The sequence below is a fragment of the Vidua macroura genome, chromosome 6 (genome assembly GCF_024509145.1).
Source record: "Vidua macroura isolate BioBank_ID:100142 chromosome 6, ASM2450914v1, whole genome shotgun sequence".
Taxonomy (NCBI): Eukaryota; Metazoa; Chordata; class Aves; order Passeriformes; family Viduidae; genus Vidua; species Vidua macroura.
The window spans coordinates 40,390,893-40,678,498 of record NC_071576.1 but is presented as its reverse complement, the minus strand read 5'-3'; the positions used below and the strand labels follow the sequence as shown (position 1 = coordinate 40,678,498).

The 287,606-nt window shown below is 43.9% G+C and overlaps 3 protein-coding genes across 8 annotated transcripts; 2 read left to right on the top strand and 1 right to left on the bottom strand.

The window, feature by feature from the left end:
• Window positions 1-23,483: 23,483 nt before the first annotated feature.
• On the top strand, window positions 23,484-62,761 carry CD82 (CD82 molecule). Of its 4 annotated transcripts, none has more exons than XM_053981442.1 (9): window positions 23,484-23,502; window positions 43,177-43,258; window positions 48,397-48,469; window positions 51,781-51,905; window positions 53,076-53,150; window positions 57,766-57,873; window positions 59,546-59,737; window positions 60,044-60,127; window positions 60,629-62,761. In XM_053981442.1, the coding sequence occupies exons 2-9, from the start codon at window positions 43,196-43,198 to the stop codon at window positions 60,704-60,706; spliced, it is 798 nt and encodes a 265-aa protein (XP_053837417.1). In that variant the 5' UTR covers window positions 23,484-23,502; window positions 43,177-43,195; the 3' UTR covers window positions 60,707-62,761. The 4 variants fall into 4 exon arrangements, with proteins under 4 accessions (XP_053837417.1, XP_053837416.1, XP_053837415.1 ...); XM_053981441.1 differs by lacking the exon at window positions 23,484-23,502 and adding an exon at window positions 23,759-23,792; XM_053981440.1 differs by lacking the exon at window positions 23,484-23,502 and adding an exon at window positions 23,999-24,077.
• A 71,520-nt stretch (window positions 62,762-134,281) lies between these two features.
• Window positions 134,282-255,949, top strand: TSPAN18 (tetraspanin 18). Of its 3 annotated transcripts, XM_053981050.1 has the most exons (11): window positions 134,314-134,366; window positions 185,247-185,431; window positions 196,665-196,795; window positions 229,714-229,803; window positions 235,024-235,116; window positions 235,876-236,070; window positions 241,598-241,672; window positions 247,366-247,464; window positions 248,701-248,880; window positions 251,322-251,405; window positions 252,361-255,949. In XM_053981050.1, exons 5-11 carry the CDS (start codon window positions 235,054-235,056, stop codon window positions 252,406-252,408), a joined length of 744 nt encoding a protein of 247 aa, XP_053837025.1. In that variant the 5' UTR covers window positions 134,314-134,366; window positions 185,247-185,431; window positions 196,665-196,795; window positions 229,714-229,803; window positions 235,024-235,053; the 3' UTR covers window positions 252,409-255,949. The 3 variants fall into 3 exon arrangements, with proteins under 3 accessions (XP_053837026.1, XP_053837025.1, XP_053837027.1); XM_053981051.1 differs by lacking the exon at window positions 185,247-185,431 and having other exon boundaries at window positions 134,282-134,366; XM_053981052.1 differs by lacking the exons at window positions 134,314-134,366; window positions 185,247-185,431 and adding an exon at window positions 134,764-134,907.
• A 3,500-nt stretch (window positions 255,950-259,449) lies between these two features.
• Window positions 259,450-280,053, bottom strand: TP53I11 (tumor protein p53 inducible protein 11). Its single transcript, XM_053981053.1, has 7 exons — window positions 279,950-280,053; window positions 262,960-263,309; window positions 262,348-262,406; window positions 261,759-261,807; window positions 261,231-261,327; window positions 260,602-260,703; window positions 259,450-259,682 (listed from the first exon to the last, which is right to left on the bottom strand). Exons 2-7 carry the CDS (start codon window positions 263,086-263,088, stop codon window positions 259,549-259,551), a joined length of 570 nt encoding a protein of 189 aa, XP_053837028.1. The 5' UTR covers window positions 263,089-263,309; window positions 279,950-280,053; the 3' UTR covers window positions 259,450-259,548.
• Window positions 280,054-287,606: the final 7,553 nt, after the last annotated feature.

The window sequence follows — 287,606 nt, the reverse complement described above, 5'->3', positions numbered from 1 at the left end:
TCCTAGCTGCCTCCTAGAGCCTCATGAATGGCAGTCATGGAGAATGAACATCACACCACATCCCCTCCTTGCTGGTGAGGAGGAGCTCAGGCCCAGCTCATGGGAAGGTGTTCCCAAACTAGTGCTTACAAGCCCTGCCAGGGTCCTGAATCCAGACATACAAAGATAAGGGCTGCCATCCTTCTAGTGAGGACAGAAACATAGCAAAACAAAACAAAGGCCGTAGGATCACTAGCATAATGTGTTTTCTAGATAGGTTCCTCTAGGCTGACTTGCACAAATTTAGTCATCCCTTGAAGGACAGTATCTACTTCTTGTGAGCTTGTGCTTCTTTTGGGAACCATAGCAACACGGGCACTCAAGTATTTCAAGTCTGGCAAAGCCAATCTGTGCCTAAATTTCACCACATCATTTACAGTTCAGGATATAGCTGCTGGGCATTACCAGAAAGAAGTAGCCACAAAATCTGAACTCTACCCAAGTTTGGGAGTACTCAGATCCCTGCATTCACTTCAGTTTCCTCCCTGGCTTTGTCTGGGAATGTTTGTGCCAGCAACCTACAGAAGAAAATGAAGTCCATTGCACACAGATGCTTGGCCAGCTCTCAGTAATGAAACACGTCTTTATCGTCCACAATTTTTGATTTAAGGAAGGGGCAAAACTGCCCACAGTTTGCAGAGAAAATAAAATATATAAAAAAAGAAGCAAGCCTCATTGCTTAGGTTGTGAAATGCAGCTTCCTCGGGACAATAAAGACGTGTTTCATTATGGAAAGTGGCCGACCATCTGTGTGTTTTTGCCTCGTATCCCTCAGATCTGGGAAGTAACAAGGGCAGTTTTGCACTCACTTCGCTGACTGTAACTGTGCTGACGTGTCTGACTTTGCAAACATTGCCAGCATTTTCGGAGTGAAGACCACATGGCTCCTGCTCCTCTGGGCACACTCCTCCCGAGGGGCGCGGGGAGCCCTGCCGCTTCCCCTCCTGCAGGCAGAGACTTTTGGCATGTCATCTGTGTGTTATGAGTTGCCCTGAAAGACTCTTCCCTGTGTGACTGGCAGTCTCTGGCCTGGCTGAAATAATTTCAGAGCAGTAACACTCATTCTGTTTGCAGGGTGAGGTGTGACACCCCTACCTTGGGACAAAGTGATGCTAGACAGACAGTGCTTTGCTGCTGAAATCCTGCTGTGCCTCCACACATGCTGCTCCACTGTTTGCTCTGCTCAGACTGGTTTTCAAGCAAGGGCTTGTTGGATAGATGCATGTGGAGCTGGATGCTTCCTGTCTGTACACAGTGTATGGCAATGGCAGTAAAGGTGCCTTTGTTGCCCCTCATCCCCTAGCACTGGCCAAAAGCTGCCCAGTCATTGCCTGGCCCTTGCCTCACTTGCTGACACTTCCCAGCAAGACTTCTGCTTGAAGTGAGACTTTCTGGGCTGTGGATGCTTCTGCCTGCTTCCCTGTGCTTGGCTGCTTTTGCTGTGGAATAGAGCAAAAGGTCTCCAACATGGGAAAATATGGTACTGCCCTCTCAGAGGCTGTTTTTTTCATATCAGCCACTGCATCTGACCTGTGGGGACTTGCTGGAAAAGAAACAGTGCCCCCACCATGATCTCCAGCCAGAGCCATGGCTTCTTAACTAGACAGAATTTGTGTGGTTGCAGCAATGGGCAGGGTATTGATAAGAGTAGGCTGCTGTGGGAAGGCATGGGAAGGCTGTTTTTTTGTGTGAAGAGTGGGATGGAATGGAGGGTGAGATGTCCCGGGGCTGGCTCCATTTTGGGATCAGGTTATGCTTGACAGGTAAGGTTCCATCACTCATATCTCACCTGTTGAAGGCCAAACCATCAGGCAGATCATTGGCTTTTTATATTTTTAAACATATTATTTTATGTTTCTGGCTCACTGTGCAGTCTGTATGTCCATCTATCTCTGATGCTTCCTACATCTATCCAAGTGGCCAAGGCTGCCACTTGTTAGGAAAAAAACAGCTCCAGTTTCAGAAGAGACAGAACTCTGTGAAGAGTAACAGTTTATACCTACCCAACATGATTGAAGATGTACCAAAATCTACTCATGCTGCTCCAAAAGCCATCAAAGACAGCATAATGACTCCAGCTGTGACCACCAGCCTTCAGATCAGGTCCTAAATCAAGCCATGTGAACCATATGTGGCCAGAAGAAACAGAGCTCTAAGTGCATAATGCGGCAAAGATATGACATTTTCCAAACAGCGGGGAGAAAAAAGAGAAGAGAAGAGAAGAGAAGAGAAGAGAAGAGAAGAGAAGAGAAGAGAAGAGAAGAGAAGAGAGAAGAGAAGAGAAGAGAAGAGAAGAGAAGAGAAGAGAAGAGAAGAGAAGAGAAGAGAAGAGAAGAGAAGAGAAGAGAAGAGAAGAGAAGAGAAGAGAAGAGAAGAGAAGAGAAGAGAAGAGAAGAGAAGAGAAGAGAAGAGAAGAGAAGAGGTTTCCTCTGTGTCTGTTCTGAATGGCTCAAAAAGGGTCATACAGCACCAGAAGCCCTCATTTCTAAACATGATACAAGGAGCTGATATTGGTGTTTACATGTCATTTTAGGGAAGAAAGAGAGTTTAATTTCAACAGCACCTCACCTACAAGTGTGCCTGGATATCATTATTATCAGGTGCCTGTAATCATAAAAACACCAATCAAATAATAGAAACATTAAGTTTCAGCTCAAGATCAAAAGATAGAACCAAAACTTCTACCTTGGCTCAGCCTGATGTGTCAGCCACATGCCTCAATACCTGTAGCTTCAAAATCACTTCTTCCTCCAAGGCACATATGTTCAGCTCTCTAGGAAAGCTAAGGAACTTCTTGTCCTGGGCCCCCACCTGTAAAATCAGTCAGCAGCAGCATTCATGAGAGCAATGCAATGAAACCAAGCTGGGGGAAATTTCTGGATGGTGAGGTCTTGTAAAGCAAGCCTTATACAAAACCCCAGGAGCAGCACAGCTCAGGTAACCAATACTGGTGAGCAGATGTCCAGCCATGCCTGCAGAGGGCTTGCAATCCCCCTGTGGGGTTGGAGAGGGTTGAGCAGGAAAGTCAGGGACAGATGGGTGACAAGGCAGCATTATTAAAAGTGGGAGAGATGATAGAATGACTGATAAAACAATAAATGTCTTTCCAAGGCTGGGGTCACCTGCCCATCATTTAGATAATTCTAAAACTACATTATATAAGGAGTTGAAGAAGACATGGCCTAGATCAGTCCTTCAATGGGCTCCCAGAGGAAAGCTTGAGATAGGATTTAATTGCTATTTTCCCCCAGTTCTAATTTCCATTAAGTGGAAGCATGTTTTTTTTGTGCCAAAACCAGAACATAAGGTTTCTTTGAAATTCTTGGCTAAATGTTCCTCTCTTTGCACCAGGAGAAATACGGATTTAATTCCACAGCAATCACTGGATCACACCCAGGGCTTCGTGTTCAGGCCTGTCCGATGTCCCTGCCCTGTCCCCTGTTCCAGCCTTCACACAGACACTGCTCATGTCTGTCCGAGGCACTGAGCAGCTGCCCTGTTGCCTGGCAAAAGTTGATCCCTGTCTCCATCAGGCTACAGTGTAGTGTTTTATTCCTTCTAAACCAACTAGTTGCTGGACCACTAAAACTGGCATTTTAGAGTCACTAAATTGCAGCTGCTTGGCATAGTGCACCCAGACAAGCAAGGAAAAAAGCAAAGAGAGTGAAGGATTTGTGCACACAGTGTCCAGGTCAACAGTGGTTTATTACGTCCCATTAACCATATGGTCACGATTATAATAAAAGTCTGAGTTATGGCCAGTGACATGTGCAAACCACTCCCCCTCCTCAAAAGCCAATATATATATATGATGGGTGTAGATTCAATGTGAACACAGACCTGTATCACAGGAGTTTTTTAACCCTTTCTGGTCCCTAGGGGAAAGGAAGAAAGACATGAACACAGCCAGGCTATATCTGATAACTCCAGGTCAGCAAAGCCTCTCAAAAATAGAAGCTGTTACTGCTCTCCTTTCCTTCAAAGGTTTGCTGTAGCTTCTTGGGCTGGAAGGACATTCTTATACCATCAGGTCCAGAAATTAGGATACTCTTCCTTTTTGAGTGGGCCCAGCTCCTGCTCCCCCTCCATCTGCCTTGTGAAGAACCTGAGTGGTTCTTCTGATCAGTGTGACTGTAACACTGAGCAGAATTTGCCCCTGCATATTCCTGAGCAGTTTTGTAATGGCATAGCTCTGGATTGAAACACCTGCATGCTGGCCCTTGAAAGTGAGAAAATATTCTTGGTGCTGTGAAGACATCTCAGTTCTTTAGTACCACTCATGTGGAGTGCTCACAGTACTCCGCTGGCATTGGCACTCCGCAATGATTGGACATGTGAGGTGCAAAGGCTCTTCAACTATTTCATGGGCCAAAGAGCCAAGGTAAAAACAGGCACTGGCTAACATAACTGATAACACTGGTGACAAGAAAAAGAAAATTCAGAGATCATGAGTAGGAAGAAGCAGAAAAAAATTCAGAGTTATTTTCCTGGCTAGGAAACAATGAAAAAGAATTTAAAATTTTAAAAATTATTTCCACTTTAATCATTATGGAAGTAATTATCCCTGGAATGAAATTTAAATGTGTGACTTTTTGCTTAGGTGATGTGCCTTTGAAACAGAAAGACTGAACTGGCTGCAAAGGGCAGTGGCTCCTCCCGGGCTGCCTCCTCCACTGTGCTACATGGCAGCCAGCAGCAGGTCTGCGGCTCCATCTCCTGCAGCTCTGGGAGGCTGGGACAAGGCCCGTTTGCCCTCAGCCTCCCACAGCTACAGACAAGGGATACAGAGGCTTGGAGGCCCACACAGAGCCCATGGCCATCCCTCCAGCCACTGCTGCTTCCAAGCCCTCTAGAGAGGTGATGGTACCGGCAGCTCTGCCATGTTGAGTCTGACTCTTTGCCTCAAGGTCTCAGAGTTTGTGAGACAGCTCCAATGAAATCCTCACTTTGCCCTGTGTTTCCAAGTGATTAATTTGCTGAAGGAGTTATCTTCTCTCAGTGCTCCTTCCTTAGCCTGCGTATTAGCATCTTGTCCTCCTGTGTGAACACACAGCAGGTAGATCTCCGGCTCTTGTAAACAGGGACATATCTGGTGACACTCCATCCTAGTTATGTCCTTTGACCATAAACAATGATATTATAAAAGATATTTCCATTACCTGGCTCTGGGGAGAATCCAAATCTAGCTCTTCATGGTTTGGATACATCATCACTAAGGCATGGAAGAACTCCTCTGCCTATATGTCACTGTTACAGGGCTCATCTGAAAAGCAACAGAGTTTGTGCCCTGATCACAGCTTGGAGTGAGGCTGGGGGCAAAGAGCAGGCAGCAAGGCACAGAAGGTCATTGCAGGCATAGGAACAGTGGCTGTGGTAACTGTTAAGGAGGACCTGGAATTTGAGAAATATAACTACATGCAGCAGTGGTCAACATGTGAAGCCCACTGGGAACAGGTCTGTTCTCTCCTCAGGCATCTACGCAGTCTGCAAAGCAAACACTACAGCCAAACAATTCCCAAAGTGCCTCCATCATGCTTAAACCATGTACTTATCCATCCTCTCTCCCAGCATGGCTGCATGTTCGGCCTCAGCCCAAAGTCACGCAAAACTCAGCTGTTAGCACTTATCCGAGCACCTCCTCCTGACACACAACCCACCCATCCCCTCCCTTCAGCAGCTTCCTAAATCTCTGTCCAGAGGAGCGATTTCCCTCAGGGACTTCACTTCTTTTGGAGAAAAAGCCCCAGTCAGGAGCTCAGCTCACCTTTCCATCACTGGGAGCTGGAGAGTTTCAGACAGCAAATCCTAGGACATAAATAAAAGTTTGGTTGAAACTTGGAAAGTGCCGGACATGCAAAGAAATGACCTAAAAGGTAAAAGTCAAAGATAAATAAGAACAGTTCATGTAAACTGTGTGCTCATCTTAACAATAAACAGAGAGGCTGCTGCACAGAAACTTGAAAGGACTCCACTCTGCAAAGATGAATGGTTTGCTGAGCCTGCTCTGGGCTCTGTTTGAGGGGCTTCAGCATGAGTAATTGGGTGTGAGAAGCACTGGCTCACCAGGGCTGGAGCAGGCAAGCTCCTAGGAGGGGAGTGTAATGATCACTGGGGTTATTTATTGTTTCGTTTGCTCATTAGCTTGGCATCACCTAAAGTCTCCAGCCGCAGCACGTGACAGCTTTGAACTGGCGCCCCGGGTGTTGCGGACACTGTGACATGCGGTTTGATGTGTGCCCCACAGCTCCCGTAGGATTTCCGCTCTCCGCTCTGCTCAGCCCAGCCATCCAGCTGGGGATAAATCACCCTTCCCTCCCCAGAACAGCTCAGGGCTTTATTGGTATTATCTATCATTGTATAGTCCTCCTCTGGACGCGTGCAACTTACTGTCTCTCAACAGTGAGGGCAGGATTTCAGAGCGCTGGGACAGCTAAAACATGGGGAGCTAAAGCCTTGTGGGTTTCCCTAGGCTCACTATTCATCACAGGCAGTGTGCGGAACTGGAGACAGGCCTGGGATGTAGCACGGTTGGTTCTGGCTGAAGGCTCTTGCCTGCAGAGGGGCAAGCTCTGCAGAAAGCCCATGCACAGCCCCAGGCACGTGGCAGAGTCAGTTCTGCTCTCTGTGGCTCTTGGCTGGAGGCTGGCTGAACTTGCACTCCCCTTGCCTTCTTGGCAAGGGCAAATCTTCCTTGCTGGCATTTAGCAGTGTTGGAGAAGATGCAACGTTAAAAGACAAGCCCAAGGAGAAAGGAGGAACTTACAGAGAAATTGTCAGTCCAATACAGCTGCAGAAACACCAGCTGATTGCTTTTAAATATAACATTAAACTGAGGCTCTGGTCCAACACATTATGGACTTCAGCAGGCCATCTGCACAAAGGGAGACTGCCAGTATCAGCATCTTGTACCATTAGCCATCTTCATGCCTTTTATTTGGCACCAATTTTTCCCTAAGCTAAAGAAAGCCTGTGTTACAAACAACAGACAGAGACCACAGGTTTCCTTAAACCACTCTGATGTGACTTGTGATCATGACAAGGTGTCATGTGACTACCATGATAAAATATAAGCTCAGTCAAACTACAATGGCAGGAGAATGCCAAGAAAACTCCTCTGTGGCTTGAGTAAGGTGAATAAGATACCAAACTGCCAAATTGCAGTAGCATTTACACTGTCCTTGTTCCCTAGCAGATCTGAGATCCGGTCCACTTGGCTTTCCCTCACTTTTTATTAAGAGGGTTTGACCACATTCTGTTAGTGGCTTGCTAGACCAAATTGCTTAGGGTGAGCATTAGGAAAGTACTTATGATCAAAAATGGGCACATCATCAAATGTGGGTGGGCAGATCCATTGCCCAACCTCCTATAACCTAGTGATGAATATCAATTAACGGACTGAGAACTCAGTGGTAAAGGAAACATGGGAACTCCTCTCTTCCTCCTTTCAGAAAAGGCATCTAGTTAGCAAAAACTGATGTAAACAGATAAATGCTTCAAGATGTAGCAAAAGTCATCAGGTTTTAAGTTCTGCTGTGGGAAAACTCAGAAGTCCTCTGTCAAGAAATTTTTGTACTCAGACAAGGAAAACTGGAGACTACAGGCAAGAGCCTCTTAGAAGCTCCTAGTTGCTGGTAAAGAGCTCAAGAGATCTAATTCAGAGAACGGCAATAAGCACATGGCTTGGCCATAAGGGCAAACTCAAAGTTAGTAATATGTCCAGGGGGATGGATGTGAGAGGCATTAGAAGGCAAAAAGGTGTTTTTGATGCTGTGGAGCCACTCACAAACATAAAGTGGTTTTTCTGTGAGTTCCCACCCAGGAGACATCCCCTTAACTTCTCTGGAGACAGAACTGCAATGCTTCTATGTGTTGTTCTGAGCATCCATCTTGGCACAACCATCCTGCAAACATCTCTATAGTCTCACCAACAGTTTTCAAACTTTAGATAATGCTGACAGCTCTTACCCTGATTTCTCCCTAACCCCCTTCCCACCTTCCCATCCCAGCTTGATGCAAGGAAAGCAGCAGATCTCCCTTTTCAGAGCTGTTTTCCCATTTTTTCCTGTGATGCACTGTTCTGACATGTGCCCCACATATGGGCCAGTGTTTGGCCCCCTGGGGTTGCAGGCAGGAGGGCAACTGCATGGCATGGATGATACCCTTATTAACACACTTCCTCTCCACATTCTTGAACTGGATGTCTCTAAAATGCTTTGGATGACAGTCCCAGTTATCTGCCACCCCTCCTGCACCAGCACAGAGGATTGCTAAGAAGGGCAAAGACAGGTTTTGCAACAGTGGCTCAATTCCCTCCTTTTTAGCTGTGAATGCACAGTGGCTCTGTCTGGCTTCTTCCACTGTCCTACCTGGAGCCATCCAGGTGAGTGTGGATGCAGTTACCAGGTAAGTGGACCCCAAAGAAGCCCTGGAAGGCTGCAGCAAAAGAGTGCTCCAGCTGAAAAGCTCAAGTGCACCTCTGTGATGCTGGCTGACAGACATATTAAAGGCATCTATTTCAGCTTCTTGGAGCCAGATGCCTCCTCCTTCCTCTGCTGGGCAGAGAGCCGGCTCAGCATGGAGTTTTCTCTCCCATTTCCTAGGGATGTCAGTCAAAACCAGCTCTTGGAAGTTCAAGCGTGGCCAAAAGGAAGCAGATTTCAAAACACACCCCTCCCTCCATTCCCCCCTTCCTAGGCCTTTTGTTTCCAGTTCCCCCTCCTCCCATCAAAGAAAGAAACAAGAAAAGATTCTGGAGTCACCAAGCCATGATCTATCATTCTTTCTTCTAATATTAATCAACACAAGACTCTCTCCCTGCCTCCCCTGCCCCAAGGGAACAGTGGGCTTGGAAACTCAAGTGGGTTTCGAATGGATCTTGCGGCAAAATTCCTTAGTTCTCAGTTGGAGTGAGATGGTGTCGGTGCAGTTGCCAGGCTTTCTGAAAGTCTTGGAAGATAAATGAGATTCACTGCCTATTGCCTAGTGCCATGAAGGAACAGGACACCCAGAAACTCCTCTGGTTTTGGCAAAATAGGGCCAGAGTCCCTGCTTTGCTGTAATTGTCCCCAGCGAAGAAGGTAAGGCTCCAGCTGGGAGCTGATGACACCTTCTATATTTTGCTTTTCAACCCTAAACTGGATTGCAGAAGCATAAAGATTATCCTACATATGTCAGCTGCTGACAGACCTCCAGGGGTAGCTTCAAAGTGACACAGAGTGAAAGTAAAATTTCTCGGGCCACTTTTTCCCCTTCAGATCCATTCCCTTGGTTTCTCAGGGGGTTCCAGCAGATCAGCACAGGAGCGAGCTGTTTTCCTCCCTGTGCCCCGTGGTGACAGGTTTGCACTAGGACATGAGGCAAGTTTGGGCTGTTTGGAGGGCTCAAAGGGACTGAGAAGATGCAGAGAAATTGCCTTGTCTTGCAGTCTCTGGCCCAAGTACAGCATGAATGCCTCTGGTGTTAAGCTCTGCAGATGAGCCAAGGAATGTCCTCCGTGGCTGCCAAGTGGGACACTCCTGTTTGTGCAGTTCAGGATGCTGGCTGGGGCTGATGCTGCCAGGCCAGAGCTTGGGCTAATAGATGGCAGGAGGCACACAAAGACCTTCCAGCTCATACTTTCCTGGAGGTAAAGCAGGTGTCTAGTCAGTGGAAATTAAAACTATGACTCTGTCACTGCTGATCTGGCTGTTTTGCAGAACATCATTTGCAAAACTATGCAACCAGGCTGTTGAAAGAATATTGTCACTAGATTTACTCCAGTTTATTAAAACCACAGTGGTGGTTCTCTAATCTTTCATGAACCCTTGCCAGCTCTGGTGACTTAATGGATTTTGGCATGATCTCTGCCCTCGCATCCCTTTGACTTTTTCTTTCTTTTATTATTTATTTCATTTAAGCATTAAGGACCACTAAGCAACTGTGTTACTAGTCCTCCTGATCTCTAAAAACACAATAGATGAAGATGAGGGAGACCACAGGGGAATCTTCCAAAATCCTGCATGAGAACCTGGGTGTTGAAGCATAAGTGGACTGCACCACCCATGAAACATCTCCTGAGAGTGTCAAACCAAGTCACAGCAGAAGAATTTTCTGATGAAATAGTGTGACCTCCTGAATACTTTGTTTAAGACAGCTAATTAATCTGACATATAAAGATGGCAACATGAACCTCCTCCACTACCAAAAGCAGGGACTGAGTCTAAACTTACAGAAGTCTGATGACAGATAATCTGGTAACAATCCCTTCAGTATATGCTACCAGCAACAAAGGCATCCTCTTTAGATCATGATCTCCAGAACACTCTAGCCACATTTTATTCACTTTTTATCTCAGTCTAAAGGGAGATGATTTCACACTCCCTGATTTTTGATTTTCATTTCCACAGAAAAATACTTCATATTAGACTTTTTCCAGCTATAATAGTAATTGTACTGGAGTTTCAGAAATACTCTTTGATTTGATTTGTTTTTTAATTTCATTTATTTTTATGTTCTTCTTGCTTCCACTATTTCATTGCACTTCACCATAAACACATGCTGGACACATACTTGGAAGTAGTGTAAAAAGGATAGCAAATATAATGTAGAAATGAAGGAAGACAAAATGGTATTTGGAAATTTGACTCATTTCTAAAACCAGAAGCAGTATTTTTCTGAAATAAAAACTTTTATAAATGTCTGAAATTGTCTTTAAATTCTGCTTCACTGAAAATTGTAAGCATATTAGTTTTCATTTTTAGTTTAGACTGAAAGGAAACTCATGGGTGACGACATCTCCTGTACAAGCAGCATTTGGAGGCTGAAGCAGCCCTCAGTCTGTGTCTTTAAGAAGGAGGGATGACAAGGGGCTGGCGTGCAGTGGCTGTTAGCATTTCCAAGATGCTTTGTATTATGGCAGGGCTGAAGAGTTGACAGTCTCTTCTCAGTTCTGTGGTTAGCTGGCTACAGGCATAAAGTCATTACTTTATATTAATGTGAGATGTGAACATTGTTTTGCTGGTTGTAATTATTCTCCAAGTGGTACAACCTTAAAAATTACAGCTTTGGTGGATCTCCTCTTCTGTAGTTCTTCCTGGGAGTTGCTGCTTGGGTCGGTTCCCAATAATGAGATTTTCTAAGGAGGCTGGGAATGTATTGATTGATTTATTTGCTTTTGGATGCTAATTAACTTTGATGTTCGGCAGCCACACTCGTGGCTGCCATACTGTGTGGAGGGGAACAGCAGAGCTGGGCATCTGCTTAGGAACAAGACCACTGTGGGGTTCAGATGGGAATAAGTGTCACTGGTTTGTGAAGCATTTACTTCTTCAGCCAGAAGCAGAAACTCTTTTGAAGGGTCTTTCTTTTCACAGGACTTGCCAAACAACAGGAGCAGGGGAGTCCCTGCACACCAGGCTTTTCTAGAATGGGCAAGACAGATGGAGATGCCCCAGTGTGAGGCTGCCTTCCAGGGAACTGGGAGTGAGAACTGTCCACCCCCATCCAGGTAGCTGTACCTTCTGGCAAAGGTTGTCCTGCAGCCACTAGAGCCTCTAATTTCCATCCTGACCAGAAGAAAAGCAAGGCAAAGACATCGGAAACAATTGCTTAAGCAGTGATGAAAGGGACCAGCCTCCCTTTATCTCCACAAAAGACTCTGTGTCATCAGTCCTTGCACCATATTTCAGCACTATTCTCTCCACCGAGCCTGCCAGTGAGGGGCTGTGCAGCTGTTCAAGCAGATGTGGTGATGGGTTCAGTGTTGTTGAGTCTAAGGTTTGGATGAAACCCAAGTGGCTTCTCTCGCACACACAAGAGCCATCAGCAGTGATGACCTCTGGTAACACTCTGCTCTCAACGGGGTCATAACCAGAGCCTTCCCCTCCATCACCATAGCCACTCAGTATGCATTGAAATGAGGTGCTGGAAAGCCAAGAAGCACATATGAGCCCTGCTAGGCTTTGGGATCATGTTGCTGTGGCACACTAATCCTCAGGCCAGCAGAGGGAATTTAGAAAGGAATATAGTTGGCTAATGCCACACACTGATGCTTCCTCCTCAGCCCAACACTGACAAACACACCAAAGGTGTCTGGCCTTCACCTAGTGTGCTTTGAAGTCTAAGCAAAACTGCAATGTTCAAACTCTTTGCATGCTGGAAGTGCAAACACATTTTTCCTCTTTACTGCTTCCCTCTCCACTCTCTTCTAGTTTTATCTTAGCGTGCAACAGGGCAAAGTGAAATGGGAGTGGAGGTGCACTTATTTCTTCTGGTACTGCAAAAAGAGATGGCCTCTTTTACAGGGGAAAAAACCCTGTGCTTACAGAATACCATTTTAAGAGCTGTAACTCTTAAATGTTTGCATGATGCTGCATCTACTACAGCAACACATGTGATACCCACATTTTTGGTAGCAGCCTCCTCAGCTATCATTTTGCCACACACATAAGTCAGCAAGACCTCCTGTGTGCTGCTTTTGGAGCTCTGTCTTTGTGCCTCTCCTCTAACCAATTTATACCACGCTCATAGTATTTCGCAGCTTGCCACCATGCCAGAGCCAAGCCATAAATCCCTTATGGGGAGTTGTGCTATAAATGTCCACTTGGACCTCTGCACTGCCAGGATGAATCAGGCTATCCCCTGGGGCCAGCAGGAAGTGTCCCCTTCCCTTCTCCTAGTCATGCAGTCACCCTTAGGGTGGAAAGGGCCAGGTACCTACTGCTGCTGCTTAGGAAGGATCCCAACCTGTCTGGAGCATGGTGCTGTTGTTCAACCACAGGCTACTCCACGCTGCCTGTCCTTCCAGTTGTGTACAACTCTGGGCAGTGGCCCCAGCTACCAATAGGTGACATAAGGGTTTGAGATCTGGACACAGCTTGGTAGCTGCCTTTTTATGTCATCTCTTAAAAGCCAGTCTACAAATAATGCTACAGAAAAGGTGAGCGAGAAGACCCCCAGTTAAACTGGACAATTCACTCTTGAGCAGGATGCAGAGACCCTCACTGAACTTAAAGTGAGACAACTGAAGCTCTGCTCTCTGGGGAGGGATTTAGCACAGATAGATGGCCCAACAGAGCAAAGTCAAACAGTTTTCACATTGCAGCAAGAGATGGCAAGATGAGAACAGGCAAGAAAAGCTGTGGCCACAACTGCTCTTGCTCATGACATGGAAGCAGCAGAGAACTGATGCTGCTCATCAGCAGGGTGGGTGCAATTATCCCTCTAGAGAGTAGGCAAATAGTAAGGTGTAATCATTCATTCACAGTAAACTGATCTCTGGTCTCCTGCTTCCTCTCTCTAATCCTGCCCTGATCCCCCATGATTTTTCAGGTATCAAACTCCTCTGTAGCTGCCATGATGTGCACTAGAAATCCAGCCATGGGCCAACAGTCTGAGCTTAGGAACAGATCAGTGGGTGCTATGGGATCATTTGTTGAGCTCTCAGACAATGGAAGGACAGTTTTTTCCCAAACCTTCTTACTGACTGCCAAATTTAATGAAGATACATATCGGAACAGTCAGCACTTTGGGTGGTGAGACCATCAGTTGTCTTCTGCAATGAAAAGGGCATTTTTTTCACCCCTCTAGTTACTGAAGTTTATTGAGGGAGACTGCAAGAGATTAATTACCCCAGCTGAAAACTCTGGGCCTGCAAAATCTTGTAGGGTGGCTAGCTGGGCAGCACTATTGCAACATGAAGATGACTCAGCCACATAGCATCTTTGTTGGCATCCCATTAACTGCTGTGGAGACGATTATTTCTTTATTGCTAAACCAAGTCTGTCAGTGGCTTGGGGCATTTCTATGAAAAATGTAACAGAGGAATAATAATTCAAAACATGTCAGACCAGAAAGCCATGGCTCATCATATCAGACTCCTTCTGCCTGAAAATCAACCAATTCAGATGGTTCAGAGTGGGTGAACCAATGCCACAGATGCTCATGACTTCACCGAAGGCAGTGCATCCTTCCAGGAAAGCAGGATCCTCTTCTCACACAAGCTCCCTTACAAGTATAGAAACAGAGAAGAGCAGAGTAATTCAGAGTAGAAGCTACGTCAGCAGAACTGACTCAGAAGCGAAATTTGCTTTTCAAATTTTTCCAAAAGGCGTCAGCTGCTCCTGGGTGAAGTGATGCTAGCAGGCAGCATCCAAGCTACTTTCCCACTGTGGGAACCAAACCCTTTTAAAACTGTTTTGACTGTAACCAAGGAATTAGAGAGATGGATGAAGCCAGCCGAAAGTGTGACAATCTCCTAAAGGCACACAGATGGTGAGCAGACACTGCAAACTGATTCACTTTGAGCAATCACTTTCCTGAAGCACATTTTGGACTGTTTTCAACCTCTCTGAGGACCCGAGGAAACCCGTAATTTCTCCAAGGCAAAATGAGAGGCGGGAAGGGAGAAGGAAAAAAACCACGTTTTTTCCTTGAAACGCACATTCACACATAGTTAGTTATTTATTTGCCCTTTGACATTGAGAGAAGCTCATCTCCAAGAATGATCACCCATGGCTTAGCCCAGATGGAGGTGGGCTACAAATTTCATTGTTAGTGCTAACCATGAAAAGATTTTCTCATTTTACTCGAGACCACAATCTCCCAGTGTTCCCATACTGTTCAAGTGATGTATAGCTTCGTAATTGTCCTGAAAGATAAGGGAAAACCTCCTCTGTGGTTGCATTTGATATTGGCCTGATGTATGGGATTGCTCAGTGGAGGGTGTCTAGAGAGAGTGTGGAATATGTTTCTCTGCCTCTTCTTGCTCGGGAAACTCTGCTGGTGGCAAGCAGGATCCTGAGGGTTGAAAATTGCTTTCCCACATCTAACACCCCTTTCATAGCAGCCTTAGTCAGTTTTTGGCATGAAGACTAGAATTAAAGAGTTGTTTATAGCTGCTCCAGAGCCTCCTCTGCAGTGCTACCACCCCTGTGGCACCCCTGCACCAGGGATTAAGTGGAGCTGCTGAGACAGCTCAAAAGTGTAGGAGTGAAATGGGGCATGGCAGGCTAAGTCCTGCAACTGGAAGAGGGCAAAATCTTCTGGAGAGGGAAACCTCGACCCACAGCAAGTGAACAGAAGCCCCTCTTCTCGTGTCAGAGGAACGGACAGTGGACAAACCCCTGATTGACTATTAGAAACACTGGTTGCTGAAAATCCAGCTAACCAGATAAAAGCTGATAAAGAAATCTTCAGCTCGGTGCTATAGGGAAGAGATGGACCAGTCAAGATTTTCAGATAAAGCTCTGTGATGTCTATTTTTTCACTTTCCAGAGACAAATGGGGGATCCTGTTAATAGTTTGTGATAAGATTGTCCAAGCGGTCGGGACAAGCAGCCGCTAGATGGCATGTGCATGTCCATCCTCATCCAAACTCGGTATCTCACAGCTGTGAAAGTCCAGGGTACCCCGCTCATCCCACACAAGCACAGCAAAAGGATGACACATTATCTCAGATCTGCTCTAAGAAAATACTGGCACAATTTGCAGTTATTTTGCATCGGGGATCTGCAATCTGATGAACATTCCTCTGTGATTTTAAAAGGATTTAAAAATAAGCTGCACACAGATTTTGCCAACTTGCTCTCACTGGTTTCAGTGAAGATGTACTAGGCCTGCAAAGAGCATTTATGTGCAAAACAGCTCGTAAAAAGAAATATACAGTGCTTTGTTCTCCCACAGGAGGGCTAGTGAATTATTTGGATAGAACCCACATGAAGTAAGACATTATTGGTCGATACTATTTTCCAGATCCTCAGCTGCTGTTATGTGGTATACTTCCCTCATTTATACTAGCTGAGAGTCTAGTCTCTAGGTCTCCAGATCAGAATTAAGCAAGACACCAAGCAGTTTTTGGAGAAAGGAGCTTTTATTTGAGGGGACTGCCAAACACTTTAGATTTGGACAACTTTCTCTCAGAGATTTAATCTCAGAGGAACTGGCAGAACAGAAAAGGCCCAGAAACAGGAGTGAATCAAGCACATTAGCACATATATGCCATGAGCCACAGTGCTTTCCATGTAGCTGCAAATATCTGAAGTCTTTAAAGCAGAAACTTCCAGTGTAGCTTTAGTCACTAAAAAACTGTCTCCCACTATATGTAAATTGAAAAGGAATACAAACTTACAGGTTTCCCTACCAAGTAATTCTTATATACCATAAAAAAAAAAAAAAAAAACAAAAAAAAAAAAAAAAAAAAAAAAAGGGCTCCAGTACAGAAAGGCTTAAATCACCTCCCCTCTCCCTGCTTTTTTTCCACGCCATATGAAGAAAATTTAGAAGAACCCCTTGCCTTTTCTGTTTCTGCACAAGGGCAAAGAGTGTGCTCTTATTCAGTGCTATTTTGAAACCATCCCTTTAATAAATACTACTTAATTCAGTGAAGTTACACTTTACATTTCTCTTGCATACCTGTGAACTTCTCTAGCATTTATTAAAGGGTGAGTCAAACCAGTCCTAGCTCTTTGTATCAGAAATTAGACCAAATTAAACAGTTTCTTTCTCAAAGACAAACAGTAACCAAAAATAAATATTTGAATTTCCTAAACACATTTAAAACTGATGGGAAGCATATAGCAAAGCTATACACCTGCGAGGGGAGTCTCACATTTTGTGAGTTCTCTGTGTTGCTAATCACGGGAGAGTCGTGCACCACTGAAACTCTGGGGTGCTTTATATGGGGCAAATAACAAATATTTGTCCCCAGGAGAGCACTACTGGAGATCCAGCCCCAGATTTGAGACTAAAGGGAGACACCAAGTGGAAGAAAGACTCATGACTAATTGCAAGATGCCAGCAGCCCTCAAGGATTTAATTCCTCTGTGTGGTTTGCTGCAGCTTTATGTGTCTGGGTAGGTGATGCAGGGATGCATTTGGGCACTTCACTGGCCATGTGGACATTGAAACATGCATCTGCATGAGAAAAGAGAGAGAGGCAAAGGCTGAAAAGAGATTCTTTCCAATGCATGATTTGAAATGGCTTAACATAGCAAGAAGGAACTTGGATGCCTTAATAAATGAAATTGAAGGGAATTAAGTCTCTAAATACTTTTGTGGATCTGAGCTTATGTAAGAGGTATTAGTGTCATAGGATTGTTTGTTCCACTTGCCTTGCTCCTTCAGGTAAATTGTGCCAGTGCTGCACACAATTCCCTGGGAAAATACCCAGTCTGCCAGTACCAGCTCCCAAATGCTCTCATTTATTTCGGCAGACCTTGAACTGGGTTCTCCTTCCTCGGGTTTTCTGAGGTGTTTACGTTAATTGGACTCAAAGGGATGACTTCTCACCAATCTCTGGAGCTGTGGAGTGTGGAAATAATACTGCCTAGGCAAGAGCATCATCTTTCCTGGCACACACCTCTCTCAGATCAATGGGGATCAGCAATGATTGTTCCTCTCAATCCAATGTAAAAGAAAGTTAAAAGAAATTTAAAGATATAGATGAGTTTTTAAAAACATTTATTCAGTCTTGTATCAGATGAAGCTGGTCCAGGTCAACATGGGTGCCAGAAATGAATGATCTATGAGATCTGCCCAGACATGCCCACGTTTTTCTAGCGCCAATTCTCTTCTTCATATTTTGAAAGACAAGGGCAGATGCATTCAACTCTGCATTCATGCTATGAACTTAGGAGGAGAGCAATCTTATCAGTACTCTGGCTCCTTCTTCCTACCATGTAGAAAAATGCATACACTTAGCCAGGCAGCCCAGCCTCAGAAATACTGTTATGGAAAGATATTAAGCAAAACAGCTCAAATCTTGTGGGAGGGTACTAATCTCATAGTGCTTTGGCATTTTGTAACCTCACAGTGCAAACCTGCACATAAAATCCAGAATATCACTTCAGTCTGTAAATATTAGATCAAAAGAAGTTTATAGGTGAAACTTATTGTGCTCTAGCAATCTGCTTTTAGAAACAAGATTGTACTTGGTTCCTGGAAGAGCAGTGGACATTCTTGTTGCTCTCGGAACAGGAGGTTGATATTCAAAGTAACCCCAGCAAGCAATGAAGCCCTGCACAGCTGCTTGCTCACTCCCCACCAACGGGATCGGGAGGAGAATTGGAAAGGTAAAAGCTGGAAAACTCAGGGATTTAGATAAAGACAGTTTAATTAAACAAAACAAAACAAAACAAAACACACACAAAACAAAAACAAACAACCAAACAAAGAAAAAAACCCATAAAAAAAAAACCCCCAAAAAAACCCCCCCAAAAAAACCACAAAAACAAAGCCAGGCACACAAACAAATCAAAACAAGGAATTAATTAAGTTCTTCCCATAGGCAGGCAGGTGTTCAGCTACCTCCAGGACAGCAGGGCCTCCTCACATGAAATGATTACTAGGGAAGACAAATGACATCACTCTAAATGTCCCCTCCTCTTCCTTTCCCCCTACAGTTTATATACTGAGCATGATGCCATATGGTCTGGAATATCCCTTTGGTCACTTGGGGTCGCCTGTCCTGGCTGTGTCTCCTCCCAACCTCCCATGCACCCCCAGCTTCCTCACCACCATGGCAGCATGGAAAACAGAAAAGGCCTTGGCTCTGTGTGAGCTCTGCTCAACAATAACAAAAACATCTCTGTGTTATCAGCCCTGTGCTCAGCACAAATCCAAAACACAGCCCTATACCAGTCACTGTGAAGGAAATTACCTCTACCCCAGCCAAAATCAGCATGCCTGCAAAAGACACAAACAAAACACCTTGTTTCTCCAAGGAAAGAGAGCACACCTGAGAAAGTAGGATACTGGTGTGTAAGAGGAAGGAAAAAATTTTGGTGTCTACTATAGAAGCCTCAGGAATACAGTCAAATTCTTCAGATATTCATCCATATCTACATGTGTTTAAAAGGACTGAGCCTGAATGCTACCTCTTTGAAATTAAAATCTGGTTGCCAAAGATGACCGCAAAAGGCACAAGGAGGATTGTAAAATTGGGTTAACTCCTAGATTCACCTAGTTTCCCAAAGTCTCACTTCGTGGATATTGTTAGCCCAGGCATGCCCATGAGCTCAGCAAAACTAGCAAGACATCCTTAGTGAGTGGGATGCATTTCTGAAACCCTTCTGGTCATTTTCTGTCTTATCTGCCTCAAATGAGCAAGCCCGTGGCAACAGTCATGGACTCTTTTCAATCCAGAGACATCTGTGACCTGCTCACAGACCTTTTGAGATTTGCTTCTATGAGGATATTTTTTAAAGGGGAAAAATATGGAAAGCACAGGATGGTAAATCTTGATGATTTGTTCCAGCAAATTTCCCATCTCAAGGGTTAGATAGTTCTCCAACATGTATGGAGGCACAGGCTTCCACACTTGCTACTGCTTAACAGATCACAAAAATGTAGAGTTCAATAGCCCCAAATCTAGTGCCTAGGAAGAAACATCCCTGTGTGTTGGATTTTCCAGCACTTATTGAGGGGATCAACATTTTCTCGCAAAATACCAACTTTGGGAGTGCAGTCACCTCTGTAATAGTCAGCTGTGAGGGACCCATACCAGAATCCAAAATAACCCAACTATGAACAAATCTGCTTCCTAGTTATATGGTGCCTCTGTTTACTTTTTACTTTTATGGTGCCCCAGTTTACTTTTTAGCTTATCCAAGTCCAACTTCTGGAAAACTCCAATTGCCTGCATTTCTCATTTCAGCCAGGGGAGGGCAACTTGTCATCAGGAAAATAAGTTCAGTTTACTAAAGCCGCCGTGCACTTTGAAGTCCTAAACCACAGAATATTAAAAATATTTTAGTCCTGAAAACATACCTTTCGATAAACATGTCTTTCTCTAATATAAATTAATCCCCTCTTGTGCCACAAGCTTCAGGAACCACTGCACTTTTATGGCTGTTCACTCTAACCATTATTCTTTCTATATAATTTATCTGATACTAAATCACAGCTTGGGGCAAATAAAAGAGGATTCCACTTACAGTGCTATGAACATACTTCAAATTAGACTTGAAAAAGTTTTTTTTTAGATTGTGCTTTGCATTCTTTCTATTTTATACTGTGCTATCAAACAGACACTAACCATGAACTCTACGATGTTTGGTCATTTTGTTTTTAACTTGTAGTTTAAACAGAAACACATTCCCCCCTACCCCTCACCAATTCTTTGCTCTATTTTTGAAGTCTCGTCTCCTTGTCAAAGCAACTTTGAAAGAACTTTTTTGAGTTAGGCAGCTTGTACAGATAATTACAATCCCCGTCACTATATCACCTGGACCACTCAATGTTTTGGCCCTATCAGCAAAGAAATCCTTCCTCTCTTAGAGTCACATTAATGTGAGGCCAATTCAAAGACCTTTAAAGGGAAATATCTATGCAAACACTAGAAATCCACGTGTCTTCCTGTTTCTCTGTTCTCCCTAATGCCAAAGACTAATTTCCTCCTTCTACTGCATACAGCACAGGACAGCAATCTGTGCCAGCTGCAGCTCAAACCCTTTATTCTCATAGATCCTCTGAGACTAAAGAAAAGAAGTTTGGTCCTTTTCACTCTGTAGCCTGCAGCCAAACAACCCTGAGACCTCTCATCCCATCTTCAGGGAGATATGAAGAACTGCCTATACATAAAATGGTGGAAAGTTTCTTGCTTGCATCCAGATGTTCCAGGATGGCCCCTACACATCCAGACATGGGTTTACTAACAGAGAATGAGGGGGCTGTAGCTCTCTCCAAAGAGAGAGCCACCCAAAATTAGCAGCAACCCATGCCATATTTGTGTTTTACATTGCAAAGCAGTGGGGACTGTGCAGCTTCTCACAACCCTGGGCAAGGCTACAAGCAGCCATAAAAGCACAGCCAGCAAGCTCTGTGCAGAGCATTAGTATTCCCCTGTGCCTGAGGAAACAGACCTTGTGTACAAATGAATCAGAACCTGTATGAAGCTACATCCCAGGGACTTGGACTACTGTGCAGACTTCCCTTGTTTACCCGCAGAATAGGCCATGACTTGATTTGGTACAGAGATTAATTCCTCCTAAAAAGAAAGTATTCATTTGACAGGGAATGGTTGTTGTGTTTGAAATGAAGATGGCCCAAGGCAAAAACAGATTGCTTGGCTCAACGACCCATTGGCTGGTCTCTGGCTGCCTTTGAAATGGTATTCAGTTGTCGGCCTTACATGCCACATAATGGTGGGTTTCTCCAGCCTGGGTGTTTTCTTACAAGCACTTTTGTCTAATCACTAGCTGAGAATCCAGCCTGATGTGTACATTGTAAAAGATGCTGTTTATACTTGGGCTTTTAGTCTGCCATCTGTGCACAGCTTAGCTACATCTCAGTAGATCTGTTTCTCCTCTGCTGCCAAGTCCCTGTTGCAAGCCTTCTGAAGAACATAATTCACGTCAGACTTTCTAATAAAATTCAGGCACTTTGGAAGCTCTTTTTTAAAACCTATTCCCTTCTCTCAGCAAATGCAGTGGTATAGACTTAATGCTTTTTCTGGACTCACTGGTTCATAGCCGAGTGGCACTCGAGCATAACCAGTTATGCATGCAGTCACTGATGCATATGTACTCCCACACTGCCCTTGCTGACATGGATCCCGTTCTCAAAGCCTCTGACACAAATGAATTCAGGCACAGAGCTGCTGGCACTATCCATTTGCACTGCACCTTGTAATCACTTTTTATTTAAAACCCATTTTCTTTAAGAAACAGCCTTTGCACTAATCCTCAGGGAAAATATTTTGAGCCCAGGCTTCCTTCCTCAAAGTAGGACAATTTTTGTAAGAATCAGAAACAAGCTACATGCTCAGTACCTGTAGGCTTGGATAATCTGTTGGCACAGAATGAGGAAGACTAAATATAAGAACAGGCAGATGCTATTTCACCTGCCCCACTGACCCTTGTGTCTTTATAGGTAAGCATTCTGCCTTACAGAGTACAGGCAAAAGCCCGAGTAGATGTTTGAATTAAAGACAAAGATTATTACAGAGAGAGAAGAGGTAAAGAAAAAGTACTCAATATTTTGTTTGAGACTAGAAGTGTTTTTAATGAAGGTTAATTCTACTTGAAAAGAGATGCTAGAGTGCTGCTGATTTCCAGAAAGACACAATCCCCAAGACTGGTTGTAAATGAGTTTTCAGATATTGCCCCAAATAATTTTCAAGCACAATTTGTCCTTGTCTTAGACACTAACAACCGGCCTTACAAATTTTTTTTGTATGAGGAAGGAGTCTGAGCAAAATTAGACAGCTTGCAGGCCATGGATAGCCTGGTATTGCTGTGAGCAGCTGCAGAAATAGGGGTGTGAGACCACACCCACAAAAACCCCTTTGCAGAGCGAGTCATTTCACTTCTACCTTAATGTCCCTCTTCTGCCTCAGCACCTGCATTTCTATGCCCTCTCCCCAGCCAAGCCCTCATGCCAGCTGACGAGCCTGCAGCTACCTGCTGGTGGCACGAAGGAGGATGTGGAGCCCAGGGTGCTGCACGCAATGTGCGTGGTACTCAGCAAGTGACACCTGCTCTCCAGGTGCAGCCTCCTGCCATGGCCCCTCCTGCCTCATGTTACCCATGCATGAAGGAGGACTTGTTTTGTGGCCTGGCTTTGCCCATTATGTGGCCACATGCTTATCCTGACGGAAAATATGTCCACAGGATAAAATACGGGCTAGTGGGAAGGCTGCTGAGTGCCACTGCTGAAAAAGGGAAGAAGGATGTGTTTAATCCTGGTTACCAGAGGAAATGGTTGGGAGCTGTAGGGAAAGGTTTGGACTTGGGGCTCTAAATGCCAGAATGAAAGTCAAGTAAATGCAATGAATAAAGCACAGGCCAGAAAAGGACCGGTTAAAATTTTTTCTTTGAAGCCTGGAGGCATAGTAAGGAGTCAGCCTTCAGACACAGAAAGATGACCAAGAGGCATCTTGTTAGGAGAGAGTAAGGTGGCCATTGTACACCTGTCTCAGTACAAAAGCCAAACTGTTTTTAGCTGCCCCCAGGAATGAGGACTGGGACCTTGAGCTGCATGAGTTGGCTGGTCCTTCTCCTGTCAGGACAGCAGAATACATGAACGTGAAGAATGTTGCTTCCCAGAAGGGTGAGGGATCTCCTGATCTTCCTTCATTTTAGGATTGGCTTGATGGGTTTGGTTTCAGCATCTCTGAAATGAGGATTTACAGAGGATCACGTTGTTGCCGTTAGACTGCCTTATGACTTTTATTTTTATTTGCGTTCTGCCAGTAGAGGAGCGGCAGGATCCCATTGGGCTAATTATGCCACGTGCCAAGAACAAAGAGCTGGTAGTTTGAGCTTGCTGCCTGTTGCGCAGAGTGGATACACTACACAAAACAGAGAAGCCCATGGAAACAATGCAGTGGCACCCGTCAGCAGAGCAAACAGCAGCCACAGCATGCAAACACCTCACGATCTTCACGGTGCTGGAGGCACTGGGGCAAACAAGAGCTTAACGGGGTTTGGAGGGGAAACAATGCGCAGCCCGGGTGATGCTTACAGGATTCACTGGAAAAATCTTTCGGTGGGTCATCAGGCTTACTTTCACTGGGCAGGGAGTCACAGCGTACGTCTCGCAGCACCAGATAAACTGCGAGTGGCCTTAAAGGGGTTTAAGGGGTGTTTGTGTGTGCGCGCTTGTTGCACCTACTTGACGGGCTAGACAGGGGGCTCACGGGAGGAGACGCGCTCACGGCAAGTGCGGCGAGCAGGGTAAAGGGCCCCAGCGCGCTGCCTGGCCACCTGCCCGAGCGGAGCGCGCTGATTTGGGCTCAGGTGGAGAGGAGGAGGCAGCGGCCGACGCCTCACACACAGGTGGGTAGTGGAAAACTCGAGGCTCGGTGTGAGTAGAGAGCAGCACGGGCTCGGAGCGGGCAGTGCCGGGCCCTGCGCGGAGCCCCGGGCGGCGCAGGAGCCCACGGCCGCGGGCACGGCGGGGCCCGGGCGAGGCACCCGCTCTACGCAGCGCCCGGCGGGGCTGGGCAGAGCCCGCCCTGGGGCCGGCTCAGCGCAGCCGCCGGCTCCGCCCCGGGGGCCACATCGGCGGAGGGGGGAGCGCTCCGCCGAGCTTAGCCGTGCCCAGCGCGCCGAGCGGAGCAGGTAGGCACGCTGCGGCCGCCCGCCCCAGAGGGGCCGGGGAGCGGAGCGGGGCGGGGCGGGCGGGGGAGGCGCGGGCCGGGACTCCTTCCACCGCGCCCGGACACGCCGCTCCCCTCGACCCGGGGGTCTCGGCGTGGCGGGACGGGGGTGCCCAGCGGGGACTTCCTGGGGGTTTTCTGCGGGGCTTTCTGGTGGCCGGGGCGGGAGCCCGCGCTGCGGTTCGGCAACCCCGGCGGGGGCTGGCAGCCCCGGGGAGCCCCGGCGCCCCTCCCGGCGGGGCTGCGTGCGGGGCCGGGGGAGCCGCTCGGGGCGCCAGGCCCCGCTGCTGGGTGCTCCCAGGTGCGCCCCTCCGCGCTGGAGTCGGAGGCTGAGCTGTGATCCCCTCAGCTGGTGTGCCACCTGAGACCGCGGCCAGGTGCAGCGGACGCGGTGCCCGAAGGAGCGGGTCCTGCTGGCCCAGCGGGTTGCTGCTGTGCGGGGATACTGGCCGAGTGCCTCTGCTGACAGCTGGCTTCAGTCGGCTCTGTCTTGATTGATTTCCAAGATGTGGATTAGATGCTTCCGTAGCGATCTTACCCTATTACGACTAGAGAAATCTAGTGCTGGCCCAGCCTGCTGTGTCCCTTTTCTCTCCCTTCCTTTTTAAGATCCCTGTGAGCAGTTCAGAGTGGCGCTTGCAGTTCAACAGCTGGATAGATGTTGTAAATGCCAATTGCATTTGCAATGTGACTGGTAACAAATCTGTTGATAAGGGGATAGCGGCTCGTTGCACCCCAAGCGTGCTGATTCTGCCCCAGAGCATTAAAGCTCTGCTGTGTATGCTTTCATGTGAAGTGGGGTGTTTGGCACAAAAAAAAAAAAAAAAAAAAGAAACCTAAAACCCAAACCCAGCCATCCTGGGATCTAAATGTTGGATTCAGTAAACTGTAAAGCTAGTTTAGGATAAAGTGTTCCTATGTCTTGGACAAGCTCTGGCATATTGTGTATAAGATGAGAGCTTGAAACTTACTAGCTGTGCAAGGGAGGGACAGCATTCTATTGCAGTGCTCCCAGAGGTAGTGGCTGGGGAGAAGAGGTGTTTGAGGTGTTTGAGCTGCTGTTGAGGGTAGAGGTTCCCAGGGATGTAACAGATCCCACCAATTGTGAGACCTCTGGGTTGTTATCTTCTGACAACACCCGTGTGCTTCTGTGCAAGCAAGGGTGAACAGCTGGACAGTGCTGTCTTGAAATCTGCCATCAGTGATACTTCCTCTCCATGTTTTGTGGTTTTGTTTTGGTTTTTTTTTTTTTTCTTTTTTTTTTTGTTTGTTTTTTTTCTTTACTTTCTCAGACATCTTGGGCTTAAGAAAAATCCCCTTCAATGCCTGAGATGTGAGCCTGCTGCTGTGAAGCTTGCTCGCTGCATGAGAGCCAGCAAGCAGAAGCCTGTGGTTAGAATAACTTTGGTGGACCACAAGGTCAAAGTGTAAAAACACTGATCTGAAAATCTAGATGGAGATATCTAGTGAGAGTAGCAGTCTCAGTAGTGTGCTGCTGTATGCTGATGGCAAGCATATGACAAACTGTAAAAATGACAAATTACTCAGCTCTTACTAAATACTTCATGAACACTAAGTGGGAAGAAAGTGTTAATGAGGCAGAAGGGCACTGGGTGGTACAGTCAGTGACCTGTTCTGTAGTGTCACTGCAAGGGCATCAGAAGACTTGACAGGGTTCCATAGCAGAACTTCTTGCAACAATGAGGTGGATTTTAACATTTAAATTTGGTTTTGGCCCTTTGGTCAGAACAGGAACTCCTAGAGCTGCAGTTGTGCTTCTTTACAAAAAAATAAAATCCACGGGTGCTTGCTCATGCTGGGCAGCCTACAGAGGTGAGAAGAACTTTTGCCAAGTGCTCTGCAAGCCTTTGTGTGGATTTGGAGTGGCTCAGAGAAGTGAGTAGCCTCTCCTCACTCCTAACATTGTGTCATTTAGCACCCCTTTCAGAGAAGGACCTTGCTGCCAGAATATCTTCACTTGCTATAGCCTCTTTGGACCTAAACCCCTCTTTGGCTGGGTTTCTCCATCCTTGTCAAGGGCTCTGGGGACCACTGAGATGACATTCTCATCCCTGTGCTGCAGGGCTGGGTGAGTGTTTGTTCAGTGTTCACAGTGTTTGTTCAGCTTCCTACCTGCATGTGACAAAAATAGAGCACGACACAAGCTGAGTGCCTGCAGAAAGCCCTCCCTGTGGGCAATCTCTGTCCTGCTGCATGGAAGCTCCTCCCTTAAGAGGATTTAGCAGCTTTAATGATGTGGCTCATCTGGACTCTCTACATTACTGTTATTGTCTCTATTTTAGTTCTCAGGTGACAGGCAGGTGTAGTGCGACCTACAACTGTAAGCTGCTGCAGGAAATGCTCTAACTAGGCCTTCCTGCAGCTCCATGGAGGTTTTCTTGTCCCTGCTACTCAAACCACTCTGCTTCAAGCTCTTTGAAGTGCAAGGCAGGGTTTCACATGAAATTTCTCATCTGACTGTAACCAAGGAAAGGTTTTACCACTCTTCTGTTACTCCGTGTCCTGGTGTCACAGCTGTAAGGCAGGAAGGGTCTATTCAGGATTGCAGGTGTTCATCCAGTAGATGTGTAAGTCAGAGGGATGCAGGTGGGAGTTTTGAGACCTCTGGTAACCACAGGCCTCAGGGCACTTTTCAAACCGTAGCTGTGGTTCTTGGTGCCTGCTGGCATTGCTACAGCAGGAAGCACACAGCACAGGCAAAAGGCATTGCCACCAAGACCTTTGGGCACTGTTGGGATAGGGTCTGTTATGGGAATGCCAGGGGGATGCTGGGACTTGGATCATGCCCCATGCTATCTGAAGCAGTAATTACTGCTCCACTTTAATGGTGCCTGTGGCATGGCAGCCACCTTTTTCCGGGTTTGATTTCTCTTGGCCAGTGAGTGGGAGGTGCTAGAGGGGGTGGGTTCTGTCGGGGTTCAGGCTCTGTTTGAATAGCTTGGAAGGCTGGAGGAGGTAGCAGTTATTTCCACTGGGTCTGTGTAACAAGGAGTGGTTGGAGTCACAGCCTTCTTGCACTTACTCCTCAGTTTCCGTTGTGGAAAAACTTATGTGCCCCAAAGCTAACTTATTACTGCCAATAATTATGGCATTCACCCTAGAGCGCCTTAACTTCACTTCTCTAAAATAGGAGCATGACATCTGTATCCCCTTCTTCTCCTTCTCTGCCTTCATTTGTCTCTGCACACGGATCATGCCATCCAGAGTCCTTTTGTGCAGCAAAGGGGTAGCTGGGCCCGCTAGCCTGCCCACTACCATGTGCCTGTAAGCTTTAATTGGCAAAGAAATAAACTGTGTCCTTGCACTAATGCATCTGTTGGAGGAATGTGGGACTGGAACTTTCTACAGGCTACTGATTAATGACATACGTGTGAAGGGCTGGCTGAGTGAGCCACCTTTCCTTTAGCAACTGTGTAATGGGATGCAGTCATTACCTAACCACCTCTGTGTCTTTTTGGCTCTTCTGTATTCTTAGAGGGAATGAAATGGAGGAAAGGCTAAAAATTACAGGCTGTCTTGGCATGGTAAAAGGAATAATACAGGAGGCACAGTCAGCGCCAGCAGTTCCTTGACGGCTGGTTGGCTGTGGCACAGCCTGTTTGCTGAAAGCTCTCTGGGCTATCAGGGCCTGGAAACACTGAGGCAGTTAATGGCTGACTTCAGTCTAGATGGGGTGATAAGTGAAGCAAAGGAACTGTGTAGTGGAGATTGCTTAAATCACTTCTTGTGTGCGCTGTCAGATTCAGAGCTAGCTAATTTTCTGGAAGAGGCGTTACTGTGAGCAGCTCTTCGGAAGGGACTGTCTGGCTGATCAAAGAAAAAGGGAATAAAACAGTATCCTCTGGGGATGGGAACAGGCATTGGAGACTGCCGATTCTGAAACCAAGCATGTGTCTTTTTGAACACCAGAGAGCCGGGGAAGCTGGGTGGTTTGTGGCTCATCCAAAGTAAATACAGGGGAGAAAGGGAAGGAGACTAAGCTGGGGACAGGCTTTGTCCTGTGGGAAGAGGTGCGTGCACAGGCTGTCTGGCTGACTGCTCTAGTTCTTTGTCTCCTTGATGGAGCTTCAGAACTGGGACACCACCATTTAAAAGCAAGTCAAACCAAAGTCCAGTGCATGTACTTAATTTCTGAAAGTTGCTGGTGTGGTAAGTGCCCTGACTTTCTTTAAGGAGCTCAGGAGTTGAGAAGGACCAGAGGAAGACCCTTGCACATAAGTGAAGTACTGGTGGAATTTGTTCAAGATGCTGCTGGGCTGCTGATTTTAGTTGCTTTGCAGTACAGCCTTGAGGCAGGTGCATCATGAAAGTGCTTTACCCTTTACTACAGAATTGTTACTGAGCTGTAAGCAGATTGCTGGTCTCTTCCAGTATGATGATAATCCCTTGGCCATGTGTACTGGAGAAATACTGATCTGGGACGAGCTGTATACATTAGGATATCCAGCAGCCTGAAGATTTGAAGTTATATAATGAAGAGTTCCTTTGTAGGCAAAACAAATCTGCTTCAGTCTCTCATACGCAAGTAAAAGAACAGATGAGCTGTCAGAGATACAGCCATGCACCTTAAGCTGAGCTGATTTTCCCACAGCTGGAGTTGGGAACTGCCCTTGGTCCCTCCTGTTCCCATTGCCAAGGAGGTAGTTTGGGAAAGGAAAAGAATTATTTTAGAGGGGTTTGCACAGCAGGGACTGAACATGCTGTAAAGTAGCTATACCTGTTGGTATAAAGAGGCTGTTTCCCAGAGTTATTCTGGAAAAGGGGTTACAGTCACTGGATCTAACCATATTCTTCTCCAGCACCTTGCTTTGGTCACTGCCTCTGTGATCCATGAGGTTTCTGTGCCCTTGCCAGGATGGGTTCACGGGATTACACAGGAATGTGATGCCCTCAGCTCCTGCCTCTACAGGAGAGGCTTCATGCAGCATCTTGTCTGTCTAGTTTTAAAAGTGAGCTGCTCCAGGATGCTGGTTTTGCTTCGGCTGGTGCACCAGACTGGCACAGGTTCGAGTGAGCTGCCTCTGGGGTTTTGTTCATCGGGTTGCTGTGGGGCCACGACCTGAGCTGTACTGGTGCAGGGCTTCTGGAACAGCATGCAGGGCAGATGTGGAAAGGACATCTTGGCATTTGACTAGGATTTTAAGGGCTGCTACTATCACCCCATAATATAAGAATATGCAAATCCTAAACACCTGGTATGTCTCCTGTGATAGATGGTTAGCAGTTTTGTTGGAAATCAATTGCAAAGTCTAAATTAAATAGATTATGTGTACTTACATAGTCCAGTTAGACCTTTCCAGGGAAGCTTCTATACCTTTTGTGGCATTTCAGTTTCTAGGTGTTCTAGTAATAGAGGAAAAAATATTTATGTTGGGAGTCTTATTCCCTTCCTATATGATTTTTTTCTGATTTCTGTTTGGTCATGCAAATGGCTTACTTAGCATTACTTGGAATGTGTGTGGAAAGAAATTGAAAAGAAGTTATGTATTCAGTGGTGACAGTGTCAAAGGGTTTTTTGGACTTTGGTCCCCAGAGCTATGGCTGCTTTCAAAAGTCACAATGAAGACTGCTCTGCTCCTCTCCTCTCCTCTCTGCTTACGATCAATTAATTTGTAGAGTACTCTTTGCATAAAAGGGTGCTTTTTTCTGGCTGGTGTGGTAACAGGACACTGTCTCTAGGGCTGCACTGGTTCTGGGGCTTCTTTCATGTAGTACTGTGGCACAAAGTGTCCTCTTGCCTGCTGTGGAATTGGTCATGTGTCTGTCATGGATTGAAGTTGATGGTGATGAGTCAGTCTTGAGTGGCTTTGCTGGAATGTCCTCAACTTCCCAGTGTGCTTCCTCGGTCTCTTGGTCCCCTCACTCCCTTCATTGTGTCATGGAGCTAGGCTCCCTGTAAAATGCAGAAGCAGACCAGGACTCAGATTAAGGAGACAGACTGCTGACCTGCAGGTTAGCAAGGCTGTTTGCCCTTGCTGCTGCCTTGTGTTTTGCACTGACCAAACAGATAGGGGAACTATTCTGCAGCATCTGTGCTGCATGATTGAAGAAACTGGGGCTTAAAAGACAGGCAGAAGATCTAATTATGCTCATCTCTGAAGTCTTTTCAGGGGAGGGAGGACCAGATAAAACTCCAGCTGCCTAAATGTACTTTCCCAACAGTCTAAGAAGCTGCTGGACTCTTCTTTGCATTCAGGTCCCTTTCTAATGCTGGCTTGCAGCTATGCACTTGGAATAGCTAAAGAGCGCTCTGAGTTGTGCAGTAAGTCTGCCTATTCCCAAAGGAGGCTCTTTTAATTAGAGAGGACTTCTGCTCGGCAGCTGCTGGTGGAACAGTGCTAGACCACAGCTGTGTGGAGAAGCCCTGGTGAGCTGTGTGAAAAAAGGTAAAGGCACAGCCCTTCCCTGGTTCTCGAGGAGTCTGCTGCAGTTCTCTGAGGAGACTGCACAGGAACGGGGGGAGAGGCTTCAGGCACAAGAGAATTCCTGCAGGCTGGTGGTGTGGGGGAGTGGAGCCCTGTGTGATAGATCAGCCTTGCAAGTGAGCCCCAACCCCTCCCTCCAAGTGGGTCTTGCTGCAGGGGTGGCTGCTCCCTGTGCATGGAGCTCAGCAGCTCCTTTGCACCAGATCCTCCAAGGGTGAGAACACCTTGTGCAAGTGCAGCTATAATTGGGGTGGTTCTGGCTGCTCCTGAGGGGTTGGTGATGCCCACAGCTGCTGGTGCTTCTCCTGCCTGATGTGAGAGGACCTGAAATGTCAGAGTTTCCTCTTGCCCTTTCTCTCTGGGGGAGGTGTTCTGACTCAGGGCTTCCTGGAATGAAACTGAGGTGAGAAAAAGGCAGTTGCCAAAACTTCTTGGGAATTTTTTAATGTCAGAAACTGCATCAAACTGTCTGCTGCCTTGGCAGAGGAGACTGTTTCAAGGAAGGGCTATTTTAAGGAATGGCAAGCTACTTTAATTCCCAAGTCCAAGACCTCAAAGGCTTCTTTGATTTGGTGCTGCAGTCCTGCTAGTGGCCTCAGAGCCTGAGTGTTTCTGCATTCATTACCAGTCCATCATGTTGCAGCTTTGAAGGCTGTTGTGGCAGCGATTTAGACTTGATCCTGTAGTAAAACACTAGGTTCCTTCTTTGTGTAGCTTCAGGCAGATAGGAAACTTCTTCCTATCCCAGCTATCAGCCACTGGCAAGACCCACCGCTGTGTCTACAAGCAGGTGGCCGTGCACCTGGTGCTGCCCCATGGGAACTTAAACAGTTGCTCCTTGTTTGCCCAGAAGAGAGACAGTCTTTGCCACAGGGTGTTTGCTGTCAGGAAGAACAGCCTGTGCAGCCATGTGTGAGCTGAGGCTGGTCAGCAGCTGTGTTACTGTGGTGCTGTCTGATGGCTATTCCTGTGCCCAGGATCTCAGCCCTGGTGCCCTGTGATGGGTGGGAAGAGGAGCAGGCTTTGCTGGGCTGAGTTTCAAGCTGCTGCACTAGCAAGGGGTGGATGTGTGTGCTGGGGGCAGAAGGAGCCATGTATGACAACCATAACCTGCCCAGGTAGCATGCATGAGACCCTTTGCTGTAGTTCTAGGCGATTGGTGAATTTGCTTTGATTAAAAATTGTGGCACTGATGTGAAGTAAAACCAGGTGGGTTGTGGGGGGAGAGACAACAATGTGGTGGGACAGAGGCAAGCAAGAAAAAATTGTGTCTGCAATCCTATTATAAAGTAGTCTTAGCCTCAATCATGATTTACTGATTAAAGATGGAACAGCCTGCATTTTTCCCCCCTGAAATGGGAGCATTTATGCCTGCACTGAGGCTCATCAGATTATTTGTAAATTAGTTATTCTGGGCTCTCTCTTATTTTAAAGTAAATACCCCATAACTATTATTTTCCATCTTATTCTTCTAGCATTTCTCCATCAAATAGTCTTCTGAAATATTTGTGCTCTAAATATAGAAAAGGAGACCTTTTCAGGAAAGAAAAGGCCACCCAGCCTCTCTTGGTTCAGGTTCAGCTGAACCCGTTTTCCAGACTATTGTGCATAGGTCTGCAGACTCCAAGGAGGCCCCTCTTTTTCCCAAAACAGACCCAGCTTTTCAAAGTCTTGCTGTCTTTTTTAACTGCCAAATTCCTAGGGAACCTATCCCATATGTCTGTTCTTCTTGGCTTGAAACAGTTCCGTCCAGAACCTACACATGTATTGCTTAGAAGGATTGATTATTTACTTATTTGGGATGGTGTTGGAGGAGTGATCTTGACTGCAGGTGGCAGATCTGTCACTAATCAGTGTTTTTGTATTGCTCCAATTAACTCTGCTGGGATTACCTGCATGATAATGTAGCAATCATCAGGCTAGCAAAACACCTCTGTGTATTGCAGCCTGCCTTGGAGTTCAGGACCATATTCATAGAAGGGCAACCAAAAGTTTTTGGGTATCTCTTCCAGCTGGCTAAGTGTTTTCTAGAGGACCCCTTTGTTTTCCAGCCTTGTCTTGCTGAGATTTCTTATTGTGGCATTTCACTTCCTAAAATGCTTAGACTGGGAGCAAAGCAGCTTTGCTGCAGCTTCTGTAACAGCTCATGCTGTGTTATTCTTGCTCCTCACAACGTTGCTTTTTACTGCTGTACAATGTTGCTTTCTTTTCCATTTTCTGTCTCCTGTCAGAAGAGCTTGGCATGAGGAGACTGTTCTCTAAAGGTGAAAGGAAAAAGTGCTAGACAATGCTGCTGTACATCTGAGAGACTGTACAGCAGCCCCTGTTGGGACTGACTGTTCCAGAGCAAAGTTTGAAATAGCTTCTAAGTTGTATCCTCAGAGTGATCAAGGCAGCAAGGGGTTTTGGCTATTGTGGCCAGGTGCTCCCAGTTACAAATATGAAACTATTTGTATTATTTACCATGATGTTGGAGAGGGAAAATGTGGTTGTGGTGAACGTTTTTGAGTAGCCGGAAGTGACTCAAAAGATCTGTGATTTAAAGTCCTGCACTTTAGGGCTTTTCTTGCCCTCCTACCCTCTGTATGTCATCATTTGGGAAACAGGGGCTGCTTGAGACAGAATCCCTTCCTCAAGAGCTTTTTATAGTTCCAGCTTTCTCTTTTCATTCGTACCCTTTGGTGGTGTCAGGTGGCATCTGTGGCATGAAACTCAGGATGTTGTGAAATGTTCATCCTCAGACTGTCTGTGACAAGGCTTCCCATGTCAGCAGGGCTTACCATGCTCCAACAGGGCACAAGGTCTCCTGTGACCCTGGGATGGTCTGGTGGAAGTACAGCTTTTTCTGGGGCAGAGGCTGGGTCCGGGAGTAATGTTCTGTGGCTGTGTGTGTGATTCTGTACCGCTGAGGTTGGAGACCCCAGGCTCAGCTGGCCCTGCCTGCTTGTAACAAATGGTTTGGCTGAGTTGCCTCCCTTGTCTTCCCTGGTATGCAAATCTGGGAGAGATCACGAGGTACTTTGTGTGAGAATCCAGCAGGAATCCTGTACTTCTGATTCCTGTACTGTCAGCCTGCAGTGGGGGCCTTCAGATTGGAGGCTCATGGTGATGGTCGGGCAGACCATGCTGAAGAGGAGCGATTGTTACAGCTGCTGATCTGTGCTCTTCTGCTCTGGAATCCCACGTAGCAGTGCCAATGTACTAGCAGGGGCACAGGAGTGGTTCAGGTAGCTACATGTTAGCAAAAGGTCTATTTGGCAAAACCAAAATTGCCTAAAATTAAAAATAGTGAAAGGACTGTTTCTGGTAACAAGTCAAAAGATGTATGCCCTTGTGGCCTGAGGCACTTTCCTGTGCCAGTAGGACTTCTTTTCACTTTCCAGTCATGATGGGTTTGCAGTACTCTTCCAGCTCTACTTAATCTGTGGGCTAAAGGGTTAAAGCCTCAGCTTCTTTAGATCGGTGCCTTGCTATCAGCAAAGAGTCTGATACAAAGCATGTGATATGATTAGACTATTTGCCTGTCTCTTCTGTTGTTCAAGGAAGATTACTTAATTCCAAAGCTTCACAGACAGTCATTTGGAATAACAAGCCAGAGAGCACTTCGGTTTGTTTTGTGGTGGGTATTTGGGTTTTGTGGGTTTTTTTGGGGGTTTTTGTTTGGGTTTGTTTTTGGGTTTGTTTTTTTGTTTGTTTGTTTTTGTGTTTTTGTGAGTTTTTTGTTTTTGTTTTTTTTTGTTTTTGTTTTTTTTTTGTTTTGTTTTTGTTGTTGGTTTTGTTTGTTTGTTTTTTTGCTTTCTGCCACTTGAGAGCATGTGGATGTACTCTAGGGGGAGAGGTCTTGGGGAGAATCCTGGTGGCAGAGGACACTTCCATTCTTCAGTGGACTGTCAGCTGCAAGGGACTTCATTGCTCTGGTGAGTCAGATAGTTTGGCAGGGTGTCTGAGCTCCTCCAGAGGTTTGATCTGAGAAGGACAAGGGAGTGCTCATTGCCCTATGCCCTTCTGAATAGGCAATCTCTAGTACTTTAACTTCTAGAAGTGTCTGGCTTCAGCTATGAAATGAACTCCAGGAGAGCCTGCAATTACTGGCAGTGGTGCTGGATAAGCTCAGCTTCCTTCCTATGCCGGATGCTGGTGCCCAGGCTCTGCTGAGTCCCATCCACCTGTCTCTGGAGGTGTGGGGTCTGAAGACTCAATAAGCAGAGGGGAGGTGGAGAGAGAAGTTGTTTGTTTAAGTGTTGTGCAAGTTGCTAAGCTGTGGAAAATTTCCTGCCCTTGAAATATAACTACTTTCTCTGCTAATTTCTGAAAAGAACCAAGAGAATAGGAAACCTCATTTCCCAGGTCAAGCTGATGCTGCAGCTTCTCAGAAATGTGTTTGTCATGGGTGTGCTGGATCTAATCACCCACTAGTTATTTGCCCTAGCATCTGAGAAAATGGAAGTAACTGAAAACCAGTTTGTTTGGAAAGGGAACTTTACAATAAAAAGTCCTTGACCTTGACCTCTTGCATTTTATGGGAGGAGGAGGCAGGAAAAATAAAAATCAGTTATATTACCTAAGTCTCACAGTCTCTGTTGCTTTTTCATAAAATAGAAAAAAAGGCTTTCTTCCTGCCTTGACTGTGGTAGCTTTTGCAATCTCTGGCAGGGGGAAAAAGCTGCTGAATCTCAGTAAGGTGTCTCCAAGCCAAGTGGCATTGGGAGAGATATTGTGCAACTCCTTGGAGGAGATTTGTCGACCTCCAAGGCGTTGCTTGCATGAGAAGGGAGGTAGGGTAGCCTGTCCTGTGCATGTAATTGCACCTGGGATTTCCATGCTGACGACTGGCACAGGGAAACACTTTGAAGCATCCTCTGTGCTGCAGAACTGTGCTGGGGAGAGGCTTACCTGAGCACAAGCAGAATACTCCTTCTCTGTGCTGGTCTCCCTTCTGCAGTTTGGAGTGCAGATCCTGCTCACAGGTTTGGCTCCTCTGTGGGGCAGGCCAGAGCAGGGGGACTCTGTGTTTTTGACACACTGGTGCTGCTGACAGATGGCAGTGGGAGCTGGTGGGCACATCCATTTCAGAGGTTAGGTTTGCAGCCTGGCAGCTCCAAGTGCAGAAAACAAAGCTGAGCTGGTCTTGTTGTTGAAGCGATTAAAGAGCCAATGTAGTCAAGTGACAGAGTTGCCCAACCAGTTTTGTGAAAACTCTGCATTTTTACTGCATTGTGTGCTGGCTTTAGTCAGTGTGGAGACCTCTTTCTGGACCTGACCTGCAGAGCTTGTTGCACAACTAACATTCTAATACGTGATAATTAAAAAGAGAAAGTCCACTAAACTGTACTTTTTCTGTGGCTATTTATTCTGTCTTCTATTTTTGGTAAGTTGATTAATTTCTTCTACTTTTTTGTTGTTTTGGGGTTTTTTTTGGTTTTGTTTTTTTGGGTTTTTTTTTTTTTTTTTGGTTTTTTTTGGTTTTTTTTTTTTTTTTGTAGGAGGAGAGGAGACTCAAATTACTTCTGGGACAGTTTGTTGGGTTTGGAATTGGTTTTTTCCTCCCTTTTTTGGCAGAGTTCTATCTCTGGTCTTGATGTATGGAAAGTTTTGCTTAAATCAGAGATGTCCTGCAAATACTTTTATGCTGTGCAAGCATGAGTGTGTAGACTGAAAATAGCAAAGAACTTTCTCAATTTGCCAGTTGTAGGGACTGAAGACCTACTTAAAATGTTGGCTTTCAAACTGAAGTGTGAAGGCCATTTGTTCTCAAAACGTGTTACACTGCTTGTAAACAGAGATAAAAACAATCGCTTCTAAAACCTCTGCTGCTCTTTGATACTGAACTGTGGGGTTGGTTTCTTTTTAACGATATGATAGTGGTTTATAAATATCTGATCACTTCCCATCGAGCATCAGAGGTACATTTCTATAATACACATTTCCTTTTTACAAAATGCACAACACATGCTTGCTGTGATAAAATATATTGAAAAATCTGTGCCATCATAGGAAATCCTACCGGTGCTTTCTAACCCAGGGTCTTGCTGGGGAATGTAGTTGCTAGTCAGATAATTTGGTATATGAACTATAGAAGTCAGACAGAAAAGCTGCATGTCTTACCAGGTGTACCAGGAGCAAGTCTACCTTTGCACTGTGAGCTGATAAGTTCCCTCAGAAGCTATTCCTGAGAAATCTGTTCTTTCCAGTGGTATTTCTGCAGTACTTGCAGCCAACTGTTGCCTTGCTCTAGTCTGCTCCCTTTGCCCCAGAAGTAGCAATTGCGGAGGGACTGCATGCACGTTTGAGTCTCTGTCCTGCAGATGTCTATTAGGGTCTCAGTGTACATGTCTGTGGTGGTAGTTCAAAGTTTGCAGATGATTGTGATGCTGCAGTTTGCAGGCTGATGTAGCTGTGCTGGCCCCTCTGTGCTTAGCCCTCAGACCATCTCCTCTACAATTGAAAACAATTACTTCTACTTAAGAAGAAACTCTCTAGTAGTAGATGGAATAAGAGAGGGTCTGGTTTGTTCTGTTTTCAAAATTTGTAATATGAAGAAATACTTTTCTACCTTGTACTGACACTTTCCTTCAAAAAGAACCTGTATCTGTATCACTGAGATACACACACACGCACACAGAGATATATATATATATATATATAAAATATATATATATGTACATATATAATATGTAATATATGTACCTTAATTTTTAAGATCCAGCTTCTCCCTCAATCCTTCCATTATAACTTGTGAAGAGATGCTATTTGGAAAATCTCCACGACAAACATAATCTTGTTTATGTTTTCAAGGTCATTACACAGCTGGTATTATCTCAGTGAAGCTTAAAGGAAAGTTCAGTGAATTCAGACTTGGGTCATTCATCAGCTCTGTGGTTATTTGCTTGCCAGAGACAAGATGTACTTCCCAGGTGTACTGAAAGTCCAAGGCCTTTGTATATTAACGTCAACAAGATGAACTCCTTAGGATATTCTTTGTATGTTAATGGGGCTGTAACTTACAGTCCCTGCCCTGAGGGCAGTGATGTACCTGGTTAACAGGAGAATTAGTAACTCTGTCATTGTTCATTAACTGGTACTGTTGTGTGAACCTGTCCTGTCTCATCAGTCATGATCAGGAAACTTTGATTGCCAAATGTCTGTTCTGCATGTGCATGGATAGAGAAGCAGCTGGACTTCGGGGTGCGAGGGTTCAGAATCCTGCAAAGAATAACCTGTTTCCTCCTCAGCCCCAGGGCTTTGTGAGCTGCCCCTTCCCCAGTCTCTCCTGCATGGGGATGTCTGCTTTGGAGCTGGGAAGTGGCCATTTAATGAGCAACTCTAGTGTGCTGGCTTTTCTGGGTCTCAATCCAGCTACTCGTCTAATCTTCTTCTGGATTGGCATCATACTTTAAAGAGTAACTGCACTGGCCTTCAAAATGGCCTCATCCTCAAGCAAATTACTGTGCAGATAAACATCTTTTTTTAAACATCAGATAAACCAGCAGCATGCATTATCCCTTCCTAGGGATACCTGCTAGTTGCTTTGGGCAGAGGGATCCAGTTGTGCAACCTGAGTACAGCAGTGGGAGTTCCATCTCCAGGATTTCTAGGTCAATCTGTCTGCAAATGAATCCAGCTAACTTTGGCCAGTGTTGTGGTGTGAAAAAGAAAAGACAGGTGAGACTGGATCAGGGACAGCTTTAGGTGTTTTAAGTGTCCAGCCTTGTAATATCTTGAGGGAAATAACCTGTTGCAATGTGTAAGACTTAACCTAAGTGAGGAAGGTTGTTGCTTGCTTGTTGTGTCAAGAAGCACCTGCAATGCTTGAGATCAGCTGAGGCTGCTTTGGAGGTTGCTTCAGTGGATCAGCTGGACTTTCACCCAAAAATCCCCCTCCTTCCACATCAGATGCAAGATGTGAAAGAGGATCAGGTGCAGAACCTTAGTTCATAGTGCTGGCTGCTGCATCTCTGCATCTGTCAAACTGGAAGTTTCACCTTGAGCAGACAGGGGGAATAGCAGATCTGAGCCATCATGCCAACCTTAAAGGGCATTCAAGGTGTTTGTGGGGGCAATGGAAATAGCAACTTGTCAAATCCAAATCTGGTGCTGGCTTGACCTCATCCTAGCCTGGTAGAAGTTGGTAGTAGTGTGTCCTGTAGGGTCTACCTTTGTTTTATGTCCCCTGACGTTAGAGCCTGAGGGGTGCTGGTGGGGAGTGACTTGTCAGAGTACACAGAAACAACCTGCAGCTTCTTTGTAACCAATCATTTCCTGTCCTTAAGCAATAGGATGTGGAGAAGAGGGGACAGCATCCTCAGGCTATCTAGGTACAGTAAAATGTGAACACTCTTTACCTGAGCTGGAGTATTGGGACTGACTGTCAGAGCTGTCAGAGTTCATGTGTGCTGTCCTTAAGGGTTTGCATGATTTTGCACTTTTTGTAAATCTACTGAGACAGTGATTTCCACAGCTGTTCTGCTCTGGTTTGTTTTGTGGTTCTTTTCTTTCATTGCACTTGTAAATGAGCCCCTTATTTGTGCTGTACAGTAACTTGGCAGCTGAGGTGTTTCAGCTGCTGGAGCTCATCAGGGAGAAACCTGCAGAGTGAGCGTGAGGGTGGTGCTGCAGAGGAGGGCTGAGCCCTTCCCAGCAGAGCTGTGTGGCCCAGGCATGTACAGAACTAGGCTGGGCCAAATATCATAAACTTCACTGAGCACCAAGCGTGCAGTGCTTGCTGGGTGAGGCAGTACAGGATCTAATTGGATAGAGCAAAATTGCAATTAAAAATTAACTTAGCCTCTCTGCCCCTTGACTGATGTGGTTATAATGTCTGTACATGAATTTTCCCCTTCCTGCCTCTGTGGCCAATGGTGGGATCAGGAGGCAGAGGTACTCAACTCTCCCTATATCACCTGTCCTTCTCTGGGGTCACCTTTTACAGGAGGGGGACAGGGAGTTTCACAGGCTCCTGTGACAAAAATAAGTTAATCTCTGAGCTGTGATGGGACTCCTCTGCCATTGCTAAAAAAGCAGGCCTCTATCTGCATCTCATCAGGCACACATGTCCTGGATTTTATGTTCCTGCTCCACATACAGGTCTTGTTGTCATTGTTGTTGCTGGGAGAATGATGGGTCTGAGACCTGGAGGTCATGGAGGGGACAGGAAATCATCCCCTGATGCCAGTCTAGCCTGTGAAGACTTGTTCCATTCCTTCCTGCTAGGAAACCCCTGAGTTCTGGATCAATTGATGCCTTCCTGGTATTAGTTCTCCCTTCAGGTCCGTGGTCTGAACCTTGGTCTAAGAAATACCCTGGATCAACTTCACAGCAGCTGACCAGGCTGTGTCGGCAACCAAGTTTTTATGGCAGTAGTACCTCAAAGCAACATGCTGCATAAATAATCCTGCATATCTTTACAAAATGGAGAATGAGAGGCTGGAAGAAATGCCATTCTGCAAGCTGATGGTGTCTTGTGAAATCCTCTACAGAGCTGGCATCAATCTGGAGAACGACAGGGAAAATCTGGATGTGTACAAGATTGTTGAAAAAAGTGGGTGTTGCTGCTTGGGGATGAAAATTAAATGGTCAAAGCAGTAGGAGTAGAGAGGGACAGGAAAAAAACAAGTAATTGTGGACAGTCAGTGGAATTTGAAAGTTGCATACTTCATGTATTTAACCTTGCATGCATTGCTGCAAGACATTAAGGCTCAAAATTTGACCAACTTCAGAAGGCAAACTTCAGCTTTTTATTGCAGCACTAGCTATGGTACTTAAGTTTTCTTTTTGCTGCCGAGTGGCATTTGGATATGCCTGGTTGTGCTAACTCCTAGCTCATCTGCTTCCAAACCTGACTTATCTGAAATTTTCTTGAGCTTCTGCTTCTACTGTGTGATAGTGTTGCTGGTTTTATGACTCTGCAATTTCAGAAGATGGAGTTTTGAGGAGTTTCATTGATGTAGTGGACAAAAGTAAGTTAATTTGCAAAGAATGGAAAACTGAAAAATCTGTAATATTTCAGTGGAGCTCTAAAGTATCTTAAAAGCTCAAAGCAAAACCTTAAGACCCTTTTTCTCATCTGACATGAAAACTGTACTTTGAATTACTTTATGGGTAGGAGCTATGAAAGAGATACATTGCCCTGTGGCAAGAAGAGAATGGTGCGTAATGCTGTAATGCACAGTTGGGGTTTGATGTTTGTTTTGGGGTTGTATTTGGAATAAACATTGAAGATGGTATGCCTTTAACAAATAGATAGGAGTAGAAGAGCCCTGAAAGCAGTATTTTACTCTTGTTACCTCAGGCATATCTTCTTCCCCAGTAAACTTGCTTTGCTGCTTAATTAGCTGAAATAACTTTTATAAAGATCTTAACAGCTTTGCAAATCTGTTTTCCTGACAAATCAAAACAATGTGGGCAGAGTTTAAATAGGCAGCATGTGGCTTTTAGTGCTAGGAAGCAAGTTAGCGAGTTCTGAGACTTGCCCCTCCCGTTTGAAATTTAGGGGAATTGCACCTGGGATCAGATGTCTTAAGGTAAGAAGTCCAGTGCATTGTGCAGGAAGTTGTTACCTTAGCTTACTTCTTGGCTAGGTTACAGGAGAGAAAAACATTTGTAACTCCCACAAGAGAAATCCATCATCACCTAGGGATCTGGCTGCCTTTGAGTTCTGGTTAGACTGCCAGGCTCCGATTTGTGATCCTATTAAGAGATGTGTTCATGGTGAAGCCAGGAAGCAAGCCAGCTGGATGGGAAAATTCACATCTTAGTTATCCTCTCCAAGTGCAGCCTTAGGTGTTGGTACTTTCCAGGACTAGTGGCCTGAGAGAACATTTCTCCTGCAGAGGAAAGGAGGAATTCTGCTAACAGAGAGCCTTCATTCACTTTTCCTAGGTTGGTAGTGATGCAGCTGTTGTATAGTGCATCTGTGCTGGAACAGAACCAACTCATGGTGATGACTGCACTGAAGAACCTTGAAAATGGGAATACTGTGTGTTTGATATTTGGTGTACATATGGACTAGAAACTATTACAGGACTTTTCCATGGCTTGTTTGAAGGACCTACTTTTGAGTGCAGCTGTCTTTATGGCCTCTGACCTGAGGAGTTAACTGAAGAAAAACTGACTGGGATGTTGCTAACCTGGCTGAGCAGTAAGAGCTCCTTAGGTGCAATGACTGCTATACAGATGAGATTTGAGACCAGCCTGTAGCACAGCTGGCTGACATTTCATATCTCTGCTGCTTCTCATCTCAATAACATCTTGCTAGGTGCTGTGCAGTGATGAGCTTAGCACAGTCTCTAGCCATGGCATTCCTTGAAGTTAGAGCAGCAGCTTGAGCCTCAGAGTTCAGTCTTGTGGTCTCTCCTGATAGTTTGAGGGTGACCATTGCCTGTTGGGAAGGCTACCCAGTTATAACAAGGCCCACATACCAGTTTAGCTCCAGAGTTAACCTAAATATTTAATAGGATTAAGCGAAAGCCTTTGATTGAAACAAAAGAACGGACTGGGCTCTGGTGATCCTTGGTACAGCGAGGCTGACAGCAGAGAACCTTGCTGACTTTACTCTCTCTTAGGGCTGTTTCTTCCCAGGCCAGGCTGGTGACCCCAGCCTATTATTGCTCTTCCTCTGGCTGGTGATTCTTAAACTGGCATGGTATGTTTGGAGCAAGGAACTTGATAGAGCAAATTTTAAGGAACTTAAAAGTTCTCTGTTGTTTATATAGGAAGCAACTGAATCTGGGCTGGGAAGGAGAAGCAGACAGAGCCACAGAATGGTTGGAAGGGACCACTGTGGTCATCTGGTCCAACCTCCCTGTTCAAGCAGGGTCATCCAAGAGCACATGACACAGGACTGCATCCAGATGGTTCTTGAATATCTCCAGTGATGGAGACTCCATACCCTCTCTGGGCAATCTGTTCTGGTGTGTGGTCGCATGCACAGCAAAATTGTTCTTCCTCATGTTCAAGTGGAACTTCCTGTGCATCAGTTTCTGCCTGTTGCCTCTTGTCCTGTTGCTTGGCACCACCGAGCAGAGCCTGGTTCATCCTCTAACACCTTCTCTTCAGACACTGACAGACACTGATGAGGTCCCCTCTCAGTCATCTCTTCTCTAGGCTGAAGAGATTTTACTCTCACAGCCTGTCCTTATAAGAGAGGTGCTCCATCCCCTTAATAATCTCTGTTGCCTTTAATAATCTGTGTTGCTCCAGAAGCTACATTCTTTTTCTGCTACATTCTTTTACTGCTGTCAGGGAATTGAAGTAGCTTGCATCACTTTTTACCACCAGGAGTAGTAGCTAGGGTTGGTGTTTTGATTGATGCTACTATTGCAAAGTCCATATAAATAGTGATGAAATTAGCAGTGTATTTGTGATTAAATTTCTTCTGTAACTGCCGATAGCTCTGTGTCACTCTCCAGAAGATCTTGGCAGCAGTGACTGTAGTGTGGTGCTGGTGTCCTGTTTTACTGTCCTGAAAAGGCAACTCTGGTATTCTGTGCTGTCTGTGCATGTGCTCTGAGGTCCACCAGATGACCCAGAGCTGTGCACAGGGTAAGGGTGTTGCTCTGAAGCTGCCCAGAGGACCTGTGTGTAACATAACTCCTTGTCTCTCTGCTTTCCCCTTAGGTCCCATAAGTGAAAGAAGATGGGGTCTGGCTGCCTAAAAGTCACCAAGTACTTCCTCTTCCTTTTCAATCTCCTGTTCCTTGTAAGTATTTTGAGCATCTGTGGAGTAAAAAGGAAGGCCTAGACCAAAGTTAGCTAGAAGATTTTTTTTTTTCTGGATGTTAGCCTAATATGTTCATTAAATAAAATGGGCACAGTTTTGGAAGGAAGGAGGGGACCCCTGAATTTGGGGGATGTCAAAGCTGCTGTGTTTGTCTCAGGTATGCCAAGCAGCTCCACTCCCAGTTGCCACCTGCTGCCTCCAGTGCATACAGCTCCATTCCTGCATTGGGAAGGGAAAGCAGGAGTTACGGGTTCTTTCTGGAAGGACAGTAGTTGTAACTACTTTCTCTGACACATCTGGAGCAGCAGCTGAACTGTCCCTGAGCAGCAGAGCTACAAAACCTGCCAAGTAATGGCAGTGCCCTCCTAAATAGGCCAGCCAGGCTTCAAAGAGCAACTCTAATTTTGTTTGAGTCCCAACGGCTGGTTTTGATTTGTGACAAGATGAATTAGTCCAAGTCTCCTGTTTGAAATGGAGTTGGGGAGGTGGGGGGGACTGGGACAGGCTTGTCTGGGGAAATAAAACAGCCCACTGGGTGCAGTTATTTTCAAGCGTGAGGCTTAGCAGAAGACTAACTCCTTTTCGAACAGATAGGGTCTGGGAGGGCCACATACATTCTTGCATGCATCTTTCTGATGCCTAGATGTTTTGTGTCCTGTGGGCAGCGATGGTACTGCTGGTGATGCCTTCTTGCAGTGGAATGGTGTGGTGGGGAAGTGCAAGGTTTTGGCTTTCCACATGTCAGCAAGAAAATAGCCTATCTCATATCAGTATCCTTTGTGCAGTGTGTAAGGAAAAGGAGGGGTCAGGCTGGGAGAGAAGGGAGGGAAGTGAATCATGATAAGGAGAGCACTGCTTTCTGGTCTCTGTCCCTGCACACAGCTTCACTCCTGCTTCCTGCATGGCTGCACTGTGCTGGTAGCACACAGGATGAACTTGAGGCACATCTGGATCTGGTTTTCCTTGGCTTACTGTGCTCACTTTTTGCTCTCTGTGTTTCCTTCCATCCTAAGAGTAGGTAACTGCAGTGTAATGGTCTGAAGTCAGGGGTGCACAGACCATCCATGGGGAAGGTTCTTGGGAAGGAGAGGAGAGGTATTTCAAGTGCCACTAGGTCTTTCTGAGTCCGATTTAGTTCACTTTAAAGATAGGAAAAATCATCTGAGTCCAGGCCTGTCCTCCTACTAGTGCAGGACTCCTCTGCAGATACCAGCATCCAGTCTCTCTCCTCTCTTGAAGAAGTGCTAAATTTTAAGCGGCATATAACAACCAGTCTACCCTGGGAAGCTGACCTGTGTTTGTTAAGACAGTGTTTGAGTCTGCTGAAATCCAGTATATGGCCACTGTCTTGTTTTCCTTAATGCTCAAACCTCAGTCTGAGTTCATTAGCTAATCTTTGTGTAGAGAAAGCTCTCGTCAAGAAAGCCAGCCTAGCATATAGGAAAGGAGGAAGATGACTGCCTGAAATACTGCTGTACCTTAAAACACTTGTCACTGTTTTTGCTGTATGCTGTCTGTGGTCATTGTGGCATCTTTATTCCACATTGCCTTTCTCTCCCTGCTCTGCTGAGCCAGGCACGGTTGCAGGCAGCCTGTGGGGAGAGATATGCTCTCAGGAGGCAGAGTTGAACTGCTTTGTTGGGCTGACCTACATCCACACTGCACTTTCCTATATTTTGCAAGATTGTGAGGATGGCAGGCGCTGAATCCCTCTCTGGGTCCTGGAGAACTCCAGTTTGAGTACTCCTGTCTGGGTGGCAAGTGATTGGATGTAGCTGTTCTTTGTCTTGTGCACACCCTGCTCCGAGTCAACTCCTCTGGTGTAGCATCCAGCCCCCTTCCTCTTGTGGAAGGCTGGTCTGATTCACTGAGCTGGACTTGGAGAGTAAGAACTTTAGGGTAGGATGTATTGTGAGAAGGTCTGTGCTGACTAAAGGGAGAAGCTGCTTTAAATGAGCTCTTTAACCCTGCTGTGCAGCACAGGCATTGTCTTCTCCTTGGACTGCTCTGTCAAAGTGAGGTATCCAAAGCCACTGTGTTCTAGCTGAGCTTGATACTCCTCTGGAGTGAAGATTTTGAGTGTGCTTCTGTCTTGACTTTTTGCACGTGCCAGATGTTGAGGAAGGTGGCATAGATTACTCTCTCTGTCTCATAGGAAGTAGGTGACCAGAGATGTTTTTCCGTTATTGTTATTCAAGGTCTGAATTGGGGAGAGTGAGTTGTTGTTCAAGGTCTGAGTTGGTGATTCTTGAGCTTATACAGTGTGGTAGAGCTATATTAATCTAGCAGAGAAACTGCTTGTATTGAGTTACTGTGAGCTGTCAGCACAGACAGGTTTTGAATGCCTTGTGCTGATTTCCTGAAGCTGCTGTGAGGAGAGTGCTTGAGCAAAGGTGAGCATCAATGCTGCTGACAGAGCCCTATGTCTGCTCTGGACCTTGAGCTGAGCCTATGTGATTGCACCCCATGCAGGCCAGCCCTTGCTGGCTAAAGTGTGTTCTTCAGCCTTGCAGATGGCTGAAGCCGTTAGAGGCATGCTGGTGACTCCTTTTAGAAATTAGTCATTGAAATAGCTTTTCTCTACAGCTCGAGATCTGTGAGAAGGTCGCTTGCTACAGCTGAAGTAGTTCAGGGACTTAGTGGTATTTTGCAGTCTTGGAGCTTTACTTCAAGGAGGGGTTTGACCTGCTTTGGTTGAAGGGAAGAAGGTTACTTGGACTGCTTGTTAGAAAAGATACCAGATAAACTTGGAGTATAATCTTAGTTTCCTAATCAGAATTTAACACGTCTGCCTTCCTGGCTAGCAGGCACGTGCTGCAGCACATGCTTCTCCTTAAAGGGAAGACAGCTCTGCAAGACAAGTTTAACAGTCTCTGGAAACTATTTGTTTGGAATATAGAATTGTCTGTCCTACTTCTAACCCTTCAGTAAATGCAGCAGAAGGCTGCTACCTAAAGCAAAGCCTGGAGTTTTAGAGCCTTTCTGTTGACCCCTGTGCCAGGTTCAGTGTTACATCACACAATCTGAGCGTGAAGGAAAGCAGTGCTGGGGAAAGAAAGCTGGGAACCCCCAGCTGCTCTTCCAACAAGATGAGTCAGCTTCATCACATCTTAGTTTTTCCAAACCCCTCTTGACTACCTCTCTGTGGGAAACTGCTGACCATGTAGTGAGAGATCTGCATTCTTCTGGCTTGGTGTAGAAGGACATTTTGCTGAAACTGGGGCTGAAACCTCCACCCCTTAGGGAGGAGGGGAGACATCTGTTCCCCACTTCAGGAGTTTACAGCAGTGGAACAGAGGAATTAAACTCCATGGAAAGCAGATGTGATTTCTTCTATGGAGGGTCTGAAGTCAAGCCAGTGGCAGAAGCAGCCTTGCTATGCAATGCAAACTCCTGAAGATGCTAAGCAGAGATATTATCCTGCTAGGAAGTAAATACACTCTTGTTAATGGGACAGTGTTTTCTCCCTGCCTGTAGTTATTGTCTCCCTGCCTTCCCCTTGTAGTGTTTTCCATAGCAGCTCTTGGCAAATGCACAAGTTGTGGACTGGAGCAAAGATCAGAGTGAAAACAAGCCTTGGATAGTCTGAGCACCTCATAACAAATTACTTCCCAGGAACTCTGCTCAGCAGCCCTTCTGTATTTTGTCAGCAACAGCAAAACTTAGGTGACATATCAGGGTCAGTGAACCAAAAGGGATGTCACATACAGCCAGGTTAGCATCTTTGTTAAACAAATGTTTATTAAAACTATAGTTGAAATGTGAGACTGCCTTAAACTGTCAATTCAACAGGTCTTGATTCTACCAAGTTTGAGAGGAATTTTTTAGGTGTCCCAGCTGTTGCATGTTCAAGGGGCCTTCCTAGCTTGATCAGCAGACTGAGCATTGTGGGCAGCATGTTGGGACATAAGGCAAAGGGGAATTCCTTTTTTCTGGGATACAGCAGCTACATGCTTTCTGTAGCTGAGTCAGTATGCTTCATAGGTGGGAACTTGCTTGATGACTTTCTAATGCTTTCCCCAGAGCTAACTACATGATGCACCTTCTGCCAAGACAGGAAAGCTTGAAAGCAGCTTATTTCAGACTGTAGCTTTATTTTTGTTCAGAAAAGCTTCTTTGTATGAGCAGCTGAAGCCGAGTGTAAACTTTCAAAGTGTGGAGCCAATGCCTGTCCATACAACCCTCTCTGCCAGCTTGCTTTGGGTGGTGGATTGGCATTTTCCATGTCTTCCAAGTATTAAAACATTATGTAATGAAGCACAGAATTGCCATCTCTCTTTAGGCCTGTTAGTTTATTTCACTTCATCCTATCTTGAAATCCTGCTGATGTGAGAACAGCTGCTTGCAGTTCACTTATAATTCTTGTCCACTCCTTGTTTCTTCAAAGCCTATTTTGGACCTTTGCACAAGTGTTTTCCAGTCCTAGTTGGCTGAACAGCACAAGTTTCAGCTTCTTATCAAACCTGAAGACTTGCTGATACACAAAGGCTAAAACAGAGCATGCTTCCCCACACCTTTCAAAGTGAGATGGGAAAACGTATGCATTTCTTGGCTACTGAATTCAGGTCTGGATTCAGCTGAGTCCTCACAGGGACATATTGCTCTACTAATCCTTGCCCTACATAAGAGTGTGTGGTGAGCAAGGCAGAGGCCATGGCTAATGTTTCATAGCTCTGCTGAGGCTCAGGTATTCTGCCAGAAAGTAGGGGCCAAGCCTCTTGGGTTTCTCTATTTAAAAAAATATTTTAAATCATGTGTTTGTCTTTCCTTGGTTCTTCACAGAAGCAATGCACATACCTTTCTCTTCTGACAACAATGTTCTAGCAGCAGGGTGTCTCTTCCTCAGACTGTTTTGAATGGTCCTCCTATACAACATTATGTACTATTAAAATACTGTGTGAAAAACTGCCAAGCAGATTTTGGGGCTCCTGTGCAGTTGGCTGAGGCATTCTTCCTAGAGTTGTGCTAATCCTGTTTACCCTGGGAGGAGTACCATAGGGGAGATGGGTGGGAACAGCAAAGGAATGATTGTTTTTAAACTGGAAGTATGAATAATAGTGACTGCCTCCTCTTATTTATCTAAGCTTATAACTTACACAAAACCATGTATGTTTCAGATTCTGGGTGCTGTGATCCTGGGATTTGGAATATGGATTCTGGCCGACAAAACGAGTTTCATTGCAGTTCTACGTAAGACTGTGTTTCATCTTCCTTCTTTTTCTAAATTGGCTCTGTTCTGGGGCTGTGTTTGACTGTGGTGTTGTCTAGGAATAGCAATACTTTTGTGCATGGTCTGTAGCCTGAGCAGTAACATGGTGTTTAGCAAGATGGGATTGTTATCAGGGACACAGTGAAAAGGAGCAGCCCTGGAGACATAGCATTCCTTAGTCTTGTTGATTGAAACACCAGGGTCAGACTGAGTGAGACTACTGCCTGTTCAACCAACAATTCAAATATTTTGTCTTAAACACAGGGGCTAGTATTTCATCCTGTTTTCACTGCATGCTCTGTGTTTTCACAATGATTTCCTTATTACCATAATGTGCAAATGCCCCCAATGCCTTAATGCAGTTTTGCTGTGTGAGTCCTTCGCTGCTTTCCTTCTGTAATGATCTATTTCAATTTAAATGTTTTAAATGCCAAAGAAAGTAAGTACCTGGTTTTATTGATGCTTCATGTACATTGAATGGAGATGGTATGTTTGTTGCTAAGCTAGTAGAGGATGCAGATTTGGTGGGGGCGGGAGGGAGGGTGTGTGAAGTGCTTTGACTACTAAAACATTCTCTTGATTATGCTTGATGAGACTTACCCTGGGCATCAGAAGTGTTCTGTTTTGTGCAAGGGGCTTAACTTTCTTTCCATAAAGTCGGCCACAAACTTTGACTTGAGTCTTAACAGAGGGTCTGCTTTCTGCAAAAACCAAAACTGACCTGGCTTAGCAGAGTCTGGGCTTCAGAGGACTGTAAGTGGACTTTCAGTAAATGAGTGTCTCAGCTCTATCTTTCACAGTCTCTATGTCCTTTGAGCTCTTTCCTAGAAACATTTCAAACTTTTCTGCTTCGTGGCTCTGGTTACTTGTTTTCACTACCTTCAGAATTGCTGAGTTGGACACCAGCCTCAGACAGTACAGGAGGGCTGCCTGCATGTGGGGAATGAACACTAAAGGCATTCATAAGCCCTGTTCTCAGCTACACTGATTCTGCAAAGGGCTTTATCTCCCAAGTCCTGCTGAGCACTCTGACCTGGTTTGAAAAGTGCTAGATGGAGAAGACACCCCTGCTAATACCACACATGCAGATGCTGCTCCTTACTCTGCTTTTGTGCTGTGGCACCTGGCTTGCTACGGCAGTACTAGAAGGTCAAGAAGCACAGCAAGGGGTGTTGGTTAATAAAGTGGGGGGCTTGAGTAGAAGCAGTACATGCAGCCTAAATTGAGCCTATCATGGCCTGGCTGTTTGCAGTACCCCTCACAGTCTGAGGTGTGCTTAGTACCAGTGGGTCAGCAGCTGATTCCCTCAGGTTGATGGGTTTTACAGCCACTTGTGGAGGGAGAAGTCCCTGAACTTGTCTCTGTTTCTTCCCAAGTATTTGGAATCTCTGCTAACAGAGCATTTAAGAATTTAGTTTCCTTCCTGGAGATTTCCAGTATCAGCTCTCTCCCTGCCCCCTCACTTCCTTTCCCATGCCTTGTCCCTCTTTCCCTCTGCTTTAGTAACCTAGGCATCAGGGAGGGCACCCAGCTGCTGCCAAAGGAGCCTGTTGTACTTGCTTGGCTGCCTGCCCAGTGCAGGGAAAAACATGGAGTGATGGCAAACAAGCTGCAGTTGAATGCCCTCAGAGCCTTCTCCTGCAAGACAAGACTATTGCAGATGAGAACTGCAAGTGTGGCTCTTGTCCCCTGACACTATCAATTCTCCAAGGGGCTTTTGAGTTGGAAGTACCTTCTCCTAATGGGAACTTAATGAAGCAAGTGCTTTCTAGCACAGTGGAGGTGCTGCAACCTGGGCGCTTGAACGCTGACTTGCATGATAGCATAGCTGATTTTGAGGGAGGGAATAGGGTAGATTTGTGAAAGCCACTCCTGTAAGGCTGCTGCTTCAGTAAATGCTTTGCAGTATCAGCATGTAACCTGCACCGCAAGAGTCACAGGACTGGTGAGGAAGCAGGATCCTGGGGTTTGTGGCATATGTCCAGCCAGGGAGAGCTGGCTGAAGTGACCTGTGTGGCAAATGGATCTGTTTCACTTCTTGATAACTGAACTTTCTTCTGTTCAGCATGTTTTAGGGAAAAAAAGTTTGGAAGCTGGTGGCTTGTGCCAGGTATCAGAAGCAGGGGGAAGTATATATTAGGGAGCAGAGTATCAGTCTGGGCTTGATTATTCTCCTTTAACATATTTCAGGAAGAGCTCAGAGGAAGTTTGCCTCCTGAGACTTCCTTAGTTCAGGAAACTAAATGCTGAGCTCTAAAAATGTTATTTTCATTAATTACTGGACATCCAGAATTCCCCTACACTCTGTAGCTTGCAGATATAGGAATGTCTCTTAGTGATAAATGAGGTTTCTAGTTCTATTGTTTCTAGACAGAGTATCTCTTCAACTTTTGTGCTGTAATGCAAGAACTTGTCAGCTGACCAACTCAAATGTAAGAGTTTTTCTTCTGTTGCTTGCAGTACTAAATACTGAGGGGAGGGGGCTGACATCACAGCATGTCTGAAATAATCTGACCTAAACTTGGTTGAAAAACTGTTGAGCATTCAAAAGTGCAGACATTAGAAACAATAGCAAGGGATATCTAGGAGGATTTGTAAAAGTAGCTAATTTGGGTATTATATGTGTTTTAATCCTGGAATAGCATCTGTTTGCAGGGTGTCGTGCCCAGGTGCTGCAACAGCCTGTGGTAAGAGCCTGGCCACAAGCCATTCAACCCAGATTTGCTAAGTAACCTGTCACATGATCTGTGCTCAACACTAGCTGTAGCTTGTTGCATGTTTCACTCCACAGAGTTAGTTTGTCCCAGTGTTGACCGCAAGTGGATAAGTGAAAACGGAATGGCTACAAGAAGAAATAGTGCTTCAAAGTAAAAAGGCTATCCGAAAAGGGGGTTTAGGACTTGGAAGAAAGCTTCCCTGAAGACAGCAAAGGGAATTGAAGTAAATAGACAGTAGTTATAGAGTAGATCATCTTTTATAGTACTGTTACTTGAAGTACATTCATGAGGGAGTAAAATTCCAGTAAGGAGATAACTTTCTCCAAACAAAATTCATTTGTTTGGCATGACCTTGAGTCTTCCAGACTCTGGAGACCTGCAGGATGGCTTTTAAGTCTACTTTCATCAAAAGACAACCAGAAGCATCTATCTGTCACTGTGTTAGGCACACACCTATGCAGTCCATTTGGAGCAGACAAAGACAATCATAGTAGATATGGAGACAGTTCTATAACTGGTGATGGCAGACATTTTTTGTCAGTAGCTAATGTTGTTCCCTCTCCTGGCTCCTACAGAGATGTCATCTCCTTCCCTGAAGACTGGTGCATACATCCTCATCGGTGTTGGGGCACTTACCATGCTGATGGGGTTCCTGGGCTGTCTTGGAGCTGTCAATGAAATCCGATGTCTCTTGGGTCTGGTGAGAGTATTCATGCCTGTTTTAGAGCCAACCTTTAATACATCTCTAATACATTTAATGCATCATTAATGCAAAATATCTGTTGGATTGTAGATGGGGCTTTGGTCTCCTGGGGATGTTATTTCTGCTAGGTCAACTTAGATCTAGTTCTTCATTTGCACACATTAAATTCTTCAGCAGTCAGCAGACTGCAGCAGAACTCCTCAGACATTACTGACAGTGAACTCAGAACTGTGAATGAGAGAGGATATCACTGACACTTTCTGCACACAGTGGGTTGAGGAGTACCAGTTGAGAAGTGTACTCTGTCCCCCTCACCCTGACTTCTCAGTTGGTACTGTGCTCTACAGTGGTGGAAGAGCAAGTTCCAAGGGCAGTGAAAAAAAAGAGGAAGAGTGACAGTGTCCCGTTATGTCACATCTATGGAAAGTGCAAGAGTTGAGAGAGACCCAACTAAGAATGTCCTGTATGTCAGGACCTCTCTTCAAGCAGTTCATCTATAGGAAGCTTTCTATCCATGATAGATGAGAGGATAACAGCTTCATACACCTCAGCCTGCTACACGACTCTATCTTATTCAGAGCACATATGTATTGGAAACAAAGTATGGTACACACTGTGTGTCCTGGTATTAGCAGCATCTCCTTGTCTAGCAATAGCAGCTGCCACCATTTAAAGGTAACCTCAGCAGTTTGCTGGTGAATCTTAAATTTAGGTCCTCAAACAAATTAAATAGCATGTTTTAAAAGGTTAATTGATTAAAATAAAAAAAAAAACACATTAAAAATTAGTTTTGTGAAATTGACTCTGTTTTCTGTTGTGGCTTGAGGTAGGCAGAGTCCAGCTGATTGATTGAGGCCAGAATGGTCTGTGAATGGAGTTGGATGTGGAGAGAGAGTCCCAGTTGAGATGACACAAGCAGAGAGGGCGTGTGAACCCTTTCCTTCCTGAGGGCTTTCTGTTGGCCTAATGGGAGAAGTGCTGAAGTGCACTGGTCTGACATTGGTCCCAGCCTTTTCCTGGGAAAGCATTGTTGGTAGCAGAGTTTGTCTGTGGGCAAAAAGATGTTAGCTCATGTTGTGAATTCTTTTGTATATGAAATTTTATTAACTTCTATATGCAGACCTTTCTAAAGACTGACAGTGATCACCTATTGTTTTTTGTTTCCAGTACTTCACCTGCCTGATGATAATCCTCTTAGCTCAGATTGCTGCTGCACTGGTCATCTACTTCCAGAAAGAAAAGGTAAGTCTTTGTTACTGTGCATCTTTTCCTTGGTCTTGGCTTGGGAGAAGGGTGATACCTAGAAATTCTTCCAAACTGGGCTATCCTATTGCAGGCATAACAGGATTCTCTTTCCTCTACCCCAGGTCAATAGCTTTGCTGTTTGATTTTTCTATATCTGCCTCCATAGTGCTGCTTTCTCAAGGATTATGAAGCTTTATTTGGTATGCAGGCTTTATTTTTGGGTAGTGGGAACAGTGAAAAAAAAAAAAGTCCTAAAATGCTTTAGACCACACCTTCTCTTGATTCTGCTGTAGACAGCTATTTGGGCATGTAGTAGCAGTGGTTACTACCATGTTGCCATCCCTGGTGCCTTGAGGAATTACCAACCTGAGCGCTTTTTTGACTGGTCTTCCTCCTTGTGCCATCTTGTTCTGTCCTTTCAGTCTTTCTGCATCTGTGGGTAGAACTCTTCTTGGAAGAGCTGTCCTCTTTCCCCAGGAGCAAACCCAAATATCTGATGATTCCTGTTCTACAGCTGGAGTTTAAAGCCAAGTGGTTTAATGTTTTGAAGTGGATCCCTTTGTCAGGAAGTTTCACAGTGTGTGTTCTAGAGCTCCAGTATGCTTCCTAGTGTAAAAGGGCGCTACCTGTTTTTGAGCTACCTAAGTGCATTGCAACAGTCCATCATGGGTATAGGTTCCCTGACCAAGGCAGTGCCTGATCAGGCCTTCAGCTACTTAAGAGCTAAAATGGGAGCCACATTTATGCAGTGGAAACAAGTTATAGCTGTGGGGTTCTGGCTGGCTTCTGGTACAAGTTGTGGGTAACTCGTATGGCTGTGCTTGCCTCTCCGAAGCCAACTCTTTAACTAGATGGTTACAGAAAGCAGAGCAGTTGAGGGAGTTATGAATGGGGCCTGGTGGAGAAGTCTGGGGCAGGGGGAGGGTGCCTGCTACCAGCATAACTGATGTAAGCTTTGCACTGTGGTGTCTGGGGTCCTTGCCAAATGTGGTGTGACTGTAGCTTGCTCTTGGGCTGGCAGAAGCTAAAGGAGAAACTAAAATAGTGACTAAAACTGGTGTGTAAAGATAATTCTCAACAAACAGCTCTGACGAATGCAGATATGGAGGTGTGGGAATGGGCATTCCCCTGCAATGGGGAAATGTGACTTCAAACCAGGAAATTCTTTACCTCTGTTAGCATTTCTCCTCCAGCTGCCAATCTACTCTAGCAAACTCTGGCCTTTAAGCTGTAGCTCTTCATTTCAACCTCATCAGACCAGGGAGGGTTTAAAAGTGCTGGGGGTTGTTTTGCTGGTTGTTGTTGGAGCTGGCATGACTGACATCATCACTTTTAGAGATCTGGGAGAATGGTCAGGGAAGCTGGGCTTTGAACACATGCTCCAGTTCAATCTCTAATGAATAAAATTAATGGAAAAGCTCTTCTAGAGCCATTCTCTTTTCAGGGATCCTCCAAAGTACCTGCCTAGAGCACTAAGAAAAACTGTTTGAGGAAGGTCTTGGCTGAAACCTCCAGCACAGTGGTTTGGGGCTGCGCTTCAGTGCTGCTGTGCAAGTCGCTCTGCTTCGCTGGCTGTACGTCATCCCAGGACAGCTTGGAGTGCAGTGAGGCACACTGAAACTGCTCAACAGGCAGTCCCTAGATATCTATTGTGTTCTTTGTGTTTATTTCTTTCTGACTTCAGGAACTTGATTAGATATAAAAAAAGGAGTAACAAGAGAGAAGGAAAATATTTTGGATCCAGAATGTAGCAAGGTGATACTCACTCCTTCACTTGTAACTGAAGTATTTATTTCTATGGATTCAGTTGAAGTTATTGTTGGCATATCTGTTCCTTTTTGGTGTCAAAATCTCCCCCCCCCCCCCCCCCGACAAATGAAAGTATACTGAAATAGAGTTAGTGTAACTGTAAAAGGCTGAGCCTCTGACAGGAAGGCTACTGCTTTGCCTCTCCCATGGGCATTGTTAGAGGAATGCCCCTTCAGACTGGAATTGCCCAGTACTTCTGGGAGGATGTTGATGCAAGATTCGTTTCCCAACATTTGTTGGTGACTGAAACTGTGGGGTGGGGTTTTTTTATGGACAACACATAGTAACATCACAAATGCTGCAAATTATGTTTTGCTTTGTGAACTGAATGTTGCTACTTACCTACATCTAGTGGATCACAAGCCCCTAAGCGTGTGAGAGCCTGGACAAGTTATCTCTTGGCCTAGTTCACACAGCTCTGTGCAGTTTGGCTCTAAGTGCCTTGAGTAAAGGAGAATGGTGGTGTTTTGGGAATAGCCCTACTTGCTAGCTATTGTTTGCAGCAAACAGGCCTGTGTGATTGCGTGCAGCAACTTGTCTGGGGCTATGGAGTATGCATGAGTTTCAGAATCTGAAGTGACAAGGCAGAGGAGAGCACCTTCCTGTTTTTTGAGCCTGCTTTTGTGTGCAGGCTAGATGCTAATAAGTGCTGAGGGAAGGATCTAGCTTGCATTTGACAGGGACAGGATAGATGACTGACAGTGTCTGATAGTGGAAGAAGCCTGCACAATCCATTGTGTGATCAAAGACCTGGTCTTGCCTCTGGCATTCAGTTTTCCCCATCTCCCTCTTCAGTAGCCCATGTGGTAGGAGACTGATAGCCTTGCTGCTTTCTGGCAGTGAGCTGTGGCTTTGGTGCCTAGGATCTAAGTGCCCTGCTTTTGAGGTGGTGGGATTGTGCCTTCTGACACTGGGCTTGCTAGAGCTGGGAAGTGGCAAGAAGCCCTGAAAGCAAGGGTAGCCATTTCCTGAAGCATTCATGTCTCACACAGTGCTAAGTCCTGATAACTTTAAATGGGTGGAGATGGTTAGGATGTTGAAAGACTGTGTGTTCCAGGTGCCTTTCTAGCTTGTTGCTCTTTCGGTTTTCCTCTGCCAGGTGCTTAAGGGTGAACAGCTGCAGATGCCTGTGTTTTCCCTTTGGCCTTCTCTATGGGTTAAACCCCCAAGCAAGCTGCCTGTGTGGCTCCAGAACTGTCATTGTTTGCATAATATTCCCCCTCTCTCAGATTGCTTGCTAAAACACCTAGGAATGCCTGATTTTTTTTTTTCTTTAATTTGAAACAAGAGCTGTTTGCAAGACTTCTTGCCTGTTCATTTTGTAAGAGTAAAAGCAGACATACAGCTTCCCTATGTACCTGTGGTTGGGGACATCAAGTTCAAGTGTGGTGGGGTCCTGGGATTCTTGCAGAAGTGGCACTAGGCTCCATCTGACCCAATAGCTAAGGGGCTAGATGGGCCCAGGGTAGGAAAACAAACCCAGCTCTCCTTGTCTCCCTCCGCATGTGGAGCAGCAGTGTGCAGGAGGGGTCAGTGTGGGAGCTCAGAGGTTCAGTAACTGATAAGGCTTATGGCAGCAGCCAAGGCCAATCTCATTAGTGAGAACCAGGTCAGGTTGCCTTGATTTGAAACGAAGGAAAAGGGGAAGTGAAGTAATTAAAAGGGGAAGAGATAGACATCATGAGAAGAAAGCTCATGCTGCTCCCATCCATCTGGCCTGACATAGCTGATCCCAGTGAACTGAGCTGCAGTTTTCCTAGGAAAAAGAGTTGCTGATGTAGAGAAGCTTCTCTCAACAGTAGGCAGTGCTTCCTCTTGCTGAGTGTCCTGGTATTTGCCATGGTCATTGAAAATGCTTGATAGTAGAAGAGAAAACCCATTTCCACTGATTTGAAATATGCTGTAGCACCACAGTCAAAAACATCATATGTGGGATAGGAACATCCTGGTGCTTAGGCTGATGTAACTCTATCCTATCCCTCAGGCAGTCTAATGGCACTTTTCTCCAACCTCTTGTGCATCTGGGTCTGTCCTTAGCAGTCCTCATGTATAGGCTGGTTAAGAAGAGCTTTGGAAGGAGGTGGGAGGAAGAAAGTGAAAGAGTCTGCCAGGTGGTAGCTTGCCTCTCTCATCAAACTGAAGGGTGTTGTAAATATCTCTGGAAAAGGAATGGTGATGAAGGGATGGTTTGATACACCTGAACTTTGTGATAAGACTGTTAATGAGCAGTTTAGGTAGTTGTAATACTTCCTGTCTTAATACAGAAATAGCACTTGTGGGAGTTTGGGGAGAGGTAGATCAACACCTTGTGAAAAAGGCAAGTTTCCATCAGTTGTGTATCAGAAAACCCATCTGCATTCATGAGCAGAGTGGCTTACACCTTCCCTGAGCAGTGGAGATGAACTGCAGTGGCAGAGATCCTGGACCAGGGTCTCGCCTGCAGTATGAAGTTAGAAACGCATAACCTGTGAGTCCTTCAGGCAGTGTTGTCCTTCAGCTTGCACTTACCTTGCACATCTGTCTTGTCTGGGGCAGACAGTTGTTCAGCCTGTGTCTTAGCAGGATAACCATACCTGATCTGTTTCCTTACTGCTCATCTGGTTTGTTGGCTTTCCCCTACAAACCGGGCAAGGACTTGCTGGTGCTTTGGCTGTTGCAGCAGCAACAGCCTTATCTGTACTTGTTAACTATTTGCAGTCAGCTTTTATGAGTGACTGTAGCTTTATATATGTATCTGAAACACCAAAGTAAAGGCTACAAGAATTGATAAATCTAACTTTCTTGCCTCTTTTTTTCTCACCAGTTGAAAGTTGAGTTGTCCGACATAGTTGTAGATCTGATTGAGAATTACGATCCTTCGGATGAAGATAAGAGGAACTTGCAAGATGCGTGGGACTATGTGCAGACACAGGTGAGTCCTGGGGGACAACAAGGGGTAGATGATGCTATTTGTCAGTACAGGCTGACCTTTAAAGCTAGGCTGAGGACAGAGAAACAACTATTGCACATTGATCTGGCTGATCTACAAACCTCAAAGTGGCCTGTGAGGTTTGGTGCCTGCAGACTAGAAAATGGTCTTGCTTGCTGCTTCTGTGTCAGATGCTGAACAATTCCTGCATGCTGGGTGTTAGAGCTAGCTAGTGTTGGCCGTGTGGCCTAATGTATCCAGCCTATCAAATGGCACTCCAACACTTCTCTTTCTGTTTGGCCTCCTGAATACTAACATGTGTGAAAAACATTTTGCACATGATTTTTGTAGCAAGAAGTCCCTAGTTTATTGCCAGGCAAGTCAGCAGTACCACCTGCCTTACTACTTGGTACATGTTGCTTGCTTATTGTGATGGTTCTTCTGCAAGTATCAGCGTGCTTGGGAGCCATCCAACTGCCCATGGTTTCTGTTTTAGCATCAGGGTCAGCACTTGAGCAGATAGAGGGTTTTCAAGCACACTGGAGTCCTGACAACTGTTTACTGCCAAACCACAAGCTTGAGAGCTGGCTGGCTGTTGTAGTTAAATACACACCCAGCATGGTACTGATGTGTAGTAAGTACAAGTACCAGCATTTGTCTTCTATCTGTTCTTTGGTCTGCAAAACATTGTCCTGCAGTATTTTTCCTCCTTGGAGAATGGTTTATGTATATTTTTTCACTGTAGTTGCAACTCCTTGGTAGTGAACTCAAGAGAAGCCTGATTCTACTGTGGAGAGAGGCTACTGCTTGAAGCCCTTCTTTTATGTAGGAGCAGAAGAAAAAGGTTTTGCAGAGATGGAGAAGTCGAGCGAGCGTGAAGAGTCTACTTTGTCTCACATACTGGAGTTAACATTTGAAAGAGGGTGGGGTTCTGTAAAGGAGTCTCTGGAGTTAAAAGTCCAAACCTCTTGTGAGGGAGGTGTAGTTCCATCTGGAGGCTGTGTCTTCACAGCACTCTTTTGGACACCAAATGCTTGTCCTGATGTGGATGTTCAGCTGTTTGTATCTTATGTTTATTATAGCAGAAACATTACTTTTCCTTTCCAAGCAGAGAAGGATTTTCCCTAAACTTCTACCTTGACATAGACAGCCTTTCTGCTCTGTACCACTGAGCAAACACTGGAATCCATGCTTAGGACCTTACTCCTTGCTAGACTTCCCGATGTGCTTTTCCCTTCAGCAAAAACGGTTTTATCACGTGGCTCTATGGGAATGTAAATGTTTCTTTGGATGGAAAATTTTCCCTATCCCATGTTCCAGCTGATCCGTACTGCACCCAGGTGGACACTGGTGCGCAGTGGTGTGCTGGGGCTTGGCGGCATGGGGACGCCACCGTGTGGTGGCTGCTGCTGCCCCGGGGCCACAGCTGAGACCCGGGGCCCTTGAACTCTTCTGCTAGCAGAGTGGCTCTTTAGTAGGTAATAATGTGTTCTGGACAGCTCTATACATAAGTAACCAGGGTGGTGTTTAGTGCAGCTAATCCATGCAAACTGTGTGGCCTGACTGTTGTTGCACTGAGAGCTCCTGAGTGCTTCTATCTGCTTATATTCATGTGCAGTTATCTTGCCAGTGCAAAGTGTAAGACTGTAATCATCTCTCTCCCATTTTTAATTAGATTGCCTGCTGTGGCTGGACTGGAGCAAAGGAATGGGAAAATAATGAGATTCTTAGAAACAAAAGCAATACTGAGTATCCATGCTCCTGCTCCAATAGATCTAAGGACTTAGTGGAAGGAAGAGGTTTCTGTAATCTGGAAGACCCTCTCAATGGCACTGCAACTTCTGCTGACTGGCCTGTTCATGAGCAGGTGAGTGGGTATGTCTGGGCCCTGTGAAGCTTCCACTGAGGCTGCCTTGTCTTTGTTCCCCTGAAAATTTAGAACACTTCTTTCACATCCTTATTGCTTGAAGTACCTGTGGAATGTGGGGCAGGGGGGGACAGGGTGACAGGGATCCTGCCCTTTTCTGCAAAAGTTTCCATAAAACATGTTGTAGCATGTAATTGGGATAATTCCTGTGTACAAAAATATGTTATGGATTATATGTTACGGATTTTCAGTTTTGAGATATTTAGATCCATGCTTCTTTTCTTTGTGGCTGTGTTTTCTCTATAGGGATGCATGGATGGTGTAGAGGAGTGGCTGAAGGACAACCTTGGTATCATTCTTGGGGTTTGCACTGGTGTTGCTGTTATAGAGGTAAGTCATTTCCTGACGTGAACCTATTATGTCTCATCATGGAGTCTTTTTAAAAGGCAAAGCTGTTTTCTCAATTAATAGACACCTGGTTTAATGGCAGTGCAGTTCTAACTCTTGGTTGTGTCTGCCTGAACTGTGGCTTTTGTTGATTGGATTAAGAATCAAACAAAGCCTTGTCTACTTGTGGTTCTGCCTGCTGTATCTGACTTCCGGCAATTCTGTAACCAGAATACTGAGGCAAGCAAAATCCCATTTTAGTGAAATCCCATTTGTTGCTTTAAAAAGCCCATAACATAGTTTCCAGATGAAGTCACATCTTTATGAAGCCCAGTTTTTTGTCACTTCAGTTATTGCATGTGCCTTGCATTGCAGACTAACTCTTTTCACCTGTATGGTGTCATTAACAGATGTTCACTGTATTCTGCTCCCCTGTATCACCCGTTCTTCCCACCTTATCTGTCTGGTTGCTGATTTTGTTCCCATTCTTCATACTTATTCCAGCTGCTGGGGATGATACTCTCCATTTCGCTTTGCAAGAACATACACAGTGAAGACTACACCAAAGTGCCCAAGTCTTGAGTGGCTGACTCCAGAGCTACGGCACCACAGAGAAAGGAGTAAACAGAACATTCCTGCCTCATACCCAGACTGTCCAACCATTGACCATTATTCCTGTGACATCCCATTTCTGATACCACTCTGCTAAGAACTGTTAGAGCTGCAACAAAGCCTGATCGTCTGGCAATAGGGCCCTTGGGCCACCTGCATCCTGCCTCTGGATTATTTCTACTTCAAGAAGCAGAACTTAAACTGTCTCATGCCACATGAGACACTGATTAACCTGAGGGGACAATGCTTTTGCTGCCTGCTCCATGTTAAGCAGTACTATTTGTATTTTCATTCTACAACCCACTGGACCTAACATACAATAACTTTTCTCTCCCTTGCTCTTCTGCACATCTTTTCACCTTCCTTCTGAAGTCCCATGAGCCAGGAATTCTGTTGAGATTCCAGTGCTTTGGTAGCTTCACTTGCTTCACTGACTTGTGGTGGTAACTAGTCATGCTTTATAGGCCTTCTCATCCCTTGCAGTTAACCTGATTCTGCTCCTACTATACATCTTCCAGCCTAGGTTCTCATCTGAAACACAGAGTGCTGCTGTCATACCTGCTTCTCCTGTTTCTGGAGTCAGCTATGCCTTGCATTCAGTGGAGCTCTTCCCTTTGAGCGTGATGAGAAGCCACCGGGAGGGAGCCAAGCCTACCTATTTATTCCTAGTGTGACCTGGCAGATTGTGGTGGTGGTGCTCAGCTACTTCTGGAATGGATCCCTTGGGTTTTGGATTTGACACTTACATGTTTCTCCCATTTGCCTCTTTATGTCTTCCTCTCTCGCTAACTCTGCTTTGCTGGCTCCTGTCAGCTTGGAGGTTACTTCAGAGACTGCTGCATACTGTGGACTCAGCCCCAGGCTGTCTCTGCTGTTTGCATTCTTGGGTTGCCAACTTTATAGAGATTACAATTAATTGGTTTCTTCCCCTGCTCCTTTATGAACATAAAATTTGTTAGCTGTGGATTTAGATATGGATATGGAGGGATCTGACTGGATTGCTGATGGTGTGTATTGGGAATATCACTGGTATCAGTGCCCAGTATAGGTTCTGTAGCTGGGATGCAAAGATAAGTTGTTTTTATTTCAGTTGTCCATTCTTCTGACTCCACTGTGGTCTGGAGCCATGGCTGCATCCTGAGTTCTGCCTCAAGTGCCAGCACTGCAGCAGATAAGTAGCAGGTTCTGCAGTTGTGCAGGCTGCAGGTTTCTGTGCTAATGGCTGGGCTGTTTATTCTGTTGAGCCAGTGGTCAGCAGCAAGGAGTGGTGTAGACCAGATGAAGGTAGGAAATGCACAAGAAGCGCTGCCCCAACAGCTTACATAAGAAAGCTGGGTACAAATCCTCACTTTTAGAGGTGTCTTGGGCACAGCAGATTTCCTGCTGTTACACATGGTACAATGACTGTGACATCAGGAAGCTGGATGGAAGATAAGTGGATGGTCCTTGCCAGGGACCTGTTACAAGGTACTTGGTGAGTGAGCCTTTGCCTTACAGAGGTGGTTCCAGGACTGTCTCCTGTCAGGGGTAGGGCAGGTAGTAATAACCCTACTTGGTAAAACCTACTTGGCGTTCCTTCTGGGAAGAAAGGCTGGTGCAGGGGATCAGGGCCCCAGCAGTGGGTCCCTGCTCTGTCCTCATCTTTGGACAGAGCAATGACTGGGGAGAATGACTGGCAACTGGTTTTTATGGAGGTCTGATAAGGCTTTGCAATTTTGAGGTATCTGCCCCTTCCTGCACAGATCCTTCAAGCTGATCTTTTCTATAGCAGAAGGCACTCTTAGCAGTAAAGCTTGCTAGCTTTTGTAACACAAAGTCTATTCTCTAATGTGTTCTTATTTGTAAGATTCTTGTTCAGTTACAGATGCCAATGCTGAGCAGCAAGTAAAAAGGAGCCCATTCTGGATTTCCTTTTTTGTTTTTGTCTGTTTTTAGCAACATCTTCCTACTGGAAGAAATGCATGTACAGATATAAAAGTCTAGAGGGTGAATATTTCTGTAATAAAGACTTTGCTAAAAAATATATATCTCTGCCTGTGACTTGTGTATGGAAGTGTTTTCCCCTTGCTTCCTCTCCACCCCTTTCTGCCTTACATGCAGATCACTGACATCTTGCTTGTTCAAAGTATCAAAAGGTCTGATGTGCATGTGTGAGATCAGTGTGGACTGTAAAGATCCTGCCCAGTGGGGGGAGGTGACAATTTTCCTGGGCTGTATTTTAAAGTAAACTTTGTCTTGTTTTATGAAGTATATTTGTCTTAGGGTGAGCTGACTGAGTGATGGTTCCTTGAATTACCTGCTATCTCCTAAGCTAAATATTTGAAGGTGTTGCTTCAGATCTGCACAGTCTGCACAGTTTGAAGTCATAAGCCTTGGGGACTAATTCTGATGAAGCTTGCTGCTATGCCCACAGTGCATACAGCTCTTGCAAGCTTAACTATATCATTTTTTCCTACTCACTTTCAGTAGGATTCCTCAGCCCCTGCCCTGCCACTGTGAGAAGGAAGAAAGCTAGATGGCCGTTTTTCATAGTTCATGTCACCACATGCTGTCCTTGACTGAAAAGCTCTTCAGCAGTAGATAGACCAGCTATATAAATCCTCTTGCTTTTCTCAGCTAAGAGAAAGTGGATATAAGCTAGATCTCAAAATTCCTTCAGATCCTGCACCATATTGATGCATCTGGACATATGAAATGGCTTAGAAGGACCGAAGGTAGTGTGCTAATGAATTTTACAGCTGTTGCTTTAGGAAGTAACAAGCATGACCTAAGTCCTTGTACATGTTTGAAGAAACAGAGTGAAGTTTGCAGAGAAGGTACTGGGGTGCTTTCAGCAAACACTGGTGGCAACTGGTCTAAGTCAAGATTTCAGGAGCCCTGACCAGATGAGTGCAGAGCAAGAGGGGCTTAAATGGATCCTGAAGCCACAGTAGGATGCAGTGATCTGTCCTACCTGTTAGTACAGCTTGTTCCTTTAGGCTTTCCCGGGCTGTGCTTGAGGAGTGCTTGGTTCTTGGTCATACGGAGTCTCCCCTTTCTGGTTGGTTTCCCAGAGCACCCTGCTTTAATCAGGTGGTAATGCTTTCCCAGGGCTCCACGATTTAGAGGGCTACACTTCCTGGCAAAACTGCCAACCCTGACCAGATGGCTCCTAGGTGGGGAAGGGCGCTGCTGGTTTCCATTCAACCTGTTGTGGAGCTGGAAGGAGAAAGTAGGGCACTCGAGGACAATTACTTGTCCCCAGCTACCCGAGCTCTGTGGAAACCACTTGCCTTTGGCCACTGGAGGGAGGTGTTCCACCAAGAAAATTCAGCCCGGGCTGGTCCCAGGGGAATGAGAAGATGATGCTGATCATTTCCTTCTGCTCCTAGTTACTCCTGGCAGCAGGGTAGCTAAATTAACTTGTAATTATAGATGTATTCTCCTCGTAAATGATTTGTGCTATATGCTTGGCATTTTTAGGGGTAATTTTCCCTTCCATTTCTTGGAGAAGCACACAGTTGGATATTTTGTTGCATGTCTTCCACTACTGTGAGAGTAGTGTTTCCTTCTTGTGTTTCTGCTCTGCCTAGCTCTGGAAGTTCAGCATGAGAAAATTCCCATGATGCTTCTTGTCCCCATTTTTTCCTGTTTCCTTACAACTCAGTTCCTTTGAGTTGTCAGTCTGCGGGGAAGGAGAGGGCATTGAATGCTTATAAATTTTATCTAAAAAAGATTCCAGGAAGAAAGTCCTCAGACCTTCAGAGATTAAGAAATCTGCTGCTGCTCCTTGGGCCAGGCTCCCAGCTCCTCTCCAGAGGTGAAGGTTTGCTGCTGGAACTAGAAATCAGCCTAGCACTCAGACTTCTTGGGAGCTGCAGTGTTTGTCTAGCAAAGTCCACAGCACCAGCCTCTGCAGAAGCTCAGCACATGGAAGCACTTTGTGCACAGCCAATAAGCTGCTCTGTAGCTGTCCCAGGCCAATAATTAATATTGCAAGAGCAGAGTTGTGACCACCCTGTGGCCTGAAGCTAGGCCCCTAGTAATGAACTGGTGATGTTTGTTCTGTGTGATCATGAAGCACTCACGAGCTGCTATAATTCTTTCCATGAGGTGTGTTTTTTTTTTTTTTTCTGGAGTGGGAAGAGGAATTGCATTAGTTAGAGTGGCTAAGGGTAAGTCTGTAGGTCGCAATGCATCTTGTTTTCTGTATGGAACATATTCAAATTTAACATGTAGCAGCTGTTCTTTTCCTTATATTTCTCCCATGTGTGGTAGTGTGGCTGGTCCCTGCCAGCTTTGTTCAGGATTTAGGCTGAATGTGGTAGACTTCAGAAAAGCTTGGTTTCTGACTGCCAAAGGACAGACTGCAAGTGGTGGTGTCAGGCTCTGTGACATTGTTGAGGAAAGTGAGGAATGGGCAGCCACAGGGGCTCACTGCTGAAAAGCCAAAGCACCCTGGGATTCCCACAAATGCTACCATTCAATGCCATAAATGGAGAACATACCCTCAGTTATTCATGGGCTGGCTCTACCCCATTAGCCTCTGAGACCCTGCTCTAGCCTTGGCCTTTTATTACATATAAACCTCAGTTAGCAGCCAGGATTTCTGAATGACATCTTAAACCAGGTTGATACTAAAAGCTTGTCAGTGTAAAAATCTACTAGCATGGAAGTCTTCAAACACTTGTAAACTGGCAAAAGGCCCTTAGCAAAAAATAAGCAATTAGTGAACCAAAGCTATTAGTAAAATGTTGCTAGTAAAGCTACTAGGTATGCTTTAGCCATTATAAACAATTTCTAGCAGGTGTGTGCTGGCAGAGTTCATGCAATTTTTTTGCCTTGTGGCGGGAATCTTCTCTGCCAAACATGGGAAATTACCTTCTCCTAAGTAAATTCTGTAACCCTGGCCATGAATTCTTTCTTCTCAGAGGTATAAATTGTCTGGTTTCTCTCCTCCAAGCTCCTAGTAATGCAATTGACTGGGGTTTGTGTGCTCTTTGGCTTTTGTGGGGAGGGATTAGGGGAATATTGGATGCTGTGTACCAGGAGAAAAATTACTCTCAGGTCTCTGGGCAAAAATATTACTTCCATTTAAAATAGGGGCTTAAGAGAAGGGTAATGCTCTAAGTAGTACATAAATGCTCTATGAGGTATGGAATCTGAGGGGGAAAATCCTGCTTTAGTGTATGGCATTTTCATACACTTCAATTAAATGTCTCTCTGGTATCTTCTTTCCTATAATTCTCTCACTGATGAATGACATCATGGAGTAATTCCTCTGCCCTCAACAATGGAGAGTTTAGCAGAAAGTATGGAAACCTACTTCTGTAACTACAAAAGGAAGCAAGAGAGCATTTTCCTTCCCACCTATAGGGTCCAGATGTTAGTAATTCCCATTCCTTCACAATGTTTCTTTGAACAATGGCAGCAGCTCAGGGATTATCCTGATATTGCTCTTCATTCTTTGAGTGTTCACCAGGTTAGGAACTATACTGACATCAGACCTAGGCCTCCCATACAGGACCCCAGATCCTCACTGTGTCACCAGAATGCCAGACCTTTTCCATCATGTGTCTCTGGCCAGCGTTAGCTACTGTTCATAAGGTTCATAAGTTTAAATCTTCTCCATCTTGTCTCTTCTTGCCCAAACAATTTTTCTGGAGGCTGTCAGTCTGCAGTTCTTCTGGAATCTGTCTGCCACCCTCAGGTAACCAGCTCCAAAGTAACAGCTGTGACAGTACAGGAGATCAGAGCATTGTGCACCAGACTAAGTTTTTCCTTCTTTTTGCCCTCCTTAGAGTTATATACTGGACATATGGAAGTTCTTCAGAGACAGCAAGAATCCCAGAGCATGTGATCATCTGAATGGCTTACCCAGAATGTTTCCTGGGTATTTTCTGCATAGCACTTCTGGAAACTATTTGGGGTTTACTAGGGTGGAAATGTGAGGTCCTGTCATGTTATAGTATAGGCATGTGCTTTGTGCACTGAACTTGCAAAATGATGTCAGAATAGTATAACTCATGCAGTGATGTCTGCAGACAGCCTGGAACAATAACCCAGTACAGTGCAGACCTTTAATTTTGGCAGAGGTTTTTTTCATAATACTCTCAAGTATTCAAAAAGAAGTTGTTCTTTTAATATGATGTTGTAATTAACTCTGGTAAGCACTGATTGGGATTTCTTTTTTTTGGCAAAACCATTTTTTCCCTAGAGGATGTAAGTTCCTATAAAACAAAATGTGGTTTTGTTTTGTTTTTTTTTCCTTCTGCATAAACAGACTGAAAATAGTTGAATAACTTCTGATTGAGGGATTTCTTCTGCTTTCTCAGTGGTTACCTCATAGCAAAAATTATGTAAAAGACTTGGGATTGAGCAAAATAGGATTATAAAGCTATATTCCAACTTGTGACCTAAAACCAGGGTGTACTGGTCTTCTGAGGTGGGATAGACTGAGGAATGTTTGCCAACCCTTTCAGTGAAGAATTTTTTCTAGTATTCAATCTAATCTCCCTTCTTCCCCACTCTCCGGTGCTACTTGAGGCTGTTTCCTCTCATCCTGCCACTTTTTACTTGGGCAAAGACCCTGACACCTGAGCAATTTGTATTTTGGAGAGGCTTTTCTAGACTGCTGTGGGCAATTCTTCAGAGCTGCAGAATAAAGTAGGGCAGAGCAGAAGTGAGGTGGGCTCCATGTGGTGTATAAGGGAAGCTGCCTGGAGAAAGCAGTGGATGCCTTTCCTCAAGACCAGTGCATTCCCAGTCACCTGGGAACTGAGTACAATTTTGCACAGGATTTGACTTCAGCGCCTACATGGCAGCAGGTGTGTCACTGGTGTCACATTGGTGCTTGGTGGGAGCTAATGTCTCCTTGTGTGCTGTGAGGCTGGGGGGAGATGATGGAGAAACTGAAATGATGCAGCCACTGCTACTGTTGTGTGTGGTTTGGTGGGTGTTTTTGAAGGGCTTTGTTCTTGCTTGGTTTTTATGTGGAAATGCACGAGTACCAGGTCAGTATGAACCTGTAGAAGTGAGGTGGTGTGGAAGGTGGGCTGAGGCAGTGTGGGAGCCTCTGGAAGGTGAGGTGTACTCATAGGAAGGAACTGCCTAAGGAGGAGGCTTTGGCACATGGGAGGGAGGTGTCTGGGACAGAGAGTGGTGGTGTGGGGTTTGGCCTGATAAGACAGTGACAGAGCAGCGTCCTGCCCTGAGGAGCCAGCCAGCATGGCCAGGTAGGTTGGTTTGCTGAGCAAATGCCAAGCTGTGGTCTGGCCATGAAGGGTAGCAGGATGAGTTGCAAGCAGCCATGGGGGGGATGTAGGAAGATAATTTCTCTGAAAGAGTTTTTCTCAGGAGACTGGGACTTACAAGACAGGTAGGCTGTATTTCACCTGCTGTCAGGTGTCAAAACCACTTGACAGTGAAGTTTGCCATGCTAGTTCTTGCCAGCAGTGAGAGATGGATGAACAGAACCTCTGCACCTGAGTGTGAGCACTGCAGTGTAGGGCTGCTATTGTGGAAGTAGTCAGCAGGGAATGCAGAAACCACAGCACCTTTATCCTTAAGTGACTCTGTTGCCTTTCCCATTAACTTCAGGATCAGTTTGAAACCAATTGTTTATAAAACAATCTGTGAGGTTGCCAGAATTGCCTTTTGAGTAGTTCCAAGTATTGGCAGTCTGTCTATTGCTTTATACACTCTCATCACAGATGTTATGAAAACAACCTCCTGTAACACCGAGATTGAACATTGGTTCTCACGCTTGCTGGCTCTTGCTGGAGTCCCCAGCAGTTCCTGCTTTGGCTAATGAATACCAAAACTTGATGAGAAGGTTTGGCTCCAGAATGCTGTGGGGTCCAGGCTCTTGACTGTAAGGAATCTCCTCACACTGGTGAGCTGTGAGCAGAAGTGGGAAGATGTTCTTCCAGGGACCAAGGCTCCAGAACAGAGGTATGTCTGGAATTTGGGAACCTTCCCTTGTTTTCTCTTAGATTTCCCTCAGTATCCCTGTGGTCATTAGTGAGGAGCTTGCACTTTGTTACAGTAGTGAAGCTGGTTACATGAGCTTTTATGTGATGAGAAGATGCAGAGAGCACATGACAGTTCAGATGGCTATCATAAAATAAAGTTGGCAATTTCATGCCTGGCTATAGTGGAAGCTAATTAGCTCAAGTCTCTCTCATCTGAGCAAGGCAACAGCAGGATTATATTGTCTTCCTATTAGGCAATAGTCTTGCCTGACATGAAATGAGATGTCTGGCGATTCTCATAATTGCATACAGCTATTTACTTTTTACCGCTGCTCGATTGTCTCACTCTTTAATAGGCAGCAAAATGGTAATGAGATCTTCTCCTCTCCTCTTGAATTCCTCACAAGCCATGCTGAGGACTCTGGTGCTCCAGTAGCAAAGGGGAGGGTAAAGCAGAAGCAGAGGAGAAAGCAGTCTCCTTGTCTCTACCCTGAAATCAGCTTGGTGGGAAAGATTAGTGTGCTAGCTTCTGACATAATGATGGAATCTCCTGAGCAACTGTTTCATGCTCAACCCTTTTTTCTCCCAGACTAAGAGAACTTCTGTCATATCCTTCTGTTACTGACAGCAGGACCTTATAAGAGCTTTGCTAACTGTTTGCAGGAAGAGGACTGCAGAGGCCATGTAATTGTTTTATAATATGCAGAGATGTTTCCTGTAAGGATAAAAGCTGAGCATCAGAAGGTTGAGAGTATGATATAATTCAGTATACTGGAAGCCTTGTAGTGCTTACAGCTGCTGTCAGATTCCATCAATAAAAAAAAAGCCTGCCTCACTGACAGTGGAAGACTATGGTTAGGATCCTTGCAAGGACAAATTAAAGTTTATTAAAACTGTAAAGCTCACTGGTTTATAGCAGATGGGTTGGTAACAGAAGCAGAGAATGTCTTGATAGTCTGGTTAGGGGGTTAGGAGGAGTATATTTCATAGAATCATCATAGAGTAGTTTAGATTGGTGGTCCACTACCTCCAACCCCCTTCAATGAGCAGGGACATCTTCAAAAAGATCAAGTTGCTCAGAGCCCCATCCAACCTGGCCTTGAATGTTTCTAGTAAAGGTATATCTACCACCCCACTGGCCAACCTGTTCCAGTGTTTCAACACTAGAATTGTAAAAACATTTCTTCCTTGTATGTGATCTGAATCTGCCCTCATTAATTTTAAAGCCATTACCCCAGTTCTATTGCAACAGGTCCTAGTAGAAGGTGTGTTCCCATTTTTCTATAAGAACCTGTATTTGTGCTGTTGAGGCTAAGCCTGCCCAGATAGCAGGGCTGCTCTCAGGTGTGCCAAGAGGACCAGCCTGACATGCTGCTTCAGGTTTAGGGTTATCCAGAATTTTGGAGAGCACTGTGTATGGTAATGAATATAAAGTGTGAATGCAATTCTAACAGCCCTGGGTTTTTTTTCTGCAGAGTTACTTACAAGGATAGTGAGGGCTGGAACAAGAAATGCTGAAGCTGGTGTTTGCCCTTTCCTCAGGAATTAATAAAGGCTAGTGTTGATAAAACTCTTTGGCTTCAATAACATCTTGCTCATTGGAATAAATGAAACATGAGTTAAAAATGAAGGGTGAATAGCTATGCAAGAAGGTTCTAGTTTAGGAAAACTTATGGCACTGGAAATTCTTATTAATACATAGCTAAATTTGTTAGCTGTGGGATAGAACAGATTTAAGAACACCTCTTACTGCTGTATTTTGAAAAACTAACACTGGAAAAAGAAACAATGATTGTGGGGTGAAATGAGTTGAAAAGGTCAACCTATTGGCTGGTTTAGGTTTAGACAGTAAATAAACTATAAATAAAACATTCTGGTGCCAGTTGGGTAGAAGGTTCTAGAACAGTCTTTATGATGTTAGCACTCATGGCACAGCAATGTTCCAGGGCCTGGAAAACCAGCAGCTCTGGTCAGCCTGCTACCAGTACTTTGTTGCTTGGTCAGGGAGGAGAGAAGTTGAGCCTGATTCCTTCCTAAGCCTAGGCTTTATCACAGCATGCTGTCAGTGGAATACCTACAAACTGTAGGATCCTACTGAACATAGTTCTGTCCACAATCCATGGAAGTCTTTTATTATGTAAAAACAACTTGCATTTTCCTCATTTTTCTTATACACCCTGATGCTACGTCATAACTGCTGAGAGCTTCTGTCATCTAAATAATGCCCTTGAATGTTGCTGTTTTCTTGTTCTGCTGCAAGCTTTGAGGGCATGAAAAGAACTGGTCATGGCCTGTACTTATTTTCCAAAAATAAAGTCCAACCCCAGCTATACATCCAGTGTTCAAAAGAGTTTGATGTTGTAGGCTCAAATAAAGCACGAGTCTGAGAGCCTATTTGCCTGCTTGTGCAAATTTCTGGGCTTCATGAACAGAAGGACCTCCAGTTAGTTCCTATTCATAATCCTAATTTTAGCTGAAGGCTGTTGAGGCACTGCATCCCTGAAAGTAATCATGGCTTGGGAGGAGCTTTCTGGCATGCTTACACTTACTTTTGGAGACGTACATGTAGGATGAAATGTTTTGATGCCTATATTTTGTAACAAGAATTATAAATCCAACCTGAACCCTGGAGTTCACTTAGCTCTGCAATAGGTCTCTGTGCAAGTTCAGCTGGAGCCACCAGCTCACAACAGGCTCATTATTTTTGCAAGACCTCTGGCATTGCAGTAAAAACTGTTCTTTGCAGCCTCCTAATGCTGGTCTTACCTGTGGTCTGCTAAAGTCCAGAGGTCTCAGAGTAGGGGTAGTTTCTAGGCTGTTACTGATGGCTGCCCATTGAAACAGGTCTATGAATACAAGTCAGTGTGGAGCAAGTTTATTCCTAACTCCAGTGTTTAGAGGGAACACAGAGTTGTAAGGCTGCTTTGAATTTTGGCACTGGTGACAGAACTGCTTAGTGTCTTTCCACCAGAGAGGCAGCCAGGATTTGGGCTGGGACAAAGATTTATCATTCTGTTCTGCCTTTCCTTGCCTTCAGGGCAAGAATAAAGGCTGGTTCCAAGAAGGGCCATGGATATTTAGGTGGCAGTCAGGACAGCCTTAGGTGAGGCTAGGCTTGGGAAGCATTCAGGAGAGCCTGAGGACTAAAAGGAGTTTTGGGGATTTATTCAGGATTTGTAGTTTTAAGAGAAAGGTTGGTGAAGGTTTTGGTAAATCCATGAGGCTCGATGTGGCAAGTGGTTGGTGGACTGGATTTAAAACTAAGATCAGGAAAAAAAAGTTTGGCATGATATAAGGCTTCACCTCATCCACAAGCTGTTCTGATCTTGATGTTGAAATCACACCCCAAAAGCTCATATGGGGTGCTGCAGAGTCGTCAGCTGTTGATCTTGTCGCCATTATCCTGCAGTTCAAAGTTGAAACTGTTTTTCTATGAGTCACACAAGATATCAGAATGCTGATTCTACTCCTTGGAAATCAAGAGTCAAGCTATGTAATAAATCAGAAATATTTGATCCTGCCTTCCTCCAGTTATACAATTATATTTGATTTCAGTTTTCCATTGTGTAAAATGTCATTACTTTGTCTTTTAGCAGTTTTTCTCCTTTCAGTACTTTTTCTCCCTCCCTCACTTCCCAGTGCTCTAATCCTTAAACTAGAGACTTGAAGAAAAAGGAACATGTAGGTAGTGTTGTTAATGGGATAAAATATCCCATTTTATCCCATATTTAGTTGCAGACCTAGCAGCTTGAAACATTTTGATCTCTTAAAAATACAGGGAGTGGGGCTCTTTGGCAGAAATTTATCTTTTCTCATTCCATGAAGGTTTCCAACTCCATTAGGCCTTGGAATGAAGAATGCACTTTGAAGTCCCCTGAGCAAGTTGCTTTGATATGAAAAGGGCTCAAGTTCCTGTGATCTGTGTATGAGAATTTCTTTCTTGGAAGCAGTCCCTCAGTCCCATGTTGCAGAATGCCTTGTCATCCTAGTGCACTACTCCTCCTTTCCAAAATGCTCTGAGGGGGGTTGTTCTGTTTAAGGGAAAGAGGAAGCAGAGAAGGGAATTTCCCTTGTGCTTGCCAAGGTAACAGACAAACCTCTTCTGAAGCTACTGCCAGCCCCAATTACCCTCGTCACCTGCTATTACCAGAGAGTTTATGAACTTCCTCAATGGCTCATTTCAAACTAAAGTGTCCATGTTCTTTCTAGAGCCTGCTACTAACCAGCTCCATCCCAAATTCGCAGGTATTGGAGAGATTCTCAGAGCTTCTAACTTTTAGCCATAAGCTCTCAGCATACTACATTAAATGCTGCCACCAGCTTCAATCAGAGAATGCAGGGTGCCTCTCAGCAAGAGAAGATGAGGAGCTGGTTTAATTGGGACATTCAAAGATGTGGACTTAATTAGGCAATTTTATTCATCTTGCCTGGGAATAGGAGGATTCACTGCAAATAGCCAATGGAAAGTTTTATGAGAACAGTTAAATATCTGCTGCATCTTCTTGTTCTTTCCCGTGCAGGCTGGAGTTCCTCAGACTGCTTTCAACTGATGTCAGGATTTTTTATCATTCACAAATGCTACTCCCATCATCCTTTCAGCAGCCTTGTTCTACTTGGCTATTTCCCCATTGGGACTGTGCATTCCTCATCTTGATCCATAGTGGAGAGTAGCAAACCATTGTTTGGGTCAGATACTTCATCTAAGGGTGAGATGATTCTCAAACTCTTCTCATCCCAGAAAAACTCTGGTTATATCATCTTCCAAAGAGATAGAGAGGTTTCCTTTCTTTTGTGAAAGAAAGCAAACTTTTTTTTTCTTCAAACTTTCTTTTTCTTTTCTCTTTCTGGCAAAAATCTGCAATCACTTTTTTTTGTGTAAAAGAAACTATAGGTTTTTTATTTGTGCTGAAATGCCTACAGATTTTTCAGTGAAAATTAATAAAACCTGGAATTAAAAGAGCAAAGAGGATGTGCAATGAATATTTTTTCTATTTTCAGTAAATGAAAATCTTCAAAAGAAATCTGTTGCACATTGCTCTTTTTGTTGCACATTGCTCTAATTGTGTCTAGAAAAAACAATTTCTTGTCTAGCCCCTGTATGTATGTAAAACACCTTGCCCTTTCCCCTCTCTAATGTTAAGATTTATAGGCTTCCTTTCCAACTGCTAGTCTTTCTTCCACCGAAGGAAAATAAAGACAGCAATAAATTTCCAAATTCAGTTGCCAAAACTAATTCATCATTTGAACATAGGCACCAGCTCTGATAAGATATGGACCTGCATCTTTCAGCCTATTCAATGAATTTTTATTTAGTTATTGCTCTTACTCCATTGGGAAAAAAGTTCTGCTGAAGCCAAAAACTGGTGGGTCATTTTCCATCTAACAATTCCATATGTTACCTGCCAGGCCCCTATGTGACAGAGTTGTGGCTATTTGGGAACACTGTTCTATTACTCTGTATTTAGCCCCAGTCTCAGTACCGGGTATATAAAATTGAAATGTGTTTCTCCTTTCTTCTCCCTTTTCATTTATAGCTTTATAAAAATCCCCAGCCGATATCCTAAGGCCCACTAAATCTTTAGCTGTCTTTTAAATCAAGTACACAAACATTTGTGATAAATAAAATAACACATTTATATAGACTATCTCATTTTCCTAATAGATCTCCCTAAATTAACTTATGTCACCAGTAATGTGTTAGTACATACATCTGTATTCCTGATTTTCTGTAATATCTTCTCAGGAATTTTAAAGATATAAATCTCCAAGTCTATCGAACTTCCAAACTTATTTTTCCTAAATCTCTCTATGAAACATAGATGTATAAGTTTAATTTTTAGAAGAATTGTATGAGAATGAAAATTGTGTCCCATGGTAACCCACTTGCTGTATTTAATTTTTTTCTTTTTGCTAAAAAAATTTAGCTTCCTTATTTCTGATCTGACATGACCTGACATGGCATTCATTCTTCAGCAACTATCTATCTTGGCACACTTTGGATTTAGCTAAGTGAAGAGACATTGTCTTTCATGCTCAGAATGTTTCTGTGAAAATTGGTAAACCAATCCAGTGGTAGTAGGGAGAGAGACAGAAGAAGAGGTAAGAAAGGAAAGAGCCATAAAATTCAAAGAACCTCCTTTCAAAGCCAAGTGCTCCCCAAAGCACGCTTCATCTCCCTAACTTTGGGGGCACACCTGGGGTGCCTAAATTGACAGCCTAGTCGCAGTTGAAAACCTAATCTGAGCTGGGAGGTGAGCCCTTCAATGGCTGCTGAAGAGAGCCTCAGACTACAGATCAGAGTCATTACTGCAGGGCCACTGGTACCTCTCTGTCCCTTGTCTGTGGAATCTAAGCATGGGTGACTCCATTACACTCAACACACACCATTAACCTGCCCTTTGATTAATCTCAAACTTGGCAGGTTCTTCCAGGTTTCAGCTCTTGAGTAAGATCTGCAATATCTCTTGGGCTACGCTTGTGGCAAACATATGTTGGGGTGTAGACCACATGTGTGGTGGTGATGGGGGGAAAAAATTGTGTGTGGAAATCTCTCTCTCTCCTCTCCACCCTCTTTGTCACCAATCCATTTCCATGGTTTAGCATTTGTGATCTGAAGAATCTGTTCCACAGGCCCTATTTCTGACTCACTCTGCAAGTTATTCCGTTTAACAGGCCTTGCCAAAGTGGTTGATGATAGCATGAGGGAGAAGTCTAATGGCTTTCAGCTACACTATTCACATGAAACCCCTGCTACAGAGCTGACATTAAGTGAAATTACTGCTGAAACAGAACCTTCTCATCTCATTCAGTGGAACCTGTTGTTACTGAGGTGTGATATCCTTCCCTCAATGGCAGTGCATGCCATTGAACTGTTGAAGATCTGCAGATCTTCCCCATTTATGGGATTCTCTGGGAAATGTTTTTGCTTTGTGGAGTATACTGGAGATGTGCTCTTTTTACTTCACTGAACTAACTTCACTGAACTAACTAACTTCACTGAACTTCAGTGATCCCAGGCTTCTAGTGTGGTGGGTTTGGGGTTTTTTTGTTGGGTTTTGGATCTAGGAACCTCAGGTAAAGTGTTGCTCATATTGTCTGTGATGCCTAACATGAGGTGGAAAAGGCTGTTTCCAGCACTATCAAAAAATGATTGTAAGGAGACTCTAGAATTTCTTGAGGAAAGCAGGCTGCTGGCAATGCTGGTTAAAACTGGGGAAATCTGTGAGACTGTCATGAGAATTCATTGCTGGGAAGTAGAAAGGTAGGAATGGGGAAAAAGCTTGGGTGCTCCTTTTGGAACTCCAAAAATGCAGCTGCAGTGCCAATACCTGAGGTGGGAGTGGGCAAGCCTATGTCCAGGGAGAGCAATTCTGCTGGTCTGGTAGGGTCTAGATCTAATCTCCTCACTGCTGACCCAGGAAAGGGCAGAAAACTGGAGTTTTTCTTCTGAGATCCTTACCAGACTGCAATTCTGATTAGTTGTGGCTGGGCAAGAATGCCAAGCTTCATTAGAAATGTCATCCTTTTGAAATTCCCCAGGAGCCAAGCAAGGATAAAAAGAACATCTACCAAACAGGGACAATAATGAGCATGTAGGCTGCTGGCAGCATCAGGCTGAGTGAGGTACATCCTGGTGCTGCTCCCTAATATTCTCCATTAACAGCCCACAGGCATCCTGGGGAAGGAAATATAGCAGACCAAAGGCCAGGGAACAGACAAAACAGGAAAGGTACAAGCATTCAAGACCCCTTGCAAATGAATCTGATTTATTAAAATGTATCCCACCTTCAGTCAGAAGCTTTATCATGTGCCCTCCTGACCCTTTGTACTTCTGTCTCTCTGTTTTAAGCCTGTTGCCTAGCTGGGGGCTCTGCCTTGGCATTTGTAACCACCTCATTTTATCAAAATTGGTTGTTCTTTGACTAGATCTTTTTCTCATGCCCCTTCAATTTGAGCCAGCTGAATTTTGCTCGGTCTCCAGTAACTATTTCTTTTTCTGCTGTCAGTGAGTGTGGGAATGGAGGCATTTGCCTTCTTTTTGTCATTTCTGTAACTCCTTCCAAGCAGCTGGAATTTATTTTAATAAAGTTCATTTCAATGGAGCCTGGAGCCATAATACATGAGGCTGTGATCTCAGACGAGCTCATAAATTAAGTAGGGTCAGCTCTGGTCGCTGCATGCATAGGAGACCTCCAAGGACACCCTGTGTGCTGCTCAGCCTGTGCCAAGGCTGCAGCGACTGCCAGACTGTGCCTGCCCAGGAGGCTGTCTCCTTTGGTATGCTGTCTCTGGTCACTGCCAAATGCTTCAGAGAGAGATACATGATCCCTGCATTGGGTGAGCTGTTCTGATGTGATCTTAAGAGCCTTCTAGACCTTTGAGGCATGAAGCTGATGGTCTGCTGTCTCCTGTATGCAAGGGTAGCTGGGGGCTGCTCACACAATGCCTAGGCCACTTGCTGACAGTCCTACAAAAGGTGCTCCTGCAGGCTGCTCTGCTGCCAGGCCCATCCCAGACTTCTCTGTCTGTCTTGAAGGGTGAATGCAGCACAGAGGTATCTTGACTTTGTGAGGGAAGGAGCCAACTTGAACGTGCCCTTTGCAGTTTCCCCCTGAAGCTAGGTAATAAGCATGTGTTTTTACAAGAGATATAGTCCTGTCATAAAGACTCCAAAGGACGGTGACCTCCACTGTTATGCTGTAGTAGTTCTGACTTCCCAGAAATTACAACTTATTTAAATAAGAAAGAACTTTTCTTGTTGAACTTGCAATTGTTGGTTGACATTATGTCTCTGACAGAAAGACTGAAACGCCTGTCTGCTTGCCTCCTCAGCTTATTAAATGCTTTTCTGTGTGTAAATCCCTATATTCAGCAATTATGTCACCTCTAAAACTTCCCTTCTGTAGGCTGAATTAATTGGATAGAATAAGCCTTACATTTGAAGTCTTGTTTTTCAATTCTTGTGGTCCCTACTACAGATAGCCCTGCTCAGTGATAAAGCCTGTGTGCTTTGATATCCAGCTGTGTATTTTTAATTCAGATTACAATAAAATCCACTGATTAGCAGTAAAATAATCCTTTAGGCTATGTTTGACAGTGTTTTTTCTTCATCAGTGAACCTACTAATTTAACCTTTCCCCTCCCAAGTTGAGGAAACTCCCAAAAATACTAAGCATTTTTTCCTGTTAACATTTAACAGCTTTTCTAATACCCTGATCTTGACTTAGGGTTTAAAGCAACTATGAGACGTGCTCTCTGTTTTCTGGAATAGCACAATGTGGAAAGAGAGGCCCTCAAAGAGCAGGAAGGCCTCCAGGTCAGGAACTTTCAAAAGCTGTCCTGTGACCTTCTCACTACAGAGGGATGTACCAAGCTCAGGAGAACCCTCTTCCCTTTTTTTATAGTCTCTGGTGGTGTTGAGTGAGATAGGACTATTTGTTTTCCTTCTCTTGTTTTTCCAGTCCCGTTTCCTCTTGCCAAAGTATGCTACTTCACCAGCCATGGAGTCAGAGTTTGCATAGAGATATTATTCACTAAAAGATTAAATTTGTAGCACTGCTCTGCTTCCCACTTCTCTTTCTTGATGCCTTTTCTTTTGCATAGTTTCAAGATTATCTCAAAATTTTGGAAGAAACAAGCTGCAGTCAAATGCTGTTTGAGCAGGCCTTAGGTGGGTTTTTCCACTGACAAAATTGATAACATTTCTCATTTCTGACAAGAGATTAATTTTGTGACCCCCTTCAGGTTTTATTTCTCAGCCTAGAAATCTGCTATCTGTCTGGAGTGCTGAGTGTTTCAGTTTTTATTAGTTTGAATGTGAAACACATCAATAAAAGCTTCAATATAACAGACAGGCAGATCCTAATCTCCAAGTCTCACTCGACTTTGAGTTTGTTTGGTATCTGAATCTAAGTCTGAAAAGGGACTGTGACGAAACAATGTTAATGCTTGTCACTAATTAGCTTCCTCACCTTCTCAGTGTCTGTCTGTGCCATCACCTGAGAAATATTGCTTGCATGGTATCACAGGAGTGGCAAATATTCTGAATCTGGATAGCAGTGCTGATGTACACTCCTGAGGTCCTGTTTGGACAATGACAAGGTTTCAGCTGGATGGTTTTGTTTGAGAATGACTGGATATACTCTGGGACTGTGTTTTATTTTCTTCCTGCAGCAAAGAAGATACTCTTCAGCATCCAGCCTGCATTTAGTTATAATTTTTCCCAGGGTTACTGTCCAGGGTGTATTGCAATATCTCTTGTATTTTGTGGTGTTGGTATCAGGAGGCTGTCCCTGATTTCAGGTTTGCTACAGGAGTTTTCTTAGTAGCTCTTAGGTGTCCTGGATGAGTGTGCTGAAGTGGCAGAGACTGTTATGCTACTTAAATGGTTGATGCAGGAGAAAGGTAGAGTGAGTTGAGTCAAACCAAATGCAGAGTGGGAAGAAGTTGAGTCAGAGATCCTAAACATGCATCAAGAAGGAAACTTCACACATTTTTCTTTCTCCTTTGAAGAAACAAATAGGGTTCTGTAATGGCCTCAAATGTGTTGTGTGAATGGGTGTGGATGCGGGTGACTCTGTGAGTGTCTCCATAGCATACTACAGATGTTTTTCTGTTTGCTTACTTGTTCTGGACATTTTGTTCAGTTCAGTTTTGTATTGTTTTCAGACTATTATAAAATAGCTCACCCAGGCACTGGATACTAGTTGGTGGAGGTACAGCATCCACTGATTTCACATTTACCACCTCCTGAGATTAGGAAGAGCTGCCTTCCTATGCCAGAGTGCACCAACTGGCTCTGCAACACTCCCTGCCCCTAAGCAAGGGTTTTGGCTGCCTGTGCCCAGGAGCAGGTCTGCTGTGTGCAGCTGTAAGCTGGGGTGAGATGCTGTGAAACAAGCTGTGTGAGATCTGTGTTGGAGCCTTGGCAGGGTCCCCCCCAGAGAGGCCTGGGAGAGTGGTGAGAGGCACTGTGAAGCTCAGGCCCTTTGTCCTCATTGCAGCTAGGTTGCAGATATGCCTGACCATGTTCCTACCCCCTAGTCCCTGACCCAGTGACTGGAATTCATAGCCTGACTTGAGAGCTGCCTTGCCTCTGGACTTGTCTGGCAACTGCTGGCCTGAGTCCAGCCCTGATTAGAGGCACTGGACATGCTCTGCTTCCCTGCTGCTGCACTGCAGCCCTGCACTCGTGGGTGGGAGCACTGCCCTGCTGTCACCCTCAGCCCTTGCAGAGTAGCCCTCTCCTGCTGCTCTGACACCTTGCATCTGGCAGAGCTACAACTGAGATATGCAGGGCATCCCAAGCTTGCACTAATAAAAACAACATCCCTCACCAAATGTATTTTTGAAATGCATCCAAGAGGTTAAAGGCTTGATTTGGAATACTAATCACCTCCTTTCCACGAAGGCAAGCTTTTTTGGTGGTGTTCAAGCTTCCAGGGAAAGGAAAACGCTACATCAGAGATGGAGGGAGACATTTGAAAGACAAGATCAGCTTTTCATACATAATATCACAACTTCAAAGTCCACTAGCTAGAACCAGTAGCACATGATGTTTTTCAAAATAGTTCCATGTGATAAAGTATTTTGAGAGGTCATATGTGCCTTTTGTGAGATTGTTTAAATGTTTTAGGTTTATGAAAAGTCAGTTAACAACAGTCCCAACTCAATGCATTAAATGAGTGATGCAAAATGTACAATAGGTACAGTATCTCACCGTGTTCTGCACATGTATTCACAGGGTTCTACACATAGAGTGTTTTAAAATAGAACCTCCTTATAGATTTTATTTCCAAATAACACTGACAGTACTTCAGATATCTTGCAGTTCACATGAGAGAAGTCTTCCAGCAAAAAGTAGGAATTGCTCTGGTTGCCTTCCACGTGGGCTGGGCTGAACTTACTTTACCACAGCCTTTAAAAAAGTATTTTCCAGCTGCTCCTCTTTTCTGACCAAAGAGACTGAAAACAGAGGTTGAAACAAAAGCATCTTTACAGGCCACTGGAGGAGATAGAAGGAGGCCATGTGAGGAGGGATTTTCTGGCTGTGATTCCCTTTTTTGCTTCCAAAGCCCTTGTCATATTCTGCATTCCACCTAATCCCCCAGATTTCGATGCTAGCACCACTGGGCAATCTGTGTGTCCTTTTCCAATCAGCAAATGGAGTAGCTTGCTACCTGGGGATGACTGACTCCTACTGCTCAGAGATTCTCTTGACTGCCAAGAGTTCCCACCACACTGATTGAATGGACTTTGCTTGGAGTAACAGGCCCTGACTTCTAAGACAAAGCAGGTAAGGGGGGAAGCAACTGAACTGATTCCTGACTTTCCAACATGTAAGTATCCTAAACTGTGGGAAAAACTCATCCATGCTTCTTGAAGTCTCCACAATCTCTTCTTTGTTTCTTCTTTCAGGGCAGAACTGACAGGAACTGAGTCAACAATCAGCCTGTATACTTAATTAGTGCAATTTCCCTCGAGTGGCCTGCTGCTTTTAGGCATAGATATTATCTGCTGTGCATGACATCCATATCATAGATATTTGGAATAAAAGGTGGGAAAAGATCTCCTTTTTCTGTGTGCTATCTTATCCATTCTTCTTTGGTCACTGGGGATGTCCTCTACAGTCAAAACAGGACTGGGGGAGAGTACTGATGGAAGCTCAAAGGCACAGCCTATGTATCTTGCCAAAATAAGTATTTGGGGAAAGGCACAAGACTTCTTCTGTCTCTATAGCCCCCCTTCCATGCAGCAGAATCTTGGTGAGTGGTTCTGTGTGACTGCAATTATAAGGTCCATGCCTGTATCTACAAGGAAGTTCTAAATACCAAGAACATGAACCTGGGAGAAGCTTGAAGTTCCATACAGATGTGGCAGGACCAGCAACTCAAGAAGCAGTTAGAAGTGCATCACTGAAGAAAAAAGTTTATTATGTAGTGAGTATTGCATTTGTTAAACACTGCAAACAGACACATAGTATGAATTCAGGCACTTGAGATGCCTCCCAGTTCACCAAACCCACTGGCTTTACTGTATCCACACTGCTACGGACCTCCAGCTGTCCCCCTGGGCAGCAGTAGAAGTCACAAGAGTGTGGACATGGATGTTCCCTGCCTGGTGCCTCCTTGCTGTGGCCTTGCAACATAGGACTACATATCAAAGGCCTTGGGTATTTCCTTGCTTTTTCCTAGTTCCTCTTGAAAAGCTGGCACCCACTGAGCTTTGCCCAATGACTGCAGTACACAGCTAGAATTTGTTTTCCGATAATCTCCTTAGCCACTGGGACAATTTAAGAGTGGAGTTATCTATCTATGGTCCATTATTATACACATCTCAAGAGTGAACTTGTTTGGATAAGGCCTTGAGTCTTATCCACAGCCTGGGAGGTGTGTCCCAGCCCATGGCAAGGCAGGTGAGACTAGATGATCTTTAAGGTCAATTCCAGCCTCTTAACACTATGATTCTATGATTGTTAAAATTATTTTTTTCCATGCCATATTCTGGTTCCTTTCTACAAGACAATCACACCAAGCTTTGTCATCTTTGAGTCTAGGGGTCTGGGATCAAAGCAGCTGAGATTGATCCTGCTCCTATAAATTATCTCTTTTGACCAATGCTCAGGAGAGCCTAGTTCATACAGTTTAGCTGCATTTGGACATGGGGAGGTGAGGAAGTAGCTCAGCTCATCCTGACTCAAACGTGAGTGTAGTTTGTTATGGTTGTACACTTCCAACTATTACTGTCAGAAGTGGCAAATTCTATAATATGGTGTCAATTGCTCCACTTCTTTTCTTATCTAGTTCCTTTGTTCCTAGCCACATTTCAAAAACATAGTTTCTTAAACTCCACTCCCATTTCTCAATTACTGCCATTCCTGTTTCAGGGAGTAACCTGCATTGTCATAAGGAGCTGTTGAAAACTCCAGGGGAAGATTAATCACAACATTAATTTAGAAACCAGTAAAATATGAGTGATAGTATTGCTTCCCCTGGGGATGAGGAAGAGTTAACAGTTTGAAGACAGTCAAACACTGACTCTAAATGGGGCTGCAGCCCTTTCGGTATCAACTGTTCTTTTTTGATGGGTTTTTGAATGGGAGGACTTAAAGAGGCTTCTAAGTAGCAATTTGGAGGGTAAGTATTAACTAATGCTTGATACTTTATTACAGTGCTAGAGGGCACTGTACTGTTGAAGGTACTGTTTATGGATCAAATATAATAGCTAGGAGCTAGACAGTTTAATGGCTTGAGATTCCTTTGCACGTTTTGTTAAAAAGACATGTTAATCCTGACAGTGTTGTAACTCGTAATAATTGCACTCTCCCTGTCACAGACAATCTCTCTGCTAAATTCTTTGTTGTCCTGACCCTGTGGACTCCTTTCTTCTGAAATTGTGCAAGAAAATGTAAATTGCTGCCATTCTGGATAGAAAAACATTCTGCATGCTGTTTGCACTGTTGCAAATGTCTGTATCTGAAGTATGCTTTGCTCGTCTGAGTACAACTGCGGGCAGCAGCCCCCCATGAAAATGGTCTCCTCTCCAGTTAAATCAGCTTTAGAGTTGATAGATAAGGATGAAATGTACTTCTAACTGCTGTCAGTTCAGATAAACACAACTTAAAGCCCTTTTTACAGAATGCCACCAGTTGTCTTAGAACACTATCAGAAAGCTGGTGTCCATCACTGTGATTCTAAACAATTCTCACCTTGTGCACTCCAGCGTTAAGTGTTTCTCTGGGGAAAATTGTTTCATCTCTGCTGCTGGACTTTTAAATTAAAAATAGGAAATAGTGACACTATCTGAAAATTCATACCTTGTCTACAAAGTTCTTTTTGAAAGTTTTGTTCACACTTCTTTCCCCCTAAGATGTGGTTTCATAAACAAAACATTCATACATTTGTCTAAAATATTAAAATAGTTTTGTTTTGGATAGAGTTCAATTTCAAAGTTAAACATGAATTTTCACTTTTTAAAGTTTGTCTGTTTTTTTCTCTTATTCTCACTTTCATACTTTCTTACTAAAAAGAGAATTAAAAGGAAGTTGGGGATTTTACCTGCTTCTTAGAAATATTTGTAATTATCAAATTTCCTACAAGTATTTATTTTCTTTATAAAGTTTTGAAAACCTGATTTCTAAGTTTTCATTTAGAAATTTATTTTAAAGTAACTTGACTAGTTCTTTTTCTGAACTTTAATCAGTGTTATCATGTAAGTTCTTCCTGTATAAGCAAAACATGAGAAAAGTATGTTTTGCTGTTTCTGGCCATCACCAAAAATATCAGTCCCAGACAGTAATATCATGACAGCAAAGCAAAGCCTTGAATGATGAACAGTCTGTGCTTTTACATGGTCCCAAACAGAAATACACACAGTTAGCAGACCCATGAAATCTACTGTCGGGAAGATTTGTTGCAATGGGTGGGAGTGCCTCAGGAAAGAGTTTTCTGGCGGCAAGTGTGTTGTGGGTTTGGTCTTGGGTCACTGCCCCAGTGCACTGAAGGGGCAGCATGCAACTGAAGGTCAGGGAGACCTAAAACTGTGAGGGTAAGCACCAACAGGGTAGATGTTCCTTTAAAAATAAGAACTTTTATTGCCATTTTCTTTTACTGCGATTTTCCTTTTCTTTTCCAAACTGTGTGTATTAACTCAGAAGAAAGAAGATCACACTGAACACCTGAACTGTCTTCAGTGGCCTTTCCTACCTTTCATAATATGACTTCTTTCTTCACCTTGTACAGCTGTGTCTGCAAATCCCATCTTGCACATTCCCATGAGCCTGTTTACAGTGCAATTTCTGTTTGGCAATAAACTGCTATTTTTTCTGCTTCCCCTCCCATCCCCCAGGTCATGTTCTAAGCAGCTGTGAGGTGGGCTGATCCTTCTCAGGAAAAAATCTAGCTGTTGGCCTGTCAAAGGAAGAGAATGAGCTCTCCACACTGCTATGCATCTCATGGTCCTTTCTTCTTCTTTCTTTTTCCCTTTCCCTTTTCCCTTTCATCTCAGCTTACCTTTTTATTTCCTTGCTGCTGCCTTAGAAACTATGGTGCTCTCTCATTTTTTTCTCTCCTCACCCATCTTCATGGAATGAAGACATCAGAATCATGAAGGAAATTTTTCCAAGTCAAAATAATTGTTTTGAGAAGTGGCTGGTAATTTTTTACATATTGGGTTTTTCTAGGGAGATACTTTACAAATATGCTGAGTTTAATTAAAATGGCAGCTCATATCAGAAAAGTGAGAAATACACCAGCACTGTCTGAAATTCACCTGGAAGGTAGGCAAGGAACTTGAGGGTGGATTTACAACATTTCAGGAAGTTTCTTCCAAGTCGTATGCATCTCCCTCTCTAAAATACAAGAAATGGCAATGAAATACAAGAAATGCCAATGATTCCCACATACTAGCAAATGGTTTCCTTACTAGCTGTTGCACATCTGTGATTAGTTTATAAGGGTTTTATTTTGGTCTTAACTCCTTATCCTACAGTACACTGAAGTATTTGAGTTGGTTTGTTTTGTGACACTGCCAGTGGCTACAATCTTTATCCACAAAATCTTTCTTGTAGGAGTTCTCACCATTCTGTTTTGCAGCAGATGGCACAGTCTTGGGTGCTACAAGAACTTGCAAAACTAATGGACTAAGACAAAGAAGATGAACATTGGTGCTCATTAGAAAGCCTCAGGTAACAGTGACTGCAAATTCTCCTCATATGTTCCTGGTTTTCCAGCTTACCCTTACAGCACAGTTGTGTGCTCCTGGGTGCCATTTCAGTCCTGTGATTTACTCTTTTCTCAAAATGTAGATTAATAATGGGACGCTGGCCATCACACAGGGAAGCAGGCTAATGGCTAAGAGCGGGAAATAGCCAATTAAAGGATCAAAGTCAGGGAAATTAAGCCTTAAGAGGAAAGGGCACAAATAGGGTGGGGTTGGGAAGAGCAGGGTAGTAGTGGCCCTCAGGGGACGAAACAGAGTAGGAAATGGACCAAAATCAAAGCAGCTGAGGGCAAAATGCAACTGCTATCCCTTGTAGGAATCGTCTTGGAAGGGAGAGAAGCAGCACAGGAAGAGAGAAACGGAAAAGCCGTAATATCTACACTGATTTTGAGAATTGTTTAGCTACTGCACCCTCAGGGGCACTCCTGGTGAGCTGGGCTGTGCACACAGAGCTTCCCATGTGGTTCAGCACCTGCATTAGGTGCCTGCAAGCTCCTGCTTCCCCTTCTTGGCACCACTCCACTTCCCTTACTCTCCTTCCTCGCTGCTGGTGCCTGGATCCCTCCCTCACATGGCTCCTCCCTGTCATCTCACCTCTGCTTTTGAAGTAATGATTACTAACATCCTTACTGATATTCCCCTGCTTTTGACAAGCTAGATCTTTCATTTTAAAGCCTTAACTATATGTAGATGTGACCCTGCTTAACTAAACCAGCTATTTTCAACTTGGTTTAGCGTGGCAGTGAGAGCATTCCTACTTTGGAGTAGAGGGAGCCTATACTTACCCTGCTGAAGCCAACATGAGGTGGCTTGAACAGCACTGAAATAGGATATTCCAAAGAATGTGCTCGTATGGTGCACAGAGTGAAGTTACCCGAGAGACACTTCTAAAAACTCTTGTAAAAGGGTTTTTGTGGAAAATTAGATGTTTACAAAACAGGGAAAGTACTCAAATATTTGTTTGGGTTGGTTTCCCCCCCTGAATCATTTAAATGGCAATATGCAAAGCAAAGTAATTTTTCTTGTATGTCACACTGTTTCATTAAGGCACTAACGGAAGACACTTGATCTAGAAATTAAGATAAGTTGCTTCAATCAGTACTAAGTAGCAGGTGCCCTTAGTGATTAAATGTAATAGAGTATTTCCATTATTCTATTAAGCTTTATGTCAGCAGTTGTCATAGTTCCTCTCATATACTGAAATACTGTGAAAACACATTTTGGGATCTTGGAATTAATGCTTTCTGGGAGTGTAGATGAATAGGATTTTCTTTGCATGGAAAATTTACAAAATTTGTGTTGGGTCTATAGCAGATTAAAAACCAGGAACTGAACTATTTTCTTTTCCTATGGAGGATGAAGTATTAGGTTTAATAATACAGTATATTTCTGACATGGTGTAGGAGTTGTTTTGCTTCCTTATTTGCTATATTATTTGTGAAGAGCACAGAAGTACCTTTATCTGAGGAATGTGCTCTTTCCCTGCTGTTTGGTGCTTCTCACAGGTATTGAGGGTGTTGGGGATAAAACTAAACCTATTACATAGGAAGGCAGTTCATTATTTAGGTGGAAAGACACCTCTAAGACTACCAAGTCCAACCCAGTCCTGCCAAATCCACCACTAAGCCATATCCTTTAGTGCCACACCTGCAAATGCCTCCAGGGATGGAAACTCAGCCGCTCCACTGGGCAGCCTGTTCCAATGCTCGATAACCCATCAGGGAAGACATTTTTCTTGTTATCCAATCTAATCCAAGTTCATGGGGACAATCACTGCCCTGGTCCTGCTGGCCACACTATTGCTGATGCAGGCCTGGATGCCATTGGCCTTCTTGGCCACCTGGGCACTGCTGGCTCATGTTCAGCTGCTGTCAACCAACCTTCCTAGGTCCTACTCTGCTGTGCAGCTTTCCAGCCCCGCTTCCCCCAGCCTGTAGCGCTGCATGGGGTTGTTGTGACCCAAGTGCAGGGCCTGGCACTGGGCCTTGTTGAGCTGTGCACAGCTGGCCTCAGTCCGTGGATCCAGCCTAGCCTGATCTCTCTGCAGAGCTTTCCTATCCTCTGGCAGATCAACACTCCCACATGGCTTGGTGTGATTTGTGAACTGAGGGTATGCTCAATGCCCTTATCCAGGTTGTTGATAAAGACATTAAACAGGACTGGTCTCACCACTGAGCCCTGGGAGCACCACTGTGACTGGCTACCAGATGGATGTAACTCCAGTCACCACCTCTCTATGGGCCTGGCCATCCAAAGAGATTTGTACCCAGTGAACAGTGCACCCGTGCAAGCCATGAGCAGCCCATTTCTCCAGGAGAATGCTGTGGGAAATGGTGGCAAAGGCTTTACTGAAGTCCAGGTAGACAACATCCACAGCCTTTCCCTCTCCTTTTGGAGAGTCATCTTAGAAGACCAAGTAAGTCAAGCAGGACTTGCCTTAGAGCAGCAGATACAGAAAAAGAAAAGCAACAGAAAAAAATACTTGAACGATGATTAGGTCAGTACCCTGGGCTTTTAGCTGCCATTTAAATTTAAATATGCACTGCAATTAAGTACATAGCCCAAATGAGTCTACAGAGTGCTTTGGTGATGTGCAGTCTGAGACATTCATAGCAACATGTCTTTGCAAATGACTATGGTCTGGCTTCCTGTGGTCAGCTACTGGGAGTGAGCAGCCTCCCTCACACACTCCTCTATAATGCATTGTATGGAACAAAATACAACTGTCAACATTACCTTGAGCTGGGCTGTTGAGGCAACACCAAGGGGGCTCATACCTGGTGCACTGATCTCCCTCAGCCCTCTGAGTCACATAATGTCTATATTTAGTATTGACAATGTCTTTTCAGGAGATATATTATATTACAGAACCTGACAACTGTAGAATTCCAAGTCTGAACATCTTGTGAGTTAATAATGGACATTTTTTTCTCAAAGTAACAGGAAGGGAGGCATAGACAATAACTTATCTACCTAATTGAAATCTGAGGAGTTCTGGTTTTATTTCTGTCAGCACAATCCCAGGGAAGTCAATCATATGGAACCAAGCATGCAATTTAATTCCTAAGTGTTTGTTATATTCAAGATGCCTATGTCCACATGGGGTGGGATTCTACCAATTCAATCTGAAACAATTCAATTTATTTCTCAGCTGAACTTTTACTGATTAAAAAAAAACCCACGTATTTTTTCAGACAACTGGAACAAGACAGGTAAGGTAGCAATTGTGTGGGAAACAGGGGCAGGATACATACACTCTCCCACAGCCTCCTTGAGAAGTGGGAGAGAAGGGGGAAAAGCTTGTGATAAGACATGAAACTCCTTTTGATTCATCTGCTATCAAAACAGTAATGTGATTCTGTTAATTTAGATAAATATCTAAGGTCCTGGTTCTATTCTGGCTTACATCAACTGTTTATTATACTAATGTGTAATATATATATGTGGCCAATTCTGAGATAACAGCTGTAGTTCAGTGTCCATTCTGGCTGCATTACTGTTTAGAGAAACATGCTATTTTCTCAGAAATGTTACTGGAAGGAAGAAATCCATGGGCCAGGAAAAATGGGTTTTTTTTTGAAAATGTTTCTCATATCTCCAGCTAGGCTGATGCTGACTGAATTCAAGTGGACTGATGGGATCTTAACTGCTGTTCCACATATTCAAAACAAAAAGGGAAGTTCAGCAGTCATTTGATCGCAGGAATGATTTCAGCTCCTTCCATACTCCCTCTCAGAAGGCTGGTCCACTGTCAAGAAGTGCCTGACTCTGTTAAACAATTCCCTGGCAGTGAATCAGGACTGATATCATTGACTGAAATATAGATACCTAAACTGCTGGTTTTGCATGGAATTATCTTGTGTCAGCTGAAGGACTTTGAATTTGTCTTTCTTGAAACTCCAACAAGTTCTTCTCAATTCATTTTAGTGGCTTGCCAATGTACCTTTGAATAATAACCCTGTCCTGTAACACTGAAATTTGGTACCGTCCATGATCTTGCTGAGGTGCACTCTGTCCCAAAGACCATCTTATTAACACAGACAACACCTGACGTCAAAAAACATTGTCCCCCTTATTGATCCCTAGGGACAACCACTCACCAGGCACAACCTTTTGAGCCCAGACATTCCTTCTGTTTTTCTCTTCATAGTCTACCTATTCAAACAAAATGTCATCTGTTTGACTATGAGGATACCACGTCAAAGATACTTCTGTACTTAAACTAAAACAATATTCACCACTCTCATCTCATCCACAAGTAAAGCATACAATTTGCTAAAATAGTGGTCCTTTCATGACAAAATCCAGTCCTTGGGGAGAAGCAGTACTGAGCATGTTCCCAGTGTTCCCTGGCTTCTGCTTTCCCTCCAGAAATCTTCCATGTATGAGATCAGTTCCAGCACATAACTTCATTCTTCCAGTGCCCAAAGCTATACACAAGTTTCCCATGCAGAACTCAGCTTCCACATGCTTTCCTTCTCTTAATAGCAGGAAGGAAGGATGCTAAGAACATGGGAACGTGTGTCCCAAACCACAGTCACACGTAAGAAATCTGCTTTCGGCCTCACTTGATAGCATTTGTTTCCGTCAAGTCTCTGTGCATAAAGTGAAGAGGTTAATGTTTCAGTAAGCAAAGCATAAATGCTCTGTGTCAACCTGATAATCCCATCTTATTTTGCACACTCAGCTAGGGATGTTTCCCTCTCTCCCTCCCTTTGTCTCCTAGCATCCTGCTTAGTGTCTCTCCCATTTTTCTCTAATGTACTAATCAGTGTGATCTTTACAGAACACATTCAATTATCATTATTGCTAAGGTGTCTGGATGTGCTGATTAAGCTCATGATGCTGCTATAGCAGGTTGTATCCAAGCCTGCTTTACCCAAAGGTTTTTTAGCTAAGTAAGACAAAGGCAAGACAAAATCAGAGCAGTGAAGCAATTTGTACAATATTGTTTAAATCAGGAGCAGAACCAGGACCCACAGATTTAAAATCTGTTTGATCACCTGCTAGACCACAGTTTCTGTAAATCCACTGTCATGGTTGACCACATGCCTGGGTTGCTAGTCCAGGTGACAGAATGTTTTTTTATATTCCTTTAATCCTCTGTCTGTGCCCAAAGTTATTCAGCTCTTCCCAACATCTTCCAAACATAAGGTTATATAATTCACCTCAGAAGAACACAGGACTGGTGTATATAAATCTTAATCCCTGTTCTTCTAGCAATTTCTAGAACCCAGGTCCTATGCATACCAAGTTTTACCTCAGAGTCCTTTTGTTTGCCTTCTCAGGCTTCTGTCTTGTGATTCAATACCATGAATCTCCATGCTATAAATACCATATTCATCCTCTGGTCTCAGGAAAAGCTGATGCTAAAAATGTGTGGAGCCTCTGGTGTTTGGCAGACCAATTCCTCCACCACCTGCAGAAGAATGATTTCTCTTGTTGGTCTTGCCAGTACATTTTTATTCCCTTCCAAAATTTAAATTACTATATTCTGCCAAAATTTCCTTCAAGGAAATTTGAAAATATTCCTGGTACAGTGTGATGAATCACTGGAGCTTTTTGCTAAGGTGTGCCCTCTGGATATCTTCTTATTATCCCTACAAAATCACCCTGGATGTAGCAATAAATGCAGCCACTGAATTAGTGTCCATGGAACCCTGAGTAAGGGGAGCTGGAGTGGTGGTGCTGTATGTTTACCCTGAGTTGTGGGTTTGGCTTCTGTAGGACCTGGAAGTGGATCCTGGCTGAAGAAAAAACGACCCAAGAACATGCCTCTGCTGCTACCACAACCTTAATGGGCAGGAAAACAAAAGCAAGCAGGAGAGACCAGGCTGGCCTTGAAATGCTGAGCGGGGCTTTTGGAAGGAAAGGAGAGGATAAGGTGCTCAGATTGTTTAAACAGCTGCAATGAATCAGCAGCTCTCTTTCCCCAGTCCTCCCCTTGCTGCACAGCAGCCCCCGCTATGCCAAGGAAAACAAAGCAATCCCAAAAAGTGCAATCTACCACAGCACAGCCAAATCACACTGCAGGACAGAACCAGCCCTTAAACTACAGAGTAAGAAAAGAGATGTTTTCAGATGAGGCCTAACAAGAACTGCAAAGACCTGTTGCAGGAGCAAAGGAGAACAGGAGGAAGTGTGGGAGAGGAAAACACTGAAAAGGAAAGGACCACACTTGGCTTTGCTGTAAGCAGAGCCAGCTGGGCTAATCACAATGAAAGTTCCTTTTAGCTGTGACAGGATGAGATGTGCTGCTGCTGCCACCTGTAATTTGTGGTTCCTGCCATAGCTGGTCAGCACTGCCAGCTAATAAAGCTGGTGCTAACCAACAGGGCAGCTCTCTGGGAACTTAGAGCCTATGGAACTATATCCAGGCCACAGCCAAAAAGTCTGAGACCTTGTAAGAACCACATTTGTTCTGGAGAGAGCTCGGGGGCTGCTGTCACATGTGGATCAAAGCAGCGTTTTGAGGACAACACCAAATATGAGGGTCCATAGGAAATCTGCACAAGAAGCAGGTGAGTGAAAATTGCTAACACTCAACATGCAGCAGGACTCAGGTTATTGCTACAAGGCATCCAATCCTCACCCTGCCTGCCCTGCAGGCTCAGCTCTTTGCCTGGCTGCCGCTGGAGCTGTTCGGCCAGTGCCCATTTAAGGATAGTTACGGCAGGGAGTGCAGTTCCAGACTTTGTAATTGCTCAGCTGATGGTGTAATGGTCTCTCTGAGGATTCAGCCCAGCAACGGTAATGATACAGCTGGCCTGTCTCGCCTGATGGGATCATTTCCACTTTATTATAACTGTGATTTTCAGCTCAATAATTCCAGAGTATTTTTAGACCCTTTGAAAAAAAAAAAAAAAAAAGTGCTGAATTTACAATGTTGGCTTTTTTTTTTTGTTTGTTTATTTTGCTTTGTTTTTTGTTTCCTCTTAACTAGTGGCCAGAAGAAAAATAATTTTCCAAGGAAAGTCAGGCAGGAGCTGCCACTTGAGCTTTCTTCCTGCTCCTTTTCCCGAAAAGAAGGGAAATCTTAGTAAGCTGTGGAAAGAGGTCAGTGCAAGGGGTCAGTATGCTTTTTGAGATGAACTGGGGGCCAAGGTATAAAATGAAGAGGAATCTCAGCCAAGACTACCTTCCATTCTGTCGTCTTATGGAAAAAGTCTTCCAAGAGAAGTAAGGTGAACTTCACTTGTTCACTTCACATTTAAAATTAGACTATAAGAATCTTGACCAGAAAACCTCAGCAGACAACAGAGTTCTAATTGTCAGCACCGGCACCCATCCTTGCCAGCCTCCAGTTGCTAGAATCCCAATAGCTGTGTCCTTCCTCCAGGCCATTTGTGTCCCATGAGCCCCCAAAAGAAAAAATGAACTGTTGTCCTTTGGTGGCCCCCAGGCGACACTTCCTTCTGGCATACATCAGTGCACCACAGCTCTAAATTGTTTTTATTGCACCTGCTTGATGTGGGATTAAGCCATGCCCTGTTATATCTTGGGGAGGGGGATACAACTGTGAAAGCGGCTTCTCCTTTGTTATGTATAGATCGGCAAGGGATATCCTGTCAATTGTCATTTCTGTGTACGGCTGCTTCATGTTCTGGTACTAAAGCCCAGAGCCTCAGGCATTTATTGGATTTTATTTAAATGCTTTATTGGATTTTATGAACCTCAGATACACCAGACAGACCATAGGAGACATGTCGTGGTGATATCCAAAATAACCAATTAAAATCCCAGCCATGTTTTAACTCCATTTTCAGTAAACTATGGAGACACAACCCTCTTCTCTATAGGGTGAACAGAGATCTCATTAACTACATTTAATTGAGAGTGGCAGGTAGTGGATTTTATACATTAGGGAGCACTTCTGTAGACATTGCATCTTTCAAATGCATACACTGAAAAATTATAATGAATCCCATGATCGATAAAGAATCGTCTTTCTTGTTTCCAGTGTGGTTTCAGTTCCAAGGTTACTTGAATAGATGAGTTTCAGTTAATAAAATTCACATTTTCTTCACCTTACAAAATTTTTTTACAAACTGACTCCTATTCCTTTCTTTTGGCATCATCTTTATCAGCTGAGCCTTCAAAATAACTGAAAAAAAAATTCCTTTTTTTTTCATCTGCTTCATTTTGAGGATTTCAAAGCTCTCAGGACCTGCAGACAAGATTCTTTTTAAGTGTCTGATATGTATGATATTGTGTCTATGTTAAAGAAAGATTAAGGGAAAGTGAGGTTAGATGTTTCCAGCGTGGCACACACAAGGGCAGTGGTTAAGCTGTAAACTGAGCTCTGAAGCCCCAGGACTTGAGTTTAGCACTAATAACGACACGTCTTTCCTACATAATTCATTAGAGATTCCAGAGAAGGTGTGTGAGCTTCTTCACCTTATTGAGTGAGAGAACACAGCAAGAATGTCATTTGAGGTCTATGATGCACAGAATGCAATGAAAAAGTCGCAGGAAGACCAGCCATATGGCATGTGTGCTCATATGCAGACATGCACACACACCCCATACACCCACTGATGTGCTTGCCCCTACCTTTCCGTGACTCAGTCACAGGAATTCCTTGTTTCGCCTTCCCTTGAAAACTGTGAGAGTGGGAAACGATGTAAGAAGAGAGTATATTAGAGACTATTTGAGACGGTGGCAGCCTTTCTTCAATGGACTGTGCCGACCCATTTAATTCTGTGAGAGGCAATCATTGCTTCGGTCATTTCACACATGGTCTTTAGAGAATCATTCATCACTGTAGGTCAGCTTCACCCTGTGGATTATCTCTTCTTATGGATGTTAATTCCCTTTTGAGTGTGATAGCTTTGTAAAGGTAGTTACACACTTCCTTCAGGAATTTCTAAGCCCCATTTTCATGTATGTGCAGAGCTTTTTAAACATCTGCTTTTTGACTGAAATGCTTCAGGCTTGGTGTCTGTTTGAAGCTTAATTGTTTTGGAAAGTTTGAAGAAATTATTTTCTTCTGGTCTTTTTTGTTGTTGTTTTTGGTTTTGGGTTTTTTTAGGTCATGGGAAAATGAGTGTCTGCTTGAGAGTCTAGTAATAACAGTATCCCACTGGGGACGTGCAGGTAGCAGATTCCCCCTAACAGGGAAAGGATTGAGAGCAGGAGAGCCAAGTTGCCCCTTCTGCCTCTCTTCCTCTTCTTCTGTGTCCTCACTGACTTCCCACCTCAGAGCAGTGACGGAAGGTGCATTTTGTGCTTAGGAAAGAGGGGCTCCCTGGCAGGAGAGAGGTGTGAAGTAGCTGCCAGGGTTTTATGCCGTCAGCTCAGTGGCTAATTGTGTGCGTAGCTTTGCCTTTCCCAGTGATCTTCCCCGTGTCCTGTGTTCCTCATGTGGTTTCCATTAAGGTCAGGGTGTGGGGGAAGGGAAGCATGTGAATTACTTCAGTATTTACTCTCACTTATCGTTCCAAAGCTCGGAGTGCTCTGTGCTACAGAGGCTGCACGGAGCTACAGGCAATGCACAGAGGCATTTGGGTGTGAACTGCACCAATTGAAAGGCAGGAATCTCCCTCTTCATCTCTTCAAAAGGCCCTGACCATCTCCTTTTCTTACTGCAAGCTGCACAACAATGACTTTAAAGTGCTTGAAGGCTAGATCCTCCATCCACCTGAAAGGAACATGACAATCTGAACAAATAATCCATTAAGAAAGGCTACAATTTCCAGATGGGAGAAATCGAGACTGCCAGCAGAACTGGCAGGAGCTCATCCACAACAGCTCTGATCTCCCTGTCTCCCTTTTGTATGTGCTCTGGGGTTGGCCTAAGGACCGAGCTGCTCAGTGGATTTCTTCCTGACAGATGAATTTTCTGGTAATCGGGGAACCTCTCAGAGTGTCTCAGTTGTCACAGTTGCCCCATCTTTTACATAATATTAACAATGTCTTTCAAGCCTTCCCACATAAAATTACTTTCAGGTAGCTCCAGTAGGTTTTCTTTTCCCTCGTTTTCCCTTTCTCCTTCCCATGGGTGAGTATTCCTTGCCTTTAATGCCAGTGGCATGGGTCACTGGCAAAGCAAATTGACAACTGGCACTTTGGGCCTGCCAATTGGTCACTGCCTTTTTGCTAGAGGTGCTGCAATTGCTGGAGGTGTGAGGATAGTCCTCTCTTGGGATGGGGTCTGATGATCCTCTTCTTATATGTGGCTCCCAACCGTGTGCCTCTCCAGATATTTTGAATACTCTTTTGCTAAGCAGAGCTCAGATTGGAAAGGATACTGGATATAGGTCAGAGACACAGAGCAGCTTGATACTGATAGATGTTAAGAACACAAAAGCTTGAAAAGGAGATGGTTTCAGCCTGGCAGATCCTGGTTGGGTTTGCCCAGACAAACTCCCCGTCCTCCTCATGTTTAGTCTTTACTTTGATGGAAGAAAAGGCAACGTTACATCTATGAAGCAATTTTCTTTCTGTTATGTGGATAAGTTTCTTTTTGGGGGAGGTTCAACAACTTGCAAGAAAGAAAAAACTGCCCAGTGTAAAGATGGCAACAAGGAGGGGAATGTAGATCAAGTGGGAGCTCTTCCCTTTGCCAGAGACACCTGAAGAAGTGGTCCAGTCTCTGTGTATGTTACAAGCCTCTGTAAGACAGAGGGGTTGTTCCTAAAGAGGAGGCATTATGTCTCCCTCCAGCCTTCTTGGGCAATGGTTACAATGGAGAAATTAATAAACTGGACTATCTCTGCCCAGGCCAGGAAGAGGGAACAAAAATTAAGGAGTGGAAGGCAGAAAAGTTCAATTTCTAGTATCTGTACAGACTAGAAATGAATCATGAGGCAGACACAGCTCCAGCAATAGCCTATGTATTGGCTTCTTTATATCATGAACTTCACCTAGTGGTGGCAGGAATATCCTGACATTTCCTTTGGAATAGCTATGGAAGTCTTCACACTCTAGGGCTAGAGTGATGCAGTGCTCTTTGTACAAAGATTAACATAGAAGCTAGTTACAAAAATGGCAGCAAGCCCAGAGCAAATAGGTGCTCTGGGTCTAGAGTGCATCTGGAACTTGGCACATCAGTGCTTGTATCTGTGGAGCGGCTGTGTGCCAGGGTGCCACGAATGGTGGGGTCGCAAGTGGGTGCATCACTGGGACTAGATTGTACCTGTAGGTGACAAAGCTGGCTGGAAGCTGAAACAAACTGTCAGGGTTTTCAGCCTATTCATGGTGGTGTTTTCCAACTGCACTGATTTCATGTTCTTAACATTTTCAGCAGAACTGTGATCCTCAGTGCAATAGCACCCACATGTCCTTTTATGTTCTGTGAAAATGACTGTATGTGTAAAAAACAATCAGCTGTCAATAACTTCAGCTGTGAAGGAATGCAGCTGGGTTTCTGTCAGGCAGAAAGGACAGTACAAGGTACTGGAGGGATAGAAGCCGGGATGTATAGGTCCCAGTTTCAGATCTGATTGTGCTATTTCTCTGTTTTTTCAAATAAAGATGCCTACATGCTTCTCTAATAATCTAAGAACATCACTCATACAAAAAAAAAAAAAAATTGCTAAAAATATTGTTGTTCAGTGAAAACCTGTTTTTAGTTAACATTATAGCTCTGAAAAAAACAAACAAACAAAAAAAACCTAATAGCCACATTGGGCTAGTGATGCCTGGCTTTCTGCAATTCTCTCAAAATTGACAAGGTTCTCTGATGTGTGATAACAGGTAAGTAGCTTTCAAAGGTCTTCTCATGGTGGGAGCATTTATAACAGTGTTCTCTCCCAGGGGGTCTCTGGTATCTCCTAAGTCCCAAGCTCACACTGCAGTTTTATTCAGCACAGGACAGATGCACTTGGCAGGGTTTCTCTCCTACACCCAGCCACTGATCTTTTTTTTTTTTTTCCTGAACTTCCATAAGCTGCATAGTATGGGGACAAAACCCCCTCTTCAATTTGGCTTAAACTGGCCAGCAGAATCAAAGTTTTACTGGGATAGTAAATGGACAAAAGGATAACTGTGTTTCTTAATCCTTGTTTCCTTAGTAAACCAGGCTAAAAACAACTTTGAATGAAAAATTCCAACTAGCTCCAGTCACTACTTGGCATATCATCAAAAGTTGTTCTGCTGTAAAGAAACAGGACTTCACGGTTTCATGAAGCTTAAAGAATACACTGAAGCCATTACTATTGTATAGACTATATTGTCTCAGATTCATATTTTTCGGGGTCACCAACAGTAGAATAAAAAGGTCTTTTTCTGGGAATATTTCTGAGTCTTTATTAGTGTGCTGGGATAAAGGTGGGAGGGGATGAAGGGTGCAATTTTATGGTTTTTAATATTCCTGGATACATAGAAAAATACCTGCAATTTGTTAGCAAGTCAGTAGACTAGAAGTTTTGACCTTTTCAGTAAGGTTAGGAATGAAACCCATAACTAACCACAGCTTATGGGGAGGATGTGGTGATGGTTTGTCAGGAACTGGGCCTGTGCCTTTCAGTATGAGATTCTGCAGCAACCCCAAATTCCAGCAGCAAAGCCTTGTGTGTGTCTCACGCATGATGCATTTTCTTCTCCCATCTCCCGATGAAGATTTGCTTGGTAAAGGAGAATCTCAAGGATGAGATGTTTGCTTGCAGGTCCAAGCTTTTGTAGGAAAGAACTGCTTGCACATCATTAGTTTGTGGTGAGCTGAGTGAGCTAAGCCTCATGGTATCCCAATCCTTGTCCAGGAACCACTTGATACAAAGATGGGATCATTTTGTTATTCACCAAAGTTTTTTGTATGTCTTCAGTGCCCTTTAAGGGACAGTCTGGCACTACCCCAAGACTAGGCACCCTGACTAAATACTGATTCGGCCAGCAGGGGCCCTGGGGAGGAGGTGGCTGTTTCAGAGAGTGTGTTGCAGCCTCTTCCCAGCACCTCTGAGCAGCACCAGGCAGGCAGACTGCAGGCAAACAGGGGCTCTAAGAGGGATGGAAGATCGGCGGCTTGCAGAGAGTCAATTACATGCACTCATAGTTACTGTTTGCAGGGGGTAGGCACCCTTGGAAAGATCCTACACCATATTCCTACTTAAGAAGAATAGAAAGGCTTTATACTTAGGTGATTCCGTGGCAGACCTTTGATTTCTGAAGGAAACACTTCACTAAGTCTCTTGTCTGTTGTGGGTGCTAGAATTTTCAAGGATAGTGAACCTTTAAGTGAATTTAGAGATCATTATTATAATACATAGATCTGTATAGCGTACTTTGCTATACAAAATATATACAATCTGCAAGCAGATGCAAGGCAAGTTTCTCACAACCCGACCTTCACCACCACATGCTGTATGGGATTTTGTGTGACTCTTGTCAGGTGTTGAAAGTTGCATCAAGTGTTCTGGGTCACTCAAAATTTGAGAGATTTTTCAGCCCGTTTTAGTGGTAGTTTTATAAGCTTTTAAGTTTTTTAAAGCTTTTTTATAGAATTGGGAAATCTATCCACATTTTTTGTTTAAGGGACTCCTACCTGCCTATTTCATCCAGTAGGACTAGTGCTTCAATTATCCTAAGAGGAAATGCTAACTAATGCTAATTCATTCTTTATTTGGAAGAAATGCAATCTCACTGGAATTCAGTCTATATGCAATTTCTCTGAATCATGACTTCAGAATTTTCTTGTGTGAGGTTCCTGTATTATAAGTTTGATTCAAAAAGAAATGTGGATTAAATATAGCCAGGGAGAATTAAAGACTTTGGACAGAGATAAATATCATGTTTTTCTGAATTTCCAAAGTGTTCCTGAAAGTATTTGAAGCCTTTCAAATGCAACTTTAATATGTCAGTCCAGGAGAAATACAGTAGTTTGGTCATAAGCTGCCTTATGCATTGTTCAAAGCAAAGGAAAGGTGTCTTTGTGTTTTAGAGACACTGCATATGGGCTGAAGCAGAGTCAGAATTCACCAACCATCAGGAACTGAAGTTTTAAGCCTCCTGTTTCCAAACCTAAGATGTCATGAAAATTCAGCAGACAGGGAGGTAGTGGAAGTGGGAAATAGCATTTCACCTCTGCAGCTTTGGGAGTAGGCTTTGACAAGTTCATGGCAGAAGAGTTTGTTTATCTGATCCTCTCAAAGTGTCCTGCTGGTGCAGACTCCCCCACAGACTTATTCACACTGTTTTGCTACAGTCAGTAACTTTCAGTCCACTGAGACTTTGGACTGGGACAGAAACAAAAGAGCTCAGGACTGAATCTGTAACAAGATGAGACAGGTCTCGGGTAGCAGGAAGTCCAGTCCAAGGACAGGGTCAGTCTGTGTGCAGTGGCTCAGCTGAGGCACAGGGTGCAGTGGGCTCTGAACTAGAGCAGTGAAAGTTTTAAGGACCTAAGCTGAGCTGCAGAACAGAACCAGTATCTGTTTCAGCTGGGCACCGCATCGAAACCACCCTTTCATTCATTTGCAATGGATGCAAGGTTTTAAATGTGAGTGCAGGGTGCCCCAGCTCCTGGATAGACTTACAGCAGACAGTGGCTCAACCTCTGCATGTGATTTACAGTATTCTGGGCCAAGAAACATAGCTGGTTTGCTGTTTGGATGTTAATCTGATGTCTTGGTCATCTGAGGGTTTCATGTGCAGTTGCCTGCAAGGCTCAGTCTTTAAACTGTGGCCACAACTTGTGCAGCCACTGCCATCTTTCCTTAGTTCAGTTCCCTGCTCTTCCTCCAAGCCTCTCTCAGCAATCCTGTGGTGGATACCACAGGCAAATCTTATTGCTCCCGACCTTTTTTGCTCCATTAGAATAAATATTCCTCTAAAGGCACTTCCTTCAGAGGAGCCTTCTCTCTGCAGTTGCCCTCAGCACTTGCAAAGTCTTCCCTCCTCACGCTTACTCACAGGACTTCCTTTTCTATCATTTCCTTTATTTGGGGGAACTCTAGCTGTTTCCCTCCAGGAGCACTCTGGGAAATGAGATGATAACCTCAGCCCTTCTTGAACCTTGAGCTTAGCTGGGGGAGGGTTGCAGGTTAAATTAACAGTCTGCAAAATATTTGAGGTTAAGGGCAGAGAGGCTGAGAACCAGTGAAATTTTCCTTCTCACCTGGGCTGTGTCCCTTTCCCCCATGCTGCTTGTAAAGCTTCAAGGGACCACAGCTTGCCTACTTTTTTCCAATTATTTTAATCCTTCGGTAGTGTTAAAAGGGGAAGCTTCTAATTAAAACTGGGGGTTTGCACCTGAGTTATCTTTCAAGGGCCAGCAGGATGCATTGTCAGAGAGGCAGCACATTCTGGGGGGAAGGCATTGCTGAGAAATGGTCTTACACAAGTGCAAGGCCTCTGGATTTCTCTTAGAGCACCAGTACTAAGGAAAGCTCTGCAGGATTACCAGCTGGTTAGGACATGCAAGTTAAAAGAAGTTTCTTTCCCTGCATGTGATCCACACTTAGAAAAGACAAAGAGCAGTCAACAGCCCATATTAGGGCATTGGGCCTTCTGCCTTGACTCTTTTGTATGCTAAGAGGTAGCGATTAGCACAATTCAAAGACAATCATGATGAAGGTGAAATAAGTAGTTTTGGAATATATCTTTTATATATCTAAGATGTCACCAAAAGCAGAGGAAGAGGGTGACTTATTGTGTGTTTTGTAGTTTCTGACAGCTGTCAGAAATGTATTTCATCTTCTGGAGGTGTAAGGGATAGCATTGTCTGTCTGGTGATACCCTGCAGCTCTTCGATATGCAATGTCATTTCTGGAGTGGTGTGAGGTCTGGAAGGAGTCTGGTATGACCTGACCTAATACTCTGCCCCCTTTTAAGGTCATGACCACAGTGCCACTGCTCTCAGGGGGCAGATACTGTGTCAGCATTTTATGATCCTTGATGCCCTGAGCAGTAGCCACCCCATCTGTCCAGGCTGTTCTTCTTTTGGGAGGCAGCCTCCACATGACTAATGCTGTCAAGAATCTGCCTGGAACAACATCAGACAAGCTGGAAGTGGCCTGATTTCTCCATGACTAAGGGTATATGTGAGGGAAGACTGCTCTGGTTACTTACTTGGCAGAAAAAGGCTTAACAGGTGGCGGTATCCAAATGTCCTTTATGACCACAGTGAATGACACGACAGTAGTTTTCTTGTGGCCTGTCTATCAATGGATTGTCACTTTTAAATGGTCAGTGAAAGGTAACTAAGAAAACAAACCACCTGACTGACACTTGCTATGTAGGGAAATTAGATAGCAGGCTGCAAATTAAAATTTCCTTTTCTTTGGCTTTCTGGATTGTTTCTTAATAAAGATTAAGGGGAGAATAAGTCTGTCATGTCATCCCTCTTACTCAGTTTTTTGAGAATATGGGGTAAGTATTTGTGTTCATAAAACAGAAGGATGATGGTTTAGGAGTGGTGCCAGCCGTGATCATGTGGAACTGCAACACACTACTGCTGAATGTCCCCCACAAGAATCTGAAATAGTTTATGAGAGTATGAGTTGTTAATGGCCCTATGATTAGGAGCCTGCCTTTGAGTTCAAGCACCACTTGTTTATTTGCAGCTGGAAGTTCCCAAGGTGTTGGTTGCCGCAGACATGAGAGAAGAAAGACACAGGCTGGTGAATCCAGGCCCACAAAAAATGGGAGCAGAGAGGGTTTTACTGAATCATTGAGAAACATCCTGCCTTAATTGATGACTCTCCTTCTTTCAGGCCACCACTATCATTATGTGAATACAGTCTAGTTCATATTTTTGCCATTAATATAAGAATTTGCTAATGAGGGTGATCAGCAGGAGGCAGGACAGCAGAGGAGATGGGGAAGTTTTTATCTGTAACTTGCCATTTCAAATCCAGTTCAGCTCAGCAGTGACTGGTGGTTGTTAGTGTCTTATATTTCTTGACAGGCCCTGCATGAAATAAATTAGCAAATCCTTCATTCAGTTGCCCCTCCGAAAAACTTCATCCATAACTGACACTAATTAGATGCCTTATAGTAGTCTTGCAGGGAGAGCAAAAACTGATCGAGTCTATGCTCTCATTTTCCCTCGAGTTAGCAACACCTTCAGACATAGGGTCCTTGCAGGTCAGGTTGGGTGTAGAATGGTGACCTGAGCAGTAGTCTGGAAGAGCTTATCCTGATGTAGAGTTAAATGAGATTTAGTTTTCCTGAGCGGCAGTGAGACTAGCATTGCTTGTAACACACCAAGGGTTTTGTTTGGGTAGACAGCTGGCAAGAGGTGCAGCCACCTACTACCGGTGCCAGCTCTCTGGGAGTCTGTTAATCCAAGAGTAAGTATGTAGATGGTGAGCCTCTCTCTCTTCTCCAGGAACCCATCTGGCTCAAAGTCTCAGCCAGACCAAAGGACCACTAAATATTTGTTCCATGGATGACGGTTACATGATTTCCAAAGGAGATGGGGATTTCCTATCAGGCCACATGAGTACAGACTCAGAGGCTGATAAGAATGCTGCCAGCTTTTGGTTCTTGGAGATTACTCAATGAAGTGTGGGGGAGTCCATCACCTTATAACTGAAAAGGTGGAAGTTTGGAGTTAGCTACCAGCATGTGAAGACCATCCTTTTTTTCCTTACAGACACATTTTTCCTCCTGCTTTAGCTTGGTGGTTTGCTTATTTCTTTAGTGTCTTTACAGTGCAACTGTAGGATCCCTTGGAAAGTGTCCCACTTACACACCTTTTCCCTAGGATATGAGTCCCTGGGGAGGCTTCCTGTAGACTGTTTGCTTAGACACCTGTGCACTATAATGTATGTCTAATTGAAATTGCATTAATGGTATGATTCCATTACAGCCGAGCAAGATGCTTGCTGCAAAAACACTCCCAGTGGGCCTTGAATCAGCTGCAATAGATAATTCATAAAGTACTGTGGATCTGCTCAAAGCTCCAGTGTTAAGTACAGGAGACGCAGGGCTATTCATTATTAACACGACATTATGCTTTTTGCTCAGCAAAAAGTGTAGGGCTGGGTTGAGCTAGGCTCTGTCGAAGGTGAGATTTGGGACTGTCAGTTTGACCAAGCTATTCCTCAGACACTGCCTCTAAGTCTGTGACAGCTTTTGAATTCTCTTTGAAAGGTAACACATCTCTGTTCTGCCATGGTATTCTAAATATTTTGTAGGTGCTCTTTAGATTTTCTTGCTTCACATCGTAACTTTTATGAAAAAACTGGGGGTGAAAAGAGCCAACAACTGCTTTGAGGTAGGCCTGATGCACGGCAGCATGTCAGGCTGCTCTGAATGCAGCCTCCAGTTAGTGCATACCTGATTCCTCTACTCACTTCCACATTTCTGCATGTATTTCCTAGTCTGCATCCTCCAGAAGCTTTTGCTATCACGAACATAGACTATCACTGTTCTTACAGCAAGAAAAGGGTGGAGAGAGGAATGGGTTTTTTTGCTATGACAGTAGGGTAGTGAAAGGATATTTACCTTAGCAGTGGCCATCTGGATTGGACTACAGTCCCACACTATCAAAGTGTCCAAGTGGGAGGAGGGGAAAAAGAACAGGTGGAAGAAAGAGGACATCATCTGCTTCTGAATCTTCAGCTTCCTGTTCCTCTTGCTGTCATTCTTTCTCCCCAGAGCCTGATGTCATCCATGCCTGGTCAACACTGCTCTCTTTGGCAGCTCCCCTCTCTGAAGCGGAGCCCCAGCTTCCCTTTGCGGGAAGTTCAAAAACACAGACACAGGCAGCACTTGCTAAAGAGTCAGAGAAAGGGAGAGAGATGAAAAAAAAAAGCACTAGAGGCAAATTTGCCCTCAAATCTCTTCTCTCCAGAACTCTGTAAGTGTGCCTGTTCTCCCGGCATTTTCTGTCATTATTCATTCTAGTGTCCTGTTCTTCAAGACAGCACTGGCAGGAGCTCTGCAAGTGAGTGTACTTTATTGAAGTGTATAAAGGTATATTAGCAACAAGAGCTGCTTCAGTTTGGAAATTAAAGCAAAATTCTCTGAAAAAATGACTTTCCAAAAAAGCTTTGCATGCCTTTGTGAGGATGTTCTGGGTTATTAACCCACTTCTCGATAGACTGTAGAAAACATTACATGTTTTAATCTTCCTAAGACAAGAACATTCTTTGCAAATTTCTCACCCTCTTGACCTCTTTGTAATTAGCTGTACTAGCAAGTCATTAGCAATTATTTTTACAACAAAACTTGAAGTCAGAAGTGGAGATTCAACATGACCTTCTGATTCTCCATTCATCTCTCTCCACTCCACATGTGTAGTTAGAGCTACCACCAATGTTTTTAGTAATGTTTTAATTTTAACTGTGCGTTTGTGAGGAGAAGAAGGGAGGGTTTTTGGCACTGAATCTTCCAAGTCTACGCAGAGCTTTGGGTATCTTGGCAGGAAGATGTGCATTTTTAAGGGGTCACAGATTGAAATTGTCAGCAGACAATTTGCCCTCTAAAAGAAGAAACTTAGAAAAAAGTTTTGAGGCTTTTAAAATGACTTTTTCTTTATAAATAGAATGAAAGTACAGGCTTCAGAACTTGAGAACTGTGATCAGACACACACCAGGAAGCATGGCCTTTTCAGTTATTTATTGAGTTGCATTTTTCATTTGTAGTGCTTGAGAATTGCTCTTTATGAACTTCTTCCTCCCACTGTCTCTTCTTCATCTGCCCTTTACACAGCTTGAATACTTGTGGGAGCAGCTGGATTAACAGCTCTAGAAACTTGTAGAGAGAAGGGAACATGTGCATTTGATGGCTCTAGCAGCTGAGAGTCGGATGCAAACTCCACTAGAAGTCATGGAAAAGAAGAAAGAATCAAAGTAGGGTCATAGGAACTGCAGTTAAGCACAGGGTTATCAAGACATACACCTGCATCTGCAGAACCCTCTCTGCTGGCCTCCTGACTCCCTCGGGGGATCACTAGGGAGCATGGCTCTATCTCTATTATATTGGCTATCTGATGTTGTCTGCTGCTTAGCTGGTCAGTTGGCAGCTTATCACTTTGGATTTTTTTTTAAGGTAATTGGTGGCTTTTGACATTCTGCATTGGTTCTTCACATAATCTATCAACACCAGTGGACTGAGCAGTAAAAAAATCTCTAAGAAGATCAATGTGGCTCTCCCTTACCACCTGTCCTTGAAAAAAGCCCAGATGGGCTACTATCAGCACAAATATGTTCAGAGGCATGTTCACTCCTCCTGCTGAATTGGTCATGTTTCCTCTCTCCCATTAAGGTGTGAACATGAACCAACAGGGAAAGAAAGCTTGACTGAGGGTCTGCCTGCAGCCCAGAATCCCACCCTGGGAAAATGTCAAACCACAGAACAGTTTGTCTTCCATTAGATCAAAAGCTGTAACTTCCAGAGGCTCACCTTGAAAAATGCCATCCAAATGCCTTTCTTTAAGTTTTTTGTTTTGTCTTGTTTGTTTGTTTTGTTTACAAAGCAGACTTGTCCAAGCAGCTCAAAGTTGCCATGAGATTCCTGTCAGGCCTGCTGCTACACAGCTGGGATCCTAGCAGTTCTGGTTGCTCTAGCTCCATCAGGGCTCCTTGGCTTCCAGGCTTTCTGCCAGGAAAATCTTTAGCATCCCAGCTGGAGCTAGGTTTGCCAGGCTCTCAATTCTGCCCATTGATCAGGTAGGCAGGAGAACCTGTGAGGAAACAGGCAGATTTCTGCCAGAAAATTCAATTAAGCAAGTACATTCCCATGAAATAGTTTGAGTCTGTTAAACTGGCATTTTTAAAATGGAAAACTCTTCTATCTGAACGCTTATGTCCAGCTTTGCTCATTAGTGCATCCATCCACGATCAAAAGGTAGGTTGTGATGGAGACCAGTAATTGAAATGCTTAAATCCCTTCCATCAAGAGCAGAACAGAGTAACACTTCAGTGTCTGGTTGCATTTTACCAGATTAATTTTTTCTGCAGATATTAAATCTTCCTGTTAGACAGGGATTACTGTTCCCATTAGCAGACAGAGACAGGACTGAGATAGGGCATGGAATAATGTGGTCTTTATAGAGAGTCAATGGAACCTCCACAGAAGCATGCAGTCCTGACAGTGCTTTTAGAAAAAAAGTCCCTTTCCTTTAAAGGTTCTTTGGGAAGACTTGTCAGGGCACTTAGATTTTTGAGGATTGTTTTGATGTGGTATTCAGAAAGAGTCTTGCCTCATGCCCTTTACTCAGGGCTGAAATTGCTTGTAACACACTTTCCATGTGAATCACATTTCCATAGTGACTCTCCTGTCTGATTCTCTCAGCTGTCTCTGTCATTGTTTGCTGTCTTTACTCCCTCCAGTGGAACTGGATCACACACTTTTTTGTGATAGGCCCAGGGCAAGAATTTGAATGGGAAACAGAAAAGATTGAGCAGGTAGTCCGTGTTGACAACCCACTCAGCACTTCTATCACTGGCTGATTTAAGTGCTTCTTGTGGCAACTACTGCTTTCCAGATTACAACTTTGAGAGATTTCTTAATCCATTTCATCCCGATAGATGGAACATTACATATGAAGTGGATGTAAGACATGGGAGGAAGGGCCTCAAACTAAATTGTATGTGTATAATGAAACTGGCTTTATTCTACTACTCAGATTTTGTGCTGCACCAGTTAACAGTGACATATTGATTCCTCATTGGTGCAGAGAACTGAGAGATTTTAGTGTTAAAAGCATCAAGACCCAGAACGTTGAAGATATATTTTAACAGGCTCAAAGGTAAAAGGCAAACTCTTCTCTGGGATTGCAAGCAGAGATGAAGAGTGGGACACCTTCATGATTTAACACCTTATGATTTTTACATCGATGCAAGCTGCTACCATTCTTACTTAGTATTATCTTACAGTCACTTTGTACTTGATGTAAATGACTGCTGACAACTGATAGGCACACCAGCTATCCAAGTATGAGGTTAGTAAGAGTGTGTAGGCAAGTAACAAAAGGTTCCCTTTGTTTTCTCCTGTCTGGAGGAGAGTAGAAGATGAATAGGGACAATTGATCTGCAAATAAAATCAGCCTCACTGAACATTTGCTATTGCTCCGTGAGGACAAAAATCAAAATGGGTTCTGTTGAGAATGAGGTTGATTATTTCTAATGGAGATTTATTGGCTAGTTACAAACACACAACTAGAAATCAAGGCATTTAGTTTAGTACAATTGCATTTTAATTTTGCCTTGCTGCATTTTAAGTGGTCTTTAAGTGGTGCATACATTCTGAGTTAGGTTGAATTTCCTAAATAGGACATATCACTCAATGCTTTTTAGCAACAAAGCAAAGTTCCTGTTTTGGGAACAGGACTCAGCAACATGTTCATAAAGCTTTATTATTCCTTCTAGAGAGAAGGGATAACCTTCCTTCCCACTTGCTGCTGTTCTTGTACCAAACGCTGAACAAAAATATTTTGCCACAATCTTTTTTTTTTTTTTTGCTTTTCCCTTTTTCCTGCTTACCTTCTAGGAGACTTGCTTTATAAACAATAATATAATAGGGCTGTGAGGCCTCATACACACAGAGATTGGTCCCAGTGAAGACTATCTCCTCCATATGGCAGCATATGTTTCTCTGCATTTCCTGATAGAGCAGCCCTCTCCCTGTGGCATTTAAGCTTGGTATAATTAGCTGTGTACAGAAGTAGAGTGTTGATAACATTTTGCTGGAAGAGTGCCATCAGCGTGACTGTTCTTGGTTGCCGTAAGTAACTCTGTCTGCAGAGAGCAGTCACTGCAGATCTGTGGGCTGCTCTTGCACACCCTGAGCTCTTCCATGATTTTATCATTACTGGTGCCTAGAGAGCAGTCCTTTGAGTTTTGAATGTTTAACAGGAGAGAGGTTCTGGCCTGTTTGTTTAGCTATGTATCTTCTTGACTGCAGTTTGACAGGATTAAGCCCAGCTGCAGATTGGCATCACAACTGGTCTGCTCCCTGTTCCAGCATACTTGCTCCCTGCTCTCTCCCAGCTTCTCTTGGCAGTACAAGAGTTGGGAAAAAAGGAAAAGTGAAAAAAAATCCATGAATATTTCTCCTTAAAAAGTTCAGTCCCTTGCAGCTCCCTGCTTTCCCTATAATCAAATTTCCTGTCTTTTTGTCATTCAATGCAGACAGAAACAGGGATTACAGAGGACCATGCAATAACTACCCAAAGTGAGATACGAAAATTAGATATATGCATGTGAAAATAAGCCTCTCGCAGAGAGTACCCACAAGCAGAGATTCAAAGAAGAATGCAGAAAATGTAGAGTCACCAATTATGTCTAGGGCAGGGCAATTTCCATTTTCCTGTAAGCAATTATAGGTTGGTTTATAGGATTATAGCATCTTTATCCATTTTATGCTGCTTACAATAACCTTGCATGTCCCATTATCTATGCAAGCATCCTGTAGACTTCTGTGATAATTATAGAAGTCAATCCCAACAGCTAATAATATGATGGTCAAAATATTTTCTGATCATAAATGTGCTGCTTTTGGCTTCCTATTTCTCAGTCTGTAAAATTTCCTTCTGTGCTTACACATTGCTCAGCTTTCAGCAAAGCTGCTGAGGCATGTCTGTAGCAGCTGTGGGGAAGGAGGGGAAGAGTCAGTCCTGAGTTCTGAACCCACAGGTCTCTGCAGCAGAGCACTGTGATGGTTTCCCTGATTATTCCCTTGCCAGTAGCCCTGAGTGCTGTGGCTGTGCTCCTCCTGAACCCAAGCTAATTCACAGCTTTGATGCCTCAGCATGCTGTGCTCTCATTTTTTCAGCTCCAAGGACATCATCCAAGGTGTGGGCTGGGTGTCACCATGCCCATGGTGCATTGATATCCTGCTTGTGGTCATGACAGACAGCCAAACAGCACCAGCTGAATGTTCTTTAGCAACAGAAGTAACGTCAGTTCTTCTATTCTGCAGATAGTAGGGCTGTATTATTTCACACACAGCCACAGCAGGCACCCTGCTCAACAGACAATCTTGTGCACTACGTTGTCATTGAATAATGCAGATGGATTTTCACAAGTAACAAAGGAGCCAGAACTTGAGACTGGGAAAGGAGTTCTCTCTATTCCCCTGCCTTCACTTGAAATATGTCAGGGCCTCCAAAAGAAAGCTAAAGACCCACACTGGTGGTTTCAACTCAGAAGGGCTCACTGAGGCTGAAGAAAGGAAGATTGCGTCCTTGAGGACCATGTAAAATCTATGCAAAATGTGTTTCATTATGCAAAGTGATACAGATTTTAGAACAGAGTCCTTAAATGTATTTTGCTGAGGTACTAGTGACAAAGACAACAGCAGCTCTTGTGTCTGTATGTGTACTGTCTGTACTGGAAGAGGCTTTTTTTGTGCTATGAGTTTTCTTGTGAGTTTAAAACAACCTGTGCATCACCCAAAATAATCTAGATAGTGTGTGGAAAGAGTGGCAGGGAGCATATGCTTACTTTTCTGTGTTTTATTTGAAGTCTAATCCTGGGGGAAGCATTTATTTTGGCACCTTGCTTGTCTTGAATTTGGAGAAGCTATTGGGTCAAATTTAAGTTTGTTCTCTGTTTGTTAACATCTTCTGAATAAATCAGCACCCAGGAAGAGCAAGTCTTATCGAATATTTTGTCTGTAGATGTAGATAAATTTGGCCTGACCTTCTGTGGTTTTGTAGTATTAATAATGGTTTCTTCTTTGCTGTGTGTGCAAATGTGAGTCTGACTGCCTCTGTTCTCTGTGGTAGGTACATTTGCTGGTGTTGTGTGTTAATCCTAGAGTTTCTGCAATTTTTTTTCCACTTTATTCCCCAGCCCTTTTGTAACTCTAGAAGCTGAGAAAATTAACTTTTAGAGAAAGTATGGCTGCAACCTCTATAACAACAGAACAGAAAAAATAGTTGAAAAGTATAAAATACTTCATTTTCTCAGAGGTTGTCAGTTCCTCAGAAAACCCTGGGGGTGCATAGAATTCTGCCATTTGTTAGCAAAATCACTAAAGAGATGCCGGGGATTTATGAAGCCAGAATAAAAAACCAATGTTTTGGGGGTGTGACGTTGTCTGGAAAGCTCAGGAAAGGCAAGGTCAAGTCCTCCATGTGTTCTGTGGCTGTGAAGCAGGAATGCTGGCTTTTCTGAAGCAAATTGGAAAAGCAGTCTGTGCCCCAGCTCCCACCCTCACTTGTGTTAATCTGGGCTGCTGGTGTCAAACAGCCACGAGTGCCCAGCCACACTTCCCTTCACTCTCCACTTCACTTCTCCAGCACTCTCTTCCCCACACAGCCTTGCCCCAGAGTGCAGGGGCAGTTGGGTTCCATCTGAGGCACATTCCTTGGTTACACCATGGCAGTCACAAAGAGATTTCCTGCTTTTCTGACCTGCAGTCTTGACAGGAAATACAGTGGAGGGAAAGATAAAAACAACAAGAGAGCAAGTGAGGTTTTCTCAAGCCAGGGCTTCTCTGCCTTGAATTGGTGCAGATAGAAGAATGGGAGGAAGCAGCCTTTGAGGGCTGCTGGAGAGGCAAGCTTCTATTAATAACCTTGTTTATGTGATCCCGAGGCATTGTTAGAGGAATTTCTGTAGGCTGCAAGTTTCTTCTCTTGTTGCTTAGGATTTACTCACCTCAGTTTTTTACTTTACTCCAAGCAGAGAAATTTTAGAGAGCACTTCTTTGGAAGAGACTTTATCCCCCCTTTCCCGTACAACCTTTGGTGTCCTCTAAATAGGCATGAAAATCCTCACATTGCCTCATACTTAAACCTAAAAGAGCTTCCCTTTTTAGCCACAGTCCCAGCTGAGAAGATTCCCTCCTTTCCGCTGCCGAGCGAAGAATGTTGGCATGTAATTGCAAAAGCCTTTCCGTGCCAGCTCTTCCCTCACCTGTGCTATTTGCTACCAGGGTTTCCTTTAAGCCCTCCCTATTTGTTCCCACCATAGCAAGCATTCAGACAGGAATTGTGGTTGTTTGTTCCACATCCTTGTGAACTGCCATTGTTTGAAGCAGCGTTTGGACAAAGGCTTGGAGAGTTAAAAAAGAGCATTCTGCCAAGTAACTTCTGGCAGTGCAGTAGAGCTGGAAAGAGCTGCTTTTAGATAGTGATACATACTGTTTAGTGGGATAGATTGTAAAGTAATGAGTCTGGGGCCTCTTTAGCCCTCTCAAAACAAGGCATCTGTGATAAACTACCCTGCTATCACTTTATTTCCCTTTTTCTGCTCTTTCCCCTTCTCAGAACAGTGATATATTCTACTGTTCAGATATATTCCACTGGGGATTACTCTGTATGCAAAAAAAAAAAAAAAAAAAAAAATTCAATTATACCCCATGGGGATGTTCTAAGCAAGTAACAGGGTGTCTCCAAATCACAGTTCCTGAGGAGTCTGTGAGTATCCCTTATATCTGCTGCTATCAGACCAATCCTTTCACACCAGAGAAAGAGGAGTTTTAACCCTTCCCAGCAAGTGACGGAGGGGATGCAGAGGTGCACAGCTGTACTTGAAATGAGCATCTGAGTTTGGTAAGAGGTCTGCAATCTTCAAACTGCTGCTGAAGAACTTTGAACACAGTTGAATGAGATGAAAAAGACATTTGTGCTGCTAGGATGGGAGAGCTCTTCTGCAGGGCTTGGATTTTTTGTTTTTAATCTTTGCTTTATATTTTATTGAGATATTTTCTGTATTAAATTAAATGGGCATCTGCATTAATTCAGATATGCAGCTTCCAGGAGAGGTCCCTCAGTCACAGGAGTTTCTGTCTGCATTAACATAGCTATGTTTAAAGTTAGGCCATCTCAGCAACTTTTAGAGAAATATACTGTATAATTTAACAGAGAACAGAAATGTCACAAAACAAAGAACTACAGTATGAGAGAGAAAGGAAGGAGAGAATTTTAAGAAAATCCTTTAAAATAATACATTTTCCCCAGAGTGAAATAGAGGAAAAACCCCACAGTATGCTCATAGCCCCAGCAAATATGTGAATTTGTGTCACTTTGAGGTCTGCTGGCAGCAGCTTCTCTTCAGTTTTGAAAAACTCAGAGATCCAAAGGCTGACACAGCTGTTTGAGAATGGAGGCAGGAGCATGTTTATAAGGACAAACATGTTATATTAAGTGCATCTGTTGTCTGGTGACCAGGCTTGTACCTGTGGTTTGGTGTAGTGGGAACAGTGAAATCCATGCAATGTGAACTGAAACCAGACCTACAAAGTTAGAATCATCTGCTAAAGCAATTTTTTTTTCTTTTTACCATGTGCCTTCAGCTGCAGCCAATGTGAAAGATTTCCAAAGGAAGACAAACATGTCTGAGTGCTGCCCTTGACTCAATGTAGTGGGTGGTTGGCAGATATCTCAGGAATTCTTCCATGATGATGCTTAAGATTATTTTAGAGTGCACCTGTAAAGATCTTGGATATCAGAAGTTTCATGTGTGCCCTCTCATGTGCCTCCTAGGAATCCCCCACATCCTAAAGGAATTGACTTTCTGAAAGGTTTACAAAAGAGCCCTTCCCATACAGCCTCTGCAGACCTCACCCAGAGCAACTATTCTGCTGGGGGGCGTGCTCTGTGCCTGGGCCCACAGGGAACCTCTAGGAAAATCCTGCCTTCCCCTGCTAGTAATGAGTAAGTGCTGGAGGCACTTTCCTGTATGTATTGATGCTATGTCCTTTGAAGCTGCAGTTCCCACAGTGTATAAAGGCTGTATCCCTCCCTTTGATGCCAAATGAAGGCTAGGGTCACTGTATTTGACCTCAGTAACTCAAGGTTTGAAATGGAACAAAAAAGAGTCAGTAACCACTCAAAGTAGCCCATAAGGTTTGATCTTGTGTAATGTAATACTCCATGACAAGAGCTTTGACTGTTGCCAGAGGAAAGAGTGTGACACAACATGGGCAATCTCAGTTCTTCACAACAGAGAACAGGGGCAAGCATAACTGTAGAGAGACTCAGTGATAAACATTTCCTCTTATCCCATCTGTAAATCCCTTCAATGTGATGAAATTGCCACTACAGGTCCAGTAGCAGAATGTGCAAAGCCATCTGGCAAAATTATAATGAGTAGGATTTTCTCCTTTGTGCAAAGAAAATGCCAATGCACCAAACTCCACAGTGTTTCCAAATTGTTTTACATGGGAGAGGGCTGTAAAGGGCTCCTTCTCCAGCTGCTGGTCTACTAACTAGCAGTGCTGACTTTCATTTCTTGAATAAATCATTCTCATCTGGGTGATGATGCTTCCCTGGACTGTGGCATGATGCCATCTCATTTTCCACAAGCCAGCCTGCAAACACAAAGGCTCTGGATTGCTGGCCAAGTGTTGAACAAGGAGAAAATCAGCAGGTCTAATGTTGAAATTATTGATATTATTTTAAAGCAGTCTTGTAAATACAGTGGAATTAGTCCTGTCATCTCAGTCAGAGCAATCAAAAGAATCATTAAAGTTTGATAAAGTTGAGTGATTAATCTTTTGCTGTAATATTTTCAAATAATTATCCTACTTAAGGTTTAAACTCCTTGATAGCGTAGAATCTAGGCAGATGTGAGAAGGGTGTAAGAGCCTGTCTGAAGCCCCTCATTTTCCATTCTGCCTTCCGATTGCCACGAGAAAGAATCCCTTCCCCCACTGCAGTTCCGGCTTAGAACAGGACACAGCGCAGGTGGAACCACTGAACCGTCATGCTGGCTGTTCCGAACAAGGCCTGGCAAGAACTTGGCAAGGACTTGGCAAAGACCTGACATGGAGCCAGCACGGGACAGCCTGATGCGCGGCCTGCTTCTCTTCTAATCTCCGTTCTTAAGCCGAATGAATTTTTGGGGTGACTCCCGTGGTCCTTCATTGAAGACCCCTCATCTGCCTCATTACCACTGTGACAAACAAAGAATGAGAACCCTCCTCCCAAGGACTGAGGCTGAGATCCCTACTATATGGAGGAGGGGAAATTGGTGGTCTGACCACTAATGACATGACCTGTTTCCCTTCAGTAATTTTAATGGACTTATTCTTCATTGTATTCGTCTTGCTTTGGTGGTTTCTGTGGACTCACCTGTTCCCGCGTGGCGATTACAATGGACTTTCATTGTTACACTTGTTCCCCCCTCTTTCCTCTGTGGACTATAACTGGATCCCCGAGTCAACCAGAACTTCAGAGACTCCCCCGACACGACAGACGGATCCCCATCGTCCGGACCACTGAGGATCTCGCCTGTGTTGGTAGCTATTCCCATACCCCTCTTCTCTCTCTCTCTCTCTATTCTTTTATCTCCTTTCTGATCCCCTCTATCGCATTTACTGTTTTGGCCCCTAATAAAGGTGCATTTGTTGTGATTAGCTGATAGTCCCTTGTTGTTTGCCTTTTTTGCACTTTTGGGATCGGTGAAAAGAACCATCACGACACCCCGCAATAAGCGGATCGTGACAAAGGGCTGAGAAACTCTGAATGCAGTGTTACTTTCTGCTACCTACTCTCTTCTAAACTTTGTACCTTTTATTCCTACTAATACTGTTTTGCTGTACTGAGAGTTACAGGCTCATTCTTGGTGAACGTGTTCAAGAAGCTGCAAAACCCAGATGAGTGCTTGGCCTAGATAGTCTAGTTGCTTGTCTCTGACAACCCCCCATCACACCATGCCTCCTTGTACCCTTCTGGTGGCAAACATCCAGTACTCAGGATTCCTGGGGGACACAGCAGCCCGGTCACATGCACAGTGATGCAAGGCACGGTGCTGCCCAGAGCCCTGCAGGTGTGGAAGCCAGCCCAGGGACACCTACCGCCTGGGAGAGGATATAGCTGTGCACCTCAGCTCTCTGGCACAGCACATGGTAACAGCCATTGTTGTAGTATATTCAATGGTTAGATGTTTCCAGAGCCTCAGGCTGCTGCTTTGCTTGGCTGAATTTCTCTTTGTGAATGTTTGCTTTTGAAAGAGATTTATTTAGAAGGGGGAAAATATGGCACAGATAACTGTGGTCACCAGAAGAAAGGAGTTTAAAGGCAGGTCCTTATTTCCATCAACATTAAAAAGACTCAGCAGGTTAGCTATTATATCTGTGTATTAAATAAAGGCATTCACTGTGAGCAGTGTGCACACTTACTTCAGTTCAGCTGATAGACACTCATTAAGCTGTAGCGACCATTTTACTTACAATTGTTTCTCCAAGCCCGAAATAAGAGTCTTGCAAACTGTGCTAATGCCACACCTTCCTTTCCCTGGCCTAGAAGGAAGGGCTAAGACACCAATTTATCAGAGACAGGACAAACAGCCTTGGCTAAAACCTGAGTTTAAAAAGTATGCCTTAAATCACAACTAGGCTTTTCAGCTTTTTCTCGACCCAAACAGGAATTGAGTTCATATGAAATTTTGCTCATGGGGTCAAAATGTACTTTCCAAGTTTTTCTCTCTGTGTTATACATAATCCTTGGTGATGAATCACTGGAAAATGTCCCCATGTCTATTTTCCTCTAATGGAGGCTTCCTCCAGAAGGAATCCCATGTACTTTTTCTGTGCCCAGGCTGAAATTACATTTGTTGTAAGATGAGCTTTTTAACGGTGGAAATTTTTACTGTTTACTAAGAAATGGCACCAGGCATCTTGATAAAGACTGAACAGTTTATCTTGTTCCTCAGCACCCAGAGTGAGCAAGAGACAGGCATATGCCCAGACCCTGGAGTACAAATCAGCATTGCAGTAATGACTCCAGCTACTTTGATAATGATTATAACACACAAGGGCTAAGAAGTGACTGAAGAGCAGGTGGAGTGGCTTGTTCAGACCCCATCTCAGCCATTCTGCTGTCTGCTGTCACTGAGGCACCAGCCTGGCTGGGTGTGATTAACCACTTATAGCTCTTTCTTCGCACTGATGGGAAGTGATTCAGAACTGCATTTCTCCCCTTTGAGTGAAATAGAGAAAGTGTGTGGAGAAAACAGGCACCGCCTTGTTTTATTTCCTGATGGCTCCACAAAAACTGAACTGCCTGTGAAAAATGTTCTACCAAGAATGAGGGAGGGAGGATTTGGCTTCAAATCATGCTGGAAAGGTGCTTTAAATCCTTAAACTAGATGGTCAGATATCTCTGTCTTAACCATGGCAGTAGAGACTCAAATATGAGGTATCTTTCTTTGAGAGCTGTGTATCCACTCTGCTATTCCATTATTGTCTAGTGTTGTATTGGACTGATAATGCAGGAAAAACACCATTCTCTTACATGGACCATGTGCTTGACCCTTAGCACCAGGCATCTTTCCAGTAGAATGGAAAATCCCTTTCTGGGGAAAACTCGTTCCTCAAATGTCAGACCTTTGTGTTAAGACAGAACTAAGAAACATCCATGCAGCTCACACAGAAATTAAGCAGCACTGAATTGCAGTTATCTAGCTTTCCAATGGTGAATTGCATCTGGTTTTGGAAAGCACTGCGTTCAGTGAAAATGGAAGTCTGTTAAGGCAGCCTCTGGATGCATGCATTTTTGTATTCCCAGTGCCTTAATGTTTGCCATTTCCCACATGGGGATGCTGACATGGCATTAACTTTCTGCAAACATTCCCTGAAATGGCAGTCTGGGGATGTTCAGCAAAAGGCTTAGTCTGGGTTATGGAACTGAGTGTGCTGTGCTCTGCTGCTTGAATCAGCAAGAGAAAGGTTTAGGTCCATTGTCCCCCCACAATTTTTTTTTTCACTTTGTGCAACATGTGACTCTGGCAACTATATGCAAAGTAAAAGCTTTCCAGAGCAGGTTTAGTGTTTTCTCTTTATTTTCAACTGTAGAAAAAAATCAGCAACAAGCAGCTGAATATGGTAGTCCAAGATTAAAACTTAGGATCAGCTTTTCAGTTCTTATTCTGTAAAGGGATTTGCTGGGTAGCTTGTACCCTTGTACCTTGATTTTCTCCTAGCAGCTCCCATAGTTCTGACATTGATGCTGTCCCAGCGTATTTTGCTTTCTTTTCTCTCACCAGGAGGCAGAACATTTTGTCAAATTGAGTTTTTTTTTTTTTTTACCTCAGTTGAGGAATAGGTAGAAAATGCAGAGTTGGAAGATTCAGCAGGAACAGCAGGCACCAAGCCTTTTCCTCCCTGATAAGCACGGTGAAAAGGAAGTAATCTTGACCCCATAGAAGAATGGTTCCATCATGAAAAGTGCCTGGAAATCCTTGGCCAAGCAGCAGCAGAAAGGTAACATAGAAACATTCCTGCTGTTCACTCAGAACTCCTTCCGGTGTGTTTGACTGGCTTTTTCAAAAAGCAGAGACAGCTCTGTGTGATGCTTGAGAATTTACTCGTACAATTCTACAAGAACAGAGCCAATTGTACTAGGAATTGCAGGCCTAATATTTATGTTCCAGGAATAGATGAGAAAAGAGAGTGCTTAGCAGCGCTCCCCATCCCTGCCTCTTCCTGTATCCTTAGCTTCCATATAGCATTGTCTGTTTATTTGACACAATCCAGAAAATGTAAACAGCTGGTTTAAAATTAGATAGAAAACCTCTAGGGGAATGATGAAATAGAAACATCATAGATGGCTGCACTTATGATGTATGTTCACTTAGTAAAAGAGGCACAAAGTTGAATGCAGTGGCTTGTTTATCACTCACTGATATGTGAATGTGAACAACTTGATGAAGTGACATGAGCATGATGTGCCACTTGCCAGCAATCTGCAGACTGCACCCTCCAGTGCCTCTGCCCAACAGAATGGAGTTTGGAGGTAGATGATCTTCTTTAAGGTCCAGCCCCACCCAAATAGTTGCGTGATTCTATAACTTTGGGAAAATAATTTATTGACAATTAAAATTTAAATTTAAATATTAATTTGGGTAGTGGAAAACAAAAAAAATACCAAACATTAAAGTAACACCTTCATCTGCTCTTGCTCAGGCTCATCTTCACTCTTTCAGTGAAGAAACTGAAGAAGCTGGTCCTGGGACTGAAGTGAAGTCTTGGTCATGAGGTTTTTGTGTGGGTTTTTTTCTTCATCCACTAACACTACCAGAGGCACCCTCACTGGTTGCTAGGTGATATTTTCATTATGTGGAGACATAATTTTTTGTGAGAAGTGGTCTGAGCACTGAACCTTTGAGAGAAAAAGCACGGGAACCTGTGTGCAGGAGATGATGAATCCAAGCAAAATAGGGTGGAGACAAGAGGAATAAGCCAGTATTATGAAGGGAATGATGACTGGCAAACTTTTCCCAAATTGCCTGTTAGCAAATGTGTAGGATGAACACGGGTGTTTGGATCTACTGAAGAAGAAGAAGATTGAAGATTTACTGACATCTGAACCTTGGATCCCTGGTGAGTACAGTTATCCTCTTACCCTTCTTCAATATCACTTCCTTTTAGCCTATTTTCAATCCACTCCTCCAAACCTATCACATCCCTGTAACCACCATGATTTCCTTGTCACGCCATGTCCTTGTCACTCTTATCTCTTAGATGGTGCTTCAGCTATAAGATAAGATCTCTGGGGTAAGAGGACATTGCTTTTATCAGTGTAATGCAGGGAAGGGTGGTACAATCCACAACTTAAAACTTCCAGAGGATGCAATGCTATAAAGACAAGACTGAATCCAAACTTCCTGGCATTCTGCATCTCCATATCCACTCACTGAGATCTACCACTCTAGTCCCAAAACACTTGTCATCTTCAACGGGAAATTAATAAAATCCAAATGTAGTTTCTAAATTCAAAGCTTATGGAAGAACAACACTAAGAAAGCAGCCTGCCAAGCTGTGACTGCGCAGATTATGAGGGAAGTGAACCTGGCCCCTTTGTAACTCCCTTATGCTTTTCTCTCCATCCAAACCCCAAAAATTTAATAGCACGTTTGTGGCAAGGAAATAGTAAATTACTTTTTTTTTCCACCCTGAGCTACAAGCTGCAGCAATCAGACCCCTGGGAATTCAGATTTCTTCTCCAACTCAACTGGAAGGATTAATGTAGCAGACTTGAGGGGGTTCCGCTTCAAATCCCAGCTCCCTTGCCTGCCTAATTACTTCCATGTGTATTTGTGCAAGGCTGCATGTTGTCTGGGGTCTGCAGGTGGCACAGTGACCTTTGGGCTAAAGGTGTGCTTTCCATACCTCACCATATGTTTCACGAATGAGCCAAGCAGTGAGAAAGCAATTGTAAGCATCCACAGCCAGGCAATCTCTCTCTGTACAGTGACTGATGGATCCTGTTCCTCTAGCCTCACTTCTCCTTTATGCTTTTACCAGCTGTGAAAGAAGAAGGAATTTCTGGCCTTAGTTTATAATGTTTAATTAAAAAGAAAACTTTCATGCAAAGATAGCTTGTTTCCAGAGCTTTGATGTTGGTGCCTGTGGGAAATGCATGAGTTGGAATTGCATTCTGGGAAACAAAATGCAAATGAGCAGCTTCAAGCATTCCTGTGAGTTTTTCAAATCTCAGAATCAGAAGAGACAGATCAATATATTTTTCCAGCAAATTCTGTTTGCTGGTGCACTTGTACTACTGATAGTACTGCTTTCTTCAGCTTTCTTAAAGGCCTTTCCAGAGGTCTCCTCAGCTATATATTAGTTTGTTCTCAGTGAAGCACCGTTGTGGGAGTGCTCTGTAGGGAATGTTGTGTTTGCAGGGAAAAAGAAGCAGCAGTGGGTGGAATTCTGCCGTAAGTGCTCCTAGGGATTACCCTGTCCCTGGGGAAGCATCTAGCTTTGCAATAATTTCCAGTTGTTCCTTACTTCTGGTGGGATTGGGTAGTGCAACAGAAATTCCTCTGGTTTTTGCCCTTTTTCATCTTTGGGAAGTCTTTTGGAAGGAAAAAAAAAAAAAAAAGAAAAAAAATGTGAGCATGTATTTTAGAGAATACGGAAAACCTGTCAAGGGCTTTTGGGGCAAAGGAAGTGGTTCAAAAGAATGGCTCATCTCAGAAGTTTGGAGTGCTGGCTACTGATTCCAGTGGGACAATTCACATCTACCACACAGGGATATGTATGTTATGCCTTTTAGGCAGCCTGGAATAGAAAACGTGATAACTTCTAATTTATGTTTTTCAGCAGTTTCTTCAAATGTATTCTGCTAAGATTTCTGGTCTAGCTTCACAGGATTTCTCTTTTCACAGTTTTGTTAAACTCACCTAAGGCATGTGTTATACATGAAAACAGATGTATAAAGGCTGTATAAAGGGAATATGTTCACTGCCTTTGACTCTTCCTGGAATTAATAGTGGCCCCTGGCTTGCCTCCTCCCTGCTGTTAGATTGCCTCCAAGAGGGATAAGGCTGAATGAGAAGGACTGCCCAGTAGGTCAGAGAGACTGCCCTCAGTGGGCATTGCCACAGGACATGGCTCAAGTGTCCTGCTCTCTGAATGACTGCATGGAGGAAGTCTTTTGAGACGGGCTGTACTAAAAAAGATTTTTTTTTTTCTTTCTTAGTGCCTTTGCAGCCCCAATGGCTACCTAGTTGCACAGCCCTGATTTGGAACTCCTGTGTGTGTCACTGGTCCTACAGCCTATCTCTAGAACATGTCCTCAGTGTACGACACAAGAGCTTGTCTTCAGGCAAATCACCATTCCTCCAGATCTGATGGCAGTGCTGTTTGAGCCCTCTCACACTTGCACTGTCTCTGATCCTCTTCTACCAGGCTTTCCCTGGGAACCACCCAAGGGAGTCTGCCTAAGATGTGCTGCCTGACTTAAGCCGTTCTCCATCTCTGTCCCAAAGAAAAAGGGCATTTCTGCTGGGGACTGCTGGGCACAGACAGCCCCTGGCTTCCCTCTGTGTCCATGTCCTGTGAGCTAGCAGGAATTGTGCCTGGTCTCTTCTGGCTAAAAGAAGGTGAGGCATGGGAGATGTGTCTGAATAGGTGTCAGGGGTGCCCAGGAATTTCTGACAACCTCGACTCAATGCTTGGTGTTAGAGGAGGGTTCCCAAACAAGTCTGTGCTGTTTATGATGGCAGTAATATGGGCAGCACCTGTGTCTGTGCCAATCTGCTAGCAAAGAAAACTCCCTTCTCCTCATCATAGCTGAGTTCTTCTTCTGGACAAGTCAGATGGGGAATCCCACTTTGATATGGGATTTCTTGTTGCTAGCATGCATCCTAGGACAGATATAGCTGACCAGTGGGCCCCAGAAATGGGAGCACTGGCAACTTTCCTGTGGTATAAAGGAAAAGTCTTCACATATAGAGTGGCTGAAGTGATTCAGAGCCTTCCAGTCAAGGGGCTGTGCTTTTTGCTCTGGTGATTTATATAAGTGCTTTAGGTAGTGGGGTTTGTCCATTCTGCATATGACAGTGTACTGCATCACCACTGTGCATGGGAAAAATTGAATGAGTCAAGGTTACACAAGCTTTCTTCCTAGGATTTCAGCTGAGGCATTCTTCCCCTTTCCTTTAGGGCTCACTGGTGGGGCCAGTGAGAAAACTGGCCCCAAAAGCACTGTGGAGGCACTGTAATGGTCTGTTTGATACAGGCCCAAATCAGTGATACTCTCTGCTCTGCAGGGTGTCAGGCTCCCCACTCCCCTTGCAGACCAGATGGGATCCTGATGATGCCCTGATTGTGTTTGTGGGTAGGCTGAACTGGAGGGAACATGAGCAGAGGACAGGGTCTGACGAGATTAGGGCTGTTTCAATCCATTTGTTTTCAAATGCACCTTGTTTGGTTTGGGCCATGTGGGGTTTGTTTGATAAAGGAAGAACCATACTAATTGAATTTGCTGGGTCAGTGGCAGTTCACCCGAGAGGGAGGGCAAGGACTCTGCTGAGGGATCTGCTACTAGACAGGAAACTGCACGAGCTTCGCTTTTCATCCTGGCAAAACTCATGGGTCTTATCCCCCAGTGAGCCTCACATAACACTGGGAAGCCCAAGACCTCAGAAACTCGCTGCATTATAAAGGCCTTTGCCTGATGCAGGAGTCTAAAATGAGCTCAGGTTGTGCCTCTGAACTGCTAGTCCAGTTTTGGTCATGAGAAAAGGACCAAAGCTGGCTGAAGAAAAGCTCCTTAGGCATTTCAGGGCCAGTCCCCTTCCCCTTGCAAACCTTAACAAAAGGAGTCTGGTGAGCAGCAGCAGCTCCCCTTCCAGACTCCCTTAGCACAAAGGCTCTGTATGCCTGCACTAGTTGTGAAGCAAGTGAGGAAGTGAATGGAAAAATCAGGCAAATAGGGAAGAAAAAAATAATTTGTCTCTACCACAGACTGGAGATTACTATGACTAAAAGCAACAAGTGATGCAAATCATTATTTAAAAAACCCAAACAAATGAGAATAGCATTTTTCATTTATCTGCTGGAAATTGCCACAGGCTATGTTCAAAGGCAAAATCTATAGCTCTGCGTGTGCATTCTAGTGGGGAATATTCCATCTGCCCCAGTAACCTTTCTTAATAGTCTCTACTGGCTTCAGGGGAGGCTGGCAGTGTTCACTGAGCACGGCTCTTGTCTGATGTGATTGCCCTACAAATGGGAGGCGAGTGGAGAAGCAACGGGGAGTCCCTAATTACTTCCACAGAATATAAATCCACGATGGTTTTGACAGCTTCTGGAGCTGAGGGCAGTATCCCACTGCCTGGCACACTTCCTGTCAGAGAACAGCTGGCTGTAGTCCCACCTTCATCAACAGCACCATCAACACCCCAGGAGGAAAGGGCAAAGCAGGAACATGTGAACAGCATGACACTTGATGGAGAAATTGCCTATTAGCTATAGCACTTCTGGCCTTATGGATTCTGAGGCTCTGACACTACCTGAGTTGCAGTGAATAGCTCTGCCTTTCCTACTTGGCCTGTGATTTGTGCTCAGTACCTAATGCTCCTGTGAAAGGCATGGCCTCACATGTGTTGAGAGGCTGTCTTGTTATTGTGCTATCACACCAGAACGTGAAGATGTCGGTCACCCATTTGTGAGGACTCAGCCTCATTAAAGCAGTGGATAAAATTAATCTTCAGGACAAATCCTGGAAAATGGCGTGTCATAAGCCTGTACTCCTTTTCCTCCTCCATAACTGCCCTTTATAGTCATCCTGCTAAAGGAAACAGGCTTTAATGAACATGCCTGATTGATGAGGAAACCCATTGTGAACAGAAAAACAACATTTCCTCCTGCCTGCTTCAGGAGCTGTTCCTCAGGTACACTGACATATTCCAGTGCAAATATACAGGTAGCAATAAATTGCTTTGCTGTAGTTTTATCTCGAGTTCAAGTAATACGTTATCACAAAGCATTTGTGTCACCTAATGGTGTCTGCAAGGCATTGTTGAGGCAAAACTGCAGAGTTATAAAATCATATAATAGTTTGGGTTGGAAGGGACATTAAAGATCATCTCATTCCAACCTCGCTGCCATGGGCAGAGATACCACCCACTAGACCAGGTTGCTCAAAGCCCCATCCCACCCATTGAACACTTCAATATGTGCAGCAAATGTAGCTGTATGTAATAGGCCAGTATCTATCACAGAATCATAGAATTGTTTAAAATGGAAAAGACTTTTAAAATCATCAAGTCCAAACAAGGCAGTGGAATCAGGCTGGTACCTCCAGTTTGGAGGGCACTTCAGTGCTGTCTCTAGGAGCTGTTTCCAGGTGATAGGATTAATGTTGCTGGAATGTGAAATCAGGGTGCTACAGAAAGAGGGTCTTGCCATTGTTCTGAAAAAATTATTTTAATGACATGTGCTCTCCAGTTACAAACAAGAATGCTCATGTCATCCATGTATGTAACTGATTTGTTGCCTTTTTTCCCTGTAATAAAGGATTATTGCTAAATTCACTGACCAAAATTAAACTGAACTACTGAATCCATGTAGCTTCTTGAATATGTACATAAATCTCATTCAGAATCACAGAGTGTGGGCACATCTCTAATGTAGTGAAGTTACTTTAGTCTTCTTCTAGTTACACAGAAATGCAGCTTTCTTCGAGCAAATCACAGTAGAACAGCAAAGCAGTGTTAAATGACACTCTGGCAGGAAGTAAAGAGGGTAATATTTCAGTGAAGGAAAATTGCAGGAAGTCAGTAGAATGTCTGTTATCTTAGCTGGAGCTGGCATTTGGCCTGGTTACTAAAGATAACACCTTTTTTTCCTCCAAGACTTGTCACTTGCTGCTTTATGACCAAGTATCTTGATTTACATCTCACTCAGAACACCTCCAGCTGCAGAGCATCACCAGTTCCTGGGGGTGACTCCAAGCTTCTCCACAGCAAACAGAAAGTTGAATTTTTCAGCCCCCAAGATGAGGGACTGGTGCGAGTCTGTTGTTTCCAGAGGCAAGAGAAGAGTAGCAGGAAGGAGTGCAACCATAATTGCAGGCTGAAGAGGTGAGCACAGGGAGCTGGGATTGCTTCAACCACTACTCCCAGACACCTGAGAGAGATCAGGTAGGTGAAGGCTGCATCTGTTCTGAATAACCTTGACTTCTGTCTGAGCAGCCACAGCCACAACCAGCCTGCCTTTGCAGAGTTCCCACAGAGACTAAGGAGGCATCATGGTGTCCCTGAGTACATTGCTGTCCTAGGCAGCTCTCTGTTTTCTTATTTCTGTGACTGGCATCATGCTCAAGTTGTGAATTCTCATCTGGCATAAAAGAAGACTCATCTGACTCATAGCAGTTGTTGAGATCTGGATTTATTTTCCAAGGCCTAGTCAATGCTAGAAACTCCTTGATTTCCAGGATCTAATGGGACTGCTATCCCCAAAGGACAAGTACAAAATGTGCACAATGATCAGTTGGATGCTTCTGATAATTTTAAACAAGAATAGTAAATAGTTAATTTTCTAAATTGTCGATTATAGAAGGAGGTGTATTTTGTGAAATGTACACTGCCTGTCATGCTGAGCACTAAGCAAATACCACTCTTGCTTCATAAATGGTTGATGCGGTTACCAGGAAAAGTTACTTGTCAAGGGACATGCATTTACTCTACAGCTTGGAAAGTAAAAAGGTTATATCTCCAGTTGATGTTCTTGTAAATCAATTTGTGACCAAGTCCCTGCTGACTTTGACAGGCTGTGATGTGAACCTGCAGCTTCCATTGGTTGCTGAGGGAAGTTGCCTCATTTCTAGCACAAAAATCTCTACTGACCTTGACAGCAACTGATCTTGGATGACTGATAACAAAGAGTTTAGAACTAGATGTTTTTTTATTTGTGTAGTTTTGTTCACACTCCTCTTCTGAACTCTTTTCCTAGTTTCCTTGAACTTCTCTCTCTCTCTCTGTTGCCAAAACGTCACGTGTGCATCTGGGAGGCTTTCCAGTTTTCAATTGCAGAAGTGGGTCAGTCCTCATCTGTGCACATTTACAGTCTTTAGCAGATGCCCAGGCACTCAGCACAGCACTGGGAGAACTTAAGCAGTGCTGTCACAGCCTGTTGCTCTCAGAGGTTCAGAGTATTGCCAGCCAGTATTAACTCTTACATTTGTTCTCTCTGACTGTCTGTCTACAGAAAGAGATCTTGTAATGATCGCCGAACTAAGAATGAATTATTAATTTGAGATGCTGAAGAAGATTTGTGTCAGAGCCCAGCTTTGGTTGGGTGACTTGCACAGAGCTTAAAAACGTCTCTAGCTCATCCCCCGGCCTCATTCTGCATTCTGTGCCATTTCTCTCACTGCCTCAGGGCAGAATGCTTCAGAAAGTTGTAGTGGGAATATTTTTATTCATCCTGTTACATGAAGTTAATCTCGTGTAGCAAAGCAGCTGTGTAATGTTTTGTATTAAATCTCATGTCTTCCCTTGGGTATGATTAAAATTCAGGTGAAGGGTTTCTTTAATTTTATTTTACTTCCCCCCTCCCAGGGCTCTCAAGGGGCCATTAGGCTTCATTCTTAATAGCTTGCCATCCCCTTGCCTCTGCTCATCCTGCTGCACACACAACTGCACTTGTCTGACTGATGAAGGGTGAAGGCTCTTTAGTGGCTTGTGCACATGCTGCACATTAGTGAAGACATTTCTAGCTCAGGTGAAGAGATGGCTGCTCCCTGGCACATGGAATAAAGCCTTGGTTGGCAAATTCTCTATTTGCTTGACTATAGCCCTGAAACACAGCAAATCCTACTTGGAAGGGGACCAGCTGCTCTACCAATACCCTGGGCTTCCCAAAACTATTGCTTCATTTCAGTGGCTGTTTCCAAGAAAGGCAGAATTTCCATGCTCATGGAAATTCTTCATGCATTTCTAACATGCATTTTTCTTGCAACAGAGGGATTTGCCCCCTTTTGTCAGTTTAGAGAGGAAAACCTCCTCTGACTTTTTGTGACCCCCATTCCTCTACTCATTCTCTGCTTTGTGTCTTTATCTGTAGAACCAAAACAAGACTGTCTGGAAGACAACATAGAGACCTGATTGTGAGGGAGGGTTATCACAGGGAAAGTAAAGAATTAAAGGGCTTCAGAGAACACAACAGGGCTGGAGATACTGAAAGAAAATGAGCCTAGAGAAGTGGAGATGAAAGCAGGAGAGTGAGATGTACAGAAAAGGAGGAAGATAGAAGTGTACAGGCTGGGTTGTATACTGCACAGAAGGAGCTAACCTGAGGGCTTGCACCAGGTTTCTTCCACTCTGCACCTCTTCTAGAGCAACTGGAATCATCTTAAAAGCAGTGCTGCAGAAGTGGTTTGGGCAAACTCTTGTTTGCCTCTAAATTCCCTAGTCTTGACTCTGCTGTACAGGATTTCAGGAAAATCCGGTTAACAATTTCTTCTTATAGCCTTTAACTTTCACAACCATGTCTGCAATTTGGCATCACAGCCAGGAGGATCAGAAAGTGCCAAAACAAGGATGAAAGGTTGCACAGAGGGCCTGGTTACAACAAGAGGGAAGTGCAGGAAACTTTAGAGCCTTTGCCAGACTTTCCACAATTTTCTGGTTTCAGGAGCTTGATGGATTCAACCGTTTAGTGGACTGTAAGTCTACAGGAACAGTCTTGGTGATCTTTCAAACAGAATCTGGATTCTGGGTCCTTCACTGAGGGTAGCTCAGAATACAGGAATCAAGAAGGTGGTTCTTTCCTCTTGCTTTGTAAGCTTTTGTGATGTATGTACAATAAGTTAAATGCAGTAGGTGGCTAAGGGCTACTTAGTTAAGACAATGTGTCCTTGGCATTTTTTCATTGAAATCAGTCCAGTAAAACCAGGGGTGAAATTAGCTCCAACATTTAATAAATCCAGAGTTTATCTCTTCCTGATAGGAAACAGCAGCTAATAACTCACAATGTTGTTTAAAACATTCAGAGCAGGAATCAGTCAGATAAGTGACTCCCATAGTTCCAACCTGTGTTCCATGGTGGTCTACAAAAATCCATATTTTTAAGCTGCAAAATAACATTATTTGTATAGCAGTTGTTCTGACTAATGAACGTCTAGCCAATGAAAGGATTTGCATCTTCAGATAAAGAAAATTCACATTTGAAGTAAATGACAGAGGTGCAATCAAGTTTTGATCACAGGTTAGGAGCCCTAAATTCTAATACATCTAATCCTACTGCCCACTTGGCAAAATCACTGCATATTCCTGGCATTCATTTGCTCTCACTTGTAAAAACGGAAGGCTCATTAATTAGTGCCTGGTGAAGGGTTCACAAGGACCATTAATTTTATGACTACATTTTTAAAAATAACTAAGCTTGCCCTAGTACTGAGCCAGCCTCAATCCCACTATACAGCATTCAGGAATTTCACAGCTCCCATGGCTGCTCTGTTCACTTACCAGTTCCCTTTTGTTGACAGAAGACCAGGGCTGCCTTACACACCAATGCACAAAAGGACTCTTGAGCTCAAGGGAAAAAGAAGCAAAACTTGTGCAGTTTTGTTCCTGCCTTCACTGTGTGTATGCTTGGAAGGGGTGTGAATGACAAGTGAAAAGAGGTCTGCAGAGAAGTACTATCTTTTATTACAGAAAGTAGCATATCTGAGAACAACAACGGAATCCTCAGGAAACAAAAGAAAGCTGTGTAGTTTTTGACAACTATCCCAATGAGGTTATAGTAGCATCACCATCCAATCATTGCTTTGTGGACTTGTCAGGATATGTCATCTCCATTTGTCACTAGAGATTGGTTCAGATCTGGAAAGCTACATCCCACTTCGGGCACTGAATTTGATAATGAAAAATTCTGGGATCATGAGTGATGTCCAGCAACCTTCACACCAGGAAAATTATCTGTCACCACTCCAAGTCATGTATTTTACAGCCTTTCTGAAGTCATTTTACACGGCCATGAATGTTCATCCCAGTGTTTAGGCATTGGACAGTTCAATTTTCTGGATGTAATAACATTCTATTTTTTGTGATACTGGGAAAAACATTAGGTCCTCCCATGCCCAAGGTCATTATTTCAGCAGTCTCTCAGCTAACCTGGTAGTGCCCATGTAAACTGAATTCTGCAGAATGGGGATTAGTTGCTAACAGAACCCCATGCTACCTCCTTCCACCTAAGGAGGGGGATGCCTGCTTTGGAGTTCTGATGATGTGCCGTTTCATTTTTCTCCTTAACCACATTACATGTGCTTTAGCAGAATTTACTGAGATAAGACCTTCTCCCAGTTCCAAGGGGAGCTATCACCACTTTTCTAGCTAGGGATCCCTTTCTACATATAGGCATTGGAATCCTTTTCTTCAGTTGGCTCTCTGGAGGGAGTCATTTGGGGAGAAGGGAAGCAGTGAAATAGTTTGATGAATGGCATTGTCTTACATCCCCCAGGAGGATTCCATATGTTTTTAGCAGATGTTTAACATGTTATGGCAACCCAACTGGCTGTGTTGAAACAAATTGCAGGGTGACCATCTAACTGTTGTCAGAAGTGAAGTTTTCAACACTTCCAGCTCCCCCCTGGCAGTTTCTGTTTTTTTCTGTAGATACCTGTGAACTACATACCACATTTTTGACAGAAAAATTGTGAAGAACTTTAACTGTCCAGTAAGGTATTATTTAATTGGAACATCTCAAGGAACAATAAACCCTGAAGCTATGTTTGTTAGTTTTCCTATATTTTCTTCTTTTTTAAAGGAGAAAGGTGCTTTGCAAAATCTTATGAGAATAAAAATAGCTTCACGAGTTTAGTGTCATCTGGAGTTTTAAAAATGCATTTGAGCCTCCTCCCTTTGTGTTATAAGAGATATGCAAATGCCAAGAAGAGTCAAAACATTTGAGGATAGATATTTGTATGAGTAAGGCATTTGTCTGTGATCCAGGATCTCCTAGCTCATGTCCTGGAGCTGACACAGACCTCTAATACTTCTTCAGCATTCATTCTTCATGCTTCAATTTCCCTTTTGTAAATGGGCATAACTGTTCCTCTGTATTTGTCTCTCGTCATATTTATACATGTAAAGAACTGCAAGGGTCCTGGTACAAAGGGGATCTCCATTTTGCTTTTTCTTTCTTAGTGAAAATTACTAAAAAGTCTGTGAGAAACAGAGTTAGTTTCCATAAAGGTTTCAAGGAGTACAGAAAAATCTCAGCTGTAGATTTCAGAGGAAATGTGAATGCTGAGAATTTTCTCAAAATATATGTAGTTGGAAATCTTGATGTTTTGGTTTAATCTCCATTTCAGAAAACTTCTGGGGGGAAAAAACAAACATGCAAGAGGATATTTTCTGTTTGTTTGTTTTGTTTTTTGTTGGTTTTTTTTTTTTTTTTTCCCCAGTAATATACAGCTTACCTGCTAGCTGTGGAAATGGCTGTCATCTTAAATATGTTCATTTTGCCTTTAAAGGCCTTCAATGCTACATATTAAAATTATTACAAAGAATTCTCTTAATTGAGATTTTTCTGGGCAGAGTCCAAGGGTTTGTTCAGTCATTGCTGCTACAGTTTTGGGTTTAGGCACTGCTGCAAGTTCCTTTGTGTAGTCTTACAACTTCAAAGACAAGGAAAGAGGGAGGTGAGCATGAAAGCTTTTAGGAAAATTATGTCTACCTATTTGAGTATCTCAGTGAGCATAAAGTGTTGTTCATGGGTTGGATAATCTTAAGAATAGCATGTCTCTTGCCCTGGAAGCCTGCTTCCAATCTTGTGGTCTGTGGGTCAGAAAGACATGAGGAGGTGATATATGAAATAATGACAAAACATGCCTTTTCACTTCAGGAAAACATGCATGTATGTTACCATGTGATCAAGTGAATATGAAAACAAAGCTGGGAAAAATAAATCTGTAAATGAATATTCAAAATGCAGCTTAGTTCTTGATTTAAGAAACAAAAACAACATGGCAAAGGGAGGGCCTGTGATTTTTTTTTTCTCCAAAATGTTAGCTGTTGCTTGGATGAAAATGATTGGGAAATGCTGATATTGACAAAGAAACCAACTCATAAACAATTTAGCTTCAGTTTTCCCAGCTGGGAAAGCAAAAGCTGGGTTGAAAAATACACTAGCAAGGTTTTAATTATGATTTTAATACTGAAGCTTGAACAAACCTCTCTCTACCAGTACATCAACTGCCCCCTCATGCTGTTTTCCCAAGCCTGGTGGAGGGGTCCTGGAAAAGCAGTCTGATAGCAGATGAGAGAACATACTGATCAGTGTAACTTCAGTCAGCACTATAAATGCTTGACATTTCGGAAAAACAAGATCTCTTTGCTGTCTTCTTCATCTGGGAGCAGGTGATCAGGTTCAGTCAGTCAATTTGTCATCCTAAGCTCTTTGTGGCTGAGACCTTGTTTGTTTTGTGCTTTCAAAAGTGCCATTCAGTTTCATGGCAGAGTTAATAACACTGTGTGATTTCTACTGAGCACAGATTGCTTCTGGAATGTGCTATGGTTATCTGGAAATAGATTGCTATTCAGGTTCCAGCATGCAGATGCCAGAGAGTTTCCTTCTGCCCATCTGTCTAGGCAATGAGCTGGGCTGTTTGTCAGTCCAGCTCTAGGAATCACAGCCAAGCTGGACTGGGATTGTATTCCTGCTTTATCTGCCTTCACAGCAAATTGAGAAAGGCATTAGTAGAAATACTGAGAGAGAATAATAGGAAAAGAAAGATAGCAGTCTGAAGGCAAAGAAAGCAGGAGGAAAGCTGGGGAGGCCAGGGAAGGAAGGAACAGGGAAACTGTGAAGTTGAGAATCAGATATGAAGTGTAGGCAAGAAAACTTCCATAAGTAATGGGTGAATTCTGTGGAGTGAAATTTTTCTCAAAATCCGTACAGTTACACCTATGAGGAACCTACCATTTGTTCATGGTTTCCCAATATTGCAGTTTCTGCTTCTGAAAACTCAAGCCTATCAGATGTGTAACAAGAGGCTATTTGGATTGTGATACATATGATGTAATATTCAAGAGACAGACTCTTCAGACAGTGAGAGGGCTGCAGCTCTAGGCCTTTCTGAAATGGGAGAAAGTGGCTTTAGTGTTCTGGGCTAAATCATGGAACTCTTTTCTTGTTCTGATTTCAAGTAAATAACCTATTTATAAGAAAACAAGTAAAATAGCCCTCTCACATGTTGATCTGTCATAAAATTGGCTTTATTCAAGGTTGCTGTTATGCTTTAAGTTCACAGAGGATATACTATATTCTTTACACATAACAAAGAATGTAAACCTCAGCTTTAAATGCAAAACTCAATTCAGTGCTGGCTGGGATTCACAAAGCAATTCCTTCATGATGGTGAAAGCACTATGAACTTGGGAAGCTAATTTTCAATAGTGGCCCCTTAAATTGCACAGTTGAGCATGTAAGAGCACTATTGTGTCTATGCTAGCATGTGGAAGATTTGAAAGCTGGGGTCACATATAGTTGACTTTTGTTCATTTACAAAACAGTTTCATAGAATCAGGATGGAAAACAGAAAACACATACAAGTCTTTGGATACATTACCCTGCACTTTTTTTCCCCAAAATATCAGAATAATGATGTCACTGGAGGGGAAAGGGGTGGCAGTTGTTGGAAAAAATGCCAAGAGTGTCCCTGATGAGGAGGGGATCTTGTCTGTAGAATCTGGGGCTGTTTAAAATGGTGGTGTTTCCATCAGGACTAAGCCCAGTCAGTTTATTGGAAACCCTCCACCTGAGATCTGTGCATTAGGCCCTAAAACAAGGGTAAGTGTTGGGCAGCCAGACAGATACACACACTCTTTCATGGTTTATTCACTGGTAAGGCAAAATTGCTTGGCATGTGGGGTCCTGCAACAGTCCTGGACAATGCAGGGGTACACATGTGAGATTGTTACTGAGGGTGCAGGGGGAGGACCAATGCACCCAGTTTGGCAGGTCTGTAGAGCAAAAATGTAATCTTTGCCTGAAAGAGCTATGATCCGCTGCTTAAAGGGCATGACAAGCCAGCCTCCTGGAAAATAGCACTGTGAGTCCTTTGCAAAGGAATCAAATAAGGAACAAGGCTATTACCTCGTGTCAAACTGTGTCTAATAAAGAAATGGAAATCCCCTACTCTGCCACAAAGACCAAGCAGAGCTAGGATCATGCTGTGTGACACAAATAAATGAATAGCAAAACAGAAATGTAAAAACATGGGCCCGAACATTACCAGAAAATATCAGACCCTGAAATGATTGCCTGTCTTAAGCAATAGACTATAACAAAACATATGCTTCAAATACAGTCTGGTTGTGTAATCTAGTTTTGCTATTACACAGAAATAGATTTGGGACCGTAACTGTTAAATTCTATGTGTATCTCCTTATTTTTATTTCACAGCAGGAAATAAAAGAAAGCCACCGCCAACAAATATCTGCACCTGGGGAGCCTTGTAACTGTTCATTACCAGATATATGGGGCATTAGCAGAGATTATACAGAGATGCTGGCACATGCATTTTTCCTTTTCTTTGCACTGTTAGACATTCCTGTTCTTGTCTCTTGTTCTTCTACTAAGCTTTGAGGGTCCAAATCTGCATCCCCTGTCTTGCAAAGCAGCATGAAATAAGCAGGACTTCTTATCAGCACCAGGACACATCTGTGTATCACTTGCATGATCTGGCCCTTGTGGGATTGATCTCTCTGTTTTTATATAAGGACGTAATGTCCAATTTACTAAAGCCCAGTTTACTAATCCTGTGCTATTGATTGTTACTGAGAGTAACAGGGTTACTTCTGCACTCTTTTTACTCTCTCCGTTTCTTTTGCTCCAACCCAGTAAGGACTTTCTAAGTATTAGGAACAGTGAAGAGTAGTTTTCCTAGGAGTAATTGAAATGAACCCCCTTGTGGATTCCCTTGTCAGATGCTGTTGGGCTTGAAATACAGTCACTCTATGTGCAAGAACAGTAAAAAAGATGACCTCTTCTAGAGAGTTATCTATTTCTATAGAATTTGTAGCTGTCAAATGCTATTGAAATTTTTAAACAGGCTCAGAAGTTATTGGTATGCACACTCCACACAACGGCACAAGCCTTATTTCCCTAGGCTTTTCCCATGTTGCAAACATGGGCTCTTCCTTTGGTTTGGTATGCATTTTGGAAAGGCTTCCCAGTTCCTCAGTGTCATCCTTTGAAGTTTTTCCATCAGATGTTCGAAGGCACTTCAGCAGCTCTCACTGAGGTACCGGTCAACGAGTGGCCTCTCTCCCACTTCCCTATCTCCTCCTTTTGCGTCCCAAGGATCCCTCCGTTGCATCAGAAGCCAATTGGGTGTTACCGGGGTCACCCTGCAGACGAGGAGTAGGCAGCTCTCCTTCCCACCGGTGCCTGCTGCGAGCTCAGCGGACTCAGGGCTGCTCTCGGGTCCCAGGTTAAGCTGCCCCTGGGCCGCCCTTGCTGGGCTGCAATTCCCGCACCCCGAACGGCCGAGGCACGGTACGGGAGAGACGAGTCACCCCGGGCTGCCCTTGGCGGCTCCTGCCGAGGGCACCCGGGTAGTTTTCTGGCGAAGGAGAAGGCAGACGAGAGGCACCGGCAGCGAGGCGAGAGCGGCGGAGCGCGGGCAGAGGCGCGCCCAGCCGGAGGGGCCGGGGGGCCGGGGCCGGGCCGAGCCGGGCCGGGCCGGGCGGGGGCGGAGGAGGGGGCACGGCCGGGAGGTGGAGCCGGCTGCTCTGGCGGCTCCGGCGCTCCGCGGCTGCCGGGCACGGGGCGCGCACGGCAGTGGGAATCCAGCGCCGCCGGGAGCCGCCGCCGCTCGGTCCTCCCGGTCCGTGCCCGGGAGCCGCCGCCGCGGGAGCTGCCGCAGGAGCCGCCAGGTAACGGGCGGGGCTCCCCCCTCGCTGTCCGGCTGGGCGCGCAGCCCTTCCGTGGCCGGCGCTGCTGCTCCGGCTCGGCACCCAGCGCCCTGCCGCTGCCCCGGGACGCTCGGGGGTGCCGGCAGGGACATCGCGGGGGCTGCTCGCCCACCGCGCCGCTGCGCTGTTCCCTCAGGGAGGGGAGGGTGTGCGGGAGGGCCGTGACTCCCCGGGCTGCTGGGCGTGCAAGTTTGTGGGGCTGAGAAGCCAGCCCGCCCGCCAGCACGGGAACTGGGGGAGGGCGCCCCGGCTGCCTCAGCCAGCTGAACTGGCCCCGCTGGTAGCACCTCTCCGGAGTCGGGCCTCGGGAGCGTCTTCGGGAGCCTCAGAGCCTGTCCTCGGTATTTCTGTATTCCGTTACCTCCGGCCGACACCCCTCCCGCCGGGATCCCTCTTACCGTAAAGACGAGCGGAGGAGCCGGGAGGCTGTGCCCGGAGCGCCCTGCACTGCGTCTGTCGCGTGTTGGGGTGTGCCACCACCCCTGAAATTCAGATGAGGAAGGTCGGACAGTTACCCGTGTTTTTTACTTCAGCCCGGGCTGGGAGGAATTTTCTCTTTCACACTTTGCTCATCTTCCATCCCGCTACCCTGGGTCAATGCCCGCTCTTTAGTAGAGATTTGTAGCTGCAGCAACATGTTAGCGAGGTACCACATGGGGATTTTGTAAGCTGAACTGGGCACTTCAAGATTCATCGTAGCTTTTCTATTTAAAGGTTATAGTGACTGAGTAAATAGAATTTTCTTGTGTGTTGTACTTGGGTGGTTTTCTGTGAAGTATGTTTGATAAATAATATTTTTTTTTTCTAGCATTTCTCTCAGCAATTAGTAAGCTCGGCCTGATTACTGCTTTTATTTCTATAATAAGAGCAAATTTGGACACAGTTAACAGACTCTAGGCACATAATTCACTGAATCGCCAGTGGCTACCAAAGCTGGTTGGGCAAAAGTGTGCTGGAGATGGTTGCGTGCCTGACAGGGTATATGTTAATTCTGACCATCGGCTCGCCTTGGACTTTTGCTAGTGGGTAAAAAGTTGGAGTTGTTAAAGAGTTGTCTTAATTCAATAGGATATATGCAAGTGTTTGATGGATTCTACCAGCAAAATGCTTATTTTGATATTCAGTGGTTTTTGTAAGGAGCAGTAGTTGTTCTGTCACAAAAGTATAGAAACGGAGCAAATGGTAAGGATGTCACTTGGAGAAATTGGTACATTCTTTATTTTTTTCATAGTTTGGGGGGAATCTTTCAAATTCGACTGTATAGCATAATGTACAGACGCGCTTCTTTATAATCTGCTTTCACTGAAGTATTTTTATGGTATGTTAAAATGATTCGAATGTCTGGTCCTCCTTGGAAGGCAGTTAATGTTTCTGTATTTGTTGTGGCCGAGGTACAGCTTTTGTTGGCGCAAGCTGAAATACCATGTGATACAGTTGCCACGAATTCAAGTGTAACGGGTGAGGAGAAAGGAAGAGCCTTAACTTCTCTGAGATGTTGCAGACTGCCAGCAAAATCCACACAAAATTTCCACCCTTTCTGCAAGGCAGACCAGTCCCACAATCGCTCGGCTCCCCGCGTTGTGTGTTTAACCCTGTGAGACGCGCAGGTGAACGAGGAGTTACTCCTTGCGAAAGGGGCGGATGGCAGAGCCCGCGGGGGACGGGGCCGCGGTGGGAGCCGGGGCTCAGCGGCGCCCCGGGCAGCCGCGGCTTGCCGGGCTGGGGCCGGGGCCAGGGCTGGGGCGGCTCCAGCGGAGGGCTCGGGTGGGTGATGCTGGTGCTTTCCACGAGAGGGCTTTCTCTCTGTGCCGTGTCAGCGCCGGAGCGCCGGCCGCCCCTCCGCTCGCTCCTCGATACGGAGGAGCAGGATGGGCTTGGGGGTGGTTTGCGCTCACGGGGTGTTTCAGATTTCCTTTGTAAATTATGGGGAAATCCCTTTATTGCCCCTGAGGTGTAAGGATAAGGCATCCTGGGAAGAGCACCAGTCTTCAGTTTCCAGGCTTCCTTAAAACTCAGAACGATCCCAACAACTTAATTTCCCCACAGTGGAAACCGAGAAGAGGCTGAATGTGTGTCTCACAAAAGAGGAGAGGGGATAGAGTGATTGCATCCTCGCCGCAGATGATGGCAACGAAGTACTCTATCCTGGCGTGATCTCATTTTTGGCTGCTTTAACATGTATTATACTTCTCAGGGTGGGGCTGGGCGAAAGGGAAACGGGAATCATTGTGCGAGTATGAAAATGCTATCTGTAAGTCCTTTGCCAAGCTGTCTGTGTGTTATTTCAAATAATTTCACACGCACAGCGTTGCAGGTCTGTTTTAAAAGGCAGAAACTGTGTCTGTAACTGGTAATAATATTGCAGTTCATAAAACATGAGAAACATCTGTTACTGTGACTTCAATTTGTTTCTCTCTCCTTGGAATAACCGAGTTGACAGCTCAGTCAGGTTTAATGTCCTGTGCTAAACCTTTGGTCGTGTGTCCCACGGCTAATTGTGACTCACAGAATCAATAAACCCAGCTCCTGCTTCTCTGCAGCGACTCAGCAGGAGAGTGGGAAGGGCTTCAAATCACAACAGCAGATGATGGGGGAAATATTTGGGTTTTTGCAAAGCTAGGCCTATCTTGTGCCCTTGCCTCTTTCAGTGCAGCAGAACCGGCTGGGGTCTCACTATTAGGGCTGAGTAAGTGAGGGAGATGGTCTGCACTGCTGTAGGGGCAGTATTTTCCCTCATAGCACCTTTTGTCTTGCCTTAATCTATCCCAGGTTGAATATTGTAGGCAGTTGAAGCAGAGCCATCTCATGCTTTGATGTGTGTTTATTTGCTTTAGCATCTCATTGCCTTGCCATTTTTTTTTTTTAAAGTTGGGTTGCTCTCTTTCCACCCCACCTCCCCAAACAAAAAGAATTAGAACAGAGGCAAAATGTGAATGAAGTGACTTTGTAGTTTTTGTGAATGGGTTTTCTTGCATTGCCCCTGCCTTCCTTACTGCCTTCTGTAAGATCATTTCATAATTGAAATATTATGACTGTGCTTGTGGTAGCCCTTCACTCGTGGCAAGGATCCTAATTTGACGTCAATGAAAAAAATAGAAGTTTCTGGCATAAGGGCAGATGACATTTCATCAGCTAGTGCATGCCCATTTTTTTTAAACCACAGTGCTAAGACCATATGGACAGATAATGAGTTTAAGCTGATAAACAGCTTACAGATTTGCCCAGCTAAAGGACTTTCCTCCTAGAAAACACATTTTCCTTTAAAATAAATAATGAAGTTCCTGTGTTTTTATTTAATTATCTTGAATCCTGTCTGTTCTCACCAGGCTGCAGGAAAACAGGCACAACTGCTCTGGGGACAGAAGCTACTGGATTTATGGGTCTGTAGGTCCTAGAGGAGAGGAAGGACTTGAAAAGAAAAGTTCAGATGCTACAAAATTGAGGCTTAAGGGGCCTAAGGTATCTAAAAAAAGCAGATGGTGGTTCAGGTTGTATTTAGAGAGTTTCCTGAGGTAGTGCATAGTTCTTAACATCTTGAAGATGAGTCATTGCGTGAGGTGGTAGTAGGTCTGAGGTCTGTTGGGAGTTATAATTAAAACAGATGGACATCTATACTCCTTGCTAACCCTGTGAGGCTGCTGAAGCAGTCCTTTTCTGGGAATACTGTTGTGAGATAATCTCTGTTTTTACTTTCTCAAGAATTTTTGACTAATTTCAGTATTATTTGTTTGTTTGTTTAATTTAAATGACATCAATAAAATGGACCCATTTTTCTTGGTTTTTATGCAGGGAAAAAACCCAGAAGTGGTACAGTGAGAGTTGAAAAGTAACTTGTTTTGGGAAGGAGTGGTTTTTAGTTGTCACTTTAAAATAATGACTCAAAACCCAGCAGTGTATTTGCATGAGAGGGCAAAGCCTGTGTGTTTCTCCCTCAAGTTGCATAGAAATGAGCTGTTTCAGATGTGAAAGTGCTCATTCTCTTTTAAGCTGTTTCTTCCTTTTCTTCTTCTTCTTTTTTTTTTTTTTTTTTTTTTTTCCCCGGGAAATAATTATTAATTTCAATTGGAGGTGGCAAATGAAGGAAGAAAATAGTTGCACAGCAAAATCAGAAATCAGTACAGACAATCCCATTCTTTCTTATGCTTCTTATTCCTTCTAAAAGTTTAGTGTTTTGTTGTCCCTTCCCTTCATACTATCCTCTTCTCAGCACTGGGAAGATGATTGGACTTTAATTGTGTTTCATTTGAGGATATATTCCAGATGGCCAGAGCTTAGCTTTCTGATGGTCACTGCTGCCTCACTGGTAACTGATATGGCAGCCAGGTTGCATTTGGTCCTACCTTAGCTCATGACTGCACAGTTCAGCATTCCTCTTGTGTCCATTCCTTCACCTACACCTATATTTCTTATTTTCTTTTCACTGTTCTTTCAGTCTTGAGCTTCCAAACTGGTGAATGAGTTAACCCATCCCCTGGGAGTTTCAGGGGATTTGGGTGAATTCAGTACCCACCAAATAGTCCATGGGTCTTCTCCCCATCCAATCTCTTGTCTTGGAGCATTTAACAGCTGCTTTGCTGTTTATAATTTCTACATTGATAAAGATCTGTCATGGGCTAATGTAGTGTAAATTTTCTGAGACTGAAAGAAGTGGCTATAGGAAGGCAGTTGATCTTTTTCTGTTAACCACACCATCTGCTAAACCAGTTTGTCAGCATGTTTTTATTTATTTTTGCACAGATAAAATTTAAAGAAACAAGCTATTATAATGATGTTTTGCTCTTACAATAGGATTTGCTTCTGCACCTCTTCTACCTTCTGCTCTTTACCAATGGGCTCCCCTTCATTGGTCTTCCTCAGAGCTAGAGGCAGAGGGTCTCACCATCTGGTGAGTTGTGTATGAGTGGGGTGTTTTGGATTTGAATTGCCTCTGCAGATGTCTTGATACAGGAAGCTCTAGATGACCACATGCCTAATCTGAATGCTTCTTTTTGGGTGGACTGATATGCAGCAAATATTGCATGACAATTGAGAGTAGTCATGTGTTGTCAATTTATCCACACCAAATTAATTTCAAAGAAAGCCATAACCAATATCTTGTCATTGTCCTCAGAGATATTGGAAGTGGGGCTCTGTCTGTCGCGGGTTTTTAGTAAGGATCTTTTTTCTGCACAGGAGTCTTCCTGACTGTGTAGTCCTTCCAATAAGGACTCCAATGACTGATAAGTCTCTGGGGGTTGTTGTGTTTTAGGCTTTATTTATTTATTTATTTATTTATTGCCATCAAGATCTTCCCTTTGCTATGTATTTACTAAATAAACCTGGTCTAAAATGGAAGTTTCCTGTTTCTTGAGAAATAAATTAAAAATCACTGTAGAAGAGTCAATTTTTAAACTCAAATGGAGTTCAGATTTTTTTAGACCAGTCTAACTTCAGGCAGAAAGAGAGGATGCTTTTGATGAAATAAGTAGTGCTGAAACTGAATTTCATCTATGTGCTTGATATTGCTTGATTATCAAAATGCTGCATTATTATGTGAATTAGGGTTTAGGTCTGAGTTTGCTTAGTAGCACAGCTTCTGATTGACTGTGTTTAGTTAATTTCTATTCCTACTTTTCTTGCCCTCATTTAGTTGGTGCATGGCTGTGTTAGAGAAGGACTTTGTTGGGTCATTTGTGGTGCCTAGTGTGATCTGAGTTTGCCCTGATTACTCTTCTGGAAGCCATATAACCAGTACGCTCCTTACTCCTGTTGCTGTGGTGTTACTGTCAGGAAAAAACTTTAGAGTGGTTGTTGATTCCAAGGAAGTGGAACTAAACCAAACTACTAATGTGAAAAGTCGTGTATAGTACAGCAGAGTTAATAACAGCTCTTATATTTTCTCAGACTCCTTACTTGAGCTGTAAACAGCTTTAAATACATCTTATGCCATCCCAGATGTCTGGAAAGCCCACAAGACAGAGGACTGGAATAGGGTAGGGGACTGTAGGGTGACTTGTTGACTGTAGGTCAGTGGCACAGCTTGGCAGGCGCTCAGGAGCTTAGAGGCCCTGGCTGCAGCTCGGCTTATGAATATTGTGCATGATTACTGTACTGACTGTTTGTGCAGCTCTGTGCTGCTCCTAAGGCTCAACACTGAAATTGTAATGCTAGCAGCTTTCTTTTCATGGCCCAATGCCCAGTTTGGAGAAGGGTGATTTTGGTCATGTTGCTAGACATACGTATTTATGGCCCTTTTTCATCTGTTGAATTTAATCTGTTGGGGTATTTTTAACATTATTATGGAAACAGTTACTATATTTACTCCTTACAGAAAGCTCAGTGTAAGATAGTCTGTGAGGAGAGAGTTCTAGAGTAATAAATATTGTACTAAATTATGGTGTCTACACTTCTTCAGGAGAAATGGCCCAAATGAACTGACTGGCAGTTTGCCTGTTCCTGAGACATGGACCTCACAGGGCACTGAACTGGAACACTCTATGATGGGAAAGCAATGATAGAGTTTGTTCTTGGCTCACTTGATGGCACATCTCATTTTCTTGTGGAGTGAAAATAAACCAGATCTTCTTGTACAGAGGGATCTTGTGCCTCTACTGGACTGCTTTCTCAGGCCTGCTGAGAACCTGTTTCCCATGGACATCTTTGGGACCTGTGAGCATCTTTCATATGAAGTCCTCAAAATCTGTTGCCAGTATAAGTGAGACAATGGGATTTCCACTGAATGGAAATTCAGTAGATTTTGGAATGGGAGTCACTGTCACTGTTGATGTGTTTATTTTTGTAGTCATTTGAAACCAGAATGTGTTTTAATGTTAGTCATGATGATAAAAATTGATGGAGCTTAATGGTGATAATTATGTGGTGGATACAATGTGAACGTGTATGAGAAATAATGGCAAATAAAGGATTGGCTGTCTCAGAATGTCATTGAGAGGGGTGAACTTTAGATGTGATATATTTTTGAACTACTGACTGACCTTTTTTTTTCTTAATGTAAGAGGGGTTTCTAAAGGCTGCTATGGATGAGGTGCTTATTTTGTGTTGATCAACAAAACTTTTCCTTCCGATGGGAATATGGCATCTAACAGGCATCTTCTAGAGCGATACCAAGCTGTTTTTCAGAATAAGATACAGGAAAAACTGAGAGATAATTCTGGGAGTGCTTGAGGCACAATGCTGGAAGCACCAGCTTTAACAGTCTGAGAATTGACAATGTAATACCTTGCTGATGTGACAAATCACTCTGGGTTCATAGGATTGAAAAAAAACCTCCAAAACTGATAAGGATTTCAGCTTACAGTGATGCTTTGTTAATAAAGAACTGTTTTTCTTCTTTTAAATGTTAAGGGAAACATCAGTCAGGAACAGCATTCTGATGTGATTAAGAAAGAAAAAACAAAGAAGACACAAAACAAAAGAAAAAAAATCTACTTAATCCAGCCGGTCTCTTGGAAGCCTTATTCTATCTTCTCACTGTGCTGAAGGGAGCAGAAGATTTCAGGCTTTGCATTTTGTGTGTTCATATTTTGATACTGCAGTGGGGAAGGTTTGGCAGGAGAAGAGTCGGAGTTAGTTTAAAAACATTAATTTTCTTTGTTAATGCTGCTGCAGATAGTTCCAAGTTTCAGTTTGTAGTGGATTTCTTACAGTATTTCTGTAATATGATGCTCTTTGGGAAGTGCTTTGAAGCTCTGCACTAGCCTTGGGGAGCAGAGGGCTTTGGGAGGGGGGTTGGACTCTCACTCCCAAGCACTATCACGGATTTTACTGCTCAGAACTGAGGTGGGTGAATGCCAGCATTCCTAAAATCAGCCTGCTGTAGACACTCCTTAGCTGTGGGAAAGTTGTGTTGCTTTTCTGAGCATCTGTTTCACCAGCTGTGAAAATGAAGACAGTACTCTCAGCATGTGGGCATGATGAACGTTCTTGTTAGCTAATCTTGCTAAAGTGCATTGGAGCTGTGAAGCGTTGTGGGTTGTTGTTTGAAAGTGTGAAGTTTTAAAATGGTGTAAGCCATGAGCTTGCATCTTTGTTGGGGAGGAGAAGTATCAACTGGGAGACCTTTGGCAACAGGCACAAAGCGTTTGTGGGAAAGAGGAGAAATTTGTCTGTAATGGAGGGACATGAGCGAGAATTATGTCTTATTCTAACCCATTACACAAAATCTAAATGGATTTATTTGGAGCTTTTTAAAGCACCTGTCCAGGGCTGGATTTTTCCCTAACACCAGTTGCATTTCCTTTTGCTGTTTTTCCAGCCCCCCTCTCCTCCACACACTTGCTTTTTATGATCAAAGCTCCATTCTTTAAAGATATGCCAATGCCATGTAATAATACTCAGAAGGTCCCCTATGGACAGTAGTTCTGATTAGACACTGAAGAATGCTTTAATTCTCTTCATACTTATTAATGCTAGGAGCATTGTGCTGGTAAAAGGTGTGCCTTTTTTTCCCATTGCTGTTACTACTTTTTCTTTGGCTCCCCTCCTCCCCAGACACTGCACTTTAAGCTTTCACATTTTCTTGTGTTGTATAAACTTGGTTCCTTGGTTCTTGCTTTCAGTTCATTCTTTTATCTTCTGCAGCACTCATTGAATGCTTAAAAATAATAAATATTAATAATAGGGCCCTTTGAACCAGCAGGTTCTTTGCAGCTTAAACTCACCTTTCCCTGCTGCTTATCCCCTATTAGAAGTTGCTATAATCTGCAGATTGTAGCTGTAATAAGTTCTGAAGCAGTGGCTGGGCTTGTGACAAGCATAGGATTATAGCTCCAGGTGGGGAAGTGGCAGCAGGAGCAGAGAACCTCAAAGGCACAAATATGTTGTTCCAGTTGAAATATTCTTAGTAATAAAGGAAGAGAAGCCAACAAAATTTAGTGTGGGAATAGAGCTATTTATCTAGGTTTCCATGGAGTGTCAGTGACCTATATAGGGTAATCCTGTACTGCACATAAAAAAATGCTGTGTTTAGAGACAGAAAAACATTCTTTCTGGAGAACACAGTTTAAGAAGACTGTACCTTTGGCTATTCTTTCAAGCCGTTTCATAGGAAGTGTCTTAAATCAGCAAGGCAAACTATGGCATACATCTGTGGTATTGCTGTGTTTGCTTTGAATTCCTTGTAGAGACAGGTTTACTACTCCTCAGAGCTACAGAAGAAAAAGATGCTGCCTGCCCCTGTGAGTAAAATTGACCACATCATGTCAGCCCAGGCTCCAAAGCTTTTGCCACACACACACACACACGCACATGCTCCTTTGGATATCAGCAACATTTTTACTGTCCCAGACTAAGGAATGAATAAAGTAAACATGAAAGAAGAGCGTGAGGTTTTCCCACCATACCTCCTTCCCTCTGTTTAACAATGCGAGCTACTGGAGCAGGAGAAAGCGACAGAATCCTGAGTTGGCAGGGCAAATTTTATGAAGCTTTATTTGCTTCTTCTGCACTGTGTTGCAGTGGCCCAACTTGGGGGAGACAAGATGTTCCTAAGCAGAACCTCTGTTGGGTGGGTTGCTTCCAGGCTTATGTCTTCAGCAGAAACCACACTGGTTGCTACTTGAGGCTAGGACTGGCTGGGAGTCTTCAAGGAAACAATTTGCCGGCAGAAGATGCTGATTTATTGAAACCATTACTGCTTTGTGGGAAAGGATTGGTCTCCACTCGGTTCTCCTTGGGTGAATTTCTTGCATATATGATAGAATTTCTTAGTTAAAACAGATAGGAGCCAAGTGGTTTGGCTTTTTCACCTATGCTGTCATGAATCCAAAACAGGGTCCTGAAAGCAGGTTTGCTACATGCCAGAAATACCAGTCCTTACCACAGAACTGCTGTTCTAGAGCACACGTGTTTATGTATGAAGGATTTCTAGGTGTATTCCAAATTTTCATCCCTATGTGAAGTAAAAAAATATTTCAAGTCTCAAAAAATATGGTTGCCTCCAAAAACTGAGTTCCTATCCAGGTATCCTTGTGTCTTCTTCAATGGTCTTAACTGTCTTTCCTCACTGGTGTCTTCCCTAGATGTGCTCGTATGGAGTGGAGCAAAGAATCCCTGGAGACCCTGGCAAAGCAATCAGCTTGTCAGTGACAGGAGGGGAAAGACTGACCCTGAAGCACTGCTGGTGTATTTTGACAGGGTCAAGGCTGTATGAGGATATATAACTCCTAAACCACTTCTGCCTCTGAGGAATATTATTAGAAAATCACCTTAAGCAGCCAAGGAAAATATAGCTGAACACTGCTATATTTGTGCCTGGGCCATTGTTATTGGACAGGGTAGGAAAAATAATGGTTAGGGCAAGAGAGGAGCTGCTTGGAACAGCATGAAACACTCTTGTGCTGGTTTGGTTGCAGTGAGCTTAGCAAAGGAAGGCTAGTACACAGCTTCAGTAATAGGCCTCTTTCTTCCAATTTCTTCTTTCCTTGTGTTTTATAGAGAGGAGGAGAAACTAGTCCTGTCTTGATCCTTTCTTAATTCTCCTAGGAGAGTAAGGAGCTAACAAGAAGAAAGTCAAGAGGGGGTCACAGCTAAGCTGGGTGTGTGCTTAGCGAGGGTGTGGTGTTTGCTCTCTGTGGGTGTGCTCTGTACCACCAAAGACCCTGACTCTGGTTATTCCAGTGCAGCTCAGCTGAACTGTGATGTGCTCTGTGCTGCTTGGCTGCCAAGGGGACCTTTCAGGGGATCCCACTGTTATAAAAGGTGGGATTGCAAAATTGAGATACATGCTCCAGTTCTGATTATATGGGAACTCCACTCTGTCTTGACTTTGTATTTTGTTCTTGCCATTTTTAGGAAAGGGGAGGAAAAAAGGCTCAGGGTTGAACCTTCATCAAAGGCAAAACACTCCTCTTAAAGGCAAAAAATTCCAAGCCCTTGCTGTGTATTTGAGGTTTAAATAAAGGGAGTTTCCTGTTTCAGGGAAGCCAAATTCATCCTCAGATGGCTTCCACTAACCTGTTTTAAGAAGACTTGTGTTCATCTTGCGGTAGACAAGGACTCTGAGCTTCCCCTTTTGGCTTCACCTCTTCTTTTCCTTCAAGTTAAATTAGGAGGCCTAAGGTGTGTTTATAGGACACAGAAACAGCAGTGGAAGGCCTGACTTAGTGGAAATCAAAACCAGAATTACCATACAGCTTTTTTTTGGAAGCAGCATAGCATTTGGATCCACAACAGTCAGCTCTGGAAATCATATAATGTCAAAGCAGTCCTGGATGTGAGATGAGCTCCACTGTGTCTGTCTGTAGAGATGCAGACTCCAGATACAGAGTGTTTGAAAGAACAAATTAAAACACCATAAGCCTTCCTTTTATGGTCTGTTTTTGTTTCTGTTTTGCTTTTTTTTTTTTTTTTTTTTTTGGTTATAAACAGGCAATACTTATCTTAAAATATAAGATGACAATAATATCTTAATATGTTTTCACAAAAAATTGACCTAAGAAAATATTTTTCTTAAATTAATCAATTCTAAGACCTCTAGGACTGAAATGACAGCAGATTTCTAGTCTTGCTTATGGCTGCAGTCATCAAAAGAACCTTTAGAGGAACCTCTAGGAGGCTGATTGCCAAGACTCTGTAGATCCCCAGGAAGACAAAGATAAGCTGCTACCTTTCTTCAGAGTCTTCAACTGTGTTCTCAATGATAGCTGTAATTTGGGAGTTATATGAGGCCTTTTTAAGGACTGCACCTTTTGCCCTATAAAGTCAGTTTGCATCTTCTAATCACAGAATGACCTGACTGCTTTGCATCCATTTCATGTCTAAATTCTGCCCATTTTTTAAGTATACCTAAATTATTGGGAAAAGCAAGCTATTGATGTAAGATTTCACTCTTTTTCTTCTGAATCAGGGATGGTGAATTAAAAAAAAAAAAAAAAAAAAAAGGTTAGTCTGAAAATAGTTCCAGGAAGCTGAGGTCTTAGATGTATGATTGAGCCACACTCTACATTTGTCCTGTTGAAATAAAGTCAGGCTCGAATACACTAGGATAGTGTTGTAAAGGGTTTGCCATAACACAGAGCAGGGCTGTATTCTCCAGCTGTTCCCTGAGACTGGCTTGCAAAATCCTTTTCATGGCTGGAGCTGTATTCTTGTGGACTTCAATGTCATTGTCTAGGACTTATCATTGAAAGCTGAAGCAGCCCAAAAGAAGCCATGTAGTGGATCTGTTTCCCTTAACATCCTACAAGATTACATCTGTAGACTGCTTTAACAAGAAGCTGCAATCTTCACCTGTAATCCTTGATTCTTTATGGAGTGCAACAGTCTGGAGTAGGACCAAACACTGATTTTTTAAAATGGAATATGATTAAATGTAAGACTGCTTGAATCTGTCTTGTAGCTTCATAAGTAACTCTTCATAGACAAGATTTGTTTCTTCCTTTCCCCTTTCTGTTCTACTATCCCTAAGCATTATTCCTTGTGATGAATTCTGCCTAAGCGAAGCAGGGATTTGTCCAGATACGCTATTGTCTAGCAAGGAGGCGGTGAAACAGATGCAGTTGCTGGAACAGATGATAAGGTAATTTTCTCACCCTTGCAATGACTGCAAATGCATTTGAAAGAGGATTCACAGTACTGGTAGCATTTGCTGTTGTGTGTACACCCTGAGATAGAGATCAGAGATTGGCTGGTGGATAATGAACAGAGCACTGTGCCTGAAGGAACAGATTGGGCAGGCATCTGAACTATCCTGGACTGGCCCACCAGAATGAGTCAGTTGCTCAGAAATTTTCTGGCAGATGCAGCCTCTCTGTTTCATGTCACAGCAATTATCTACCACTTGTTTATTGAGTGTCTGTGTGGTCCACATTATCTGAACCTCTCACAGTTGCAAATGGATTGTATCTTTGTATCACCTTTTTGAGGCAGAGAATTCCCATTTTACTGATGTAAGTGAAATCTAAATAACTTGCTGAGGGTATCATGGGAAACTTATAACACACTAGAAAATAACCGAATAACACCTATCGAAATTTTGCTCCTAGGAAAGATAGCTCAGGTTTAAAAAATGCGGAGGGAGTATTTCCTGTGTCATAAGAAGATTTTCCCCAGCTAGATTTATCCCTAAAAAATAACTTGCTTTGCTGTGCTCTTGGAGTCAAATGTCCCAAGGACATGTCCCATGTCCCCTCGATGATATGTTTCTAAGGCCTTTTCTTTTTGCTGTGTTAATTGTGCATTTACTAAATTTGGATAGGACAACTTTTTCTCTGTAAATGAAGCCCTATTTGTGAGGTGGTTGGACTTTTTTACAGGGGGAGGTTAGGAGCAAGGCTTGGTTGATTGGTTTTTTCTCATAGCAAATAAAGATCTCCTAAAGTTTTGGAAGGAAGGGGGTTGGGGGTGGGTAAATTTTTACCTCAGCCAAAATAGTCTATATTTAATGGTTTGGGATATGCATTAGAGTGTGGGAGACTACAGGTGGTGGCCCTGAGATCTGAACCTTCTTTTCCTCATAGTACTGCAGTGCATTCACTGCTACTCTTTCTTTCTTTGGAATGTCAACTTCTTGCCTATTAAATTTCCTTAGAAGTGTGCAGAGGTTCATAACAAGCATTTTCCTTTGAACAGATTGGTTTTTCAGACTGTTTTCCCCCAAAAATAGTGTTTGGGAAGAGCATATTATCAGGCCTAATAGCCCTTAACAAGTTAGTGGCTCCTTGAGTCCTATGCTTTAGTGGTATCTGAGGAATGATGTGGTCCTGAAGCATCTGCCTGTTTTCACTGCAACAAACCTAATCAGTGTCTCTTTCCCTGCCCTGAGGCACTCCCGGGTGCTTCCTTGAGAAAGCAATTTGCTTTGGAGTTATTAAAACAGCACATGCTGAAAAAAAAACCAAAAAAACCATCCCAGGCACAGGTGGGGAGCTGCTGAGTATTAATGCCAGTTGTGCAGTTCAAAATCACAGCTTTGTTCTCAAGATTGTAATAGTGTTAAAAAATTCAGCCTTGATCTTGATGAGAGCTCGAGTCCCTGAGCTTGAGTGGAATCAGGGTCAAGGTTTTTAATTTGTTCATTCTTCAGAGATGCTGAGCACCTTCTGTGGCAGCTGAAATTAGTGGGAGCTCTGTGTGCTCAGCATTTTGGAAGGAAAACAGCGTGTGCATGTGTTGTGAGCTGTGATGTACGGAAGCCAGGATCTCTAGGGGTTTGCAGTATCTAATAAGATGCCCCCTATAGTTGTTTCTTAATTAAGCCCCAGACACCTTACATGGCTTCTCTTGAACTTCAGGACTCTGCTTTTCTTGAGCATATATGAGACTTCTAGCCTGGCAACTCCTTGGAGCTTTCTATTAAGGTATTAAGGGGAGGAAAACCAGTTGGTTGCCTCAAGCTGAGGAGGAAATGCTAGACTTGAAGGATTATCTCAGTGCAATGAATTTTAAAGACTTTTTGCTATACATATGTGGAAAGCTATCAAAATGCTAATGGTTCTGCTGTCCTTTTTAACCCTTTCAATATATGGAAAGGGTTCTATTCAATACATGGAGCTGATGGAGGGGAAGTGAGAATGATGCTATTCAACTGTAAAAGGATGATTTGGTAAGAAATTAAGTTTTAAGTAGCTCTTCATCTGTTAGCCACTTCTCCCAGTTATAAGGAGGACTGATGCATCCATCATTTGGGTAGACCAAATTCTGTATGAACAGTTGAGCCCATCTGCAGGTGTGGTGTGGGCCAGGTACTCCCTGCAACCAGCATCCTACAGGAAAGGCTGAAGAGCTCACATTGGTGCCCCTCCTAGTCCCCACCCACTTTGTGGGATATGCCCACAGTGCCAAGGATGCCTCTCTGTGGGGGAGGTCTGTCCCTGACACAGCAACTCATCCAGTCATGCACATTCCTGAGGGCCCTGGGATGGGATGGACCTTCCTCCCTGCACAGATGGGACACAAGTGTCCTACAGTAGCACAGGATACCTGTGTTTCACCAAGGAGACTCTGATTCTCCTGGGTGCCTTGCCTCACCATCCTAAGCTAGGAAGGATGGGCTCCAGGTGGACACACATTTGGGAATGCTTTCTCCATGGCTGCCGTGAGCTGGGCAGCAAGGCTTGTCTAAGACACTGAGCAGGTACTGTGTTTGCAGTGGCTCTGCAGTGCTGTGGCTGCTCTGCTGCTGCTGCCCTAAGTGGCTGGGCTGGTTAAGTCTGTTAATGGAACTGCTGTTCCATTTATTTAAGTTTTTGGCTGAAGTTTTTGACCTGTTAGGAATATCTCATTCAACTCTACAGAGATTCTGTTAATGTTCTGCTTTGGAACCAGGTAAATACCTGGCTAGCCAATGATATAAATGACTGAAATTGTGCATTATTAGACTCATGAGACTCAGTCATTCCTTTAGCTGTCTCAGAAATATTTTAGAGCAATGGATCTGTCTGCGCTTATCTTTTTAATCAGGACTAGCCAGGCAATTTTAGCCCTCAGGAGAGCCCAAATCACTGAGCTGCAGGGCTATCTAGGCCATTAAGCTTATGGCTTTCAGGTTTCTGTGAACCTGTAATGTTGTTTATTTATTATTTTTAAGGCATATTTACTGTTAAATAAGAGCTGCCAGCTTATTTCAAATCTTCAAAGCATCAGTCTTTTCCATTTTGCAGCTGAAGTGTTTGGTTGCCAACATGTATCACCTGGGGGCAGGAACAAGGGCAGGCAGTATGGAAAGGATTGCTGCAGGGATTTGTTTGGGCTTGGGACTAAGGAGACACTGGATGGAGCAAGGTAAAGAGACTGGATGGCAGTGAGACATTATGGAATAGGCTTTTCCTTTCTCATTTGACATGAGTTTGTTGAGGTGTTGAGTTGTTTGTTGCAGTATCCTAAGGTAGATTGGATAGGACATTCGGGAAGCCAGCTCTAGGGAAAGCTGTTTTAACATGGATTGTTCTAAATAACATGGAGATATGGCTGGTGCATAGAGCACTAAGCATCATGTTGACCATGATTTCCTGTCTGTCTTTCAGCAAATGTATTACTTTAGTCAGTGTGTGTGTGAGAAGAAATAGCTATTCAGCCCATCCCCTTGTATTTTTCCCCATCACAGACAGTTACAATTCACTTGCCAATCTCATGTATATTAAAAGACTGTTTTCAGTGGACTCTTTTCTCTCTAACATTTTACAATTCTTACATTTCTCAGTGGGTGGCTTTAGAAATTGCAAACAATATTTTTTATGAGAAATGATTCCCCCTGAAATTTTTGTGATCACTGGGAAAAAAAATCTCTACCTTTTCCTAATTCTTATTTCTCACAAAAAGTGCTTTTTGCTTAATCTTGAAAATTTAAGGTTGCATGAATAAACAGGTGTCTCTTAATGTGTCCATAGTTGGTTTGCAGACATGAATTTTAAACTTTGCATTTTCCATTTGGGTTTTTGTGTGTGTGAAGAGAAGGGAGCTTGAGCTGTATTCTTCTACCACAATCCCTCCTTCCATGCTACAAGATGATGGTGTTGGCAGTGAGAAAAGTAGGATTTACAGTGGAGTGTAAGTACATGACGTGTCAACATCACATTCTGATTAAGTATGCAGGTAATCTCTGCAGATTAAATGCTAAGTACAAATGCAAAACAAAATCCTCTACTATGTCTGAAGAAATGTGCCATGCAGAGTCAGGCTTCTGGATGAGCCTGTGAAGCAGGTTGCTGGACTAGCCAAAGGAGCTGTGAGATAAGCAGGCATGGTCTGTAAAGGGTATTTATTGGAAGGGAATGGGTCACCCTCTTTGATAGATGGCTTCTGCCTTTTTTTTTTTTTTTTTTTTTCTTTTACATGCCTGCATAGTTCTAAAACCATAATTCTCCTTTCTTTTGACTTCATGAGCAAAGAAGGGGTGTGGAAGTGCTGCTTAGCAGCAACCACAGTCTTGATCTTGCAAGTTGCCATCTTTCAGAAGCTGGCTGTGGATTCTCTGCACCTACTAGTCTATGTTTCTGAGGGGAGAAGAGTTGTAGGAGATGCAGCCATGACAGTAAACAGGCAAAGTTCCCTATATGCTCATACTGGACATATCTGTGCTCTCCTCTCAGAAAAACTGAGGTGGTTTAAAACATTGGAGTTGTGCTTTGAAAGATTTCAATCTTCAGTGTAGCAATAATTATTTCCACCAAGAGTCTTTGTGTTTCTAGATTCCCAAGACTGAAGATACTTTACCCCAGGACATGTAGCAGCATGATGGGTTGAACACCTTCGGGGAAAGAGAAAGTTCTCAGTTCAAATACTGGCTTGAACTTTGGGCAAAAAGACTGTATGAACCAGTTTGCAGTATTCCAGAAGCCAGGCACTCAGTCAAATTGTTGGATGAGCTGTGTTTGTTGTCCGTGTGTGGTCTCAGCCCATGGCAAATGGAAGTTAATGCAATTTAACTAAGCTCTATCACTGCTAAATTAAATTACCTCACACCATCTTCAGAGGATGAGCATGCACATGGAGAGTTACCACAGCTCGGGTGATGCTCAGCCTACTGTTACTGCAGTGCACCACAACTTTATTGGGATCTCCACTGGAGAGTCCCAGTGAGAAAGCAACAAATAACAGCCAGATGCAAGGAGAAGGAATTATAGCTGTGCCTCCATTTAGAGAATGTATTCCCTAAATCTCATCACATTTTTAGTTTGGGAAGTTCAGGTGGCTGATTTTGAAGTTGATGGAAAGAGAGGTTTTCAGCACTTACTGTACTTACTAATAAAAAAAAAATTGCCATTTCCAGCAGTTGTTGGCTCCCTTGCCTGTAGGGAGGTCCTTTTGCTTGTAATAGGCAGTGGTGCCAAATACATTTTTGTTCTCTTGGGAATGTGTTTCCTGAAAAATTCCTTTCATCTGCAATGAATTCTTGTGCTTTAAACACAGGAAATATTTTTTTTTTCCAAATATCTGTGAGAACGTCTTTGTAAAGGAATTGAAATCATTCCATTTGATAGCAAATCAAGCAGCAGTCTGTCCTCACTTTCAGTTGCTTTGTCTCTGAGCTCAGTATTCCTTGTCTAGGAATACCAAGAGGCACTGAATGATCTGACCTTGCCATGGGTGATCTGGCAAGCTTGGCAGCCTGGAGATGTGTCCAATTTGACTGCCAAAATGGGATTTGAAAAGGAATTGCTGTAAAGTGATGTTAGAAAGGACACAGGAATATCTGCTTTGGCTCCTTGGCCTTTACACTAGTGTCCTGGTTTAGGGCAAATTTGGGAGGAAACATCCAAAGGGGTTCCTCTAGAAAGCAGATTTAAGCAGCCCTTCCCCCAGCCAGTTAGGGAAAAGATTTCCTTGGAGAAAAGTGGGGGAAAAACTGTTTATTTAACAGGCAAAGCATTCAGCAGCACAAAAAAAGAGAGAACAATATTAAAAAATAAAACCTCTTGCCAATCTGAAGAGATGACAAACTCAGAAAGTCCTCTCTGTGGGCTCTAGCTCGGCTCACTCAGTCTCTTATCAGTCCCTCTGGCACTGGAAATGCCACGGCCCAGGCCCAGCCCGCTGGGCCACAGGTGTGAGCTGCCGGTGCTCCTCTGGTGCTCAGTCCAGAGCAGGCTTAAACAGGTCCAAGAAAAAAGAAAACCATAGTCCAGGAAACTTCTCTGCCTCAGCTAGCTAAAAACTAACTAAAAACAAAGGAGAGCTCTGTCCTATTGTCTGTCTGTCCACAGACAACGCAGTCCAGGAGCAGGATGCAGGGGAGCAAGTGCAGTTTCTGATAATGAACTCCATGCTTCTTCTCTCCCTGCTTTGCTCTCAGAACCAGTCTCAAAGGTACAAAACTTATTTCTGGGCTGAACAGACGAATGGGGATACAAGCATCATAAAGTCACCCCAGGACAACTAGGAAGAGACAACTTTAGCAAAAGCCCCTGTAGCCAGTCTGTCAGCTCAGCCTCAGGAAACCAAGAATGGCAGGCGATGCCTTTGTTTGGGTGGGCTTCTCCTTGGTCTGACCTGACCCCCTGGGGCTCATAGTGTGAGGGTGGCAAGGTGGGCCGTGCCAGCTGCAGAACCTCCAAGAGGAGAGGGGAACAAGGGCTTGCTCAGAGGAAAAGCTGAGTCTCTTGTACCCCGAAACTTACCCTGGCAGTGACCATGATGATGGTGATGATGGGCAGTGCTTTCTGCAGTCCCAATGGTTGTTATGTGATGGTTTGATACTGGTGGGGTGATGCTGGCAGCACCACTGCACCATGATTATGGAGTCAGAGTCACAGGTGCTTCTGTGTCCTTGTGACCTGGTTATTCATCCTGTTTTCTTCCAAGCCAGGACTGAAATCTCCTGTTATTGACTGAAAGAAGTTTTGTGCTGAAAATTTCCCATTCGTGGAATCTCTCAGAAATCATCCCAGAGTGACAAACTATTTCTAGCTCCAGTCTTTCTTTTGCTGTGATTTTCTGTAAACCAGGTTTGGAATGTGTTTCTTAAACATACATGCAGCTTAGCATCTGTTGTTGGTGACACAGATCATTGCACATGGACGAATGAACGTGCAAGTTCATGTACAGCCTGCTTTCGCTGGACAATGAGGATGGGGTTAAATGGGAATTAGGATTAATACTGGATTTAAGATTCTCATAGTTGAGAATCTTAAAAAAGCGCCTAATCTCCTCAAAGGCTGCAGGCAGGCTGGCAGCATTCAGCTCAAGGCCAATGTTGTTTGCAAGACCTGAAAGAAATTGAATTTTGATTCTTAGAGCACTTTAATCATAGCCTTTCAAGATAGGGATGGGAAGAGCATATACTATCTCAAATGCAGCCTTTTAATTTCTTTAATGTATGACAGTCACCTAGGCTTCTAGGTCTGATGGACGTTTGACAGTAATATTTTTCGTTTCCTTTTGTAAAAGCTTAGGGATTCTGATTGATTTTAGAAATGTATAAATTGCATTCTGAAAGTTGATATACCAGAGTCTCTGTATAGGCAGAGTGAGATAAATCCAAGCAGGGCAAACACTTCCCAGTTTAAAGTGTTGAGAGTTCTATATGTCTTTCAGGTAGGCATGCTCTTGAGAGTGCTAAAGGTCTTTCAGGTAAGCACACTTCAGGCCAGGAGGCCATAGAAGTGTGGAGCTCCTGGGTGTGATGTGGTCAGCTCAGTCCAGCCTTGTTCGTTTTTTGCTGTGGTAGAGACGACTGGTGAGAAATGCATTGCTGAGTCTGTGCAAGTTCTAAAATTAATTACTACATTTGATATTAAGACCCATGTTTTAACACGAAGTGTTGATGCTTCTCCTATTTATTGTGGCTGCAATTTTTCTGTGTACCTAGTTTTTTTCTGAAAGTTGGACATTTAGTTATCTAAATAATTTGTTTTTAAATCTCAAGATAGAGTTTATGTAGGCTTAGTCCTGCATTGTCAAACAGGACAGAGGTGTGTAAAGTTTGCCTGTATAGTTACTTCTGATTCTTTGTTTCTAGCTTTCTCTTTGATAGCAGTTTTGATTGGCTCTGCTAGTGATAGCCTGGCAAAGTGTGTCTGCTTTTCCTTTGCTTGAAATCAACAGCCCGTCCTGTGGATGGGTGCCCTTTATGGGGAGTATCAAAGATCTCTACAGTATGATCATGGATGCCACTGTCAGTCAACAGGGCTCTGAGCCACTGAGGATGGAAGGAGCAGAGACACATTGACTAGATTTGAGTGGAAAGCTTGTGGAATGCTGCTGATAACAATTCAGTATCCACATTGCTAACAAGAATGACTTTTCTGCAGAGGTGGTGATGAAGTGCCTTTAACTGGACCTGAATCCAGTCTTATCAACTTGTTTTTTCTCAAGCCTACTTATTCAAACTCCACCTAGATAGATTTCTTTGGATTGTTTCTCTTTCCTTCTGTGCTGGTCTTCCTTGCTTAGGTTGCTTTTCCTCTCGCTGTTGCCTTGTGTAGAACCTGTTATCAAATAATCCTATTAATCTTTTTAGTAATCTCTAAAACACTTACCATCAAGCAGGAAATATTTTCTGAGGAATGAAGTTTCCTTGCATACCTTAAGTCACCTGGCTCTCAGCATGTGAAATTGAGAAATGCACTGAAGGTTGTCCTTTCCAAGGCTCAGGGCCCACATGATGACCTGTTTAAAATTTGAAAGACAGTGACTTTATTTAATTTAATAATGTGTGTCTCTGCCCCCGTTGTTCTCAGAGTTAAAGGGAGCATCTCAACCATTAGGCCAGCTGGAATTCAGGTCTCTACTGGGGCTCTCAAGTCCCTTAAAGCACAAGCTGGTTGAGGTCATGTTGATGGGAAAATTTCTGTTCCAACAGCCATAAAGCAGGAAAGGCTTTGGTCTCTCAGCTCTATTTCCTTTACTCTTCAACAGAGATTAATGGTAAGGAGCAGTGGATAGAGAGGGAACCTAGACAAGTCTGGCATCCAGCAGCAAAGGTTAGTAGAGATGCATGAGTTGTAGCAGCACAAGAAGGTTTATTTTGGTTGGCAAAAAGCATCCAGCTTTCACTGACTGTAAGAGACCTTATCCCTCTGCAGCAGTCAAACAGCTTGGTTTAAAGCAGGCGACAATTCATGAAGTGCCTTGTGAGCATCTTAAAACTGTTGTTTTGTTCAGTATTATGACTGGTTGGAAGGTTTGGTCTGTGGTTTTCCTGGTGTGTGGTGGGAGGTGGCAAAGACTGCTTAGAACAGCAGTGTATAACGAGACGGTGTCATGCTGGGTGAAGCCCAGGGATTTTTAAGGCTTAAAATTCAGGAGAACATGCATTAATGCTATTGCTTGTTGTTGTAGCCTCTAGCAAGCAGATACGGAGCCATTAAACCCCTCTGAATAGAAATAGGGGTGAGGGGGAATATCTGATAACTTCAGCTTGTATCGGTTGTACAAGTTACTTGGAGGAGAGCAAGCACAGGCATAGTGTTTAAGAAAAGAAACAAAAACAATCAAACCGAACAAAAAAGCCAAGCTAACAGGAACAACAAAAACCTCTTGACATGTGTCAGTATGTGTCTACCAAGAGGATACAGGTTTTCATGCTGGCTGAACTATGCAAGGGGGAAAAAAGTGCCATGCTGCCCTGTAGTTGCATCCTGCCATGTAGGTTAAGCACTATTTGAAGTCAAGGAATTTTTGATTGCTGTTTTGGCCAAAGCCTTCGCATTATAAAAAAGCAATTGTGCTGGTAGAGATGAATGGGTGTGAATAAACTTGTGTCTTGCCCCTGGTACCTTAAAGGGCCCAACGATAGAAATGCACCTTATGACTCCACAGCGGCAATTTCTTATTATTCCACCAATGAGTCCACTCTGTGCTCAGCTGACAGAGACTGACAGAGGCCCTTTACCAGCACTGCAGCTGCACCTCTAAGTGAAATCTGCTCGGAACAGATCTCACTGGTGATACTGTGCTTTTCAGAGCATTTGCAGCCTTGCCTCTGGAAGGCCAGCCAACATCACCACGGCTAGTGCTGCTCCACCACTTTTTCTTTCAAATTCCCCAGCTGTGGCCAGGAATGCACAGCCCCTGCGCTCTGCCAGCCCGGTGTTTTGTTGCAGATGAATGTGGTGGGACGATCTGTAAACACTGCTGTGTGTTCTGATGGTGAATGTTTGCAAGCTGTTTGCACAGCGTTAGTCATTTATCCCCCCAGCCCCTCCAAGATCAGCGCCTGCTTTATCACTCCCGATAAGCTGGTGTGTGATCTGAGGCAGAGCCATCAGCCAGAACCGAAGGCAGGCAGGAGTCCCGAGTGCATAATTTGGGGGCAGCTCGGTTTCTTTCCTGATAAGCCTGTGCCTCTTGCGGCAGTACAGTGCACACTCCTTTTAAACTGTAATCATAATCCTCTTTGCAGCCGGCGCTGCTATCCCCACAGGAAGCATTAGCAATATCACAAAGTGCGGAGACTTCATTGTTTTCCCCTAATCTGCAAAGGGAACTGAGACAAGACAGAGGAAACTTTAACCTATTCCATGCCTCAGTGGCAAATAATTAGTTTCGTACTGAGTGAGAAAACGGGGGAAGCCTCTTAGTTAAGATAAAGTAAGCACAGGGCTCGCAGGCTTATCTTGCTCTGTGGAATTCGGGAAAGGACATGTCCTTGAATTCGTCTGTCTGGCGTGCCCAGATTTTGTATTTGGGAGTAATGAGTCTATTAGAGCTGCCCTAAGTGATTGCCGGGTATGAGACACCTCTTGCCAGGAAATGCAGTAGCCATGCTTTTGTTTAAGGACCTGAACAAAAGGCTCTGGATGCTTAATAATGTGCAAATTTGGGTGGGTTGGGTATGGAGAAGGTTAATAGGGCAGGCTAACAGAGGAGGAGCTGAGTTTGAGAGAGGAGGAGAGGAACGCCGAAGACATGGCAGCAGACAGAGAGAAGCAAAACAGAAAAGGCAGCCCCTTTTTGCCATGTTAAAGTTAACTTAGTCCCCACTGAGATTTTTGGGGTAAGTGTAAGCTGTGTCTGATGAAATAATATTTTCAGCCATGGCTGTGTGAGAGGTCACAGTGCAGTTCCGAGGGCTGTCAGCATGCAAGTCTGAGTGCTGTGTAAGTGCTGTCCAGACAGGGACCCATCACAAGGTGTGACTGGCTGTGAGAGTGCTTTTGTGGGTGGGAATTCACTTTGGGTCAATGCTTAACCTTTGCAGAACTCATCTTAGCAAGCAGCCTGTCATTAAATTTTTTTTTTGTCATGCTTGAGTCTGAGGCTGGGCTGTGCTTTTCTTGAAAAGGAAAAGCTGAAGCGAGAGGAGTTGCCCTGGCCTGGCATGGAGGGCACAGATCTGGAATAGTGAATCGTTTGCTTGCACACGTGCTGCTTCTGTGAAAGTCCTTTAATCCAAAAGATGACAAGAGCAAAGGAATAAAAGAAAACACTCTGAAAAATAACATGAGATAAGAATCTGGAGAATTTGCTTTTTATTTTGCTCACGAGTCCCTGGAGACTTCTTCTTTTAAGGGAAGAAATGCAGCTTTCAAGGTCGAGCATTTTTTTTTTTTTTTTTTAATATGCTCCCCCAACCCCTCCCACCCCTCCCTTTTTCTTCAGACTTCAAAGGCAGTCAGCTGAGAGCTTCTTAGGAATGTTACATCTGTTCAGAGTAAATGTGGATTGGTGGAAATCTTCCTCCAAAGTGTCTGAAATTTGTACACAAATTTTCTTGAGACTGTGGTAAACAAAATACAACCTCGGTGGGGTCAGGGCTGAGTGATGCACAGTAGTGAAGGGTGGAAATAATCCAGCAAGTGAGAGTAGTGTTCTGCAGAGGCATTTAATTTAGACACAAGTAGTTTTTTTTTCCTTGATGCCTTAATAGACAACACTTTAATGTGTGTTCCTTTTAGCAAAACTGTTTCCGAAATTGAAACTGAACAAATGGACTGAAATGCGAATGAATGCTTGGCCACTCCTCCTCAAACTCCTAGCTTGTGCTGGCTGTGTACCTGCTGGCATACCTGCCTTGTCATTTTGCTTTCAGTCTTCATCTATGTATTAAAGAGTGAAAGGAAAATTTTGCTTTTTGTGTCTAGTGCTTGGTCCTTCACCAGCTGATCGAAAACCTATTGGTAGTGGAGGTGCCTTGGATCAGGGATTTGATATGACACAGAAAAATGTCACTAAGCTTGGAGGTACAGCAGGTGGGCGTAGGAATTGGACTTAGTTTAACACTGCTTTGCCTGTTATGTATGGGAATTTACTGCTGATTTTGATGAAAGCTGATGAGTGGCATTGCTGGGAACATTTGGAAATCCTCTCCACAGTAGGACTTATGGACATGATCAGGTCCCAGACAGCTTTGTGCATAACTGCCTCTTCACATCACAAAAGTGTAACTGAACTGTAAATGGTTTTCACACCAATTATTTCCCTCTGGTTTTTGAATAGAACCGGGAGGGGGGTTGTTTATCCCATTTCCCTGGTGCAGCTGAAACCTGGAGCAGCAGGCTTGTGCTGAAGCTGTTGTTCCCTATGCATGTTTCCCATAAGGAGGCCAAGGAGTGTGAGATTTGTGATTCAGTGTGTGGCTTTGTCACATGCCTACCCAGGCTGAAGATGATAGAAATCTTGCTGCTATCTCACTTCAGGTTGGGTAAGTATATTATGTTTGTTACTTTTGTAGGATTTTCTTTTAAATTAGGCTTCTTAAATGAAGAGCAGCAATATTTAAGCTTGTGTGTAAATAAGCAGAGAACCCTGGCTTCATCTTGTCTAATCTGTTTAACCTTCATCAACGCAAATATTTACTCTAGGCATTGAATATCCAGGCAGTGTAACTCTGATGCTAAAATTCATGCCCTGAGAATGCTGTAGATTGACTAATCCTGCAGAATTCCCCAAATCCCTTTCTGTATAAATAAACTTCCTATATGAAGGATTATAACTAAATGCAGTGAATTCAGATTAGCAAAGCAGAAGTACAGCAGTCGGCCCATTTCTTCTGCTGCTTACTTATGTATTTTTATGAGGTTATTCATCTTAGTCTAAATAGATGTGTAAAGAAAACTGCAAATACTGAAGCACGATGCTGTCATATACTGCATGAGGAAAGTTTAACCCTCTGCCTTTTATCAGTTTTCAAATCACCATCAGCTTGATTTACCCAGACTGTTGAAATAAATTGTTATTCCTTTTGGGTATGGCATTTCTGGTGAATTTGTGGTTTTGTTTTTTTTTTTTTTTTTTTTGGTCTTTGACCTGTTCCTGCAATTGTGCAATGTAAAGAGTTCATTAAACAGCACCAGAGACACATTTGTAGCTCCATTGCTGGAGACATCCCCACCCCCTCCACAGGCACACTCCCACAGCTGCAGAGCAGAACCTGCAGCATCTGGATTTATCAGCATTAAAGCTGACATTTCAAGACTGTTGTGAGGTGCCCACTGCAGGCTATACTGACAAGATCTCTGTGTAAACCTGTTGGTATAGGCATGGTGCAAGCAACCTCCTGAGCAGCTAGGCTTCTCTCCTGTTACTGTATTAATTATCTGTCTCTGCGAGATTAAAGTGCAGACTTATTTGGGATCCTTATCTTGGAGAAGTTCTGCCATGATGCCCTGTCTGTTACTGTTCATTGTTTCAGACATGTGAAGACAATAAACTCTGGGGACAGGAGTTGATTTGGCTATTTTAGATAGAATAACGAAAAACAATGAGATCAAGTTACAGAAGTACAATCAAAACTGTTTATGGAGGACTTCACAACAGCATTGGTCATTAGGTTCATGAGAAGCTAATTTGTACTTTCTGAGAATTTTGAGAGTAGACTTGAAAACATTAAATAACAGAAGAGCCAGCAGGATGGAATTGTTCCCTATTGGCAGGGAAGGGTCCCAGCCAATTCCAGTCTGTTTTTTGCTTGCAAGATTCTAACAGTTGGAAACTAGAGGGAACAAATAGCTCAGCTGCTGCAGTATCAGGAACATGTCTAGCCTGGAACCTATGCTGTTCATGGCCACTGGGTCCTAACAGATAATTCCCTTTGCTGGAAAAGGACTAGTAGGGGAAGAATTTCACCTCACTTTACTTGCCAACAGTCCCAATAGGGAAATTCCTTCCCCGTCCCATGCTGGTTTAGTCAGAATTTAACAGTGTATCTGGGTAAGAATCACTGCAGTTAGGCCACTAATCTCATTTCTGTCCTCAGATAAGATTGTTATCAGAGTAATTGTCTGTTTGCTCCCCCTTCTGAGTCTAATCAGAATGGATTGTGCCAGTACCTCCTGGGGCAGAGGAACTTGGATGTTGATTGCTCTCAAAAGAAAGAGAAAATCCTCAGTGTATATTTAATGTAAACTTCAGTTTTGTTAGATGTTCACAGGAAAATCATCTGGAAATAACTTGCTCAGACATGTCTTGGGCTTTTCACACCAATATATTTGTTCTGGGTTAAAGTCCAAGTTTAGTCAGGCAAGTGCATGTAGTGCATGATGTGGTGAGTTTTTCAATAGATAATGCTATGCACCAGCAAAACTGGTATTTTCTCAAGCCCTGAGACAGAACAAGTTCATGTCTGCAGAGAATGCATACTCTTAGGTGCTCCTGCCAGCAAATAAATCTGAACAATTAGTGCTTTTCCCCTTATTTCAAAGCAAATTGTGGGAGTGGGTGGATTTTGCTGGTGGGTATAAGGGAGACTCAAAGATATTAACTTTTCATATATCCTTCAAGTTTGGACTAGAACTTATCTCTTGATGTGCTTACCTGAGGAAATGTACTTTTTGGTCTCTTTGAAGGAGTGAGCAAACCACAGGTAATGCAGCACTCCTGTGAGATACAGAAATGATGTGTGCTGCCCATGTTATAGGGGTGAGAAAACAGACACAGATGGGCCATGGGCTGCTATGGGCGTTGCCAAAGCAGAGCTCTGTAAATAAGGTCTGTGCCAGAGCCGGCATTGCTAGTGAGTACTCCTGATTTCTGGTCTGGATTACCATCTCCCAGCTCCAGTCACCAGCACTGCAGGGAAAACAAGACGTGGACCTGCCCTTAGTGGTGTTGCTGCTGTAGAGATGATGTCTGGCTTGATCAGACCTGTATCCCGGGATTGTCTGAAGAATCTCTAGAGCTTTTGAGTGTGATACCTAAAGCAAGCTCAAAGGGCAAGGGCATACAACTGCAGAGAGTGCTCAGAGCTGCTGAACTTGCATGGCTTGTGTGTGAGAACCACTGAAACTGTCTGATTCAATCAGGTTTAAAGGATTTTTAATGAAGCAGGTTCTTTCAGGCACAGGCAAATGTCATTTTGGGGACCTTGAATTTGGTATGGCCACAGCTGCTTCTAGCCTAATGTGTGCTTAGTGTGGATATTCTCTGAAAGTTTTATTGCATACTTTGCTGCTTCCTGCTCCATTAGACTTCAAATCACTAATTGTAGTGGTAGTTTCATGGCTACAGTGTCCCTTTCAGCAGAAACTGTAACCACTTTTCATTTGCTGGATGACTTAACTGATGTTGCACTCCTTTGTACAAAGAGAGAAACAGACTTGCAGAAAGAGAGGAAGAGAGATAGAAAGAGATGGAAAAGCTGTTTTTACCTTTGCCTATATTGCGCTGAAGAGATGCCAGAGATAGTGCTTAGAAAAGTGCTTCTGGAAGTGGAAGTAACATAATGACATCAGGACAACCAGTAAACAGAGCCTTAGATGTGTAAGCTGGTGTGGGCATCCTACTGCCTCCAGAAATCGAGTTTGCATCTCCACACAAAGCTGAAATATTGACTTACTTGGACCTAGCTGTGGTGTGTTTGACTTGGCTCTGCTGAACATGCCATGATATCAGTGCCCAGTAGTAGAGCTTGTGGTCTTTAAGGCCCCTTTGTGTGGTTTGTGGCCTCATGCTAAGGAATGATTTTTTTTTTTTACCCTTTTTCCATTACATGTATTGCTTCTTACATTTTTTTTTTTGGGGTTTTTGTTGTTGTTTTTTGTTTTGTGGTTATGTTTTGTTTTTTCACTTGAAGCATATTTTTGGCACCCCTTGGTCCTTTAATGGGCTCTCATGTTATCAGACACCACAGCTCTACATACATTAACTGTGCTTTGTTATCTGGATTTCTTTGTGAACCATTCATATTCCAGGATCTTGTCTCCAGCTGTTCTTTGTCTGTAATGATCCTGAGGAGAGCAGTTGTAATTTACTCAGCTACTTCTGCTGGCAGAGCACTCCGGAGCCATCCCTGATTGGATGCATATCTGCCCGTGTTGCGGTGTTGAGGGTGAAGTTGCACATTAAGGAGCTGTTGGCTGATTTATGAAAAGCATGCTTTTGGAGGCTGGGAGCAGATTTCTCTGGAGGGGCGAGTGAGCTGCAGCCCCTGCCTGCTCCCTTTCTCCAGCATTAGCCCTGTGCAGTGCCCACAGTACAGGATATAACCCTGTGTCTGCTCCCTCCCCTCCCTCGGCTCATGGCTCCATCTACCCTCTTTAATGCTACCCTCCCATCTGGCACCCACGGTTCTGTTTATTCAGTCCATAGTAATGATTTTTGGACACCATAACTTTAAATATCTGTCTATATCCCCTTCATGCTGGACCTTGGACTGACCCAGCAGTTTTCAGAGTGGTGAGTCACAGTTACTCTTTAGCAGAATCACAAAGCTGGTCTTTGAATCCTTTAAGGTACCTGTCTCTGTCTAATCTGGGCATTCTCTGCTAAGTGGGGTCTACCCTGAAAATTTATGGAAGTACTTCATTAAACCAAACACTAGCAAAGTAAGTGGAGCAAGAACCTATCTTAAGTTACTACTATGGCTTCTGCAGCTACCATAAAAAGCTTTTCTAGATTCTATTAACACGTGAACACAAGAGATGTCACCAAGCTGTCAGGCCCAGACTGTCAGCCTGGTCTTGCCATGCTCAGGAGTACATGATGTGTCTGAGGAGTTCCTCTATCAGAGTTGATCTGAGGACAAATTTCTCCCTTGATGTCTCCAACTGCTATGCTGCCTTTCAGTAGCAGTTGGAGATGTTGAGATAGTTGAGAATTCACCATAAACTAGTTCTACTTAGCAATAAGAACAGGCATGCAGAGTGTGAATAGGGGTAACAAGTCTTCATAAGCAGTAGTTTTAAGAGAGATTACATAGAGGGATTTATTGTTTAGGCCAACAACAAATCCATGTGGGAAGCATAGTATGAAAAAGCAGAAAATAAAAGGATAAGAAGAAATATTTTACTTGTAACTTCTTAGATGTCTTGCAGAGAGATTTATCTCATTTTTTATGAGTCTTTGATTATCTATGATAATGATCTTTATTTGGTTGGATTAATCCTCAGAGGATCTGTGTGAACTATGGACAAACGTTACATACATACACACACACACACACCATTTCAGTTAAGATGGCTCCAGCTTGGTAGAAGAACTACAGCTGGTTTCAGTGAGAGCCGCAGAAGGCACTAGCCTGCTTCTGAAAGAACTTCAGAAGAAATTATTTTGTGTAGGTGGGCACTTGAGTCCTACAGCACACTTCCATCACAGAAGTTGCCTTTTCCCCTTAAAGCATAAAGGTCAGGAGAGAGGAAATAAGTTTTTAACTAATTACAGGGAGGCATCAACAGCACGTGGGAATATACAAGGAACAGAAAATGGTTCAGGTGATCTGGGAAGTCAGGATTCCTTTGAAGAGAAGCCAAATGTAAACTTTCTGGATACAACGTGTCATGGTGTTTCCAGGGCAGAGTTTCTAGCCTTGCTTCCTATTAAGCACATCATGTTGTGAATATTTAAAGCTGGCTTGCGCCTTTGGGTGTTTCTCAAATGACAGATGCTAAAGAACCCTCCTTTCTTCTGGTGAATACAAGAAATGGGCCCAGTTTATCTTGTTTTTCTAGATTTATTTCTCTTCCATTGCTTGCAGCAGTTTAGATCTGTTAGTATCACACCAGTGGTGAACCACAGCACTGGCAATATTTGAAGCCCCACAGTTCACAGTTTGTTCCTAGTGAATGTCTTGTCCACTTGAGCTCTGTTCCAAGAAAATTGTGGCAGAGAAAGTCTAGATGGAGCCCTGTCTTCCTACTGTATCCTTCTGCAGGTGGGATCATGATTGCTGCCATTATAATTAGTATGAAGTCTCCATAGGTTAAACAACATACCTAGAAGTTCAAAGTGAAGCTCTGGCTTCCCAGAGATAGAAGTGCTGGTAAAATGTGGCTGTGGGTCCCAAAAGCATCCAGCTCTGCCTTGGACACAATTTGTAGGAGAATTCTTCAGTAGTAGGGAGGAAGGGAGAAGACTGATGCTCTGCCAGACTTCTGGGGGACTAGAAGTTCCCCAAGAACCTTTCAGCAAGGTCCCTGATCCCTCCAGTAATTTTTTGTGCTCTGTTTTCAGCTCTCACTACCTTTGAGAGCTGTACCTGAGCAAAGACTTTGGTCACTCCATTCAATAGTAAAAATTGGCAGCTAGGTTCCTGATGGCTTTTTGCTTTATATTTGCTGCTGCTTCCCATCATCAACAGCAGTAAAGTGCCATGGGGTGAAAATCAGCATTAATTTGGGAGTTAGATTGCCTGTGTAATAAGCTTCTCTGTTATTCTTTGGCAGGAGCAACAGCTAATATAAATTTTTTACTGTCACTTCTGCATGGGCCATGTACCAGCGTCAAAGTTAATCCCTCAAAATTATGTTCCATTATAAATCTCTCTTCACAGATGAAGTGAGTGCAATTAGGCAGAGAGGTCCAGAACCATTACCAAACAAAAAAAAGCTCTGAAGGACAAAAACCAGCCTCCCTGTGCATCACAAAATGATGTAACACCTTGCCAGTGACCTCCAGAAAACAGAAGCTCCTTGGCCACAGTGTTCTTAGGGCTTGTTTGGCAGTGAAAATATGTTCTGAGTTGACCAGAACTGAGTTCCACCTTTCTGTAAATAGAAGGTGTAAGATCTTACGAGGAATTTGAAGCAAATTGTGTCAGTTCTTTTTTATTTCTTTTCTTCCAATAACACACAGAATGTTTAATGTCATTATTCCTGCCTGAGCCCTGAGAATTCAGAAAAGATCATCAAGACCTGAGTAATAGGCTGAAAAAATCCCCAGCATATTTAATTAGATATTATTCTTTTGATGTTTGGGTTGATTTTGAGGTTTGTTTTTTATCAGGTTATTCTTGGGTAACCCTCTGTATACAGAACGACTTCTCTGCTTTCATGAATGTCAAAGACCCTCAAGGTTTAAATGTACTGGTGCAGTTAAACCACTCTCATTTTTTGTTTCATGTTGAATTCTTTTTCATTAGAGAAAATGAAATACCCCTTTACTGTCACATTCTGAATACTGTGGGTAGTGATGTACAATGAAGGACTTCTTACACCCAACTTAGAAACCCAGCTTAAAATTCGTGTCTGCTGAAAGATCTTTCTTCCCCCTTTGTATAAGAAGATGATAGGGATAGATCCTGGGGATGAGGTTTGGTGGGTTTTTTTTGGTTTTGTTTTTGTTTTTCACTCTTTTTTCTCTCTTTTTTTCTCTCTTTTTTTCTCTCTTTTTTTCTCTCTTTTTTTCTCTCTTTTTTTCTCTCTTTTTTTCTCTCTTTTTTTCTCTCTTTTTTTCTCTCTTTTTTTCTCTCTTTTTTTCTCTCTTTTTTCTCTTTTTTTCCCTCTCTTTTTTTCTCTCTTTTTTCTCTCTTTTTTCTCTCTTTTTCTCTCTTTTTTCTTGCTTTTTTCTCTCTTTCCTTTCTATTTCCTCTTTCTTTCCTCTATTTCCTCTTTCTTCCCTCTTTCTCTCTCTCCTTTTCTCTCTCTCCTTTTCTCTCCACTTTTTTTTGTTTGGTTTTGAGGGGATTTTTTGTTTGTTTGGTTTGGTTTTTGTTTGTTTGGGGTTTTGTTATTTTTGTTTGGTTTGTTTTGTTTTCCCTTCTGGAATAATCCTTAAATATATTAAATTAAGGTGCATTTCTATTCTTAGGGAGCATAAGCTCTCTTAGTTCCTGATTGTTTTTTCTGGAGTGCTGAGCAAATGCTATCAAGTTTACATTGAGAATGGCACTGGCTATGCAGAGAAGTGAGACGTTTGTTCCAAGCTACAGTAGAGAGAGTGCCCTATTAAAAGTCCCACATGTGTGTGGCTACATGTATTGAGTATTATCTGCCCTTTTCTAAGCGTGAAGCTTTAGAGATGTTGCATATCTACTATAAAGTCATTCAACTTAACTTTACTCAAACTTTTAAAATCAAAGACGATGGTCATATTTTGTTTTACTTTCTGTTCACTGCAAACATTCTGAAAGGTTTTACTTCGAGCAATATTTAGTATTTCAGTTTGAATTTGATAGAATTCATTTCAGAAAATCTGCAAAAATGTCTCTGCTTACATGGCAGTCAAACATGAGTTACAGTGCCGAGACAAGGATGAGGTAGACATGAGAAGCTGCATCCAGTTTTTGTCATAAAAATCTCAACACAGTAATCCGGTTTGCCAGAGAAAGCCCTTTTATTTTGTTCATATCTGGCCTGTTGAGCAAAGGTAGGAAATAAATTTATAAATGAGAGCGGCTTGCACACAAAGTACTTACTATTCTGCACATCAGTCATCTGTCATCTTGTTAAATTCAAGTGTTCTAAAGGTCTGCTTGGCATGCTCTTGGCTCTGTTCTATCCTCTTCCATGGCAAGAGGATATGGCCTCCTTTTAACTTACATAACCTTCAGTGGGCTCAAGTTTCCTTCAGGCTGCTGTGTTCTCTGAACTGGGCAAGCAATCATCACTGATCCTTGAGAATCCAGAGGCTTCTCACTCCAAAAAAGCCTCCTTGACTCCTCCCGCTGTGTTTTGTCAAGTACCAGGGGGAGCTTGCAGCATACGATTACAGCCTGCATGTGCCGTTCTTCTCCATTTTGCCCATGAGTTTTCTCAAAGTGTTTTCTCCAAGCATTCTAAAATGTCTAAAGAAAGGGTCAAAGTTCTTTATATATTAGAGTAAAATTGGGTTGAAGTTCTTTTTCTGTTAGAGTAAAACAGGGCTGAGGTCACCACCCAGTTCTTACTGTTGTCAATTATGACTTACTGCATCTTTTGTCAGCTACATGTGAGAAAAGTGTAGGGAAACTAACTGGGATTTTTGTAGTTGATAGAATCTCCAACTGTGGCACTGAACTGCAGAGTAAAAAGCCGACTAACAATGCACTGACGTCAGACTGCCTTGATGTGACTGAGAGAGTTTTTATCTGCGAAGACAAATACTGGAATAAATCACTAACTGGGTTTTAACAACTGTTTTGGCCTGGTTTCTGAACTTGGAGATAGGTAAAGAATTGCAACACAGCATCTCATTTTCAATCTGTTTTGACCAACCAGCAACAGGGTCCTGTATGTGCTGGAGTCTACCAAGACACAAATCTTGACAAGGTCCAAACCAATTAATTACAGTTGATAGCTGATGCTGGAATATGGGCCACCTCAATTACAGGAATGGTTTCCTCCTGCTATTGTACCAGAACAACTCCAGGCTGCTATTTGGGGTGGCAGAGTTCAGCTGCCTTCCACACCAGACAGCTTGAGTGGTGAATAGCTTTTGTATACAGAATCCATCATCTCTCATGAGGGATGTGTCTGTGAAGTAGCTGACTTCTGAAAACTGACTTCTGAAAAGCTCTCTGTAGATACTTTTTTTCCACCCAACAACAAAGGTCTTGTTTGGGAATGCTTTTTGGCTGCAGTCTTTGCGACCCCCCTGGGAAATGCACTGTGCATTTGACTTGCACTCACCAAAGGAAAAAGTGAAAGTAACACAGCTGTAGTGATTTACTATGAAGTTTTGAGGCTAATTGCCTCATATGTTTAATTAATAACTGACACATTCTGTCCCTCAAAGAGCTTGGAGAACTTCCATCTGGACCCCTAGTGATTACAGCCTGGAAGCCATCCCTGTAATTAAGGAGTAGGCTACAGGAGGCCTGTTCCCATTATGGGTAATTATTGTGCTTGCTACTTTTCCCCTCCTTTCTTACAAAAGGACTGAGAAAATAGGGCTCAAAGACTAATCTGACATAAAACCCTGACTAAAGAGGTGCTTTGTGCTACCCCATGGTAGAATGATAGGTTATGTTTTGGTGCCAGCACTCTTTTTTCCAACAGGCTGTCAGGGGACAGGTTCCCCAAAGAGCAAAATGTGCCTTACACCAAACTGAAGGACATCTTGGTCAATATTAACTGTCAATGCAAGAAGAGGATTTTTGCAAAGAACTGGGCAACTGAGTATTTCAACTGTTACTTCTCTATCTCTCCCTCCCAACTTTAGACTTCCACTAGATTTGACAGCTGCTCATCTGCAGACTCTGGCTAGCTCAGGAGCCCTCAGAGTAGAGGATGCTGTGTCTTTAAGCCTTCCATACAGTGCTGAAATGTTATGACAGAGCATCTCACAGGGGGATGCGGTTTCCATGGCAACCCCACACTGTAAGATAAGCAAACTGGATTAGTTTTTTTCCTGAGAGGTTCAAGAGCAAGGAAGGAATGAGGCGATCTGTCAGCAGGCAAGACTTGAAAAGAGGAAACCATGTTCATTAATCCTGTAGCCCTGGCTGCTTTGTGTTTTAATTAGAGAATGTTATTATGGCAGAAAGCATGGGCACCTCACCTCGTTATGGGTTTTTGAGGACTTTTTTGTTTGTTTCTCTTTTTATATCTCCAATTAATAAAGGGGAGGGGGGGCAGCTGGGGGGAAGGAGGAGGAAAAAAGATTTACTAAGGCGTAAAATGAAGGTCTGAAATAAAGAGCCTCAGGATCCCTGTTCCAGAGCTTGTATCCCAAACCAGATATAGGAGGTAGTGGGAATGAATCTGCCATTCTCAAACTGAGAGTACATCTTAATTTTTTTTTTTCTGTCTTGCTGCTGTGTTTAGCAAAAATGGAAATCCCCCACACCTTTGCATCCTGCACATGTAGCCATGTGAGTGTGGAGTAGAGTAGTGGAGTTGTGACTTGCTGTCTTCCACAGTCTGCCCAGAGGCTTTATACATCAGAGTTATACTGCCTTCTCCTGACTTGGTTTTGGGGTAGTTGATAACTTTGGGATCACTGGCTACCCCTACATGAGAAATCCTCCACTTCCCAAATGCCGCCATTTGTGAGAATGCAGGATACTGTGCATGCTAAGAGATGGAAGGACAAGGAGGGGCAATGCTTCAGCCCATCCTGAGAAGGCAAGCTCCCACACAAGCTGCAATGGCATCTTAGTAATCAGATAATATCTTGGTAGCAGCTAGTGCACCAGCTGGGTAGGAAACTGTGCTGGTCATGTGCATGTGCTGTGCGTAGGAGTTTATTATGGAAAATATTTTGACAACCTTTATTATTTTCAAACACTTGTATGTGTCACTATAAAATTAGAGTTAAAGTAAATGTTAACCCAACAGCAGTCTTGTCTGCATAGTTTCCATGTCCATCCCTTATGGAGTACTCTCTGCTCCTTTGCAGGGAATAAGAGCCCACTATAAATCTTCATGTGTAATGAAAAAAAAGTTATTCCAATCCTTTGAGAAAGAAATATACCAAGAGCATTCATTTCTACTTTCCTATAAGCAGCAGTATCCCAGTCTGGTTTTCAAGGGCTGGTGCTTAAGAGGAATTCTTGTAAATGTTGTTCTCCCTACTTTCCTGTCATTGTCTTCTTCAATGTCCTTGAAGAGTTCAGCAAAACAAGGTGCAGAATCAAGAGGGCCTAAGAGCCTCAGAATTATTGTTCTGGATTTGAGTACCTCCTACCCAAAATAATTTTCTCCTATGGGTATGATCCATGTATCAGGAAGAGTTGTTAGCAAAGTCTAAAGTTGTGGGCCAAGCAAATATGTTATCTTGAGTGGGAATTTAGGGCTAGGGCAGAATGATACTTAGACCTTTGTTGAATGAGCCATCAAATGCTCTAACTGACAATAAGCATGGTTAGAGGCAGCTTAATTTCTTTGGAGACTGCTCTCTTTATTCCTTTTTTTCTGGCTGCATAGACAAATTCAACACTTTGGTGTTGATATCAGCTTTATTTGAGGTTTTGAGCTAAGCTGCCCAGAGATGACTTTTTGGTTGTACTAATAAAGAAACTGCTTTTGGCAACTTAGATCAGTCGTACTTCACTGCCAGCCAGCACCAAGTGGACATGTGGCAGGCTGGGTTTGTGATCCTGGTGGCCGAGGCAGAGTTGGCCAGCACAGCTTTCTCTGCCCTCCTCACCCCTCCTCTCAGGATCTGCTGTGTCTGCCTGTGCCCCACCAGAAGAACCCCTACACATCTGCTGCCGAATGGGGGCTTCTCAATTCATGCCACTCTGTGGTCTTCATAATTTGCCTTGGACTGAGTGTTGTTAAACCCTTGAACATTGCTTGGGTTTGTTGTCCCTTGAGGCACTGCCAGATCTGAATCACTGCCAAACAAAATTATTCCACCTGCTTCTTGGCTCTAAGCATTTAATCACCCAAGCCCAGCAGAGTTTTGTTTAGAGAACAGAAATAATTGCGGTGCTGCACTGGTTCCAGCAGAGCTAGTGGTGTCCGTGTCACCTGGTGAACTGGGGAATGAAGGAGTAGCTGCATGCCCTGCTCCGCTTGTTTCTCATGGGAATATTTCTAGAACTGACTCTCCTGGGTCTGCCCCAGTTTTTTTGGCCAAAATTAGTGCCCCTGAGTTTATGGTGGAAAGGAGCAGCTGGAGAGTATTAGGCTCTGCTCCAAGTATGATTTTGAGCAGGCCAGTGCCTCACAGCTAAAGCTAGAGGTTTTAACCGATTATTTGCTGACTCATCACTTCTCCTGGTTTCTTTCCCACACCATTTTAACGCCACATCCCTCTTCCTGGAGATAATGCATTACTTGTGCATCTCAGTAGTTCATTCTTGGATAATTGTTCTAGCTAGTTCTGTTTCACGCCCATATCTTCTCTCAGTTTTGCCCAGCACACCAGAAGTAGCCAGAAACTGGACTTTTGATGATCCAGATATATCCCTTCCAACTCAGTATATTCTGTGATTCTATAATAGATAGATTTCTGATCATGATTGAAATACAATATCTTTTAAATCAACTAATGTTATCCATCCAGGCTTTTTCTTCCTTGACCTGCTTGCCAGCCAAAATTCATTAAACAAACTCTTCAGAAAAAATGAAGGTCTTTAAATTCTTAAGCCCTTCTTTCCTACCTTCTGCTGGTGGTCCTGAATTAAGTCTGTGTACCTGAACACACTAAGGAGCATAGTGCTGTTTTAGGGTCTATCATAGCTGACTTGGAGAAATTTTGCTACTACTATTTGCATGCTATCTTAGCCTGGAAGTAATTTAGACTTAGAAACACAGAGTTCTGCTTCTACTAATAAAGAACTGTCTCCAAGAGGCTTGTTAGTGGGGCTGCTGGCAGGCCCTACCCCGGGTACACAGAGACCAAGCATGTGGTTGTAGAGTGGAAGTGCAGGGATTTCTGGGCAGCCAGACCTCTGAGCTCTGTTCAAATGCTCTCTGTACCGTCTTCAGTTTCCCTGGCTTGCAAAAGCATTGCTAAGAGAGAATACACGTAAGATATTGTAATCCTGGTGCAGTAAGGGAATGCACAGTCTTGAATCAAACTTTTGTTTTGTATATTTTGTATTTAATTTCAACACATGCCATACTGGTGCATCCTATTTACATTCAGGTCTGTTTTAGACATCCGGCATAATTCAAGAACACTGAGCTCTGAATGCATGCAATGAAAATATTTTCATATGCTTTTCTACAAAATAATCCTTAGGTCTGCAGTTTGCCAGTTTGTGGTAGCTTCAAGGCTTTTCCTAGAGTACAGAAGTTTTTGAAAAAGGAAAAATGTGTGGGAGTTGTATTTATGTTCTATGAGTCCTTATAATAAAAGAGCACTAATTTATTTTAAACATCTCCAAGCAATTTCCCCAAAATCTTCCCTGTCCACAATAGTTTGTTGAAGCTCATGTAAAGGTATCTCTGCTCTTTAACAACACTCTGAAGAAATATTCTGGTGCTAGGACAAGCCAGGACCACAAATTAAATTAGATTAAAACAACTAGGTTGATATGTTTCATGACATAAATGAAAGATGCTTTGGAAAAAACAAGAGAGGCAGTATTCCTTCTGGATAAGGCCTCAGCATGAAAACATGAACAGCAAATGAGTTTATTATTAAAGACATGTACATCAAAGCTAATTTGACTGAGAAACTTTTTGGCCTAACCTACAGTTGTTGTCTTTGCTATTAGTAAATGTCACGTGTTGGTGAGCAGCTAAGAGACCAGGATATTTTTCCCATATAGAGTTTTTAAAATCTGATGTAAATGGTCTTGGTTTCAAACCCCCCTTGATCTTTGCATTAAGCCTGTATGACTTAAGTGAACCCCAGACCTCTGTCTGGGGTGACTTTCACTCTTATAGGGTGATGGTGCACAGCCACAGCCACCAGAAAATGGGGAGGCACCAGCTGGAGGAGAGAATGGCCTCGGGGTCTTTGGATTGTAGGTTAGAGAAAAAGAAATAGAACATTTTCCTAAGACAAATATTTTCTTTTGACTATTCCAGCTGATGGCATTTGTAGGGGGAAAAGGCTTTCTTCAGACAGAGCGGAGACCAAGTGTTTGTCTCTATTGGCCTCTTACTAACATCAGACTGTGGAAGTCTTTGAGACAAGTTTATTTTCTGCAATTAAAAATAATTAAATAAAACCAGGAACTGATCTTGATTTCCCTGCTGCTAGAGCTTGTCTATGACCTGAACGGAGTCTTTAGATTTAGAAAAGTTCTGAGGCCTTTTTTTCTCAAAAACTCTTCAACCTGAATTTCTATGTCTTTGGGAGGTGGAGTGAGGAAGGGAGCCTGCCCAGTTTCACGCACATTCATTGATTACAATGCTGTAGTGCTCAGCTCTTCCCAGACATCTAAAATCATTGTAAGTAATTGGGTTAAAGTCAGAATTTATCATACTTAGTTAGCCCAGATCTAATTGTTCTTTCCAGAATTGTTTGCTGAATCGCTTGGCATGTCTAACCTTATCGGCCCCGTTAACTTCTTATCCCCATTTGACAAATCTAATCTGTCTTTACTTCTGCAAGGAGAGAGACAGGAATCATTAGAGACTTCTGTGGCTTGCTGTGCAGCCTGCCAACAGGCATCCCAGAAACTGTTGGGAAGATGCTTGCAGCTGCCAGAGAAGATTTGGAAGGGTTTAAAGTTTAATGGGCATGGAAAGTAGGGTTTCTTGTCAAGATGGTTTACTCATTTACTCATTTTTATCTGTTTTAAAAACAGAAAGTCTGCTAAAGTTAACAGATGTCAGCAGTCAGAGATTGCTACACCGAGCCTAGGGCGAAGGGTAGAGATGGTGTTTTGTGCCTTTCGCAACCCACGCCATTGTATCTTGCTTGAGACAATTTCCTCTAAGCTTATAAAATCACTCTTGGCTCTAGTTATTTTCTGAGAGTGTGACTGAACCACTTTACAGGAAAACACTTAGTGTTGTGCCTGAGTTGCACACTAGGGACATGAGATTTCCCTCCCTCACAAAGCAGAAGTGACACCACCAAAGCAAACGGAGCCACAGGGTTGTGAAACTGAAGTCAGCAAGCAGAAATCCAGCCGGTATTCTGTAGTGTATGCTCATTGCTGGCTATTTTTGCTATGTAAATTTTTTGTGAAAAGCAGAGTAAAGAATATGCAAGACCAGAAAGATGTTCTTTGAGGATTTTAAGGAGTTTGCAAGCACATGCTTAAGAGCTAATGTCTGCCACAACTGGGAGAAGAAGTTGAATGTCCTTCTCCCCTGTGTGTTTGTGTGCATAATTTTACATAATTCATGTTCTGATGCATAATGCTGTCATTTGCCACCCTGGCTTCTGGTGTGCTTGGCTCAGCTCAGTGAGTTGGAGGATGTTGTTATCCTCAAATGGAAAGGAGGCACACCTTCTGCACACACCCGGTTCAAGGCACTTTAGAGGGTAGCTGTCCATGCATTGGGCATGATGATCAGTAAGTGCTTGATTTGCTACACTGCCAGTTGGGACTCTAACTTTCTGTGTGCTTCAGCCTGCTCAGAAAGGCAAGGGCTTAATAACTGGTTTGGATTTTCAAAAGGGATGTTTGCCCGGATGCAAGCATTTCCCCCGAGATCGCTCATTCACAATGGAGCTCTGCGTCAGAGCCGGGGCTGGAGGCCCCAGGGATGGAGGCTGGCCAGCAGCGCTCGGCCCTTCCCTGCGCCGCCTCCCTGCATGACTTGGCATCCAGAGACAGTGCGTGGACCCAGACATAAACCTGAAATCACAATCTGAATGTAGCCTTAAATTCAGCTTTGTCCTGGGCTGGTGACTCTGCTGATGCCTGTCCTCTCTCAGGGGGCTGCGGCTGGGCTCAGGGAGCACCCTCTGGTATTTCCCCTGCAGAGACATGGGTGGGGCAGAGGCCCAGGAGTCTCTTCTTTTGCTGCCTAGAGGAGGGTAAGAATAGGGAATACGGTGTGTACCTGCTCAGCTACTGCTTATCTCCCCCTTGAATGCACTTATGGAGCGTGCCAGGGCGGGGCTATGTCTCTTAACTTTTAAATTGACAGTTTCACACTGGTGAGATATCACATTGATGTGGCTGCCCACAGGCTCCAAAGGGCATACTCCCCTTCCAGAAGATGCTGATGGGGATAACAGCCACTCTCCCCACCCTCTCCAAAGTGCCTGGCAGCACCCATGGTGCTTGTGCTAGGAGAGCAGGCAGCAAACTCAACTCAGCTCTGCCTAAGCTGGCTATGGTGAAGTGGCCTAAAGCTACAGGAGGGATAGGGCAGTCTTTCAAATTCAGAGGCAACATATGGGATGAAAGAGAGAAGGGAAAGAAGGAATTGCCCATGGAGTAAACCCAGTGAGAGAGTAAAAACTTCAGGCTTTCCAGCGAACTTCATCCAGACCTACATCTCTCTCTTTTCTTTGATCTGGGCTCTCCTTTATGCTACATATTTTAACAAAGACCAAAGGGGGATATAAATGACCTTGCATTGCAGGATACTTTCTTTTTAGTTACTCTGCTATCCCTTTCTGTTCTCCATGAAGTAAAGTCATTAGGTGTTTTGCCTCAGAAATGGAGGAATTTCAATATGTGGGGTTTACAGCCATGTTGATTCAGCATAGCTGTTAGCTACACCTGAATGATTCCCACAGAATGGGAAAAACTGCTGGTGAAAAGAGACTTTGTGTTCAGGGGCAACAGGAGGTTGTTTGCATTCTGACAGCACCATACTGATGGATGTTTGTAGCTGTGGTCTGGGCATCCAAAAATTATATCCATAAAGAATAGATCTGATTGTTAGAACCAAGGAAGCTCTGGAGAAGATTGTAGCAATGTAGTCAGCTGCTGTGGCTGCATACATGGATGGATCTCTGTTTCCTCCAGATCCCTTAAGTGGGAATTGAGACAGGTTTCCTTTCAGCAATGTTTAAAGCACTTCCCTTGGGGTAGATTTCCCCTTGCGTTCATTCTTGTGTACACATTATCACAAACTTAACATCTTGGAGAAAAAAACCAGGTCTGTTTATTCCTATCTACCCTATGAGACGAAGGCTTTAGCTCATCCTCATCTGTGGCCAAGAAGCTTGAAGTTTGCTTTTGCACCATGGCTTGGCACTGGTGTGGCCCACAAAGTGGAGCAAGTCACTGCAATTGCTGGCTGCCATGGGGGAGTGACCTGGCACGTGGGTGTCAGTCAGGTATGCAGCTCAGCTTCCACAGGCTTGGCACATCAAGGTGTGAGAAATGCTACTCACTTCCAAAAATTTAGAAAGGTTTATTAAAACCTTATCAAAAGCACAACAGAAGACTGAATAGAGAAAATATTATGGTGCCGGGAGCAAACAATCTTTCTCACCATGTGTTCACCCACACAATGGAGGTTTCACCTTTTAACTCTTTAGCTCCTCCCAAAGTTCTGTCCGTTGACTCCTTCTTCTCTGTCCAGTGGTGGAGTTTACTTCCTTAAATCTCGATTGGAGGTCAGATGTTGCCATAGTAGCAAGCCGACCCTCCCAAATGTCCCAAACCCAGGCTGTCCCTGATAACAACGCAACGGGGGGTGAAATATAAGTCTATAAAACTTCTCTTAACATACACACATGATATCTGCCTTTTAATTGTGAGAGTCAATCATCATATTACTCATCTATCACAAAGGTCACTACCTTGGCTAAGTCAGCACAAAGTTTCTTTCCATTTACCTTATCCTATCCCCATAAATTAAGATACATTTGCAAATTAATCTACCAAGTTTGGAGTGCCTCATGGCAGCCCTGCAGAGGGGTTCCTATCTCTGCTTTTGTAGCAATCACATTAAAACCTGCACCTCCTTACCAAGTGAGAATCAGAATGCTTCGAGCTCTGCTGGCTCCTCATAAGCTGTGCTCTGTTAGCTCCAAATATTCTTTGAACACTATCTTCTTCAAAGCTGCTTTTCAGGTAGAGTGAGTTGAAAACCAGGAGAGATTACCACGGGGTGTTTTTTTCCTCTCTGATTTTGAGAGGAAGTATGAATTCAAAATGTTTTGACCAGCTTTGTTTTCATAAAAGAGTCCCCAAATGTAGCTGTGTTCTCTTTAGTATAAGAAAGGTAAAAAGGATGCAGTACATTGACAGTTATCTATCTGCTGATTGCCACATGTACCAAATGTCAGGGTGAGATTGATGGCCTTAGAAAATAAATCCACTGAGGCAGGAGGAGTACCTTCCTTTGCTTTTTTACAATGCTAAGTGTGTGCATTGTCTGTGCTGAGCCAGTGCTGAATAATAATGAGTGACTACAGTTAGTGTCTAAGCTAAGGGAAGCCAGACCTCCAGCCAGCCTGGGGTTAGGAACTCTGCTGATTATTCAGTTTAGTTTGAGCCAGGGATACACATTTTGCCTAAATGCCTGAGTTTTTTCTTCCCAATTATTTTGAGGTCTAGGAGGATACACTCTTTTCTGTAGAATTTCTATGAAATCAAAATGTAAAAATCTAAAACCTGTAAGATTAGAGATTTAATGCTTTGAGCATGTTTGTTTGCTTGTTTGTTTGTTTTTATTCTGAGAAGAACTTTTGTCTAGAAAATATCAGTTAGACCTGTGACTGGAAAAAAAGGCAATCACTAAAACAAACAAATAACCTCTCCTCCTTCTAACTTGCTTTATTTTGAAGGGGGTGGAGTGTGACAGGATTTTGAGTCTGTTCAACATCTAAGAAAATCACACATCAGAAAGTGAAGTTTTCTTGCAAAGTCTTCTTTCCTGTCTACCTAGGCCTCTGTTTTTCTAGCCTGCACAAGTCCTCCTGTTGTGTCTCACAACAGTGCTCATCTGGTCCAGTGAATTTGCATCCTTGTCATCTAAGGAGGTGGCTAAGATAAGGAAGTTGTAATTCCACCTCTCAGATCTCTTTTTAGACATCCTTGAAAATGGATCTCTGGAAGTCCAGTATCTGACTGGAGTGGATGGAGGAAAAGGACAAGGGGTTCTGCCTAATCCAGCTCAAAACTCCTGAGAGCACCCAATAAAAATTATACCCTGGCTGCTTTTGAAGTCTATTTCCTACTCAAAGCAGGGATTTGTCCTTGGTGGCCACTGTCAAGTAGACAGCTGGAAGTCTGGCTCTGTATCCCTGAGTGACTCTGTGTTTCATGGCTATTTGGGGTGTTGTTAGTTTTCAGCTATTTATTATCAGTGTTTCATTTTGGAAACAGGATTGACTCCCTGAGATACAAGGCTCCTGTTTCCTTTGGGGAAGAGTGCTTGGTAGCTCTACATGTGGTGGCAGGTGGGTTTTGACAGCATATTTTCCATTCAGATGTTTATGATTTTGGGCAGGTTCATATCTGCTATTTGTAAAATCCTCTTCTCATTAGGTTAAAGCACTTCAGAGTTTCAGGACCTGCTGCCTTCTTCTCTTAGACCTCATTTCTTTTTCTCCCAAGCCACCTTCTGGTGTCTCTGCATTGTGCTGAGTGAGCCCTGTTGCTCTTGCCTGCATGTGGGTGTTGCACATGTTATCAACACAATAGCCTCTGGACAGAACAGCCCTGCGGAGAGAACAAGCTGGAGCAAAGATGCGATGGGAATGTTTTGCTGGATGACCCAGCTGGGTCACTTGGCTTATCCTTGCTTGCGGAAGTGAGGTGGCTGCTTTTATTCCTTACCTTGTTGATACCTAATGAGAATTTTTACTGCTTTGGTTCAAAGGGGAGGCCACTGCTCTGAGGGATTCCTGAATTGGGCAGAACAAGCTGTGCTTGCACGTCTCCTGGGTGCTGTTTCAGGATGAAGAAACAGGAGAGGAAAAACACATACCTTTTGTTAAGAATGCAATGTAATATTTAGAATTTTCTCTTCCATCTTATATTGAGGATTTTATTAGCTTATAGGAGTTCTGGTGCCTGTTGAAGTTTGGAAATAGGGTGTTATGTTTAAAAATATCGTATTTTTCTCTAAAGTCAGTGTGGATAAAACACAGAACTTAGAAATAAATTTTTGAGAGCTGAATTTCCAGTGGGAAAGGAATTATTTTTGCTTGCTTGCTAGCTGTTTCTGCTGGACTAGAAAGACAAATTAAGGTGAGACTAGACCAGCAGAGCTGCAGTGGGAGGAAATGAGAAGACCCTCTTTGATCCCAAATGCTCAATCAAGAAGCATTTGCCAGCAATGTCAAATGAGATTTGTCAAGTCCTAGGTAGAGGCAAGTGGGGCCTAGAACTGAAGAAAAGGAGGAGGTTTCATACTATAAATTTGGTTTCAACATATTCAGAGTTAATCTTCCTTTACCTACATAATGTGGAGGTTATTAACCTGACTGCAAATGGACATACTGGGGAGTTAAGTGTCACGTGGACAGGATTACTACGTTTTGAAAATAATTTGTGCTGGTGACTGCAACACAATAAATGTAATAAGTGCCTCTTTAGATCTTCTATAAGTGGTAAAGAATCATTGATCACCCTGTGGGATGGGGGCTGGGGAGCTTGTTTTTGATGTTTTAGTTCCAAGTCAGAAATGAGAGCTCAGAGTTGTTGATGAAAAGAGCACATAAATTTGTTATGATTATCATTATTATTATTCATTTTTCTGTCTTAAAGAGACCGAGAGGGAGTTGGTGCCGAGGGATGAGAAATAAATCAATAGCATCTTCACATTTGCACTGCAGATTAATCTGGGGAAATGAGGGTGGTAGTTTTTGAGCCTCTTGCATATTTTCCAGGTGAACTATTTAACTTCATCTTTCTTTTTACTTTTTTTCTAATCAGAGAGTTTTCCACGTACAAATTTAAAAGGTCACAAGGTTAAGCAGAAATCAGAAGCTGATTTATTGCATAAGTACCCTTACCAGGCATTTTGGCCGATGCTGTATTAAAGTTTGTTTTAAATTATGCTATTTCTTTTCCTTCCACTGAAAGATGTGATTGGGTTTTTTTGTATTCCTGCTCCACTTGCCTTGTGCTCGCTTTGCTGAACCTTACAATGTTCTCAGTGCAAGAATGATTTTCTGATTGTTTCCAGCTCAGAGGGCTGGTGGTGGCAATTCTGACATTATTTTGTGCTGCCCTCAGTATTCACACTTGATTTCTCCTGCTGGTCAGTATGTAACAGGTAAATCTTGGAGTTGCTAGGAGTAAGGCTGTGCTGTGCGAGGCAAAGGAAAGTGATGGCTGTAACAATACAACACAGAGTGAAAGCGCTGGCTGAGGGAGCTGTGTTAGGTATTTAGAAATGCATCTTTAGTGGAGACAAGAAAAAAGGGTTCTGACTGCTTGTGAGCACTAGAGATCCTCTAACACGTGTTCCAACAGCAAGCGTCTTAGCCAGAGTACTGGAGGTAATTACTCAGTCTGCCTGCATTCCTTCTGCAGCCTCAATTAATTATGAGGCTCTTGCTAACTTCTGGATCAAACCATTCTGTAGTGGTGTTAGAGGATGTTAACCAGCTGCCACCTTCAATTTCCATTGATACTTTATAAATACTGTACAAAGGACTTGAAACAAGGCCTCTTGCTTGTGAGTGCAAGCTCAGCTCCTGCTGAGCACTTCCTTCTTCCTCCCTGAGCACTTGGCCTAAGAGGAGGAAGATGCAATCCTACCTGTACTGATAGCAAATACAAATGCTACAGTAAGAAAATGGTTTGGTATGCTTTAAGATGGAAGCTGTTGCTTTTAGTGTTTCATCCTTTATTGACTGAAATATGAACACAAGCCGGCAGAGACATGTAAGCAGATTCAATGGGAAGAGCTGTACTGCAACACAACTACCAGTGTCTTTCTTGGATAAGGTTGACAGGGAAAGTAGGTTGGATCTTTTATTAGGTCTATTGATACTGTTGGGGGAGGTGGCCTTTTAAACATGAAAATGTGGTTTCTCATATCTGAAAAAGAAGCATCAGCCTTTGAAGCTAAATAAATACATGTTGAGAACACTTTCCCCAAGTTTAGCAAAGTTATGTTAATCACTTAGACCATCTGTTGGAGAAAATGTAGTTGTGAAGCCAGGATAGGTTAGTGGCACATTAGTGAGAGAGGAGATAATAAAACTGTTTGTTTCTCTACGACAGAGTAAAGTTTTTGATAATTACTTGCTTTTCCTGGTGGTTCCTTTTTAGAAGTAAGAAAGATGTTTTATTCGTTTTTAAAAGATACATTTTCTGTGAGGCTCCAAAATCGTGGTGTATTGGCTTGGTGTTCTCATGACAGCAAAGTTCCTCAGTTTAGCAGGAGGATGAGGTTAGGATCTTCATTGCCTGTAGCCCTGCCTGGGCTGGGAGACCTCCAAGGGTTCCTGGGCAAACTCTGTCCAGCCTCTGTAGCTGGGGAGCACAAAACAGCTACACTGCTACTTTATCCTGAGAGGTAGGAGGGCAAGAACTGTACAGGAACGAGTTAAAGTCGGTCACCTCAAGAAGTGTGGCTGGTTCCTAATGGCCTGCTGCCTGAGCTTTTCAGCCTGACAGCATCTCTCCTCCTTAAACACATTGTGAAATGTTGAAAAATGATTTGGATGTCTTTATGACAGTGGCATTTGCTCAGGAGGAGCTGTCTGTTTATTTAAATACAGCCCCAAAGGAGGTGCTTGTTTTCCTAGGATTTCCTCTAACTGCTGACTCAAGCAGGAGTGTGTCACTCAAGAGAGTGTCCAGGAAAGGGACATCACTGAAGCCTGGCTGAGTGCTGGCAGAAGTGTGATTAATCTTGACTAGACAACTGTGCCAGAGCCACTTCCAAAATGCTGGACTGCAAACCAAACACAGAGTATACTTGTGACTACTCTCATGTCCTTTTCAATTACTTTGTCTCACTCTCAATTCCAAATACATCAGTCTTGTTTGAAGGCTTCCTTATACCCCACTGATGTGCTAATGCAAGTTGTAATCTATCCTTGTTACAACATTTACTGCCAGTAAAGCTCACGTGGACAAGGAGAGGTACAATTGTAGGGGAAAGCAGTATTTAGCAAGAAGTAACCATTTACTTAAGTTGCCCTCCTACTTTTTGGGAGATATCAAGATATACCTGAGAGCAAGTTCTTCATCTGGTCTATTACTTGACTTGAAGGGAACAGTATGAGTGTTTGAGACCCCTTGTAAAGCATACAGGAAATGCAACAAAGTCTCATGGTTGTTAACATTTCCCCAAATGTGTAATTCACGGAAGCCTGTGGAGATATGTTGCACTGCTGAGCTGTAACAAGTAGGAATCTAAACTTTTTAGGAGGGGCAGGTGGTAGAACCCCAAATGAATGAAGATATGTGACACAATGTAGAATCCCAAAACCCTCAAATTGTGTGGGAGGGAGGTTGCTTCTGCCCTTCTGCTGCTCTGGTTTCTGTGATTTGGCAAACTGGGTTATTTAGTCGATGTGATTAATTCCTCTCAGACCATCCACTGCAGTGCTCCTAATTTCAGGTCAAGAGGAAGGAAGCAAAGGCTTCTGTGTGAAACAAAGGATGTCACGTACTGATCTCCATTGTTACAGCAGTAGAGGAACTGGTGTAATAACCAAATGAAGATCAAATGAAATGCAAAATTGATGAGAGAAGCAGAATGATAAAATAATTTTAAAATGTTGCAAAATCTCTGCAGCAATGTTGGCTCCTGCCATTTTATTACTGAGGTTAAGGAAACCTAGTGTTTTTACAAGATATGTGGCTGCAGGACCCTTCTAAAAATGTATTTCCTTTTTCTCCTGGAGTAGATCTCATTAAGTTGAACAGGGCCAGCTTTCCTTGTAGTCCATAACCTGCTGTTTTCCTCATGAACTGGGAGGCTCATGAATTTTCCATCCAAAACTGCTGCCATGAACCTGGGGGACTGAGGCTTGGTGGTGACTGCTTGCTGCCTCTCCGTGCAGTATTGGTAAATTCAACAAATAATTGATTTAACAGTGCAAGAAGGTCACCAATCTTCTTTTTATAGCTGTCATGTACAGCTTGAGATCCCTGTCCTACAGCTCTTAGCTCTTGGAAAATACATCACTAGGAGGGCTTGTAGTCTTCTTTTTTTCCCACCTGCACAATGGTGGCAAATCAGGTGTTTTAAATTTTTAAAGGATTAAAGAGGGCTGTGCTGTGTATTAAATCACAGGCCACTGCTCTTCTCCAAATCAAGAGAATGAAATTGTTATCTGGTATGGTCACCTGCAGGAATGAAATTGAATAATGGCATTAGGACATTCAAGTACAGATTCATTGACGTCAGATTTTGCTCAAATTTGGTGAGAGCGAATCAGATTACTCAGCCATCAAGTTTCATCATCGTGTCTCCATCACACACTAAGGGCTTATGCCTTGGGGATCAGTAGAATTACGAGTAAAGGTATTATTCTAATGCACCTGATTGGTTATAGAATGTAATACAAGAAAGAAAATGCCTTTTCAACTCCTAGTATAATTTCTTATGTCTTTTCATGATGAATCATAAATGCTCTTTTGATATCTACACAATAATTTGTAGAAATTTTTAAATATATTTTTATGTTAGTTCTTCTATTGACAAATTGTCTACAAATAACTTACTGGCTTTTCAACTGCACAAGTTATTTGAAATTATTCATAGATTGCTTCTTGGTTTGCTGATTGTTTACAGGCAATTCCTTTTTAGTATTCAGTGGCTGGTATTCAAGTGTTCAGCTTCCAGCTGCACGATTCAGTTCGTATTTTGACATATAGGTCACACAGTAGTATTTCTGCTCCCTGACTAAATGCGTATAATTCATAGGATCTAGCTTCTTGCACGAATATTTGCATTGAATTACAAAATTCTTATTCTGCAGCCATTCTTTAACACTTGATTATCAGCAGAAACAGAAACAATCCTTTTTAATCTTATTTACAGAGTATTTATGGGAATGCTAATGCACAGTGGACATTACCATAAATGAACAAATTTGCTGTAAAGCTTCAGTTATGCACTCAGCTGCATTTTTATTAATTTCACTGTCTTTGCCCATCTTCTTGCTATGATATCAAAATATTAATAATTTGAATATTTATTTTTTGGCATATGTGAAATTAAGTAATTTTATGAAAAATTTATACATATATATTGTGGAGTTATAAGCAGTTCCTGTGGAAACTGCATATAGTGACCTCCACCCTCAGTGATGGTTGCAGAGTGCCTTATATGTATCCTTCCATCTGATTTTGCAAGACTTTTCCTGTTCTATGTTGCTAGAACTCCATAGTTCTGTTTAAAACCACAATACCATGAATATAAAATCAACAGACAAAATCCAACACTAACTGGACAAGCCAGAGCCATTAAATGAGCAATAGCCAGCTGCTCTTATGGGTGCCAGTCTTTGGTTTGTGTTCTCACAATCCCTTTTTCCCCTGCTGCCCCCAACTGCCCCTTGCTCTGTAGAGATAAAATGATTGCAAATGTGGAGACATTTCAGTCCAAGGATTGCGCTGGAAAACAGAGAGCATGTTTGAAATTCTTGTACACATTTCTAAAATAACATTGAGAAACATTCCCTTCTGCTGTTCAGATAAGGGAAAACTGCCCTCGAAGAACTAAGGTGTCCAAAAAAAAAATATCATTGGTATTTCTTAGTATGGTCCATGGATCATTCTGAAAACACTTCTATTATTTTTCTTCACATATTCAAATAACCACAGTGCAAGGCATCTGGTCTCTCTGGATTCTGTTTGCTGTATTTCCCTACACCTCTCACTGGTCCCTGGGGGTCAGCAGGGTGTTTATTACAAATGAATGTTTAATGTCTGCCTTGGAAAGCTTCTTGTCTGGCTTGGAATTTCTGATTGCAGTGCTGTGGAAAGACCTGCATGTGGAGAAGGGCCCCATGGAGCATTGTCTGGTCCCTGAGAGTAGTTCCTGCATCTTGTGATTTCTGTTAGTGAAGGTTTCCTTGTCTTACTGCTTGGCAGCTTATTTGGCAGAGCTGACACTGATTATTTTGTTTGACCTTCTTTGTTTCCAGTTGACCCCTGGTACAGGAGTCCACTGCAGTGAGAGTGAGCTGGGGAGACAGGACAGTCAAAGGAGATCCCTGACTCAGCTGGCCCTGGGTTCCAGCAGGACACTATGGCAGCTGTTCAGAGGAGACACTGAGAAAGCAAAGCCCAAAGTGATCCAAAATCTTCCTCCACCTGTCTTGCTTCTGAGGTGAGGACCAAGGAAAGAAGGCTTTAGTTGTAGACATTTGTGCTTCAGCATTACTGACTGCTTTTACCTGGGATGGCAGCTGGTGCCTGAACCTTAGTTTTCTTTCCCACCTGTCTTTAATTTAAATGTAGCTGGTTTCTGCTGTAGCTAGGAGATGGAGTGCTCTGAATGCTTTAACAGCATGTAAAAACTCTGGTAAGCTCATTCTGAGGTGTACTTAGGTGAGGGATATGCACACTACACCTCTCCTCACTGTCTTGAGACTGACAGGATTGTGCCTTGGAGGAGTTGTCTGGTAATTTGCCTGGATGCACTGGAGCTGTGGAAGTGCTGAGAAACCTTTCAAAGGCTGTAAATCTTGATTGCACCATCCATCGGTGTGAAAGAGCAAGGTTTCACAGCCTCCCAAGGCTTTGTCCTTTCTCCCAGTTGCTGCACTCACTTTCCATGGCCAGAAAGCATTTCTCTGATAGAAAAGCTCCTCCATGGTCCTAGCTGGAGCTCTGTGCAGACAGCTGTACCTTGTCAGCTGGTAGCTAGAGTTTTCTGAGGGCCTTTAAACACCTAACTCCACCCAAAATGAAATGCAACTGTCTGTCCAGAGCAGCTGTCTTAGGAGCTATGCCACAGCTCATCTGGAAGCCTTTTGTGTGCTTGTGTGGCCCGAGAGACCAAGACAAATAATGCAGAGGAGACTGTTTGTGTAGCTGTTTCCTTGTCATGTTTTCCTGATGGTAATGCCTACCTAACTAGTTGGGATGTTGCCTCCTCTAGATTCTTGTGGAATGCTGCAGTTAAAAGCTAAGTACTAGTAAAAACTCTTGTTGCCAATTGTAAGGCCAATAGACTTATATTAGTTCACAATGTCTTTGCCAAACTGTTTTACAAGTTGTGTTGGTCTTTTTCCCAGTCTCTCAGTTTCACTGTTTCTAGGCTGGTACAAAACACTGAATTGCAGATGTGCCCTTTATTGAAATGCTGAAAAAAATTGAAGCTGAAATTATAGAAAAGCACACAGGGGAAGGTCAGGCAAAAGATAAGGCCATGGTTATTTTCAGTACATACCTTTGCAAGCAGCTCTGTAATAAAAAAACAGAATGCAGAGTCTTGGTTGGAAGGAATAGCCTTGGGTCCCACTTTGTCTGGAGGAAAACTGGGAGTCAGACCCTCTCTATTGTTCAGGCTGGTAAAAAAAGTTTGGCTTCTACAGACTTCTACATGACCAGGCTTGGAAAGACAGGCATATCAGCACGTGCAGCATTTTGTGAATACTTCTAAAACTGTGGGCTAATGAACAAGGCAGAAGTCCAACCATTTATGTTAGTGACATGCAAAGTTTTGAGAGTGGGACAGATAATTTCGGTTTCATTTGAAACACTTCCAGAGGCCAGGTTTTTCAGAAACAGCTAAGTATTTCTTGCCTCAGGAGCTTGAACTCCCAGACTGAGACATTTGTACTGATGTATCCCCAAACCACTGACCACTTCTAAAACTTTGCGAAGCTAGCCTCAATACATCTGTTTGGGATATGTTTATGGTCCTATTGCAGAAAGAGTGTTTTGCCCTCAATTTCAATGGAATTGTAGTTTCCCTTGGCATCCCTCCTTCTCTTGTATTCAAGGCTCAAAATTGCTCCTTCTCTAATTGCCTGAGTCCTCCAAAGGGGTATTCTCTGACAATACAGTGTTTTTACAACAGAAAACATTGTCTCGCATTTTAATAAGTGTATTAATAACTGGGAAAGCTAGGAAGAGACCTTTATTTTCTGACACACTGTGACAGTGAGCCAAAGAGCTTGATTTCTGCAGCTTTCAGAGGGATGGCATCCCATTTCTCCAGTTCTGGGAGATCCTTTGGGATTCATCCAGTGTTGTTGCAGAATCTCCAGAGTATTGTACCATATAATAACAACAATTGTCCTTGATCTAAACTGCATAAGCATCTCCACACTTGCAAGTTCCATTATGCTTCACTGTTCTTGATTACTAGCTCTTTAAACAGCTGAATGAGAGGGCAGAAGAGGAAAACAGTGGGATGGGTTGGGGGGAAAGCTGCTGATGAAAAGCATTTGCAAATAGGGAAGATGCCCTTGTAATGAAAGCTGGTATGAGTCCTTAAAAGCACCATCACCAGAACATACCAGCAAGAAATTAATATCTGCCTTCTCCCTAGTCAGTCCATTCTGATGTGCTGTAATTCTGCTGAATGCCACACAACACAAAATGGCTGTAAGGTGCTCAAACAATTGAGCCTTAGCTAAAGAAACAATTACCTCATCCCTATGTTTCTAACACATGCTGGAGTTCCTAATACATTTACTGATAGTCACGTTTCTTTTGGACCATTGAAAAGTTTTGAAGTTTTGACCATTTTTAACACTGAATTCCAGGAAAAAAAATTCTGTCAAATTTGTTCTTTCCTGAAAGATTGGTGGTCAGAAAGATTTTTGTATTTGTTTGGGTTTTTTTGTGGTTTTTTTTTCTTTGTTTGTTTTTTGGGGATTTTTTTTGTTTTTTGTTTAATGTACAGAGAATGGAAGGGAAAAAAAAAAAAACACAGCTCTTATGACAACTTTTTATTTTTGTTTTCTGGGAGAAAAATAGAATGGATGTATGTCTATGCCTGGCGTTAACTTAGAGTTCTTCTTTATCTTGCACTGCTCTTTGTTTTTCTGATTCTGTATGTTCTTAATTCCTTCCAGTTACAGGCTTTCTTTCATTAATAGGTGCCTTTCTGTTGTGCAGACAGAGCAAACCCTTATGAGGCCTTTAAGATTTACATTGTTAATAGTATTTACATTTTGGCATCTGATTCTTGGTACTTGAAAATCTAGTAGCTATTTCTATAGGGCTCAGCTCTGCCTTTACTCAGTTTTCTGTCATGGACAGCCCTATTGCTCAATGACAGCGTGATTTCCATCCAAGCCAGTTAAACTGTACTTCCATGTGTGGTGTGTGACTTTGCTGGCTTCCATGTTCCAAGGAAGTTTATTCACTGTTAATTTTAAAAGTTGCTCTAATTTGACTTAGATAGGTGGTGTATTTGCACTATACCCTTCCATGATAGCCTTTATTCAGAACTAAAGTTCAATAATTTGAAGAAATCGAAGCTTTATTGTGGCTTGCTTGTACCTGTGCACAGCCAGAGCTACCCCAGACTCTAGGAAGAACTCTAGTTAAGAACAGCACAAGTTTGGGCACTGAAGTGATGCAGAAATGATGTAACGTGGGCAAGGAGACCTGACCTGCTCAGTGGGGAATATAGAGAAGGATTTGAGGGGAGAGGATGGTTTCCTCCATGTCTTGGAAAAGCAACTTTTCTCTTTGTGCTTAGCAATTTGATTTCATGTGCTCATTACTTTGAAGGACCAAAACCTTTGAACCATGAGCTAGGTGCTGGGAACACGATGAAAATGCCAAGACGTGCTACAGAATGGCTTTGTTGCTGTGGTCAGGATTTAGGTGGAGTAGCAGGCACTGGAATGGAATTTTGCAAGATTTAACTCTTCATTTCAAGAGGATAATGGAACAACATTGCATGTCCTTTTCCATAACTGACTGTGGCTTTCTCTTTGGCCTTTATCACTTGATTATTGGGTTTTGTATACTTTTTCCTCTTGAAATACTCCTGCTAAGCCCTTTAAAATTATTATGTGTTTCAAGAAAAACAATCGGGACTTAAGAGACATTTTTTTGAGAGTGGGGGAATCTGGAGTTTGTTTAAAGAAAGGGGATCTGAAGAAGATAAAACAGAGATATCAGTTATGCAGAACTAGTGACGCATTCCAAAGGAGAGTTGAAGAGCTATACAACTCCATGAAGTGCTCCATTCTGTATTAGCTTTTTCACTGGGAAATCTTTTGAAGGACCAGAATCACACACACATGTATTATACATAAAACTCTATAATAAATGAAAGTATATTTGAATCTAACACTGCATGAGGAAGCCCATGGCATTCTCATGGAGCAAGCAAGCTACACTAAATTCCCTAGGCAGGAATCAAAGCCTTTCCAAACTAACCTCATTACCAGCAGATGTTTGAATTGCTATAATAGACATGCACCCTTGCTGCACATACTGTGTGTGCTGCCTTGAATGTCTGTTTTTTTCTTCCCCTTAAGTGCTCCTGTAATTCTGGGTACATCCTGCCCAAAATTTTCAACATTCCTTCTCAGGTGAATCTGAGGCAAAAGCTACAAGAGATAGATGAGAGCCTTTAAAAAGTAGGATAGAAAACTGCCAGATTGTCAGAGCTAATGGAGTGACAGCTTGAGTGTGAAAACCCAAGTGCTGTGCTGCAGTATCCCAGGGATCAGCCTGCCCTTTATTCAAGGAAAGAGGAGAGAGCAGCAATAGCAAACCTAAATTAACATTTCAGGCTGACAGAAAGCATCATTTCTGAGTCAATCAAGAAAAAAATAACTTGAAAAACAGATCAACTGTTGTTTATGCACTACAGATATTTCAAACTCAAGAAAAACTGAGGAAGTACTGATGGTTGTTAAATGATGATTCAAAATTATTTGAAGTAGCTATTAATATTTCAAATGCTTCTGTTAGGCAACCTACTTCCTTGGGGTAAGTAATTTAATCCTATTGCTCAGAAGTGCAGTTGGTTTCTTCTTCCAATAGGTTTAGGGCACAGAGGGCATTTGAATTAATGAGAGGCAGACATAGTAGGGAAATACTCCATTATCCTTAGCCTTTGGTAAGTCTGGCTAATTAATGAAACACTTGAAAGAGATCTCTTTCATTTCCATGCAATTTCAAAACAATTTTGTCATCTGATAGGGTTGTGATGTGTATTGACTGATAACACATGGGTAATATATGAAACATCTATTTTGGAAGTACCTACACTAGAGTGGTTCTGAGTTGGTGAGTTTATGGTCCCATGATTAAGTATATTAAAAAGCTTCACGAAATAACACCTGCCAGCGCTTATTCATTAAAATGGGGGGGGGGGGGGGAGTGGGCATTTGGCCTCTTTGGGGCAATATTCGGGTGCAAGTTAAGAATTCCTTGTGTTTATTTACATCAGAATCCCTAAATCTCCTCCCCATGAAAATGAGTAGCCTATCAACTCTGTTTGTAAGGATGAACTTTACAAGCTGTAAAAGGAACAAATTTGAGTGAAAAACAGGAGAACAGGAAAGGAAGAAACAGTGATCTCCACACTGAAGCAATAAGCTTCAAGACTGAAGATGTTTCCTTCCCAGTTTATTCACTGGCTTCTTGCCCGATCTTCACTGCTAATATCTCTCTGGATTTCTGTTTCCCATCTATAACAAGGGAAATGTTATTTTTTTTCCCCTTCTTTTTATATGTTTAGTCAGATAGCTTTTTGGTCAGGGAGCTCTTTTATGCTGCACACAGTAAGAAGCTTGGTCATGTTGGACCTCAAGGGACTCTTCTGACATGAACAGTAACAAAGGGGCAGGAAGATGTGCAAAGGTATGTTTGGGAAAGATGGCCAGTAGTTCTCTTTTATTTTTTCCCTTTCTTTTTTGGGGGAGGGGACAAATTCCTTTGCCTTAGTTGTCAGGGAAGTTAAAGTATTTCTGAAATGTAGCTTTGAATAGTTTGCCACAGTTCATTGTGGTGCTCAGTAGGCCCAGTAGGCTTCTTTGTGGTAGGATCCCCTATTGCAGTGGTTACCATGAATATGATTGCCATTCTTGTCATTGGTCCCAGATCAGGTAGTTTTCCATTTAGGTATAGGATATAGGGTATAGGAAAAAAAAAATCTGTATTATTTTGTTAGCATTAAATAGTAATTGTGAGTGTTAACAGTTGAGCAGCCGGCAGTGTTGGTGGAGAAACTTCTGGAGGACAGCACAGTCCCTGGTCACAGCCAGCACGGTTTCATGAGGGGAAAGTGGTGCTTCTCAAACATCATTTCCTTTTACAGTACAGTAACCAACCCAGCTGATCTAGTAAAGCCAGTAGATGTAATCTTTTTTTGGACTTCAGCAAAGCTTTTGGTACTCATAGTATCCTTTTGGACAAAACATCCAGCACACAACTGGATAAACACATCCCATAATGGGTGAGCAACTGGTTCTCACAGGTCAGGCACAAAGACTTACAGGGAATAGGGTAACATCAGCCTGGCATTTGGTCACTGGTGGGGTTCCACAGGGCTCAATCCCTGGCCCAGCTCTCATCAACACCTTCATTAACAACTGGAATGCAGGACTTGAAGGAATACTGAGTGAGTCTACTGACAACATTAAACTGGGAGGAACTGTCAACTCCCTTGGACAGAGAGGCCCTGCAGAGAGACGTGAGAGATTGGAGAGATGGGCATTCTCCAACCACATGAAGTTTAACAAGGGCAAGTGCCAGTTTCTGCACCTGGGATGGGGCAACCCTGGTTGTGTGCATAGATTAGGAAATGAGAGGCTGTACAGCAGTGCCACAGGAAAGGGACATGGGGGTCCTGGTTGACAGTGGATTATGAGTCAGCAGTGCCCTGGCAGCCAGGAAGGCCAAGCATGTCCTGGGGTGCATCAGGCCCAGCAGCACCAGCTGGGCAAGGGAAGGGATTGTCCCGCTCTGCTCTGCACTGGGGCAGCCTCAGTTTGAGTGCTGGGGGCAGTTTTGGGTGCCACAATATAAGAGAGTGTCACATTATTAGAGAGTGTCCAAAGCCATGAGGGTGATGAAGGGTCTGGGCAGGAAGTTGTATGAGGAGCAGCTGAGGTCACTTGGTCTGTTCAGCCTGGAGAGGAGATTGAGGGGAAACCTCATTCCTTGCAAGGGGAAGTAGAGGTGCAGGCACTGATCTCTTTTCTCTTGTAGCCAGAGGCCAGACCTGAGGACACAGCATGAAGCTGAGTGAGGGGAGGTTTAGGTTGGATATTAGGAAAGGTTTCTTCACCCAGAGGGTGTTTGGGCACTAGTACAGGCTCCTCAGGGAAGTGGTCACAGCACAAACCTGACAGAGTTCGAGAAGCATTTGGACAATACTCTCAGGCACACAATTTGTCTCCTGAGATGTCCTGGGTGGGGTCAGGACTTGAACTCCATGAGCCTGATGAGTCCCTGCCAACTCAGCATATTCTATGATTCTATGAATTCAGTAGGGTAGAGGTGGTGGATTTGGCCAATGTCTGATCATGTAATTTGATGTGCACCCAGATGTGTGCTGGCTGTTCCCCACAGCATGTTGAAGAACTCTCACACACACTTGATATACCTAAAAGGTTTCAGAGGTGAGTCAGATCAACCTGACGCATTGGATGTTGTGACCCACATTCTACCTGGGCATAATTTCTGTGGGAAAAAAAATACTGTGTAGGTAGATATGTACCTTTAATTTTCTGACATTGTAACAAGGCTGTTTTCAGCAGGGTAAAATGCATTTTGCCCATAGTCTGGTCTGTAACTGGAGTTGCATCTGGTGCTCCTGGGAATGCCAAATCTCACATCTGATCTGAAATGCCAATGAGCCCATATGAAGCTGTTAATGTTTGTGTGAGGTTTTTTAGTCCTCATTACCAACCTGATAGAAAGATAATTCCTCAGCTGTTGTTCCAACCTGTGGGATTTTATCCACTTAATTAATTTTCTTTCTTGTTAAAAAAGATCTCTTTTTATGCAACAAGGAACTGCATTTGACTAGCTTTACAGAGACTCTTCTCATGACTGTAGCAAAGGCACAGAGGCCCCAGAAATTGGAGGGTGAGCCCTAGGGGCAACATGCTTGTGGAGGCTGATCTTGGAAATGCTGCCTTGTCTTCTAAGGGTGAGCTCCTGGAGGGGAGTTAAGTCTGCACAGTGGAGGGGATCCTGGCTCCTTCCCTGCTCCCCTCTTTTGCTACCACTCAGCAATAAAATGGAAACTGGTGACATGACCAAAGGATAACAAACCACTTGCTGAATGCCTGCTAAGAGTTTAAAATGCCAGCCTATACCACCCTCCCCAACTTTTCAGCATGTCATCAAGCTGTCTATGTAAATAAATACACATATCAAACAATAAGCAGACGCCTTTTTAACATGCGCTGTTTCAGGCTGAGATATTCAGTTCTGGTGCAGCTCATCTCAACATCTGTCAAGCTAATGCCAACTCCACAGCTCCCTTTCACTTGTATTTAATGCACAGAGATTTGTGTTGTGTTAAGTAATGAGGAACTGGCTTGCTTTACATCTGTTTTGGTGTTATTTCTGATGCATAAAATGTTAAACGGGAATGCTTTGTGTTCCTCCTGATGTCTGTGTCAGTATGTAGTGCAAACTCTTGTTGCTTATGCTTGATTAAGTGGCTTTAGACAACTATGTGTGTGGTTGTACAAGTATGCAAGGAAGAAAAAAATGTAATTTGCAAAATATACAACCACTGGGGCCCCAAAGCATAGAAACATTGAGGTGGGGAGAAATCTATGATGAGGGTTGGATTTAAAAGAAAACTTTTTTAGAAACTAAATTCCAGTAGAGTCAGTTGTTCTCCTTAAATCAAACTCAGGAGCCGCAGAGTCTAAAGCCTCAAGGGTGTGGGGCTCAGAGCAGTGCTGTGGGAACAGCAGCCATGAGCTGCCAGTCCAGGTCAGGTCATGTCTAATCCAGGGTCTTGTCTCTGATAGCAGCCAGCACTGATTAGAGAGAATGTAAGACTGGGGCAACAACTGGGAGAAATTCCACACTAAGCTTTTGTTTATTTTTGTTTTCATATTAAAAATGTATTGAGCCCAGATGATCCGCAGACCACTGGGCCTACTCCTCTATTGAAAATTCACCTGCCTGCTAGAGAAGTGTTGGATCCTCTAGTGCTGCTGTCCATCTCTGTCCCTCTGCATCAGCCTTGGAGAAGCCTGCTTTTTATTTCCTTAATTCACATTTCTCACATGCTACTGCTTTTGCTCTGGTGAGATACTAAGGAATCACATTTTTTGAAAAACAAACCAGACTGACTCTTTATGCATGCAACAAGTGTTTAAGACGGCTGTCTATCAGACTTTTTTGGAGTCTGCTGAGAGAAAGGAGAATATTCCTGCTGCCCAAGACACTTTCAATTGGATTACATATAAACAAAGCAGAGGGGAGAGGAGGGGCATGATCCTCCACTGGAGAGGAGGATTTATATGACCTAATATATCTTGTATTTCTTAATGTTCCTTGAATAGAGATGATTGAAATCTCTCATCTGAGCAAGCACACACAGAAGACAAAATACATTATTAGTGACCCTACCTATATTAGAGCCCTCTGCTTCTGATCACGGTGGTGCATCAGCTGGAATAGTAATAGGGGATGAATGGATGAAGGGGCTTGCCTACATGGACAGGACTGTTCTTCCATAATGGAAAGGGAAAATTGCTACTAAAGATGCCATTGAATCAAAATTTTGATGATTCTTGGTATGCCTGCCTGGGCCACTTTCCGTGTTGTGGTTTCAGATCACTTTACTAACTTGAATAAACTTTTCCCCTCACTGTCTTCAAAAGCTGGGAATTAATATTCAATACCTTATGTCTGAAAGAACTAGGACTGTGTGCAATAGGATATGTTTTTGTTAGGAAGCAGGCACTTTGTCCTGTGCAGAAGTGTATGGATGTGCATTTTCTGCATACAAGCACTTGCACCTCTCAAATATTTGCCCTTCCCCTTCAAAGAAACTAGGATGTGGCTGGTATGTGTGTATTTGAAATGCCAGATTGTACGGAGCAGAGAAGAGTTTTGTAAACAAACACCCATGAGAGGATGAGCCACAGCTGAAAGCACTGAGAGTCCACTGGAGACACAGGCATGGAGAACATCTGCCCAAGTACCATTTGGTGGGCTCTTGCTCTGCTCACTAGACCATACTCCCCCTCTATTGCATGTAAGATGAATGTCCAGGGTGCAGAGCACTCCTCACCAATGTTCCTGTGTTCCCACTAAAGCCTCTCTCTCATCCTGGGGAAGTGTGAAATAACACCTCTGCACTGGGGAGCAGGGAGCTGCTGACAGAGGGCTGATACCCTGTGCGTGGGAGGAATTTCCTTTCATGTGGTCTGGTGTGACATTAGCACTTTCCAGCTGGCTTGTAGGTGGCTTTGTAATCCCTGGATTGACAAATGGCAGTTCAGCTTAGTATGGCTGTCATCTTCAGACAGCATGACAGAGATGGGGAGCTTGACATGTCCTGCTGCAGCCCTGTCTCAGTGAGGAGTTGCTGTGACAAGACCCTCTCTCCCAGCTTTTCATCTTGATCCTGAAGGAGGTGCTAAGCACTGTGTCATGCAAAGGGGTCAGAGATGCTACCTGATGTTTCATATGGATAGTTGGTGTTGGCCCTGAGATCTGGAGAGGCTGGGCAGGGCAGAGGATTTGCACTTCAAAAGAAAGCAAATCAACAAGGTAGACTAGAGAGGAGAGAATTATTATTGTGAAATGGATTTACATGGCGCCATCTTCATATCTGAACTGGAGCTGTCAGGGAGAATGAGATCCAGACTCACTGCTGTTCTCCAGAGAGGAGCTCTCATGGAACGATTGCTCAGTTAAAGTGATGGCCCCACCTCTGTGCCCCGTGTCTGGCTGATTTCTGCAAGTAGAAAACAGACACAATCTGGCATGATCCCTTCTCTCCCACTGGCTTTTTGTGTCATTCTGCAGGCTCTAATTTACCTTCTTTTGCTTGCCTTATTGCTTTCAACCCTTGAGCACCTGTTGGTATCTTCCTCCCACCCTTACCTGCCTCTTAACTCCATCACCTTCTTTTTGATCATCACTCATTTCTGGCTCCCTCCATTCAGAATAAGTGGTACTTTAACATCTATCCACTAGGTGAACAGATGTGTGCATGTTTGTTGCCTACAAAGAGAAAGGGTGTGTGTGTTAAACACTTAACTACCTATGTTTTATCACACACCACTCCATCCTCTGTTCTGGAACTTGTCTTCTGGGGACTCACAGCACCTCTTCCTGGGCATGACTCTTGTCTGCTGCGTAGAGGAGCAAGAGGGGAAGATGTGGAATAACTCTGTTGCTTCCTTCTTATTCTGCTAGAAATAGTCCTGTCCAGTCCAAGCTCTTTTCTGGTCAGCCTAATGAACTGGAAAGTAAGGAAGAAGATTTTGCCTTTAGTCCTGACCTTGACAGGGTCTTCAGGGTCACTGGGAGACGCTTCCCCTCATTTCCTTCAGGTGTACAAGAAAGAGTTGGTCTTTACCCAAGCAGGAGGAAGTAAAACAAGGTGGCAGTCCAGTATGTGTCTTATGTATTTTCCTTGCTGTTTCTGACAGGTTGATCAGCCTCAATCACAGTGTTAGAGACCTGAAGCAAGGATCCTGACAGATGCATATTCAGTACAGCCTGACTTTGTGAGGAGAACAAGTATTTCCCTGAAAGTCTGTCCCCTCAAAGCAGCACACAGGTAAGGCAGACAGTGCTTCTGATGCTCAGGTTCACTTGCACTGGATTGAGCAAATTACTTTTCCCATTCATTTGGCTCAAGAAGGGCTTTGTCACCACTGCCTGCCATGTCTGTAGGGATGAAACCTTACAATGTATTTATAGCATGAGGAACATTTCTCAGCAAAAATATACTTTCAGAGGATCAAGACTGCCCATATGGTTGAGATAAATATAGGTTAAAAGCGTGGGAGGAATATGCTGAAAAAAGAAAAATGTTATATATGAGGTATTAATAAAGTAGTACTTAGATTTTGTGTTCTAAAATAATTTTGTATTGAAAATACTTTAATTTAAACAGAAAACTTTTTAAGAAAAAGGAATAAAGGATTGTATGTTGTGGAGAAAGGGGTTAGTAAGAAATTAATTTAATAATGTTGTTTTCAACTCAGAAAGATGTATCAGGTCATCCATAAGTGGGAAAAAACAAACACAAAAGCCTTGCAGTTCTAATTGCTATGACTCATGGAAACCAGATCTAGAAAAAATGAGGCCCTTTAGTCCAAACTCTTAATCCCCTACTGGTATGTAACATCGTTCCCAGCAGCATCTACCAGTCCTGATTTAAAGGATGGGATTTTCCCTTGTCCCCTTGGGATACTATTGCACAGGCTAATAGAATTAATCTGCTTACTTCTCTTTCAACCCCTGACCGCTGCAGATGCAATTAGTAGTAGGTGAAGGGAGGATTCTGTTTCCTAGGCTGTATTATGAAGGCTTAGGGCTGTATTGTGTTAAACCAGACATCAGTTGCAAGCATGTTTGCATGAGCGTGGCTTATCTGTCAGTACTCATTACAGCCCCATAAACGTCTCTGAACTACATTTCTCAGAGTTAGGAGCTTGTCTACAATCGTAATTCAGGATCTGATAAGGTACAGACTAATGTATTCGAATGCCTGTGAGAAAGATAGTATGATTGGGAACTAAAGTGAAATGCAAAGTCCTATGCTGCCAGTGCTAGAGACTCAAAAAGGCAATTTACTTCTGTGCTTCTGGAGCATTCTGGTCTCTTTGGCTTTTCTTCCAGACAATTTGGTAGGATGAAGTACCTTTTTGCTGTGTGTGGTGCTGCTGGAGGTACCACTGCACCTTTCAATCTGTGAATTTCAGGCTTGTCTTATTGGAATGATGTGGGCTTCTTCTAATGTTTACTGAAAGGCTCCAGTTAAACAATCAGATAAAGTCAAATAAATTTGAGCTGGAAAACCATAGCTGGATGTATTTAGTTAATACAAAGTAGAGCATCTTTCTGAGGCATTTCACCAGTTTTTTTTTTTTTTTTTTTTTTTTTGTTTTTTTTTTTCCCTCAAATTTGGAGAAGTTTTATTAGAAGGAACAGTTAGTTTCTAAAGCAGATGAATGTCAGAATGCAGATGACCGGGTTAAACCTGGAGAGTACAGCAACAGCTGAGCTGTACAAATTCCTTGTGTGGATTAATCCACTTCCAAAGTGAATTAAAAACAACATCCTAATATAAAAAGCAACTGCAATATAATTGCCATTGGATGTTTGAATGAGGCTTCAATGTGAGATGGAGCCTGGGGTCCTGAAAAACTGGGCATGTGCCAGCCTTCCACATGGGCCCTGTCCTCTGGCACTAAAGGAGGAAGTTATAGTCCTGTTCCTCCTCCCTCTCAATAAATCCTGGCTCTAACATGTCATAACTCCATTTTCTGGAGTATTTCTTCAAACAGAAAGCCTAAATATAATCTTAGCCACTTAGCCACTGGTCCAGTCTTTCATTATTGAGATAATTTAATTAAGCTTATTAATATCTAAGTTGCTTGTGTTTGTCAGATACAAAATTCTTAAACACTGAAGACTGCAAAGCTTTGGTATGCTTAATGAGTCCTGTGCTAATTTTCCCATTGTTTTTAATTACTTGAAACTCTTTTCCAGTTTGGTGCTTGGCTGCTTCATATGGTTTCATAATGTACTTTAAAGCATGGGGAGGTGGAGACTAAAGCCAGGGGTAATGATCCATAGCACTCTGGATCATCTGCAGCTTATGTTCCCTGTCCCTGATTTGCCAGTCAAGTTTTATTCCAGTGAAAGTGTCAGTAAGCCCAAGGCAGATAGGAACTGTTCCTCCTCTCCCCTTGGCTTTTTCTTTACCCTGGAAGTTTATCTTGCCGCTTGCTTTTTAAAAGCTTTGCATTAGCTGGGGGGCCGCTTTTTAAAAGCTTTGCATTAGCTGGGGGGGGCATGAAGTAAAAGGCATGCTTTAAATACAGATGCTGGTGATAGACCTTTCAAAAGCTGCATTTCTCAAGCTGGGAGCTATTGACCCCTTTCAGTGCAGTCACAAAGAAAGTCAAGAGGAAACGGAGGGTGAGGGCCAGCAGGGAATATATATATATATATATATATATATATATATAATTTTTTTCCCCCAAGTCTGCTTCTTACTCCACCCCCTGCCAAGCTGGCTATTGTTTGTGCCTCCATATGGGATACCAGTGGCCATATAAGGAAAATGGCATAATGTTACATTCTTTCTAAAAATTGATTTCTTACAGTTACTTTTTCTTCCCCCCTTTGCTGAAAGTTATTCTGTTTTGATGCAAGCTCTAGGCAAAAGGAAAGCGGTAGCCCATTGTACGCATGGTACAACATCTTGGGCTGTGCAAAAGACTTACTTTGTCTCTATTATCTCAGTTCAGGTGATGAGGCAAAGCAGGAAAATGGCAAATTATGATGTCCAGCTACTATGACAGGAGGAGAGGATGTTGCATTTTCCTGCATCTTGAACTCAGTAATAATGAGTAATAACGATTGCTTTCTTGCCTTTTTTTCCTTGCTTAAGAGGATGCTCAGGCCATGGGACAGAGTCAGAGAGCACTCCTCTGTGTCCCTTTTCATTCACAATCTACCTTCATATTCATATATGTTTGCAGCTGAAGTGCTGAGTGAGTGGCATGCACCAGTTTGGGCCAGCAGTTTCCTCTCTGTTGGATGGGCAAGCCCACTGCTGGGGATGAGCACAGCCCGACTATCCCAGCAGGCAGATGAAATGCTCGGGCCAGCAGGAAGAGAGGCTGCCAGCAGCACTATTCCGGGGGTGAAGTTCTGCGGGTAGCAGGGGTCAGTCTAAACATGCACCAGCTCAGGAAAAGGACTCCTGAAGTTTGGGAATTTTTCCTGGGGCAACTGTCACTTATTGATGAACAGAAAGTGCCTGCTCTTTTGAAAAAGTCTGAACTTCAAACACATCCACTTAGCAACTCCTACAAAGGAACAGCTGGAGCAACATGAGCACAAAAAAGGCTAACTCCAGAAAGCAGAAGCAGAGCCTGGAGTGGGAAAAGCATAGGTTTGGGAGCTGGGAAAAAGATAACTCTTGGAGAGGAATGAGCATGTGCTTGTGCATGTGAGCATAAGATTTGGGCACTCTTGCTTTTGTATCCTCTTGAATTGGGATGCAGTTTTTAGTTGTGCTTTCTGTGGTTGCTGTCAGTTCTGGTTCCTTCAGCAGTGATGCTCTGCTGATTGTGCTGATTTATTTTTGATAAAAATCTGATCAACAACTGATAATGTTGCAAACTTGTTAAAAATTAAAGTAGAAAAAACCCAACTCCTTCTTAGAAAGAAGAAGCGACAAATTTTGAGGTCGATTTACCACAATTATGTCACAATACTCAATCTGTGTTTCGCTGAGGTGTGATTACAGAAGTGGGAAAAGGGAAAGTACTTTCTATAAACACATTTTTGGGCAGAATATTAATGGTTCAATATTATTATGATGATTATCTCTGTGTGCAGTGACAATATACAGTTTTTTTCTTATTAAAATGTTGAACAGTTTGACAGCTTTTAAAGAAACTGCGATATTGTGAGAATGGAGTAAGGACTTTTTAAAGGTTCATTGTTTTTTATATAAGCCTGTAAATGGAGGCTGCATTGACCAAAAGAATTGGATATTCCCGAGAAAGATCTAATTTTCTTTGTTTTTTTCTTTTGACTGTGAATTAAATTGTTTGGAGAAGCTGTGCTACTCTCCAATACCTACAAAATTAGTCTCCAAGAGAATCTTCTTCTATGATAAACTGTACTTGTACTGGGGAAGCCTTCTGGGCTTTACTTTACTCTGGGCTTGGAACAGCAGAGGAATGAGCTCACATAGCTTTTTCTTCACATAAGGCAATTTGGGGCCTCCTAAATGCTGTCCACTGTGGTATCAAGAGGAGATATCACAGCGAGTGGTGTGGAATGATGCGATGGCCCATGTGCTTGGTTCTCAAATTACCAGTGAAGCGGCAAATAGCTTCTGGCATGTACATAGCTGGCATGGGACGTCTGAGTTAGCACTGCACAGATAAATGGGATGCTCCTGGCCCGGCAGCCGTTGTTCCAAGCTCCCTGCAAACTCCCAGGCCACGTGTTTTGGTGGCAGCCTGCTCGTATTATAACTGTGCCAGGAGCTGCAGTAGCCGACGTTCACTGTGCGCACGCTAACCGGGGAGAGAGGAGCGTCGAGGGCGAGTGCCAGGTCAGCCATGCATCCTGAGGGCCTTCTCTGAGGAGCAGAGCTTGTGATCTCAGCTGGGATAGAGGGAGCTTTCAGCTCTTCTGCTGCAGGAGGTGCTCATCAGGCTGTAAGTGACTGCTGACAACGTGGCACGGGTTAGCCCCTTCTGTCTCTAATGACTCTAGGACTCGAATGTCGCTAGAGCTGATTCTGCCAGCAGTGGGTTGACCTTTTGGGAGGTATTGCCCCAGAGCCATGGAGCTAATCCTTCTGATGCTAACCGTGGTGCAAGTGGGGACTGGTTTGGGCTGTGCCTGTATCCCTGTGAAGTTGGGAGCTTGTGTAACATGGAAACAATCATGATGGAGGAGGAAAGAAATTGTCATTAGAAATATATCTCTAACAGCTCCTGTCACTTAGATCTAATGCTACAGAGTAATTTAAAGCTTTTTTTACTAACTCTATCATGGGTAAAATGCTTTGTCAAGGGAAAATGAGGTTTACCCAATGTGACAGGACAGGAAAGCAGAGCTGCCTTTCATTGCTGTGCCATGTCCTGGGTGGAGTGGCTGAGATAGGGTGTCCCTGAGAATGGCAGTGAAGGCTTTGCATTGCTTATTTTGAGACCTACAAAAGTACATTCACTTTTGATTTGTGCATTTTGAAAATTATTGTGTAAAGCTGGGGGCTTAGTTTAAAAGCTGCTAGAACTATTCTCTCACTGTAGAGATTTCTCAGGAAATAGATACATAAGAGGGGTATATGTGCATGTATTTGAAGCTTTTATTCTTGGACTTATGAGTAAGAGCAGGGATCAGTGAAAGGTGATAACTACTAAAATCAGTAATAAGGATAGTATTACCCTCTAAGCAGTGAAGTGGGTTTGGGGAATTTTGCATTCAATTACTAGCTCTGTGCCTAGACTGCATACTGACAGTGGGAAGTAGCTGATTTCTCTCTGCCTTCCTTCCTCATCTATATAAAGATGCTAAAACAGCTGATAAGATTTTTCTTGTAGGAAATGTATTTTATTTTATGTAGAAACTAGCTTTGTGGATCTTTGCATTCTTTTTCAGAGAAATCTGATGATGAAAAAGTTTTAACTCTGGAGAGTTTATCTTCATATTTTTCCCCATTGTTCCTCCTTTCTGTGACAAAACAGGAACAGGAAGAAAAAAATGAAGAAGTAATCCAGAAATTCCCTTTCCTCTCTTGTAAAACTGCATATAAAAAAAAAAATTCTATTGAGCTTACATTAAAAAAAAATAAAATAAAAACTAGTTGATTTTTAAACTTGCAGACCATGAAAAAGGTTATTATTACTATCGAGTGCCTTGACCTGTTTTAAAGCTGAGGGTTTTTTCTTGCTTGCATTGATGCATCTATTTAGTTAAAATCTTGAGAGATCTTTTGAGAGAGGAGCATACACATAGGTCAGCTGCTGGCCAGGCTTGTGCACAGTAAAGATAATGATAATCTAATGTCTGGTTTGTCCTTTGTTAGATGACTCATGCTCCCGTTACCTTCTAATGGATGGGAGTTGCATCCTTGGCAGACATTACATTTGTTGACAGCTGTTGGCAGATAAGAAAGTAGGAGCAGCCTTGGACATGCTTGTGCTGGACATTCACGGCTGTTCTCCTCAGAAGCAAGGGTCAGGAGAGCGGAGGTAGAGAGGACATGCAGGCATTTTGTGACTGGGTGAGATGGAGGGGGTTATAAAGGCAGTGCTCTGCTTGTATTGTAGCTTCCAGTGCCCAGCACATGGAGGTCTTAAGCTGAACATATCTGCAGCTGTTCCTGTCCCAAAAACGTGGAGTAGAGCACATGTATGAGTGGACCAACACCCCCAGCAGCATGTGCAAATACAAATCTATTTCAAAGAAGTATGTTTAAGCAACATAAAATTCTTTTTTTAATCACCTGTGAAAGATTTATTTTCAAATGCCCAATCACTAACGAGGTACTAATTTCAGATGGACTTGTCTTGACATTTTAAAGTATCTAGGAGCATTAACAGGCTTAGTCCCTACCTGCAGCATGGCAGGAGCAAGCCCCTGAGCCCAGGAGGGTAGGAGGAAGCTTTTCCTGTGAACTGACTTTGTGTAATTGCCACCTTGAACTGTTTCTGGCACTTTTCCCTGGTGACTGCTAACGACAGGATATTAGAGTTCGTGGCTATCCAACCCACTGGTTTGCAACAGGGTTCTCAGGCTTGGGCATTTTTGCTGCTGTCTGGGTAGCCCTTGCTGGTGCTAGAGAGAGAAAGATGGACACCCAGTGCAGTACACAGGACATGTTTGGCAAGGCAGAATTTGTCACTGACTCCTCAAACTGACCTGGACCATTTATAACGTTCCTGGCTGCAAAATGTATCCAAGAGTACATTCCAAGAAAGCTAAAAATAATATCCTCAACCTTAACTTATTTCTCCCACAAGGATTCGGTTAACAAGAAGGAAAGAGCTTTTTCTTTCCCCCCCCCTCCCCTATGCTAAAGCTCCCAGCTCTCAGAATGGAGCAATAAGTTTATCGCAAGTTATTGGCCTGAGAGTTGGATTCATGTATGGATCACGTTACTGGAAAGTGTAATTATTTGCCAGGACTGCCTTTGCTTTTCCATTTCCCTTTCCATCTCTCAGTTCTGTATGTTATCTGGTACAGCACTGAAGGCCAAAGTCTCTCTGAACTGATTGGAACCAGGAGTTGGCATTCGGCTATTCTGGGTCCTTCTGCCAAAAGCCAGTGTTCAAAGTAAAGACTGTAAGTACAGACTACTCACATTAACACAATTTATGGTTGTTAAATATACCTGAAGATCAGTACAGCAAAGCTCTGATTCTCCCGGAGACTTAGTGTGACCACACGGTGGATAGAGTTGTGTATATTCCACAAGTCATCTCAGGAAATGTGGATAAGTGATGGTGACTTCTAAAAAGCAGTGATGAAATGTTTTGTGGTTTTTTGTGGTTTATATTCAAGATGTAGCTGGAAAGAACTCATTTGGAAAACTCCAAACTAGCTAAATGTAAATCCAGATGTTTAGGACTAGCAATATAAATCCCCAGTGGTACTCAGTAGTCCTGAATGTTAAGTGTACAAAGCTAATCCCAAAGTGCTGCCTGAGCTCCTTGGGATCTTGGTCTTTTGCTATGTTTTTTTTTTTTTTTTTCCTGTTGATCAGTAGTAATGACAATTGATGAAAAGTCTAGTGTTCTAATGGTTCTTTTCCTGTGAATAGAAAATCAGCTGTGCATATCAGGTGTGTGAATCACATCTCTGTAGTAGATAATTTTTATGAAAGACAAAAATTACACTAACTTTTATATCCAAGAATCTTCACAAAGCCGTACATCTTCATAAAATCAAGTTAAAATTAAGTAAATAGATTCAATCAATAATAGGGCTACACATCTATATATGAAATATATATATATAAACATAAAATATTTACTTCAAGATTTTTAATGCAATATATTTTTTGTTTAGAAATGCTGAAGCTGATATTTTTAATATCAAAAAATGAAACCTACATTTTCATATTAAAATTAGATCCAAACATTTTATAAAAAGAGGTTTTGTGCTGTTTTGTGTGGTGTTTTGTTTGGGGTAGTTGTTGGGTTTTAAGTTAGAAATTGTAAAAAAATAAAATTTCATCCTAGAGTCAACAAAGCTTGGGGAATTAATGTGAAGTAATACCTTTGGGTTTTTTTGGGTTTTTTTTGGGTTTTTTTTTTTGGTTTTTTTTTTTTTTTTTTTTTTTTTAAGAAATCTTTACCAGTTCAAACTGAAGCAATTCTTCCCATCTGGTTTGGTCTTTTAATTTTTTTCTTTTTGTCATCCAAACAGCAGAATCTTTTGGTCATGCTATGTTCTTTCTGAGTATACTGATGCAGAGTAACTTTTGTTTGGTTGCTTTTTTTTAAATATAAAATTTCTTTATGTGCCCCATTTCTGAAAGACTTTGGGGCTTGTCTGGCAGGAAAATGATGATTAGGGCATTACTCTTCCTGCTGATGAGTTGCTTTTGCCACTCTTAGTGGCAAGGAGACTGCTCTAGGTTTTCCTGTTCCTATTTTCTCTTCCACCTCTTAATTACTGAGTACTCTCAGCTGCAAGTCAAGGAATAAGACATGAATGCTCATTGTTATCATTAAATGTTTTCTTTGCTAATTCTCTTTTATTGTGTCCCAGTGACTTGCAGCTGAGGATTAAAATAATTGCCTTCAGCACCAGCAGTAAGGCTCTGTTTGAAACCTCCAAAGGGCATTGTTTATCTTCCCTGTACCCCTTGTACTGTGCCGGCCCAGGATGAGCAGCACTCTCCTCCCCATTCCAAGTGGTTCTGTTACTGAGGAATGTTGGGCAGATACCATTATACACATAGTAGAGGTGCCCCCAGATTTGGGGTTTGAGGTTGATTTAAAGGGGAGGAGGATGGAAGGGAAGGGAATGTCTGGTTTTTTTCAGGAGAGACCCTGGCTGTAGTGCTTTGCAGAACTGTTTTAAATACGCTCCTCAGGCAGGGAGGTCTGTGGGTGAAGGCGAACTGTTCAAATGTTTCCATGCAGCGCTCAGGGCTTCCGTCCCAGGCACGTATTTCATTATTGCTTTGGGGAAGGGCATTCTGGGAGTCATCAATCAGCATCGCTCTGGGTTTCTTCTCAATCAGAGCTCCTCTGATGTGTCTCTCAATGCTGCTCATTTTGTTTTTAATTTCTGAATGATGGATCAATTTGCACAAAATAGCACCAGGCAGAAGGGTTGGTTTTGCAGTGGGTGACAGCATCTGGCCTATTTTCTCCAAAGCACTTAAATGGGTATTTTAAGTTGTAGGTCCTGAAGAAGACAGTGGTGGCAGTGCTTTGCTGAAGTGTGCTCTGAAGATCTCAGTAGTTTCCTAAAAAAAGATTAAGCTGTCCCCTTGGATTTTTGCTGTCACCTCTGATCTGGAGCACATCTTGTCTCAGAAAGGACCCCTGTGCTTCAGCTTTACAGTGGTGCCATATCACTGTCCTGTCCCTTTATTTATCCTTCTGTCCTTCCACTTACCATACCTCCAGATTTTTTTGCTGCAACTCTTCTTGCTTTTGCTGAGGCAGTATGCAATGGCAGTTTGCAATGTCCATTGCAAAATGGACATGTTGGGAAGGGAAAAGCTGTAAAAAAGATTTATGTGATTCAATATAGTCTTTATGTGCATAAGAATTTGGGGGGGGAAAGCTGGTCTGATTTAAGTGATAGAATGCTTTGCTCTTCCTCTGTCAGTGGGTGAACTCAGACTGAAATCCAGGACACCTACCTGGTACACAGGTCCCACCTTGCCCTTCTGACTTCAGCAAATTGTTGTAAAATTGGTGTAGCTGGCTGGGAAGACACACCCTGTACTGCAAAGGATGGGAATTGCATGCCCTGAGTTTATCTCCTCGAGGACATCTGTACAATGTTCACTTAGGCCAGTATTTTCTGATGTTCCATGCCATCTCTCACAAAGGAGAAAAGGAGGACTGTACTTATTTTTTCCCAAAGTTCAACTGGAGTTGAAGGGAGGTGGTTCTTTACCTACTCTAATGAGTAACTTTATACTGTGCTGTCTCCTACAATAACAGCTGTCAGTGCTAGAAATAAAATAAGCTATTTGCCAAGACAGTGAGGCTGTAAAAGTTGGTAAGAGAGAAGGAAAGGTATGGGCAGGGAGCTGAAATTGCAGCAGAAGTCATAAGAATTCCCAGGCTCTGAAGAGTGCTTCTGATTTTATCTTTTCAAACAGCTCTAGGGGTAGGGTTTGTTTAATGTTTCTAGTCATGGTGCATGAAAGTAAAAATCCTGACAGGATAGTGTATTAGGACTGTGATGATGAGGAAGGTTAGGCTACCTGTTGTGTTTGCTGTGCAGCGTTGTTGTATCACAAATTATGTTTATGGCTAAGAATCTCAGATGCTGACACAGGATCAAGTAAGGTAGGAAAGGGCCATTGTGACCCCTTTTTCATCCTAGACATAAGGTTTCTTTGAATTAAGCCTGGTTTAGATCAGAGCATCTTCATGCAGCAATTTGTCATACCTTTTTTTATTCATGGCCGTTCTTCCCTGTATATCTTGCAATTACATAATGTCCATATGGTAGGTGTGTGTTCTTCCATATGAAGAATTGTTTGAAAGGCAGCTGAATGCTACAGAAGCTCTCTGAGCATATTTCCAATTCTTTGTCAAATAACTTCATCCTCTGCAGTTTGTGTTTTGAATATCAGTGGCCTGTAGATTATCTGAGAATTGAAGATGCTTGGGGACCAGGTTTGTGTCTATAACTTTCTTAGCTCATGATGTTCTTTGGTCTTTCCTCAAATATGAAATCTTCATCAGACTGTCCCAGTCTCCGTCAACATCAGCTGAAGCTGGAAACTGAGTCGAACAGTGCATCATGAGTAAACCTGCCCAAGGCACTGTGTATGAAATCTGAATGCCACTGGAGTCAGTGTACATCCTCCCACACATCTCTCTGGCCCAGAAGTTTATCCTTTTACTGATGAAGAACTTCTTGTAAATATAAAGATTGATGAATCATCTGTTCTCATCTGATCTTTTCCTCCCACAAGACATCTCTGAAGCCTGGTAATGTGGGTGCATGTCCATTAATCATGACACTACTAGGTTTTGCCTGGTCAAAACCTGGCTCCAAGAATTGAGACTGGTGGCTATTGAGAATGCTGATTAGTAAATCTGGAAAATTCCTGCAGTAGGTAGAGGTGTAGAGGTGTACCTAGGTGAGAACATACAGAGCTCTGAGAAAGAAAAGAGATGGTCACAGTAAGTTTTGCCCCTTCCCAGGGAGCAGTGCTGGGAAAGCAGGCAGCCCCAGGGAGACCTTGGACTTTCATTGACAGAAAGTAGTTTGGCAGCTTGTTTTACTCTCTGTCTTTATTTTTTAAAACTGGAAAAGCTCCTTCTATCCCACGCTCCATGAAGTCTGGGGAGGTACCTGTCCCAGCTTCTCCTGTTGTGCTCTGCAGATGTTTGCAGAGCCTCAGGGTTGCCTGTTGCCTGGATACAGGGCAGTCCTGCATCTCAGCCCCCCAGCCAGCCCTGTGAAAGCGGAGGCTGTGGGGGGGACAGGTGGGTGAAGTAATCCCTGTGCACTTGGAAGTAGGAGTACAAAGTCCACCTGGTGCAATCTGTAAGCACAGAGCTTCCTTTTCCTTCGCTGCTGTTATTATTATTTATCATTATTATTGATAGGAGAAAAGTGCAACCCAGCTGCTCGGCACAGAGATCTGAGGGCTCCCGCAGGGTGAAGCGCTTGGTGCCACTTAGCAAACCAGCCAATGTGCAGTCTCTGGCGTGTGCACTTTATTTCACATGCGTGTTCTGAGCCTCCTGCTGTTGCTCACAGTACAACTGCTGACAAGTATCCTTCCTGGCCACATGGAATCACAGCCTGTGACTTGAGACCCTGTGAGTACAATACAAAGAGGGCACTGACTGCTGAATATTTAAAAATAAATTATTTCATCTTAAACATGAAAATGCTCTTTGCAGTTCATACACATCACTGCTTGGTGACAGTGACTGGCCAAGCCATGCATTATTCTTGTGTTCAGAGAGGACTCTGCTGACTGTAGGGCAAAAACCTTCTCTTCTCTCCTTTGCTGAGCACATGAAAGCTTATTGTTAGGAGGATGCCCTGTTGTATGGCACATGTGTAAATGTCTATAAACTTTGCTGAGAGTAGTCAGATATAATTTTTAAACTCATCTAGTTTAAATTTGGTCTCTTTCATATTGCAAGGGGTTTTGCTGTATATATCTGTAGAGTATTGTGCTATTTCAAACAGCACTTAGGAACTGTGTCAGTAGTGGTAATTAACCTTTAGACTGAGAGAGCATGAAAGATCTGGAATAATGGATCAGGGTCCTCTTACTCAAAGCACAGTCAATTTTCATGACAGGAATACTACCTGATCTATGAATATGTACATTCAACTTTAATATGTGAAAACAAATTAGTATAATCAAGTATATGTGGCAAGAAGATGAACACCTGAGCAAAGTCACGTGAAAGATTGGCTCGTCTTCATATCCTCCTTCAAGGAGGATAGCACCAAACTTTGAAGTAATATTAGAAACAAAACAGTTAGAAGTCTGAAAACCTGAAGGGTTTCAAGACAAACAGTAGAAGGTCAGGAAATGTGGAGTAGTTTTTCCTAGGTCTTTAGAAAAATCTTATTTATGAAGGTATTTGGATCTCTGCAGAACGAGTGCAAATGATTGACGACACAAGCACATTGTTCTGATGTTGCAGTCCACACTTGGTGTTTCTATTTACACATGTATGAAGGGTGTCAGAGGATGAGAGATGAGGCTCACTGAAATTCCTTGTGAGGCAACTGTTGAAAAGCTGGGCTGAAGGTGAATGTGCTTTGTCTTGGCTCTGTGTGTGTGTGTATAAATAAATATATATACATACATATATATGCATGAAAATATGCACAGAAAGCCACTGATTGTCAGTAAATAACTATTCACAGAAGTCTAGTATCTATTGTAAGTAGAAATGAGAAACTATTTTCTCTCTAAATTGCTATACTTTGGTACAGGGGTTTTGTCATATAAATTGTTTATTGCTCTCTTCTTCCTGTCTTCATAAATAAATTTGTTATGTGTTTTACCAGATTATTTACTTAGGTAAACCCAGTATATGCTAACCAGGGATATCAATACCATTCCATCTCCTAATCAAATTTTAGTATTAATATCCCAACAACCCCTTGGATTAGGCACTTTATACCATATAATTTTTTCTGTTTAGAATGGAAACCACATTCCTTTCTCTTCCCTGATTTCATTTTTTTTTTTACTAGTAGAGAAAATATGTGAAAGGCCTGTATAATATCTGGAAAATTGAAATGGGAGGAGTGAATGTTCACTCTTGTTCCTGCTGAAATGGAGAGTGGAGTAACATTTTTGGGAACTATATTAGCATCAATGAACTTGAAAACACAGTGACCAGAATGGAGATTGAAATTCTTACCTCTGTACACAGATCTGTATGAATGACAAGGCTGGGCTGATCACCAGTTTTGTTGAGAGTGTAAGGAATGATCACTACTCAACTACCTCTACTGGGGGAAAAAAAATCCCATAGCTTACAACATATAGGAGGACAAATAGTTACGGAACTGCAAGAAATTCTGATTGAAAAATTGTTTGAAAGTTCTAAACCAGACTTAGCTATGCCACACCACCTCTTCTTCCAGCCAAGTGACAGTAGTAACTGGAATAGAAATTAAATTGAACATATGCAGTATTGAAACACTGGATTAAAAAAAACCAAAACAAAAATAAAAAAACCCAAACCTGATTTCAAGTTTTGTTTTAAATAAGTATTGTTTTTTTTTTTTTCCCCACAGCACAGGCAGGCAGATCCAAAATCTATAAAAATTTGTAGTTTAGTCTCAGATTTTTTGTTTAGTGAATCCACAGGTACAGTCTCCGCTAAAGAGTTTACCATTGCATTGAGCTTTAAATCCTTTGGGCAACTAAAAATATGAAATTGTTTAAGACAGTGCCAAAAGAAGCATAATTATTTTTCTAAGGTTAAACAATTAACCCCTCCTTCTAAATTTAGCACCATCCAAAACCGAAAACTTAAACTAATGAAAGGGAAAAGGTACAGGATTAGTAAATTGCTGTCTTTCCCTCCAGCTGTGGGATATCAAAGATGTATAAACCTTCGTATTCTGTTGCTTTATTGAAATTTCTCTTGTATCCTTCTGAGTGATGTGGAAGGGATGGGATGTTATAGCTGTGTTTTGACAGAGCCTCAGTGCATTTTGCTGGTCTTTCATGACATTGCAGAAATTTCTTTTGTCCCTTATTGATTTTTATTGTTCTTTTGAGACAATTTGCCTGAAAACAAAAGGTCTTGGTTGTCTTCAGTGGGACTTACATGGTGATGATGAGTGTGCAGCAGAGATATCATGTGCATACATTTGGAGTTGGCTTAACTGAAATAATTTTTTTAAATGAGTATGACAATGTATCAGCCTGTCAGAACCAAAGTCACCCTCAAACCACTGATTAGAGAAAAATAATTAGGATTGAGTGATAAATTTAGATTCAACTGCAATTTACAGGAGTGTTTGTTTAAAGAAGAGCCAACAAAAAGAATCTTGGCTCTGGGGATCACCAGGAAAAAGCCTCTTTATATATTACAGCCATGTAGCAACCAACTCCAGAGATGAATTGCTGGAAGTGACATATTTGATTTATTGCCCAGTGCAGCTTTGTGAGTGTTTGCAAACTGAAGTGTTATGGTTAGGATGATTATAATTGGGGTTTATTTTATTTTAGAGAGAGGAAGAAAATAAATATATCTCTGTCACTCCTGGATGTAGATGACTTGTGGTTGCTTTTGGTCCTTAAGCCAGCCTGGACTGCAGGCTGTCATGTGCCTTTTTTCCCTGCAAAGGGAAACCTGCTGAGGCTGGTCAGTAGGAGGAGAGCCCCTGCACTCACCCCATTGCAGTGGGACAGCAAAGGGGCTGCACAGACATGGGGCTTTGCCAGAGACAGGTAGATCTGGTAGGGCAAAAAATTACAGTGTTACCCTGGTGTGAAGTCCTGAGGGGATAGTCAGGCTCCATGTCCCTGGAGAAATTTTCTGCTTTTTCTGGTATATAGGTAGGTCTGCAGCTGATTTTGTTTCTGCCTCTTATAGTATGGATTTGTCAGCATATTGGAGTTGGAGAATAACTCTCAATGTCTGGTCAGAGTGGTCTGTAGAAGATGCTAAGATCTAACTAGTTAGTTCTTTTATATACTATTCACTGCATTACTATTGTTCATCCTAAATTCCCCAAATGCTTCCTAACTTGTACACAATGGAATTCCAAGTGGCCTTTTGAGCAAGGACAGTACCAGACTCGAAAGATAAGGAACTTTGTTCTGCGTAGTACATTGCAACATCTGTAAGTTACGGTTGTGCAGAAAAGGTGTGTTCTGTTTCATCTAATTTTAGCTCAGTAGCCTGGCTCATAGGTTGCTACTGTTCCCTGGTGAGAACTGGGAAGACCAGGAATGTCAGCCTGAATCTTCCGTGTCCCATATTAATGCCCCATTGACCACACCTCTGGCTAGTTCAAACAGTCTATCTTGTTTTGATTAAAAGTTTCATCCTAGATTCACAAAAATATCACAAAATTCCTGAGTTTGAGTTTTAAAACAAGTTCAAGCAGTAAATGTCTCTTCCCAACCAGAAAGAAATTCTCAGCTCAGACTTAGGCTTCACCTGGAAGATGCAACATGCTCTCAGGAAGTCCATGATATTCCATCATGCAGAATGATAGGTTAAAGTGAGTTGCCATCAAAATGCAAAAAGACAAAGATTTCAAATTAGAAAATGCAACTCAGAGCTCATGTTTTCAGCTTCTGGCTAAGCTGTCTTATAGAAAATATTCAGTTCAACCCTTTTTCTATTGTTTCTGTTTGTGCTGAGAAAAAAGAAAGAAAAATCCAGTGAGAGCAAATTCCTTCAGACATGATTCATCTCTTTGTGCTACCTGTACTGCCAACTTGGGTTTGTGCTTTGTGGAGACCTGGATAAAATTAACTGGATATCCAACACGTTCAGAGAACATTCTCACTAAGTTGAGTAATAATGAAGAGGAGATGAACTATCCTCTCACTGTTCTTGGTTGATCCCCTCCTACTCCCTATTTTAATATCCTTCTCATCCTGCTGGCACCAGAAGCAGCACCAGCCATCCAGTTAAAACACAGAGTAGTCAGATGTTTCAATCAACTCAGATTTCCTTGAACACTTACTCAACATTCACTGCAACTCTTATAACAATGTCTAGACAAGTCATTGCTTAGGATTTCAGCTCATTTTGTAGCTGCTGCTTTACAACACTCTGATTTTAAAATAAAATTTTACAAGTGTTACTTTTACTGACTGCATTTTCTTTTTCACTGTGCATTTCTACGTGCCAAGAGTATGAGCAGACTGGAAAAGGGACCGGTGTGATAACGGGTAATACAGAGCTCTGGCCATTCTTGGTTCTGCTACTGAAAAATATATTTCCTCTCTTTTGAATTATTGCAAGAAAGAACATATCATGAATATCCAAAATATACTGAAAGCAACTCATCATTTGGGAAAAAACATTCTATGTTTGGTCAGATTGCTTATAGCTAAAATATTTGCTGGTCCTATATCTCTGGAAAAGAATATTCTGTCTCCCTTTTCTGAGAAAAGTTGTGTGGATACAGCAAAGTACCTCTGGTAAATCAGAGCCAGCCAAGAAAATGGGAAGGTTTTTACCCTACTGACACTTCCCTCTTTCGCATAGTTCTTTGTCTGAGAATCCAGCAGTGAAGTGGGTGCTTCAATGCAAGTCGTGGATGTATTGTCACCCATGAGAGTGGGTGAAAAGTGGAACCAGAAGAGGAGGGATGTGGCACAGGGACTGAGTGCCACAAAAAGAGCAATGCAAGGGTGCCCAGAGTGGGACCTGTCCTGGGGATTGTGGGAGATCCTCCCCTTGCTAGAAGTGCTGAGAAAGGTGTGGCAAAGGGGGACGCATCAGAAAGGTGGCTGGCTCTGACCCCACTGCAGAGGGTCAGCATACCTCAGATAGTGCCTTCTGTGGTTCATATCCCTTGCTTTCCTGAACAGTAACTTACAAATGCTCCCCCCACAAACCTATGAAGAAAAATGGAGGGGGAAAATGATTTATTTATAGTCTAGTACTTTAAATAAAAGTACTTTAAATGAAGCAAAGCTGCATTAATAAGCCTACATGCCTAGTAGAAGAAAACCCTCCCTAAACATGATGAAAAATAAATCCCCCTGAGTTCTCAGCTTCCTGCTTGAGTCACTAATTCCCCAGGGCAGAAAACAAAGCACACAAAAAAAGTTTGTTTTCACATAGCAAAGCCAAAACATCTCCCGTTCTGATTTAAGATGAGTCATGGGAGCCATCTCCTCTTTAATGTAACATGGGGCCAGTATACATGAGTTGATAAATATACAAATTGATTTTTTTCCTCACCCTAGAGAGAATACCTATTCCTTTCTGTGGGACTCATGTCTGCATGTGTTTTTTTTTCTGGAGCTGCCCCAAAGTGCATGGGGACCAGTGACAGCCAGCACCAGGGTGCAGGGAGGGTTCAGATGCCTGAGTCACATTTTCCATAAGCACAGCTCCTTGTCTGGCTCCAACAGCCAGCTCCAGTGGGACGTTGTCCTGGTCCTTCCTCCCTTCTTGGCTGCCTGCACACGCTGTCCCATCACTCCTCTTCTGATGCTTTTTGCCTCTTTCAGACACCCCTGGCAAAGACTTCAACGTCCTAAGGTTTCTACAAATAGTATCTGCAGTTCCTGAGGGAAACAGCAGAGTACTCTCCTGATTCCCTGAGGCTTTGTAAATACATTCCCAACTAAAGGCAGTTTATAAATCTACTCAGCCACAGAATTGCATCAATTGAATTTGATGAATATTCTCCACTTATGATGGGATAGGAGGGCAGAGAGTGAGACTTTGTGCTAGCAAATGGCCCCTGGCTGGAAGCAGTCTGCTAACACTTTTTCCATGAACTACTGCTCAGGGCTTGACCCAGAATCACAACAGAAGGTACATTATTATAGCTGTTCTAATTATGGCTGATAATTGTTCTATTCTCATTTATTAATGTAATGGTTTGTTAAAACGTGTGATTTGGGAATATAGTATAGTCTATCAACTAAAGGTGGCATAATGACATTAATAAGGGTAATTGAGGTGTTTCTGTGATCTGTTTGCTCTTTAGTTTGTTAATTAAAAATTACTTATCTTAATATATGATAGAAATATTACTTCCCTGTGAAGCCTGGGCATCTTGAAGGAAAAAGGGATGAGTCAGTCTGTGCTATTAATATGTTGTTGGAATATCTGTACAGCAGTGAGCATACGGACATGAACCAGCCTAATATGTGTCAGGTATTGTGTGTCTGTGTTTATATTTTGTATAAATAACAGCATGTGCTGTTACTTATGGCTGCACATGTCTCTTGTTGCAAGACTGGGTGTGTAAGGCTGCCTGGGATCCGTGCGATTGATTAAAGAGCCGTTACAGGAGGAAATGGAAATGAGAGACAGGCAGGCTGCTGAGTATTTAACCCTGGAGAAGAACCTTGGCATTTCATCTTCTATCAACGTTTGCCTGTAACTACTATTAGCATTAATTATGGAGATACTTATTGAACACCCTGTTAGCCCTAATTAGAGCTAATGGAAGATATGTGTGGATGTTAACAGGACAAGAGACAAACAGGCTTCCATTTCTAAGGTTAAATATTCAGTAGCTCACTCTTAGGCATAACCAACATCCTCTAATCACGCAGTCTTACTCATCCAAAAGCAGAACAGTTTCTCCTGTCTTTTTTTTTTCCCCTCTCTCCCCAATTATGGCCACCTTGCACTATTTTTGCTTAAATTAAAAAGCAAACAATGTGGCAGTGACCTCAGTTACCTTTACTAATGTAATTATCCTGCCTCTCCCCTATTCATAGTGCACCTCAGAATCAGTCTTTATTAGCAAACCATTTGTTGTCCCTTTACTGTCCTTTTAATGAAGGCTAGTAGAGGCACTTAAGTGGAGCTGAAAGGACTTGGCTTTGTTCTGAACAGAGACCTTGCGACAAAGAGCTCAGGGCCTGAGTGCTTGAGTAGGTCATGCAATATGCAAGGTCTGTAAAGCTCCCATCACTGTGCTATTGTTTGAAGCTGTAAACACCTTCTCCTTGCACCCGGTATCTTTGGTATTTTGAAAACCAGTGTTGCTGAAGAATTGAGGCTGCAAACTGTAGAGGTTGTCTTATTACCCTGCTGTTGTGAATGATGGCACTTCCTTGCTGCTAACCTCTGCCCAGCAGGTCAGTGTCCTCATGGAAACTGTTTTTTGAGGACTGACTTGGAAACCTGTAACCCTCCCTGAGAGCCCTGAGCCTGCCTTGGGTGGTGTCACACTCATTAGGGTAGAGTGTGCTCATCTGTGGTCCATTTCCTTTGCCATGGACAAATGTGGTGATCTCAGATTGTGTACTAGGCAAAATGTGCATTTTTTTTTTCCCAGACAATCTATTATATAGTTCTGGGGTTGCCAGTGCAGTGCCACTTTGAATGCTGCATAGTTGCAATCTTATTACCTACAACCTGTAGCTCCCAGGTGCTTGTTGGCTGGAGCCATCTAGGAAGAAGTTCCTATCACTAGATAGGAACTTTGACATTCAGTCAATCACTGACTCACTGTGCTATCAACTGATTTGGAAAATAACATTAGAGCTCTGAGAAGAGAAAGGATAAGTTGTGGCATGTCCTTGACAAAAAATATCCCATCCTTCCCTGGCATATCACATAATACTAAAAATAAACACAAAAGTATGTATATATCTCTCTCCTTCTGAACTACAGATCTCTCTCCTTCTGAACTATATTTCTCAGTTAACCAGAAAAAATGCCAGTGGCTCCCTTCCTGCAGGATAGTGCCCTGTAAAAGGTACATTGGATAGATGCTGTGTAAGGCATCCTGAACATTCTTTGGAAGTTTCTTTGTTCACTCTTTACAACGTCACTTGGGTTTCAGTAGGCTTCATGTTCTAAGGAAACATGTCACAGGTGTTAATGGGTGCTGTGTGTTCTTAAATGAAAAGTCACAAAGCAGTGTTACCCCAGCTTTTCAGCTTGGTGGCTTTCTCATTTTTGATATATGAAATATATCTGAGGCAGTTCCAAGCATAAGCACATCTGTGCTTGGCCCAGGTGTCACATTTGCCCTTTTGCAGAAAGTGCCCATTGTGAGTGCTGGCTGAGGATCCTACCACTCACACCTGGGGCTCATCTGGGGTTGAGACAAGGCGCTTGACTTCTGGGCCTGAGTGGGAAGTTGGTCTCCACTCATACTTACCTGGAGGATGAGCTGGGGTAAGGTTGGTAGACTTTGATTTTAGCTATTTTTGGAGTATTTTCTTAATTTTTTCTATTTATTTTTCCAATTGTGTAGTTACAAGAGCCTGTTTCATTTTGTAGTGGTCACAGAATCTGTTCAGCTTTTTAATTAATACTACTTTCTTTCTTTAATATGTAAAGTAATGCATTCACAGGTCAGACCTACTTGGACTTTTTTAGGGGCCATGTAAAACCTTAAGTGCCTGTATTTAAAAGGCTTTGGTAAAAAGCTAATGATATTTTTCTTCAGGGTTTGGAGTAAGCTTCTTGATTTAGGAGCTCTTGTACATTGTATGAAGCGGACAGATGCAAAGAAACCTTGTCCTGTGTTATGCAGGGTTGCTAATTGAACACTTAGCTGCACAGTTATAGTAGCAATATCCTCTACTACTATATGGTTTACAGTTTTTGGGAAAGAATAATTTTTTTCTGGTGTGCCTCCATTTAGAGCTTTTAACAAAAAGGGTAGATACATCATCTTTAAAAAGGAGAAAAGCACCCACATTAAGAAGTTTCTATTAAATTGCTCACTAAGCTTTCAGGTACAGTAGGAAAGAAACTGATGCTGTAAAGGGAACAGAGTCATGACATATCATTTTATTTCAGCTAGAAAAATGTTTGGAGCAGAAGCTGCTTCCTTGATGAGGCTGTGGTCTGCTTGTGTGGTTGGGAAAATGAAACAGTCTAACTGGAGATATTGCAAACCCATCGAGGTTAAGCACCCTTTGCCCCAGGCGAATTCCCTTGTTTATATGAGTCACTACAGCTAGGCTGTAAAATGCAGGTCTCCAAGCAAAACCGGGGTAGTAACCACAGGTAGTAACTTAAAGCTGCCTTCATGAACTAAATCCTGCGTTTTCAATCCTTAAAAAAAAATGAATGTGTAAAGTAAATTCCTCCCTATCTTGCCTATGACTCATATAAATCTATCATACTTCTTGGAGCAGATATTTAAAATCTCCAGCCAAAACCTTGCACATCTGTGCCTTAATTAAAATCAGTTTATTTTGTAGGTTAATAGCTTATACCATACCCACCAGTGTGATCAAATTTTTTTTTATTAAATGGCTGAATAAGATTTGGCATTACAGGAATATCCCATTCTAGAATGAATTAAAAAAAAATAAATCTCTGGACCAAACAACGGTCCTGTTGAAAGGACTAATTTCAGATTCACGGAGCCAAAAGCAAAGTTTAAGTGGTGACAAAATCATTATTCTGGGTGTTTGGTATAGATTTAGCAGTATTTCATTGATTTACAGAAATTAATTCCCTGGGTTGGTACTGATAGACGGCAGTTATCTGGTCACCTCTGACTATGCTTTTTTATCAGAAGGCTATCCTGGCTTTTACTCCAGAATGCTTTGGAGTCACCTAATTTATTTGTAATCTTCCCAGGATAGCAAGGAAAGCAAGAGATAAGTATTAGCTGAGATACCCGAGCAGTGTGACTCTGGGATAATGGAAAAATAGCATATATGAGATGTCATCTCACCAAAAAAAAGAATTTTAGGAGCTGGTATTTCATACAGGATATGTAAAGTGCTTAACTGGGAGCTTACTTGGCATTCGCTTTTGTTCTCTCATTCTTTTTGAATCACAGATTTGTTTGGATGCTTCTGAGCAAAATCAGATTTTCTAAATGACTCCTCCTATGCAAAAATCAGGTGACAAAAAAGATTAATATGGTAATGATATATGGCTAACAGTGTCAACACTGTGCATTGCAGAAGAGAGGGAAACTTAGGAAATAAAAGGTAAAATAAATCCTCTCAAAATTTGAAGCAGTGGAATGGATGAGGAAGAGAAACACAGACAAGCCCCTACTTGGAGGAGAGATGGGGGGACGGTTCAGTCAGTCAGGGCAAGGTGAGCCCATGCTTGTTTCAGCAGCTGCAAAACTTAGGGGAAAGGTCGCACATCTCTGTGTGCTCACTCTTTGGGGTTCAAGGGGATGAAAGGGGAGAACTTGGTTCTGCTGATGGGGTGTGCTCAGCTCCAATGAGTTGCAGCGTTTAAACAGCAAAACTGGTGAAGGACAAACCGAGTCACAGCTATTCTGCAGCGTTTTCCACAGAGGGCCAGCATCATCACCTGCTTTCCCCTTGCCCATAGGGAGTGTGCAGGCTCAGAAAAGGAGCTTAGCCTATCAAAATGATAGATCCCTAAGCACATCTCCTGCCTCTCATATTTCTCTGTGCATCTCTGGTACTTCATCTTCCACCTCATCAGAGTCATGCTGCACTCACCTCTAGAGCACCTGGGTGCACAGCTTGGTAGGGTGGAGGTTAAGTGTGGGCTCTGAGCTGGAGGAGGCTGCTGCAAATAAACAAAAATACTGGAAGGCTGATTTACAGTAATGTATCCTGTGTCCAGATTAATGTGCTTCATCCAAAAGATACAAGAACAAGCCTGTTTTTCCAAGCCATGCAAGTAGCTGATTCCTTACTGGGGGAAGTTTTGCACTGCAGCTTTTCTGCTATGAGTAAGAGACTATTGGAAGTGCCTGCTTCAAATTCCTGATTGACACTGTGCTGACTGGAAAACTTTAGTTCCTGAGGTACTTCTGAAGGAACTACATTTTCCAAAAATGTCCCCACATCCAGTCCCCATTTCTTATTAGTGGGGCTTCCAGGATACTGATCCTTGATTCCAAATGCCCTGAAGACTCTCATATCTCTGCTGGCCCCCTGGAAGAACTGGTTTGCACCGTTGTCAATGGGGAACAGCAGGGAGGGTGGTGTGTGGGCTGTGGTACTGAACGTGGAGTTTCAAAGTGCACTGAGTTGGCAGTGGCCCTGTAGATTGTAACCAGGCTGCTCTTCCCCTCCGATGCACAATCCCTGTGATCCAGCCCCTCCCTGTCTGGGGGCCCTGGTGGTGCTGTTGATGTGGGACCTCAGCTTGTTGTGGACAGTGTCCACTTTACAAAGCTTGCTGTGTCTTCATCAGAAGATCATTGACTTGAGATTCTCCTAGTGAAAAATTTCCTGGTGTGACCTGTAGAGGAAACTTAAAGGGGTTGTCTATTTGAGGGCTGCAAAAAAAGCATTTTTGGAGACATCAGCTCTAAATGTATATTTCTAAAGTTTTGAGCACATTGTTGAGAGGAACGTGGAGTGCAAACCATCTGACATTTTGTGGTCCATATAAAGGACCTCACCTGGGGGTTTTGTACTTGAACAGTTTTAAAAAATACTGGCAGTCACTCAGAATACTTGTTTTTGTCTAGAAATGACAATATTTTGAATACTGTCTTCTGGGTATGTTTTTTCCTGTTTTCAGTAGAGGCAGCCTGGCACTCTCATAGGATACCGAACTAAATCTCTGAAACCCCATGGGTGACAGATAAGTGTTGCTGTTAATTATACTAAATACAGGGGGTGGAGGAGGATGAGGAGCACCAGCTTGAAATGACTTGCTAATGTCTGTGAGTTTCTGTGAGAGATGTTAGAAAAACTGGAATATAAAAGTGGTTTGAGCACTAGACAGGAGACCACAGAAGCTGCCCAGGACACTTGGTGGGTATCCTGGCGCAAAGCCACATCAGCTTTATAAAGGACACAGCTTCATAAAGGGCTTTCAGACTAATGTGGAAAGCAATCTAAGGCTTAAATGATATTAATGTTCTGATGCAAGGTGGTTTATGCATCAGACATGAGGAATGGCAACCACAAATCTTGTAATGAAATTTGTCATAAAATTTATTGTCAAATGTGTTTTCATGGCACGACTCCACAATGTTTTCAGAAAGATTCTTCTCCCCATGCTGACTGCAGGGATGGGAGAAGAAGCTGTTAAATGCTGTGTTTCTTAAGACAACTTTTCTTGTCCTTAATGCAGAGCAACTCTGCAGCCTGACTAGGAGATTGTCCCCAAAGGGTTGTCTCTCTGTGCTCAGGATAGCTTGAATATCCTATTTTTTCCTATCTTTTCTCAGTCTTAATCTGGGCTGCTTTGGCTCTTTGCTCTGCAAACCTCATTTTGGTACTTTTAAAATATGGGGGTTTTAGCTGAAATGCAGCATTTCTTTCAAATTGCATGCTGATCAAGAAAAGAGACATAGCAAAGTGTGGATGCAGTGAGCTCCAGCCACTGCAAACTGGTGTGAATTTGCATTCAGAATTCAGCCCAGTCCTGACTGATGTGAATGTTAGCCTGTGGAGTCCTGTTCCTCATAAGAGATCTGGTTTTGTTCTCCCTAAGAAGGTTGCCTAGACTTTCAAAATCAGAATTGCTGGGTTAGGTCAGACTGTGTTTGTGCTTCTTTTGGGTGGGAAGAGGAAGGTACTCATCAGTCCATCTACAAATAGTTTTTGTACTGATTTAAGGCCATGGGATCAGCTTGTGCCTTCATCATTCACTGACACATTTGTAATTGTTCCAGCCCTTCTGATTTGAATTAGAAAAGGTTTCATGTCTTTAGTTTCTAAGTCCTGACTTCCAGTGGGTAAAATAGAAGTCAAGGCTGAGTAAAGCAACCAGAGTATTTCCATAGTTACATTTGCTGCTTCAGTTTTGAGAGAGTCCTTAGGATGTCCTGTCAGTGCATGCCAGTTTTTATGTGTATGTATGACCAGGTTTTGCCCCAGGCTATACCCAGGCCTCTTGTAAGCCATGCTGGCAGTGAAGTTTCCAGTGCTGCTCTCATGTGCTAGTTAGGTTACAATAGAGCTAAAAACCTACTTCACAATCAGAGACCCAATCCTTTCCCCCCAAAGCTCACAAACCTTAAAACAAAGACTGCCTGGGGAGACTCTCTGGCACTGTATTAAATATCCTTGACGAGAAAAGGTTTCTTACAATTGTGGCCTTCCTAATAGGCACTGTGGGTAGTATCAACACAAAGATATCTGTATTACTTGGTTTGACCTGCTTTAACCTCAGCCAGTCTCCTGGAGATTTAGAAAATATCTGTTCCATATAAAGGTCTTTGCTTTCAGGCAAAGTAGAAGCAGTTTGTTTAGAGTTCCAGCTTTGTGAGAGGAGATGTTATGCTTTTTGTGGGTGAAAGTCACCCCACTGAGGCTGTCTGAAAGCCTCTGGATCCATGTCATCAGCACGTAAGCTGCTGATTTTGTTTGCAAAACGAAATTACTCCCCAAGTCTCTCCACTTAAGACTTTTACATATGCACTGTGCTCAGGGAATAGGGATATTTTGAGATAGAGGGTATATTGTTCATAGTGTTTCCTTTAGGGGAAAAAAGGTAAGGTTTTCTAACTTTTAATTGTTGTGAAATGCTTGATCAAATCTTAATGAAAACTAGAATCCCAATTTTGCAGGTTTTTACGTCCTTTAATTTACCCTCCCCTGCCCCCCCTTGGAGAAGTTTAAGTCTATCAGCAATATAACTGGGATTTAGATCAACCTCTGAGCAGTTAAGTGGTAAGGAGATTTCCATAAGGTTATTTGGTTCCCCTCCCACATGTGGAAGGATGAGGTCATGGAGGGAGAAGTGTTGTAGGTAGTGATGGAAGCGAGTTCTCCCATGTTGGCACCTCAGCAGCGTAAAGCTCCTGCCTCCTCAGGTGTCTCCAGCGTATGTTCCTCTTGTTGCCCAGTTTTCCTGCAGTGTGAGCCCTCCAGACTGCAGAGTGGGGTGTGCAGCCGTGTCTCAGGGGCTGTAAGCCCCACACTGTGCTGGTGGCAGGGCCACAGTGGGTGCAGCAGGACGGCTCCTTGGCGAGAGCTGCACACGGGGCTGTCCGCGCTGCTTCAGAAACGCAGCTGAGGCGTCAGCGGAGGGAGTTTCATTAGGCACCTTTTAGTTCTTAATTTCTGCAAGAGCTGAAGCCGCTTGCCTGGGCTGAAGGGCTGCCAGGCTCCCTGTGTCTGATGCTGGGAGGGGTGGCTGTGTTGCTATGGCACTGGAGGTGTCTCCAAACCCCACCGCTCTGGCAGCTGAGCCAGCTCCCAGCAGCATGTCCTAATTGCGGCTGTGCAGCAACAAAACAAATATTCGGAGATTTCCATAAAGGCTGTAATCAAAGGAGCATCCCTTGCTTTTTAATATGTGCTGAATGGGTTCATTTGTAAGCTTATTACGACTTCAGAGAGAGAAGCTATTAGGATGATCATTAGCTGCCTGTGCAAATAACAAGGAAAACCGTGGCATGTTCCAGAATAACCCCCTTTTAAAGGTCTGCACTTTCAAATGCATTAACAATAACCAGCCATGCTGTCTTTCATGTTTCCCATGCCATGAGTAAGGACAAAAGAGAAAGGAGAAGGGGACAGTGAACTGCATGCTTTCAAAATAAGTTCAGATGGAGAGAAAAATGAGGTGTTAAAAGAGCAGCAAACTCGCTAGCATGACATTGTGTGTATTGATGCAGTATCTGTTATCCATTGGGAAAGCAAAAGCAGCTGGGAGCCAGCCTTTGAGTCTTGGCTCATATCTCACTTGGTCCCTCTACTCCTGTCATCTATGCATGAATTGTGCTTGGGGTCTTTTGTGTGCCTGGAACCTGATGGCTGCTGGAGCACTTAGATTATATGTCTCATGGAGGAAGAGAGAGCATTTAGAAACACATATGCCAAGATTATGGGATTTATTAACTCTCATTTATTTTCCTGCAGAACATCTGAAGCCTTCTCATGGGCTGTGGCCATGGTTCACTCTCTTAATCTGAAATCAAAAATATGTGTAGTAAAAGATGTTGAATGGTTGGGTGTTCATACCTTAATTGGGACAGGTGTGGTTTAGATCAGTCACATTTACCTTTAAAACCACATTAGCTGCAATTTCATGTGCTACAGTAAGTTCAAGGTGCTGATTACAGTGAAACTCATTTTAGATTTGCACATGAAATATTTATGAGATATGTATCAGTTTGGCTATAAGCAGGGTAACTTAGACTTCAGGTCTGCCTCTCCTTCCTAGGCTGTTTCTCGCCTATAGCTTGTGAAATGTATATATTTCCTATAATATCCTCTTGTGTTTAGAATCTGTAACACTTTGGGATGCATTATTAGTCTTCTCATTAAAAACATTTAGCAGATGACCAGAAGCAGATAAATAATGTCACTTCTCAGATTTCCAGAAATATTATTTTCTGGATTATTTAGTATTATTCTTACAGACTCTTTTTCCTAAACTTTGCTTTTCTGTACTGACTAAGCCTGACTAAACTGACTGTTTTGTTTTTATATCTGAGTAGACTGTTACCTTGAAAAGAGAATTTGCTAGTTTTCTGGGGTTTGGGGGGCTTCTGTCTGGTTTTGATTTTGTCGGGGGGGGTTGTTTGAATGCATTAACTATTGTAAAAAAAAAAAAAAATCACAACAACAATATCCAAACTTCTGTTTGGGATTTCTTTTTAAAAATAATTAAAGTTATTACTTCCCCAGTTAAATGATCCTGAATAGTGGGTTAGTTTTTCTATACCTCTGCCTTATGAGAAAACACTGAGAATAAATACAACAAAAAGAAGTTAACCTATTGATCTGCAAGTCCATTCTGCATTAAAACAGATGATACAAGCAGAGATTTCAAATTCCCTTGCCCATGGCCCCTTGCCTCTGCTCAGACAGTCACAACTTCTTTTTCCTGCTAAGGACATCAACATCATCATCTTTCTGATAGGACAATAAAAGCCCTGTGGCTTATAGTAATCCCTTTTGATACCATCCTTACTTTAAAATATTTTTTCTCCTCTGCCTTGTTTCCCTGAAGCCCGCAAGTATCAGGAAAATTCTTAAAATATTGAAAATCATGGTCTGATGAGGACAAGGTTGCCACAGCAACTGTCCAGTGTTCCTGAGATTTATTCCTGCATCTCTCAAAACCATCACGAATGCCACAAACTGTTGAAGCACTTGCTGCAAACAAAGCAGGGCTATAGGAAAAGACAACAGAAAAGAGCACCGAGGAGCCAGTTGTTGTAAAGGTGAGATGTGTCAGGCTCAGGGAAAACCTGGCAGACATTTAGACTCTGTGTTACATCCCCTCAGCATTTGCAATGCCGTGCAAGCGCATGGAGTGCTCCAAAATGCGACAGTACATGACATGACAGTGGATAATGTCACTTGGCTTGTTGCAGCTCCATGATCCACTCAGGAGGGTGACATTTATTCCATCTGGAAGGTAAATACTTTCAGAAATAGGAGGCCTAAGTTAGCTGCCTCCCTTTGGGTTTGCTAAATAACAGCTTTCTGGGACAGAAGATGACTGAGAAAGAGTGCTACTTGTCAGCCAGAAGTGATCATCTTTTTCATGGGTTTGGGACTGGTCTCAGTATGGACTAGTGAGCAGTGAGTTATATTGGGGGTCAGGGGGTTTAGCACATCCATTTCCCCTTTTAGCCCTGGTTTTCTCATCTAATACACAAAATTAATGTTCTTATATTGTCAGTGTATGTAATCTCTGGGTCATCTGTTTAGAAAGGCAGGCAATCGGTACTTTGTGGTTTCATTGTACTACAGTTAATACAAGGGAAAATACACCTGTGAGCTATCTGAGGACTTTTTTTAAAGGAACAGAACTCAAAAGAATTGCAGGCTATCAGATGTTTTGGGTCTGTATGCAGGATCTTCTTTTCTGAGACAGCTGGTTCCTGTGTGTGAGAAGCTGTACGAAAGAGCCAGATGTGATTACCTATGGAACTTTCCTTGGGAAGGGGCCAAAGTGAGCAAGCAGTTCATGTTTTGAATGGTGCAGCGTGCACATTTGCACCAGCTGAAACAGAGTAGTCTGTGGCCTGAAGCCATGCTGGCACTTCAAACACATAATCTAGCACTTTTTGAAACGTTACAGCATTTAGAATTGGTTCTGCTCTGGGACTTCTGAATTTCCATTCTGAATGTCTGTGCATGTGTGGGAGATTTTACCTCCATGTGATCTCATGTATTCCATGCACACATTGTGCAAAGTTGGAAATATAAAACAGAGGGTAAGAGTTGTATTAGTAGTTTTGTTGCAAAGCTGGTGTTATTTATTTGAAAATTTAGGGGGTTCAGTCCTCCTGTGTGAGACTGATGTGCTCTTACACACACAGACTTTTCGTGGCAGAAATGTGCTCTTGTTAAAAGCAATCAGGACGAGATGAGACCCAGTTGCTCTGCTTGTGTAGGAAACTTAGGGTAGTTTTGGAGGCAGCTCTGATTCATTTAAACACTGTCACAAGCCTCATATGTTTTTAGTGTTATAAAAGCCAATCAGGTTACTGTTTGCAGGTATAAGATGCCCCTTAGGGCTTTGCTCACTCAGCTGTACTGAGGAATTAAATGCTCTGAGGCAGTGCAACAGGCTCATTCACTCCAGTGTTGCAAGGCAAGGCAGTCATCGCTGGTAAATGGGCCCACGTTACAGTGACATTAGCATTTTAATGCAACTAAAGAGGAGGTAGATTGACTGTAATTTAGTATCCAGTTGCATGGCCTTGTGCAAGTCCCCTCATCACTGCTCCACAGGGGCCGATTACAGTTACACAGTGCACTTTGGGATCTAATTGGATTTACATGAAGTAATGTAGTGTGTCATAGCAACGATTCTGCTGCACTGAAAGTGCTATGAAATTCCAGAACAAATAGTTATTTATGTAGGAGCAATAGTTACAGGATAACACATGGGGTTGACATCTTGTGCCAAGGTCCAGTTCTAAATCAAAAAGTGTTTCACTTTTTTCTGAAGCCACTGCAATGGAATGAAATTATTCGGATTTGGCTTAAACAGAGATGTTTCTCCTCACTTTTCACTGTGAAAGCACTGACCTGACATAGAGATCCAGCAGGACGTGATTTCTTCAGCGTCTCCTTTGTTTGAGCATATGGGCTGGCATGTGTTTAAGTGTCTCTCCACGCTGCAAATGTGGTGAGCACAGGGGACTGGCAGCAGCTAGAAGCCCTTATGAAACACGATCGCTCTAAGGGGTTCATCTGGTGGCCCTTCCTGTTCTAGTTAACAGGCTGGATTTCTCACAAAGACAGGCCTTGCTTCTTCATCCTGCACGCTTCATTAATTTCTTGTTTCACTTGTTGCCTGTTGTGTGTTTCAACCGCACTCTGTCCCGTCCCTCTTTGCTCTGGAGCTTTCTTGCAGCATGATACCAGCAGGAGGCACATGTTTAGCTGCTTTTCCTTCATCAAAGCCGGCTCCTCAACGGGCTGCAATGTGAATGAGAAGAGAAGCCAATGTGCAGCAAGGAGACTTGATGTGGTGGCTGTGGACAATGTGCCAGCCACAGCTGGCCAGTCCAAGGATGAGGCTTAGCCTCAGCTGTCGTTCCTGCTCCCACTGTGTTTCCCCAGAGACTGTAATTAAAAACACCAGCTTGCTGGAGTCACAATTAGGCATGGTGGGTTTGCACTTTGTGCAATTCTCCCTAATTACAAAATCGTAGCTATTAACCAAAGAGAATCTGTTTGGCAGGGACTTCTTCCCCTTGAAGGCAACAGAGTCAGGTGGAACATTGCTGCTGTTTGGCACTAAATGCAGTCTTTCATCCCTTCTGACAGTACCTGCTGGTACCTACTGAAGCATTTAAACTCTTCTTCTCTGGAGTGCTGTAATTTCTTTAAAATATTGTGACTTATGATGGATAAAAAAAAATAAAACTTCTCTCCCACGCAGACCTCTGAGGGCTTGTAGGAATGTAATTATATGCACACACAGTAGGAGCGGGAATCCTATCATTCTGGTTATTTTCTTAATGATAGGTTTATATAGCACAGTGTCATCTCTGCTTTAAAGTTAGAACCATCTTCTCTTGGCAGCATCTATCCCAAGAAAGTGGCATCACAGGACTGGACAACCAAAGAAAATGTCTCTCAATCACACTTTCAAAACACAGGATGAAGCGTCCCCACACACCACAGAAATAGATACAAAGGTCAGCATGGGCACTAGGTTCCGACTGCCAAACAGGGGCTCTCTACTGCGAGGCTCTGTCCCTTGTCATAGGTGTACCTTCCCTTCAGACTTGCTGCTGCCATCCCCCAGGCAGTCACAGAGCACCCTCTGAACTTTGACACTGGTGGAAAAGCTGTACTGATCAGGAGCAGCCCTTGTAACCCAGCATTGTGAAGTAGGGCAGTTCAGCCCCTGCTTGGCTCATGCCTTCAGCACATCCCAAGAGAGACAGGTGGCTTGGCAAGAGATGTTTGCACCCTCCAGATTTCCAAGGGGAAGCCATCCCTGTTCTTCATCTAGAGATGTAGGTTTACAGTGGCAGAGGAAGGACATTAAATGTGAGGGATTAATGCAAAACAAAAGGTCTATGAATATTCATTGTATGTTTTATATTGTAATAGTTGCAGCCACCTTGAAACTCCTTGTTCACTTCCTGCCAACAACAAACGATGGACTTTTACTCACAGAAGTCTTAATGGCAGGCAATTTTCAAAGGCACATTTACAAATGTTTGTGGGAAACAGATGTTAAATGCACCCACTCCCAGAAATCATGATGAAATGCTGGCACTGAGAAAGCAGGGAGAGACCCAGGTGACTTATCTGGTGCCTCACAGGGAAAGCAGCAGCTCCAGCAAAGCTGCGAGTATGCCAAAACCATTTTTGAAGGATGAGTGAGTGAGTTAGTGAGCCCAGTGTGAATACTGGCAGGGGTGCTCTTTGAAGAGTGAAAGACTGCCCCTTCCCCACAGGCACTGTAGTATGGAGTTGGGATTGTGTCAGATATGTGGAAAAAGCAATCTAGGAGTGGGTGCCCTGAGAAAGCAAGAGTCATATGTGTGCCTTGCACATTGTTCTCTAGTCACCTCACCTTTGCCTAGTCAAAGGCTCTCATTAGCATTGTGTGGGCAGAAAATAAAACGTACTGAGAAAACTGTGATTGTTACCTTGAGGACAGTGGCAATCTGCACCTGAGTCCCTCTGCCTGCACCCATATATCTAATACTTTTGGGTGGCCAGGGCTGTGGCTTTGCTGTCCCTCTCTGTTGTTGCTTCCAGGCAGTGACAATGAGGCTGAGGGAGAGGAAATAGTTTGCTCAACTTGGCGTGACAGCTGGCTGGAAGAACAAGGGATAGCACCCAACATTTACACTGCTGCTTCTAATGGCTGGGCTTCCCAAAGATGCATTCCATCTTCCTTCCTGCCTTTTCCATTTTCCCAGTAAATGGGCTGTAAAGTCACAGCAGATTAAAGTTTGTCTAAACCTCCTATAAAATATTGAAGGTACAGCTGATATTAATCTAGTCCTCTTGTGGTATGCAGTGCAGGTGTAATGGGACTATATATTTACATGTGGTCTGTGGGCATTTAAAACACCCCCAAAGATTGTTAAAGAGATTCTGAGGAATTGAATCTCTCACTGGGTATTAAAAGCTCTTCATTAGTGCTAATGTACACCAAATTAAGGTGGCAATTAGACTGAGCACGTTCATCAGGATGGTGTGTTTGAATAAATTTTGTATTTAAAATGATTGCATTTTCTTGACTTTAGTAATTGCGTATTTTTCTCTTACAGGACAAGTTTGGATAGAAGGAGATACATGGGACACACAGACAATTAAACACTGGAAAAGACCCTGTGCTTCAAGTCCCAAGATTAGTAAAGGTGAGTGCTGTTAATGACTTGCTCTTTCTGTATGCCAGGTACTTTCTCTGTATCTCCGTTGGAGCAGCTTAAGGGTGGCTGTGGTGTGCTGGAGGCAGTAAGAAATACACACCTCATCTGCCACTGTATTGCCGGTGAGGTACTGCAGAAAGTCACCCATCCTTATGAAACTGCCTCTAATCTCTCTTGCATCTAGAGGAGCAGACTGTGAGAAAATAATGCTCTGAGAGGATTTTCTGGAAGGCCCTCCCTGTTAGATATGTTCTCTTAGGAGATCCCACTACTTTGGTGTAAAGTTGAATACTGCTTGGAGGTAGTGAACACAGAAATCTTTTTATGGGAGGTGTACTTGGGAAGGAAGGCAAGCATGCTGAGCCAAGTCTCCATGCCTGCAAGCCAATGCCACATTGCTGGGGAGGGGACACCATGGAGCAATGCCAAGTGGTGGTGATCCTTTGCCACTGGCACAGCTTAGAGCTTCAGGGATGTTTCCAGTGACACCTTATCTGGGACAGCCTCTAGAAATCAATACATTTACTTGAAAGAGAATCTAGTCCATATTTTCTAATACTTTTAAAGGCTACCTGGCACTGGTTCTGGAGAACTTCAAGCACATCTTCTGCTTTTACTTGGTGCATTACGTATGGCTATGAACGTAGGTGTGAGTTGGCATAATTTCCTGCTCAAGCCACAGGCTAATGTTCTGCAGGAAGTACTGCAGAACTTACATTTTAGAGGAAGCAACAGCATCAGTTCAGTGGACAAGTTCTTCATGCATGTTGACAGCAAAGAGATATTTATGTGGAGAGAAGGTATACACAGATCATGTCATAGAAGAGCAGTGACTGAAAAAGTGATTTGCTTGAGGGCAAGAGAACCTGTAGACATCTTTCTCAATCTCAGTTATTCTGTGTTTTCTATCAAGTATTTGAGATGGGGAGACTGTGATAAGCAATCAGCCAATCTGTCTGAATTTCCATACTGAAACACTAATTGTTTGCAGTGGCCTGTTAGGGATGGGCAAGGAAAACGGTTCACACACTTGTTTTCAGTAAAGGGTAGGAGTGACAAAATGCAGAAGATGTGAGGATTGAGTCTGGTGCTCCTGAGAGTTCTGAGAGACTGGCACATCCATGAGATGCTCTTGCTCCATTTGCCACCAGGTAACTCAGACAGACCTTGTGCAGCTGTTTTGAAAAGTCTTTTTACCAAGGAGAGTCATCAAACATTGGAAGAGGTGTCCAGAGAGACTGGGGAGTCTCAGTCCTTGGAGACATTCAAAACTAATGTGACCCTAAGCAGCATGCTCTAACTTTGAAGTTGGGTCAGATTTGGAATTGGCCCACGCTGGAGGCAGTGGATGCTTGTACTCAGTGACATCCAGAGGTTCTGTCCAACCCAAGTTTTTCAGTGATTCCTTCTTCAAAGCAAAGGTAAAGAAGCAATTTAAGTGAATCCATGGGTTTCAATCCAGTATTAAAGGCATGTGGGGGTTGAGGGAAATGTCAGTGGCAGCAAAGAGAGAATTGGAGGCCTTTTGGAGGGGTGTGGTTGGGCAGCTGCCTTTAGAAACATGAAGTTCAAGGCAGCTGCAAGGCATGCAAAGCAAATGACAAAAGGAAGGAAGTGGCTGGAGAACAAAAAAACGCATTGCCTTAAAAACTAGACTTTACTCCTAACTGATTACAGCAGCTGGGCTGTGTTTCCTGGCTACACTGCTGGGGACTTTTAGCCTCCCCATCCCTTTACATGATAAAATTAATGGGGGATACAGGGGAGAGAGAAATGTAGAATAATGTGCCTAAGAAAAAGTTGGACATTTATAGCTGCATTTCAGACAAAAACAAATGCATCTCATATGTCTCACAGGTCTGAGATAGGACAAGCCAGGGAGAGCATCTGTCAGCCACTGTCTTCTGCAGTTCTTACTGTTAATGTTTGCTTAGCCTTAAATGTCTCCTGCAGAGAAGAACTTAATCTCTCACAGATCTGGGGCCTGGAGGAGGGGAGTAAAGGTATTTTTAAAAGGTAGATTAGGACATAGGCATTCAATTTTTATCACACTTGTGTCAGTGCATAGTAGGAGTAACTCAGATAATTTGCTCTTTGTGCGTATGGCTTAAAAAGAAAAGTAGAATGCAAGCCCATCTCAGTGAGTCAGGACTGTCCTTTAATGTCAGTTATTTTAGCCATGAAGCCTGTCATCAGGGACTCCAGGTACCTTCAGCTAATTAGCAAAGCTAATTGGAAGCTTGCATTGAGTTCTTCTGATGTAGAAACACTGATATGGTTTGTTCTTGGCTTTACCAGCCCAGACCTCACATTGCTGCCCCCAAGTTCCATTTGCTCATCCTGAGTGGAAGAAGTTTGAAATCTGAAAGCCCCAGTGGGCGATCTGAAGCACAGCACAATGAGTAAGGTTGCTCTTAGTTATTGCTTTGCTGTGAGAAGTGTAGTGGGTTCAGGAATTACAAATCTGAGCCCAGTACCACCTCTGGGGACAATTTCTTGCCCAAGCAAAAGAAGAAGGGAGCCCTTGTTTGTCAAAGCTGAGTGTGCATGTGTTTGTGCTACTCCCAGGTTTTTGTGACTGTCTGGTTCTTCTGGACAGTGAAGTTTCCAGGATCTGATTGCTCAAAGGATTTAAAATCTCCCTTCCCTTCTTATGCCTGGAAAACATTGTAACATATTGAGTGGATGGGCAGCAGGAGAGATGCAAACAATCATAGCCTATGTTTGTGTTTGAAAATAAAAGTACACCTATATTCAGCTCATGTAAATCGGAGCAGTCCCAAAGGAGCTTGTTCACCTTACAGGGGAAGCAGTCCCAGACATGGAAAGGAAAGTAAGGCAGGAACAGGATTTATCAACACTGCAAAGCTGTAAGACAATGTTAGGCTTAGGAGCTGCTGCTTCTTGGACAACAGGCATTGTTTTTCATGTGGGTGACTGTAGTGGGGAGTGTGTATGTATAGTGTCACAACAAGGCTAAACAGTTTTGGGTTTTGTTCTTTTCTTTTTTTTTTTTTTTTTTTTTTTTTTTTTTTTTTTTTTTTTTTTTTTTTTTGACTAAGTCTACTATAATACGGATCACACAGGTAGGTGCTTAAGGCAGCAGGACTTTGAAATTTCTGAGATAGCTTAGAGACTTTGGCTAATTTACCAGGATTTAGCCATCCTTTGTTTCACTGCAGCAAGAATTTTTAGTGTGGTGATGGGAACATCTTGGTGACACTAATTGTGGGACTCTTGAAATCCCAGTACCCTATTGATTTGTCTGTATTTTCATATCCCTCTCTAGCGTCCAGCTCATGGGTTAGTGCAGCTGAAGGCTCACCTTTCCCATGAAACTGAAGAATTCTCTGCCCAGCTCCTTAGCCTTCTGGACCTCCAGATCCATGTTCTCTGGCAGATTTGCAGGCATGGCTTTAAATATTGTCAGGGAGATGTGGGCATTTCCTGCAGGCCCACATCTGAGTTCTGCTCCCTTCCCAATCTCTTGCAGTCACCATCTTGTCTTTGAATTTCTCTGGGCAAAACAATTATGTATCGGGGTATAAGAAAACAAGCTTTGTAAAGAAAAAACATTGCCCTCATTCTCAGGTTTAGATTCAGGTTTGTGTTTCTCCAGAAGCAAGGTAGATCTTTCCAGGATTCCTCTAGAAAAGAGACGTACAGGCAGCTGTAGAGGGAAAGCAGCCCACATGGGCTTCTGTGAAACACCATTTGTGTCTCAGCCTGTTTTTTCAAAAAGAAGGAATTGATTTGATTTTAAATCAAGTGAAAGCAGTGTACCAAACACACACTGTGTAAAAAAAATCTGGCTCTTACCTCAGGCTGCCCCGTGCTGGGAGCTCTGCCTGCCATGGATTTTCTCAGCTCTTTGGCTAAAGCAGAGCAGTTCCTATGGTCACAGAGAAAAGTACCTCGTGAGGCTCTAGAGCATTCACAGATTTTGTGGTTTAACAAAAACAATGGAGTGAAAAGCAGTTTTATTTCTGGCCTGGTGAAAATCTTGGATAATTTCAGCTTTTTCTTTTAAGAGAATTAAATGGACTTTGCTAATATAGCATATCATTAGACACATGTCTGTTAGGGAATGGCATTTGCAGTGGAGAAAGGGAATGAGATGCATTAAGAAGCATGTGGACTTTGGGAAGGCTCCTCTGGGGAGCCAAGCAAACCTGTGCCTCTGGGTTTGCAAATGTATGGCTCCATCTGTGCACAGTGCTATGACTGCATTGTTTCAGTGGAAGTTTTACTATTTCATGTATTTATTTGTCTATCCCTCTAGGGTACTTGGTAATAGACCACCATATTTGGACACATAGTCACCTCATTAAAGAGCAAGCAGGAACTTTCCTCCAGTGTAGCCTCACTTGGTCAGGATTTATTGCTGCTCTTCCAACAGAAGCACTGGCCAAGCAGTTTGTTGTCTAAATCAGACACTGAGTTTCAGAACTGGTTAAGATTCCTTAGCATTTTTTCCTGGCCTCCAAAGCTTTCCAACATTGATCCATGGGTTCTTCTTGCAAAAGATCTGTGAGGGTGGGACATAGAGCAGCAGGATCTCACTAGCACAGGAACATCTCACACTGCATGTCAAGCAGATGCTGTGCCCCAGGCTGAGTGACCACGTGAGGACGTCCTCCTTGGGCCTTGCCATGTCCTCGCACTGCTGTCATTCCAAGCCCAAATGTCTACAAGTTTCCCTGAAGCTGTTGTCCATGTTTGTGTGGTGTTCATTCTGTAGAGGAAGATTTTATGAAGATAGCTGTCCCAAATGCTCTTTGTGTGTCTTCTAACTGGGCACAGCTTGTTCTGGCTCCTGTTTCAATATGACCTTTTCTCAGTGTGAAATAGACAGGTACATTCAGTAATTCTTAGACTTGACAAGCTTCAAGGAATGGGTAAAAAAATTTCTTCATGTGCAGAGGGATATTTTTTCCCCAGCATCTCACTCTGCAAGTAAAGCTAGACCTTTGGTCTTCTGCAACCTTCCCCTTCACTTCTGTGTTCGCCTTCAGACCTTAAAGAACACAAAGGAATCAAGCAGCAATCATTATCTCTTACTAGCCTGTGCTATGTTCCCTGTTCAGGTAAGAACTCTTCTGTATAATGAACTCCACAGGGTCTTGGGGGAAATACAAATAAATTTGAGATAGGATTGTCTCATTCCAATTAAAATAAGCGTGCTAAGAAAGTGCTGTTGTTTTGCAGGAGGAATTGGACAAAAGGACCCTTAAGACCATGGAGGGAGACTGTCTGAGCTGCATGAAATACCTGATGTTTCTTTTCAATTTCTTTATATTTGTAAGTATTTGGAATTCACTTTCTGTTCTGGATCCCTGTTTCCAGCAGCCTGCTGTTGCCCAGCAGGATAGGCTATAGTGTGGTAAAGTTGCCACAATACAGAATATCCCCTCTGCTGTGCATTAGCAATCACTGAGTGGTTTGCAGCATCCAAAGATGCCCAAACATTCAGTAAGGCAGCACAGTGGTCACTGTTGTCTGAGTTATTGCTGTCCTTGACAGGGGAAACAACAGGGAAAGCTGTAACTAATGGTGCACATAGTTCATCCTTGAATGGCAGAAGAAATTATTTTTTAGTCCTGGATGCCCTGCTGAGGTTTTCACTCAGAAGCAGTAACTTCCTTACCACATGTTGAGTCATTCTTAGCTGTTTTTGTTTTTGAATGGAAGGGTGGGAGTGTCCAGCTACCCTGGCCTCTGTGGCAGGTATGGTTCACGTGAGCCCCTTCACTGTTCTCTACAGATGTGGCAGCAGATCAAGATGTCTTTCAGCAGTACGGAGGCAGTAAACAGTTGGTAGAGTGATGTGTCAAGAAAGAAAGGTGCTTTTGCTGCAAATGATTCATTTATTGAGCAAGAGATACTAAGACCAGCATGTCAGAAGTCACCTGCACAGCAGAGAATACATGCCTTTGCAGAAATACAAATTCTCCAAATTAACGTCTTTGATCAAAAGATAAGCAATGAATCCAGTTTCTCTGCAGCAGTTGTTTTATGTTGACCTGTCTCCCTCTCTCTCCTGTCCTTGTGCTGTGACAGCTGGGAGGAGCATGCCTGCTGGGACTCGGAATCTGGGTCATTGTGGATCCCACAGGTTTTCGGGAGATAGTGGCTGCCAACCCCCTGCTCTTCACTGGAGCATACATCATGCTGGCCATGGGAGCAATGCTCTTCCTGCTGGGCTTCCTGGGCTGCTGTGGTGCCATCCGTGAGAACAAATGCCTCCTGCTGTTTGTAAGTGCCCTTGCAATTTCTCTTGGTCTCTTGGTGCTTCCCATAGGGGTGACTGGATAGGTGATAATGGCTGGGATAAGCACAGGAATGGGTGGCTGCTGTTGTAGCTGTTTTCCTTCAGATAATAAGTAGGCTTAGGATACTTTTACACACTGCTAGAAATACAGATAATTTGCTTTTTCACCTGTACAGATTTGAGCCCAGTCTGGGAGTGTATTTTGACCCTTTTAAGCTTTCATTCTAATTGACCCCATTTGGTTGCTCGATCTTTTTCAACATTTATAAAGTGACCAAAAACGGTCCTTTCTTGGCTACTCAAAACCTACTGTTCCACTTTTAGATTCATTCCTCAGGGGTTCACAACAAAGGAGGGAACACTGGGGCACAGCCCCTGTGCAAGGGAGCCCCCCCATGCCAGCAGAAGTGCCCAGCCCAGAACTGCATCATAACAGTCATTGCTGTCATTGCTGCTCTCAATAGCTGGTCACTTCCTGATACAGCTGCTCTGCTCCTAAAATGAACCAGATTTGTTACTTTTGGACAAATTTTCCCGTGAATGACAGGATTAAATTTCAGCCCATGGTGGTCATCAATAATTACAAAGAGCTAAAATAAGTCACTTCTGCCCTTGCCCCCCCATTCCTCCCAAGTTTTGATACTGAAAGATTTCCAGCCATTATCTCCGACTGGAAAGCACTGCCAGTTATGTATTGAAAGACCAAAGACCATTAGTTTTCTTTTTCATTTTCTTTTCCCTTTCAGGTTTTTTTTTTTTTTTTAATGTGAACTTTTGTTTCTCCCAATGTGTCTGGTGGCACTTAGGGTTTCTTGTGCATTTTGGTTTTTTTTTTTTGGTTTTTTTTTTTTTTTTTTTTTTTTGTTTGTTTGTTTGGTTTTTTTTTCTTTTTTAAAATCTTGATCTTACTGAATTTTGTTAGGATTGTGTCTTGCACAGCTGCTTCATGGTTCAAAAAACACTTGTCTCTAACTTTAAACAGGACAGGAAAGTCCTCTTTCTTGAATACAAACCCATCCTTTCCTAGAGATGAGCGTGGCTTCACTGAGATAAAAATTCTCTCTGGCCCTTGGCTCCCATATGTCTTGAGTTCATAGCCTGCCAACGAGAGCCCTTTTGGGGAAGCCGCTCTGGGTTTCATTTCTAGTGATTCACCTCAGAAGTAAATCAGAAAAACAAATGTATCACCTGTGAAGTCTGTGGAGATCTGCCCTGAGGAACCTAATAAAATGGAAAGGATGAGGCCCAATGAGCCTGAAGTTACTTCAAAGCCCATCCTTGTCAGATTAAGAAACTAAAATTGAAGTTTGATGAGAAATGTTGTTTTGAGTGAAGGGGAGAGTAATATTTTCAGTCTGCTGCATACAGACTGGTGACCTGGCTGGAGAAAGGGAGCTCTGGGCCATGTTCTCCCCTGATTTAACATCATTTACAGGTTTGAATGTTTTCCCATGTGTTTTAGTTATTATACTCCAGTACACTTAATTTTGTGGTTATTACTTTTCTTACTCCTAGAGATAGTTCTGAGCCCTTCTGCTTTATTTATTTACCTTCATTATTATTTTATTTTGAACAAAATGTGAGAAAAATATGAGCTGGAAATAATGTCCCAGACTAGGAGAAACTCTAAAAGTAATTACTGGATAAGGAATTATTGTTCCATTTTGATCAGTCAGATCTTTGAGGGCTTTTTGTGTCAACGCCAACTCATCTAAACAGCCAGCCATCTCATGTTCAGCAGTGTGAAGCACTTGGACGAGGACCTGGGAGAAGAACTATGTTTCTAGCTTCTTTTTTGGGGCCACACCAGCTGATGTTAAAATCAGCTGATCTTAAAACATCTGTGAAAACCGAAGTCTGATAGGAGTAAGTTTTAGACACTGAATAGGAAAAAGATTAATGACTGTATGCCAGAGAGACTGGGAACACTTGCAAAACAGAGAGTATAAGTCTTTGTGAGGGTGGTACCTGGGGAGAAGTTGCTAGATCAAATCAAGTCCACTTACAAAGTTGTTAAAGAATTGATGAGCCAGAGAGCTGCTTGAGTGAGATTTCAGTGATGCATAATGTATGCCTGAAGCTTTTAGTCCAAATGTAAACAGAAGATAGAAGGGACAAGACAGATGCATGTTCTCTAGGTTCTGGTTTCAGTGTTTGCAAGGACTTTTATTTTTCATTAAGCTGCTTGTCTTTTGGTAAAAAATAACCCTATCACCATGGAACCTAACGTTGCATTAAGCACAAGGGTGTGAAAGCGTTTCTAGATTTCCTGGCATTTGGACCTGGCTCACAAAAAAAAGAGGAATGAACAGTAGCCTGCAAATCAGACACTGAATAACTTGTCCTAAAGGTCCTTTGACTGCAAAACAACACTGTAAAAATCAGAATCCAAAGTACTATTGAATGTGCAACATTGTACCAAGAGAATGAATTCAGCTTTATTAAGAGAAGACCCCACATTAGCTTCATTTGGCTTAGTTTTAAATGCAGACATCTTGTTTTGCATTCCTGTAAAACAGATGTAGTAGCCCCTCAAACTTCTCAGCATAAAAATGCAGGTCCAGGTCCTTTGAGTTAAAGATGGTTGACACTTTTTGGAACAGCAGTTCTGAAACTGGAACATTGAATGAGTTATGAAAAGTAAACACAAAGCATTAATTTGTGGAAACTTCTGCTAGACCACTTCTGTGAAAATTCCTGCAATCATCACCTGGAGCTGTGGCAAGATTTTTGACTAGTATGAGAGATCACATTTCTTCGGATGTTCACCTTGGATGTGGGGAGTATCTGTGTTCAAATGTCAAGTATCAAGCTTGAATTTGAATGTGAGGTTGCTGTGTCCCATGCATTAACCAGCTGGCTCCTTATCCATAATCAATTTAATTTTTGGAAGGAAAACACATTAAGCAGATTTTGACTCTCCTTCAAATGCAGAATGGGAGCAAGTTCTGAAACACTGATGATCCATCTTTTTCTCATCAACCCTAATGGCTGCTTGTGAGTTTTTCCCTACTGTAACTTACAAATCTGTAATGCAGAGTGCACAGTATAAGTGTAAATCAGTTTGGGAATGATAACGAAGCTTATCACAGATAATCTGGGAATGACTGCTTCCACTTCTGCACAGACCTGTGCTGGAGCTTGGGTGAACATGTGCCTCCCAGTAATCAGTAAATGAAATGCAATTAGCAGGGTGATGGGATTAATCACTTGATCACCACCTTAGACCTTAGTGACTATGCTGAGATCCCTTGATGGATGATGATGTGAATTTGCAAAGCATCGTTCATTCTCATCACTTGTTCTTTGCCCTCCTGTGGTGAAATTAAAACAGTCTCTGAGCAGGAAAAAAAGAAGCCACACAGAAAACTCCAGCAGTAAGAATAAATTAGAGTGTTAACTAGCTCAGTAAAATCAAGAACCGTATGCTGTTAAAAACCAAAATCCCTGCTCATCTGACTTCTTTTGTTTTGTCATTTGAGCCCAGGCTCCTTTGCTTTTGTTTCCACTGCAGAAGCTGGAAGACAAATGTGATAGGGTGGTGCATGTGCTTTTCTAGTGGGGAAAAATCACTTAAAGCTCTGATAATTGACAACAAAACAACATTTTGCCCATTCCAAGCAGATAGTTTGAATTCTCTATCCATTATTGAAGTGCACAATGCACTGCCTTTCAGACACTGTTTATAAATAATTGCTTGGGGATCACAATAGTACTTCTGGCCCTGTCTGCCTGTTTTCTGTTTCGGAAAGACCTTCTATAAACTTCTCAAACACACACAAACACACAAAAAAAAAAATCCAGACTTTTCTTGTGTTTATTTTTACTTGTTGCTTCATCTATCTTCATTGGCAACATGTACCCTCCACATGTTGTGGCCTTACAGGGTTCTCCGTTCACTTTTGCCTTTCTCACACAATGCCAAAATCTGAGTTAATGTCTTAACATTTACTCAGTTCTGTAAAATAATCCCAAAGTCTGTGGGCTAATTCTTGGGCTGTTTGAATTTTAGACAGGCTAATTCAAATGGTAATTTCTCTTTATGGCAATAAGAATGTAAAAAATGTCCACCTAGTTCAGACTTACAGTTAATCAAGTCCATGATTTTGTCTATAAGAATGGAAATTAATGCCATTTCGGGAGAGAGTGTGAATCTAGCCACTTTCTGTTCTGTCCCTATAGCTATTCCTCAGCACCAGCATTCATTGTTTTAAGGATGTTAAAGGGCAATCCCTGTCTGTTCTTTTTACTGGTTCATAATGACTGAAGCAGCATCAAATTAGCACAAGGCATCAGTGTCACTGAGAACTGGTCACAAGAACAGGCAGAATCTGAAGTGGAAGCCCACAGGAGTCCCATCACTCATCCTGGGCTGGAAACACTTCCAAGTACCTGAGTGCTCTGAGTAGACAAGGTTCCAGGAACAGCACCCTCCCAGCAGCATGTCGGTCCCTGGGGATGAGACGTCTCAAGTGCATCTGACTTACTTCTGTTGGGTGGGGGGTGAAGGCACAGTGGATCACCCAGGCTTGGTAACCTCACCTAAACAAGGTGCCTTTGGCAAGACTAGAAACCAAACTTTTAGACTGAAGCAGCAGAAGGTTGCAAAGGCAACAGGATGAAATATAGTTCTAGCTCAAATTGAACAGCCATGTGCCTCTCTGTTTTGCTTTCCTTCCCTTTTCCTAAAATTAGGATGACATAAGTGTAAAGAGTTTTACTTCAACCTGGAGGCCTGTTTCCCTTTTACTATCATTTAATGTGCAGGCTGTGCTTTCTGTCAAGTCTGCAGCATGCTCTTATCTTAAGAATGTGAATATGCACACTTTGGGTACCATACAAGACAGGGATGATACTGGCATAACCAAATTAAATTATTATGGTGTGTTATCAAATTTCTGTAGAGGTTCTGTGTGGTTAGTACTTAACTTAGTGCAATCCCACTGTGTGGGGGGGATATTAACCAAGGCTAATTTTGACCTGAAATGAAAACAGCCCATTTTAGGTCATAGGTATAAATATTTGAGGGTATATCCCACTTCCTCCTTCCACACAAGAAAAGCTGTGATTGTATTACAGTAAAATTTGTTGTTTGTATTGTGATCTGGGTTATGTGTCTGTGCATTTACATGTGATACCTATACTTGTGTCTGGACAGTTTAACCTCTGTGAGCATGTCCACAATTATGTCAACTTTTCCATCAAAGTAGGCTATACTGTTTTGACCTGGTGCAGGTTTATCGGGGGATGCTATGGGTTCTGTAACCTTATATGCTTTTACTCATTAGAACCAGGCAAAAGTGTCACAAGCACCCATGTCCTGTGATGAGGTCAGAGAGGGAATTTGTGTGCTTCAAGTGACTGCCTCGTACAGTTTCTTAATTGTAAGGGGGGGGAAAGTTTCCTTAGTTATTTTTTTCATCTCTTTGGTGATTAGCAAAACCTGGTATTCCTACTACCTATTGCAGACATTTAATGCTATGTTTGTGGTTTTTATCTTCTCTCTTCCAGTTCTTCATGTTTATTTTGTTAATCTTCCTGGCGGAGCTTTCAGCTGCAATCCTGGCTTTTATATTCAGAGAAAATGTAAGTATCTGACGGTGGGCAATCTCTGGACCCTAGTGGGGTTATACACACCTGGAGCAGGGTGTTAGTGGCTGATTTGTCTGTACAGTGACTGTTTGAAATATCAGCAAACCTCATTCATTACTACCCTGTCTGCAGAACTGCCAGCATGCCAGGGAATGCTAACTAACCTGGCTGGTGCAGTATGGGAAGTTTATGGGGCACACTTATTCCTGAAGTTTTTAAAGTCTTCCTGACCCTCTTGCAGCCAAACCAGCTGCACATTCCATCAGAGAGAAGTTTTATAGTAAAGTCACACTATGATTAAAAGCAACTATTTTCCTTTTTCAATATATCACGGGTTTAATATTAATAGTTGAAAACTTCTGTTTTCCAGACAGAGCCAATGCTTGCTCTGCAGTACAAAAAATCTCTTATGAATCTTCTAATCATATTTATTCTTGATCTTCCATGTTCTGCTGCTCACCAGACTGCTACCAATGCTTCTTGTAAGATATCCCCCCAGACCTGCCCTAAGCAAATCTCACCCCACTTATTGCCCTGCTTAGATTTGTCCTTCTCTCCAAAGCTTCATATGATGTAGCCTTTCTCTATTCTTCTGCAATGAATATTGTTATATGGCCATCATCCCTCCCCTGTGCTAGTGGTAAACTTTTACTACAGTAGTAGTAACCACAGTCTCATTTCTTTCTCTAAACAGTAAAGGTCTGTGGATTTTTTTCATGTTCACACATGTGCAAAGGAGAGCCTGACTGAAGTAGGTCCATCCTTCTTGGAGTGATGGCTTTGAAAAAACATTGGCTGGTAGAGGTGGTCACTAGTGACTGTTAGTATTTATTTTGCTTATTTTGTCTCTGCCAGTAGTAAGATACAGCACATTTGCTGTACTGAGCGTGAGAGAAATGTGGCAGGAGCAAAGAACGGCCACGTAGAAGGATGATTTTCTTAAACCAGTATATACTTCTAATTTTATTCATTTTTAAAAGTTTTTGATAGAAAATAATCAAAACTTAGGAAGCTCATAGCAAGAGAGTGTGGTATTTGTATAGTAGGATGGGCTTGGGGGGAGGTAATGAGAGGACTTTCTTCTATTTATGAGCTGGTGGTCTTTTGTCTTTGCCTCAGATCTGAAGGCAGTGGGGAAGGGATGGCACTCTGCACACAGAATGGGTGCCCCATTCCAGTTTAAGCTTTGAGAACATACCCTTATGGAAACACCTATAAACATATTGCAGTATGGGGTGAAGTCTGGTGTCTTCTGGTCATTACAGCTCTGCTCTTAGGAGTTTTTAGAGAATTCCTTTGGTTCAGCACAAGGAGCAGACCGCACACGTAAAAACTGGCCTGCAGACCCGGGTATATGTTTTGTCACAGAGACAAAACATGGTCCCTGCAGAGCAGGGGCTGGGCGAGCAGCTCTCAGCTGATGGTTCCTACCTCCCCGCTTCTCTGTGGGAAACTGGTAAAAGGTACAACAAACTGCCCAGGCTTGTTGCAAGTCCTGGGTGCAAGGTGACTGCATTTCTGACGTGTCCTCCTCGCTTACAGCTTGCTTCTGGGAAAAACATCGGTACCTTCCACTCCCACAGGACATGTAAGGTCGTGTTATCTTGCAAGATAAGATCACAGTCGTTATTCTAGACTTCTGTGGCATCTGGTAGTGTTTTGTGAGATATGACTTGAAAGGGACCAAACTTCTATCTTTCTTGAGCTTGTCTCCTTGTTTGTATCACCAGCTTCCCACTCTGTCAGAATGATTGACAGGAAGGGCTTAAATGGGAAGGAATGAAGAACGTCAGATCCCAGCATAGCTGGAGATGGCTCTATGCAGAAGTCAAACTTGTTCTGCAAGTTCTTGTGGTTTGTTCTCTCCTCAGGTTTGTTCTAGAAAAAATAGCCCTTGTTTTGGCATTGCTGTAAGTTGTGGTGGTAGCTCATCTGACTTGGAAGCTACTTGTGGCCAATTTTGCTGTCACCTTTGGGTTAGGGTGAGCTACATAGACAGACGGAGGTGGTCTTTCATCGATTCCATAGTGGGAAGAATTCTTCACAGTAGCAATTTAAAGTCAAGATCAGATGTGCTCTTTTTTTTTTACGAAATTAATTACTTTCAGGGCATGTGGTGGCAAATGCACACTTAGCCAATTTAAATTTCTTTGACGCTTACCAAGCAGGATTCTGTGATGGTCGCTGCACCAGTCCTTATGGCTGTGGCCTCTCTGGGTGTGTAAAATGAGAACAAAAGATACACTTAATCTGCTTGCTTTACAGATAATGTTCACTGCAGCTTTCTGTTGTATAGTTTTACATTCAAACCAGCTCCCAAATACTCAGTGGGGTTAAATTATTAACAGCTATGGGAGTGAGAGAAATCAAGAGACAAAAATAAGGGAGAAAAGAGATGTTTTCTGCTGAGATTTCAAATGAGAGGAAGAGTCAGTGAAGTAGAGCAAGGTGGTGGGGTAAGTGAAGTTGTTGTTCACAAAGGTGAGCTACTGTGATCTGCAATTCCAGCTGCACTTCCAAAGAGCTATTTAAAAGCAGTCTCTGAAGAAGAAGGCTGCTGTTAATTAGCTAGGGGATTACCAGAGTTTCTCTTCCTTAGAAAAGGAGGTTTTGGGAGTGAAGAACCCTTTATCATCTAGAAGATCCCCCATAAAATAATGACTTTCATGAACACTAGAGAGAGACTTTGAAAGAGCAATAGGAATTGCTCTTTCTATGCCATTGAGAGGTACGGATGGGAAAAACCCTTGAGGGATATTTGATTCTTAGTGAACTGTCTTAGCAAGCAAGAAAGCAGATGGTAGGGAACAGAAGAGTCCAGTGGCAGGCTTTGGATGGAGTCCGGATGTTTGGATTTTTAGCTCCAGTTCTAACACTTAATAAGCAAGTCACCTTGGATGCTAGTGCCTCTATTTCCTCAGACATAAGGCAAAAAGCTAAAGAATGTGAATCTTCCTTATCTGAGCAGACAGAGGTGTCTCAGATTGATGGCATGGCAGGAGTGGGAAGTGCAGCACTGGTGACTGCACCTCCATGCCCTGTACTGTGGCAGACACACCAGAATGCTCCAGGCCGATGTAGATGGGCAGGAGTGCGTCCTGTTCCCCAAGAAGGCACCATGAAGGCAGCTTCTTGTACAGCGTTCAGTGTCCTTAAGCACAGTGCAGCATGAGAAGGCTGTGACCTTCCTTGGCAGTGCCAGCATGCCTGTGTTGTGCAGAAATGCCCTCCTTTTTCTAAACCCCTTTTATCTGGCTGCACTAATCCCAGCAAAGCTATTTTTTGAACCAATGTGACAAAACAGTCTCACTTCATTCACTGCCATGTAAATGTATGCATGCATGTGCTGCATCGGAGGCACCCCGCCCGAAACACAGCTGAACAGCTCCTTATTGTTCATGGCTGTGGCTGCCACAACTGTGTTGTCAAAGCCTGTGTGAAGCTCTAGTTTTATCAGTAGGTCCTTTGCTCCCTTCTGAATGGCTCTTGCCATAAAAGTCCAATGTGCACCAATCTCATCAGGGCCGGTACTTGTTTCAGCTAGAGGAGGGCCATGGGTATGGCAATAGGACTGTCTTATTTCATCCTCCTTTATCAGCAATTTCTTAAAAGAAGAATTTTTTTTTGGCCCTATTCTTCTGAACTTGAGATGCTCAGGAGAAGCAGTTTAAGACCAACAAAATGGAATCTGTTATTTTTTCTGGCAAATGTATTCTTCCAGCACTAGGTTTTGTTTTAGGCCAAGTGTTGTAAAAATCACACACAAACTCTGAACAATTTCCTCTGGGATTATTCCTGTCAAAATAAAGGTTTCACTTTATATTAAATTACTCTTTTGTTTTAGACCCCAGCAAAGGCAGCCAGCTGGGATTATTACCAGCAGTAATATCAGTTTCAAAGTGTGTGCTTCAGGAACAGACGAGCATCAAAAAAGTGTGCTGCTCTCTGCAGAGTTGGATGCTGCATGGATAAAGTACACAGAGAAAGGGAAGGGAAGGAGAACACCGAGGACTTAATTCAGCATCTTCTAATCTCACCTTCCCTTAGTGCACCAAATTCCCAAAGGAAAAATACCATGTTCTCTGGTATTTTAATGTTCAAAAGCAAAAAAATGAGTTAATATCTGTCCCAAAAAAGTAATTTAGGAATTAAACGGTATAACTAATTAAAGGTAGTGAGATTGAGCTAATTGCATGATTCAAGTATTTGTGATAAAGTTTTACTCAGTACTGATGTAGTAATTACATTTGGCCTTTGTTTATATTTGTAAAAGAGAAGCCAATATTAGGTGGTATCCAGGATCTTCTTAAAAGTCACTACAGGTTTTTTTGTCCTTAAATTTTGTGATACAAACGAAACAAACAGTTTTGTGCTTGTGCTTTTGTGCCCACCCATAAAGCTCATACATATGTATGTGTATGTGAGATATTTCATGTTGCATATCAAGAACCTGAAACCAGCTTGTAGCAGTCTCTGTTACTGTGTCAGCAGTGCTGTATGAACAACAGGGGGGAATAGAAAGGGTATTTTTCAGGCAGCTTAATTCCTGATCCTACAAATGTGCAACCATCACAGCAGCGCTGTAGCCAGCCAAGTCCAGCCCCCTTCACTGTGGCTTTTGCAGTGGCAGAAGATTTTGCCTGTGTGGATCACTAATCACAAGATATTTTGGAGAAGGGACCATGCAAGTCCAGATCTTGGGAACATGAAAGAGGATTTCTTGAAGTTTTTGTCCTGAAGTGACAGAAAGGCAGCAAGATTGAACTGGGATGTTCAGTTTAACATGATTGTTAGGATTTTATGTTCATTATTCCTCCAGAGAGTCATCCTAAGTAAATGTAATTTCAAGGTGTCTAGCTTCTTGAGAAGACTCTGGAACAAATTGTTGGTGCATTTATTCTATTTTACTGTAAATATAGACAGGGGTAAATGACATTTCAATAATTTATATTGTTGACTATTGAAAAAATGTTTACATTATCTAAATACAAAGAGGATTTTTTTCTTCATGTATGCAGGTTAGTTTAGATAATCAAAAGCATTGTTAAACAAATGGCATTTTTTTCTGATTCATAAGATGACTTGACTAGTTCCTATTAATTAATTTTTTTACTTCTTTTTAATTTCTAGAAAGTTTCATGTTAAGGCTTCATTCTGCTTTCTCACACATTGACGTAAATTCAGAGCAGTTTCCCTGTTGTTAGTAGGAAGTTAACTGGTTTGACTGAAAAGTGGAGGGGAAAATCATACTTTGCTTGCAGACCTCCTGAAGCACAGCAAGTGAAAATACAGTTTGGGTGTGGATATGACAATCTTTCTAAAATCTGGTTTAGGCCTGTTTCAATTTATTAAATACTTTCAAATACTGCTGAAAATTAAAAAAGAAACAAAACCAACAACAACTAAAACCAACCAACATTTAAGTGTAAACATTATTTTAGAAGTACAGATACAGTTTAGTCCCTGATTTTAATGACTGACAGTTGTATTCAACAGGTACCCTTCACCCTCTACATAGATATGGCTCAGCCAATGGCTTTTCTCATGTTTCTCCTCTGAGGTTTGTAAAAAAAGAACAAACCCAAAAAACCAAAGAACCCCCATCATTCACAGGAGGGAGCTTTGGGAAATGTTTGGGAAAGGTGTTGGCAATAGCCTTTACATTTCCACTTGTCTGTGAATTTCAGCTGACCAGAGAGTTCTTCACCAAGGAGTTGAAGAAGCACTACCAGAGGAACAATGACACAGACGTCTTCTCTTCCACCTGGAACTCTGTTATGATCACAGTAAGTCAGACCACCCCAATCCCATTCTGCCTGTGGTCAGTGGCCACCAAAAAGTTGCTCAGTCCACACCCTCAGCTCTCCCACGGTCAGCCTGCTTTAACCATCCTATTATGTCCAGCCTAGCACCAGAGCTTGTGGTTGAAGGGAGGTGAGATTTTGGCTGGCAGTCAGTCAATCTCAAATGGAGCTGCCAACAGTCCTGAGAGAGAAATCCTAGTGACTGCATCAGGGTCACCTGATTTGCCAAAGCCTGAGGCATTAGAGTACCCTCAGTTTTCAAATATTGGGCACAGAGAGCAGTGGAGGTATCTGCAACCAAGTATCATTGCATTTGCTCTGAGCCTTTCACCTTGCAGGCTGCTTCAGAATTATTCCCAGCCAACAGCAGCCAAAAGCTGGCATTAACTAGCATTTTGCAGTTAACAGCAGCTTAGGCAGGAGTGTGCCTAATGATGTATTTTCACTATAGAAATATTAGCTATCAAAATTGACTTTGCTATTACACCCCTAATTGGGCAGGTTACAGGTCAACTGTCATTGGAACTGCAGTTGTTATTACCTACCACAAGGAATTCAGTCTGTGTGTGTGTGGTGTGTGTGTGGACACATGTGTTAGTGCTCTGTACACCCCACGGTGTATCCCTTCAGGAGTGAAAAGCAGGACGTCAGCTTCTGCAGATGAAAAGTCAATTTTAATCTTAAAAGGAAAGGATGATTGCTGCCCTTCATGCTGATTCAGGACTTTAATAAAGACATTTCCTTTTGCTGACTGAAAGGAGACCGAGTCAGAGTATGACTTGAATCCTTAAAAAGCATCTGACTGGAATCCTAAAGAGGGACCTTACTCAAATCACCTAGCAGTGTTTTCGAGCAGCAACAATCCTGGCCATTAGCTATGGGGAGAAAGGGTGGTTGGGAGCCTGGATCGTACTGCTGAGTGATCTCAAGCAAGTCATTCTGGATATGCTCCAAAGCCCTGTGTAGTTCGCAGCGATATTCCCAGTAGTACCTTAGAATCTACAGTATGGCATAGAAACATTGGGACTTCATAAAGACTTCAATGAAACAGAAGCTCCAAGGTACAAGCACAACTCACTTCTTTGGAAACAATGGTTGTTTTGTCTCTGCTTTGACTAAAGCTTCGATCACTACGAGAGTAGGTATTAGATTTCTCAAGTCTGCTTTGAGGGAAAGGTGTCAATTCTGTCTTCCTTTCTTCTCTGTGCCTCTCCCAAGTTTGCCTGCTGTGGAGTGAACGGACCAGAAGATTTTGAAGATATTCGTCATCTTCCATATTCCTCTTTGGAAAAGGCGATACCAGAGGCTTGCTGCCAGCGAGAGCTCCAGAGCCGGGAAGGGATGTTTGTCAACAAGGAAGCTTGTCTAGAAGGCATTGAGAGGTTTCAGAACCGGCAGGTAAGGGAGGTCAAACCCTAGGAAAAGGAGCTTCACAGTGGGCAGAGAGATGGCTGCAGTGGTCATGGGTAGCTAGTGAATCTGGCAGGTCCTGACTGTACCTCACATCCTAATTACACTCCTGCTGACAGCTTTTGAAGTGATGGCATATGGCTGATTTTGAAAATCTTCTTTCATTGCATACACTGCTAAGTCCATGTTGTGCTGTAACATCAGAAATACGATGATTTTCCTAAGGGATTGAGAGGTAAGGTGGAAATTTAGATCAAGTTCTGTTGTGTTTATGAAGGTTAGAACTACCTCTGAGTAGTTAATTAGCAAGCCAGCACAGGTCAGGTAGGATGGGATGGAGTTGACTCTTACTGGCTGCACGAATGGTTCCAATTTAGTTCACAAAGACTCCTAATCAATATATACAATCAAAATATCAAAGGTTAAACAGCCACAGAAAACCATGTCTGTTTGCTACAGAAGAGAAGTATTGGAAAGCTGCATTTCTCTGCTTTTTGTACTCTTTACTGTAGAAAAAGGGCATTTCTTATAGCTGTCTTCCAGTACCTACAGGGAGCCTACAAGAAAGCTGAAGAGGGACTTTTTACAAAGGCATGTAATGATAGGGCAAGGAGGAATTGCCTTAAACTGAAAGAGTGTAGTTTTAGTCTAGATATTACAGAAGAAATTATTGACTGTGAGGGTGGTGAGATGCAGGATCAAGCTTCCTTCTCCCTCCAGACTAGGCAGTGGTCCTCTTTTCAGCACTTAAGAGCAGATTGAGAAAGAGAGGAAAGGATTTTGGAAGCAGAATGTGAACTGTTCGCTGACTAGCAGCTGGAAATGGTTGGCAAAGGCACTCTGGGTGAGAGATCATAGCAGACAGCACCATGCTGCTTCTGCCAGGTCTGATTGCTGGGAATAGATGGGGAGGAGAGAGATGACAGACTGCAGGGAGGGAAAGAGAAATGCATTGTGAGAAAGAGGGTTAAAGTTTTGCTTGAGTGGTAATGCTGAAGCTTACCACTCCCATGGAAAGGGAAGGCTTCCTGCAAATCCATGTCACCAAAGTGTTGGTGGAAAAAGCTGTGTGCACAGCGAGTGTCATCAAGAACAGAGCAGTGCACTTCTGCAAAACAGGAGAGACAATCCCAAGCAACTGAGAGCTGAACTGAGCCATTGCTGGAGCAAAGTTAAGCTCTTGGGCCACCATGCTGGTAGGACTGTGCTGACACACTTGTGCTCACTCCTGTCTGTAGCCAGCTGAGGAGAGCATGCTGAAGGCTGGGTTCAGGTTGGAGGTCTGGCAAGCACACAAATATTTGTTGCTGGGCTGGATGCTTTTCTCTGAAGATTTGGGTGAAACATGGCTGGAAGACAGCTCGTGCTGAGCAGTCTCATGTTGACAAAAGCATGGTTTTAACAGCTCAGTTACTGCACCAGCAGTCTGGGTTCCCTGGGGTGGCCTCATGAGTGGATCTTCTCCATGCCCTCCCTCATTCTCCACCGGCTGTGCCTCACTCACAGGGTCTGGCATGGACACAGGTACATAGCTATTGTGCTGTCTTTGCTGCTCCAAGACTTTCATTATAGGTGGAAGGAAAAAAACCAGGTGATCGAAACGTCCTAGCAGTATAGATAGGATTAAAATGTACGTGTGAAGTATATTCTCAGTGGAGAGGAATCTACTTTTCATATTGGACAAACTCCAATCTACTTTTCTTTTTATGTGTCACCTGTTTGCAGAAATTTCCCAGTGGGTTGAAATTTTAGGTTGGGAAAACTGAGGCCAGGATAAGCTGCTGATTTCCAGAAATATCCTGAAATCTTTGCAGGAAGATCTACCTGCTGTTAATTGTATTAGCAACCATAAATTTAATTAAGGATGATGGTGCCTATGCTTCATAAGCAGAATAATTGCCATAGTGCATGGCCCTGAGTTCCTAATGAAATTCTTCTTCTGTAGCAAGATCAGCAGGTGTTCAGCCAGCCTCTTTTGGGGGAAAACAGAGAGAAAAGGTCCTGGGATGGTAAAGAGCTGCTGGCTGTGAGAGATGAATCAAGAATTTCCTGCCTTGGCTTTAAATAAATCATTCTTTTCTCTAGCCAGTCTGGGATGTCTGTCACTTGCAGTGAGTGTCCTTCCCTCTGTGCTTAGTCTCTGCCCTTTGCAGATGGAGTTCCTCTCTGTGCTGCTCCTCTCTGCCCTGCAGGAGCTCACAGTTCCTCATGGTAGTGAGGGCTGTGAACCACTCCCAGCACACTACAGCAATACCTTCCTCTTCCCCAGCACTGTCCCGTGGACCTCTGCCTCCTGGTGCCATGGAGCTGAGTGAGGTGGTGAGGGGGAGCCCAGCTTGTGGTGCCTGGGTCTGAGAACACCTCGTGTCCTAGTGAGAGCAACACAATGTGCTGCTCAGGTGTATCTCACCATGTTTTGTCTTTCCTAGGGCTGCTACACCGTGATCCTGAACTCCTTTGAGACATACGTGTACCTGGCAGGAGCTCTTGCCATCGGAGTGTTGGCTATTGAGGTACTGACTGTTGTCTGACTGGAACAAAGCAGTATCAGTAAGGTGCCAGCAGCAAGGCAAACAGGCAGGTGCTCCCCCTCGCCAGGGAAAGGTGCTCTGGCAAAGTGCAACGCTATCAACTTGTGGGTTTAATTGCCTGGAAAGAGGCTCCTTGATCCTTTGACACAAAGGGCAGGGAAATAACCGGTGCCACACGCCTGCAGTGCCACCTCGTGCTGGGCCTGCACAGAGCTCGTGCCCTGCCACGCTGGCCACAGGGGCTTTGGGGACCTGCCACTTTCCACAGGGCCCTACGCAGTCACTGCTCCCACTGCCACAGTGCCCCGGCCAGCTGACTAATCTGTCACTTGGTTAATGTGTTTTAAAGCACCCTGCCTGTGCTTTAAAACCTTCTGTTCAGAGACTGAAAGCATGGGCTCCAGAGCACTTTCATTGTCCTGCATTAGTAGCCTCTTCTTTGGCGATGTCTCTGAGGAACAGACATCCAGCAGACATGGTTTTAGCCCAGAAATTATGTCCCTGTGGCATTGCAGGGAAAGGCTGGGTACTTTAAAAGCTCCCCATCTTGTGCAAAGGAGAGAGATCTGGGCAGAGGTGCAGCAGCCTCCCACAAAGGCTGTGCTGTGCCCGTGCCAGGCAGTAGCAGTGATGTGCAGAGCAGGGACTGTGGATCCTGTGCCCCTGTGACACCAAGGGCAGTTTGGGAATGAAGTCAGGCTGCTGCTGTAGCCACTAACAGTTTGGAGGGGAGGGAGAGGCAGAGGAAGGAGTTTTGCCACAGCCTCCTGGGGGTGGTAAGGGTCCCCCTCTCTGCATCACTGAGTGCTAGGTAGGAGGAAGCAATGGGGGTGGTCGCAGGGCCAGGGAGGGCTTTACCAATCTTATGGAAGATGCAGCTGACATTTATGGTTCTCTGTTTTGTTTTTGCCCTCTTCTTCTCCCTTCCTCTTCCCAGCTATTTGCCATGATCTTTGCTATGTGTCTCTTTCGAGGGATCCAGTAAGAAGTGGCCCATGAACCACCATGTTCCTCACACACTCAGAAGCAAGAAGGAAAATCCGAAGAAACAAAACCTGAAAACGCCCAAAAAACTTTATTTTTTTTTAACAAAATGGGACAGGGAGAAAAAATAAAAAGAAAAAAAGAGGGTTGTAATATATGAATGACCAAAAGGATTGTACTTCAGGGGCTGGAACTTTGAGGTGATGTGCACTACACTGTACACCGGACCCTTGCCCAGAGTCACCCACAGCAACCGTGGAGCAGGAGCCCAGAGCTGCCGATTGCACTAGAGATGGATGGAGCTGGTGGGGATGTGGGAGGATGAGCACAGCGCCTCTCACACAGGCTGAGCCTACCATTCACCACTTCATCATGCTTTAGACAACAAAGGACTCGAGAACAGACAAGCAGGGGCTGCATAAGGGAACAGGTTGGCCGTGACTGTCCAGGTGGGTTTGAAATAAGCAGTGGTGGCTTGTCTAAGCAGGTGTAGTCAACATTTGCGTGATTCTGGCTTTAATTTCCAGCCACAGGATGAAAACACTCATTCTTCAGTGGAAGCTCTGCCCCTGTCATGTGAAACTTGTCAGAGATGTCAAGCACTTCAGTGAGGCTGGTTTTTCTCTGGAACTCCAAGCAGGGGCAGCGTGATCTAACTTAGCAATGGGACTCAGCTAAGGCTGGCTGAGGGTCAAGAGTTTGGTGCCTACCTTTCTGTTTTTACTAAGATTTATTGTTCACTGTCGTAAAAGAGACCAAATGGTTACCTGCTGTGTTCCCATCTACTGGGGAAAATAATAGCTCTGGTCAAGCATCATTGATACTGCTGCCTTCCTGAGAAGGGGAGGGTATACTGTTTGAATCTGGTCAGCCTTTGCCTTTCCTCTGATACTTGCAAAAAAATGGTTTGTGGTGCTCTGTTAGCATAAATATTTGCAGTGGTTCCTGCATGGTTTTCCAGCCTTAAGGGGAGGTCCAGACATGGTGCTGGATTGAAGAGGCTGAAGTTTGTCAACCACTCCCATGCTGTTTTCCTGGACCAGTCTGGTGGAATCATTTCTGGTCAGAGAATTTCCCCTGAGATTCTCCCATGGGTTCATGATGAAAGTAATCATCAAGTAAAAAATGTTTTAGTTGATAGTGTTTCATCCCTTGAGATAGTTTGGTATTTAACTAATATGTCATCTACTCAATCATTTGGAAGTGAACTTGAGAAAGATGCCTGGGATTGGACCTTGGTCAGAGATTAAGCTGGAGTTACTGTGACCCCAGGCAGGATCCAAGAACACCCTGTGCGCAGCCACACTGCTCCAGCTGCTGCTATGGTCATGGATATTGACTTGGACAGGTGACTGGTTTCTCTCATCTGGAATCATCAATCTCTGTTGCCTTAATTGTTCATCTGGTCACTTATTCCCTGACCCCAAACTCATTTTACCTGGGGAATGACAGAAGGGGCTGTGGTTTCTTGTTTAGATTAGGTCTTTTTACAGATTTTATAGGCTCAGATTATGGGAGCGCTCTTATATAGGCTCAAGCCAGCCCCTCTGAAAGCTGTAATCTCTGGCAAGGAAGGAGCAGAGCATTACACTTTGTGCCCAGGTTTTGCAGCAGCAGCACGTTCATCCTCTGGCTGTTGCCTTAGCCCCTTACCCTGGGGCTGTGTCCCTTGAGCTTTCCCAGTGGCACTGCACAGACTACAGGCAAGGAAGAAAAGCAGCAGAAAGCCTGGGCCACAATAGACAAAGATAATGGTTAAGTATCCAGGTTGGGGCATCAGGATACTAGGGAACAGGAAGGAGGTATTAGGAGCTTTTCCAAGCTTCATTTGAGAACAATTTATTAAATGGCAAGAGAGGGCTGGGCAGGTAGAGATGCAGACCCCCCATGCTGCAGTCAGCATATTCCAGCAACAAAATATGTTGCCAGGGCTACTAAGCAGCATCAGATGTTGCATTAAACCTTCTGGAAAGCTGTTCAGAACTATTTCCCTCTGGACCTCCTTGTAATGAGGCATTTTAGCATTAAACTCTGGTCTGTTGTTTAATAAAGAAAAACAGTTCTGTTAGCCAAAATCCAGCAGTATTTGTACTGGACAGCAGGTGCTGCACTTAAGAAAAATCTGTTCCATCTACCAGTTTTGCAGGGAATGGGCTGAGAAGAAAACGAGCTTATCTGCTCTCCTTCTGCCTCAGGAGCTGGTGTCAGTGACTGTTCTGGGACAGCAATTCCCAGGGAAGGAACAAAACTGTCAGCAGAGTTGGTAATTTGGCTGGAGGTGATCGAAAGAAGCAGAACTGCCTCCTCCAGTCTCCAGTTTCTTCCTTTCCCCTCAGTTTATTATGCAGAGTTCTCAGGTCAGAGCCTGGCTGGCAAATATCCTCATTTGTGCATGGTGGGTGGCTGAAGGGGAAAAAAAGCCTTAAAGCCTTTTTCTGCCACCAGTGGCATGGGGGAAAAAACCTGTTAGAGCTGGGGGAACCAGACCAAAGCAGTCAGAGCACAAAGTACTAAATATACATGCCTGAAGTATGATCTTGGCTGGCTTGTTTCTCTTTGGCTTTCTTAATTCTGTACTTACTGCTTTGTCTGTCTTTAGCTTTCTTGCTTTCCCTCTCTCCCTAATGGTAGTCCCTGTATCTTCAAAAGGATCTCTTCTTAATCTGTTATTCTGGGCTGTGCACAGTTGTTTCTCCTCTTCTACCTTTTCTGATCCCCCACTGCTCTTTGTTGTGTGAAGATCTCAAATCCTCTGCAGGCTGGCTGACGTGCCACTGGGAACACAGCTCAGAAGGCCAGGCAGCAATTCCAAACAAGAACTGGAGATAGCTGTAAAGATATGTGCAAGTCTGAGAGGATCTGTAGCAGTTGGTAACATGCAGAAGAAATTTCCTTGGGGGTATTTAATGAACAAGCAAGCCCAGAAAGCAGACTCCCACGGTGTGGCAAAGCATGTGAATTTGTTGGTTTTGTCCCTTGGTTTCGTGGCTGTCCCCTCTGTGGTACAGTAGTTTTCAGAACTGTAGGCAGGAAAAACAATTGTATTTTTGTATTTTTTTTTTAACAGCTCTGGTGAGTATTTTGGGGCCAGGGGCTCAAGCTGAAGTCACTGCTGGCTGGAGAACTCTGGGCAGGCTGGAGAGCAGAAGGAGCTGCTCTGTAGCAGCTGTAGTACTGTGACCACGGCCCAAGCACCTTGGAGGGAATAGTAGAGACCAGCCTGGGCCAGCCCCCAGCCCCTCTCAGCATCCCATTCTCCTGGTTGCTATTTAATGCTCCAATGACTGTCACAAATGCCTGGGAAAAGGGCTGCGTGTGAAATAATGTTTGAAATCTATTTTAAAAAAATGTAAATGTTCTTTTTATTAGATAGCAGAGCTAATTTATCCTGTATTCCTTACTGTAATGCTTTTTTATATTGAAAGGAAATTTTTTTTGGTAATATAAACCAGAACACAAGCCTGAAGCACTCTCTGCACGGTTTTTGTGTGCATTTCTTAAAAAAACCCCAAAAAATAAAAGAAAGATATTGTGCCAGTGAAGTGAAACAGCTTTAATTTTCACTATTTGCTTGGTGTTAAGTACAGTCACTTTCTTACCAGAGGAGAAATAAACTCAGGTACAGCAGCTAAAATGAGGTATAAATTGAAGTGTCCCATTCTCCCCTGCACCACCACCCCCACCCACACCCTCCCAAGTAAAAACCCTTGACCAGAAAAAGAGGCCAGCTTAGGACAGACAGAGCCTCTCCTATGTCACTAGCTCCAGTTTGCCAGATATTGGTTAGATGCAAATAAGATGATGTAGGGAGTTATGTGAATGATGAGTTTTCTTCACCCTCCAAATTGAGAGCTCTATGAATGCAATGGTTTGGGTCCATCCCTGGCATAGAAAGGGGGTCAGCTTTAAGTCCTGGCCTATGCCTGCTTGGAGCACAATTCTCTGGGGAACAGACCCCCAGTCCTGCACAGCATTGTACAATGCAGGAAGTTCACTGCAGTCTCCCTTGGGAGATGACATCAGTCCAAGGCCCCTCTCACAATGTAACAGATAAGGAAGCCGAGGCCTGTGGAGATGGAGTTTTTTTTTCAGCAGATGAGTAGCCGAGCCTGAAGTGACACCTCAGGCTTTTTTGATCCCAAATTATGTTCTCAACTGCCACCTGCAGCTGTGATGTCAGCACTTCCGTCCTTGGGGACACCGTTCTGTACAAAGGTTTGGCATCCTCCTCCCTTTCTCCCTGTTCACAGCAGAGTGAAGACAACCAGGTGCAGCTGGTTTCTGGCAGTGCTGCAGCTGCTCTACCTGGGCTCCATCCTCAAGAGACCCTGAGCAACTCCCTCCTAGGCCTCACCTGCTATGCATTCACCACCTCCAGTGGGCCTGACAGTGTTTCTCCTGCAGCACCTTGCTGCTGAGAAGGGACATGCCAGGAACCACAGCTTAGTTGTAGAGCTCTGTATTTTCTACATGGTCCACTTATAGCAAGATGGAGCAAGAAGCGTCAAAATAATCCAACTTCATGTCTCCACTTTCAGGACTTGGTACCAAGTAGCATGAAATCTTTTAAGTGGCCACTCCCCCAGGCTTTGCTCTATGTTGGAGCAGAAAAAGCCATTGACCAGCAAACCTAGAAGTGGCTGACTGTTTCAAGTTTTGCCGAAGCAGCTGCTTATCAGGGGACCAGAGAAATCTGATCTCACCTTATTTAAAGCTACCTGGAGAGCTGTAACTGCTTCCCCCAAACTCCTACCTGATCTAACCATCAAGAAGTCTTTGGAGTACTGGTCTCACATAGTGCAGTAACTCATTTCTCTCACCTATGGGATGACATTTTAAGGTACATTAATCAGACCCGAGTCATAACTAAGTTCATAGGACCTGTGGCCATCAGATGGGAGGCAGCATCAAGAAGACCCTCCATGTCCTTCTTCTGTAAGATTGCTTTTGCTGTGGTAGGTTTTACTTGTCTGTCCTAGAAGCATAATTTCCCACCCCCCCTCCCAAAAAAAAAAAAACATCAATCTGTGTATACATTCATGTGACACCTGAAAACATAAAGAATCAAGCCTCATGTACCTATACCCACAACTACAGCCAAAGTGCCACACTGAGGCCATTGTAGCTGCCCATGCAGGTGATGCACAGGGGGAGAGCAACAGCCACAGCATGCCATGCTCTGGCTCCAGCACGCTGCACCACTTGGTCTAATTTCTGATCCTCCCCAGCCTGCATTTGATCATTACCTGCCTTACAGGGAAAGGTTTGCCTCTTAGACCCCAATTCTTCCATCTAAACAGGAACACTCCTCCTAATTGGAAGTTTTAGTTGCTCAGTATCATTTTTGGACATGCTGAAAGCAGCTTGACAAGCGTGTATTGTTGTGAGGCTCCAGAATTCAGCCTGCTGTTGGATGTTGCCTCTCCGTTTGATTTACTCATTAGGCAAAAAACTAAGTTACAGTTGTGATGTTTCCCGATTTAACAATTTCCAGTATTGTTATGTGACAGACATTTTGCATGGCCAGTAAGTACAATGCACACAGTGTCCCAAGCTTATGCAGCTGCTTCTAAATGCCAAAAGCACTAACACAACATACAGTAACTACCCACTACCTTCTTCTAACTCTACTAAGATATTAAACAGCAATAGCTGTAGATCCCAGTCTTACCAGTGGCTTGAGGACTGTTGTTCACACAAGCAGTTCTGTTTGTGTAGGAATCTTTCTACTGGGATTTTAGAACATCAGCTATATTCCAGGGCATGCTTTGATCCAGTCAACAGTAGTGCATGAGTAACAAGTCCATATCCTGTACACAGACCTTCTTGCTTTAGTCCCATGGAGAATAAAAAATGCTGCCTCAAGCTGTGGACAGGGATAATCCACAAGGAAAGCAATAGGAAGCAGGGCAGGCAATGCTGTTAAGCCCAGGAGACGATGGAGAAATTAGCTAGTGAGTACTAAAGCACATTTAGTCTGTCCTTGTCATCATATGCTCTACTCTTTGCTGTTCTTCATCCCAGTTAAATATTAAATATCTTAATGCTACAAACTTTGGTCCTCTCTTTTCAAGGTCAGAAGAGATGTGATGCAGATACTAGCAGAGTTGGAACACCATCTCCCACAGCCAGAGCCCACATCTAGAGGCTATTTACTGACCCAAGCGTCTGTGCAGATGCTCTTACTGTTACAGTCCTCTGCTCTTAGCAGTGCTAACCACAACAGAACTCCAGCTCCTGCTTGACTAAAGCACCAGATAAAGCTACTGCACACCCACCACTGCTACTATCATCAGTAAAGCTTCAACTGTAGGAAGCGTTCTGGGGTGAAGGGGACAGGAACCCAGCCTAGAAACTTCATGAAACACCCCAAACAAGGGGATATCTTTGTGCTCAATGGGCTATTTCCAATAGCTTCCTTCACTTCTAATATCTTGTAATTCAAGTTGCTCCACTGTTCCCAGTGCTGTCCCTGCAGAGGGAACAAGGGTTCTCCCTCTTCTTTTGCTGTATCTCCTGCCAAGCCCTACACAGCATCTGGTGCAAAACGATGAACTACACAAAAATGCACCTCTGGCAGAGAGGAAAGAAGAGCTGTTTGCAAAGCACTGAACTTGACTCCATCCAGCTCCTGGCTACCTGGATAGTCAGTACTTGCTAAAAGGGGAAAGGGCTGTAAACCAGGAGAGGTGCAAGGCTTACCAAGTAGAGTAGCCAGATCCTTTGTTGGTTGTCTTACTGCCCTGTCTCCTCAGGGATTTGGTTTCAATATGCTGGCCTTATTTTGTGCTTTGTTCCAGTGGGTTCAGAGCCTGTGATCCCATCAGCCAGTTCCCCCTAGAAAACTGGCTTTTTTCCCTGAGCCTACCAGGCCCACACACTTCCCTGAGCCTTCCTCCCCACTGTTCCTCACCTCCTGCAGAGGGGCTGGGGGGGTCCCACCGATGTTGCTCCCCCCATTTCACCTGGCAATGCCACCAGCACTGGGTTTCACACTGATTCATGCCGGTAAAGAAGGAAACTACTTTAGAACCAAAAGGGATTAACAAAAAAAAAAATTTAAAAAAATTATAATTATAATGCAAAATTACCGACACAAACTCCCCCCTCCCACCTTTCCCATAACAAAAAAACCCAGGAATTAGACTTTCTTGGGACGACGTCCAACTTGGTAATAATAATAAATGCTGATGAGGATGAAGAGGGCTCGGCTGACCAGGAGAAGCACGGCACCTGTGGCTATCCGGCTACTCTCAGCCAGGGAGACAGTGGTAACTGGAGGAGAAGAGAGACAAGGCAGTGGTTGGTGATGCAAAACCAAAAGGAGACAAATTGCACAACGCTGTTTTCTGCTGCCCTCTAACGCAGAGCTTCGGCAGGAACTGCTAAGCCTTGCGAGCGCAGGAGCTTTCAGCAAGGCTCGTTCACATGCACAGTGAACCCATGGCAGGGGCTCTTCACTAGCTTCTTTTCACAGCCTTGAAGCTTGCTGTGGACCGAGTGCTCTCCCTTAGAGAGAACCTGCTTTCAAGGCAGCCCCACATTCAGGCAGCTTGAAACAGTCACTCAAGCAGATATGAGTTTCCATTATGCTCAAGTATTAATCTGGGAGTCACATCCTCCTGAGTTTGCTTTGTGGCTTGAACACTTCAGTGCTGATAAACACTTCTCAACTTTAGAAGCATCTACAGAATATGCACAGTCCACACACATCACCTCTATCGAACACCTGTCTTTTCTGGCCACCAATACATAGCTCATATCTAAACCAGCTACACACTGAGCTACCAAGACACACATACAAGAACCCCCTTCATTGTTAAATATAGATAAGCTCCCTAGAAACAAGCTAAATGCTATGCTCTGTTTTGGCAACACTAAACATCCCCCTTTTTAGTGTAGGTTGCTAAAGTCTTTTCTTGTTAGACCCTGCATCTAGGCGGCCTGCTCCAGCAATGACCTGTGCTGGCTATGAAGCCCAGGACATTTGTAGGGAGAAAAATTAATCAATTGTCAGAGGGTGATGTTCAAGGAGCAGCTCAGGGCAGAGGCTATTCCACGGGGGAGAAAAAAGGCAAGCAGCTGGCAGGGAACACGCCAGTGCCCTGCCCACCGTGGATACCGCTTCCCACCACGCAGTCTTCGCACCCTCCTTCTCCGCCTCGTCCCGGCCGGCCGGTCCGCGGGCACTCACCCAGGAACTGCACGGCGAAGTAGCAGGCCTCGGCCAGCAGGCTCCAGCGGATGATGGCCTTCTCGGCGGTGTACAGGGCGTTCCACATGATGAGCGCGATGCCTGCGGGGACAGCGGAGGCGCTGCCCGAGGGCCGGGACAGTGGCCAGGGCCGCGCTTCCCGCCCGCCCCGCGCGGTGCCGCTGCAGGACGCGGGTCGGGCCCCTTTCCCTTCCCACACCATTTCTCCCAGCTCTCCGCAACTCCTTGTCCTTCGCCCCCCTCCTCCTGGGCCCCTCCCGGGATGCCGCCGCCTGTCCCATCTCCCCTGCCGCTCCCACGGAACCTCAGCCGCGGCCCAGCGCCCCTCCCCGGGCCCTCCTGCGGGCTCCCTTTGCTGGGGTACATGGGGTGATTCCCCAGGGATTCGGAGCTTCTTACCCTCTACCTGCAGCACGCCTGAATCCCTGCTAAGAAAAAGCAGCAGTAGCCAAGCTTTTCAAAATACCCCTCAGCAATTTGTTTGCTAACAGCAGAAGCTCTGCTCTCCAGCTGCAGGTGTCCAGCTGGGCATGGACTTTTGTCCCCTGCTGCTGTTTTGGCCACCTGTCCCCTTACTCTGTGGGGCAGCAGTACAGTGCGGCACTCACTGAGGAGGGCTCCTCCATAGAGCCGGATGGGAGTCTTGCTGCTCACCGATTCCTCCTCAAAGATGGCATCAAAGAGCTGGTCAGGGAAAGCAAGGGCCTGGCAGAGGCGAGAGAGAAACTCAACAACCTGAACTGGCCACCAAAACATGTCCTCTTGGGCAGCAGCACTCCAGCATCACGCCTTTGTAGGATTGGAGCCGCTGGCCAGGAAACTGGAAATTAAGGAGGTGCAGAAATATCACCATGTCAACTATCAGCTGCATGGCTGGTTTTTGTGACCAAGGCTGCCATTCCTTGGTTTATGGGCCCTGCTAATGAAAAGAGGCTCACAATAGGAACAAACTGCCAAGGACACTGTTGGCAAAGCCCATTACTGAGACACAGTGAGGGCAAAGGCCTCGCAGGAGAAAGCAGTAGGAGCTGCTGGAGGCAGGGGAGGAAGAGAAATGCCAGGGACCAAAAGGCCATGCTGGGGCACCCTGTTAGCAGTCAGGAGCTGATTCTTGCCAGGACGACACCCTCACTTACCATGACAGCGACCCCAGAAAACATGATGGCGGAAACAAGCTGCCAGACCCTGCATGAGAGAGAAGACAGAGGACCCAGCATGAGCTTGGAGGTGACCCCATCACTCATACTTCACAAAGCATTTCTGGCTGTCTGCTCATTAATCAGCCTTCATCCTTCCCCCATGCACAAGCAAGACAGCCAGAAACCTCCCATGGAAGGTCTCAGCTTTCCACATCCTGCTAGCTCCAGCCTCAACATGCAGACCAGCCTTGCTGGTGAGACAGAGCCAGACTCCCCAAGCAAAGGAGAGAGGTGCCAAGAGGATGGTGCAGAGCAGGGTCCCCACAGGACACACACTCTGTCACACAGTAGAACAGGAGCTCCTCCAGCCCTTGTAGCTCTCTGCATATACAATGAGACAAGAACTTGAGTGCCTCAGTTTCATTAATGGGGGAAGAATGAAGAACTGGTCCGGTTCCACAGCCTGCAAGAAGCCTCTGCAGGGAGCAGTGATGCTCACACAGTGGTAGAGCTGGTGTCAGAAACCAGAGCTGCCAGGGCCAAGGGCCCTCAGATGACCTAGCTCCAAGGTGATCCAGTACCTTACCTGAGTCCCAGTGGTTCCCGGACTGCAAACTTGATTTCATTTCCCAGTACTTGGCTAATCTGAAATTCAAATGAAAGGCACAAGCTAAGCAGATCCTTCTCCAGTCTTTAGGCAGTACTCACCAGCCCAAAACCACTTATCCAATCCCATGTGGGAGTTTATCTCAGAGGGCTGGAAGGAGGAGGAGGGCAAAGGATTCAGCTGTGCCTCTTTGGTCCCAACACCTGCCTTGATTTCCATGAGGAGCTGCAGCTTCTACTGCTCCCTTACTGGGATCAGCCACCTGCAGCATGCAGCTGGGGAAGAGTCAACACTTAACTCCTGTTTCCTCTTACCTATGGAAGAAGGGAACTGACTCCTCACACACATCTCCTGCATCTCACATCCTGATGGAGCACAGGCTCCTGCAGAGCCCTCAGGGTGTCACAGCATCTGTCCTGCTGTCATGTGCACACCACCCAGAGCTGTTCATGTCCATGTGAACATTCTCCCATTCACAACGCCTGGCCATAACTACCCCAAACTACATGGATGGGCAAACCCTGGTTTGCCCAGCAGAAGGTCCCTTTTCCACCATTACTGCTCATGGGTTTCCCTCTCTGCTGCCCTCACCTTTGAGCGATGGACCTCGCCGTCATCATCCTCCCCGCCGACGCCCAGGATCTTGCGTGTCTTCAGCCTGCTCACCAGGTCGGTCTGGCTGTGCTTCTTCATCAGCGGCGGGGGCTGCTTCGCTGCCATTGTGGTGGCCCTGCCCCACCGAGCCCTTGGCTGTGAGGTGGCACAAGGAGGGTGCAGGAAGCAGCTTCGCTGTCACATGAAATTTCGCGATGTCTGGGAAAAATAAACAACCACTGCCACAAAATCTTTCTGTTAGGCTGACAGACGGCTCCTCATCCTCGCGGGGCAGGGAGCCCAGTTACAGGTGGCTCATCTCAGAATGATCCTGCTGTCTCTGGGATCTGCCATGGGAGAGGAAAGAAAAAACTTAGAGCAGAGTGGCTTTAGCATGGACATTTAGTTATAAATGCTTTTGACCTACAAACCATAATCTCGTCTATCCCAGCAGGAGGCAATGCCCAATAGTATCTCTTTGCTATTTTTCAGATTAGGGGAATTAAGTGTGTCTCAGACTAGGGGAATTAAAATTATTAAGTAATGCTTGGTCTTTTTTCTTTTCCCATGCAATACATCACATTCTTCAGCTGCCATTTCAGGTCAAACCCCAAACAAGTATCAGCTATTTACCTGTGTGTCCCCCCACTCAGATGCTGCAGCCCCCAGGCCATGCCAGAACATATCAGCCCCTGAGCAACAAGAAGCCAGAGGCATGATTTTCCCTGAAGACACTCACTTTGATTTCTGGAAAATGATGGAAATTAGAAACTACAAATATTATCTGGGATAAGTAAATACAGGCAATGAGAATTGAAAAAGATAACTTCTGCCCTGGCATGCGTATAAAGCTACAGGTATTGAGTCCCATGAAATCACTCTGTCTCATCCCACAAATATAAAACCCTGGAAATCCTCAGTTCAGAAAGCCTTTTCTTCCAATTTGTCTTCATTTTATCTTGGCTCAGCTGAACACAAACACTTTTTTCCATTTGCTACTTGATCCTTCCAGAGACCCACAGAAATTCCCACCAGGCACCAAGCACAGCTAATCCAGCCCAAGCAAGCGTAGGGCTCATGCCCCAGCTGAACCTTCCCAGAGCTGCCTCAGGAGGAGACAATTTATGCTGATGTCTACATATTTCATGAGTCTTTGGAGAGTAATAAAATGAGAGAAAATTATTTTGGCATTGTGCATGCAAATGTAGTGCCAGTGCCTTGTGAGGGATTTCCCTCTCAAAGGAATACCCTTCCCTGTGGTGGCTCAGACAAGAACAGCCAGTCCTGTCTGCAAGTGCCCAACATAACTCTTTAAAGCAAAGTTAAGAGGTCTTGCTGGGATGGTGCAAAAGGTGAGCCCCATGATTAAGAGTTTAATAAGATCCTTTCAGCAGACCAGGCAAAATGCTTTTCAGTGAGCCAGCTGAGCTACTCAGTGCTTTGGAGGTACTTCTTTTGGATTGTAGCAGGGCTTGTTTGGTTGTAGGTTTTTTGCTCTTATTCCGCCGAATATTTTGCTCTTGTTCCTGGAAAGACAGCACAAAGCCAGATGCTGCAGACAGGATCTAGAGATATTTCAGATTTGGGACAGTGATAAACAATGGCACAGGAGGAAGGTAGAAGTTGTATACTCAGGCCTACCTTTGAGCATAAGGCAGGAAGCTCAAAAGGTAGCTGACAGTAGAAAACTTTGAAAGATTTATCATGTCTGGGGTTTGCCAACCTAAACTGTCACAATAAGTTGTGTGTATTCAAATCTAGATAATCTGCACACAAAATCCATGCTAAAGCCAGTGTGATATGTCTAAAAGAAAAGCTCAACCTCTTTAACTAGCTACAGTTTTTGCATTTTTTTCTGCTCCTGGCTCACAAGGTTGGATGCTGAGTGGTTTCCCACCAGAAGTGCTGAAACCAGAGAAAACATGTTGCTGTGGGATTTCTACCCCAGCATTTTCTGATCAAAATGCATCCATTCCAATTGTGAAGCAACAGTCCTGTGGTGAATGCTCCTCTCTCTCACTCTGAGGCCATCCAACATCTCTAATGTTAGGGGAAAAGTCTGGCAGAGGGCCTGAGCAGGAGCATCCTACTGGCTCTCCTCAGGGATAAGAGACCTGAGGCTTGCTGGTCTTCACAGGACTTGGAATGCTGAGTGTGCTGGCCATGCCATCCTGGCACTTCTGGATCTTTCCTGGTTTCTTGCCAGGGAAAGCCTGAAGCCCACACCTCCTGCTCTGGCCTCATGGTCAGAAAAGTCGGAGGAAAGGAAGATGGAAAGGGGGGTGGAAAAAAAAAAAGGAAGGAAGAAAAAAAAAAAGAAGGAAGATAAAGAAAAAAAAGAAGGAAGATAAAGAAAAAAAATAAGGAAGAAAAAGAAAAAGAAAGAAGGGAAAAAAAGAAGGAAAAAAAGGAAAAATGGAAGGAAGAAAAGAAAAAAGGAAGAAAAAGAAGAAAGATAAAGAAGGAAGAAAAAGAAGGAAGAAAAAGAAAAAGAAAAAAGAAAGAAGAAAAAAAAAGAAAGAAGGAAGGAAGAAAAATAAAAAAGAAAGAAGAAAAAGAAAAAAAAAGAAGGAAGAAAAAGAAAAAAAAATGTAATAGAGAATTTCTTCTGAGAGCAAGAAGCAAAGAAAGGTGGGACTCCATGACTCACCAATTAAGACTGCACTGAATAGCTTTGTGATTACAGAGGCAGTTTAGCAACTGGCTCAAGGCCAAAAGATCAAAATTTGCCTTCATAATTTGTCTTGCCAGTTGCTTTCAGGGCAGGAGTTGGTGGAAATTTATCCACATCATCATTAACACTGCTCTCCCATTAAGAGTTTCCACTAATTTGTGGTAAGCCACTGGCCAAGAGCCAGGACAACATGGGCCAGACACAAATGCCAATAAAACAATCTGGTGCATAAACGCACACTCCTACAGCACAGCTATGGCATGGCCTCGCAGCCAGTCCCACATCTCATTACCCCCCTCATCCAGAGACAGAGCCAGGCTGATGAATGCTGAATATTAATGGCTAACGAGCTAATGAATGCAATTAACGCTAATTCAGTGACATTCAGATAGAAGATGCTGAGGATTTGAAAACATTATACTTACATTAATGTATCCTGACACACTGACAACTTAGAGGATTGTTTCTATTAGCCTGTGAGTTTGCAAAGGGAAACCTCCACCTCCTCTTTCTCCTATGATTCTCTCCTCCTTAATCCTTTTTCCAAGCATCCCAGGGACTGTGCAGATCAACCACCATACACAGGCAATTCCTACTCCCTGCCACAGCTCTCTGTGATGGGCACTGCCTATGTGCAGCTGAAAGAGGGTTTTTTCCTCCTAGATTCCTTTTCTTCACAGGCTCCTTTCAGTGCCTTCTCCCTTGCTCAGCTGTTCAGCATACTGCATTCAATTTTGATAGCTACTGCTTAGTGGTGCAAAGAAACCCCACTGGTGCCACACCAATGATAGCTCAATCTCTCCCACCTCCACAGCTCTTCCCCCAACGTCTCCGCTTCCCTCCCAGCGTCTGGAGAGGCGAGCTCCGCAGCGTGGGAGAGAGGAGACTCAACCGCACACGCCACAGCGCTGCCGCAGCCAGAGCTGTGCACCCACCGCGGAGTGCAGAGCCAGACCCTGCTCCGGCAGCACCTGGAGCCAACAGCCTACAGCTCCTGCAAGCCAGAGCCTGACTGCTTGTGGGTGGCAAACTGGCTACATGGGAGGACATGGCTTCCCAGGGCCCTGGGAGCAGGGATGCTGCCTACTGCTAAGCTGGATGGCACTGTCATCCACAGTGCAGCTTTTTACCTGACAAAGCAGTGGTGCTTGAATTAAAGAGGTGTTACTATGGAACCTCTTGCTCCAAGGGTTTGATGGCACTTCCAGTCTCTATGCAGAGGAAGAGAGTATGAAACTAGAGCCAAGCTGGGACAATGAAATGTTTATACATTTAAGTTGGACACATTTTTTTCAGCTCTATCATGTTCAGGCCAGTGAGAGGATTCTTGCTCTCCTGTGTTAGATTTCCCAAGTCAGTATGTCCAAGACAACCCAGCATCTCGAGCCTGCTTTGATTTGTTACGCCTAAGAATTATCCAAGAAGGTGCAGTGGATGTCTGCACTGGATGTGGATGTCAAGCCTAACAGGGCACTTGCCATGCCTAAGCATCTTCTACAGAGCACAGGTTGAGAGCCAATACTAAGTATGAAGCAGATGAAGCAGAGGCAGTGTCCCTTTCCAACACTGGAGTTCTCTGGGAGAACTGGCAGAGCCCGGGGGAGTTCTCCAGCAGCACAATGAAGTGTACATATGAGAGGGGCATCCACCATGGCATCTGTGCCATACCTGGCCCTCATAGATGGGCTGATGCCCACAGCATTTCTCTTGCAAGGGGCCTGGCAGCTGTAATGGATTTGTCCAGCTCTTCTGATGTTCCTCCAGGCTGTGGCAGTTCTGTCTCTTTGCTGCTGAGGACAGTCCCGGGTCCATAGCAGCTGCTCTGGACCCCATACCTCATCAGCCACAGAGCTGTCGAGAAAGCCTGGGCTCAAACATGTATGTACAGTAAAGAGGAGAGGCAGTGGAAACACAAGTGAATTCAGGACAGGATCCACAGACCTACTGAGTACCTTGGTCCTTGCAAACATTACACTGTTGCCTAATTCCATGGGACCCAAGACTCCTTTTTTCCCCACCATACATGAAGGTTCAGTCTGCTCACTTTTATATACTTAAAATCTGATCATAAACAACCTCAGACACTTTGTGACTCTGAAATCCTGAGGCATGGGTAAATTCCTTGTGTCTAACTCAAAACCACACCTGCGAGTCACAAAACATCTTTGTGCATCCTATCTAAATGGCCTAGCAAGAGTTTCCCCTGGAAGCCCATGGCGCAGCAGACCCTGAGCCAGAACTCCCCATGTCCCATGTAACTACCAAAATATAGCTATTTTCATCCTGTATTTCTGCAACTGCACATCCCAAATCCATGGTGACCAAACCAGCTCTCTGTCTGGATTTCTATCAAGCGTGGAGATTTAGACTATTAGGACCTCTCTCTACCACCAACTAGCCAGCTAAGAATTAAACTTGATCAAGCCAAAAAAAACCTGATGCTCAGGCAGTAAAAACAATTAGCACTCAGCCACCACAGCAGCAGCATGTGGCAGCTGCTCCCACTCTGTCTGGCACAGTCTGTACCACTAAGCAACAGGGAGACTTCAGATTTCTCACCTGTAACAAGCCAGGTACACAGGACTCCGTTCCCACAGAAACACCAGCCCTTTCAGTGCAGAAGGCTTTTCGCAATACCAGCAGGAAGCATGTCTTGACAGAGGCTCACGCCCAGCCCTGCCACAGCCCCACAAACAACTCTAAAAGGCACAGGGAGCTGCTTCCTTAAGCAACTCTAAAAGGCACAGGGAAACTGTGTTATCCCTAGGGAACACCTACAAACCTAGGCAGTAGATTTCCTGCCCCTAAATGATGAAAATGCAAAGCAAGATCCTTAGGTCAAAGGACATCTTCACCGGGTGCCTCCAGATCATCTCCCAAATCATCTGCAATGCAAACCAAGAGCCTTAGGCACATCTAAAGCTCACCCTTCAGGCTGAACACATCTCATGGCCAAACACCATTGAATGGGCTCTCCAAAGCTGTTTGTGAGAGGTGCAGAGCTGCCCGTGACCTCAAAGGCTCCACTCACAAGGCAGTGGCACCCAGTGCCTACAGCAGCTCTGGCAATTGTACGCCGCAGGCAATCTCAAGCATAATGGATACAGCCAGCATCACCCCTCAACAGGGGACAGAGCCCTCTGCAACCTTCTGGGGAGGAAAGAGTTAACTTGTGTTGCGTACTCAGTCACCACTTCACGAAAAAAAGGACATCCAAAGTCTGCTCAGCCTTTTCCATGCATCCTCTCCTCCGTCTGCTTCAGGACTGCTTTAGCCCAAGCAGGCTCAGCCCCTGCACCCTCCTCCGCACTGTTTCTCTGCAGCCCCTGGGTGCAGCAGCTCCTGCCCCCAAGCTCCTAGTGGCTGTACAAACATCCTGCCCCAAGAAGAACCACTATTGGCTATATCCCACAGCATCTGGGAGGTACGGCCCATCTCCAGAATTTTATTGCCCATAGGTTTCAAATTTCCTTTTGCAGAGACCACAGGAAAGTTTCTGTCTGTGTCGCAGGATGTGTTATACAGCAATCAAAACCTGTAAAGTGCTCAGTTTCCCCAGAACACCATAAAAAAGCTCTGTTGCTCTACTAGTTTCTCAGATGGCAGCTGTAATTAAACACAGCAACCTCACTCCTGCCGGCCTGCCAACCACCACCTGCAGCAACTCGCTGACCCCTCCATGCAAGCCTGGGCAGCACCTCAGGGGAGAAATGCTTGTTTGCCTCTCGCAGCAGCTGGCAGGGCAGCCTGTGACATGCTGCATGCGCTCGGGCAGGCTCCCTGCAAAGCTGTGGTGACCAGCACAGTACACAGGGCTCCCCACGGGTGCCCAGCTGGACACCTGGCCCCATCGCAGCCCCTCTGTCTGGGCTCAGGGGGCTCCTGCCACAGGGGTCACACAGACTTCACCCTTCATCTACCACACACGTGTGCTCACACCCTGCGTGCAAGCCTGGCCATGCTACCCTGCCTTCTCAAGCAGCCCATCCCTGGGCTGAGGTGTGTTTTGGCTGCAAATACAAAGGATGCAAGGTACAAGCACAACAACGTACAACAGCCGCTTCAGCAGCTCTTGTCTGTGTGACTTACATAAAGTCCACCCCTGCATCATCCTCCTTTCTGCCACCGAGGCTCTCAGCCCAGCCAGCCACAGCAATCTATCACCTCAAAGCTGCCCTTGCTCTCCCCAAAGGCTCTGTCTGCCACCTCCCCACCCAGACCCTCGCAGTCTCAACAGATGGCCACAACCAAGCAGTTAAGTTTCCCAGGAAGCTGAGAGGATGGAGAGAAAGAGAGGGAAGTAGGACATAGGATCGGGTACTGTTTTTCTTTAAAGGCATTAAAAGAGGAGAATTCCTCTTTGATTCCCAGCTGCCTTAGACAGGTGTTTGTGAGAGACAACCCCAGAAGCTTAACAGGCCATCTGTCCTGCAGATGATTTCTACAGGGAAACATTAGAAGGAAAAATAAAACCCATATGCACACACAGAGAAACACACACACACAAAAAAAAAAAAAAAAACCAAAAAAAAAAAAAAACAACAAAAAAAAAAAAAAAAAACAAAAAAAAAAAAACAAAAAAAACCCAACCCACCCAAATAAATCAGCCCTTGCTACTGAAAAAGAGCAGCTTAAAAAGCTAGGAAAGCCCTTCAACCAAACAGGGTAAGTCAGTTTTACAGAAACTATGATGCAACTGTGTTTCATCTCCTCTGCCTCGTACCTGAGGCATAACAGAGGCTCAAAGGAACTCTATGGAAAGGCCCTGGGAGGAGCAGGGAGGAGTCCATACACATGGTGCTTACCCACAACACCACTGGACACTGAACCTTCACTGTAACATGGGGCTTCTTGGCACCTCTTTCCCTGACAACCTCAAACCTCCTCAAATTTTCTTTCTACTGTGCCCCCAAGCACCTGACAAGAGACTTTCATAAATGCTCCAGGAAGCCAATGCTCTTTATTCCCAACAATTCCCTGCACCTCTGTCCTTTTCCAGAACACAAAAGAAAATTGTTAAGAAACTATAATTTGGGACATAAAGTCCCCTGAGCCACATACAGGCACAACATCCATCTGTATACTGTCACTGAAATAGTGATTTCAAAGCCATTTTCGATGGATTCCCTCCCCAAAGACAATAATCTACACCTCCAGCAACATTAGTTCTCTATCTGCAATCCTGGAACTTACTCAGCACAATGCAACCACTGTGATTTATACACTCTCAACATGTTTACAACCATGAAATGGAAGATGAAATGAGTCTGTTCCACTCCAGAACTGCAAAAGCAGATTCTCAACCAGCTTCATGGACCAATTTGCAACCCCAGCCTGAGAACAACTCCTGCAGGACACCCCAGCAGCATCAGATTATTTTCTTCCATTTGTGTAGAAAACAAAGAGTTTCTCATCTCCATAGTCTGTCATGATATGACCAGATGTGCAGTCTAGGCAAACACAATAGGGAGGAAAAAGGGCAGATGAATAAATTTGCATAAATCAGGAAGATTGCCTTTTGGTCTACCCAGGATATTTCCTGAGTCCCATGCACATAGGCACTCACAGGACTTACACCTCTCATTGTACAAGCAATAAAGTTTCCTTCCATGACACAGAAGTTCTGTAAATCAGGCCTGGAATGAAATGGCCTAAGCAACTATCAGTCAACAGCTGAGTTGTTAACAACCCCGTTATAGAGCATTTCCCATACACATGGTTACATCCACATCCTGGAAAAAATAATAAAAGTTTATTATTTATAAAAATACATTTAATTTCTAAACAATAAGTTATATATTGCTGAATTAAGCCAATATAAATGTACATATATATGCATATAAATATAAGTATTTGTACATGAACATATGTACATAAATATATATATTATATATATATATAAACACACACAAATAAGAGACATGGGTTGATTTGTGTGGACTTACTTTGGGTCCCACTGCACAATCTCTTGACTGGTTAGTAAAGAATTCAGACTATCAGACCAACCAAGTATGTTGGCATTCACCTATATTTTGGTCTCAAGAGTGAGAAGAGCAGCTTGTCCCAGACTCCTTTGAGGCAGATGTCATTTAGAGTCTCAACTCCTGCTTCTAGGTCTACCATTTACTGCCCTAAAGACTGATACCACCTGTGATCTCTCAGCACTGGACTACCACCTACACACCACTTGGACCCATCACTGCAGCTTGGGAACACCTTCTCACATCTCCCCTAAATAATTTGCCAATATTTCCTGTTCATTCACATACAATTGGAACTCTGGGTTTATCACTCCCTCTTGGCTCCTTAGACATTAAATGAGCCCAGACATGCAGAGAGGCTCAGGGAGTTGCTTAGCAAAAACACGATGGAGGAGGCCTCCCAGCAAAACACATACTTCGACTACTTGGTAGCCTATCCCAACTTGGCAAAAATCTCCCTCTGACACCTTAGCAGTTTCTATAGCAACAGGTTACTGCTAAAAATGTCAGATGCAAAATTCCCCATGTTGGGCAAACAGGAGCTAGGAGGACAGATTTAGAAGAGGAAAACTTCTAAATAGCTGCTGCCAGAGCTAGCACAACCTCTGCTAATTCACAAGTTGGTGGTGAAACAACTTCAAAGAAACTTCTAGCAACCCACTAGAGGGGGAACACATGGTGCACAGGGACATGTCTGTGGAGCACTGTTCCACAGTATTCCTCAGAACCAGGAGGAGCCACAAGAATCCCCCTCTCCTGCAATGAGGCACTTGAAAGTGAAACCAGCTGTTTTTAGGAACAGAACTACAGCACAGCATGCAGAGTAGGAAGCCTGAAAGCCAAACTATTAGATTACAGGTTTGGCAGTACTCCTGCTCCTTCCATAAAATCAAGACTGGGTCATTAAATCTCTGACAGCTTAGTTTTCCCAGATGCATATGAAAAGTAAATCTACCACAGATCATTTAGCTCATGTGCAGCAGGTGAGACATCTTACAAGCAATGGCCCAGCCACTGTACCCACCAGTGCCAGGTCATGACACTTTGGCCTGCTTTGTGGACTCCTGAGCAGCACTTGCCTCATTACACACAACATGTCAGAGGCAGAAATGCCCTTCCTGGCCTGACTAACAACCAGCTTAGCATGACATCGATTTTTTTCTTTCTGTCTTCACTCACTGTTGGTGGGAGAACGCCCTGTGGAAACCTTGGGGTGAACCTCACATGGATACTGCCTTTGCACACACCAGAAACTCTCAGAAGATTCTTGTGGTCAGACTAAACCAGATGCAGAGAATCAAAGCAGCCACAGCTCTGCAGAGAGCTGCACAGGGGAGGACAGCGGAAGGAAGCCCACCACACTAATAACAAGTGACTTTGCCAGTGTGATTCTCAAGTCAGAGGCTGAAGAACCCACAGGCTTTCCCCACGAACACAGCACCCACCCCTCTGGAACTCACCCACCCGACTTTGCTTTTATGTGCTGCTGAGTCAGGGGAAAACTGCCTGCTCCCATGTATGTGAATGTGCACGTGTTTGTTTATGCATGAGCTGTCAAGCCCCGAATTATGCACAGATCAACAAGGCTCTTTGAATTCCCTGACTATGAAGTGCGTGACATTTAATCTGAGCCTTCCTTTTGGATTTCATATTGTGCATTATCAACAATGGCTATTCAGCACACAAGTACCCTTTTAGAAAGCTTTCATCAGAAAAAGGAACACATATAAAGGAGATTGAAAGAGACAATGTCTCTGATGCATAACAGGTTCTCCAGCTTCCACAAAAGACCAGTGTATGTGTACTGTGAAGAGCACGCACAGAGTCAATCTACCCCCAGCCCAGAATAAAAGCATTTCATGGGTGGAGAGAATGGAGTTTGGAAGCATCAACTATAACTTGAATCTGTACATCTCCTCACCTCCCTCCTTTAGGTTCTCTCTGAAATAGGCAGGGTGAGCCAACCCCCAGAGGTGTCCATTCTAGGACAAGATGCATAATTCCCTGCAATGGTTCACCTCTTTCCATATACCACAGGAGAAGCCTGGATGATGAGCAAGACTAGGCTTTTGATTGCTTTTATATGGATAGACAAGATCAAGATCCTTGCAGTGAACTTTTCACTACCTGATCCTAGGCAAACCCTGTATCACTTTTGCCCATCTCACAGCATGGAGCCACACTTTGAGATTATGAAAAAACTAGACAACAGCATGCAAGGAAAGTGTATGGAGATGTCCTATAGTCACAGCCACAAAGGACCCACATCAGCCTAAGGAACTAAAGCAAGATTTCTCTTTTCATAACAGAGAGGAAGCAAAGGGGTGGACACCAGTATGTGGCATGAACAGCCTGGGTGACAAGGGATATCTTGAGAACTAAGAGGTTCCACAGGAGCTCTTTCTCCTTCTTGCCTGGCACATGCAAGAGAAGTCTTAGGAAAAAAATGTTAAAGGTAGCACTGATTAGTTCTTCTCCCTACTTTTGTTTGATTCTTCTACCCAGGGACAAGGAGGCAACAGAGAGATTCAGGCAGCCAAATGACAGCAGCATCAGTGCTGACAAATCAAGATCTCAAGTAACCATGGAAAATGCAGCATTGCCAGATGTCCCATCTCTACTATCAAGGGTTGTTTAAGGATCTTCCCTTCTTTTTCAGTTTTAAGTCTCGGACACTTGGGTACAACAAGTTCCTGTAATATCAGGATCATCCATCAGGACTCTGTGTGTGTGTATACACACACAGTGCTTTGCACTGTGCTTGTTTATATACATCTGTCTACAAACATAAAGCACAGCCTCCTGCTTAGAAGAGCTTGTGACATAGAAGTGTCAGGTTTCAGTCAACACCTTCGCCATCACTTTTCATTGTAATGTCATTTCCATGCAGCCAGGGTTCTGAGGGTTTCAGGTTGGTCTCTTCTCCCCCATGTCCTTTGACTAATGACAGGCACTTGGTTTGCATGGTGATGTGATGCAAGGAATAAATTGGCTGGAGGGGATAAGCTCAACTGCTTTATTATTCCTCCATCCATCAACCCTCAATGCATCCTGCTTGTCCAGAGATTTAAACACTGGATGTCACAGTTCATGGAAGGGATTGGAAGAATTCCTGATGGGTTTTTGCCAGCAAACAAGGCAAGAACACCCCAAGGTGAAAACAGTTGCACTGGGCAGAGCAGTAGGGCAGGAGGGTGGAAGGATGCACCATAGGTGCCTGCTGTTCAGAAGCACACCAGATCTTTGGTTAGCACTTACAGACTCCACCAGCAATGCTGATATTAAAGTCAGCTAAATTTTACTCTCACTTTACCTTGAAAACAACCTGGGAAAACACAGACAAATGATCTAAATTCTTTGGTTCTGTTCAGTGCAACCTTTGACTCCTCATAGAGCTCTGCTTTCTGTGGATTAATGTTTGGATGCTCTTTATTGCTATTGAGCAGCTTCTACAGAAACTTTTCTTCCTAGGCCACAAAGAAAGTGTTGGGGAAAGGCCAATACCACCCAGCTCCTCTGGATTCAGTATTGTGGTTTTTGAATTTCCCTCTCCCCACTGCAAGGAGGCAGCTCGTGTTTTTACCTTCTTGGAATACACCAGATATCTACCACGAATGGTATGCCAGGCAGCTAAAATTAAATGTCCAACAGAAAGACTAAGAGGGACTTAAAACCATGGACCTTTAAGATATCTTGTTTCTTCAGAAAATAGCCTGCTTCCTGGAGCTCTGGCTAAGACTGGCAATACAGTCCTCCATTTCCACAACACAGTCCTTCCTGAGGACTCCATACAACATGGCAGAGTGTCTGCACCCAGGCTGTGCTCCAGCATTGCCCACGAATCTCTCACAGCTTTGCAGTATGGGGCACTAGTGAGGCTGCTGCCTGGCTGGGTGTGTGCCATGTACAGCAAGGCAGGGCCACATAGCCAGGAAGGCTGAACTAAAGGCACCTTCTTGGCTGTCAGGAAGGACTGGAAGCACAGCTATCCTTGGGAAACTGCCTGCTCTTTATCACATCTATTTCCATCTACAGCAGCCCTAGCTGGAAGCCCAGAAAGAAACTGCAGCACCCAACAAGGGCTGGGATTATTTTAAGGCTCAGCAGTGGAATTCCTGGAACAACATCTGTTGGCTGAAAGAGCTTCTCAAGTCTTTATATGACCATAAGCATCTAACACCAGAGGTTTGTATTTCACTCAGAAGGTGGCACCACTACAAAAAGTGCTTCTGCTGCCATCACGGGTTACTGAATGAATGGGTACTCAGACAAAAACACCTCTGAGTCACCCATGGAGTTTCCTGAAGACTTGAGGGTTTTCTCTGTAGGTCTCTTTTTTGGCTGCTGACACAGACTCAAACTGTTTACTTTCTCAACCCAGGCAGGATACAGCTAAAAACAAGAGGGTTGCAAGCCTTTTGCGTGATGCTCTGCCTGCACCTGCCTCTCTGGGCCACGCAGTCAAAGTGCCACTGCCTGATTTTAGTACGAAAAGGAGGGATTCCTCTCTGCAGTAGCAGGCAGCTGCAAAGGGGACTGCACACTAATCTCCCTCTAAAATACAGAACCCCTTCAAACAAGTAATTAGGTGGCCAGTGTTATCTGACACTCCCCAGTGTGCATCTCCCGCTACACCAACTCATCCTATAATACCACTCCTCAGGAGACCAGACTACCGAACCATGGATTTATTCCTAACTGCTTTTCTCCCCATGCTCTCCTCTGTGCCTTTGACTTAAATTATGTTAATCCAAATCCCTAACAAAAATATCTAGGAAAATCTGCATCAATGGAGCCAGCTACCAGTCCCTATGCTTAGGCTTCTGATTTTGGCTCCTTAGGTTCAGAAAGTGAGGACACAGTTCCTGACCACCAACATCAGCAGAAGCTGCTCAATCTTCAGCACTAAATGCAACTACAATGGTTTCAATAATTTCCCTGTTTTAGTGATGAATCTCTCCTCCCCAAAATGACAGCAGAAATCAGTATAAATCTGGAGTAGAGCTTTCTTACAGACACTGGTCCTTGATTTTTCCCTGTAAGATGAGCTGAGCAAGGGTCCAACCAAAGTCTGGTATAAAAAATGAATCAGGTACAACCTAGACAAGGGCTTCCCCATAAAAATCAATGTGCAATGCTCTGTAAGTTCTTACTTTGCATACAGAGGGATAGAAAGACATTTACAGATTTAGGTAATTGGAACATATACGCACTGCTCAGAATGAGGATGAGAGACTTAAGCACATTGTGAAACCCAGAAGGAAAGTTTGCTACTGGGGTTTCACTAGAGCCCTGGGAGGCAGAGCTGTGGGGCCAGCACTATGTGGTGGGCCTTCCAGTAAAACCCTGTGCATCTCCAAGTCTCTTCTTCTCCATCTGTCATCTGGGGTCAGCCACACTAAGCAGCACCACAGATGGGCACTGAAACACACGGAGATGCACTAAGCCTTGCAGATGACACAGAGCTTCACAAACAGAAGAAGGCCAAGAAGGCCAGAGAGTCATTTATCATTTGTCAAATATCGTGTCTTTGGTTATAGCTGGATTTCTTTTTTAACATCTCTTAGCATCTTGAACAAGAACTTTTCTAACATGGAGTGAACTCATGCTAGCCTGTGATCTCCAGGACAGCACCAAACCCATATTTTCCAAGGGAAGGCAAAAGCAATGTGAACAGGGAACACCTGGTCACTTCTTAAGTGTTGTTTTTCCTGCTCTGGAAAAAATCCAAATGTATTTTGTGGCCAACATTGGGTCTTTTCCTCCCAAGACTTATTTTCACATTCCTACATCAAAAATACAAAACCCAGAAGATCTACGGTCTATAAATAATGTCCCAGTAGTGCCAAGGTCACCAAACCGTTCCCTCTGGCACCAGGCCAGAAGTCAAACATAAACAATCTCAACATCTTTCTGGTTCACGTGTTCTTTTATCCTGTGCCAAGGGAAAGCTTGTAGCCAAAAACCTAGCACTAAGAAGACAGATACCCCCCACCTCATGCACAGCTCCACCCAGGACAACATGCAGCCTCCTGGGCAGCCTGGTGGGAAGGCAGCCAATCCTGCCTGCGTCAGAAGGAGATACTCTACTCTTTGTGTTCTAACGTCATTTAGCAGTTTTCACTAGAAATTTGGGGGCTTACTGGGTGAGGACCAAGCACACGCATCGCACAGAACATTTCGTGATCCAAACAGCTCAAAGTGGTATTTGTAACCAGCCTGTGGTACCATCCCTCCCAGCCCCTACTATTCAACATGCTGACCTTCAGAGAGCTGCAGGACAAATGAACACCAGCTGCAGATGTACTCCTGGCATTCTGCACACTTCAGCACTCAATGCTCAATGAGAACAATAGGGAAACATTTCCGTTTGGATCACACCCCAGCTTCCAAGCAGCTCCAAATGGACTGAAAACCTCAAGGGAGGGCATGTTTGTGGTTTGTTCTCCAAGTGATCAATGGCCACCCCAAGCGTCACCTTGCTGTGCATCTCTGGAGATGCTCTTGTGTTCATATCTCAACAACAAAACGTCACTACAGGCCCACAAGCAGAAAGGACCAACTTCTCTTGAGACTGTAGAGCAGAACTCACCTTCTCAGCCTCCTGGCTGGGACAACCACCTACCCAGAGAAGAGCTCCCTTCACTTTGCTCCGCACTGCAGTCGAAGAACAAGAACACACACATACTAAAGCAACCAAGTCCCCCCTTTTCCCAGCTGCCATCAGTATCCAGCCCCTCACTGCTGAGGGCACCAGGACACCAGGGGTTCATGGTGTCCCTCACATTCTGCTGTGCACGCATCAGGTGTGTATTTATGCAATCTAGCTGAGACAGGGCTAGGGCTAGTTGAGGTGCTTTCATGCTGAGTCTTAAGACCTTGTTTATTTTCGGGTTTTGCCAAAACCTTTCTTAGGAAACTTCCTCCCTGGACAGACTCCCCTGCTTGAACTGTAACTACTATTTATTTGTTTAAAAATCACTTTCCTCATCCACAGGCCCTGAATGCAATTATTCAGCAGGCTGCTCTACTGCAGACAGAGTTACTGAACAAGTTATTTATGCCAAGTCCAGAATAGCCAGTACTCTTGCATACTCTATAGTTTTTCATGGCTCAGCTGTGCTAGTGGTACCCTAATGTCAACAAGGCTTTGGTTGCTGCTGGCATTTGTAACTCACAGCCTTTGCAGACCAAGGAGATTAAGTGGTACCCATTTAGTCATTAGCAGCCCTGATTCTCAGGCAGCTGCAAGAGGGTCAGGTTCCTTGCTCGTGTAAGAAAAAGGCTCACTGAACTCCAACTCCAAGCAGTGCTGAGGCAGGGAAAGGAGCAGGTGCACAATAAGGTGCTGCTTCTTGCTCAGCTTGGTTTACTCAGTAGAAGCTGTACTCAACAGAGAAGCCTAATAGCTGCTGCTCTAGACAAAGCAGTGCACCTGCCCGGGTTGGACAGCCAGACCCTGTAATAGGCATAGCAGACCTCTCAGCACGCAGGAATGTGCAAGCTGTGGCGGGGATGCAGAACCTGCTGAGAGCTGGCTTTCCTTACCTTTGTAAGGCAGGGGGTCTGTCCCGGCTTCCGCCCCCTGCCCCTCTCCCTCCATCCCCCCCGAGCACCTCGCCGCCCACCATGCCCAAGCCCTCCTTGCGGCCAGGGCTCCCCAGCACACCTACGGGATTGCATCCCACGGGGAGCACAGCCGTGCTAGCTTCCCTCATCCCAACCCGACCGCAACCCTCAGCCACCGAGGCTGACCCCTAGCTTGTGCAGTGGCCAGGACTCAGCCTCCCCTTTCAGGCACCTGAAGTACTCAGGTGGTCCTCCTGTGACGCTTTCCCAGCAGGCGGAAAAAACGGAGCACTTCCAGGAAAGAAGTGACATCGGACCCCTGCCTTTGAGTCGAGTAAGAGCCAGAAGAAAGCCCTCGACACAAAGCCAAGGGACCGCCTGCGCATCACCTCGCAAGGCGGCACGGCTGCTGTCCCTCCAACGCTCGGAGCAACCTGCCACCCTCCCACCAGGATACAACGCTCCACCACCTCCTCCTCCACCCATCCTACCCGGGCCGGGCACGGCCAGGACGAAGACGGTCCCATCGCAGCCATGCGCAGCCAGCACAAGGGCTGATCCCTCTCCTTAAGCCCGTGTCCGTCCGTCGGTCCATCCATCCCTCCCCCGTCCGCGCAGACTGCGAGCGGACAGCGTGGGGCGGCTGCCAGCACCGGGCTCCCGCGGGGCGCACGGCCGCGGCGGCATCCGCGCTCCCGTTCTCCGGGACCCCGAGGGGCGGCGGGGAAAGTCCGCGGCGCGGGGGGACGCGCACAGCACTCACCGCCCTAGCGCAGGTCCCGGCGGCGGGGGACAGTCCCGAGGGCTCGGCTTGGCTGCCCCATGGGCAGAGCGCTCCGGGGGCGGCCGCGGCGCCGCGCAGCCCGCAGGCGGCCAGACTGAGCCCGGCCCCCGCGCGGCACCGCCTTTACCGCGCCCGCCCGCCCCGCCCGCGCCGGCCCACGGCGGGCGGGACCCGCCACCGCCACCGCCACCACCCGACGGGGTGGCCCCGCCGCCCGGCCCGGCCCGGCCCGGCCCGGCCCAGGAGCGCTGGGTTACCTGCGGGCTGCGGCGGGCTCCCGTATGGCTTCTGTGCTGGATACGCGTGGGCCACCTGTGACCGCATCTTAATGCGTGGGAACAAAGAGCGGCGTCCCGGGGCCAGGTTCCTGCGAGGGAAGAAGAGCGGGGGCATCCATGGAAATAAACCCATGGGAGAAACTAAAGGCTCCTGTCCCATCCGGCCCGTCGGGGAGATGCCGGAGGGGGTCCCATCGCTTCATGTCCGACGGGTTAGAGCTATCGAGGGACGGCAGCGACACTGTCCCGGTCCTTCTCTGAGATACAAATGGGACCTCGATCCTACTGGTCACGGCTGCGTGTTTTTGAGGACTGCTTTACGATTCCCTGAGAAAGGCAAAAGGGAATAAACGTGGGCGCAGGGGAACACGCATAGTTTTTCCAGGTGGAGTGGTACAGGGGAAGAGCCTGGCTGCACAGAGAGCTGTAGGGCCAGCTCCCACAGCCAGCCTGGCCAGAGCCTGCCCTGGAGCGGGGCTCACATCACCGGGTCCCTCTGGGAGGATGCTCGGAGACCAAGTCGGGCGTGCCGGCATTCTAATGTTGCGGTTGTGTCAGAGCAGATAAGATTGTAACGAAAGAGAATGACAGCGAGGTAATGGGCAAACATCTGGGGCCGTTAGACACAGAGGGGTGGCAAAGGAGCTGACGGCAGTTCTGTCCCTATCCTGATGCAACTCCTTTTTCCGAGGGAAGGTTTCTGGTGTGGTCATTTGACCCAGCTCGTTTCACGGGTCCAGTTTGAAAGTATAGAGGAGGACGAAGTTGTGTGAGGGGAAGGGAGAGGGAGGTACAGAGAGTGGGATTGTGTGGGAACCTTTGAACTCACTTTAACCCCATGGATAAACCCTAATGGAGAACTGCATCCTCAAACATACAGTGTGATGAGGTCATTGCAAACACAAGGGTGTCCTTTGAGAAACTGAAAGCTCATCCACTGGGAACTGGGCTGAAATGTATCATTTCACAGAGGCCAAGTAATGAATCTTTGGGAAACAGAACATTTCTTCAGAGGGAATATCTGACATTTCAGTAGCTGGTTTTGCTGCATAACAGGGAGGAAACGCTGATTTTTTTTTTTTTTAATGCAAGTTCTAAAACAAATTCAATCCTCCCTTGGAGGTAGTCAAACATTTTACTGTGATAAAGTTCAAAATTTTCAGTGTGATTGTGCCAGAACATGTACAAGAGATGAAATATTATACATACTCCATCTGGGCTTTGTGGCATTGAAATATGATAATGAAATACAAAAGCACACAGAGCAAAATGGGAAGGTACAGACGAAACAACCACGTTTTACATTATTGAGATGAAATAACTATGATATTGTCAAACAAGGAAAGTCAAAATATGTCATGCTGGCTTTTTATAAAGAGAAATTTGCATTCAAAGAGATCTCTCAAAATTGTTTCAAGGAAGTAATGAGCAGTTTTCTGAGGATAGCTCAGGCTGCTGCATCAGGGTGAGAGTTTCAGAAGTAGTAAACATTTATTTTCAATGTTCATCATTCAAACAATTGTGTCATCTGATGTCACAAAGAAACTATGGGGTTATTTCTGGCACGTATAAATGTGCTTTTGAAAATATTACCCTCAGCCAAGATTTGAATTCTTAAACAAGAACCAGAGGCCTTCTGCAGCAACTGCATTGTTTGAGACTGCCTAGATCACCCACTTTTATTAATTCAAAAGCCTGGTCAAGCCTTTGTCCTCCCTGCTGGGTGTTTCAATGGCAAGACAACTGCCACAGGATGTGCTTTCAGCTCTGCCCCTCTCCCCTCTCTCTTTGATGCTGTTTGGTCAGAGCAGATCATCACAGCATTAACGCTGGTCTGTGTGACCACATTTGATAAGTAAACTCAGACTTCCAGGCACATTTTTTTCCTGGCTTCCCCAGCAACAGGCAGATGGATGGGTGCAGGCAGATCTCTCCTGATTCCTTGCAGGCAGACATGGGGTGCAGCACAGCTCACAATGGGGTCAGCAGCTCTCTGCAGCAGGAGGCACTTGTGAGAAGATGTACAAAAGGCAGCAGCTGGTCTGCGGGGGCTTTCACCTGCACCACACTGCTGTATTACACGGCCCAAACAGGCTTTGGTTTCCTTCACAGCAGCTTTGGTAAGTGCGCATTCAAACCCTCGCTGAAGCATCTCTAGCAGTGGCCTGGGGCTGACATTGACATGCAGCGTCGTTCCACGGCACCAAGGAAATCAAGTGGCTCAGAGTCACCAGCTCGCTGTGCCCCAGGAGCTTCGGCTGAGGCACTTAATCAGGCAGGAGAGAGGGAAGGATGGACAGCCAACTCCAAGCTGGACCCGGGGGAAGAAGCATTGCAAACCAGAGTGGAGAGGGGAGCAGGGAGGGGGCTGCACCTGCCCCTGGATCCCACACAATCCAGCCAGAGCCTGGTGTTTGAATGAAAGGAAAAAAAAAAATAAAGGAAAATTTTGTGAAGTATCATTAAGGAATATTCTGCACTTGATAAGAGTCCATGGACAGAGATAGTGACTCACAGAGAGTAGGACACAGAGAGATGGGGGCTCAGAGGCCCCAGGCAGCAGTGGGGAAGGGAGAGGTTGGTCCCGAGTCCCTTCTAAGCAGTGCTCATGAATATCTGCTGGAGGAGCATCTGTAAAGGAGAAGGGTCTAGCAGCCTCCTCCCCTGCGGGGGAGAAAGCCTTTTGTGTAGATCAAAGGCACGGCAGAGCCCTGTTTTTCATAGTCCTGGGATGGAGAAACACCAGCCTGCTTTCTGCATCTCCAAATAGGACAGTTTGTTAAACACGATGCCTCTGAAATGTGCTAAGGCAGCTACATCAGTAGGATTTGTTATATGCAGTGCTGAACACATTAAAATACATTCTGAGAGGATGCAAGGCAGGCTAGAGCACAGAGACTCGGATCTGTTAGGCTGTGTGTGGAGCGAGCCGCCGCAATGCTGATGGGGGGGATTTGGTTTTTCCTCAGGCAATGCTGAGTCTTCATTTTTCTCCCAGGTCAGCTGGAACCTTGGAGAGGGCAGATAAAACTGTGGGTGGCACTACCTCCTGCTCTTCCCTGGGGGCCTGGCCCCTTCCCTGGTCTCTTGGAGAGTCAAATCTGGGAATGCCCATGAGGGGTATGAGTGGGTGTGTCCTGTTCGTGAGGCAATTCAAGGAGAAGTGAGAGTGCTGTGAGGGGCCAGAGCTGGCAGTGGCGTGCGCTGCCTCCTCAGACACTCCCTCCTGGGCCCCAGCAAGTGAAGGTGGTCCCTGTCCAAGGGGCTAGAGGCTGCAGACATCTTCAAGTAAGCCCTCTGCCCACACAGGACCTGATGGGTGCAGACCTACTATATTTAGTTATGTTGCAAGGTGTTGGGTGGAAAGGACTTGGAGAGAACAGTGGGGCTCTCTGAGCCTGGGGAAGGGAAGCAGCAGGCTGGCAGAGAGGAGGCGGCTGTCTGCAACTTTGAAACAGCCAAAATAATCAATACTCTGTAGATGTCTGGTTTTTTTTTTTTTTTTTTTGTTGGCACCTCTCACAGCTCTGGCCTCCTGTCCCTTGGTGTCCACCAGGTGTGACCCCAGCTCTGCAGGTCCTGCAAGATAGCATGTCCCATTTGATCACTGCTCATGAGAGGAACTAATTCTGCCCCTGAGGTTGGGCTGGGGCATGAAGATGATGACAGGACACTTTTTTTTTACCAGGAACAAGACACAAGCTGCTTTCAGAGCAGGGCAGCCTTTTTGTCTTGGAAGGGTAGCACAGAGATCTGGTGCAGGATCTGTGTCCCTGGGCTGCTCTTTGAGGGTGCTGCATAGTCAGATGGACAGGCTTTCAAGGAAAAAAAGGTTTTGTGAAAATTGTGTTTTCTGAACTGTGAAAAGTGGCAAGGCCTAGAAAGAGGAAGAAGTAGGTTCTATATGGGCACAAACTTTTTGCTTTTCTTTCAAGGAAATCTCAAAAACTTGTTTCTGGTCAAGGCATTTTGATTCAGGGCCTGCAAATGGTTGCATTTGAATCTCCGTCTTTTAAATAATTTTGTGTATACACAATTAAGTGGAAAAATTGTCACTGGAATACAAACTTTAAAAACAATCTCTGGAAGTTTTATCTGAAGCAGAATAAGACATACTCAATGTCTTTGATGAAATAGCATTTTTAGGAGGGATAAAACCCACCAAAACCCCACAACAAACTAAAACACAAACATTAAAGTGAAAAAGCTACTCTCAGAGTGTCATCTGAAGGAGCCAGAGGGAGTCTTGTACCCAGTGTCACTGAAAGGGGCTCCAGCTCTTGCACTAGACTCCTGCAGAAACTTTCCTATCTCAGCAGGTTGGGCACAGACTCCATCCCCTGTAAAAGAAGGTCACGTTGGAACAGAGCAAGATTTTTTCCCTCTTTTTCATGCCCCTCAGTGGCCTCCCACACCCATTGGCTTGCCACCCTTATTTTTCAGAATTCTACAATGCTTTTTTGCTGTTGTTCTATAGCTGCTTTTACCCCCAGCTGCTCACCTCAGCAACTGGGCTCCTCTGAGCATCCATGAGAATCCTCTTTTCAGTCCTTTTATTCTGTATCTGAGATTGTCTTGTTGTCCCTACAGTATGTTGAGATAGTTGCTGAGTTCAATTTTTACCTTTGGGTTGTCATTTTCTCACACTTGAAAATACTTCCTACAGTTTCCTTTGAAAGATGCTACAGAAAATGTGCTGAGTGATAAATTTATAAGCTGTAAGATCAGGGAGGATGGTTAGACTATGTAGTTCAAGCTCTTCTACCCATCACATCTTCTTGAGTTTCATAGCCATAACATACTTTCCAGAAGAGCAGTAGGACTAGCTCTTACCCTAAGGCTGCTTTGCAGTAGTTACCTTCCTGAACACTGAAGGACTACAGTCAACACACTGTTTGACCCTGTGTATCAACCCACAGGTCACCTTGCTTTTCCCCCCACAGCCTTCCAGAAGGCACATGGCTGGCAGGGGTAAAAGCCATCCTGTTGTGCATATCCTGCAGGCAGCATCTTGAAACCAACAGCAAGTCTACAGGATGGGCACAAAAACCTGGTACAACAGGCAATTAAGTGCCTTTCTGTTGCTGTCAAGCAGGACGGGAACAGAGAATTCCAGCTCAGAAGGCAAAGAAAATGAGCTCTGATTTATTTCAAATGCACCGCTCTATATATAGAGAACATCGAGAAGACTAATTTCATTGGTCTTAGAGTGAAAACATCCCACACCATTGGTGTGCAGTGAATGACGCACAGTGGCAGAACATATCTATAAACAATGTGAATAACAAGATAGATTAGAGAATTATTTACATTCTTTCCCAACTGTTTCCCAGGCTCTTGCCTGGTTAGAAAACCTTTCTCTTTCTCTCTGACTCAGCTGAGAATATCCACACCTTTCCCCTTCCAGAAACATGTTGTGATATTTGACCAGCCTTGTGGGAAAAACATACCTAATTTTGTGTTGGGGTTTGCCTGCTATCCATCTCCAGTGACCAGAGGTTTCTGTACCCTGTGCTGATGGCTTCAAGGACATGGCACATCTGGAAGCAAAGGGTGACACACTCTCCTCAACAATGCTGGGCTTGGGGTGCTGAAGCAAATATGTGGAGCAGTTGTGTTGGGCAATGTATAATTTGAAGCTGCTGCACCTCAAAGTTTCTAGTTTCTCCTTGTGTTTTCTTCCTCATGGACATTTTTTTTTTTCTTTTTTTGACAGCAAGCCACTTCCTTAACCCCAGGAGTATCAGCTTTATGGCTTCTGTATCTAAAGGTTTTACATTCAGTTTTCACAGGGAAGCATATGTATTTTATTTGTATGCATATGCTTTGGAAGCATACATATTTTACATCTTCTATTAATAATGAGACACCACAGGGTCATCTCCTGGATTAACATTCTGCATTTGTCTCAAGCCTCCCACCCTGGGTAATTTACCTCCCAAACCCTCCTTGGTGCTCAGCAAATGCAAAGCAGCCTGATTTGCTGCAAGAAAAATGAACAAGCCATGTGTGGATATGAGAGAAGTGTGAATCTTGAATGGAGAGAGTTTTGAGGGTTGACTGTCGAAGTGTGGCAATGTTAAGAGTCAGCAGATATCATCCCAGCAGGCTTTGTTGCCTGCTGGCAATCCCAGGTGCTGTGCCAGTGACAGCAGTGTAGTGATTATACCTGGGATTAGATTTCCACATGACTGCCACTTGTAAATGGTGCATGATTCTACCTTGTGCTGTGGTTCTTGTGACAGTGAGCAGTGCAGACAGGTGGGCAGTGGGCTGTGCCGTGGGGACTGCAGCTCCTGCCCCTGCCATTTCCCTTATGTCCAGAGCCCTGCAGCCACCGCTGGCTCCGCAGCCACAGCTGGAAGCCACAATGGCTTTATCGCCGGGATTGTGGCTGCTGCAAGGCAGGAAAAGGCATCTGCCGTCCTCTCTCCCCAGGGGGCGGGGAACGGCAGCAGGGAGGGATGTGAGCTGCGCTTAGGGGAGGACACTGCAGCCCCTCTGACATCTCTGGCACCTGCTGTGACATTTCCTTGGGGAAGCAAAGCTGATGGAGAGCTGCCCACAGGATAAGGGCTACCTGTGCTTTGTTTTCAGGTACAGGCAAAAGGTGAGGCAGATGACACAGGCAAGCTGCCTGTCCTCTGATACCTGAGAGGAGCCTGTCTTACACCCTAATGAGTGGGTGTGCCAGCCAAAAACAGGAGGATTGGAGCGGTGGGAAATGGGAAGAGTGCTGTGGAGGCCAGTGTTGCAAAAGTGTCAGAACTAATGGGGCAAAGTGGGATTTCCCCTAAACCTAGGCACCACACTAGGGTATGGTAATGCTCTTACACCCATCTGGAAGGCTGTGAATGTTTCTGAGAGGCTGCAACAATAGAAGCTACGGAAGGAACATGCAGAAACAAAGACAGAGCTGCCTCCCAGCCCTGTCCTTTTTGATTCGAGCTGCAAAATTAGCGACTAACCCTTGTGTGAAGCCCTTTCTTCCAAGGTCAGCTATGCTGTCAGTTGCAGCCATTGCATTCTCTCACTGCAGAGTCGCCGTGCTGCCACGCCAACGAAACCAGATGTAAGAAGCTTCTTTGCCTGCTTGGACACCCCCAGCCATCTCCCAGCCATTTGCTGCTGAGGGTTATAGCAGGGAGGGAAAGCTCAGGTGCCAGCTCAGCGGTGGTGTTTTCAAACGCAGAGGTAGGGAAGGGGCAGCCAGGCTGCCAGCAGTCACGAGCCCCAGCTGCACCCCAGGCCAGCCCCAGTGCTCCCCACACCAGTGCCCTGCACACCCAGCAGCCCGTGCCCTTCATCCTGGATACTCTCAGTCCCTCCCTTTTCCACATTACAGTAAGCTGATTTAG

Coding starts and splice junctions, on each gene's coding strand:
- CD82 (XM_053981442.1), top strand. CDS start 43,196: ATGGGGTCTGGCTGCCTAAAAGTCACCAAGTACTTCCTCTTCCTTTTC. Junction 48,470..51,780: donor GAGTTTCATTGCAGTTCTAC/GTAAGACTGTGT, acceptor TGGCTCCTACAG/AGATGTCATCTCCTTCCCTG. Junction 57,874..59,545: donor GGGACTATGTGCAGACACAG/GTGAGTCCTGGG, acceptor ATTTTTAATTAG/ATTGCCTGCTGTGGCTGGAC.
- TSPAN18 (XM_053981051.1), top strand. CDS start 235,054: ATGGAGGGAGACTGTCTGAGCTGCATGAAATACCTGATGTTTCTTTTC. Junction 236,071..241,597: donor ACAAATGCCTCCTGCTGTTT/GTAAGTGCCCTT, acceptor TCTCTCTTCCAG/TTCTTCATGTTTATTTTGTT. Junction 247,465..248,700: donor GGAACTCTGTTATGATCACA/GTAAGTCAGACC, acceptor GCCTCTCCCAAG/TTTGCCTGCTGTGGAGTGAA.
- TP53I11 (XM_053981053.1), bottom strand. CDS start 263,088: ATGGCAGCGAAGCAGCCCCCGCCGCTGATGAAGAAGCACAGCCAGACC. Junction 262,407..262,959: donor GCGAGGTCCATCGCTCAAAG/GTGAGGGCAGCA, acceptor TTTGAATTTCAG/ATTAGCCAAGTACTGGGAAA. Junction 259,683..260,601: donor CTTCGCCGTGCAGTTCCTGG/GTGAGTGCCCGC, acceptor CTTCTCCTCCAG/TTACCACTGTCTCCCTGGCT.